The sequence below is a fragment of the Pelecanus crispus genome, chromosome 1, assembly GCF_030463565.1.
Source record: "Pelecanus crispus isolate bPelCri1 chromosome 1, bPelCri1.pri, whole genome shotgun sequence".
Taxonomy (NCBI): domain Eukaryota; kingdom Metazoa; phylum Chordata; class Aves; order Pelecaniformes; family Pelecanidae; genus Pelecanus; species Pelecanus crispus.
In genome coordinates this window covers 193,914,344-194,202,701 of record NC_134643.1, presented here as the reverse complement: position 1 = coordinate 194,202,701, position 288,358 = coordinate 193,914,344, and the positions used below count along the sequence as shown (strand labels likewise).

Sequence of the window (288,358 nt, the reverse complement as noted above, 5' to 3'; positions counted from 1 at the left end):
GTCCCCTGCGAGAGGGTGAGGAAGGGACAAGTGGCCCCATCAAAAGCCACTGGAAGGGGCCCACATAGCAGCCATGAGGAACAGCAGCTGGTTCCCTATATAGGGAGAGTTTGGCTTTGTGCAACAGAGACTGGATCCCAAACTGGGGTCTGAGTGAGACAGCTTGGCCTTATCCCAAGTATGAATCGGGTTTTTACAGGAAAGGTTGGACTTTTTCCATATTTCTTCTTTGAACACGCTGTGAGCATTCATTCCACCTGCTATAGGAGAGTCCCTAGCACGGCCTGCCTTGGCATGGCCAAAAAGGCACAGCCGGCATGAAAAAGCCAGGCTAATCCTTGAAGTAAAGGGTTACCTGTTTCCTAGAGAATTCATGCATTGGTCCTCCTTGGGGGTTGGCCAACAGAAGTGTTTTCTGCTCGCTTTTGCATTTTTCTCAATGCAAATTTGCTAGCTCCCAAGAATAGGAAAATCGACTGTTTGCACACGTAAGGTTTATTTTTGAAGAGCTTTCTGCGTGGAAATCAAGTATTCTTAGCAGGCATACACGTGAGCTGCATCCTTGAGGACAAATCTGACCCAGCAAGAGGCTGAGGATCTGAAACAGCCACAAGTGACTGGAAGCAAATGCATGCAGAAACCTCGCTCATTGCTATCCCAGGCAATTTCTTGTTGGCTTTTCACATCACAATTTAAAATTCAGATGAAATATGATGTTTCTTTCAGCCTCTTTCAGTAGAGGGCTAGTATTTAGGCACAAGTAGATTTACCAGGGAAAATCAAATACGGGAATGCCTCATTAGGGACCTAGAGTGAACACTTAATATGTCTTCAAGAATTTGTACAGTACAGTGATTCATGGGGCTTCTTTGGCCTTTTTCAATCTCTTTTCATTGTTTTTGGTCTTTCCTAAGAGTGGCTTATGTAATCTGAGCAGTAACCTTCATTTTGATGCTTTTTCTGGCGCTCTGTCACAGCAATGCAACTCATTTTTCCATGTCTCTTACTATTCCACATTTTCTTTTCCACCACCTCCTCTGCCACCCTACTGCCCTCCCCAAATGCCTTCATGCCCACGCTCCTTCCCCAGACCTCTGCATGCCCTAAAGTTCTCCCTCTGTCCTCTCTGATTTTTTTTGAAATAACACCACTTGGGATGTTGGCACTGAGGTAGACTGCATAAGCAGTGGTTTATCTGATAGAGCTTTTGAGCTGAGCTGAGCTGTACAATTAACCCTGTAGGTGAGGGCTGCAACACACCCCAGGTCTGCTGTGCTCTGCACACAGAGGGAAACATGCAGCCTGTGGCCACTGAATTAATGCAAAACCGGAGGAGAAAGGATCTGCTCTGGCAGCAAACCCCGCCCAGGCCACTTCATCTGCCGGTACAAGGTGTTCAGGACAAAATTCCCAGTTACCTCCCCATTCCTGTAGCATCATGTCACAGAGGGGCAGCCCTGGTCCCCTTTGCCTCGTTGCCCCTGTGCAGCCTCGCTTGCACGAGCAGTGAAGGTGAAACACATGTGGGAATATGCCCTCCCAAAGAGACGGTAAAATAAAGAGACCCAAGCTGCTTACAGATGAAACCTGAGTGGAAAGGCAAAGTAAATTAGCTTGTAACTCTTGTCTCTTCCTCTGCAAAGCCTGCCCTCAGTCTCCAGCAACTTTTTTTATGGCTCATTTTTGGGAGCTTTTTCTTCGCTCTCCCGCAATTTATTATACCATTAAAACTGATGGGGAAAAATGTTCCTCGTTAAGGTGAGAAGGTTTTATCTGAAATACAAAATAATGAAATGGCAAGAAATCTCAAGGCAACAAAAAAACCCCACTGTTCTACACAAAAAGAGGATCTTTTTTTTTTTTAAAAAAGAAAGCTTTTTCTCTCCCCTCCAGCACCGGTGACAGATTCCCTGTCTGCTCAGCCCACTGGCTCTAAGCCGAAGGAATCCAAGTAAGGAGAGTAATTGGTAACATTTTTCTATATAATTCAGTCACGTTAGGCTGTATTTATGCCATACGCGGGTGAGCAGCAGGAACACCTACAGCTGGAGATTTACAATATGCCTGAGACATCCACAGCCTGGCAGCCGCTGCTGTCCCTCTGCTATTAATAAACTGGAAGTTATGTGTGTCCAAGGGGTTGTCTTCGGGCCCCTCAACATTTGCTGTATTAAAAGGGATGCTGCCGGCCTCTGCAGAGGTTTTTTTTCCATTTTTTTGTTGTTGTTGTTAGACAGATAAATCCTGTGCCACATCTCTCAAAGAGGCTGCGGTGTGTGATTTTTATTTTGCAGGCTGCTCTACCAGCTGGGGAGGAAAGGGAGGTCTGATTCCCCATACACGGTAAATCAGCGTAATACCACCCTTCACGCCACCAATACTGCTGCAGCAACGTGGATTTACATCAGCTGGGAATGTAGCTCACTCCTTTCGGCTGTCCGATATAAACGTTAGACATATCTAATCTTCCCTGCAGACAGAGAAGGTGCAAGAAAAGAAATTCAACAGAGACGCTTGTTCAAGAGACAAATAAAGACCAAATTCTTCTGCAGTGTACTTTAAATGGCACTCAGTTCATTGATAACATTCCTTATATGAATATCTGAAGGATGTTTTGGCTTTTTTCCTTAAAGATGTTACCTCATGTGCTTGGCACCAAGGGAAATGGATATAAGCAGCTGTTTAAGGGAAGGCTGTTGTATTGCGACATGAACATGCAGCAAGATGGTTTTTTTGTTATAGGGTTATAATTTCATAACTTGCAGCCTGAAAGAGTGCAGGCTCTATTTCTTCCCCAAATTACGAAAAAGTTATGGTCTAAGGTAAAACCCCTGTTGCGATATCAAGGGAAATTGGTCTTACAGTTTCCAGGTGAACAGAAAGTCCCTACACAAATGCCAGAAGAATGAGATTTCCAACCCATCTGAGAGGTTTGTGCCTTTCTGCGAGGTGCAGGGCTGCTGCTGCAGGAGCTGGAGGGGACCCAGCAGCCCAGGTCCTCGCAGGCCTGGCCTAAGCTGTCCTTAAGGGACCGGCTGTGATTTGGGGTATGTGCAGCCAGCTGCCAGCGCATTGCCGGAGCTGCACCTGGACCCCTCACGGGCAGGCAGGTTGCTCGGTCTGAGCACACATCTCATCCTCGAGCAAATACCGGCTTGACCCATGGAGCAACCCGAGTCACCTGCCAACCCCCAGGTCCCAGGAACGGGGGCTCCCGTGATATCTGGGTTTGATACCTGTCCCAGTTAACCTGCATGTGGCCCTTTACTGGGTTCTGCTTCTCATGTGTAAGGCAGAGATGATGGCGTTTCGCTACCTCAGCAGAGCTGGGAGAGCAAACAGGCGATGGAGGCATCAGAGCATCACTGCTCCCCTTATTCCTTAAAAATTTTCATCCACGGATCCATTAATTTGTGTGTGCTGTGCCCAAAATCCTTTACAATTTGTAGGTAACTAATAAAAAAGCAGTGGTGTGTAAAGGCCTTGTTGAATTACTAATGCAGATAAATAAATAAAAAAAAAAAATCAAAAACCCTTCACTCCTTCCCTTGAATCAGATCAAGTCAGGCCCCAACCACAGTCTGTTCAGCATCTTTTTTTTATTTCATGGTGGGTTTTTTTTCATTTGCCAAGGCCACAGGCATCTTTAAATTAGTATATCACAGGGGCAATCAAAAAATTCACCCTGTGTTACACAGATAGAAGCAGCTGGACACCTTGATAGCTCGATGTTGTAGGCTCGGAATGATTTCATACCCTGCCAGAAAACTTCAGGTGAAAGGAGAGAGTGGGAGGGGGTATGGAAAGCCCCAGCTGCTGCTGGACATGCTGTGGTAAAGGAGGGGTGCCCCATCAGAGCCCCAGTGCGTGAGGGGTGCAGTGCGATGCCGTATCACCCGGCAGAGTGGGGGTCACATAATGCCATTTGCAGAACCGTGTAGGATGAGATAAGCAGGAGATAGATTTTTAGGACTGGTACAACCTTGTTTTTGTCCAGTGAACTAGAGGCAAGGGAAGCAGTAAGTCCGTAGAGGACTCTGCACAGCTGCTACTAATAGTGCTTGCCCATTTTGGGGTGCTGGCAGTTACCCCTCTCCGCTCTGCTGCCCTTAGCTTTGTGAGTGCATCTCTCCCCTCTGCATGCTGCAGAGACCTAACTTTCACATTTCCTGAGGCAGGACTCATTTAAGGTGACTGGTGCTCCCTGCTCAAAATATTGCCACCAAGAATCACTGGAAACTGCTGGGAAAGTTCACCTGCTCCTAAACCCCACAGCCCTCTTCCCCGCTGGCCATGAACTGCCAGGAGCATCCCACCTGGTGTCACTTCTTTGCAGACAGTGTGTAGAGGGCTATCCTGCCTCCTGCCACAGCAGAAGGCACGACATGGAGGATGAGATGACCCAGACAGAGTGGAGCTGTTCAGACAAGTCTCTGGCTGCCAGGGAGGATGGTAAGTTCATTTAAAGCAGCCCTGTCCAACATCTCAAGTACTCAGAACTGTAGGTTTCTTTTTAAAAGTGGCTTTTTGGCATCAGTTTACTGAAAAAAAAAAAAAATACTCACAAGGTAGGCTTTGTTTGGCAGAAATTTTGATTCAGTTGAAGCATTTTGACAAGGATAAATGCTTCTCGTTGCCAATACCCTGAGTTCTGTTCCTCTCCTATTAAGTGAGGTACCTTCCTGGTAAACCAGGACAACACTGAGCACCTCACCTGATAGCCCAGCAGCTGATGAACATCATCAAGAGCGCTCTCAGCCCATATAACCCCAGTCCGCTCTGTCAAAGAGCAAAGATGAGCTGATTTTGCAGTGAGCTGCCCCTTAAAGTCAGACTTGCTCTCCATCACCACCCTAAGCCATGACACTGGAGCTGAGGGATGATACCTGCTGAGGTGGGAGGATGCCCAGAGGTGCTCAGCATCTCCAGCCCACACTGTGTCAGCATGGATTGTCTCAGTCAACAGAGATGGTCGTGACCCAGAATGGAGGTATATTCTAGTTTTCAGCTTCTTGATTTTAACAGGCCTCCTCACACTGATGGATCCTCTCTTTTTGCCCCAAAAGGGGGACTGAAGTGAACTTCACTTGAAGTTCAGAAGCGTTTCAATGGTGCTTGCATTGCAGTCTACCAGCAACATGCAAAAGCCATTCCTCCCCTCCCTGCCTCCTGCAGCCCTGAGGTTGTCCTTCCTCGTTGCCACCAGCAAGACAGGCCTCTGCAACCATCCAAGGTCACTTTTCGAGGCCAGCATCTCCTTTTAGGCTAACGCAACTCCTCCATCTCCAGCCATCTAGGTTCAGAAGGACATCTGAGGGCCTTCTGAAGCATTCACAGATGTGATTCAAATCAATCACATTGATTTCCAGGGTCACATTAGACACCTAAATGTTTTAGGGGATCTTGGCCTGAGGTTTTTCACTGTGAGAGAAGCACAACATTGTCACTAGGCTGTCTCAGCCACGAGGGTTCATGAAATGCTTAGCTAGCAAAACAGAAAGCATTAACTTCTTGGCTACAGCTTTCTGCCAAAAGATAGGCAGATTGTGCTTCAATGCGGATGTCTCGGGGAAAAAATGTGCAGTGCATTAGAGAGCTGTGACTCATAGAATAATTATCCTCGTTTCTCATAGTTTATTAATAATTTAAACCCAATCTTGGTGTTATTGATCTATCATTGAATTGGAGATTTATTTCAGATCTGTAGTCACTGAAGCAGTAAATTTAATCCCCCTTCCCCTCCCACCCTTCCATCCACTAAACTCACTTTATAACTAAAACATGATGTTTAGGCTGTTTCAGTAATTGGAGAGGAGGAGAAGAAGAGCTCAGAGGCTGTGGGTGGCAGGAGCAGCCATAGGCCCACAGAAGACCAAAGTGAGCGGCATTAAGGTTCTGGTTTTAATACACATTTTTTTGACGAAACCATCCTCCGCACATGGTCTCAGGGACACCGGAAGGACCAAATGCAACTTGCTGGCATGTGCATCACAACCAGATCCTAAACCAGTTTTGCCTATTTTCATGTGAGTTTGCTTGCCCATTCCCACAGTTAACCATCAGTTTTGCATGCATCCCAGTTGTGGATCCCAGTTCTACTCTTTGTCCTCTGGAAATACAGATATGAGCTCACCAAGGTAGAAGCGCCTGCAACACATAGGCTGTTGCAAGGCACACAAGCTCTTGGGCCTGATCCTAATCTTACTTAAACTGGCAGAAACCTGAAGCAGCTGCCTGGGTGTCCCAGGAGTACCATGAGTGTAAAATCAATTTAAGTGCGTGGAGGATCAAGCTAGAAAACCATAATGTGAAGACTCCTACAGCAGTGCTCGCTTGGCTGTAACATGTCTAGTGCATTCACTAATATAAACAGCAAGACTTGGCCTTTTAAAGGAAGCCAGGAATAAAAACCAGCATGCTTTATGGCTGTAAAGTGCCCAGAAGAGTGATTTTTGTAGGCAAATGGAATAGATTTTTATTAGACCAATTGTAGTATACAGTTGGGGTGGAAAACGTGGGTTTGGCTGTACCAACTCTTGCTCAGGTCTGAAAGCAAGCCGTGAATGTGCCCAAATGCTCGTCTGTTCTTTTCCATCTATATTAATGGATACAATTAAAGATATTACCATCCCCTGCCAGCCCATCCTTGCTGCTGTCCTTAGACCCTGCAGCTGGAACCACAGCTAGCAGGGGTTCTTGGCCACGGTCAGGGCTTCTGCAGCTATGGAAACGTGCAACAGGGCCAAGCTGTCACAGCCTTGCTCTAAAAAGCAAACAAGACTCAGTGTAACCAGGCAGAGAGGATGCGTTGGCAGGCTAAAGCACTGGTGTGCACCCATGAGTGTGGGCTCTTAGCGTATCTGATGTTTCTTGCCCAAGCGGAAGACTTCCCTAGAGATGAACAGCAGCAAAACAAAGCACAGCAAACTCAGTGTAGTCCATAACTGTTTTCCAGAGGTATCATTCTTATTAAATAGTCATGAAGCTGGGTTTTCCTTGGTTTGGGTTTGGGGTTTTTCTTCGTGTTCGGTTCAGGTTAGCTAAACCTGGAATAAGGCCAGTGAAATGCTGCCATTTCACTGATTCTGCAGGACGAGGGAAGGTGCCAGCAGTAACACATTGGGGTGCAGGTGCTGGGTGCTGCAGGGCTGTTGGGAGGGGAGCAAACCCAGGGAAATTTGTGGCTGGAAACACTGCTGGGCACCTGGGTCCCTGTGACGCTGGCTCCCTCCTGTCCTGATGGGACCATTGTCATAGGTGGGGCACAGCTCCTGCAAAGCTCAGGCTTGCTGGCATTAAACCTTCCTCTTCTGTGAGGCCTGAGAGACATGTTTGGTCAGATTTCACCAGAAGGCACAAATTCCTAGAAATTGGGGCTTTCCTGCTCTTACAAAGCAGTGACCTCCCTTCCTCCCCCTCCTCAGTGAAACAGGCAGAGTGAGCAATCACAGGCACAGGTACCTATCACCAGTGCAAGTGTGTTTTGAGCACCCACTTGCAATGGGAGCAGAGCAGGTGCCTCTCTGAATACATAACCCTTCCTCCCACAGTTTAGTCCTGCACCAGGCAATTAGGAAGGTATTTTCAGTACTGAGCAGCCGAGTAGAGAAACTGAGCATCACTTCAGAGCACAGTTCACCCAGAACATGTTATTTAACGTGTTTAGGTCTCATTGCGCCCTGGTGAGGTGAGGAAATGCCTTTTCCTGCCCTTTTAGAGAGCTGTGTCCCCGTCTCATCCCCCCTGAGCTAGGTGCCTACTCCTCTAAATCACTTGCTGGAGGTGCTTGTTCCTTGCTGTTGAAAATATTAGGCTCCTAATTCAGGCACTTCACTTACAGGAATGACCTTGGGCCTTGGTGCAGCTTGCACAGCTCTCCCGACCCACGGGACACCCTTCTCAAAAGGTCCAGGTAAGGTATTTGCAGAGGCAGGTCATGCTCAGCTGGCCCACCACTGCCCTCCACCCAGGCTGGCTGCAGGGGGGGCATGTGGTCCCCACCCTGCCTGGCACCCCTTGGAGGCTGCGATGGTGCAGAAGCAGTCTTGGTGCTGTGTCCTCACACTGTGGGAAAATCTGCTCTTCTCTCCAGCCATGGAGGTGCTCTCCAGGGACACCGAGGTGGACCCGGAGGCAGGAGAGAGCAAGGGGCCAGCTGAAACTGAGGAAGAGGCAGCGGCCGAGGACAGAAAGGAGAATAACCAAGCAGAACTGTATGAGCAAGGTACAACGTGACATTCAATGTGACTTCAGGGCCTTGGGACGACTGGTTAAGGGATCAGGAGCACAAGTAGTCTTCTCTTCTATCCTTCCAGTTGCAGGGAATGCTGAGGGAAGAAACAGGAAGAGCCAGCAGATCAATACCTGGCTCCAAGCCTGGTGCCACCGGCAGAATTTTGGGCTTCTTTGATCATGAGTCTGTTTACATGACACCAGGCCTGCTGGCGACAGACGGGGCTGTCTCAAAAAGGGAAACACCTGTACACCCATCTCAAAAAGGGAAAAGGATATTTGCACAGGAGTTTGCAGGGCTCATTGAAAGAGCTTTAAACTAGATTTGAAAGGGAAAAAAGATAAAGCCAGGCTCACTAGCGATAAGCCTGAGGGAGGCATGCCAATGTTTGAGGGACGGTGTGCTAGCGAGGTCCTTTGGTCTGCCATCTGAGTGGAGGTACGGGAAGGATAGCAATGCAGCAACAAAGATGCAAGGGTTATGGATGTGTTAGAAACTATAGAAGTGCCTGAGAATGGTCACATAGGAATTAGGGCTTCTCCCCCCAAAAAGGTGGCGGCATCAATAGCCCAACTGAAGTGCATCTACACCAATGCACACAGCATGGGCAGCGAACAGCAGAAGCTGGAAGCCATTGTGCAACAGAAAAACTATGACATGGTTGCCATCATGGAAACATGGTGGGATGACTCGCGCAACTGGAGTGCTGCAATGGATGGCTATAAACTCTTCAGAAAGGACAGGCAAGGAAGGAGAGGTGGTGGGGTAGCCCTGTATGTTAGGGAACGTTTTGATAGTCTACAGCTTAATGATGGTGATGATAGGGTTGAGTGTTTATGGGTAAGAATCAGGGGGAAGGCCAACAAGGCAGGTATCATGGTGGGATTCTGTTACAGACCACGCAACCAGGATGAAGAGACAGACAAAATATTCTATAAGCAGCTGCAAGAAGTCTCACAATCACTAGCCCTTGTTCTTTTGGGGGACTTCAACTTACCAGATATGTGCTGGAGATACAATACAGTGGAGAGGAAACAGGCTAGGAGGTTCCTGGAGCGCATGGAAGAGAACTTCTTGACACAGCCGATGAGTGAGCCAACTAGGGAAGGCGCCCCACTGGACCTGTTGTTTGTGAACAGAGAAGGACTTGTGGGTGATGTGATGGCTGGAGGCTATCTTGGGCATAGCGATCATGAAATTATAGTTTTCAATTCTTAGAGAAGTAAGGAGGAGGGGTCAACAGCACTGCTACCTTGGACTTCCGGAGGGCAGACTTTGGCCTGTTTAGGATGTTGGTTGACAGAGTCCCCTGAGAGGAAGTCCTGAAGGGCAAAGGAGACCATGAAGGCTGGACATTCTTCAAGAAGAAAATCTTGAAGTATGATTTGGAATAATCACAGCCACAGTGAGGTAAGTCTGAGTTTCCTAGGTGCCCATCTGCCATCCTTTGAAAATCCCAGGCTAAACTAAAGATGATTTTGTTCATAAGAATGACCAAAGCATTTGAAGTCCTCCTTTTGCCACCATGGATCAGACATTAGCACTGTTAGGTGGTCCATGGAAGACAAGTGACAGGATCACTTGGGTAGTATACCAGGGCCACAATAAAAATGAGGAGGGAAATGTGAATGGGAGCATTTTGGTCAGAAGAGTAGAGTTAGCCTCTAGTAAAGGGCCAAGTGGATGCCCGGGAGCACCAGCCTTAAGCCAAAGGGTTGCAGCCCTCTTCCTCCTGTGGTCTTCCTTCTTAGCTTCAGTGGGCTTTGGTTCTGCTACATCTCAGCTGGGTGGGCTTGGGATGTCAGAGACTGCAGGAGGCAAGAAAAACCTGTGGTTTGGAGAAAAAGCAGTTGAGAAAGGGTATGAAAGAAGGAAAACTGGGAATCTGAGAAAGAGAGCAAGAAATATGAGATTAGAGAAGGAAAAAATATCAATAGCTGTGTGGGGGTGAATGAAAAACTAAGGAGGACAGACCCCAGGGAAGAAAGAAAAACAAGAATAGGGATTAGGAGAGAGGCAGAGTGGGGGGAAGGTGGAAAAACAGAGGAAGGGACACTGAAAGGGGAGGTGGATATAAATTAGAAGCAAAACTTAGAGAAGAAATTGAGCAAAATTGCAAAATGAAAACAGCAAAGTGAAGAGCAGCTGATTCCAGAGAGCAGAGGAGATAGGCTTGGCAAGACAACACTCCTGGTTGTTCATTGAAAGTTTGGTGACAAAATAGTGCAGAGAAGGTAACTCCTCTTTTCCTCTCCTGTCTGGATATCTGCAGTCCTCAGAGGAATCAGGCTGTGAAAGAAAGACCTGGGACTGCAAAGCATTTCCTTTCTGTTTGGGATAAAAATCTCTCATTCTGGGGAGAAAACGGGAAAGGGCAGAAAGAGATTCTTGCTTTTCTTTTCTTCATTTTTTTTCTTTTTCTAGTTTTTTATTTTCACAACAAGCTTTGACGCACATTTGTTAGGTAGAGAGTGGATGCCTGGAGCAGGGAACATGCTCTGCAGTGAGGTCTGCTCCAGCGTTTCCCAGAACAGATACCAGGCAAATGGAGGGGCGCAACTGCAGAGTCACTGCCTGCACTACCTCCCTTTGCCCATCCCAAACCTCTTGGTGTCCCATCACTGGGGTGCAGCAGCTTGAAATCTGCAGGAGGAGAATTCCTGGAAACCCTGCTCTGCGCCTTCCCCTGCCATGCAGCTCATCCCTCCATCCCGACTTTTGCTTGTCAGGCATTTGTATAAATAGGATTAACATCTGCAGTTACACTTAGCTAGGTTGCAAATTACACAGGCTATCAAGCCTTGTGCTTCAGGGCATACACTGATTACCATCGGAGGGGCAAAAATGAGTTTTTCCAATAACAGAATATTGTATGATTGACTGGGGACATTATGGGGCAGAGTGGATTAGCTTTTGCCATCAGTATCAGTTATATGTCATTACTGCTCAAAGCACCAGACGTGGGTGAGCCACTTCCATCCAGGCAGTGTTGGAGGTGGCTGGGTCCGGAGGAGTAGGGTTGGTTGTTAAAACTGGCACTGATTTCTGAAGCTGCTTATAAAATGTGCCTCCAGCAAGCTGTGCTCCCTGCTTCTGCTTGCCTGCCTCCTGGGCTGCATGCCTTCAGCTGCTCGGAGGAGCCTGCCCTCCTCTCCTTTGTCTCCTTGCATTTCCCGACTCTGGTGGGATCAAGAGGTATCAGAGGATCTGAGACCCACTGTAACAGTAGGCTGGCAGGCACCTGACCTAAGGGTGCCTTCATATTATATATAATATGTAACATATATAACAGTTTTGCCCACCCTCAGCTTTTAGGCCATCTCATTTTCTTCATCTTGGCAGCAAATGATTGTCTCATTTGAATGGAAGAGCTAGAATTGACAGAAAATCTAAAATAAGAAACATAATTAGCAGCAATACTTTTAATTCCCCTTTCTAAGCCATTTCTAAATGTGTTAGTGCTTATTTATTGAACCTGGCTTGACATTTAGACAGTTCCTTTTAATGCTAATAGAGTTGATTACCAGGTTGAATCCTACTGCTTTGAGGAAATGGCTGTTCAGTATTCAGAGCTGCCAAGTTCCCCCTGCACAGAAATACCCACCTTTCTTCACAAGAAATATGTATTATTCAGTGTAAATACATTAAAATAAGGCCATCGCAGGAGTGAGGAGCCTGCGCCAGCGATGCCACGCCGGCAGCCTATGCATGAGGCGTGTGGCCGTGGGGCACCCAGGCTCTGCCTTTCCATGGTTAAAAAATCCCTCCAGCGCCAGTGGGATAGGGCCAGCCCACGTGTGGGGAACTGGGTTGGGGTTTGCCCTGGCTCATCAGCTTGGCCACGGTGCCGGGGGACACCCGGGGGGCAGCAGGACCCCTGTCGTGGTTTAGCTCCAGCCATGACTAGCATAAGCAGTACTCAGCAACAACTAAAAACATCAGCGTGTTATCAACATTCTTCTCCTACTAAATCCAAAACACAGCACTATGCCTGCTACTAGGAAGAAAATTAACTCTATCCCAGCTGAAACCAGGACAACCCCCAACCGGTGATGGATGAGGAACCCCAAGGAGGAGGAGGAGGAGTGGGTGAGAGGGGCAGCTGCAACAGAAGAGGAAGAGGAAGAGGAAGAGGAAGAGGAAGAGGAAGAGGAAGAGGAAGAGGAAGAGGAAGAGGAAGAGGAAGAGGAAGAGGAAGAGGAAGAGGAAGAGGAAGAGGAAGAGGAGGAAGAGGAAGCCACCCGGTTTACCCAGGTTACAGCCAAGAGCTGGGGCTTCCTGCTTTTGCCCACTTGCAGTGCACACTCTACACTCAGGACTCTCATCTTCCTCCCTATCCTACAGAGCCAAGCACAACAGGGACTCCTTCCTAACAGAAATCTAGGGGCAAGAAATGGGGGGTGTCCCATAACAGTCACTAGCAGATTATTTGCTTCAGCGTGTGTAATGGAGCTTTTTGTGCTCCCTCTCCTGCAGATCAATCGACCGGACAGATATCTGATTGTCCTCCTGTTTCAACGTATATCATCATTACTCCTTCGAAGCTGCTGCAAAATATAGCACAGGTGTCAATAAGAATAGAATTTGGCCTTACATTTACTTTAAATTAGTCTTTATAGGTGAAAACGGTACATTTTCAGAAAATAAGCCTCACCTCCACGTTACTGAGCATGCAAAGTCAATACGAGGCTGCTTGAGCGATGCAGCTGCCTCCAGAAATAGGGGAGGCTCCTAAACGCTGAGAGTGACAAGCTGGCCTGGCTTGACAAGCTTTGCCAATGGCTAGTCAAATGCAAGGAGATTATCCTGATCTGGGCAACAGAGATACTTGAGCTCAGGAATTTCCCCCCAGGGTGTGATTACCTTGTAATAGCCACTATCCTTCATTCTTATTTCTATCTGGAAAGGAGGTGCAAAGCAAAGCTCCTACTTTGTATCCATCAGCTGGTAAACAGCCAAGGCATGGATGGCTTTTAAGGCAAACTTGGAAAAGCACACAGGGACACAAATGTCTCTGTCATTACGATGGTGAGTTTTCAGCCAGAAGAGGCACTTACATATCGTGTCATCAGAGCATCCAAGTGTTTGGTTTTAATTTATATGGGGAAAACCTGAGTGAATCACCCCAATTTTGACTGACCATTCAAGTCACTGCTGTACATTTTCTTTTTTTTTGCTCTCCCATTGTTCGTAACTACGCATCATAAACAGAACAGGAGCCGCTCTCTCTCAATGAAGCCTTGGAATGATAAAAACCAAGATGATCCAGGTCAGGCTGGGGGAAGGTGAGCTGACTGCCACAAAACATCCTTCTTCTGAGACACAGCCACTGCCAGGTCACACTTCCACCTCATGGTGAGATGCACATTAGAGGTCTGCATGTAGCATGAGGCGTGTCCCTTGGCTATCAGCCATGTTTCAGAATGACTTGACCACCAGCTGAGGACCTGTGGAGAAGACCCGTCAATGCATGAGAAGGTGGACCGGACAGGCCTCCTCAGGTCCCAGACATGGCGATGGGAGGAGATGGGTGTGAGCCCAGTTTCTGCAGCGTGTGCCTTTTGCAATATGTCAGTGTGCCCACAGGGGATGGTCAGCACTCAGGTGGCTTGGTGCTTTCCCTCAGTCACTACGGTCTGCTTCAGGGCTCCCACTGACAGCCGTAGAGGTCACTGCTTTGTCTTCCACAGTGAGGGCATCCCAAGAGAAGGGGTCCGTGCTCTGAAGTGGTTGGCCTACAGAGGCTTTCGCTTTGGGAGCTAAAGGAAAAGGTGTGTTCGGGCTCTATCTCTGCGATACAGGCTGCATCTAAGCTGCTTTCCCTAAGTGGGAGACATGGCCTGGAGTGGAATGCAGGACATAAGGATGACTGCAAAGGGTCAGCCCCAAAGCGTGCCTGGCCCAGCATCCTGCCCTGGATGAGAGACAGCAGATGCTCAGGAAGCAGTATAAAAATAGAGCAAACATTTATTTATACTTCCCAGAATACTCTCCATTCCCCTAGTGGTCTGTGACTCAGGAACCTCCTGAACTGTAGACACCATCTCAGCATTTAATAGCCCTTGATGGATTCTTCTTCCATCGATTAGTTTGCACCCTATTGAACCAAGGCAAACTTTAAAGATCCACTGTACCCTATGGCAAGGAGTGCCACAGCTAAAAATCTCTTTTGTTTATTTTGAACTTGTCACTTAATAGTTTTGTTCGATGATCGCTCTCTTCCTTTGAAGAGCACTGAATAATGTGAACAGCTGTTCCCCAGTCACGCCACTCTTCCCATCAAAAAACTCAGTCATATTTCTTCTTCAGTCATTTTTTCTTCCAAGATAAAAAGTCTTAATCTATTCAGTCATTCCCTGAATGGAGGCCCTTTTATGCCTTTGATCATCTTCAATTGCCTTCCTCTGTAACTTTTCTATTTCTTCTGTATCATATTTGAGATTGGTGAATCAGGACTGCACAATAGTATTCAAGAGATGGGAGCCCATGGATTTATACAGCAGCATAATGATTTCCTCTGTTTTGCTCTCTCCTCCTTTCCTAATAATTTCTAGCTTTCTGCTTGCTTTTTTGATTACTACTGAGTGTTGAGCTGACATTTGCATAGAGCTATCTATTATAACCTAAAGATTTCACTCCTAAGTGGAAATAGCCAGCTCAGAGCCCATTATTTTGTATGTAAAGCTAGGACTGTCTTTTCCCATGTGCATCACTTTACATTTATCTACATCAGATTTCACCTGTGATTTTATTACCCTCTTACTCAGTGCCACAAGGGTCTTTCTGCAGCTCTTCACAGTCAGCCCTTTGCCTCAACCACCCTGAATATCATCAGCAAATTTCTCCTCTCCCTGCTCACTGCTATTTTGAGATTATTTATGAATATTTTAAAAGCATGGGATAATGTTTAGGCTAATTTAGCATTTGAAGTGCCAGGTCCCAACAAAAGGGAAGAAATGGAGTTTCCCAAGTTCTTGGGATGCCACTGGAGATCAGCTGGCATTTCTGGGAATGGATGGCATTGTGCCTAACCAGCATGTCTGCGGCTCCCCTTGCACAAATAGATGCTGCAGGGGTGATGCCGCTTGCTGGGATACATGTGTCTGCCCCCTCCACCAGACTGTACGGGACCAGCGGGAGATGGATAGGGTTATGGTGGCCCTTTCTCCTGCTGAAGCTGGGCCCTGGCACAGAGGTGTGCGGAAGTCCTGGGGCCCCAGGAGAGGAGGCAGAGGGGAAGCAATGGATCTCAAAGCTTTTCTCTGAGAAAATATCTGCACACAAAGTTGTGAGATACTACTTTGAAAGCATAGGAGCTAACTGGCAACTCTTCTTTGCAAAAAGCCACATGTGAGCCTGTTGAGCTTGCTGAAGGGAGTCCAAGGCTCAAATCAAATGAGGAGCTGTTGTCCACAAGAGGAGAGTGTGAAGATGAGAGGACTGTGACTGATCTCCCCCCAGGCAAGGTGAGACCCAGCCAGCGAGAGGAACCAGGAATTACCATCATGAGCGCTCTTTTCAGTGGTGTTTTTTTCCTGGGGAGCAGCACCTTGCAGAAGTACCTGGCAGGGGGTCAGTGTCAGCGGGCAATGACGAGGGGCTCTTCTTTCTGCTGGGGGCAGCCTTGTTTGGGGGAAGAGGTTGGACAGTTGCCGCTGCTATTTGTAGGCAAAAGGAGTCAGGCTGAGCTTCACTCTGGCACTGGAGGCGAGGGTGAAATTAATTCAGAGGAGAAAGTGAACAGCTTCAGTGGAGGGTTCATCATCCCTGTCTGGTGGTGTACTTTGGAGCCGCAGGGTCGCACCAAGCACATTTCCCTCTGCTCCCCTTCCCCTGTAATTTCTTGTTGCAGCCTTTAGAGCCAGGAAGCACAGGATTTGCCAGCTCTTTGGCAAGATGCCTTCCAGAAAAGACACGCAGCTTCCAGAAAAATGCTCTGTGGAGGTGGTTTGATGCTCCTGCAGCTGCAAAGGGAGAAAAGAAGATAGCGTCTCTTCTCTGATAGTGGAACAAAAATTGCTCCAAAGGGCAGAGGCTCTCCCCTTTAAGAGACTTAAGCTTGACCAGCAGAAAAACAGGACACATTTGATGGGATGGGAAGGGAAGGGAAGGGAAGGGAAGGGAAGGGAAGGGAAGGGAAGGGAAGGGAAGGGAAGGGAAGGGAAGGGAAGGGAAGGGAAGGGAAGGGAAGGGAAGGGAAGGGAAGGGAAGGGAAGGGAAGGGAAGGGAAGGGAAGGGAAGGGAAGGGAAGGGAAGGGAAGGGAAGGGAAGGGAAGGGAAGGGAAGGGAAGGGAAGGGAAGGGAAGGGAAGGGAAGGGAAGGGAAGGGAAGAAGGGAAGGGAAGAAGGGAAGGGAAGGGAAGGGAAGGGAAGGGAAGGGAAGGGAAGGGAAGGGAAGGGAAGGGAAGGGAAGGGAAGGGAAGGGAAGGGAAGGGAAGGGAAGGGAAGGGAAGGGAAGGGAAGGGAAGGGAAGGGAAGGGAAGGGAAGGGAAGGGAAGGGAAGGGAAGGGAAGGGAAGGGAAGGGAAGGGAAGGGAAGGGAAGGGAAGGGAAGGGAAGGGAAGGGAAGGGAAGGGAAGGGAAGGGAAGGGAAGGGAAGGGAATGAGAGCAAGCATCAGTGACTTGGGCACAAAGTGTCTCTTGAGATGTGGGAATACCTGTGTCTCCTGCAAAGAAAAAATGTGCACGCACGTGGAAAAAAACCCACTGGTTTCACAGATCCACAAAGCAAAACAGAAATTCAAGAGAAAAACAGTGGCAGACCTGCTGATACTGCAGCTATCAACCCCCTCCTCATCTGAGTGGGAAAGGCACTCAGCCACCTTAAACATGAAGGCAGAAGTTTCTATTTCCATCCCAGCCTTTTGGCTGATGGCCATGCTGCTGCCCGCTCTGGGGACTGAAGCTGGGGACTGGTGAGTGCTGGGGGCTCCTCTGGCATGGCTGAGGGCTTCAGGTGTGCCTTCATCCCTCGTTTGTTTAAGGTTAAGGTTTGGGGCTGAAATGGCTGCGTGGTGTGCCCAGTGCCAGCCTACTGCTGGTCAACCACACCAGCTTGGCGCACGTGTCTCTGCAGCCCTGAGGCAGTGATAGGGGGTATGAAATCAGTCCCTTCAGTTGCTGTTATGAATTTCCCATTTCATTCTAGTCAGAGCTGGAGGGTCTTTGCCTTCCTCTTTCAACAGGAGGCTTTTGGAAGGAATGAGTAACAAATAATAACTCCTCACCACCAGAAAGGTAGGTGTGGATCGTAGACAGAGCACAACTTTTGTATAAGCAGCAGTGACTGGACCAGCACAAACCCACAATGCATGCAAATAAAACCAGAGTGCACTGCAAAAAGGTATGGGTGCCATTTATCAGTCTTAGTGGCACCAGGGTTTGGGCTGTCAGCCTGCCCACCCAGCCCTGGACCATGGCTGGCTGATGAAGGAGGAAAACCCACCCAGAAAGCAACCTGGGGCAAGATGGGGTGACTTTAGGTGACACAACTGCTCACAGTAGAAGGCATCAGGATGACTACTATAACTAAGGAAAAGGGCCTTTAAAGCTAAACCAGACTTAAGCTGCTTTTGAGCAATTATGAAGAAGGAGGAGAGCTGATCATGAATGTTTCCATTGCAAATGTTTTGCAAACACAGGATTTTTGTCTTTCCAAAATACGAAAGTTCTCATTTTCCTTGAAGTTTCTCCATATCAAGATTGCCTTAAAAACTGAGTGCCTCTTGGTTTTTAATGTAGTTTCTCAGGGTTTTGTTTTTAAAGAAGAGACAGGAGCTGCTTTTTAAAACTTGTTTTAAAAGTTTTAAAGTTTTAAGCCCTTTAAAAAGGCTTAAAGCCTTTTTTTGCTCTTTTTTTTTCCACTTTCGTGGTGCTTCACAGGATGTTAAATGAGAGCCAAATGAACAAGTTGTTCACATTTTCACATGAAAAACAACTATAACTTTCCATTGAGCTCTTAGGAAGGAAGCGTAAACATGCCAACTGCATTTATTTGGGAGCACAGATAATTAAACAGAACCTGCGTTTCCTGACATTATATATATACATACTGAAAAGGAGTTCTGGTGTCACACTAAATGCAGTGGGTTTGTTTGCTTTTACGGGAACAGCCTAGACTTAAGACCAATTTATTTTTTTAAAAAATTAATGAAGCTGATGCTGAATTTCCTTTGTCCTCTGGGGAGACCACCTGGACCAAAGAGTCTGCAAAGTGTACCTTTTGCAACATTCCCAACAGTGGTGGATCTGAAGGAACAACCCCAGGAAAATGTAAGTCTACCCATACCATGTGAGCATACTTGTAATATAAGTTTCTTCCTGGCAAAATGGAGAGTGACCACCCCATGGCAGTGGCAGAGACAAAGGGGAGAGGGATGTGGGTAGAGGAGCTGGAGGGTGAGGAGGTCCCTGGTGCGCCCAGGTGCCCCATGCCAGCCCCACCACTCCTGATGGGCGCTGCACCCCACAGCTCTTTTGTTGCAGGAGATATAAGGAAGTGTTCGATGCTGTCATCCAAGAGCAGATGAGTGAAGATGAAGCAGAGAAAGAGACGGACAGCGTTTGCCATGCTGACCCTTCCAAAGCTGAGCTGAGGAGCAACATCAAGAAGAAACTGCTGCAGCAGTAAGGGTCCAAGGGAAACTGGCCCAAGGCCCTGGTGGGAGGAGAGAAGACCCATCACCAGGTCCCTTTGCTCTGGTCCCTGGAAGTTTTGCTGGTGGGAATCTGCTCATGGCATCATGGCACTGCTGCCCACATGCACCAACAAGCATGGAGGCATCTTCATGTCAGTCCTATGATGGTGCCACTGGCAGGGAAGATCAATCACCTGCCCTGGGCAGGGCGTGCTGAGCAGGCAACAGCGCTAAATGGGGCCAGTAATGTTGGACCAGGACGGTTCAGTGCTGCCGAGGCAATACTTGCTTAAGGGTCCTCACACAGCTCATCTTCACTGTAGGGCCCTGGGAAGCACTGGTGGGCTTGAGGAGGAGCAGCTAGAGCTGAGGGCTCAGTAGTCATCAGCTGATCCATCTCTGCAATATTTGCATTGAAGGGTTGACACTTGCAGATCAGGAAGCTCCCTAGAAGAAGGGATGGGGCCAGATGCTTTCCCAGATGGTGAAAGGCTTTCCCAAGCTGAACCCTGGGTAACTGTTCCCTCACAAAAGACCCTGAAGGTGTCCTACCTCATCTGGGGACTCCCTCCCATTGCACAACCCCTGCACACCTTCCCACTGCAGCTGCTTGGATCCCCACACCCAGAAGCCTTGGTGGACATGGATGTGACTTCCTAACCTCATCCCAGGCTGCCAAGCAGCACACAACAGGTCTAACTCCTGTTTTGCTCCCTGGGAATGTATTGTTCCCAGGGCATACTGTGGGTGGCCGTGGCTGGGGCATGCTGGCTTTGCCAAGGTGGGCAGAGGCTTGGCAATATCACTTGAGGTATCCATCCTTGGTTGCTATTTCCCCTTTTCTCCCATTGTTTTGGTCCTTTGGGGTCTGACTTGTAAGTGCCATCATGCCTTCATGGGAACAACAGCCCACACCGAATTTTTCCTCTGAGGCAGAGGGGCTGTACGAGGTTTGAGTGCCACTCCGGTCTCCAGGTAGGACCTGGTTTGAGCCTTTTGGGTAGGGTCTGTCTTCTGGCTCTGCAGCAGCCAGCAGCGTATGTGGCGTGCAGTGCTTGGTCCCAACAGCCACACAAGCTGAGTTTTGCCCTGAGAGACCAAAGTTACAGTCAGGAGCACGACACGCAGGTGGAGTGAGGCAAGACATCCAGCCACATGTGTGATGAGATGTGTGGGCAGGTTGTCCTCAGGATTGGGACTCACCTCACTTCTGCAAACCCATACCCATGCCTTCCCCCATCACCTGCAGCTCTCCTTGACCGAAGGGCAGGGAAACAGGCGTTTCTACTGCGTGATTCATCAGACTTATAATGACATGGAGCTCCCATTTCTCTTCTTTGGCTATAAAAGCCATCTATGGTGACAATCTAATAAGCAGACATCTGCATTGCTTCAGGTGAATCCTGATAGAACATCCTATGATACTTTTTTCCCCTTAGTTTATGTGGGTGGTGTCATTAGCCACCAATTTGATCTTGTTTTTAACTTCTGGGTTTTTTTTTCAATCTTAAGTTGGATGAAGGACACTTTGAGAGCTACAGGGAAATATTTGCACAGTATCTGAGATTTGTTGCCTGTAAGTACCCTTTGCTAGTGAGTTGCTGTCATTGCTGGGCTTGACCTGGAGTCAGAAGCACATGGTAGCTTCAGTGCGCCCAGAAAAGATGCAGAGGCTGCAGCCCTTTGCGTGCCATAGTCCTAATTACAAGTGGCCAGGGACCTTCATAGTTTCTCAAAACACAGGTCTGCATAATTCCCCACCTACAAGGCCTGTCATCACCAGGCCATATATCCTCTGGCTGAGAGGAATAGGAGAGACTTGCTAGTTCATACCTAGTCCATCCTTTGCTATACGTAATTCTCAGCTGCTCATGGACTGGACATTTCATTGTTTTAAGCAAGGAGATGCCTCACATCTCTTAGGAAAGCCATCCTGCAGCATCACAGAGCTTACCCCATCTAGTTAGGTTAGATTTTCCCTTACCACTTATTTGTCCTCAAACAAAGCAAAAGACACAATCACTCCTCAGTCCCTCCCTCCATCTCCCCTCCTTTCCAAATAATCCATGACACAAGGCTTGGAGAAACAAAGCTGCCTCACCTTTTCCTCAACAACAACTTTCTAAAATTTTTTCAGGGACCAGAATCTTGTTCAGACTCTCAAAACAAAATTAAGACACTGTCAGACCAAAGACTGTCCCTTTCAAAAAGCACTGACTAACATCAGCACCTCCAGAAGACCTGCTGGAGTTGGACAAGGATTTTGTTGCAGAGCACTTAAAGGTGGGTATAGCCTGTTGGATCTCTTCTTTTTGCTTTTCAGGCAGGGACTGTAGAGAGCTGTGTAGTGTAAGGTCTTCTCATACCCCATGAGAGTCCAGTCAAACACATTTAGCTATCTCCTATGAGACACGGAGAAGATTCTGATTCAGCAAAATGTTAGAATGATCATCAGTGGGTGCTCTAAGTTGATGGGCCATACCAACTTGTGGCTGTTCAAAGATGGACTTAATCAGGTGTTCATGGCTGAGGTGGAAAGCTGAGTGGCATCCCTGGGGTTTTACTGGGATGATAACTGTGTGTAAAGGGTTTTCCTTATGGAGCATCCTATGCAGCTTGAAGGCTGAACACCACCAGTCAGTGATCTCTACCTGTACTGAAGCCTCAGCCCCTGTTCTACTCACTTCCATACCATTCAGCTCAACCTCCAAACCAGGCTGCCCTATCCAAAGTGCCTAGTGGGCACGGATCGAGGCTCCTCAGCTAGGAATCACTTGGGGAAGCGCTCCTGGTCCCAGGCCAAGCCTCAGTCCAACAATTTAACAGCACAGGCAAAAGCTTTGCAGGGTCCAGGCAGCCTTGAATTCATTAGTAGGGATGTCACCGCTGTGTCCAGCAAGGGATGGGACGAGGGGCTCACCGGATGCAACCAAAAGAAAGACAATTATAGGTCAAGAAGATGATTTTTGTGAGAACGGCAAAAGTACATCGCACAGTCTCTGTCACCACAGGGATCCCTGAGATGTTCCAGCACAAGCTCATGTGGCTCATAAATCAGAGGCCTGACCAAAAAAGGGTCATGGAGGGCTGCACACAACCTGGCAGTGGGTCAGCAGTGCCTCGGCAGTGGGATGGGAGCTGCCTGAGGGTCCTGGCACCTCGGCCAGGGGTGAGCGGTCACTGTGGCCCCTACTGGGAAGGCCACCGGGGTGTCCCCTCCACTCCAGCTGCCATGAGAAGCAGCTCCTCGGAGCCCATCATCCCAGCCCCAGTGACTCTGGGAGGGCAAGCAGAGATTGGGGGCCTGCCCCATGAGCTGGGGGCTGGATGGGACCCCCCACCAGCTCAGCCCCCAGCAGCAAGGCTCTTCCCTCCCTTCCCCTGCCTCTCCTCTCCCTTCCCAAACCAGAAAGTATTGCAGTTTCTGTAGGCGTGCAAGAAAATTACCTGTGATTTATCACACAATCAGTGATTTTGTTGGCTTTTTTATTTTTGACATAGAAGCGCATTATACTGCTCTCCCCTCCTGAAATATAGGGGTAGCAAATCCTCCTGCCTGGGACTGTCTGTCTTTTTAGCCTCATAAAAAGCCTGAAAAATGAAAGCAGGAACAAAAGCGTCGGTTTGTTGCTTTTTTGTTCCCCTCCATCCCTTATAACCAGGAAGTAATTCTTAGCTATTCTGCAGAGCCAAAATGTGCATCTTCAGGTTATAAATTAGTGCCAGAGTTACGGCTGGAGGCAGCCACTTCACGTGTATGAAATGTCTCCACCTGGGAGCTGCTGCAGACGAGTCCCTCAGGTCCCTGCGACACACAAAACCCGAGCCCGGCCCCTTTCCGCACGTGAGAATTAGCTGCTGCTTTTAACGATGGTGTTAAAAGGGAACGGCAAGGTCTCCCCACTTCCCCCTCTCCCAGCTGCTCTCCGTTCTTCCTGGAGAAGCAGGCAGTAATGCTCCTTAGTCCTATTAGAAAGCGTTAAACCCAGCTCCCTTGTAATGCCAGGAGCTAAGCCCTTAGCAAAGAAATGTTTCTATTTCGCTTGTCAGTACGTTGCAGGATAAATTACTTGTGTGTCTGATAGAAAGAGGGCTCTTGGCAAAGTATATCATCAGAGAGCGGCTAATAACATAAAATAAGAAGAGCTGAGCTTTGTACATGAAATGTGGAAACACAGAAGTGAAGGATGAGTTTTCCTCAGCTATTTAAAAGTCTTTAATTAAAAAGCAAGCAAACAAAAAAAACCAAGGCTAGGTGGCAAGCACAGAGTGTGACGGTCTGGCTTCCCAGCGCTCTGGGGTTGGTACCGTTGTGGGGAGAGGGAGGCCGGGAGGTGAGCATCCCTGTCCCCCATGTCCGGGCAGGCATCCCCGCGATGCTCCCCCCAGCCCCGCCTGTGTCTCACCTCTTCCGTTTTGCTCCTGCAGCACTACTGTTCTCCTGAGCCCGTAAGACGGCATTATCCTGACGGACAGACGTTTTTTCTCCTGTTCCCAGATGGAAGTGGTCGGGTTTCGTATCCAGCGGCCATGGTGCTCAGGCGGGGGGCCAGCACGGGAGTGCCCTGCCTCAAGGTGGGTCACCATGACCCTCCTCCCTTCGGGTAACCCGCCTCAGCCTCTTGGGCCGGCTACGCAACTCCTGCCGCTCTTGCAAGGAAATGAGGTCTACAGAGCTGGTTGCCTTGGGGTTGGCTGTCTGAGGGGTGTGGGAGGCTTGAGTCACATCCCCCCAGACACTGTCCCATGATTGTTTTCTTCCAAAGCATGCTTTCTGTGGGCTTTCTGTGGGCTTGTCTTTCCTTAACCATTTCTCAGCTACCCATCAGGCAACGTGGCTGTTCTCATCACGTTCACCGAGGAAGCCCCATTCACCTATTGCATCCTGGAGGACGGCAGGTACCCGGGGATCAGGGTGCCTTCAGGAGCCACAGCCATGGGGTCTGCTTCCACCCTGATGGCCGCTTCTGGTAAATGCAAGCCCAGAGGTGACGTTGGGTCCCAGCTCGGCCCCAACCCGCCCTGGTGGCACCGCAGGGCTTTAAGGCATGCTGAAAACATCTTCATTTTTTTGTTCCATTTTTATTTTTTCCTATGTGAAAGAGAATGAAAAGGAGGGAGGGCTGTGCTGCAGCCCACCAGAGTGGTGGCTTGTCACATTGCGCACCAAGGTGTTGGGTGCAGGCAGCACGCATGGCGTGAGGGTACTTGGGGCAACATCTCAGTTGCCAGTGACATCTGTCCAGAGACCCTGGTGTGAGGATTGATCTTGGCCAAGGTTGGCCACATGGCCATGGAGGTGGCTTGGCCCCTTTTACAGTGCAGGGATGAGGGCACATCTTCTTTACCAGCTTCTCACAGAGCGCCAGGTGGCCACGCTGGAAAAATGTGGGCTTCTTATCTGCACACGAGGGCAAACTTCAGTAGCTGGAGTCAGTTAGCTTGAGGTCAACATTGCTTTTGGTTTGTTTCTCACATCCAGTGAGTGTTCCTCGCTAAAGAATGACTTAGGTGACCAAGTTCTTGCAGTCTAAGTTGTAATATGAGGTGACCGATAGCTTTAGTAAAAACTGCTGGTGTTTGAGCCATCAAATACTACTTTTTAACACCCCACCCCCAGTCTCCAAAGTTTCCCTTCAGAAAGCTAGGAACTGGGGGAATCAGTAAATGCAGTCTCAATTTTACAAGTCCTCCCTGTGTTGAGTCTAATTAATGGACATCTTAAATGTCTAACTGGCCATTACAAATCATTTTAAATAGCTTTTGCAATAACGCTTCCGTCAGACTCTTGCAGTCCTACCGTTCGCTTGCAGACACACCAGTCTTCCATCTGTCACACAGCAGCCAGGTTTTTACAGCCCAGCACCGAGGCAATCCCTAGCAGCTCTAAACCATCACCGACCCGGCCATGGGGCTCACCTGGCCCCGCCGGACCACACGCTCCCCATCAGTGTTAGCCACACGCCGGCTTGCCGCCAAGCTGGGTCAAGCTGCTATGACCCTCCCAGCCTCTCCCAGCAGCTGTAAATTAAGGGCAATGCTAAGTGACCACTGATATTTATAGAAAGAATATGATAGCTTTGATGAGAGGAAAACAGAAAACCAGCAGCCTGTGGGTAGGTCATCTGTCCCACATATGGACCCATTCAGGCTTGTCTGCAGCTGGTGCCGTAGCACATCACAGCCGCAAAGTTAGATTTTTTTTTTTCCCCTGGGTTTTTTTTTGCTCCTTTTTCTGAGCTGCAGCTCAGGTAACGCTGAGGGAGGCTGAGCCAGTCTCACAGCCCCTTGAGAATCAACTTCTTCACGCTTAGGCAGGAAAAACTCAACATAACACATGCTGTGAATGATAACAACTCCCCGCATGCACGGCTGAGGGGATGCTCCAGCACCCAGAGCCGCCTACCCAGGCTGCCATGGGATGGGGAGTATCAACTCGTGTCTGTACACCATAAATATGGTCTGTTTTCCCACACACACTGCGTTTCTGTCTCTTTTGTAGTTTGGCAAGGCCATTTCCCGCACCCAGACACACACACAACCAGACGCGCACACACAGAGGACCAGTTTTTAGCATAAAAGTTGCCAGAGCAAAAGAAATTACCGTGTCCAGGGACTTTCAGAAGATGTAGACATGCAACAGGAAGAGGGGGATGCACACACGACACAGCCCACGCTACGTCCGAGGATTTTCTCTGCCCTGCGGGGACTCATTGCTCTCCCAGGGGCCAGCCAATTTCTGTACCATGCTTGTGCTGCAGGACAAAAACTACTAGAAAACACAGTCCTCATAGAATGCTTTGGGTTGGAAGGGACCTTGACAGATCATCTAGCCCAACCCCTGCTGCAGTGAGCAGGGATTGAACCCATGACCTTGCTCTAACCAACTGAGCTAACCTGGTACATCAGGTCCCAGCAGTGACTCTTGGACCACAATAATAATAAGTTGGATCAAACTGCAGACAAAAGATGGCATTTGGGACCAGGGAGTTGTTTGCTCTGGATTCATCCAGCTTTGTGTTTTTCCTCAGGGCTGCCCTGGACACCTGCACTGGGATCTGCTTGGGCTGGGCATACGTCAGCCAGAAGCGCTGGAAGTGGCATGACTTCAGCCACCACGCTCACAGCCCTCCCTTCCAGTCCGTCACCATGCAACTGAACGGCCACCTCACCATTAAAATTCTGGCTCAGGATCAAACTGACTTATCATTCACCAGCCGCAGCGATCGCATCCGTTTCAACGTGGGGTCCCGGCTCAAGGTGAGCGCTTGCTGTGGTAGCCCTGCCCGGCCGGCTCCTGCCTACCAGCTGCTTGGAGAACAGCAGCAGGAGCAGGGAAACCATGCGGTGGAGATAAGCTTGGGGCTGCTGCATGGGACTGGTCGCAAATTTTCAGGTGGAAAAATCACCGTTGCATTCAAAAGCAAATTTCCTGCCTGTGTGAAATCTTAATGAAATTCCCTTTCAGGAAAGCACTTAGATAAGAATGAAATGCTGTTGCTAAAGGGCAAGAACAGCGCTACTCACAAATTCATTCTGAAATGCTATTTCTTTTCAAAAGATTTATATTAAATGTCAATACAAACACAAAGCTCCTGATTTTATCTAAACAGCATTTCACTTAACATGAAACAAGCATCTGGGGAGAGGAGCGTCAAAATCTTTTGGTATTTGTTGTCACTCAGGTTTCCCACCTCTGACCCTTCCCTAGAGGTGGGAATGCTGTTTTGGCCAGGGCTGAGCCCTGCTCAGTACCAGTGTGACTGTCCCAGCCTACTGGTGCGCATCCTTGTCCTCCGCTGGATGCAAACACAACTGCTCAGCTCTGAAACGCAGGTCACACGTCACCGGGAGCTCATGCTTGGCTGGGGGCTGTATCCTCAGGGTGAAGGATTCAAGTTGTCTTCCCTGGTGCAGACAAAAACCAAATGTTGACAGCCCTCATAGCAATAGTCTATACATGGCCACAGGTGTATTGCTAATGGTAACAGTCATCTGGGGTAGCTACTCAGAAAGGTGGTAACAACCCAAGGTCATAAAGCACTGGCACCTGCTCTTCCATCCCCAAAATTCAGACTTCTTCTCAGGACCCATTGCTGCATTAGGTAAGGAAGTCATCTTCCTTGCCCCACTACTTCTGGGCAGCCCACTCCCACCAAAGGAGGCTAGAGCCGTGAGTTTAGCTCCTCATTCCCCTTGTACGTGCGCTGGAAGAGGGTCACCTCCAAAGGCGAGCCATAAGGCTAGTGTGCTCCATGGGCTTGGAGGGAAAGGGCACCCTGGACACACTACAGGGGTAAGCGTGAAAGGCTGGGTTACAAGGGATGCTCTCCCACTCAGCCTCCCTGCATGCAGTTCAGCATGAACGCTCTTCACTTTGCATGGGCTCTCTTTGCAGCTGAAAGACCCAGAGACAAGTCACCTACTTCAGTGGCCAGAATACAAAGAGGAGCTCTTCCTTCAGTGTAAAAAGATTCAGCTCAGGAGCCTGCTATCCAAAATACAATGTTGCAATGCTTTTGGCAACCCCTCTCTCAATGATATCACTCCTCGCGTTTCATCATCTTCTATCTGCATGACATACTGAAGACATTATGACTTGCAGCAAGCAGTTACATCAGCATTTCAGATCAACTTTTTGTTCATCAAGGTGGTAACAGTCACTTTGCAATGAAAACAAAGCTCCTTTTTTCAAGCTCGCAACACCTATCTTCCCGTACATCAAGTCCTTGCAACACCAAGCTTGTCTCATTCGAAAGCACTTGATGGATTGTCATGCGATCAGCAGGGTTATACACCGAATGTGCAGTGCTTTGAAGGAGACGGCTTCCTTCGTACAGCTGATGAACTGGCCTTTGGGAACTTGTTTTACCAAGCGCGACTGGCCAGCGCGCTTCGGCTCTCCACCCGAGACACACGTGCTGGTGGAGAGGGGATGATGAACGGCAGCTCGGGTACAGGGACCACAGGTAATCCAGGAGAGGGAAGATGAGGGGCCTCTTGGGTATCAGGGCTCCAGCTGGTGGTAGATGGTAAGTCCCATGACTTAATGGCATGGTTGGCCACCACTGAAAGGAGCCAACTCAATCTTTTGTTGTTGTTGTTGTTCTATTCAGAGGTCTTTATATCAGTGTTGCCTTGGTTTTAGGGTTCAGTGAGGATGAAAATGCATGAGGGTAGGAGAATGCAGCGTTTGTGGACACAGGGCTGGATCTACCTGCAGTCATAGAATCATAGAATGCTTTGGGTTGGAAGGGACCTTTAGAGTCCCCATGAGTTGCTTCAGCAGCACAGGCATTTTCCTCTTTTCCTACCCACATCACTTTTGCAACACCAACCACGCACAGTTTGAGGAAGGGACTATTGGTTTTGCTTGGAAAACACCCGGCATAGCATAAGCTATGCTGTGGCATCGCTGCTGTGCAAACAGAAGCGGGAATACGTTAGGTTAGTCTATTCACACGACATCGTCAAAGCCAGAGGGTGAAGGGAAGCTTCACGCTGACATTACAGGGGACAAACCACAAGCCTCTGGATGATCTGTTTCTACAATACCAAGGGTCAGAAGAACACGATGTGGTCATGAGAAACTATGGGTAGAGGAGTCTGTGAGTAACCAGGCCAACAAGAACAGCTATCAAATACAATACTACTTGCGATTTCTGCCGCCAGCTCCCAAGTTTTCTCTTAGTAAAAGCCAACTAGTTAAAATATGTTCTTGTTATTACAGTTGTGGTTTCTTCCCCCTAACACAATTGCAAGCAAAGAGACCATTTAGTCACACAAGATTGTTTGTCAGTAGAGAAAATACAAATTTACTTTTATTACAACCATAAAGAGGCATTACTTTAACAGTTAGCTGTACATTCAGCACTCAGGTATACATCTGTGCTAAATAAGGTCAATTCTCTTACTGCTAAAAAAGAACACTTCTTCTCTGCGATGCACTGCCTGTGCTTACAGGATGTTTATTGTCTCTGTATTACAGTTATCTTGACAGACAAGCCTCAGATTACAGAATAAAGCTTTACTCTTGGACCAAAATAGGAGGCAACATTTTTATTTAAAAAATTAAAAACAGCAAGTTTCTAGTCAGATAATATAAAGCATCTTAAATTAATATTTTGAAAGTATTTACACTATTTGTAAACGTAAATATCTGAAACTGTACATGTTTAAACAAATGTTCGTTTAGCAAACAGGCTGTATAAACTGGTTGCTCTTCTGATCTTTCAACCAGCTGTCCTAGAGCTGTCTGGGTACTCTAAGAGAGAGAGGATCCCAAGCACAAGTGACTACTGCAACGGATTACCCTTCATGTCTTTTCTGTACAATGTCTGTATTAAGTCAGTCATAACTCTGTACAGCGACCATGCAGTCCTTCTGTAAAACTTTATAAAAAACAAATATACATATATTACAATGCACTGGACATTATTTTACAGCCTGTATGTCTACATAAGTAAAAAGAAAGGGCAACTTTTCTTGTTAGTTCCTTTAGTTAATTTTTAAGGAGTCATGTAAGGTCCTATGAGTACCGTTTATGTGCCTCAGCACCACTGCTGCAACACTTCTCATGGTAGCTTTAAATCCTACCATCTTAGTCTCCAGCCACGTGATTTGTAACAGGAAAATTACTAAATCAAAACACCACCAATGTGCATGGAAATTTCTAAATATTTAAAACTACAGAACAGGTTTTATAAATAAGTTAAAAATCTGCCATGTAAGTCACCACGTTTTTCTTTTGCAGTGCTGCACAATAAAGACTTACGCACCGAGACACCCTAAAGCTGCTTGTAGCGTTTCATTCAAGTAAGGGCTGAGTGTTTAGCGTTCAGCTTTCCAAAATAATGACCAATTAATGCATACCGAACACCATGCATTGTTTACCAGTTACGAGTACTTATCCCCTGTTTACCACGCTGATTTGACAGGTTTGCACATTCAATTTCTGGCATCCCCACACACCCTTATTAGCACTTACTCCGGCGCACAAGGGCGTTACAAGTCCCAGTCCCCACTTTGAACAGTGCCACACCACCATTTGATCTTGGGTAAGGCAAAAAAACCAACTCTAACCTAAAACTAAGTACCTGAGAATCTCAATGCTAAGCTTTGCTGTAAAGCATCTGAAAATACGCAGTTCCCTCAGAAACAAGAGAAGTTATATTGCACAGCTTTCCATTGCAAATCCCAAGGAACTGAGATTCTTTACATGGAGGAAGGTTAGAGCATGAAACTTTAGGTCAGACCTCACAGCTCCTAGTCACAACAGTATAAGAAAAACAGCACATCCAGTGTTTCAAGAAATGCCTCACATGTGGGAAGAAGTTTCCCCAACTAAGAACCTCTGAATTATGTTCAAGCACTTGGTGGATTACCAGGATTTCTGGGTGAGTTAAAGAAAAATTAGAGCATGCCTACTTAAGTCAAATTGTCATACCAATGTGCTTATCTCCAAGCCTTGCAAATACCTATTACTGCTCCTGTTTGATTCCCTCCACTTTATTTCCAATGTGTCTTTGAAAGTGTGGCTTTTCACTGCATACATCAGGTTATTAAAGTAAAGCAAGCAAGGTTTTTACATTACAAAAAACCCGTAATTTCAACTTTGAAAACACCTGGGTAAGGCAGTAACTGAGCTTCCATAAGAGTGATCAGCAAAGGGGTTTTTGTTTTGTTTTCTCCCCCCCACCACTTCTCAAGCCAATGAACAGGAAGACCTTTAACAAATCAATAAAACTGTTTTTTTTCTTTTTTTCCTTAAACAGGGGTAAGCAGCCTGGATAGTTTTGATGCAGACTGGACTGCACAGTGCGATCCTTCGTTTACTTCAAGCAAATGTCTTCGCATTCCCTTCACTGCCTGGCATTCAGCTGAAGCTTATTTCAAGCAGCCTCACTGCTAAGCTACTTGGACATCGATAAAAGTAAGTTCACCTGAAAAATGAAAGGAAAGCCTACATTAGACAGAGCAGCTAAGTTTCAGAACTGATGTCTTATATTTTAGCCTTTAAACAGGATTCCTAGGAAGCACACCGAGTCTTAAATGAATCAGGAGAGACACAAAACAACTGGCCAAAATTTCCAGTCAAATACCTACTCGTAGGCTTTTTAAAATGCAATTGTTGACCATGTTGACTAGTCTTTTCAGCAGTCACAAGGTACTGTGTCAAAGTTTCTAAGATGACTTCATGCATTGTCAAGGAATTCCAAAAAATATGCGCACCAGCAAAAAAAAATAAACATTCATCTTAGATACCTGAAACACATTTGGGATCCTTCGCAATACTTGTTTCCCCCAGATTACAATATGGTTTCCCATACACTTCAGTTGTAGAAGTGGATTAAGAGATAAGCAATTAGAGGAAGCCACCTGCCACCTCCTCTAGGATAACCCCACCTCCTTCCAGTGCATCACTCCCGCTCTGTGCTCCACATTAGTTATCACACATCCCTGTGGTCACAGTCACAGCAGGCAATGTCCTCTAGTCTGTAAACTATATTATCTGTTTAAACACTGGCATCCTGGGCTAATCATGATTCTATCCACATTCCCTGGACCACTAAGGTCAGAGCGAGACTTTTAAAAACCTACTTGGTTTCTGTCAGAGCATCCTAATAGAGAGGATTCTTAACCCAAATCATCTCTGAGACTAAAGACCGTATCATGTGGGGTTACATTTCAATAAACATCTGCACATTTTCCCAATGCCATTTACTTCAAATGAACCCTTGTAATTCTTTCTCATGCTTCGTAAATGTAAAACTTGGCTGCTGCTTGTATTTGTCAAAAGCAAGACTGCCTTCACACACAGAGGTTTTTTTAAAGCATATTCACTAGTTTTGGTATCTCTCCAAAAAGACAATGCCCAGAAATGGCAAGACTCTGCCATGATGTTGACAACTCAATCCCCAGCAACATCAATCACCACCTTCAGTTTAACAACTCTATTGGATATTCATAAAAACCAGACAAAAACCCCTTTTAGCTGAGAGCCTAGAGTTCAGATGAAGCCCTGAGTTTAACCATCCAGGACTAAGAGCGATAATAACTAAATAAGGATTCTGAACACTGAAAATACTAAAAATGAAAAATTAATGTTTAAAAAAAGCCAGTCACATGAAAGAGCAACTGATAAAACAAGGAGCCTCAATATATACCTGTTCCATTGACGGACAAGCTATGATCTGGAGATCTTCATCACTAAATTCTTCCTTTAACAAAGCATGGAGTTTCTGGAACATTTGCTGAATGTTATTCTTTTAAAAGAAAGAAGAAAAAAACTCAATACTAAAAAACACAACACCCATCTCAAACATGAGTAAGCACAATGTACATGGAATAGCTACTGAAGTGACCATGTAGGGAGAAGCAGTCAAGCTTTAAGGGCTTTTCTTTTAAAACAAGCCCCACAACAGCCACAAGGAACCCATGCTGGCTGTTGAGAGAAAAACTTCAGCTAAGATGTGCTAAGCTGAAACACTGAGACGTACAGACTTAACCTGGAAGCTTAAAACTCAAGCTTCATTCTTCCTGGTGGGTTTACAGTGGGTCTCCCACTGAATCTGTGTCATCCTCTCTGCCTCCAGTGCTTCTGCCCATGCATAACTGATCAAGCTGTACTGGTTTTGGCTGTGACAGAGTTTGTTTTCTTTACAGTAGCTCATATGGTGCTGACTGGAAGATGTGCAGAATGAACAGAACCAGTTACTTCCCTGTATGTTATGTAGGCTGAGTAAAATTGAGAGCAGGACAGCTTTTTTTTTTTTTTAAAGCTTAAATATATCATTATAAAACATATTACTAGAATTTTTTTTTTTTAATTTCATGTGTCTTTTCAACAGGCTTCTCAGATCAGGTACACCACGTTGACTGTAATAGTCTGTTCACTATTACATGCGCATGGTATTTGTCACGTTTACTGGCTGGACTGGTAGCCTAGAATAACTCTACAGATACACAGATATGTGTATGTATGTGTGTCTGTATGTATACACTTATAAATATATGTATGCATACATTTATATAGATATATTATACATATAACCATACACACAGAGAAATATAAGGTGAACGATCCCATAAAATATGTTTGAAGTCTTTAACTAAATAAAGGCCCAATACCTATGGAAAAACATGCTGAAGTACATATAGCAATACTCACCCTAACTGGCTTAAACAAAATTAGTTCTGTATCTTTATTGGACAAGTATAACGACATGCTTCGTAACGTTGATGGCAGCTTTGTTTTTATTGTCTTGTAAGTGGAAGAGACCAGATCGTTGATCTTTGCTGAAAGTAAAAGAAAACATGCTTAATAGGCTAAAATGGCATTCTGCTAGTTGAAACCTACACTCCAGCATATCACCTCCACTTTACTGAGACTGATCATAACCACAGGGTTGAGTGAAAGGGAAAGAGGGGTGGACTGGGCTGTGCAGCATCAACCCATCATACAACCACAACATGCCAAAGCTTTTCTTTTGGGACCTACTCAAGACACCAGCCCCTCTTTCCCTGCAGAAAATGCACCCAACCCATTTCTGCAAACTCCCACATCCTCCTGAGGTTCCTGAAGTCACAGCCTTCCAACAGCAACAAAGTTCTACATAGGCTCCCCCTTAGAAAACTTGCCTGGAAAAAGAAACTGCTGGGAAATAAACAGTGCTAGTAAAGAGAACAGCGTATCACAAATTCTCCTTACTGACCACAGGCCACCTCTGTAAGAAGAAAGGCTGCACAGCCATCTGGATTTTGAATCAACCAGACAGGAATCCTCTCTCAGACAAGACCTTCTTTCTTTATTGCTAGGTATTTTAATGATTTTACAAGATCTTTGCTTAAAGGGCAGAGGAAAAAATACATTTTGTAGCTTTAAAGTACCAAAGTTAATACACTATGTTCATTTTTTTTCCTCAACTTCTACTGCATCTAAATTTTCTGCCTACTGCTTCCCAGACAAATGACTCCAAGAAACAGCAGAAGCTCCGCTTAGATCTGCCTCTACACACATAATTATCTCCAAACAAACATTAAAAATACTCCTGAAGAAGCAGGAGATGTTAAGTAGAAGCTCGAGTTAGCCCTTGAGAGTGTCTGACCCATGGAGCAGCACTGAATTATGAATGAACGTGGCTGGCTTTGCATTTTAAGAACATGATGCAACAGAAGGTTCCAATGTATGAATTGGAATAATCAGATTTCTCAGTGTCACCCAGAAGCACAACTTTGTAATGTGAAGAGCAAAACCACCCAGAAACATCTAAACTACTCCAAATGTTCCTACAAAGCATTCACATTTGAATTCTTAAGAAAAGGGAAACAAAGCTGGATTCCATTTTTGCATAGTGACAGGAAAACTGAAAAGGAAGTAGGTACCAAATGTACAGACAACAAAACCTTCAATGCAGATTCATTTTTTCCTACAAAAGCAAAAGCTTTACCTTAATGCAATCAAATAATTCCTTAAGCACATTCCATATGCAGTTGCAGAAATGCTGTTTTCATGCAAGAACAGTCACAGCTTGAGAAATACTCAAGTCATTCATCTACTGCACCAATTAAATACATATTCTGAAGTTTGTCGGGTTTTGATTTAGAGGTATCTTAAGACATTTAAACTAGCACACAGGTAAAAACGGAAACCAGGATTTTCAAGAAAAAGGTAGACAGTTCTTAGGTACTTAGAATTTTTCCAAATCAATCACAGTCTCACAGTCCAAATTAATGTGGCCAGCTTTTCAGATTCCTGTGTTTTAGAAGTCAGGCACAGAGAGAAATAACATTCTGAAATACTTGAGCCCCATATAATACAGCTTATATTGCTCTACCAAAAAATGGTGAATGGCAAGGGTCTTTTTCTCCATTTGATGAGAAGTTTTTAGAAGTCTCAAAGTAATAAATGATCATGGCTTTATTAGCCTACAAGCAACTCAAAGGTAACATGAATATAAAACAAAGCAAATACCTGGTTGCGCCCAAGGTTGCTGCGAAAGGCTGTACTTGGGACCTCCTTGAGTGGCCATTGTTTTTAAAGCAGCTACCTAAAACAAGTACAATCAACAAAATGATGTTTCTTTCAGTTCAATTCACAATGAAGTGACCAAGTAACAGTTCCACAAGTCTCTCAGACACTGCAGTGTACGGAATCTCCCTTGCTCGCTCTCTTCTATGCCCTGACTTAACACCACACAGGGGAAGTGGCTTGACAGAAATGCAATTCAAAATTACAACCATGATCACTTCTTGAAAGTAAAATTCAAAATGGGATTAAATTTACAAAGATGCTGAGGCACCTAAGGATACAAAACCTCAAAAGAGATTTATACTTAAGCAGGTTAGTCAAACTCCCCAGATTCCTAATCAATCACTGGGATCACTTGGATAACCTACCAATCTCACCGGTTACCCATCTATATTTTACGCATGCCACTAGTCCCTCAGCCCAGCATGACAGGCATCAGTGAATTTAATACTGTAATCTTCTAAATTCTCAAAAAACAGCAGCTGGGATACTTGTTATGTCCATGCAATGCTGTTGACCCAGCTTCTGAGATGTCATGCCACTTATTCTCAGTACATAAGGATCCACATCACACTTTTTCCAGAAGTAATAGATCCTGCTCCATGGTTTTCTCAAGATGCCTAGAAATCCTGAGCTCTAGAGCAGGTTCTACAAAGAAGTGTATTGTAACAAGACATCTTTTTTGTTCCTATCCCCTAGGATGCCTAATCTTTCTGATCAACTTTTACCAGGAATTTCTGTCACAAACAGGACTTGGGAGGAAAGTCCTGCTCAGCAAGCACCTCACTGCTGTAAAATACGCTGAGAACAGAAACTTTTAACACACTTCACAGCCATACTCTGAGACCTCCCTCAAGAACACGCATGACCTAAGATTGTTTTTGAAGGCTTACAAATTCAGTCAAGGCAGGAGTTTTCTGGCAAACAGAAAAGCTCCTGCCGACTTTCACAGACCTGTTTCGACTCAATGAAACATTAAAGCTTCTTTATCAAAGAGCATAAGTGTTGCTCTTAAACTATGTCATGTTCCTTTAATCCATTAATCTCAAAAATGCCTGGAAAATTGTTGTTGGAACTTAAAGGGAAGCACGACCTTATAATGGGAAATGCCATTATCTTCAGCTAATCAGACAGAACTAACAGGTTCTCCTACACGCAATTCAAATACTAATTCCCTTGTCCTGCCAGCATTTCAGTTAGGGTAACAAACACGCAACACGTTTGTACCTTTGTCATGAACTCCTCCAGCTGTTCTATAAACTGTTTGGTTTGCTGCTGAATAAACTGCTCACAAGCTGATTTCAGATGACGATCTACATCTTTCTTAGAGTCAATATAGTGTTCTCTGATTTCTGGAGTACCCTTGAACAGAAGACAACAATTCTCTCCTTTTTATTTGCCAGAGATCACCACCCACTTAAATGACCCAATTTTTCTTATGCAATAAGACTCTATATTACCTCCAGCAAGAACTGTATCAAGGCGTTGTTGCTGTTTAGTCTAAAAAATCTTGAAACTGTCTTAGGGTTCAGGATTTTAAACGCTGCATCTGTGAATCAGAAAGTCACTCCCGCTGTAAGTCAAAGGGATTCAGCTCCAGGAAGTAAAAACTTTTATCACTCATTTTTGCATAAAAAAAAATGGCCTAGCATGATTGGGAGTATAACATTAATGATTCCACTACCACTAGGTGCAAAGACACAAGTGCACATGCACAGAAGCACATAAAGCTTGATCCACTATTTTTTAATTGCACGTACGGTAAACCTGAATCTAACAGCTGCACAGTCAAAACAGATTAATACATTACATGAACCTAACAAACGACAGATACTAGCTGTAGTGCTATCAGCACGCAAATTGTGTGAGCTCTTTTCCTTTTGTAACTATATCTACAAGTGAAAGACTTTTACATAAGCTATGTAGTTAAGCATTTACAAACAATATGCAGAATTTGGCCCATGTTGCCTGGGAAAGCCAAGTACAGTTGCATGAAATAACTTAGAACTGGCACCCTTTTCCTCTGTGCTTAATTATTTTAGTTAGGACTAAACAACAAAGCATCAAGGTTGATATACACTCATGTTTATGGTCTCTACAGAAGTCCCAAGAAGGAAAAGCAACCATGTCTGTAATTAACACAAGACACTGAAATTATTCCTACAGTGTTACCACGATGTTGTCAACCTGAAATCTAGTCAAACTGGCAAAAAGAAAATTATCAACACAGTTTCAGTATGGCTTATTGCCCTAATGTCATTCATTTATCATCCTACACATCCATCTGCATTTTTCATTTCAAAAACAATTCTGCACCCCTCTTGCTGTATAAAACAACAGGAGGGAAACAAGACATAAGAGTTAAAGAAATGCTGTCAAAGGTATTAAACAAAGAAGGAATACCGGATATGCAGGCATGTAGGTTTTGCACTGAACTAAGAATCTGCACTCCTATGCAGTTAAAGGAGACTGCAGAGAAAGATTCATTTTGTTCTCTGAATTATTTCCCAGAAGCTTCATTGATTCCAAAAAGAGTCTTAAGTTCTCCATTAGAAGCTTATGAACTAGTCAGTGTGAAAGTCACTTCTCACCACTGTATACTTCAGTTACATGAACCTTAGCATTATACTACTTTAAAAAAAATATTGGACGGAAGCATGACTTTTACATTAAGCCGTGTCCCTTTATCTATAAATCCCAAATTAAATCTTAAATCTATGTGCAGAAAGCTTGGCTAGAACACAGTAAAACTCTTATTAGCCATGTTATTTTTCTTCTACAACTCACCCCAAATATAAAAGCCCTACTGGCCTATGCTACACTACATTAAGAATTAAGCACAACGCACATCTTTTCAACACACACACATACACACCACACACCCCCCCAATATAAAGAAAGTGTTTTCCATTACTTACCACTACCACTTGCAAAGCACTGGCTGGCACAAAAATTTATTCAATTAAATGAAGGTGGAGAACAAATTTGTGTGTCAGCCAGGACAAGACACCAAAAGGATGTATTTGCCCTTTAACCTCCAGTCAACTAGAAACTACTCAACAGGTAGGAGGTTTCATTGATGTTCAAATGCAACAGGTGAAATGGTTAGTGTAGGAATTGCTTGCTTCAGAGTTAAAACAGCAGCATATTAGATGCCAGGAAAGAAAAGTTATTTCTTCAGCTTTCTCTTCTCGAATGGAAGAAGAGAAACTTGACATGCTTCCAATTATTTTTCCCATTATCTTTATAAACTTGATAAGCGCATGACAGTTCACTTTTGTACTGAGAGGCTTTTTTCTGCATTTTACAAAGGAATCATAGTGCAATTTTAAAAGTCATGACCGTGGCCACTACTCTCTATTTTCCCTTCCTGCAACAGACACAGTTGCTACATAAAACTATACAACAATACTGCTTATTCAACTTGCAACATAAGAAATCCTTTCCAAAGCAAAACTTCAGAGAAAGGTCTAGGAAATCTTAATTTGTTCTAACGAGTCACCTATGTATTGTTAAATTCACCTGCTAAAGAGCGGTAACAAAAGATATTCCTTTAAAGGGTCAGAAAAGAGGAAAGACATCTCTGTGCAACAGAAATGTAGATTACTTAGCTGTTCTTAAAAAGGACTGGATAAATAAGTTAGGTCAGCAGCAAAAAGCAGTCAAACACATTTCATACAAAAATAAAGAATTTGTTAAACACATCTTGAATCGCCCTAAATAGGAGAATAGTTTCAGGTTTTTTGAGAGAAGGTAAGAACAAAGCAAGAGATTAGAACAAGCATAGAGGTCATTGCAAGTGAACATAAAATAAACCCAGAACTTTTGCTGGCACATTAAGGGAGGACAATCCCATCCCTCTCTGTAGCCAGCAACTGTTTAGTACCTCTAGTTTTCTTAAGGTCCAGGGAAATTTCCTTAATGGTGAAATCAGTGTGGAAAGGAGCAATTTGTTCACGAAGAATCAAAAGGTGTTTTATTAAGAAAAGCTGTCCATCAACCTGGGTCTACAGCACAACAAGAGAAAGAACATGCATTACATGTAAAAAAAACCCCACAATTAAATGAAGAGCAAAGATTCAACACCTTTTACTTCCTATAACAAAATTAATACTAATAATCTTACTAACAAGCTTTTTCCTTTAGTCTGTAGTGCCATTAACTACACTCTGGGATCAACAAATACCACTTCTGTACTGTTCCTAACACATTGCTCTAAAGAAGCAGACTTTATTCATGTTTCTTAGAAGAACTGGATTACACAGCCATATTACTAAATGTGCACATTAAGTACAGGTATCCATTATTTGAAAGATACAAACTTATGAAGAATAAGAGCCAGGAATTACTTCATGTAATTCATATAATTTATAGTTGAAAAACCATGAGGTTCTGAAATTTTTTTAATCATTATGATGATTAAAAAAAAAGCCAAACAGTTAATGTTTCTCTAATAACCTTGATTAACTGTGCTATTGTGCAAAGGTCTTACGAGGCATTTTTCTCATGTCATTAAACACAAAGCTTAGTTAATTTCTAAACAGTACAGCAAAGATACAAAGAATAAAACAAGGCCAAGTTCACACCACCAAGACGATCAGTTTTGCACTGCTTGTTATTTTAGCTATGTGCTTTATACTGCATGCTGCTTTTAATCTTTGAAGTTCATGGCTCATTGAGGTAAATGGAGGACAACTCAGGTATTCAAATTTGCTTTTGCAAGCTAGAAGAGAACTTTCCTTGATATAACATTAAATAAAACAGTAAAGAAGAAATTAGATTCAAATCTGCAGTTTTAACAAATAGAAATGTTTACTAAAAATAAGTGGTGGAAGGGTTTCTTGATTTTTTTATTTTTTTTATTCTTACATGCACTATTTCACCAGATAATGTTAAATTAACATGCATCAAGAACAAAGTGGTACAGATCCTAGTCCTGGGCCAACTTATCTAGGGTTCACTGCAGGGTTCACTGATGAGTTTCATTCTCTGCAATAGTTTAAATCAATGCTGACCCGATATACGGTGCTAGAATGGATAATTAACCGGAGAACTCTGAATCAATTACGTATGAAATAGTTACTTGCTCAAGATAGAAGGAAACAGGGTTTGAATTTCTTTAAAAAGATATTACATTTAACAGATTTTTTTCAAAGGACACTCAGAAGAAATACTTCAAAACAGCTCATCATTTCTAATAGCAACTAAAATTTTTTTCATTACTGAATATTTACTGCTTATACAAATGCAAAAATTTTAGCTTCCTAAAACTGTCCCCCCCCCTTTTTTTTTTAAAATTCACTTCTTGACTGTCAGAAATTAGCAAAATTACTACAGTATTTGTATTAAAGGAACCGTGACAGGAAAAAAGAAGGTTTACTCCAACTACTTAAAGTAACAAAGTTAAAATGACTTGATGAAACCGCATTGAATTCTGAGCAACACATCACACCAAACCTTTTGATAATAGACAGTTCTGAGAGGAGAATATTTAACAAATCTTCCCAGTGAATTTAATGCTTAGAAAGATTTTTGAAAATTCAAACAATGGAGGCAGAGAAAAAGAGAAAATAGAGTCACAGGCAGTGAAACCAAATATGGAGAGCAGAGATTTCTAGCAAAAATTTTTCTTCAGGTATCACTGATTGAGATCACATGAGTTAGAGCAGCCTGTAAACACGATTGCTGATTTCCATTCTACCTTTTCAGATAGGCTAGCATGTGAATCATTGTCTTTGCTTTACAATACATTAACTGTAACTAAAAGCTGGCAAATCCATCGCCAGATTTCAACAGAATTCTGAACAACTGCTTCAGGGCTTTAGATCTACACGGGGGAAACGAAATCATACCCAAAGCACAGATTCTGACCTTGTTTTTGCTGATAGAATCGGCAGCTCCCAGCAGCGAGTGAATGCAGGCAGATAAGGCCTCCTGCGATAATCCCTGAAACACTGCCCTCTGCAGGGAAGAAGAAATCAGACAAAAAAAAAAAGGTGTTGGCAAAGCTTAAGCAGAATTTAAAAGTTGCAGGTTGTGAAGGATGTGCTTACCAGCACATAAAACTCTAGATTAGTTAGCTACAAACAAGTCTTCTAAATGCAGTAAGACAGGATGGAGCAGTCATATATAAAAGCTTGCTACAGCACGCACTTAGACTGGATACAGGTATACACTCAAGCAGCCACCAAGCCAGGAAACATGAAATTACTACTGCACCCTTAATTGGATTACTGGTGGACTTGATAGTGTTAGATTAATGGTTGGACTGGATGATCTTAAAGGTCTTTTCCAACCTAAATGATTCTATGATTCTATGCCCTGTTCACCCTCCAGCTCTGAATTTGCACCCGGGTGGTGACATGGTCAGTGACCCCTTAATGCATTCACAGCTAACGGCACGAACGATGCTTACTGGGTAACCTGACTAGACACTTCATGCATCAGGGTAACTACCTGTGTCTGCAATTTATACTTGCAACAGACATGAGATCATTCGAGTGAGCTTAACCTCAAGCAAACTCAAATTACCTCACGTTGGTGCCAGGTTAGTAAACAAACATGACAGCTGCCGTGGCCCAGGTGACACAGAGTAACTCATTAAGCTGCAGCAACTAGATCATACGGCTGAGCTAGCCGTAGGAACACAGCTCGCCTCCACCAGCACGCCAGCGTAGCACACGACAGCCCTGACTGCCAAGACTTGCCAGTGCCACTTCATTCATGTCTTCCATCTACAGGGTGCAGGCAAGGCATACCAGTTCTGCTGGAATATCTCAGTGAAAAAAATAAACAAATCGCTGTGCAGACACACTACAAATGAGCCTTGCAAACAACGCAAAGAAGACCTCATCTCCAAAGGTCTAGCTGAAAACAGGGGCAAATGCTCATTTATCTTTAATGAGATTGATATATTAAGCAATAAAGTATTAATACTTTCCAGCTTCTTTTTAAGCAAATGGCATCTTGGTAGCAGTTTCATGTAACACCTATCAAAGATATTTTGAAACGCATTAAATGTATCTAATAAAGATACAACACGTACAGAAAAAGCAAAAACACTTGCATTATGTTTCTCAGAGACTTACTAGCCTTTTATGCTATTAGGTGACAGACATAAACAGGATTCTAAAGGGCAAGTCTCAAAATCATTGTGAAGTAAACACTGCTCTTGTTTCTGTTAGACATGAAGATTCCTACTGTCTTAAACTTTGGAAATGTCTCCTACATTTTGGAAGGTGAAAAGATATGGCAGAAAAAATTTTGGAGAGCATTTCCAAAATGTAGAAGTAGTAGAGTCATCATTTTGAAGACCAGAAACATCACCTCGTCTGATGTCCTGCAAAGCACACAGCAAGAAACACATTCGACCAGTAATTTCAGCAGTAAGACTGTTCTCTATAATCGACCCAGAACTTTCTATTCTTTCTTGTCCTACTCACTCAACTTTGGTGCCATGTACCTTGAGCATCAGACAGTGAAATGTTTCTGTAATAGCAAAAGCAACAGATGTGCAAACCAGTGCCTTTTTTCTTATTCCACACATACAAAACTGTCTTTGGAATGATGACCTAAATTTGTCAGTTCATTTGTCTTACATAAAGATAGCAGCAAAAAGACTAAGAGATAACAGAGGCCAGTAATTGTCCATTCCTAATTTACATTAAGTTATTGAGACATGGTGCTACACACTTCATAACTTCACTTAGAAAATTAGATAAAGAAATTTTTGCATACGTCTATACATCTGTACAGTTTGGAGAGACACACTAGAGTCCTTCTGACAGTAGGATACCACATTCCATGCAGATCTGCTGGTGAAATCGTCGTCTGGTGCCTGGGATTAAGTGATTCTGCTGAACCTGTTTAAAAGTAAAATACACACCTGAAAAACTTGCCCATCTGTCCTTTCAACTGAAGGAGACTGCAATATCAACTGCATTTTATACTGACTCCACAGTAATAAGACGTATTTTATTGCACCCAAACAGGTTAGGGTTTGGGTTTTTTTTTTTTTTTTTTCCTTCTGAGCAGCTCAGTACTGGATTTCTGATGTGTATAAAGCACATGGCTGTGAAAGACATGAATTCACTTTCAGGGATGGACCAGCTTGACCTTTTTTAATGAGTCAGTTTTACAGGCATGTCTCCAATGACACCACTTCTTAGCTCAACAGCTGAAATGCTCAAATAATTACTGGGGGGGAAAAAAAAGGTAGGAGAAAGAACAGGAAAAAAATGGTTAGTGATCATGGAACTACAGGACATGCTCAGGAACAAAAAAAAGAGGGGGAAAAAAAAACATTCCATCAATTTTACCTCTTCATGCTTTCCTTTCTGCTGGGGATAATCCTACATGGATCAAAAAGTTGCAGAAATTGTAGGGTTTTAACATCATGTTAATAACATGATTTGCCATGCAAAAATAATGGCAAAACCAATTTTGTCATGAGGGGGTTGTAATCATAAAAAAGTACTCCTCCTGGGTAATCTTTGTAATAATTCTGTATGCTCAAAATGGATTTTCACAACACCTGACAGACAGAAGCCCTGTATTGTTTTCATTTTGCCCCTAAACCCTGGGAAACAGCTGAGTCAATAGCATCAGAACTCTGATTCTAATTCGCAACCATTCAAAAAAGTACAATTGTAAAGTTTTACCTAATGATGGAATAAGCACTTGTGAAGTGTTTATGTAATCAGTGCAGGAATTGTCTAAAATAATTCAGCAATATCTTTCTACCTTTTGCAACTATAAATTTATCGTTACAGTAATTAGAAGGCCTGTAAGACCGTAGCTGTCAGTTTGAGGTTCCTAGGCTATTTATGAGTCAGTTCAGCTACTCCTGAAGGCACTGAAATGGGAGAAAGGCACCTTTGAAGGGCTAATAATCCCAATTATCTCAGACACTTATCTTCAAATTACACCGTACAGGTTCCTTCCATCTCCTGAATGCAGGTGGGATTTACAGGACTTGTGAATGCGACACACCTGGCTTGAAGAAAGATTAATTCCCCTCTCAATGGGATTTGTGGAGTCCAGCTAGAAATAGCCAGAAAGACCTTTGCAGGCTTTGCAAGCCAAAAGCAAAATATTACCAGGTAATCAAAAGGAATATGAGAAACAACTGACAAAGAGCCAGGAAAGGTGCTGCTGGGGAAAAATAACACTGTACCATTGTGAACAATGACAAAATAAAGGGAGAAATTCTTTATGGATCTTAGACAAAAATTTAAAGGGTTCTAACACTCAAATAACTGGCATCAAAAGAGCCACGTTTCACGGAATTTGCTTCCAGTTCACTGTAATTTACAAGCACATGGTTCATATAGTTAAAAAGTCAAGGGCTATATTCTGAATTATTGTAAACGGCTAAAATTACTAACTGGTTTCAGTAAGTGGAAACACATTCAAAGGAAGAAGTTGCCTTCCCAGGTAAAGGCACACACAAAGACACTCCTAGATGCTCAAAGCATTCATTTAAGAGACACGCCTGAAAAGCCAAACCACCCTTCTTATCTTAGCACAGTTAACAAACAGAAGCATCCTTAAGTATACATCTTGATGGTAGGGCTACTTTGCAGTAGAGAATACAGAATCTGTTTTATACAAAGTACAATACATGCTGTCAGCTACAAAAGTAGTTGCTTCACAGAATGGATGGCACTGGAACCACAAAGAAATGCCACCAAAAGAACAAGATTAAGTTGTTTCTCATTCCCAAACAAAAAAAAAGTTATTAAGAACCCCAAGACGAAGTTCACCTCTCAAAATCGTTTACAAATTTCTCTAGGAAAATAAACCGTTACCATACATGCATGTTTCTCACTGATGGTTCAAGTTAATGCTCACTCTCCATGAGTTTTATGCATTAGTTTGACAACATGAGATATATTTCATACCAGATTTAACTAAGCTGCAGGACTCGGGATCTTCTAGCCGGACATCTGAAAACGAAGCTTCAGATGGTAGCTTCTTCTGTTCCTCTTTTAAACTCTGTGCAATTTGCTGCAGAGGAAGATATACCACAAAATTTTAATTTTCTTCCCTCCTTAATTTAAGCAGCATTACACTGCTTTGATTACAATAGAAAAAAGCATACTAAATTGCAAAAGGAGTCAGCTACACTCAGCTCCCCAGTGTTTCAAAGACATTAGAAGAAAAAAACAGATGTTTTCAAAACAGTAGCAGGAACATTTCAATATCAATTTAAGATTCTAAGTATTACACAGATCTGTGTAAAGCAGCGTTCTTTCCATTTTGCCTGTTTTTACTGATCTCTAGAAAATAACCACTGAGACCACCTAGAAAGAGAAGTTCAAAACAGGGGAACTCAATTCAACACTCACTTGAATTTCATACAGATAATTTCTGTGATGGTTTTATTCCTATAAATGATATGTGCAGATGGCCCCAAAGTACTCTCTAGTTTATTCCCTGCAGGAGTTCAACAAGAAGCTTTCCCCTAACATTACTCAACACTTCCACACGTCAACCTTTTTCACTACTTGGTCTGCTTCAAAGCAATGACAGGCAGCAAGAATGGACAAAGAACTGCATTAATATTTGAGCAGAACAGCACAAGAAATATTTCTGTGCTGTGCTTTTAACATTTTAATAATTCATTTACTCAGACAGAAGGTCTCTCTAAATAGCAAGGTTTTGAGGTTTAAAAGCAATCAAGTAGCAAAATTAATCTCAAATCAGGCAAAAACTGGAGTCTTACGAGGACATACGAAGAACAGCGCAATTTCTCGATTCAGAATGAACTGTAAAACTCACTTTCTTCTTCCTAACTGAATGGCCATAGGACCCGAGTTTGAAAATAAGGCTTTGTGTAGACTAAGTATCTGCATTGCTTGTCTACAGAAATTATAGCTAACATTAAAAAGTTCTCACAATCATTTTTTTATCCAGTTCTATTCACACAATTTTAGCAAAAAACACCCAAACAAACAAACCTGCACTCCTAACAGTTATACCAGTAAAACTTCTGATCACTAGTTGTTCTGAATGGAGGGATCCCATTTAGCTACATTTTGTGTGGTGGGCTTCTCATATACTATTTTTGCTTTTTCTTCAAAAGCTTCTCAGTCCTTAAACTTCCATTATAAAGGGCAAGTATTCTACAAACTCACTAGCTTCAGGATTTGTAAATGCTTTCCTAAAAATGTATGAATGTCCCTTATAATCACCAAAGCATAAACTGTAACATAATAAAAGCTTTAGACATGTATAAAGACAAGATTATAGCAACGTGAGTTCAGTACTAAGAAGTTTCTCACAGTGATTGTCTGTTTACAGGTGAGAATTGAACGCAGTAAGGTACAGTTATACAATGTTAATTTCTTCCAGCCCACAGCAGGGAAAAAAAAAAAAAAAAATCTGCATTTTATATAAGTAATGCTCTGATTCTGAAGTCAAACAACAGCTTCTTTAGCAACTGGTCAGCTGCAAATAAGTCCTACAACTTCCTAAGCACCACCAGCTATTCTAGTAGATAGATGGAAAGCAGAATAGAGCAATAAAATCTGGATCTTGCCAGTCCATGTCAGAATTGCTGTTCTTAGTCAACTCAGTCCTTTGACAGCTTGGGCCTCTCCTTATAAAGTGAATGGCAACAGTTTGTTTGGGTTGGGTTTTTTTTTTTTTTTTGGGGGGGGGGGGGAGGGGGGCGGGGCTTAATCCCTTCCATGCAATGCTACCTTTCAGTTGCATATCAAATGCAGTTTGCTCTAGTCAAAAGCTAATTTAAAGTCTTTCATCGGCCACTTTTTTATTTCTGTGAGTAGTTTCATTCTGAAATCTTTCATCAATATAGTATTAACCTTTTAAAGTAAGTAGAATTAGTTTGATCCCTTTCAACAGGAACATTGATGCAAACAGCTTGGAATGACTACAAAAATGGCTAATAGTGATAAGAACTTGACAAAGGCTACTGGAAACCACTGTTGACATGCTAAATTAGCTAAAGGTACAAGCAGGTTTCCCCTCACGCTGCCTCAGCATAGCGTACACACATGTGTACCAAACACTAGTAGACCAGTAATTCTGAATACAAACTTGCAGCTAACTGTGCCTGTCTAAAGCTTCTCTTCAACTCCAGCTCAACTAGAAAATACACTGGGTAATACCTACTACTTATGAAAGTAAATAAAAATGTACTGTTATGAGAGAAAATTTAGAAGCTTCAAGTCTAGATAAAACTCTTAACTGTGAGAACTACTGCCAGTTTTACTGAGTTTGACATAAAGTGTTCTCTGACATCTAGTTTAGGGTCATAATTTAATCAGCAGGTGCCAATTTGATAGTGTCGGTAATACTAAATACACCTAAGAACCGGAAAACCCCATCTGCAAAGCACTGTACTGCACAATTGTATATATTGCATATAAAAAGAACACTAATCAAGGACAATAAAAAAGCTGATGCTATACCTCCATCATTTCCAACTTGTCAGGATATGCAAGATCACCCGGAGCAGGCTTGTAGCCTGTGATATCAGTCTGAATGTAAATATGCGTCCTGTAGACAAGACGCTCTTGTACATCTTCTAACATCTGCTTGACACCAGCTGCAAATGCACCCAGTTGTTCAGCTGACAAAAGTTAAAAAAAAGGCACAAATTTGTTAATTTAATTACAAAACCAGCTTATAGACACAAAAGTTTGAAGCACTGCATATAGAACCGTCACAAAATCGGCTTGCTTCAGATGAGGTCAGACTATTTTTGGAACAGCGGCATCCAGACAAATTTGTGACAAACAAGGAGTTACTGAACTCTGTATTGCAGTTGCTTCAGCTCCCCAAATTTTCATTGCATTGTGCAAATGCGATCTCACACTGATAACATCAGACGCCATGTCAGAATTAAGCATTCTAATTATTTGAGACCTGGGTACATAGAGTGGTATTTCTGCCTGGACATCTGTCCTGGTTTCGGTTGGGATAGAGTTAATTTTCTTCCTAGTAGCTGGTACAGTGCTGTGTTTTGGATTTAGTAGGAGAAGAATGCTGATAACACACTGATGGTTTAGTTGTTGCCAAGTACTGCTTATGCTAGTCAAGGACTTTTCAGCTTCCCATGCTCTGCCAGGTGCACAAGAAGCTGGGAGGGGGCACAGCCAGGACAGCTGACCCAAACTGGCCAAAGGGCTATTCCATACCATATGATGTCATGCTCAGTATATAAACTGGGGGGAGTTGGCCAGAGGGCAGCAATCGCTGCTCAGGGACTGGCTGGGCCTCAGTCTGCGGGTGGTGAGCAACTGCATTGTGCATCACCTGTTTTGTACATTCTTCTTATTATTATTTTCCCTTCCTTTTCTGTCCTATTAAACTGTCTTTATCTCAACCCACGAATTTTACTCCCCCCCCCCCCCCCCCAATTCTCTCCCCCATCCCACTGAGGGGGGGAAGTGAGCGAACAGCTATGTGGTGTTTAGCTGCCTACTGGGTTAAACCACAACATCATCAAACCAACGTGCTTGGGTTCTGTCACAGCTGATGGCTGCAGTGTGACTGTCAGGAGTTGACAAGTTAACTCATCTACAGACCTACCAGCACAGATGATCCAAAGCAGCTCATGTCCAACTTAAACTCAGGCTGATACAGTAGTTCTTAAGTAGCAGAAAGTCACTTCTTAAGATTAACCGAAAGATTATGTCACCAATTTTTTCCTCATTCTCAACAGCATTACAATTCTACTTCTAGGAAAATGAGCAATTCTTCATGATTTTGGCACAGCTTCAGAGACAAAGAGCTACGCTGTGTTACATACCAGCTACCAAGTACGATTTCTGTTTATCGCTTGGTGCAAGATTAAGACTGTGAAATGATTCCATTACGCATTGGTCATACTAAGGAAATGAGATACCAGATTATTTTTTCTGATGGTCAGCTCACTTCTGTGAGACTATGAGCTCTGAATACTTCCAAAACTCCAAAATCTCTACCAGCTACATAACTCCTCTGCTGAAGTATAATTTCTAGTCCGGGAAACACTACATCAAGGAGAATGAAAAAATCAGGTTTGAATTCCTTTGTTTTATCATCATGTATGCAGAAAGCTCTACATGGATGATGCATTAGCTGGGACAAGCGAAGCAACTCATTCCTTTGAGAAGTTCACTTAAATCAGTCCTGGTGCACGTATACGTGCTGGGTGGATGCTTGCTTGCACTTCTACAATCTAGAGAAAATAAGACTCTATAATATCAGTATAGTATACAGATATATATATAGATCAACTATAATTTAAATGAAGTTATACACAGACCCATAAATACAGAGAGTTCTATTATAAATGAAAAAACCATAATTTAAAATAACTTTACCTCATCTTGACATGTTTAAGGCCCATTAGAAAGAAAAAAAATCTAGGGATTTTTTTTGCCTATGCAATTTAATAATTTTATCAGTTAAGAAGACAGTTAAAAACAATCAGGTTCCATCTATGAGTTACCATTGTTCTGTACGTGATCTTCAAGCATCTCATTTTTGAGAATCCCACAGAGTTCAGAAAGTGTCTCTAAGTGAATGACATGGATGATCATTGGCCTCAGGACATCATACAATGAAAGACACAACTTCTCCAAGAGTTCACTATGAAGAAAAAAATAAAACAAAGCAAAAACACTTTCAGGATCCTGCAATACCAAAATAAAATTTTATCACAAACACAGATTATTTTATGGCAAAGATTTTTAAAAGGAGGGTGAGAAAGGACTGTTTAAAATATGAATCCCTGATTTCCTACAAAGTCTTCTAAGAGATGTAGGATACCAACTGCTTAAAATGGTGGTACAGGTTTGAATTCATTTTAAAATAATAAAAAAAAAAAACAAAAAACCCACAACCAACAACTCAACCTGTCACAAAGGGAAGACACTGCAAACTGGTTTACCTGGCTTCTGTGTAAAGAAATGCTCCGGCTGAGCCCAGAATCATACCCCCGACTTCCCCTTGAGAAAAGGCTCACCTGATTCCAAGTACTCTAGTTTATTAGAACCAGGAGCACACAAAGAGGGACACAGGAGAAGCTTGGTAACCTTTTCTGTAACAACTTCCAACACTGCAGGGCGCACTTTCCAATCTAACTGAAGTTACGATATCAAAACAATACGAAACACCAGAAATCCCTCTTTGATTTTTTTTTTTCTTTTCTGTTCAAAGTGATGCATATCTGGGTTAAGACAACAGTAGCACTCATTCTAGACACTTTTGCCATTCTCAATGCTCCCTTCAGTAATCACAGATTAGCTAATAATGCAGCCAGCAGCTGAAAATTCAAGTAATTTCCCAGTTAGACTTGGAAATACGAACACTAAGAATATTTAAGTATTTACAGTGTGGTACAGTTGAGTTTATTGTACTATATAATTTTTTTTCTAATTCAAGAAGAATGTCTGACAATAGGACAAGGACGCTTCAGTTCCTTTCAGAGTGTGGACAAAAAGTGCTCACAGAAGAAATATTTTGAATGTGTCTCTTGTGTTACATTCTATAGCTTTACAAGCAACTTGATAAAACTCTCCCTGTTAAAAGCAGAAACAAAGGAAAAAGTTTCAACAACCTTATTAAATACCACACTCAACCTCAGATCTCTACTCTTGGCTAGATTTTTGGTAAACTCTTTTATCTGTACATAGACAACTAGCTATTATGTCTTCAGAGTGCCTCAGCACTTCAGAAAAAAATGAGGCTATTTATTATGCAGCTAAGAAAAACCTAATAAAGTAGTTACTATTTGGAACATTTTCCTCAAAATATTTTATTTGGATGTAGGCAAAAAAGGGAAGCAAGTTCGTACAAAAGGAGGTAACTACTTTCCACCAAGATTCAAAAATAATCAGAAGTCTGTTCTCATTCTTGGTGTGAAGAGCAAGAGTGATGAAATTTCTGTCTGAACATTTTACACTGATTTCAATTAGGGATGTTTAATTCAGGACTTGGACCGAGATAGCTAAACTGGTTCTTAATGCAATTTAGTTAGGTCACCTCAAATCCTGAGCATGTCCCACAAAAGACCTCAATTTCTCAAAACAGAGAAAGACTGCTGCTACTCAGGCACTATGGCTTATTTCTAGTGAGGCTTTATGCATTAATGGTTTTCCTTTAGCTTTAGAGGACAGGGAGGGTATTTTGTCCATGTTACACTTACTCTATTCAAGCTCTACTTGATTTTAAGATAATACAACACTCAAAATCAGTGTCTCAATTATATTAATAGGAATATACTTTATTTATGAACTTCATAGCAAAGGAACATGACCTGCCCGAATTTCAGAATTAAATATTATTAAAACATACCAGCAAATTGGAGAAGGGGCATAATCTACTCAATTGCTCTAATATTACAGGTCTGTTATAAAAAACTTACAATACTTTTATAAGGCAATTACCACATGAAGACAACAACCTGTCCCTCTCCTAGATCTAGGCAGAGCAGATACAGATACTGTCCTTGCCAGGTGTCCACTACCCTGCCTTCCAGTTCAGCCCACATACAGGCACATGCAAATATTCCTTGACAGTAAGGGCAGCTCACAAACTTCAAATCCTTGATGAAAAGTGGCTCGAGTTCATCAACTTAATTTTACACTGACGTAAATGAAAAGCACTTCTGCAATTGACTGTGCAAACCGTTGGCATAGAGGCAGTACAAGAATAGCTGAGGGCTGTAGCACTCAAATTCTACAGCTATTTCCAAAGCAACTGTGTGTCTTTATCTCTTTCAGACCATCTACAGAGCATTTACATTACTCAGATTATTTATGGAGAATGTAAACTATCAGCTTCACTTGAAATAAAAAGTAAACAAAGTGATAAAGGTTTTTTTTCTTGCTGGTTCTTACCAAACCACTTCAATACAACCCTATTTGCCATATAACATTGTATGCTATATCACAGCACAGTAAATACAACACGCAGTAAAACAAAACCAGCATGTACCACCTACTCCAGTTTTGGTGTCGGTTTTGTGAAGAACTCATTATAAAGCTGGTGTTCATCCTGGCATACATGGACCATAAAGGCACAACCACTTCTAACCTGTATTCACAGAAATACAAATACTTGATTATTAAACTATTTTCCTTGCATCAGAACCACAGGAGGTATTACAGGTATTATTATATATTGTATTATTATTACTATGATTAAATTGAAGCTTTGTGAAATTCAAAATTATTGAGATCAACTATAAAACTAAGGACTGAAAAGATGTTACGAGCCAAATAAAAGCTCATTGTGCAACTTCTGTCCCTTTTTGTTTCTGATGAAATTAAGTAACCACATTTCATGCTTTTGCAAATACCCCTTTGCGAGGTTTGTAACAGCAGAGTTTTTACAGAATAATCTTCCGCAAAACATGCATTACTTGAAAATATTAGTAAAATTCTATGATTCAAAACTACAAACAAAAGTGACAATTCTGCATGTAAATGACTGAATTAAATAAGTACATTTTACCTGGGGGGGGGATTAAAACATAACAAAAACCCCGCAACACATGACTACTTTACCTACCAGAGCACAATGATCTCTGTTGTTCTGACTGGTTAATTCTGTAACAGTGCTAGCAATACTTGGACCAAGCAAAAGCTCCCTCTGGTCGAGGTAACATTGATGGATTTCATTGAGAACTTGTTGATACCTAGCCAAGAAATTAAAACAGTAACTGCATCCTGAAGCTCACCTTCTGGTAAACATAAAATTCATTCTACTACCCTCTTTTAGGTCTACATAATTTCAACTTTTAAAACTTTCTTTTAAACGAATAATGTGTTAAACAGTACTTAAACAAAAGTAAAGATTTTCAAAACTTAAAATGGTTGAAAATAAATTATGTAGACATACTCACTCTGGCATTTTTTCAGATCTTTGCTCTACTTGTTCAATAAGAGTCTACTCAATAAAAAGAAAAAAGTATTATCAGTAAATGATTTTTTCTAATAATTGGAAAATAATTTGCAGTATTTTTTCCATGGACACAATATGCAATCTTTGAATATTCACACTTGCACAATATGCAATCTTTGCATTCACACTACTAATAAATTCAACCCCCATTTTCATAGCTTCCTTTTTAACAGTTAGTTACCAGCCTACTTACTCTGACTTTGGGAGCAGCTGCTCTGAATTTTACATAAAACAGAGTGAAGGCATTGTCAGAATTTGGCACAGCTGAAGGATCCTGAAAGAAGAGATGAGTAATTGGTTAAAAAGGAAATTGGTAAAAAAGGAAAGTACTATATTCAGCTTCTAGTATTTAGTGGCTGAGATAATCAGGCTCTAAACCAGGGTATTGGTTCTTTACATTTATACTGCCAGGGGAACAGCTCTTTGCCGCTTGCCATCTAGAAAGCCAAGCTTGTTTCAGAACTCAGATAAAAAACCCGTAACAAAACTTTCAACCAACAGCCTCTACAGCAAAAGTAACATTTTCAGTAATTACAGCATTCTCCATTAGAGAGAAAAATTTTCTCTGGACCTGCCACAGTAGTACCGACTGTTGCTCCTTAATCTGTAGTACTCAAATGGAACAAAATTTCCCTTTTACCTGCCAGTCCCAGGGTGGAGAAGCTAAGTTTCGGCTTGCATTCAAGCCTCCACTGGAACATCAAGCTTTGAAGCAGTTCCCCCTGTGGCTCCCCAGCTTAGCTGGGCAGACAGCTTGAACTTAGACAAATTGTAATGCTAACGAAGCAGAGCGAAGACACAATTTAGCCACCAGGCTTTCTTCCCCTTATCCCCACTGATGACAGAGAGAGAAGCAGATGGCTTTCCCTTGAAACATGGTAGGGACAGGAAAACTATTCCACTTCCCCATCTCGTACTTTCATCCCTGTGGGCAACCTGATCATCCTTCTACAAACACAGATCAAAATCCCCAAACACTCACATGTGAGGAGTAACAAAGAACATCTACATCTCATCAGTCCCCTTCCGGACCTGACAAGACCTCTTGTTGTGTTGCAACAGGAAATCTCAACACTTGATCGCAACTAAAGACCACTGGTCCAGTACTGCACTTCTAGCAGAAACAGACATTAGATTCCCCTCTCCTTTCTCCTCTGCCAAAATAATGCAGCACGAGACTATTAACATTTTAAAGAGGCCAAAAAAAATCCCTACTCAACTTTATGCCTAAATCCTACTGGAGCAAGTGGGAGTAAAGCACCTAACTCTTCCCTGTGACTCTCAAACATTGCTGTCAACATTTTAGAACTAACCAAAAGATACTGCCAAAACTAGTAGGAACCTGTCACATTTGTTCTCTGCAGCTATGCAAAGCACTGCAGACTTACCAAAAAGAAATATTTAGATGACGAAGAGCACCCAAAAATACTTACTGGAAAATAATAATGACAGTCATGTCATGAAATCAAGAGTTGTTGTGCTTTTAACAGTTTTCATCTTACAACACCCAGCTCCTGTATACTTTCTTGAAGTATTCCCTGCAACCTCCTTGTCTCTGATGATCCATCTCCAAAACAGACCCCCACAATACCCGTATTTCTCTTGTGCACCCTCCCCATTTGGCAACACAGATAGCAGCATGCACTGCAGCTGATTCAGAGCTACAGTGCACTGGTTCAGGAAAGCGTGCTGTCTGGCCAGCTGGTTGCTGCCTCTCTAACACAACCGTTTATCCATCCCCAGGCTTCACTGAGGTTACAGTTCACCTACCTCAATTCAGCTACTTCACCTTCTTTGATTTCCAGGATTTTTTAATTATTACTATTTTTAAGTCTTTTGGATGACTAGGTCTCTGTCAGATTTGGCTGAAACTTGGCCAGTCTACACAAACACTGTAGTATAGGACTGACCTATTTTCACACAAAACTGCTGACACCTCCCACCCTCAAAAAAAATAAAAAGAGAAGAAAACTGTATAGTGTTACAACAGACATTTCGGTACAGCTCGAGTTACCACTTACTGATTCACCTTACCCTTTTCATTAACTGGCTTGTGAGGTTCTGTAGTGTATTCACAGTGTATGTCTTGATAAGGTGCATAGCTTTAGAAAGGCATTGTTTAAACTTAATCAAATATACAGGATAGTCTTTAAAATTGGGCTGAAAGAAATAAAAAATCCATTTTAAATAGGAACAATAAGAGAGTTGAAAATTTATCTAAACTTAAAATACTCTTTTCACTAGTTAAAAATGCTAGTTTGTACAAAGTAAAAGCAGTATTCTATAAAAATTAAGCAGAATAGTAAGTATATTCAGTAAAAATTTCTTAAGTTTATAAACCATCATCTTTGCTTTCTTACTGTATTTGGCAGAGAGAACACCGTATAGGGGAAAAAAAACCCACTACAAAAATAGTATCAATAGTATGAAACTATTAAGATTTAACTAAAACCAATACAGAATTACTTACATGCGATGAAATATATGCAATACAATCATCAAGCTTAGCCAGCATGGGAATGAATCCTTCACTGTTCACAGACAGCGTAGGGGAATTCAATTTCTTTGGAAAACAAGACAAAGCATCATTGTGAGGAACCCAAGTAACTTAGTGTTGGCAACAAAGTTCAAAAGATCGGTACGCTTTCATTTTCTAAGACCATTAACAGTGAAATAATACTTACTGTGTTGATGTTTTCCAGCTCATTAAAATAAGAAAGTTTCTGCTGGATGTTTTCAGCCAGGTCAACAAGTTCCGACTATTAAAAAACAATAAATAAAAGAAAATCAGTGACATAGCAAATAGCTTAAATTATATATTGTTATATATATTAAAAATATATATATAAAAAATTATTCAGCCTCCCTTTCAGCTCTCAGCACACACCAGTGTTAACTAGCTCTAGGTAACTTGCAACTAAATAAGTACAACAAAAGATGCAGAGTACAGCAGCGCTCTCTTGCTCTCTCTTACCAGAGAAAGACACGATACTCTCAACAGTGTTTAAAAACATATATTCTACAGGTTTGTCAGCGTTCCACAGATACTACTGCATACAAATAGCAATGCTGTCATCAGTATTACAGAGAACTGTAGAAATCCTGTATTTCAGGATTGGAGCCTTTAAAAGTTCTCCCTTATCCAGTCATGCTAAAAAGACATGTTCATTATATCGCTGTTGGAGCAGTTGACGAGGAGAAAGAAAGTATCTGGGAAATAAGTCCGTAACTTTAAAAAAATCTTTCTTCTTGCAATAACCAGCTCAAAATCCTTCTCTAAGTGATACAACTTGTTAATCTCAATAAAGTTTGCACTTGCAAGGCATCAGTTACAAAAGCACCCCTCAGCTAGATACCCTTCTTGATTGAAGTGTATATGAACTCATACTGAACATTTTACTGCACAGAGCCTGACACCCTAGTTACAGGTGAAACACACCAAAAACAAGGTCCAAAGCAAATGGAGGGACTGTCACCACAGCTCACAAGTTTTTGCCAGCCTGAGAAAAAGAAACTTTCGTTTATGGTATCTTAGAAGTTTCCAGTAATCCTCCCACCAAAGATTACCTGCTCTTTCAAAAGCTGTTCACAGGCCTCATGCAGTGTTCCTGTCTTCGTGGACACAAACAGATACTGCTTTTGCAGTGACTCCAGGTGCTGAAGCGCACTATTCACATCATTCAAGATAGCATCACATTGCTCCTGAAACCCAGACAAGTAATCCCTCATCTGTCTAGAAAAAGAGAATTGACAGGTAACAGAAGTAAAATTTCACCTTCTGTATTTGCAAATCCAGCTGCCTGCAGGGGCACTGCCGCTACCTTTCCCTCTCTAGGAATAAAAGACCACTTGCATCAAGCAAGAGCGCACAATAAGCAGATGTTTCATGACCCGCAGAAATAACAGAGCTATAGGGTCTGGAATAGCCACTGCAGTAATTCCATTTCCCCAACATACTGTATAGCAAGCCTACCCAGAAAGCAGCAGCACGCACCACAGCTAGGCTGGAGTGCACAAACACTGTCTAAATGGACAGCACAAACATAGTGACTAACGCAGGCTACTGCTAGCAGCCAAATTCTACCTGCCTTGCTTCCAACAGGGGTGTTAATTTGGGTCTCTTCTTCTATACAATTTTCAGTTTCCATTTAGAAATTACTTTTACTCTCCTAAAGTAGCTGAAATGATCCAGAGGATTCCAAATTTACTGTGAGGACTAAAAGAGGCTTACATGAAATAGATCCAGTATCTCATGTTACCAAGTTTGTCTAAGGCTCAATGCAAATATAAACTCTAAATGATCACTAAATACATGTCAAGCATTCAGCTTGACTATAACATCATTTAAAATTAATTACTCTTGCATGTAAGCTAAAACTTCTGAGCTCTACCACACAAAAAGCAGGAATTAAAATCACAATTCTCTGTAGTCATGTGCAACCCTTTAGTGTACAACAGGTAAAGAACTTACTTATTTTCCTCCTGCTCCTCTGCCCTCCTGCAAACAATTACATATTGGCTGTCCTACAACCCATTCTACATCCATAGCACACTTAAGTACCTGTATAGAATCATAGAATCATAGAATCATCTAGGTTGGAAAAGACCTTTAAGATCATCCAGTCCAACCATTAACCTACACTACCAAGCCCACTCTAGACTAATCAAGGGTAGACCAGACTAAACCATATCCCGAAGTGCCACATCTACCCGTTTTTTAAACGCCTCCAGGGATGGTGACTCCACCACCTCTCTGGGCAGCCTGTTCCAATGCCTGACCACCCTTTCCGTAAAGAAATTTTTCCTAATTTCCAGTCTAAACCTCCCCTGGCGCAGCTTAAGCCCATTTCCTCTTGTCCTATCGCTAGCTACTTGGGAGAAGAGACCAACACCCACCTCACTACAACCTCCTTTCAGGTAGTTGTAGAGAGCGACAAGGTCTCCCCTCAGCCTCCTCTTTTCCAGGCTAAACAACCCCAGTTCCCTCAGCCGCTCCTCAGAAGGCCTGTGCTCCAGACCCTTCACCAGCTTCGTTGCCCGCCTCTGGACATGCTCCAGCACCTCAATGTCTTTCTTGTAGTGAGGGGCCCAAAACTGGACACAGTATTCCAGGTGCGGCCTCACCAGCGCCGAGTACAGGGGCACAATCACCTCCCTGCTCCTGCTGGCCACAGCATTCCTGATACAAGCCAGGATGCTGTTGGCCTTCTTGGCCACCTGGGCACACTGCTGGCTCATGTTCAGCCGGCTATCTACTAACACCCCCAGGTCCTTTTCTGCCAGGCAGCTTTCCAGCCACTCCTCCCCAAGCCTGTAGCGTTGCATGGGGTTGTTGTGACCGAAGTGCAGGACCCGGCACTTGGCCTTGTTGAACCTCATACAGTTGGCCACGGCCCATCGATCCAGTCTGTCCAGGTCCCTCTGCAGGGCCATCCTACCCTCGAGCAGATCGACACTCCCACCCAATTTGGTGTCGTCTGCAAACTTACTGAGGGTGCACTCGATCCCCTCATCCAGATCATTGATAAAGATATTGAACAAGACTGGCCCTAAAACAGAGCCCTGGGGAACACCGCTCGTGACCGGCCGCCAACTGGACTTAACACCATTTATCACTACTCTCTGGGCTCGGCCACCCAACCAGTTCTTTACCCAGCGAAGAGTATGCCTGTCTAAGCCGTGAGCTGCCAGCTTCTCGAGGAGGATATTATGCGAGACGGTGTCAAAAGCTTTGCTAAAGTCGAGGTAGATGACATCCACAGCCCTTCCATCATCTACCAGGTGGGTCACCAGGTCATAGAAGGAGATCAGGTTGGTCAAGCAGGACCTGCCTTTTGTGAACCCATGCTGGCTGGGCCTGATCCCCTGGTTGACCTGTACTTGCCTGTGGAGTTCGCTCAAGATGAACCTCTCCATAATCTTCCCCGGCACCGAGGTCAGGCTGACAGGCCTGTAGTTCCCCGGGTCCTCCTTCCGGCCCTTCTTGTAGATGGGCGTCACGTTGGCAAGCCTCCAGTCATCAGGGACCTCCCCTGTTAACCAGGACTGTTGATAGATGATGGAAAGTGGCTTGGCAAGCTCCTCTGCCAGCTCCCTCAGTACTCTCGGGTGGATCCCATCCGGCCCCATAGACTTGTGAGCGTCCAGGTGGCATAGCAGGTCATTAACTGCTTCCTCCTGGACTATGAGGGCTCCATTCTGGTCCCTATCCCTATCCTCTTGCTCAAGGGCCTGAGTACCCTGGGGATGACCGGTCTGGCTGTTGAACACAGAGGCAAAGAAGGCGTTAAGTACTTCAGCCTTTTCCTTGTCCTCGGTGACAATGTTCCCCCCCACATCCAGCAAAGAATGGAGATCCTCCTTGGCTCTCCTTTTATTGCTGATGTACTTATAAAAGCATTTTTTATTGTCTTTTACCGCACTGGCCAGATTGAGTTCTAGCTGGGCTTTTGCCTTTCTAATTTCCTCCCTGCAGGACCTAACAAGATCCCTGTACTCCTCCTGAGCTGCCCGCCCCTTCTGCCAAAGGCGGTAGACTCTCCTTTTTTCCCTGAGTCCCCGCAAAAGCTCCCTATTCAGCCAGGCCGGTCGATTTCCCCTCCGGTTGGTCTTACGACACACGGGGACAGCCCGCTCCTGCGCCCTTAAGACTTCCTTCTTGAAGAGGGCCCAGCCTTCCTGGACCCCTTTGCCCTTCAGGACCGCCTCCCAAGGGACTTTCCCAACCAGGGTCCTGAAGAGGGCAAAGTCTGCCCTCCGGAAGTCCATGGTAATAGTTTTGGTGCCCCTCCGCTTAGCATCACCCAAAATTGAGAACTTTATCATGTCGTGGTCGCTAAGCCCGAGACGGCCTCCGACCTCGACATTTCCCACAAGCCCTTCTCTGTTGGTAAACAGCAGGTCAAGCGGGGCACCTCCCCTGGTAGGCTCGCTTACCAGCTGCATTAGAAAGTTATCCCCCACATGCTCTAGGAACTTCCAAGACTGCTGCCTCTCTGCTGTGTGGTATTTCCAGCAGATGTCTGGCAAGTTGAAGTCCCCCATGAGAACAAGGGCTAGCGACTGCGACACTTCTGCCAGCCGCTTATAGAATGCCTCATCTACCTCTACCTCCTGGTTGGGTGGTCTATAGCAGACTCCCAACAGGACATCCGCCTTTCCAGCTTTCCCCCTCATCCTTACCCATAAGCATTCCACCTTGTCATCACCACTGTCAAGCTCTATGCAGTCGAAACACTCCCTAACATACAGAGCCACCCCACCGCCTCTCCTACCCTGCCTATCCCTTCTGAAGAGCTTATAGCCCTCCAGTGCAGCACTCCAGTCATGAGAGTCGTCCCACCACCACGTTTCCGTGATGGCGACTATGTCATAGCCATCCTGCTGCACAAGGGCCTCCAGCTCCTCCTGTTTGTTGCCCATGCTACGTGCATTGCTGTACATGCACTTAAGCTGGGCTGTCGATTTTGCCCCCAATGTTGCCATGCCACCCCTGGGCTCCTTACTAGCGGGCCTGTTTATATCCCCTTCCCCCTTCAAACCTAGTTTAAAGCCCTCTCAATGAGTCCCGCCAACTCTTGGGCGAGAATCCTTTTCCCCCTTGGAGACAGCCGATCTCCATCAGCCGCCAGCAGGCCCGGTGCCGTGTAGACCTCCCTGTGATCGAAGAACCCAAAATTCCAGCGATGGCACCAGCCTCTGAGCCACCTGTTAATCAGGTGAGTTTTCCCATTCCTTTCAGTGTTCCTTGCTGCCACTGATGGGATAGAGGAAAACACAACCTGTGCTCCCGATCCTGCGAGCAGTCGCCCCAGTGCCCTGAAGTCCCTCTTATGCACTATTATGAACATGTCAACTGACAAAGTGCAAGGGTGCTACTCTTTCTAGGTTGTTAATGATCTGATCGTGGGCTTAGTATATGCCTAAACCTCTGCTTTTAAGAAATGTCACATCCTCAAATGTCAGAGCAAGAGAGGAAGAGACAGACAAAAGAAAAGCACAGAAAAACAGAAGAGGTGAATACAGCAGCATCTCTTTGTGGCCAAGGGCAAGTTTGTAAAGTCTCAAAACACAAGACAGTTTCCATAAAAGCCATCAGCCGATTTGGCTAAGCCATTCAGCTGTACTTCAGACTCTGGGAACAACTGCAAAAGTCAGTGGGAAGGAGTTCTTCTCAGACTGACGGAAAAGTCAGTTAGACAAAAATAGATGAGAATGCCAAGTATCAAAACCGGAGCTGAGCAAAGTGTCAAGGAATGCAGGGAATGCAGATACAGAATCACAGACATAGTCACTGATGAACCGAACGGCAAGAGCAGAAATGACTGCCAGCCACACCTGCTTACACAGTCTCGCCCTCAGAGGATGATACTTCAATAGCAGCGGCAGTTGAAAAGGTATATGAAAGCTCTTAGATTGCCTCTGTCTACAGCCCTGTCTATAAGCCCAAACTAATTTCAATGTGTCTTAATATACTGGGCAGATCAGAAGGAAATCTGTGCCCCTTTTGACTGCTCTGCTACAAGGGCAATAGCCTTCAGGACGGGAGCGAGGCATACTGCCTTAGAAAGCTTCAGCTGTTCCAACACATTCCCCCATTCCCCACCAGCTGAATCCAAATGCGTGTTAACATTAAACAGACAAGATTAAGTCCTTTAAGGTTTAAATTGCTTACAGTGAAAGGAACTGAGGAAGAACACGTACCTGTACTTGGCACCTTCATCTTGATCCATCTGTGTTTGTACCTGAGCAAACCAGGAGAAGAACTAGAAGAGATTTTATGGTGTGAACAACACAGATATTACATTCAATCAATTAAAAAAAACCAAACAGATCTATGAAATGAAGATGAGCTTCTGTTAAAAACAGAGATGTTTCAGAGCTTAATTATTAATCAAGAAAACAAACTATAACTACTCGTTGTAGGTCCCTTCCAACTGAAATACTCTATTCTATTCCTCCACTAAATTAAAATGGGAAGACCAAATTTCATCTGTTGTTACTTGCACAGAACGAGGCTGTCACATTAGAAAGGAGGGAAGGGGACATGACATTCTTCTGTATTATGAGCAACACCACCTTAATGAAGGGGTGCCTTACTCTCACATAAGACTCCACTCAAAATGGGAAAAGTATCTGTCACTTAAGAGCTATGACTTCAACGATTCCCCCCCCCACCCCAAGTTTCTTCACGCATCTTGAAAACAGCCCCAAAAATTTAACAAACCCACCAAAAGCTAGGCAAGAGACACATAAACCCATACAATTTTCTGAAGAAGATTTCTGCAGCTTGGAGGTTATTCAGCATCACTTACCTGCTGTGCTGTTTCAATTCTTTCATCCTCCATCCCCAGTATGGCAAATCCTTTCAAGAGGACATCCTCTGTGGATTCTGGCACTGCAGCCGTCAGCGTAACAGTTAGCGACTGGGATGTTAGGCTGCACAAATCTTCAATTGGAAGCTGCTCACAAAAACCCACAAAACTTTAGTTAGGGAACTTAATACGAATTACTATATTCAGCTCAATTACAGTAACACAATCCAAAGCATTAACTTGAGAAAATTACAGGCATCTACTTGTGAAGAAACAAATGCAATGGACGTTTTATCCATCAATATGATAATAAATCAATAACTACCACATCTACATATTTAGAAACACCTAACAATTTTTTTTTTTTTTTAGTGAAGGTCAGAAAATATTATACAGCATTTTATATAAGTACACATTTGTGTAAGAACGGAAACTGAATGTACATGTACCTGACATACTGATGAGCTATACTTTAATTTCCAATTCAGCTGGTTCTATACCCAGAGAAATGCACTAGAAAAGTATCTGAGAACATAAAAATTCAGGCAGAAGCAAAAATAAATGCCACTATTGTCTACACTACCTGACAACACCACTGCACAGGGATTGTCAGATTTTTTGCCAGATATTCAGAGAAAATTCAAGACTTAACGCTGCCAGAATTTATTCAGGAAATAGCATTTCATATTCTTTCAAATGCTTTTTAATGAAGAAGTCAAGCTAAAGAGAAAGGCTTTTTTAGAAGATAAGGAATAGCTCTGCTAAACAGGAATTATCAGCCACAACGATTTTTTTAAGCAAGAAAAATATGGAAAATAGTAAGTTGAGAGAAATTGTATTTAAGTATGATTGGAGACTATTAATTAGCTTATATGGAAGAAACTAATTCAAGAAAACAAATATAATTTTGTACTCTTAATTAATGTAATACCCTTAATTCACTTGATGAGTAAAGTATGTTTTCTATTGCTGAGAACATCAGTAACATAAAACCAGACAACACTACTTACATACAAATTGGTATCTCTCCAGAAAACTACTTGCTTAGTAAAATATTCATTGCCTGCTAATAGTAGTCCAGCAAAGACAGAACAATCAGAACTTCAACCATTTGAGAAAAGACAGATTGACCTATCTTATTCAACTTCCACATATCTCTCCGCCCCTGCCACCCAAAACAGGCAGGACCCTAGCTGGGGAGCCAGGGTTTCTCTCATGACTACTGCTGAGGAAAGGACGAGTCCAGCAGAGCCTGCTTTTTCAGAACAGCCGAGACGCCAATGTCCCAATCCACTTCCGCAGGAGCCAAGGCCAGCTGAGGTACTCAATGTCTTGGCATCCCCGTTGTCCTGACTGGCAAATAGAGTACCTACCTGCCTTGCCGCAAAGCTGTCTTAGATCCTTAAGAACACCCTCCGATAGCAGCACATCCTTCTACAATCACCTTGGATACCTGCCAATGTTTACTTTAGCACAGTTGCACACAGCTTACGCAAAAAACAAACCAGGAAGCATGCAATGAAGCAGGTGCATTTCAGGAAGGATTTGCTTTACTCCCTCCCATTTCTTATTCTGACCTTTCAGACACTTGCTGAGAGCCAGTTTTGTTGATTTTATGGCACTATATCTCACGCTACGATCCTGTTCAAATACAAAACCTCGCAGGAAAAGTGCAGTTAAGAAATGCAAACATTCCGTTCCCCTTCCCTTTCTAGACAAGGGTGCATTCATAAATGATCACCCTGTCAGAGTCGGGTATTTTATAACTGAGCGGGAGACCACGTCTTCCATGGTAATGACAAATTATGAAGCTTTTTACCACCATTCCTGGCTTTATATGGCTCGTTGAACCATCTGGAAGTTGTACAAATAACATTGGTGCCGGCAGCATTGATCAGGAGCAAATTAAAGAGGACCAAAACCACGTAACTCCACGAGGGAAGCTCTCCGTTTCGAGAGGACAACCTTTGAGGAACTGAGGGGTGCAGTAAGGACAGGCGAGAAAGCCCCCTGGGTTTTCAGAGGGCAGCTGAGGCGCCGAGGGCAGGCCGAGGGAAGAGGGAGCCCTCCCGGGGCAGGCGACACGGGCCGGGGGAGGCGGCTGTGGGGGCAGCGGCGGGAGGGCTCGGCGCCCCGCCGGCCTGAAGCCCCGCTAGAGCGCGGGAGGCTGCTGAGCCCCGGGAAAACCGAGGGAGAGCGGCGGCCCCGCGGGCCCCAGAGGGCCGGGCCGGGCCGGGCCGCCACCCCCGGCCGCCTGGCGACGTGGCACCGCGGCGCCTCCCGCCCCGCCTTCCCCCCCTGCGGCCCGGGCAGCGCTGCCGCCTCACCTCGGGCGGCACCGGCAGGTTCTCGGCCGCCGCCTTCAACTCCAGCACCGAGTCCGTCTGGCGGTCGCTGAGCGGCGCGGCGGGCTGCGGGCGGCGGTCCCACAGGCTCAGGCGGTCCCGCACCTCCCTGCCCGCCGGCTCCGCGGGCGGCGGCTCCGCCATTGCTGGCGGCGGCGGCGGCGAGGCGGGGCGGTGAGCGGCGGCCGGGGCCCGGGCCGGTCCGGGCGGAGGCCGGGAGCGGGGCGGAACGCTTGGGAGCGGGGCGGCGCTTCCGGGGGAGGCACAGCGCGCTCCGCTCCGCGGCGCGTGGCAGCAGCGTCATCGGTGGGGAGGAGAAGTGCGTCAGCGAGGGGGGCGGAAGGGGAAGAGCGAGCGAGCGAGGGGCGGCTGGGTCGGCATGGCGCCCCCTGCCGGCGGGGAGGAACGCCGGCGGCTGCTGCAGCCCCGGGCCTGGCCACCGTGCGGCGCCGGGCCGCGCTCCGCCTCCCCCGCGCCCCCCCCGGGCCTCCCGCTCCGGCCCCCGCACCTCTGCGGCTCTCCAGGGCACGCCGACCCACGGGCAGGCTGGAGAGGGGCCGGGGCTGGCAGCTGACTCGTCCCCTCGGAGCCCCCGGAGCCTCCCGAGGCAGGGAGCCCGCAGGACAGCGCAGCCGGCCACACTTCTCCGGGGCAGCGGTTCTCTGTCCCAAAGTCAACCCTGTCGAAATATTTGTGCTAATAACCCAGAGCTGCTTTTGCAGCAGTGTTTTTGATGTAGTTTAATCTAACAGGACCACTGCAGCCCTCCCGAAATGGGTCGGCCAAGTACACACCTTGTATCGCCACCCAAGCTCCTCATTACTGAGCCCACTTTCATTTTTCTGCAGCATCACCCATTAAGCAGAGCTGCTTTTTCCATCATGCCTCGGAACCTGCTGCAGATTTCATTCTTTACTTTAGAAATACCCTTCATTACCTTTGATTTGCTGTTAGTTTTTGTAAACTTTCATCGTGAAAGATTTCACATTAAACGAAATCCTAACTAAGGCATGTCTGAATTAAAAGAGCTTGAAAAAAACAGCTTGAGGTATTCACTGCAGCAGCCACCTTCAGCTGAGATCCTGAACTCCCATTTCAGTGTTTTCATGCCTTTGGTGCCGATAGCAGTTAGTTTCAGCCCATCTTGTCCATCTGTCCCTCTCCAGCTCCCCCACAGAGCAACTGGTGCAGCTGCTCCCACCCCATTACTGCCAGGTTCCTCATCCCCTCAGAGCTGCGTCCGTCAGACTTGTGCTGCCACTCATGAACTCCAGAAATCCGCTCTGGTTACAGGTGTCATACACGTATTTTGCTGCTACCCAAAACTAAGCTGATTGATCTCTTCCAGACAGAGCAGTTTTCGTAATAGAGTGGGAAATGGTCTTACAGTTTAAGATCCACCAAAGAATAGTGAAAAAATATAGTTAATGCATGTTATTCAGCCAGTAAGGTACAGGAATATAGCTTTTAACTACAGTAACTTTAGTCTGCCTTGGCTAAATAACGAATGACATCATGCAGTTCAATACCAGCAACAGCTTTCCTTTGTTAATCACCTTGAAGTATTTGAAAACCCACCCACCCCGCCCCCATTTGAAACTTAGAAACTGAAAGCAGTTGAGAGTCATCACAAAATGATTTTAAAACTTTTAATAAGCTTAAAAATGTAAAACATACACTTAGTTTACATAGTATACAAAAATATTTACAAATATTTCTATGAAAGCATAGAAATGGCTGTAAGGAAAAACACTGCACATAAGCATACCCATATACATAGAAAAACATTGTATCTTAGGAAAAAAAGTGCCTTGTGCATTTAAAAATCCATTTGTGAATTCAAAATTAGTAATTTTAAGTGATTATAGTAATTTTGAAATCGCAATGAAATGCCTTTAAGTGGAATGTATGATTAACCAAAAGTGTTTAAGTGATGAACACAATGCCACAAAAACCTAAAGCAATGCGTCCTGCTTTGCCACCCTCTGTGAACACAGAGGGACCACCGTATGACTCGCATCTCACACGTTTCCTTTCTTGGAATTCAACAGCAACATTGGTAAGAACCTTGACATACTGTTTAGTTAATGGCCCTGAGGTTTTGAGATACATTGAAGCCAAAAGGTACTGCTTTAAGGAAGTTGTGGTTGCTTTCTTTTTTTTTTTGTTACAGAAAGTGTTTACTTGCACGTAACAGCAGTTTGGGCCTGTTTGCTATGTGAAAGTGCTCAGTAGTTCTGGGTTTGGGTGTCTTTTTAAAGAAGGAAAGCAGTCTTTATAGTAGATTTACCTTTGGAGGGGGTTGGTTCTTTTCACACAGGCACCTGCACAGCACAGCCTGAACCACTCAGTGTAAAATTGCATCTTGCAGACGATACGTAACAGCCAGTAACCGTTACAAGTAGTTCTTCCCAACAATGGAAGAAGCATGGAAAGTTTCTCTGCAAGATAGGCAGATGAGCATGGACTTGTTTGGACTTCATTCCAACTTGCAATTTACATATGAATATGTTGAAGAATCACTTATGCTGAAAATCAAGAACAATACATTGGAAAAAAAACTTTCTTCAAGCTACGCGTAACTGACAACTGTAGCAACCACACTTTCAAATGAAGCTGGATTATTCCCAGCAAATTATGCAGACATCTAAGGACTCGGAACACAGGAAAGCTCTAAAACCAGAAGCACATTTTGTATTGCAGCAGGTATTTTGCTGAACTGAAAGCCTGCAAAGAGGTCTTGTGACACTTCCAGCTAATTAGAAAACATAAACTATTACAGTCAAATAGTATACACTTCTGAAAATGGGTAAAGCCCAGCTCCTTGGTACTACCTACCTATCTTCCTATACAGAAAGATTGTTCTTTGTCTCTTATAAAACACTGTGCATCTGGGTCTCAACAGCATGAAGCTGCATTACAGATCTTCACATTCAAGAACACTTAAACAGTTGACAAGAAGGTATTCCACCATGTTTGGTTCAGTCTAGAAAACAGTGCACATCATCCACCAAATCACGTGAGCAAGCCATTGTTACAGGAGGCAGTTTGCCTTGACATCACTTCCAGGTTGTTCTCATTCACAACAGTCTTGTAGTGACCTCTTCCTTTGGCCAGCATCTCAGACAATAAAGAGCAAATACTCAAGACAACTTACAAGTTGCTCTAAACTCAAACAGTACATTAACAGAATTCTGTGTACAGTTCAGCATGTCAGAAGTCTAGTTTCTTCAGCTGTTCGTATGTCAGAAAGAACTGGAACAGCTGATTAAGGAAAACTGTTTCCTGTTCAAGCGGTGCAAAATAGTCACTTCACTACTAAAGGACAGCTGCATCTGTGTGAAACTTTGTTCCACTCTTTGTTCCCTCCTATGCAATGCTGCTGTTTGGCCATTTTTGTTATGCAGTACTAGGCAGAACAATGAAGCTTGCTTAAAGGCTGGTGATGCCAAATACTTTCCCATCCCTGTTCCTCAGGATCTTAAACACAGGACCGAGGATGCAGGAGAATACTGCAAAAGCCCTCAGAGTCTTCACTCCCTTAGCTTCGTTGGGCTAAAATAGATTTGCTCATGGCAAAACAACATTACTACCAACCCACTTTCCCAGGGCCCTGATCAGCTGGCTCTTGAAACAAAAACAGAACTATGTGAGACTAAGATAAACAAAAAGATTTCATGGCTTACTGCCAACAGTTTCTCCAGTTCTGGAAATAGCCCCCATTCCCAACTCCTCTGGTCAATTTTATTTAAAACCAGGTGCCAAACTAAGGAAATGGACAGGTATGAAATTGGAGGAACAGAAAAACGTTTTGTAAGATTACATTCTAATATTCACTCTGCATGAATCACCAATTCAATCTGATCAGCAGCACTTGACTAAGAAAATGGTCAACTACACCATTTTCCATTCATAAAAAGGGAATATTTGAGCTGACATGACACTTTCCAAACTGAGCATTCTGTGAAACTGTCTGTCAATACTTGCTGTTGTATGGCTAGCTTAATAGTTTTGCACACCTTTGAAAAGGATACAATGATATTCCAAGGACCAAGTCTTAACCAGTTTGGCCAAAACCCTTTATATAGGGCAAAAAACCCTTCATTCTTCCATGTCTGGAAAAAAAAAAACACAGCAAGAACACACTTCTATAATTCTTTATTAGTGAGAAATTTAGACAGCATCTCAGCTAACCAGATTCTATACCAGACAAGGCGATGCCTTAGTGCTGTAAACCTTGATTTAAGCATGTTGTATGATAGGACATGGGAAACATTTCACTAGATAAAGCCAAGATTAGTAATGCCTGCAGCATTACTTGGCAGGTAAAGAGGCAGTCTATGTCATTCAGTACCCAACCCAGATTCATCCAAATTGCATTCCTGGGCTTCCCCCCCGCCCCCTCCCCTACCCCCCTCAAAAAAACCCCACCCTGCAGCTCATGTTAGGCACTCCCTTGAAATTTTTCAGTTTGCTTCATGGACTCACAAAATTGCACTGGGCAATGTGACTTGGACTGTTACACAAACTGGACCATTCAGTCAGTTTGGACACAAACAGCTTCCTATCCATTCTTCTCCATGTAAAAGGCCATCATGCTCCCACCTCATACCCAATTTAGGGATTTAAGAAACCAAGCCAAAATAATCAAAATCGGAGACTGACATTGCCTTTGGCTGCACTATGCTTTCCATTATGCAGTAAGCAACAGAGAAAACCATCTGCCCCAGAAGATGTTGTTCTTCAAGAACTGACCTATGAAATTATCATTTCCTATCAATATCCTAACATCACATAAAGTCAAGTAAGAGACAGTGCTGCTGAGAGACTTATGCCAAGACAGTAGGCAATTTTCATACCAAGTGCATTATTGGCAGTACAGTCCTTTTGAGCATTAGGACAAAAAGCATATCTAAGTTACTTAGATTAATTTCTAGGGAAACTTAGAACAATTTCAAGTTCTACACCAAAATCATTGCTTGATGGCACCAGTTTCCACTTATGTTGATATATGAACTACTTACTTGTAACAAGCAATCCAATGTACCCTTGTAGTTTGAGTGTCCGCCATGTTGTTGGCTTCTCTGATTCATCATGCGTGTTCTCACAACATCAATTGGGTTGGATGCAAGAGCTCCAGCTAACCCACAAGTAAAACTTGAGCTAATAAAAGAAAGGTTTAATGAAATTTGACCTACCACATTTCAAGACGCACAAGAATTCCCCCTCCCTAGAAAACATGCAGTAATAACGAGTGCTTAATGCTTTTAGTTAAAAAGTACATGGGCTAATAGATGTGAAAAATTACTTTTCATTTACTAGAAAAGCATCATTTTCAGTATTTGATATACAGCCCTTGCATACAGTTTCTGTATAACTGAACAGATTGTTTGCGCCTCTGAGAACTGCAAATATTTAATTGGAACTTTCCTCGAATCTCGAGTTGCAAAGCTGAATGATTCAGATCATCCACAAACCAAAATTACATACTCAAAAGAAAATGAAATCAAAATCCTAAATAAAATTAGCTTCCACGCTATGTGCTACCATTTGAGATGCTATTGCATTAAAAAGCATAAACACATCAGAAGCGTATTTACATCTAGACTGATGACAGAAAAATCAAAAGATTCATCCCCCATAATGAGAACTAACCAATGATGAGCTATGCAAGCAGTTAGTTATACAAACTTACAGGAAGTGAGTATATACTGTATCTCCCATAAATCCAGACATAATTATGTGTTTCTTGGTAAGGTCATACACTGGCAGTTCCACTCCAACAACAACAGCAGCTCTCTGTGCTGTCAATGATACTCCCTGGCAAAAGAAAGGATATAGTTGAGTTTAAAATTAACCTTTGTGCACTATCAGAAAAGGCTAGCTTTTATAATACAAAGGAACACCGCATTAATGTGTTAAGAACATTGTGAATTCAAATAAGGCTAATTACTACAAGTCTTAGATGGATGTGCTCGAAAAATGCAGATGCAAATTAATAGATAAATCACTTTTCCATGCTGAATGGCAATTTCAGTTCCTTTATGCTACTTCATCTCTGCTCATCAGATTAATTCTTACATCAGTCAGCTAAGACTTTAACAAGCAGGTGATACTGGTTCCCCTTGCTGCTGAAAAACTGGCAAAGGAAGATGACCAGAAAAATGGAGATGAAGAAAGTTCGCAGAGAAAAGCACACTCATAGAAAAACATTTCTATTTTCCATCTGTTTCATAACAATTGTCCATTCTTGGTCTTCAGTTGTTATGCAGTCACTGACTGTAATGGCATAAGACAACCTACAAGACTGAGTACAAGAATTCCTGAGCTAGAGGGGATGTTCATTAGTACCTCTGCTTCCAAATGCTCTTTAATGTATGTTTTAAAAAGAGCAGAGCATACATATTGAGAGGTGTCTTGCAAAGGGTTGTTGAAGTAGTTCTAGAGCCATTTAAGCCTCCATTTGTCTCCCCTTTTTTTATGAAGTGGCTAACCCTTGAACACAAGACTGGCAGTAACCCTTTGTCAAAACGCTCCAAGATACCAGCAGTGAAGTAGTCATGACAAACTATGCACATACTAGCTTCTCATTTCTCCATATTTTCACTGAGAATATTGTAGAAGGACATGAAATTCAGCTGAGCCAGAAAGTGTACTTAAAGCATAGGACATAGTTCAAAAAACTTGCCTTCCATAATCCTTTAGTGCCTTCCTTTTGGTAGATCTGTATGAAGTTGCCCATCATTCCTCCTTGAATCACACTACCTTGGGCTTGCATTCTGATCTGAGATTCAATTGAAGATAAAATTAGAAAATAAATACTTTTCAAACATATAACTGATAAAATGTTAGTAAAACTGTATTAAACTACTAAGTTACAATCTTTTAAGTAATAAAGTCAATTTCTCTTTGAATACAAATTAATAGCTGACATTATCATAACCACGATGCAATCTTTTGAAGTGCCTTAACTATCTAAATACAGCTGCTAATTTTGAACGAGTACGTGGTGTAGTTCTTAACTGTATTAAGTCATGTCTATTTCTGTACTTGCACACTACTCCATTTATATCAGACTGACAGATGGGTTCTGCAGGATGTCCTTTACAGTGTTCTCACAGCAACATGTTAAAATGAAAGGTTAAAAAGATTAAGGTTTCAGCTAGTGACAACCATGGTCTTCAACCCTATGGATTTCTAAGAATGTCCTTGGGAAACTGCCATGGTAACTACCAAATACAAGTTTGGTGACAAGCAAGTTGGTACGTGGACATAATTTTGGGAAATAACTCATTGATGCCACGCTTGAAATAGAGGCTTATGTTTGAAATGCCTCTACATAGCCACACTAGCCCTGTGAAGGATTACATTTTGAATAGTTTTAGAAGAACAGAAAGAGTTTTCTTGAATTTTTCATTAGAGGCAGCCATGTAAGTAACATGCTACAGTTTTGCAAGCTAAATACCATCAACCCTTTTAAATAACTGGAAAAAGAGGTCATTGACCATCATTAAGCTAACAGATTCTTAAAGAGGTGATGGTTTCACCAATTCACTTTAAATGACTGATGCTAGAACACTATTTCCATAGAACAGTGGATTGCAAAGCCTCTCTACAGGATTAAGGATTCATACAGTACAAGTAACAGTCACTGAACTCTTGCCTCCCAATTAATCTTCGCCTATTCTGAGCTCAAGAAACATCCTAGTATAACAGTATTCAAGAAGTATAGATGAAATACAGTGTGGCTTCCACACAAACACTATAACATGAGAATTACAAGAAGAGTCATCTAAAATTACTTCCTCTCCACCCCCCAGAAAAGTTATACGGATCCAGCTACATCCCCAGCCATCCATTTCCCAGTGCATACTTCCAAATAATTAGTATGGACCAGAAGGAGGTTTCAAGAATTCAGGATGTTACTGATTTTCTTTTTTTTTTTTAAGTTACTTGATGAGAATAAATAGGGTTACAAAACAAATCCCATATTCATCAGGAGGTTCTGCATTTCCTCAATGAGAGGACAAAAACTAAGGACAAACTCTACATAACACATAATTACCTTTAAGACATCTGTAGGGTTGGCAATAGATGACGAAATTACTCCCGAAAGAATGCCACATACAACATTTATCATCAGGGTTTCATCTATTCCAGAAACAAAGAAAAAGATTTCGGCTGCAGATTTACAAAGCTTAAGATGCATCAAAGCAGGATGATGCCACCCCCACCACCCCCCCCTTTAACCAGAGAGAGTGCCAATTACAGAAGCCTTAAAAACTGCTCTGACAAGTTTTCTTTGCTGACTCACTTTGCTGTGATTGGTACAAGGAATGTCTTCTCAGTAGACTTGCTCAACCCCCTACAGTAAGATACCAAATGGAAACAACCTGCTTCAAGCAAACCAGTCCTCAATTAAATTGAAAAAAAACCCACTCACCTTCTGGATGCTCAACAAACATCCTTTTTAAGCTCTGGTAAGTGCCTATTTTTATAGTTCCATATGAAGCCTGGCGTAGCATTGCAGGTGCAATCCTGTAAAAACAGGCAGTGACAATATTTATGCTCAAAATTGCAAAAGACTGATTAGCAAATATTTTTTAGAGCCGGAGAGACCAAACACAAGATATCTACCAGAGAAAGTTTGTTCATTTAAATCAACAATTTAAACTCACTACAGACAAAACAAGGTTTTGTTGGGTTTTTTATTTGTTTGGGGTTTTTTGGTTATGGGTTTTGGGGTTTTTTTGTTTGGTTGGTTTTTGTTGGTTTTTTTTTTTAATAAAGCCTGCAAGAACACGAACGAAGTGTGGAAGGATTACTATTACAGTATGCCTCAACTTGTGATCTATAAAATAGCTGGCAAGCTTGTCTGAAATGTAATCTGCAGACTACATCCTTCCCCCACCATCTTGCACGTTTTAAAGAAAAGCATGTCCATTTATACACAAAGGTTAATTCAATTTTTCTTCTAACTGAAAGATTGAACAACCATAGCAGCATTGTATAGAATAACTTTATGCTTAGCTATTTTTTTTTTTTCAAGTAGGTTTGTTTGGGCTTTTTAAACATGAAAAGCTATTGCAGAGTACAAAGATTGAAGCATTCTAAGCTCAGGCTTTCAACTTCCAGATTAACTGAGGCTAACCAAATACCTTGTAAATCTGAAACCCAAGAATTCACACACTATGGGCTTACACTTATCAATGTACTGTTCATAAACCATTACTGCAAGTCAGTTAATTTTACCCAGAGTATAAGGCTTTCAATCCTTCTTCTCTGCATATTCTGACTAGTGCATGCACCATTCCACGGTAGCGGATCTCTCTATATTTGGCATCATTAACTTGACCTTGAACCTGCAGGCGTGTTTTGGTCAGATCAATGGGGAAAGTACCTTAAAGACAAATCAGAGAGAAAATTAGTCAAGTACTTGCCTAACCAAAGACAACAAAGAACACAACATAAGAAAAAGCAGCCTTTATTACATACTAAAATATATAAAAATACTCCCAGGGAAAAAAGTCTCTCTTCCCAAGACTTTCTTTTAAACAAGCGGTTCATTTTATGTCACCTTGTTTTTTCTAAAAGCTTGTCAGAGGCCCTACCTACTTCCTATGTTTCCATTTTGCATTCATTATGTTTTCAGACAACATGGTATTTCCTGGTTGTAAACAGCCACACTGAATAGGACTCTGCAATCACAATCAAGTACAGTTTGCATGTGTATTCTACCAACATCTTGAAGAACTTTTCATTGCAGGCAAAGAAATAAATTCTATAGGACAAGCTATACAGAGATCCTAGCCTAGAATCTAAAAAGCAATAGCAGCAGTACCCATTTCTGTTACTGCTTTCTTGTAGCCTACTGCTGTGTTAAGTTCATACTCTCCATGCTCCCTTTATGAAAGGGTTTAGCAACCATATTCCTCCAGAGCTTATCTTTAGGAAAAAGATCACCTCAACATTCAGTACTCACCTAAACACTAATATGAGTCAGGATTAACTACATCTCTTCTAACAAGGTTTACCAGACAAGCAAGCCTTTTAGGAATTGCTTGCCTTCCTCATGATGCTTTTGGCATTATTTGTCACATTCAGCCAAGTCAAATAAGAGAGGTTTCAAACTCAAGTTTGAACAAGATTCATAAGAAAAGGTAGAAAAGGAAAACAAAATAGTAGTTTTAAGTGTAGTTTTATACTACATCTACTTTATTAGACAGACTTCACATGCAAGCCCACCACATATCAGACTATGTTCTGCTACTATGAAAATCCACATTTCCTTTATTTTCATGTACATGTATTTCAGTAAGACTTTAAAAGGATGTTAGTATTTTAGGTTTGTCTTTAGAGTAGGCACTCAAACATCAGATGCACTGTCTCACTATAGCAATTATTCTATGTTGCACATTAACTGAATTTAAGTGTTTAAATCTAATCAGGCTCCCACATTCAAGAAAAGGGCATTTAAACTGCAACATAGCTACTCAAAAAAGCTAAGAGAAAAATTTTACAAGTTAAGAGTTTAACTTGTCTACTCTAGCAAAACAAAAGCTGTGTATACTTATGACCACTGTCTAGGAACAGATCAACAAACCCCAAATAATAGAACGCAAAGGCAAAGTTTGTATAAAAACAAGACTCACAGGGGATGTGAGTTTACAGACAGGCGTGTTCTGACATTGTAATGAAGTTCTGAGCAATTCTTCAGTCAGCATTAAAGAAAATAACTCCTATGCTGTAGACCACCATATACTACTGTGTCACTGATAGCATGGAACTAAGCTTTTTTTTAAAAGGAAAACGTGTAAACAGTTAAAGGAAAAGCTTACCACATTCTGCAGTGATTGATGCTAAACCTCCATAGATAAAGGGCTTCCAGTTTAGTGCTGACATTATTGATTCTTCTCTCTGTGAAATAAGACAATGATTTAATGCTTCTGTAAGGACATCTGTTATATAAGTATACATACTAACATTTAATAAAACTTTGTGCCTTGTCCATTTAAGATAGACCTTCCAAACATACAAAGGGTAAAAACATTTAATACCTTTGACAATCAGAAGAAAGTCAGTAATACTGCACAAAGGCATCTGGGCTCAAATCAGTCTCTACCATGTATCTGGGTGGCCACTATCCTCCTCATGAAAGGTTAAAGTAGTTTGTCTCCCAGGCGTGATCTTAAGGAGCCTTGCAGTGAATAACCTCCAACGATTCTTACCTGAAGCTGAGTTAGTTTGACTACACCCTGCAATCAAATGGAACTTTAAGACAGTCATTACTAAACTTCTGTCCCTTTTTTCCTGGTATCAACATTAACATGAGCTGAGCTGGTACACTTGGACAGAAAACAGGAGTGCATACAATGTTTTGCTTCCATTAAGGCCTATTTCTGCTACCAGTGTTCACAATATTCATTTTGGTGAACATTATATGAAAATAGTGTAATCAGGTGCATAAGGCCTTTTACAGTAAAAAAGGCTGCTCTAACTTAGAAGTCAATTAAGTGAATTTGACAAAGTGACCACAAATCATAATTAGCGATGGCATATGCTTTGCAGGATGCTAAAATAATACAGTTATCTTAGAAAAGAGGTAAGAACTGCAAAACTCGACTAGTTCAGCCAATACAAGATTGCCCTTCTTAAAACCAAGCAGGTCGTTCCACAACTTGTTTTTACCCTTCCTCATAATATAAATATTTTCCGTTCCCCATTTTCTATAATACCCTCCTAAACAATGGATTCTACAGTTATCTTTTGCCAATTCATTTTGCAGAATAATTATACTTGAAACTATTTCCCTTGGCACTTCCATTCCCTGTTACTTTTTTTATTCACCTGTACTGCCCAGCTGGAAAATACTGCAAATACACCAGTTACTTAGCACTGCCATTCGTGAAGATGAACGTTCCTTGGTCACTTCCTCTAGAAGCGTCATAAATCCAGTGTCCAAAGTTAACCAAAGTTGCAGACACTGAGCATGCCTGAATAGTTACTGCAGCCCTAGTTTTCCTTTTTATCATTTTTACTTCATGAAGAGTTACCTGGGTCTTCACTCTTCTGACACTCAATACAATAAAAAACCCATAGGAGCTCAAAACACACAATTTCAAATACTCAACAACCAAGTGCACAGAAATCCATCTTACTCTTTAGGCCACTGTAGAGAACACCACTGATGTAAAAAAAAAAAAAACCCAAACCCAAAGAAAAGGCAAGTAACAGCACCCACTATATTGCCAGAAAGAATGCAGTACAGAGATCAGGAGCCACAGGCACACGCTATGCCAGCTTTTCAATATGAAAGCAGCAGAGCCACGTGGGTATGACACTGTGCCAAGAGGGAGGCCACTTCCAGCGCCAAGTTCCTCATACTCCTGTCCTTCCATGATTAATCCCAGATCATTTCATTAATGGAGACAAAGCCAAGCTCAGTTTCCCCATTATCAGCCACACACGTGACCTTTGCTTTTGAGAAACTTCTCAAAATTGAAACTACAGTTAAATTTTTTCCCCTCAATGCATTAAAACTAATTTTCATCCATCACAAATACCGCAACGATGATAAAACTAAAATATATCTTTTTTTTTTTGTTTTGTATTTCACTCTGCCTAGGCAATGAAGGCTACTCAGTTTTTCTATGTAATTCTGGAGCACTGACACAACGTGGAGTATGCAAGCACTGCCAAATAAAGTTTTCAGTTTGTACATAGATTTACTAAAATTAGCTGAAGTTTTGATATATATATATATATATGATACCCTAACGTAGAAATTTCCTTTGACATGTCCCAAGGTGAAGGCCTTACATAGAACTGTCAAGGTTTGTACATCTGAAAGGCTTACTAGTCTCCTTGCCTGCTATTTAGGCCAAACTTAACTATCTGAGTCTTTCCACCTATTTCTACCTGGCATCCTTCCTTCTAGCTTTCCATACTTACAGGAAAAAATTAAAGCACAGTGGCAGACCTTATCTCAAAAAAATACACCCACCCAAAAATCAAAAAAACCACACCATGAACTTTGCCCTTTCATCTCAGCTGTCTTGTTTTCTGAATTCGTTTTGCTTCTTACTCAGAATTTCTTTCCTACACTGATAAAAATAGTAAGCATCTCCTTAGAAGAATTCCATTAGCAATTCAATCAGCAAACTACTTAAAAACAGAGTCCAGCCCTCATTACAGAGTAAATTGAGGTCTCTCATTTTACTAGAAAGAAATTGCCCTTATCAAATATACATTGTTGTTCCCTGAACATCAGTAAGATGACAGAGGTGATAGTACCCCTAAAGCACACTTGGTTAGATTAATACAGAGATTCATCCACACACTCTTTGCAAAAGTCAGAAGCAAGTTTGCTTGCTTTTAATTGGCAACGTGACTGAAATAAAACCAAAAGCCCAGGTTCCATGAGAGAATGCATCAACTAAACCAAATATTTGGATGTTTCCCCGTTACAGAACAGACTTTGTAAGTCACATGTCAAATTCTTTATCGGTTAATATTGCTAGTATGCTAGGCACACAGTATGCTCCAGCTTACAGTAGTTTTGGCTATTTAGAATGGATTTGACCCTCGAAGGCTGCAGAAGGCTTACGCTAAATTAGTTATTGGTCCTAAAAAGTTGTTACCTGCAATATAGGCATGCACGTATATCCAAGCAATATTTTCTAACTGCATGGATTACACTGCAGACAGCTCAGACTTTGCATTCAAGCAGCGAAGCATCCCCAGAAAGAAACTTAAAAAATTAGGGCTAAAGCCAGCAATCACCCCGGCAAAATTCTCGCGAAATACCAAAGCACGGAAGCCGGCAAAAGCCTCCCTTACACCGAAACTAAAGGGATTGCCCCCGGCCGTGCCCGTCTGCTTCAAGAGAGGAGACGGGAACGCCTGGTAAGGGGCGATGGGAAGCAATATGGGCTGCAAAGGCCAGCTCCCTTTCGGCGACAAAGCGAAGCACACCTCTTGCCTTGAGATGAAGAGCATCAGGACGGGAAAAGAACGAAGAGAAGGAAGCCGCATCTTCCCGCCTCGGAGCGGCCGGCGAGGCGGCGGAGGGGCCGGCGAGGCCCGTTCGGGCCTCGCCGGCCCCTCCGCCGCCTCGCCGGCCGGGTGAGCGAAACCCCCGGGATCTGAGGAGCCAACCCCCGCCACCTCCACCACTTACCCCCGAGGCCTAGCCTCGACCGCCGCCACCTTAAACCACCGCCCGGCCGCTGCCCCGCCGATTATAAAGCCCTGCCCCGCTCCCCCCCCCCCCCCCGCGCCGCCTCAGCCGGGGCGGCTCTCCGTGAGGGAACGCTCAGGGCGGGGGAAAGGCGGGCTCGCCTGAGGGGGACGAGCCGGCGAGGACTGCGTTTGGGGAAAGGGTGGGTTTAAAGGCCGCGCGGACGTGAGGGGAGGTTTAGTTTGAGGAGGGTGTCTGTGATAAAGCGCGGAAGAGGAAAAAAAAAAAAAAGAAAATCAATTAAACCCCCTAGTCTCCTTCCAGTCAGCAGTCTCCCTGCGCCTTGGGGGGCTGCTGACTGGAAAGGACGGGGCGGTGTTTTCCCCCCGCAGCCCCGCCCTGGGAGGCTGGAGGCGGGATGTCAGGAATTTCGGTGCCCCTCGCTTAACGACCAGGTCACTCACCCCTCCGGGTTTCTCCTCGTCACGACCTGTAGCGACATTGATTTCTGCTCATCCTTCCGTTCGCAGTGGTGCGGGCGCCGGCGCTGCCTGGCGACGCGGCCGCAGCGTCTGGGCTTAAGCTTCCTTAATTTAAAGCGGGTACAGGAGCTTTAGAGATCTGCTCTGTGGAGGAACAGAAAGGGGCAGGGTGGGTTTAAACATCTACTTTGCTCTTTAAAAATACCCGGCTGAATAGGTGTGACAAAATAGTTCCACAGCTGATTTTTTAAAAATTATTATTATTATCCAGCTTTATGCAATTCATTCAAGGTCAGGTTGGATGGGGCTCTGAGCAACCTGATCTGGTTAAAGCTGTCCCTGCTCACTGCAGGGGGCTTGGGCTAGATGATCTCTAAAGGTCCCTTCCAACCCAAAGCATCCTATGATTCTATCTAGAATCTAAATTCCTTGCATTACCAACGCTGAAATTACGGACTCGGTATGTAAGCTCTACGTTGCTTTGTAAATGTATATCCAGTGCCCTTCCAGAAGGATCGCTGTGCTGTACAGGACATAACGCTGCCTGGCCGGAGGAGGAACATGGGGGCTATCCAAAAGGGCAGGTCTCAGCCACCGTACAGGCAGCGGTGGCCGGCCCGTGAAGACTGGACAAGAACCAGAACCAGTCTGTTCCCTTGGTTCAGAGCCCAGGACTCCCTGTGAAATAGTTGAAATTAGCTCTTTCTCTGCCCCTAAAGGCAGCCTGTTCTGCCAACTCAGTGCTTTCCCTTGCTGACTGAAGAGCTGCCAGGCGTGCTTGTAGGACCTACCCCGTGTGCTTGTAGGACCTGCCTCATGCTGCGGCCCTGCTGCCGCTGTCACTCTGCTGCCTCGCAAGCGGACGGCATGCCTTACCCCTGAAAGGTCAAAATGTCCTGTGGTATCGCTCCCCTCACCAGTCTCGGGGCAAGGCTGGCAGCTGAGAAACTCTATTTAAGCTTACAGGCTGGTAGAGGAAGGGGATAATGCCCGTTCAGCTTTCATCAAGAAGCTGGCTATGGCGTTACACGAATCTGTCAATAAAACATAAGGAATTCAAAATTTAGGTCCCAGTGTGTTATAAATGCTTCATACGGTGAAAATAGTTTTCTACAACCATCCAAGTCCATTGCAGACCTCCCGGAAATTTTCCATTTTGGTTGTTACAGCACGGGTAGCCCACAGAGCCCATGCTCCGATCGCAGTGCTGCAAAGTTGTCTTTGCAGGTGGGCCTCTCAGAAGTTAGGTACAAACTCACACCTCAGAATTGGTACTCATGCTCACACCCCTCCTGAAACTCCTAGTAACTGTCTAGTACTGTCCAGGTTTTATATCTACAGCGGGGGGATCTTATTTGAGGTAAACATTGAACGGCTCCTTTCTTTCTTTTTGCAGAGAGATCATTTGGACCGGTTCTAACACAGAGTGATTTTGCAGGACAGCCGCTTCTGTTTTCCAACTTCCCAAATTTCTGTCTGCTTTTGAGAAGGACTTTAGTTCCAGTTTGACCTTAAGTTGTCCCTGGAGTTTGACCAGCTCCTTCCACAGGCAGCCGGTTTTTATTATCTCTGATGCAAACCGGTTCCTGCTCACATATTACAGCTTGCACCTGATCACATTTCCTAAGTACCTGTTAGCACTCAACCATGTACTTCTGAATGAAGAGGAACTCATGTTAACTTTTGTTACTTCTAGTGACTTTTGGATGGATCCTCTGAATAACCTCTTTTCTTGTATTTTCAACCTGATTCATACTACAAGATACGTAATGCTTTTATCAACAGCCAATAGACTATTTTTGGCAAGCTGCCTTGAGCCTGACATCAGGGTCATATCAGCAGTTGACTTTGGTGCTCAGCATCTTTTCACATGCTTCTGAACGGTCCATGTGCTACTGGTGTGCTACTGGTTACACAGTCTTGCAACAGATTTGTCCAAAAGCCAGTTCTTTCCTGCTGGGCTGTGTAGGGCTAAAGTTTAATTAATTAGTTCCCAGACCCCTAACCTTACTGCACCCGAGTTTCCTCACACATTTTTTGTGTTTCTTTTTTAAACAAAAGAGGGCCACCCTCAAACAATTCTGCCAGAGCGCCCTGCTTTTTGTGTATTGATTCTTGTTTCACTGTTTCCACTGCTATTTACAGTGGAAAATCGTTTCTCTTCTGGTCTCTGCAGTGGTGAAGACAGTTTTGCCTAGTGTCCTACTGCTTAAATGAATGGTTAGTGAAGTGACCCAGATGGTTATGGGCATTATTCAAACTGCCTTGTCATTTTGTCACTAGTTGTAACCACCGGAGAGTTTCCTTTGTCCCTTGGAAACTTTTATAATTATTAGTTGCACAATGCATTTGCTTTGTTCATGTCCCATTGGCTGCATGGTGAAAACAAGGCTGGCACATGGGAGTCAACCGCTTCCTCCCCTGGCACAGCCTTCTCATCTTCGGTGTTTGCACTTTCTGTCTGAGAAGGAGTTAATCTGACCCTCAGTCATACAGTAGATGACTTTGTTGTAAAAAAGAAATACTCAACGTGCCATTGGCACGTGTAAAAATATGACATGTTAAATAGTCCTTCCATTGTGTTTGCCAGGGGCAAAGCCTCAGCTGGATCACCGCATCCAGCTACTTGTGATGCATTTCAGGAAGGCTGCAGAGAGGAATTAGGAGGATAAGGCTAGGCATACAAAAGTCGATCTGCAGGGAAAGATTGAAAGAAGCAGTCTTGTTTATTTTAAAAAAGATTGAGGATAACGTAATATTCAAGACTGAAAGGTGACCATGCAGAGGAAAGGAATTGTCTGTTCTCCACCACTTGTATCAGACATTAGAACAGACTTTCTAGTGGTATGGACAGTGCTAGGTAAGACTGGCCAGGGAGCTTGCAGTGCCTTCGTCTTCACAAGCTTTTAAAAACTGTTAAGCAGCTGTTTCTCAGGAGTAGTTTCAGTCTGGATGATCCAGCCCAAGCATAGGGATGGACTCTCAAGGACCTTTCCAGCCCTTTTTTGTGTAATTCAGTAACATTTGCTGCTCCAGCTTCTAGCATATGTCATGCAGGCATACAATGAAAACATGTCTTACAGTTTCCAACTTAGTAACAGACTCTGCTGTGCAGAGTTCAAGGAGAAGGGAAAGTGAAAGCAGGAATAACAGTAAATGCTATTTTGTAGCCTTTTTGTTAATATTTTTTGATAATCTGATTTGGGCTCTGACATTGGCAAGAGACAAAGGTCTTTATCATATCCTAGATGGGTGGATATAAAAGGATATATTTGCTTTTAATGTGTAGAGGGTGAAGGAACTGAGGACAGTTCTGTGTTTTGAGTGGGCAAGGGAGTCATACAGCCTGAGTTCCCAGCAAGGCAATTCTAGTAAATGTAAACCTGTAATCCAGACAAAATTTTCTGAAAGTGTTGCAATCTTCTAGTGGGTCCTGGCAAATTGATTTCTCTTCATTTCTGAGACTCCCTACAGAGAAAATTCCTATGTGTGTCACAGTGTTGGATTTGATGTTATTTGAATGAGCAAATGAAAAGCTGTTAAAGATTCTCAAATAGGAAGGCACTACAGAAGGCTTTTCACTCCTATACAATACTTTCCAACCTCAACAGGCAATCTGAGAAGTAGGCTGTTGTCCTCTGACCGCTTGCCAAATAAAGATCAGACACAATTGCTTCATAGAGGCTTTTGTCCAACATGGCAGTGCAGCTAAACAAGTCGCAGCTGGAAGAAATGATGCCAATCCGAATGCTAGTAGATGCAACACAAAGAAAAGCAAACGTTTCTATGTCCTACTAAAAACCAGGCAGCACGTGGTGTAAGATACGGCCTAACCTTTTCCACAAGAGGAGATGATTCAGTGTTGAGCAAAGGACAGAGAGGTCGGTGAGGCACCAAAGAACATGGTACATACAGTATGTTTTCTACCACTTTAAGTACACCCCTTCCTTGGCTGTGCTTAATATCCAGGGATCGTAGGAAGCATCTGCATTTGCGTTTGCACTTGACTATTCTGTGAAAGCAGAGTTGCAGTTGAAGTAGTTCTACAGCAACAGAAATGTGATTCATACAAGACAATGGACAGCAAGATGTGGTGGCAGGTGACTCCAAGCCATGTCCTTCACAGTACAGGATTTAGGTTGATCACAACACAGAAATGCCTGTGTAGGAACATTTCAAACTTTCAGTGCTGTTACTTTTTAAAGGACCCTCACTATTCTCTTTACCAATTCCCAAGTTTTGATTATTTTCCTATAGTGTCTATAGAATACTTTGCATTAAATCATTACCGAAATAATCCAGCTTTTCTTCTGTTTACCACAGTCTGGCTCTGGGTAACCCAGCTTTTCCTATCAGTGTTTGAATACCATTTCCTGCTTTTTAAATTTAAAAATGTATTTTATGAAGCTTTGTAAAATGAATCATTTAAGTAACATCACAATTTTTTTTAAATTAAAAGGTTTTGAAAAGACAGGATGCTTTCTGAAGAAGTACTTTCTTGCTTCGCAGGCCTGCTGATTCACAGCATGACAACACCAGGGGCCCAGAACTAACACCGTGTTTGGCCAAGATGAGCTGATTGATTGCTGTTAACCTTGAGCAAGACAGGTTATTCTGCACAGCAGGGGAAAACAGCTGTAGGATTTTGTCCTTATGGTAGCCATCTGTCACAAAAAACATGTCTTGGACAAGTCACTCAGGATCTTTTAGTGTGCACTGGGATTCCCTGCTGATGTCAAACTCCTGCAAAGCAGCAGCCACAGGTAGGAATTCACATCTCCACTTGCTTCCAGTAACAAAGCCTGGCAGAGTGGGAAAGTGGTGGTCTTCCAGGGGGTGAACGGGCACAGGCTGCAATGATAGACACCCTGGGCTTCTGGGGAAACGTGACAGCAGATGTGTTCAAACACCTCCCTCCATTTTCCATAGTCGTCCTTCCCTCCACAGGGTCCAGTGGCTACCGGCGTTTGGACTGACTCGTGCCTCAGGCAGCACCGGTGAGCACAGCGGTGTGCCTTGCACTTGCAACAGGGGTATTCCGCAACATGGCAGCGCTGATGTAGCAGCTCGTTGCCAACAAGGAGGGTGCTCCCTTACCTTCCCACATCCCCCTCCCATTCCCAGACACAGTTCTGGCCCTTTGCTCGTGCCGATGATAGCTCTCGTCTGAGTCGCGAGCAGGTTCAGCTCACGAAGCTTACAGGATGCACTGATTGCAACCTAGGCTTTTGCCAGTTGATGGAACTGAATTGGCTTCACATTGGCACCAGCACCAGTGTAACAGAAGTGGCAGGAGTGCGTGACTTGTAGTGGGTTCAGACTTTTTGGAAGCATCGAACTATTAGAATGATTCAACATCTCACAGGACTTAGCCACAAGTACCTGGCACAGCAAAAACATTTGAGGGGTCGCAGTATGCATCCTGCCTTTAACAGGATATCCTAATATGTCCGGCCTCCTGTCTGGCTTGCAGTGTGAGCAGGAGGTGGCATTAACCAGCAGACTTCACACAGCGCGCTAACAACTTTTTCCGACCTTCTTCAAGGTCGGAGAGCAAAGACCGCGAACAAGGCAGAGCCAGCTTGCACCCTGCAAGGCTGCCAGCTGGACCATGTGTAAGACCTCATCTAAGGACTTCGGACGGACTCCTACAGTACAGCTAAAAATGTAGAGTCTAATTCATGTAGGAGATGGGTTAGCCTTGTTTCAGCTCTAAGGCCACGGGGAATCCAGTCCTGCAGAATCAAAGAACCAGCCTACAAATTTCATTGCTTTTCGTTTCAAATGCAAAGCCAGCAACAAGACAGGGAGAAGAGAGACAAAACAGCAATTAAAAGTGACATAGATGAACAAGAGAAGATAGTACAAATGAAGGCTGAGACAAGAGACATGAGGAGAACAGGCATGTATAAATTGTGCAGAAGCTTTTACTGGTGCTAGACTGTCTGAAATGACAAGAGGTTTTTTGTAAGTGAAAAGAATATGTGATCTCTTTAAAGCAAATGGTCTGCTAGTTCTGTACTAGTTGACGTGAGGATTAAGGCATTTAGGTAGCCTGTTCCAGAGGAAAATGCTACTGGTAAAAGCTACTTCTGATAGTGGCTGGAGCTTGAGCTGAATTTGCTGGAGGAGGTCTTGAGGGACCTTGGAAGGCCACAGCACCATGCAGTCACACGTCAGGAGACCCAGCACGGCCATCCTTCAGGCTGCTTGGAGAGCAGGACTTAGCAATAGATTACATACTTCCCCCTGGATGGAGTTAAACTCTGGGGGTTTGCAATATCTGTAAATTTAATGGGAATCTGGCCCAGCGCTTATAGTTCTGACACATCCTGGATTTTATATGGTTCCAAAAGACGTACACCCACTGCTTTTATTATTTTTATATCTTAAACTACAGGCCCTACCTGAAAGGCTTCTGTAATGGATGTAATTGTATGTGTATGAAAATGTGGTAACTATAGAGGCTACACAACTTTTTTCCAGATGCTTCTCACTAATATGCAGATGACAGCACTTTTTCTGATGTTGATTGTCACTGCAGACTCCATTGTAACATTGAATTTTGGAGATTATAAACAGGGTGCTCTGTATTTCTAAAACCTTGGAGTACAGAAGCAGTTCCAGAAGCAGGGGAACCCCAGAAGATGGCTTTTGATCAATAAGTGTACAGCACCTGAAAGGAATGGGAGAGGTGCAGAGAGTGAGCAATGAAGTGTACAATATAGATGATCTTACTCCCTCCATACTATCTGGCACATCACAGAGGCATTTAAATGGTGTGGTTAAAGACTAGGTGGGGAGAAATCACAGCAGTGTGCAGACTCCTGCAGCTCCATCTGGTTTATCTGAACAGAGCTCTTTCAATTAGCTCAGCAAGTCTCTAATCAGCAAAAGAGATCTTAGTTTAACCACTGCCTGCGTCACCACTGCAGAAGGATACGGCTCCCAAACTGAATTGCCCTCTCATCTGACCATGTTAACACATAGCTATGTGTCAGTCTTTTTGATCTAAATGTTAACACCCCTAGATTCTTGGGTGTCACGTATCAGATTAGTTGTGTCTGAAAAGCCCTCTAAGCTTAGCCAGGCACTGGCTTCTGGATACCTGCCCAGACATGGTTCTAAGAGTTTACTTAAGCCCGTGTAGACTCTGCAGCAGCTCTGTGCTGTCCATGAACCCATACCAACAGCAATAGGAGACAGAGCTGCAGCAGCAGTGAGGCCTTCAAAACTTCCTTTACATGTTGCAGGAAGGCAGCATTAGGAACAGAATATTTGGCACGCTGTCACAAGTGCAGCACTTCTTGTAGCAGGCGAAATCGGAATTGGGACTCTTAGGATCAAAGCTGCTCTGCCTGAGCCACAGATCTTTTATTTTGCTGTTTTGCATTAGAAACAATGAGAGCATTTTTGCATTTGCATAAACAACATTCTTGGTCAAAATCAGTTTACCCAGAAAGCTCAGCTGAACAGCTTTTTTCCTTCTTAATTCTTCTAAATCTGCTGCAAAATACATCAGTTCTCTGGAAAACAATTGTTCAGACAGGCCACAACATTTTTCCTTCTATCCAGTGCTCACTCTCCCAACAGTTTCAGCAACCCTGGAGTGCATTTGCCAGGTTTGGAGGCATTTGCCATTTGCTGACTAGTGGCAATGGCACCGGGCCCTAGAGCTTCTCACTGACATTCACTTCTTTCTCCTTTACTTTCTCCATTTTATTTACTGCAAATGCACTGAAACAGCTGGCGATGTAAATGTTAATAAATGACAGGCTCATGAAATGGATGTAGGTTTGCCTCCAAGTTTTAGCTGATCTCTCTTAGCCTTGTGAGGAATGTACTGTGAAAATGCTTGGAAAGCTGGAGCTTTGATTTCAGAGGGCAGTGGTAGGAGGCTGATTATTATTTTGTAAAGTTCTCAGGGCATAAGTTTTGGAGGTAAAAATGGGAAAAAAACTCTTGACTGAAAATCAAGGGCAAAATATGTTCCCCCAGATTTTTGTCAGGATGCTAACAACTGCTCATCCTAAACCGAGGGTCTAACCTCACATCTTCAAATATTAGGCTAGACACGGTAATGTTAAAATACTTCACATGCACTAGCGCTTAAGGTGCTGCTGCAAAAGGTGCAGCTGAATTTATAGAGCAGATGATCCTCTCTAGTGCACATTAAACCTAAAGACATGCCGTGACACCGACATTATGTATTCCACCATAAATACAGAGCTGTATGTTCAAACATTGCTCTGAGCTCATATCAGTTTTGCTCTGTTGATTCTAGTTGACTGTGGCCATCGGGGTGAGGAGTCAAAGGTGGCAAGGCATAATAGTAATCACTTCGAATTTTTTATGACAGAGACTGGCTGGTTTTATTCATACTAACGCATACTGGCTCCAGTATGTCTCAATTTTAAAATCTTCTCAAGCGTAGACTGAAATGTTTGCCATCACTGAACGCCACATAACCAGATGTAGATACTGTCCACCTCACTCTCAACCTTACTTCATACTTGAAGAGGTGCTTGCAAACATGAACTTTAAAAGGTGCAGTCAAAAGGGCAGTCAGGAGCTCTGTGGGACAGGTAAAAATATATAATAAATCTCCTCTCTCAGAACTGCATCTCAGCTCTCACAGCCTGTGTTTTGAGCCCAGATTTGAACGTCTGGACTTTTCCCCGAGTAGCGCGTGACAGAGTGAGTTTGTGCCAAGTTCCAAAACTGGTTCCCAGAGACCTCTCCTGACCACAGGCAGGAGCCAGTGCAACCAGCATGACCTTACTGTGGGGTCACTCTGCACGGGTGTATTAAAAGTGAAATCTTTTGCTTTCTGCTTTACACTTCTGTAATTGCATTAATGGATTCATGTCTGAGTTACTGCAAGAAAAAATTACAGCACTTACAAAATAAATGTGTGATCACAAGAAAACTAGGAAGAGTAGTGCAGATTAAAGCCCTTTAGATATTTGTAGAGAATGTGTAAGATCCTGTGGCAAATGCATCATGACTTTTGGTAATATAGTGCTGTATTTTATATCAGCTGTAAATTAATCACAAACATTTGTTAACATAAACCTTGTCTATGGAATACAAACTTACTATGTGTTAATACATTTGTGACATTCAACACTAATTAATAATAACAGTGGCAATAATGATGATGCATCAGCTAAAATATTATGCCAGCTGTGTTCATACACAGTAATAATTCAGACCATCCTTTTTCTTAGTTTAAAAATGCTCAAATGCACTTCCTTGCAGAGCAAGCGTTGAAAACCAAGTGGGAAATCCTAAAAGAATTGTACTTAAAATTTTGCAAATCTTCATTGTTTGGCTTCATTTCCTCTTACTATACACTATTAACATAAGAATTTGTGTTTGAACTAAGTCAAAATAAAGCCATGGTGTCACTTGCCAGAACGTGGAAAATAAAACATTTTATTGTAAATTACAGCTCATCTTGCAAACTACATGATTAAAAAATGTAACAACTACAGTCATCTTAATATTACTGCTGTATCACACAGCAGAGAAAACCTGAACGTATATATTCAGCAGTCTTTACCTCCTAGATTTCTACTGAACATTTGCATTAAAAGACTAAAGTTATCTGATCACCAGTACGTTCTCCATGAGCTATATATGCAAGTCCATGTGTGCCGTATATGCAGTCTGTAGCTTTCATATTTTTCATATAAAAAATTATTTATTAGCTAACAGTAGTTAAACATTGTATGCATATTAATATAATTTTTAATTCTTTGAGATAGCTATATGGATGATAACAGTATTGTTGAAATATAGGGGGGATAGCACAAGTCTGGTTTTCTCCCCTTTGTGTCTCCTGGTAAATCCATAGCTATTCCTAGTTACAGTTTTTAAGCTAGTAGGTCCTTCATATTAACGGTGTAAAAGGGCAAATAAAGGGCTTCAAAATTCTGAATACAGCTGAAATTGCACTGACAGGAAAAAGAGGCTGGAGCAGTGCCTGCTCCTGTTCACATCTCTGCAACTGGGCTTGAGCAAGGGGGTGCGATTCTTACATGCTTTGTAATACCCAGCCTTCTTTCTCGAGGCTTTGAAAGGGTCTCGTCCCACATAGTGCACTTCTGAGCTGCTAGTAGTGAGTCTTTGGGGTACTTCTGTGTGGTCAGAGTACAGGTACCCACAGGTACATGTTATGAATAAAGGGACTGAAACCAGAAGACGGAAGCCCAGACTGAGCGCCAAGAGCAAGACCTGAGCATCACCTGAAGCTCCTACCTCCTCTGAGAATCAGAAGAAAATTACTTTGATTCCTAAATACAAACGTACAGGCTTAGTCCTGAAAGCGGCACTGCTCCAGCAGGGCTGGGGCATGGGACTTCCCAGCTGTTAGTCCAAAACCCAGCCCTTTTTCATACTTCTCTTTCAGGGTTAACCATTTGTAACTTGGGGATGCAAGGCCAAATGCCACACTGTGAAAACAAACCCTGTAGCTCTCTGGAGACCAAACTCCTGCATCAGCACCACTGAAATATTTTATCATGGCAAGATCTCGGGTTCTTACTGTCCTTCTTGAATAACCATGACCTCCATAGTTTTGTTTCTCTACCTATGGAAATATGGAATAATTTGTCACAACCGTGTTAAATCAAAAGAGAAGCTACGAATGAATAAACACATTTGCTCAATATATCTACCAACCGTCACGGTTGTTTTCAGGAATGTAGGATATCATCAGAAATCAAGGAAATTATGAAGAAGAATTTTCATGGCCCTTAATTTTCAGTAGGACACAACAGTCAGAAGATCCAGCCTTTGTGTTTGCACTTTTCATGGGAAATCCTCCAAAAAAAAAGAATTGCAAGTAAAAGTCACTGCCCCGAGCCTCTGTCTGCCTAGGTGAAACTCCCAAGTAGTACAGACACATTGCACCTACAAGCGGTCAGGTTGTTCCTCTGGCAAAGCTGACCCTCAGGGAAGCAGCTTGCTTATAATTCAGGACTGCATGCAGAACCTGAAACGGTGCCTTTTGCGTTCAGCAGCGGCAGAACTGTTCAATGAACTAATGGAGAATTTGCCTTTTTTCTGTCTGTATTTCTTATATGAAGCATGTGAGTGCGGGCTTTGGATAAAAGCCAAGTCTTTAAATAGCACTGGCTGCCAGCAGAGATCCAAAGGAATGGATAATAAACTCAGATTAATAGAAAGAAAGAAAAACCATCCCCATTTCTGTGGCATTGCTCTTAAGTGCCTGGCTGGGGCTTGCCCCCTTTGCCTTGCCGCAGAGGAGTTTGCGAGCAGAGGCCAATTTCTATCCTGCTGTTTAGGGGCTGACCATGGCTCTGGGCAGCACCAGCACACCGTGACCTCTCACCGTGTGTCTGCAGCACCCACTGCAACCAAAACCAACTCCTCAGCTTCTCTCTTGGATGTTCAGCACAAACCCATTCGTGAATGGTGAGGAAACACTCCAAAAAGACAAGCAGAATAATTTACATACACTTGATGTTTAGCATAGTGCATCTATTGCATGGTTTCCATATTCATGTTGTTCTCAGCGGAGAATAATTTGCTTTGTGCTGTAAGAGCATACGCCCCCGAGCCGCCTTCCTTTCTCCTCGTTCACTTGCGCCTGTATATATTAATTATTTCAATGGGATTTCTTCCTGGTTTCCTATCCCCGTAGAGTAATAATGATTTCTTCTATCAACCCTCGCAGTAGGTGGATAAACATTACCAGCCTCATTTCATGCATGGAGAATCTGAGACAGGAGGGTTATGCACTGACTGCCGTCGCAGAGAAGAGTGGCTGTAAACATCAGTTTTGGCACACAGGAATTTCTTTGTTGCCTCCTAGGTGCATACTGTGCTCCCACCCACGCCGTTGAGCTTTTCAAAATTGAAGGACGGCATAACCTTTTAGGAAAAAAATAACAAAACCAAACCTAACAGGCGCTGTGCGCATCGCGGCCGCAGTGGTTTTCATTTACAACAGAAAAATATGTATGCTCAACTTGGGATGTGCATATATGTCTTTTCTATCTCCCGATGCACTTCACTTGCTTGCATACATGTAAATGTTTGTGGGTTGAGGTGTGCACGTATGTCAGGATGTCCCAGATGGGAAATTTGCTGCCATTTAATGCCCTTGCTGCCATTTAATGCCCGGTGAGCCACAGGTAGAGGAGTACACGACTAGACCACATTGCAGAACAACTCAAAAATAAGACAGATGGAGGGGCCCTGCGGCTGCCCAAAAGACTGCGGAGGGTGGAGGTGATTTCTTGGCATGGCTGAAACAAAGCAGCCTGACCTCTCAGCACCTCGGTAATCCTTCGCTTAGCCAGGGATATCCAACACCACCGTGGCTGGGCGTCTGGGCACAGTCATTAAACAGTAAGGAAGCTGACGGCAGCTAAACCACCTGACGCACGTGAAGGTTTTACTTGCTCTTTCAAATGTCAAAACCAGGTCAGAACTATGAGACAGCAGAATTAGACCAGGAAAAATCCTCAGGGGCAATTAGCATAGCTGGGAGCTGGTGAGGCAGAGCGGGCAGCGGTCCTCCCTCACCTCAGCATGGCCCCACAGCTCACCAAGGGTTATTTCAGGCCAGGGAAGCAGCCGGAGATGATTCCCTAGCCTCCTCGTGACCTTCTTGCTCCCTCTTCCTTCCTAGAAACGTCCCGCTCTGAGGCTGCACACCATTGATATTAAGGGGATTCAAGGGTGCAGGAGATCTCTTCCAAAACCTTTTTCCCGCAAAACCTACAAATCTATGCAGAGGAAGGTAACATTTCAGTGTTAAATTCTCCGGCCTCCAGCAGTCCTTGGCTGAAGGGCTTCTTCCTGAGCCAGAAGTTCTTAATAGCCCTTTCTGTATTTTTTCCGTGACTCTTTCTAATTGCTTTTGCAATAATCTAAACTTTTGGCATCCACAGCATCCTGGAGCAGTTAAGTTCCACAGTATAACAGTCCAGCCTAAACAATTCTATGATTCTATGAACTACATACAGGGTGTTAAAAGGAGCCTTCTTTTGTCTCTTCTGAACCTGCCACCTCATCATTTTATTGATGTTCCCATAGTTCCTGTATGCTGAGAGGCAGTGAATAATTGACCTTTTTTAACTTTCTCAGTGCTGCTATGAATTTCAAAGACCGCCATCATACCCACCACCCCAGATATCTCTTTTTAAAGCTGGTGTGTCCTTTTCCAGTTTATTATTTTGCTCCTTGCCTCTCTTCTTGGTACTGTTACTACTTTTATCATACTCTTTTGACACAGGGAGGCCAGAACTGCACATGGCATTTGACATTTGGGCATACAGCAGTTAATGTATGCACATACAGCATACAAAATGTGTATGTACATATATATATATTTACTCTGTGTCTGTGTGTGTGTGTGTATACAGACATATATATGGCAGGGATGTTTCTGGTTTTATTCTCTCTTTCTTAAAATTTCATTAACAGTTTAGTCTTTGATCAGCACTGAGAACTGCTCTTACGTTTTCACAGGTGTATCTATTATCACTTCAGGCAACTCTGCCCTGCGTTGTATTCATTAGGTAAACTGCTTTTTATATGTAAAGCTTCTTGGTAGAAATACATGAGATGGGCTGGTTCCTCCATTTCTTCCCTCTGCCTACAGTATCACAGCCCTCAGATAGACTTCATGTGCCCACTGGTCCAGTGAAGGAACCAAACAGTGAGGAACATCCTGGTTCATCCTGTGTGAAAACACTGACAACTAATACAACAATTTTTCAGGTAAATATGGAAACCGTGCATCCAGGTGTCAACGTCGAATGAGGCAGGCTGAGTTCCAGAAGGATCTGAGCATCAGACAGACCCCTAAATCGACTTTGAGATTATGATCAATCCTATATTTACAACACTCACAGGGGAATGGGAGGCCCCAGCCCCTTTTTCAGTAAATGTTTGTTCTGCAGAGGAGGATGGAAATCTCCATCACAGGAGATCTGAAAAACAAGGTAGACAAACATCTCCCCAGAGTGGTGCATGTCTAACTAATCCCCCTGATGCAAGAAGACTTGCTGATTGACCTCTCAAGGTCCTTTCCTACACAAATCTTGAAGTGCCTAAGATTATCAGCCATCCACAGATAGATAAACAGATCAGCCCTTATCTTCTCAGAGCACATTTGTGGGGGACAATTTGCAAAGAGCTTCTTCTACCATCCTTCTGTTAAAATTCCCCATTTCATAGCATCTCCTACAGTACTGCCGTACCTTTCTAAAACAATATAAACCACAGCAATTCAAAATCACTCAGAAGCTGGGTGATACCTCCTAATCCTTCGACATATCCTTTGCCACTCAGGTCCCTTTTTGATTTTCACAGAAGGGGGGAATATAGTAGACACAAAATCCTTATCAGAAAATAATAAATAATGTGTCTTGGGATCTTTGAAAATAATAGCAGGTTTGTATTTGCAGCTGACAAGTGTTATGAACTCAAGTTACTGGATTGCCATTTAGGAAGCTGTCTTCCAAATGCAGTCTTTTAGTCCTGTTGCCTGCTTTCCCCTACAGTATTTTAAAGTGATGCTTTGCACAACTGGGAGACCAAAAGGTTGATCTACCCATTTCCTTATAATGCCACCTTTATTCCTGCCATTGTCCTGGACCATCTGCAGCAAGGTTTGCTTTATAAACGTAACCGGGTGTGTTCCTTATTTATTACCTGCTGGCAAATCCAGTGCCAGAATTTTAGGAATAACACTGTTAACATGCCGCGTGCTCTGATGATTATTTCTCTATCAACAAGACCGAGAGCTCATACTGCATAACAATGAAGTAAAAAGCACGCAACCATGGATTAAAATGCAGAACTCAATTTCAGGCTTCAAAACATTTGTGAAGCAAATGCCATTTTGAAAAATGGCAACTGAGTGAGTTTAGCACGGCAGGATTTAACCCCTCTAATGGTTAAAACCTCAGTAGACCCAAGCACATCATGTGGGGATGCTAATTCTCTGGAGAGAATGGTATTTGTGTGCAGCATCCAACTGGCCAGGAGCCCAGAGAGGTTGTATCAGTTTGCAGGCCCAAGATCAAATTTTTCTTGCGCTGGTCCTGGGGCATTCCAGGTGACGTGGGAATGACACCAACACCAGTGGAAAAAGCTCTGGCCTCCTACCAAGGTGAGTAGAGCCCTGCCTGCTATCCACCGCCTCCTGTCCCACCATCTAGTGGGGTGTGTCCATATGTCACAGGCACCCGAATAAGTAGAAAATCTTACATCTGGAGGGCAAACACGCAGATCTAGTGGGGGGAAAGTCATCTTTGAGTCTTCTGTATGGGGATCACTACGTTAACTGAGGACACAGTTCAGCTCAACGTCTTTGGGGATAAAAGTTAGGCAGAGAGGTTAGTTGGCCTTAGAAAAAAGCTGTTCAACTTCAGAGGGGTGTCTGTAGGTAGAAGTTGTAACCTTGGCTCAAGTTGCAGTAGAACCAGCTGCAGTTGAGACGGAGCCAGGAGCAGCCTCGCTGGGACCCTCTTCCCCCAAGTCTCAGCAGCTGCGTTTGCGCTCAGGCCCTTCCCTCGCTCCCCGCCTGCGTTAGGCTGCAGCCATGCTGGCCATGGCCCGTATCTTGCTGGTCCCAGCCCTGGCTTGACTTCGGACCCTGGTCCTGCTCCGCTGGCCTGGCTGGGGCGCCGCGGGACCCAGCCCTTGCTGGGGAGGACGCTGCCCCTGCCTGCCTCGCCGCCACCCGCGCTCCCGGCTCCCCTTCCCTTCTGTAGCAGGCCCTGCTGCACCGTGAGAAGTCAGATCCAGCTCATTTAGCAAAGGGATCTAGTGGTGAGCCATCTCTGCTGTGGAGGTTAAATAGCATGAATTCCGCCCTCATTCTTTTTGCAAAGCAATTGAACCAGCCAGGTGTGCACTGATTTTTTTTTTTTTTTTGGTGGATGAATTTATAAATCTTCCACTCTGCTGTAAAAGCAGATCTCTCTGCAGAGAGATCCAGGCTTACTGCCTGCAGATTAAGCAGGGTCCCAGCAAGCACAAGTACTTAAATCCCTGCTCACTTTTCCCTTAGGTTTGGCATGGAAGGAGCCCTTTCTGCAGCACAGCTTTAATCTGAGTCAAAGGACTGTACCACATTGTATTTAAATAGGACTGAAGTAAGGACTTGTACCAGGATTAAAGCCCTGGGCACTGCAGAACCTGAATACTTCTCCCTCTGCGCACATGTGATTTCCAGGCAGACCCATCTTGCCCTGCAGGACAGCAAACACATTCCTCTCTGACAACGTCCCTTTTCCAAACCCTCTTGTCCATTCTGAATAGGGATACGAGGATATTATTTTTATCCCAATTGTGTAACCAGTCTAAACAGGTGTAAAAGACAGTACATAGTTCATCTAAGAATCACTGGGTGACACAGAATAGGGCTAGAAAGGACCTAGAGACAGTCTGTCCCTCTGTTGTGGGGCACGATCAGCTGTTAGCCGTGTCATTCATGGTGGATCTAACACGCTTTCTGATCTCACCTGAGCAGGTTTCTAGCCTATTCTCAAGAACCTGCAGGGACAGAGAACTAGGTAGATTCCTATTCCTTGCTTCTCTATTGACAGTACTGGAACACATTTCCAATGCCTAATCTTAAAGTCCCTTGCAGCAAAATAAACCAACTCATATTCCTTCTACTCATTCCTGCTGCTCTTCTGAACCCTTGCTGATTAGTCCATACCTTTTTCAAAGTGCGTTGCTAAAGGTGGAGGCAGTGTTCCAGGAGGTATTAGCAGCACTGAACAGAGCTCAGCCCCTCACATCTTTAAGACAGCAGAAGTTTCTTACACATAACATCACCATTTATATATTCCAATATGGCATGTGTGGGCTTTTCTTAAAACAGGTAAGACAGATGATATTAGGAAAAATTTCTTCAGTGAAAGGGTTGTCGAGCACTGGGACAGACTGCCCAGGGAAGTGGATGAGTCCCCATCCCTGGAGGTGTTTAAAAGACGTGTAGATGTGGCACTGAGGGACATGGTTTAGTGGTGGACTTGGCAGTGTTAGGTTAAGGGTTGGACTCGATGATCTTAAAGGTCTTTTCCAACCTAAATGGTTCTATGATTCTATGATTCTGGTTCAGCTTTGAATCAGCCAGTACCCCAGGTCTTTTCTGCAGAACTGCTGCCGCCGAGTTCTCTGTCCTGTGCTTGTAGCTGATCATTTCTGCTCTGCACTCAAGAGCAGCCATATGGAGTGCAGCATCGGCTCAGCGTCCCCTGGCATTTGCCAGCCACAGAAGCTGAGGGAAGAGCAGAGGACCAGGGCCAGCGTCGGGCAGCACTTCCCCCATCCACCCTCTCAGCTTCTAGCAGCGCATGGCTCAGAGCTTGCCTGACCCTCGTGTTGCATCTTTGTGTTTCAAAGCCTTCGATAGATTTTCCTTTAGTAAATTTGTTTGACTGCTCATTGACCTACTGGCCTTGTCCAAGTGCATTCTAACGATTCAGGCCATTTGTCCAATATGGCAAGATCATTTTTGAATTCTAATCTCAATCTCCAATACACTTGTGGTCCTTCCCAACCTAATGTGGTCTGCAACTTTAATGAATGCACCCTCTATTCCAGCATTCAGCACATTAGTGAAACACCGAATGGCAGCAGACCCAAGACAGGAGCAGGCCTTTCTACCATAGCTCTTTTAGTCACATGGATGTTTATAAGGTTACTAAGTCTAAAATGTAGCTGCAGCTTTGGGCAGCACCTTGTTTCAAAGTTCTTATCTTGGCAATTCCAGTCCTGTTTTTCCTGAAAACGCACTGGTTGCAGTGCAGCCTGACGCCCTCACACATCCCCACTGGCAGGGTTTTGGGTGGGCTGAACTGGTGCCAGTAATGTCACAGATGTAAAGGCTTTTTGTTGCTGTGCAGTGACCTCTCTGTCTGCCTGAAGAAGTGCAGCCAGCCATCAAGCAGAACAGAGCTGTGGGTGTACAGCCCAGGAAGATGCAGAGGATTTTCAGGGAGCCAGCTGCAACAGGAAGAATTGTAAATACCATAAACGTCAGGGTAACACCACCTACATTTCTTCTGAGTGCAGGAGGGGTTGTTGCTGAACTGAAGACCTTTCTTGTATTCTAAAAAGTGATGCCTTTTTCCAGGATATCTTCATCTATCTAATCCAGTCTAATATATTCTGTTACTTGTGAATAGAGCAGACCCGATAAGCTACACTGATGATCAAACCTCAACTCTTTCAAGTACCAATCTCGGGAGCTGGGATTCGGGCTTAGTACACTGCCAATGTAGATCTAAATTACAACTTTTGGCTCCAGATCCAAAAGGCTCCAAGGACTGCCAGGGACTGAAAGGCTGGCCACATTGCGTAACCTAAACACACCTGAAAGAGCCAAAGTGATGGCCTGGTTTTCTGAGGTCAATTTCCAACTAATAAGAAGGTTTAACACCTAGAGATCAAATCTTTATTGCCCTGAAAGTGCCTGGGGAAAGAACTTGAACAAAACCAGTTAGAGCTACAGTTTCCATCTGGGTGGGTGGAATGAGGGGCTACAAAGTCGCAGCTCCTGTTTCGGTCCTAAATTCCAGCCAGATTTGTGAAGACACAAGCTGATCACGGGCTTCTCGTACATCCTCTCTCCCAAGGCAAGAGCCTTCATGCCAGGAGACGTGCTGGGGAAGGGGGCACTGGGCACAGACTGCCCTGCCAGGCCTCTCCGCAGCGCCAGGTCTCTCTCAGTCATTTAGTCTTCAATTTTCTAATTTCTCTCTGCCAGGATATATATATATATATATATTTTTAGGACCCTCTCCACTGCATCCAGCAAATGATGTAAAATATCACCACTACTAGGTGACTTTCAGAGCCTTTTACAAAGGTTAGAAGAACACCTTGGTGCCGTGCCTTATGTCATAGCCCAGCCTCACCTCTCTTCCTGCGGCCTCACTTCTCATTTATTTCCAGTGACTGCACTTGGCAGGAGGCTTAGCTGCAGGCAGGATCTCCTCCCTTTTCCTACAGCTCAGTGGGAGTTGCCACGATGGGCTGAAAACGTACTGTTTACTTAGAGAAAGAGTGGCGAAGCATCAGCTGTCATCTGCCATTTTAATCCAAGACACAATTAATTGAGCACAGTCGTACCCAGATGCCAATATTTGATGGAAGTTAGTAACACTGCAATAATTCACCACTAGCTGAGCTGTGTCTTCCATGAGAAAGGCTTCTTGTGAGACTCTGCAGATGCCTGCCTAGAAAATCCTCCTCAAATGTTATTAAAAGCCTCATCTATAAAAACACAGGACTTCCATCAGTCCTTGGGGATTTACGTCTCCAGAGATGAGGTGCACTGTCAGGAAAACCTGTCACATGATTTTAGATGTCAGTGGGCACCTAAAAAGACCCTGCTGCGGAGGGACCACCTTTTTAACCTACCATGCCAGAATGTATTAACCCTGGCTGGATGCGAGAGGTGCTTGAAAGGGCTGCCCGCACAGAAAGCAGGTGAGGAACACTAAGGTTTTCTTTAAATGATGCTGGTTTGGGGGGGGGAGGGCAGAGGGAAAAGCATTTTCTAATCTAGTTCATCACAAAGTATCAGCACATGACATAATTATCTGTTTATATGGCATCATAGGAAACTTTCAGCACTGGTACCTCAGTGAAGTTCTTCTTGCAAAGCCTACACCAATTAAAATATCGCTAACTCAGTCCTGGGGTTTACTCAGGGTTGCCTGAGTTTAAATCAGTTTTAAAAGCAACTCAAGTTAAAAAGATGCAAAACCTTGTCATGGCAACACTCCTAGTCTCATGTAAAGCTTTTTCAGCTTGATACTGATTTAGCGTAACTCCACATCAAACTGGTGTTCACACAGAAGCCTTGACCTATTTAACCAAGGCGGTTTTAAGTATCTCCCATTTCACCGCTGCAACTCTGAATATAGACCTACAGGCAACCTGAAGGTCCATCTGCCCTAGCAGTTGTGCCAAAGGGTTTCTAGCCTGACTCCAGTAAATTGAGTCAACAGCTGAATTTGGAAGAGGTTTCAATACTACTACAGAAATATTCATTTTTCTAGAACAATCTCTTCAAAATAAAACCGAATTGAAGCACACCTACTAACTGGATGTTTTTAGCTGCATATTACGCTACGGAGAAGGAGCCAAATGTTCCCCTGTCACTCAACCCACTGCTAAAGATGTAAGTTGCTCTTTTTCTACTGTGGTTCATAAAAAGAGGGGCTATCTTTTATCAGGCCAGCTGCCACTCAGAAGAAACAGATAAGCTTTTGGGCAGAAGCCCCCTCTTCAGGTCTGAAATAGCAGCAGTAGTCTTGACGGTGAAAACCAGCAGAGAACGACTTACAAATTTAATTAGATTACGTAAGCAGCTAGACCATCTGAAAAAAAAAAAAAAAAAGGCACTGATACCGGAGCAAAGAAAGGGATAGCAGGGGAGGAGGAGGTAAAAGCCAAGCTCCTCTGGCACACACAAAGAAAGCAAGGAGTAATTTACTGCCTGAGGAGGGTGAGGATCAGGGAATTGTATCCTGTGCCCTGGTGTCTCTGTCGAGCCCGGGATCGTTAGCAGTGTTAAGCATTTTAGGTCCCATGATGTCTTTTGAAGGTATTTTGTCAATGTCCCCTAAGAATCAGGGTTCAGGGGAGGTCTACGTTTCTTTCAACTGTGACAGGCTGCTGCAGAAAAGTATCTGCAAGGGGGGAAAAAAGAGGCCTAGGTATTACTGTTCTTCTGCCTTTCATCTTGACCCTGACCGCTGGGCTTAATCTCACTTATCTGTGGAAAAATAAGAAAAATACACCTGCCCAACCAGTCCTTTCACAAGCGCAGAAGTGGCATCTCTGAACATACCCAACTCGATTTATCTGAGGGAATAATAACAGGAAGAGTCTAACAGCTCCTTAATTATTTGTCCGTTAAAAAATAAATCATTTATTTGGAGAAGGCACAGCACTCGGCACAGTGAATACATGTCACGGCCCTTGCAAGGTGCCGGGAGCTCCTCAGCAGCGAGTGAGCACAGCCCACGTTGCACCGGTCGCTAGAGATGATGGAGATCATTGCGAGACAGCCGGTAGGTGAGAAGGCAGCAGCTGGCGGCAGTCACGACAGCCGATACACACGGTATCGGGCCGCTAATGGAGGGAGCACAGCAAACCACACGGTGGGAGACAGGCCGCAGCACTTCCTCGACATGCCCGGGAAAGGCTCGGAGCCTTTCTCCTTGAAAACCGAGCTTGTGCCAGAGCCGAAGAGCGAGATTCACGCCCAGGTCGGTGCATAAATCAGCGAGAGGAGCAAGGCTACAGCCGCTGGGCAAACCCGCCAGTCAAAGCACGGCCAAGCCCGCCACGGCGACGGAGCGTCCTCACCCCCTGCCCTCGGGGGCAGCTTCCCCTGCCGCCTCGGCACAGGCCCGCAGCCGCCCTCCCGCCGGCACGGCTCTACCGGCGTCTGGGGGGAGGCGGCGGCGTGCGCTGCAGAAGCCTCCCGCCGCCGCCGCCGCCGCCCCCTCCGCCGCCGCCGGCCGCTCCAACGGCCCCGCAACGGGCGCCCCCCGCCACCAACGGCCACCAACGGCCACCAACCGCCGCCCGCCCAGCGGCCGCCAGGGGGCGCCGCGCGGGGCGGGGGCGGGGGGGGGGGAGGGAGGCGGGCGCGCGTGCGCGATGACGCGCCGGGACGTGCCCGCTATATGAGCCCCGGCAGGCGCTGACTCGGCCCTTTCCGCCTCGCTCCCGCCCGCCTTCGGGTCGCTGCGCAGAGACCCGCGCCGCCGCCGCCATGATCATCTACCGGGACTGCATCAGCCGTAAGGGCGGCGGCGCGGCACGGGGGCCGGGGCCGGGAGGGAGGGAGGGAGGGCGGGCGGGCGGTTGCTCGGTCGCGGGAAGCGGCTGGCCGCGGCCTGGGCCCGGCCGCTGGGCCTGGCGGTGCCGCGCATGTGCGGTGCGGCGGGCGGGGGGGGGACGGGGACACCGGGGCACGGCCCGCCCGGGCGAGGCCGCCGTGCCCGGGCCGGAGCGCCCGGCCCGGGGGTGGGGGTGACGGGAAGCCGGAGGAGAGCGCGGCCCGGAAGGGCGGTGAGGGGAAGGTGGCCGCGGCCCGGCCCGGGGAGGCGGAGGACGGAGGCTGAGGCGGCGGCGCCCGCCTGTGTATGTGTGTTTGTTCCCCCACAGAGGACGAGATGTTCTCGGACATCTACAAGATCCGGGAGGTGGCGAACGGCCTGTGCCTGGAAGTGGAGGGGAAGGTGAGTGGTCTGCCCGCCCCGAGGGAGGCGGGGGGGAGGCAGGCCTCGCTGCCGTGACTCGGGGCCCGGCCGCGGCGTGGAGACGGGCCGGTGGCAGAAGCAGGGTTTGGGGAGAGGGGACTGGCTCCCCAGAGAGGGGACGACCCACCACGGCCTGTGGCCGGGGCAGAGCCGGCTGCTGCCACAAGTTGTGCCTGAGAGGGGCCAGGGCAGCCAAGCTGGAGTGCTGGCGGTGTAAGGAAGCTTTGGTCAGGCACTGGGAGAGGAGCCTGGCTTAAGAAATCCGTGCTCGGGCTGCAGTCACATTCCTTGTGCTTAACTGTGGCTCTGAAATCATGCCCTGCTGTCAGGTCATAGATGTGTAAGAGCGGTAGCATTAAGATTTTTGCAGAGCCGTTAAGTTTTTTGATGTCTCTAAATCTAGATGGTCACCAGGACAGAGGGTCAAATTGATGACTCTCTAATTGGTGGCAATGCCTCTGCTGAAGGTCCTGAGGGAGATGGAACAGAAGCTACGGTCATAACTGGTGTTGATATAGTAATAAACCACCACCTTCAGGAAACCAGCTTTACAAAAGAATCCTACAAGAAGTACATCAAGGACTACATGAAAGCGTAAGTATTGGTAGGCTTTTTCTTTAAAGGAGATTGCAAAATTGTTAGGGCGTTGAGATTTTAAAAACAGTGTTGAACTTTATTCCTAGTAGGTGTTAGTTCTGATACAGGTGCCAAACTGGCTGTGAACTTCAATAGTGTCTTAATACTTGGCAAAACTGGGACTCTAAAGTTGATACTGGAATATCTAAGTTTATCTTGGCTGAGGTAGAAGACGTGATCATGTGCTTTGGGTATTATTTGTAACCTTGCTGTTTTCTTTCCGATTCCTCTATGCCAAACCTTCATGGGGAGGGGGGTGGGCTGGTGAAGAAAGCTTCAGGAAGTTTTTCTAACTTGTCAATTTAAATGTCCAAGGAGAATGTGTGTGAATGGAACTTTTTGGTAATTCAAGGTATAATTTATGTTGCTCAGTGTTTAGTGGGTTAGCATTAAAGGTGAAAACACTTTCTCCGTGATACGGGTGGATAGTACTCTTGATGCTGTGGAAATGGCTTGCTAATTTTTGTCTACTGCTAGCATAGAAGTAAAATGAGCTTGATATGAGTGACAGGCATTGTTTTGCTAATTCACTAGCAAAAATAAGTTAAAGTTTGGGGGCTTTGAGAGGGAGAGGGGGGGAAAAGCAGCAAAATCAAACAGTTTGACTGCTGGTAACTCTGCTATGATGTGATGCTGCACAGTGAAGTTGTTAGGCTAGAACGTGTTTTCAGAGCTTTTTTCTTTTCCCCTTCCAGAATCAAAGCCAGACTTGAGGAACACAAGCCAGAGAGAGTAAAGCCTTTCATGACAGGGGCTGCAGAACAAATCAAACACATCCTTGCTAACTTCAAAAACTACCAGGTAATGAAACTTATGTCTCCTTACAGCAGTATTGCAGTGATACAAGCTGCGATTGGTTTGTCTGCTGAGCTAGCTTGTGGAGAGTTTTGAGGGTTCCTGTTGTGAGGACATCTAACTTACCCTTCTCTGAGAGTATTAGGGGCTCTGAGAGTCAGGGAAAGACTCTTAAGCGTTTGGGCAACCTCATTTCAGCTTGTGACATTTGCAGTTAACTACATTTGTAGTTACCACCATTTAGGAACTGTGGAGTTAAAGGCTTCAGAGATGGATCACTTTGGCCCCTGCTGTGTCCTACTCTGCTGTTCATAGCAGTGTGGTGAAGTTAGTGGTACTAAAATGGACAAGATGTAGAAAGCACAATCCCTGCAGCTGGTTGGGGAGACCTTTAAACTGAACTAGTAGATGTTACAGCTTTATTGTATAAAGGGCACTTTCCCTTGGTAGTAGCTCATTAAATGTCTTGGTAACACATTTCTCTGAAGTTCTTTGTAGGAGAGAACATGAATCCAGATGGTATGGTGGCTCTCCTGGATTTCCGTGAGGATGGTGTGACCCCATATATGATTTTCTTTAAGGATGGCTTAGAAATTGAGAAATGTGTAAGTATTGACCTGAATTGGATGAATGTGCCTGACTACATGATTAGCCCTTTCAGTGTGTCACTTGTTCTGTCATATCCCTGTTAAAGTTGAGCAGTAACTGCCAGTTTAAAAACTTAAAAGTTTGTGTAAGTACAGCCTAATTGTTGCTTCATATTGTACAAAGTGGCTGAAACTTCCCTTGTATGCTGTTGAATCATACTCAAAGGGGACGTAGTTTCACTGCAGTGATTCATTGTGACTTCATGGCTAAGAAATGCAGAAGGAATTCCCTTGGGGTGAGATGTGTGTAATTGGTAATGGTTTTAAACTATTAGATTAAAGACAATGCCCTCTGGAATGGAGGACTTCTACTTTGGATCCCTCTTGTGGGGGTTAATTCTGAAGTACCTTACCTGATCATGTTTCATCATCTTTCACTTAATCTGATGCCCTTACTTTGTTAGGCAAGAACCATCTATTTAAATATTGCCCTAAATTTGGGAACATGGTAATACTTGACCAAGTACTTAACCTTATTCTATCTTGAATCTCTAACTGCCTGAGCCCAGGCAGCTCCTGTGGTCTGCTTTCTCCTTAGTTACTCCGGGATGGAATGTGTTTGCAATGAAACGGTATTTGGGCCCCAACACTTGCATTTTTTGACTTATTCTGAGAGCTGTGGAATCCACCATAGACTAGCAGTGTGGGATCACCAATTGCTTTGCCCAGTCATTGTGGGACTTAGGAAGCCTGTTTATAGCCAGCTAAATTTATCTGTAAAGCCTCTTACAGGCTTTCTGGTATGCAAGTCATGTAAAGATGAATCAACTTCTCATGTGGAGCAGTAGCCCAACTAGTGGAACACTTTTATTGGCCCAGACACACCACCTCCTACAGCATGAGTGAAGGGTGGTGTCTGTCCTGGACCCTAGAAGAGGCAGGCACCTGGAAGGTAGCTCCTCTGAGCAGAAGCCTGTGCACATCTCCCCTACTTGGGCAGACCTTTTGCATGTGTAATTTGGATACCCCATCTTGAAGTAGATGGGGTTAAAACCTGATCTAGTTAAAGCTGTCCCTGCTCACTGCAGGGGGGTTGATGATCTCTAAAGGTCCCTTCCAACCCAAAGCGTTCTGTGATTCTAAAAGAATAGTAGCAAGGTGTTCCAGTGGGCAAAAAACTTACAGCTTCTTGGTACAGCTCTTGTAAGAGATGGCACATATGTTGTAGGCTTTAGTGTCTGTTTAGGACATGCTCTTACTTGAGAGGAAATCTGAAACTTGGTGTGTCAAGCAAGAAGGGTGTGAATGGGTATCTTGTCTGGCTTGCTCAGCAGCTGATGCCAGTTGCTCTGTATGATCGTAGAAAAGCTCAGCATCCTCTGATAGACCATGAGCACTCATCCTGTTGCTCTCTGGTTTGCACTAAGATGCAAAAGTAACTTCCTTGCGCTTTCTGCCTGCCTGACTGTGGCAGCTCAGATTGAATTAGGGAATACATAAATAAGTTACAGAAACTTAGCCTGACTGTCATGACCTTGAACTAACACTTGCTACTCTTGTTTCAGTAACAAATCAAACAATATGGTTTTGGATCACCTGTCTTCATAGCTGCTGTTTCTTCTTCATCGGCACACCACCAGGAATTGGCAATGTCTTAACAACTGGACTGATGTCATCTTGAGCTTTATTCACTTATTTTGACCCTGATTTGGAGTGGAGGCATTGTTTTAAAAAAAGAAAAAAACCAAACATCTGTCACGTAGTTTGTCTAAAATAAAACTCATTTAAACCAATTCTAGGTGATGCCTTTTGGTCTAGTGTGTTTCTTAGGGTGGCTTGCAGGAGAGGTTGCAGCAAGATGTTTGTCCGAGGACTTGGTACTGTCAGTAGTATAGCCTGGTCCTAGTGCACTACAACTTGACTGTCTCCAGGCAGACCTCGCGTAGCTTCTACCTGTGGCATTGGAGTGCAAGAGCAGGCTGAGGGGAATAAGGCGAAGCTCAAGAAATGTCATCGTAGTGGAGCGGACTTTCTTCATCTTTCATGATTGCACAGAGACTTCTATTGCTGGAAATACCAAAATTTAATTAAAAAAAACCCCAAGAGAATGGAGCATGTGCTATTCAAGCTGAGTGCTGGCTGAGCTGCTTTGTCAGACAAGGATACTTGAGTCTGTCCTCAGCTGTAGTATGACTTCAGGATTAAGGTAGGAGGATGGATGGAGTGCTACTCTAAGGCCAGCACTCTCTCTGAGTCCAGGTAGTGGGAACATTGTGGGGAGGGGTTGAAATTACTTGGGTTTTCCAACGCAGCCTGGCTGTGGTACTAGCTCTGTATTTGACAGCTGTTCAGGAGCTGAGTAGAACTCAAGTCAAGTTACAGGATTTGGGGTTTTTCTGCACTTGCCTTCTCCTCGAGAGAAGTGTCGGAATGGCCTAGCCCTATCCTAGGCGTAGCAGAAAGCTTGAGACTTACCTGAGTATTTGCAACTTCCATTCCTGCTGCCTTCCTTGTTGGGAAATGCATCCGTTTGACAGACCTGGAGCAAACGGCCATTGCTTCTCTGGTTCTTGCTGAGATGCAACAGTAGCGGGTTCCTTGCGCTTTCTACCTGCCTGATCCTGTGGCAGTCTGGATTGAACAAAGGAATACAGACACCGTCACAGAGCCCCAGCTGGGGCGAGGGGCTTTGCGTTGCTGCTGACGTGTCCCTGTGTGCCTGAGCAGGGGTGTTGCCTTGGGCCGCCAGTGACGGGTGTAGGAGGTTAAGGTGCCTGGAAGGGGAGGGCAGGACCCGCTTGCTGGCTGTTGATCTGCGAGGCCTCAGGCCTCCGCTTCAGCGGAGTTTTGGCATCCTGGCTGCCTTGGGTCAGGCTTTGGCCGCTGGTGCCGGAGGGCTGAGGTGGGGGTACGCTTCTGCAGGGGTGAGATAGGTGTGGCAGCGGGATGGGGGGAGCGAGATTACTGCCTGTGGAGGTGGGAGCGGAGCGTGGCCTAGTTTTCTCGGAAGTGCCTGTCTAGTTTAAACACACTCTATTTTAGTTCTGTGGGAACTTCATTTACATACTGATTTTTTTTTTTTAGCTTTCCCAGGAAAGGGTCTTGGGCCAGCTGCGCTTCTGGCTGACGTACAACTTTGGTGTAATCTGAGCAGTGTAAATTAATGCTTGTCTGCCTTCACCCAGAGGGGCCGAAAAGCAGGGAGGCAGGTTCAAAGCCTAAATAAAATCACTGTGAGCCAGCTCTTTCTTTCCTTGCAGAGGATTTGTTTAGTGGGGCCAGGTGAGGATGCATCTTACCCTTCCTGTTGCATCTTTGTTAAAAACTGGGGGCCTTACAGGAAGGGGAGAGTAGGCACTTGCTTAGTTTGAGACTTTTGCTTCTCAGTGGAGTAAGTTTAGCGTGGGCAGGGCAGCGCTTGCATGGCCGTGCAGCCCCTGGTGTGGCTATGCAGCCCCCCAGTACCCCTGGCTCCCACTTCCAGTGAGGCAAAGCATTTAAAATGGAGCGGAGCTGGGGTGTGGGAGTGAAAACAGCTCTTCCCCCTGCCCGGCTGCTTAGCTGTAGCTATGCTGAGGCTGGGAACCCTGCGCGCAAGCCTGGAGCAAATAGCAGTGTGGTAGCTGCGTACGAATGCCGAGGTGCCGCTTTGAAAAGCGCGATGAGCGCAGCCTTGCTGTTGGGTTGAATGGCTCATGGCAAATTGCGTGTCATCCTGTCTACTTCAGGCTAATTGGGATATTTAATTGGTGCGTGCAAACGTGTCTAACTAGTGGGTTACACGCTTCTATCAGTTTTGTATGCTTTTCTGCGTGGCAGAGCCTCTGATGGGAGGTCTCCCTTCTGCCTGTTGCAGGAAAGCCTCGGTTCAAAGGCTTTTGAGATGCAGGATTTTGTTCTGTTTGTCTCCGCAGCGAGCTGCGAGAGAAGTGGTTTTGCTGTTGGCTGCACTGTGCTTCCTAAAAATGTGTTGCTGCCTTCATGGTTTAGTCTAGTCTACCCTTGATTGGCTTAGAGTAGACCTGGTAGTGTAGGTTAATGGTTGGACTGGATGATCTTAAAGGTCTTTTCCAACCTAAACGATTCTATGATTTTCTGAGGGAAAAGGGCAAGTCTTGCCGCTCTGCGGTTTCGGGCACCAGGGTTGGAGAGGTTAAACCACAGGTGATGGCAGGGAAGGACCGTGGCGGTGACAAGCAGTGGTCTCAGCCACACTGCTGCGGGAGCTGCCCGTGGTGGAGGCAGGGCGAGGGAACGTCGGGATCCAGCTCCTTGCGTTGGGAATTGCTATGCGCTGCTAAGTGGGAGGCCCGTGGCTGGTAAATGCACTTGTCAACAGCCCGTGACGCAACTGTGAGTTGGAAATGAAGTCAGTGTATTTCCTTGTAACCTAATTCCTCCTCTTCTGGCCCCTTTTCATTTCAAGCAGCTGTTTTCTGGGGCTGAAAAGCTAAAGTGATTTGAGAAGGCAAAAGGCTTCATACTGCTGTAACACTACAGCTTTGGAGTTACTAAATTGATAAAAATACCCCATCATAACAAATTACCCTTGTGCTGCTTAAACACAGCCTGAACTGAAGGACAGCTTTAAAACCTACCCCTGTCTTGTTTTAAAACAACACGTGCTTATCAGGCTTGTATCTCACATTCCTGGGAAGATATTTTCTGTGGCTGGAAGGGCTGTGCAGCTGGGAAGGCTCCAAATAGTTTTTCCCCTGGGCCTCAGGGAGGGGGTTAAGCAGCTGGGTAGAAACCTTTCCTCTGCCAGGTGGGGTCTCAGCCCCGCATGGGGCCAGGAGGCTGCTCCTGCACCCACCATGAGCTGGCTGCTTATAAAGAGGGGAAAAGAACACTCCTCCCTTTTTAGTTTCATACTTTTGTGGTTAAGGGAGTGATGTCTTGGGGCTGGAGGAAGCAGCTACAGTGCTGGGCATGTGTCCCATGGTCCCCTTGGCATCTTGCCCTCCCACGCCACCGCTCCCCCTCAATGCCTGCTCTTCGTCTCACAGTTTTGCTGCCCCAGCAGGGTCTTGCCTCATCTCCAAATCCACTCTCTTGTGCCCTCTCGAAGCATCCCCAGCCCGTGTGCAGGGGTTCAGCCAAGTGCTGGCAAAAAATCCCACCTCCCGTGGGCCAGCGACTGTGCTGTTAACATCCGAATGCTGCTGCAGCAGTTTGTTGCTCCTTGGCTGCCTGCTTTGAGGAGAAAGGGTGCAGGCTTGGGGATGTTCATGCAGTGAAGGGAACACCTGGTGTGCTGGGAGAGGTGGTGGTGGGGAACTGGATACCCCCATTGCACCCTCTTGGGTACCCAGCCCGGCTCCATCCCTTGGCTTTGTCCACTCTGGGTGCCAGAGCTGGGGTGGGCAACAGTCCTGGAGCCTTGTGTGGCCCTCGGCTTTGGCACAAGGAGGGAGAACCTGCAAAGGGAAAACTTTAAATGAATGGGTGTAGGGAACAGAGTTGGGTTTGTGGTGTGGGGTTTAGTTTTTTTTTTTTGGCGGGGGGGTGGTGGTGTTTGTGGTTTAGCTCAAGGGCAGGAGGGACTAAGCGTAAGCTTAGGGTATGGTTGTTGTCAGAGAAGTAAAAGATTATTTTTTTAAAAAGATTTAGGAAAAAAAAAAAGCTGCAACTTGCTTCCCTCCCTTAGTAGTTCTCTGACTGTTGAGCTGGCTCAGGCCAGCCTGCTGCAGTCCCAGCAGTGTTTTCAGTGACGGCCGTCTAGGGAGGATGCTTTTATTCAACAGCAGTAGTGTCTGCATCAAGAAACCTCTGCTTTCTCACATGCTGCTGTGGCTTGGAGCAGGTAAGGTGCCTCCCTCTGCTCCCATGGACCTTCAGCTGCGCTTCAGCTCTGCAGCCGCTTCCCCGGGATGGGGCTGTTGTTGTAAACTGGGATGTCTTGCCCTTCACCAGCCAGCAAGTAAATATCCACGTTGCCGCTAGCCCACAGCGGGAGAGCAGCAGTTAAACACCATGTTCATTTAGCTGGGAGAGAAATGTCTCAGTAGGAGGAAAACAAACCTAGCCAAGCCTGAAAGTCTCTGCCATAAACAGCCCAATATCCATTGCCAGGGCCGCAGCCGTGCTGGTTCGTGGTCCCTGTGCCTTGGCTGGCTTTTGGTTGAAGCTGCAGCTGGAAGCTGTGTACAAAGATCACAGCCAAATGGCTGTGGCCAGGGCTGGGGGCCTGGGGGAGCTTTTTTTGGTGCCAGCAAACGCTGGTAACCTTGGAAGCGTGTTACGCAGGAGCATGGCAGGATGGGTTGAATGGTGAGGATGTGTGTAGCTGCTGGGTGTTTTGAGCCATTAGAGCTGCATTCATCACCTTCCACTTCTGGCAGAAAGGAGCCAAAACACCCTTAAACTAGGAGGCCTTTTTAGACTATTTTGGTGTGTGATACCAACCTCGCCAACGAGGCAGTGGCTGAGCACGGTGAGAAGAATAGTAAGCAGTTGTTTCTCCACAGCCCTCTTGTTATCCTGGGAGCCAACAGCTTGGATTCACCTCCCTGTCTGCAACCAGCAGCAGCAGGAGGAAGCACTGCTGGCATTTTGGAGAGCAGCCCCTTTCCTCCCATTCTCAGCAAGGTGCGGGCATGCTGGCAGCCTTGCCAAAGCAGTGCAGCTCTGATTTTTTTTTTTTTTAAATAGGGAACATCCAAAAAATGCAATGTCCAGAGAGGATTTAAGAATTAGCTTCCCAAATTCTTTGTAATAGAGTAGTTGAGAAAAGGCCATATAAAGCTGGCTGCTCCCTCCCTGCTGACTGTGGATGCTCAGCTGGCAAAACCCCACTGTTGCTACTGGAATAGTCTGGTTCAAGGGCTGAGGTTCATCTCCTCTACCTACAGCTGTGTCTGCATCTGAGCTGGGCACCCTTGGGCCCCTCTAGTCGAGGCAGGGAGGAAGGAATGATTTCTGTGCCCCCTGCAGCTGTGTGGCTGCTGTGGGCTGCAGCCATAAAACTGCTTGCAGCTGCTGGTGCTTGGTCAAGCTGCCCATAAAAAGGTGTTTAAGGGGGCAGGTGTAGCTGTTAACCCATTGGCTTTGGCTGTGTGTGCTGTCCAGTTTACCTGTCATGGTGGGGCTAAGAGTGCTTTGACCCCCATAAAACCTGGGTTTTAAGCTGAAGGGGCAAGAGAGCAGCTACCCACAAGTAGGAGGGTTTTGTGTTCATGGCCACCTTGTTCAGTCGGCCAGGCAGCTTTGGGAAGGACATGCAGGAGGAAGATCCTGTGGCTGGGGATGCTTGGGCTGGTGGGCCCTGCATGGAGACAGCCACTGCTGCTTGCAGCCTCTCCCGTTGCTGGAGTATAAATAGCCTCTTCCCAGGGCTGGGCTTGGCTGGGTGGTGGAGGGAGGCTTTTCAGGAATCCATGCTGGGTTTTATGTGAGCCTCTCTGGAGGAAAGGGGAAAAAAAAAAAAAAAAAGTCTTAAATTAGATGTGTGAAGCCCAGAGTGGGTTGGTTTCATTTCCCTTCCCCAGTGCTATTGACCCTCCCACCACAGGCTGGTGGGGGTAGCTGGATGGGTGCAGACATAGGCCCAGGTGGCTGAGGAATTAGTCTTCATTGTTTCATTTGTCACTTTTAATCAAGGCTTTGCCCTTGCCTGGTCCTGAGTTATCTGTCTTGCAGTTGGTGAAAGCCTTCCCTGGGAGGTGGAGGCTTCTGGGAGGTGCTCAGGTCCCTGTGGAAATCCCACTCTCAAGAACAAGCTCCAGAAGGTAAAAACTAGTTAAAGGAGTAGAGGTGAAAAGAAAGGGTCATTCCCTTCCTTTCAAGATTGAAAGCCAAATACTGCAGGTTCCCCCATTTATTTGCCTGTAATTGCAAACACACCAGCTGGAAAAGCCCAAACCCCTGTGTGACACTGTCAGGAGCAGAAGGCCCCTCTCAGCTGGCTGCATTCCTCTAAGGGACACATTTTGGCTGAGGTACTCCTGACCAGGCCCAAGCAGCAACTTGTGCCAAGATTTGCTGAGCTGGGAAGAACAGGCTGGCTCTAAGTTCAGCTGCTGGTGCTCGACTCCTGCTCATCACACAAGCCCTAGGTGTGGTTAGTGAAGTGATGCTCAATGGCACCCACATTCATTGACCCCTCTGGTTTATGGGTGCTCCGTGCTCCCATCCAAAGATATTTACTGATTCCTTATTCCAAAATGTGATGAAATCCAAAACTTTTGTGCTTGATGAGAGCTGAAGGTGGAAGAGTGTGACTTGCTTGAGCCTGACAAAGAGATGTGAACCTTAAGACAGCTGTAGCACCAGCTGCTGAGCTCTTCTGGAAAGGGCTTTTTTTTTTATCTTTTCTGTTGGAGTTTGTCATCCTTGTGCAAATAATTAAACACTCCCAGAGAAAGGCTGATGCCACAGCCTGATAGCCACACACAGTCTTGGTTAGGAGAGCCAAGAGGGAGTTCTCCAGTCCTGCCACTGGTATGAGAAATGGGGCAGGTTGTACCCAGCCACAACTCTCTGACAAAGTTCAAGAAGCAGAGCCGTCTTCCAGGTGAGCCTGGAGCAGCAGCTCAACTCTGATACTGCATTATTGAGAAAAATTATTTGTTACGAGTCAATAAATACAGTGACTAATGAAAAATGCCATCCTGGCAACAGGGACATGTGAACATGGGTGGGCACAGCTGACACAGGCAGGAGGTATGTTCAGCTGGAGCTGACCCCGAGCAGCTGGTGATGATGATATGTAGCTGACTCAAAGCATGGCCAACTTTTAGAGAGTATCCACTGGGATCAAAGCAGCTAGTGACCACTGATCCTGCTATGAGCTCTGTGTCTTAGCCTGGAGAAGAGGAGGCTGAGGGGAGACCTTATCGCTCTCTACAACTACCTGAAAGGAGGTTGTAGTGAGGTGGGTGTTGGTCTCTTCTCCCAAGTAGCTAGCAATAGGACGAGAGGAAATGGCCTCAAGCCAGGGGACGTTTAGATGGGATATTAGGAAAAAATTCTTCACGGAAAGGGTAGTCAAGCATTGGAACAGGCTGCCCAGAGAGGTGGTGGAGTCACCATCCCTGGAAGTGTTCAAAAAATGGGTAGATGTGGCACTTTGGGACATGGCTTAGTGGGCATGGTGGTGTTCGGTTGATGATTGCACTGATGATCTTAGAGATCCTTTCCAATCTTAATGATTCCTAGTTTTTACTTCCATTAAAAATAATTTAGCCACCAAGCCAGGAAACATGAAATTTCTACTCTGCCCCTAACTGGTTTAGTGGTGGACTTGGTAGTGTAGGTTAATGGTTGGACTGGATGATCTTAAAGGTCTTTTCCAACCTAAATGATTCTATGATTCAAAGATGTGGTGTCGGCAGCAGAGGTCTTGTAGCCATGTCACTCTATGCCAGTCCACAGCTAATATTCATGCTTGGTACTTTCTGCTCCCATTCCTCGTGCAGTCCTGCCTGTCCCACCAGCAGCCTCTGGGCTGGCTGCAGGCAGGGGCTGCGGAGGCGGTGGGCAGCACTGGGGGCAGGCAGATGTTTAGAGCTGTGAGCTGGCGGGGAGGGAAGTGGGGCAGCGCTGGGACCAGCCTGTCCCATGCTGGGTTCAAATCTATCCTAGAATGATAGAATGCTTTGGGTTGGAAGGGGCCTTTAGAGGCCATCCAGCCCAACCCCCCTGCAGTGAGCAGGGACAGCTTTAACCAGATCAGGTTGCTCAGAGCCCCGTCCAACCTGACCTTGAATGTTGCCAGGGATGGGGCCTCTACCACCTCTCTGGGCAACCTGTGCCAGTGCTTCACCACCCTCACTGTAAAAAATTTCTTCCTTATATGCAGTCTAAATCTATTCTTTATTAGTTTAAATCCATTATTCCTCGTCCTGTCACAACAGGCCTTGCTAAGAAGATTGTCCCCATCTTTCCTATAGGCCCCCTTTAAGTACTGAAAGGCCACAATAAGGTCTCCCCCACAGCCTTCTCTTCTCCAGGCTGAACAACCCCAACTCCCTCAGCCTGGCCTTGTAGGAGAGGTGCTCCAGCCCTAGGATCATTTTTGTGCCCCCCCCCGTCCCCATGTAGCAGCGGCAGCCTCCAGGCTGGCACCTTCTCACCCATTCCCAGCCCACTGGCAGGGCGATGTCTCTACTGGGGCAGCTGAATCGCTACCGCCTTGCATCAGCTCAGGCCCATGCCTGTACTAACTGGGCTTGCAGAATATAAAATTTCTGATGACTCAAAGCACCAGTCATTTGGGAGAAGTAATGCTAGAGAGTAGAGGCGCTTTTGATCTCATTTAATGGCATTTAGCACATTGATACTTCTGCTCGTGCCTCTGGGACCCGTGCATGGACCGATGTTTCGACCATTGATAGTCGAGAACATCTGCACGAGCAGAGTTCAGCAGCGAGCAGAGACAGCAGCACATGGGAAGACCAGCAGGGAATCGGTGTTCATCACTGCTGCGAGTTCAGATTTTAAATTAATCCAACTGTGGGGGCTGGGGAATCAGACTTGCACGCCTACGAGCTGCCTCCTCCTCTCTTTCGGCAGATGGCAATCCTGCATAAGGTCCCCTTGCAGAACAAGCGGAGCTGGAGAGTTTTTGCTGGTTATTTACATGCCAAATCCCAATGAGGTTGCCCCAAATGCTAAATCATTATCGCAGCCTCGCGTGAAGTTAGATCAGTCCTGCAGTACCTTGAGTTATTGCAGAAGGGAGAATGTGGGGCCCATAGCAGCGTGTCTACCCTGCTGCTTCTGTCTCTAGGGTGGTTTGGCTGCAAGACCCCGTGGCTTGGCTGCAGGCTGGATTATGATCTGCAAATGGCACCTAACAACTCCAGCTCCATCTTCACTGTGTGCTCCCACTGGGCAGGAGGCAGCAGAGTCCTCAAATGCACAGCACAGGTCCTGGTGTCAGCACAGGAGAGCATCTTTCATGCTCCTGGTCAGCACACCTGCGAGCTTGTTGTGCCCTCCTCTCATGCCATGTAGATTTTGTGGCTGCTCTTGGGGCTGAAAGTCCAGTTGCATGCTAACAAGCTGGAAAGCCTTCAAAAATCATGCAGGAAGCAGGAAAGAAAAATGTTTCACGAGCTGCCTGGCTTCTAGACTGTGCACTGGATCTCTTTTCTTAGTTTATCCTGGCGTAACATTTCCCAGTTGGTTTTTGAAATAGAGTTTCCTCATTGTCCCATTCCCCTTTTACCTTGAAAATTGGTGCTGCTCCAGAGAAGGCTGCAAGTGAAACAGGGCACCTTGGCTTTCCTCAACCTTTCTGCTGCTCGTTGGTTGAAAACTCTACTGCTTGTTTACTGCTAGCACTTGCCATGTTTTAACGATGCCCATAAGAAGATTTTTTTTTTTGTAAAAAACATAAAACCCATAAAAAAAAGGCATGCTCTGTACACTTTCCATTACTCCTAAGTAGAGCCTATTTACCCTGTCCAAAGGCACTCTACAGAAAAAATAAAATACCTACTATGCTTAGATCTTCTGTCATTTCATGCTTACTGATTATGTCCCTCAACTGAAGACAAATTGTGAAGCAGTAAACTCACATAAACCCGAAAATATAAGCAGATCCAAAATACTTTCCTGCTAAGCAAATCCTGCTGGGGATCACACTAAAGGTATCCTTTTCCCTCTGAAACAGCATGGCCGTTTTTACCCGTGGCACTGAATTACAACACTACTAAATCAGGATTGCATGGCATTCCCCTGCATGGTTCTAGAAGATCACATGAGGAGCAACAGAAGGGAGAAGCTGACCTAGACTTTCTAGGTACCTTAGCTGCTCAAACAGGACACAAATCCAGCGGAGGAGCCCAGCTCATGAAAAGCAAGAGTTCTCATCCTACATGGTTGTGAACGGAAGTCTCTGGAGGACTCGAACAGCACGAGGACAGCAATGTGCGCAGGCTCTGGCTGTTGCTGGGGAGCACGTCATGTGCCGTAGCAAGACAGGCAGGCTGACTTCCTGGGTTCCTCTCAGCATCCTCGGATAGCTCCTGCAGCCATTAGCAGGCTGGGTCCTGCTCGTAGAGCCTGAGGAGACAGGAGTCAACAGCAGTATTTATGACAGCACACACACATCCCTGGAATGTGATCTGCTCTTCAAAAACTCTCAGTAGTCCACCTCCTGTAGTCCACCTCCTAGGAACGGGACACTTCATGCCACAGGAAGCTGAGCACCAGCAGGAAGCGTATCTGTAGAGAGATACCGACACAAACAATTCTAGGAAAAAATCAACTGAGCAAAATTAAAATGTGTGACTTATGCATAAGGGGTCAGAGTTGTTTTACAAATCTCTGAAGGCGTTTGACCCCCCTCCAAACCTTTCAATGCTTCCAAGAGGACCCATAATGGAAGTAGACCTATTATTTTATTAGTGTGTGCAGAAGTGATGCACATATCTGAAGGACCTGAGGGAATGTGAAAATTGTGCTATAAAACCTCACATTCTGCTTCATTTACAGGTATACTAATGACGTTTTTTCCATTCTGTTTTCTTTGCTCTTTTTTTAACATAAAAGCTTTGAGAATGTCATTAAATAGTCCAATCCCATCTCCCTCCCTGTTCTCTCCCCAAAAAGATGCTGAATAGACAACTGTTGCAACGTGCATTTCAAAAATGGGGGTACAGAGATGTGGATACATGAAGCAATCTTCCCCAAAACACACAGAAACCCAGTGGCAAAGCCAGCAATAAAAACATGGTTTGAAAAAACCTTCATACCTACTCTATCTAAATCACAACGTGTTCAGTCAATAATGTAGAACATTGCACAGTACAAATTAAAATAATGTTTTTATTGATATGCTTAAACATAAAACATAGGTAACACCATAAAAACCAAACAAAAGATAAATCTATTCCTTGATGTACCTCACAGACAGACATTTCATTTTTTTTCTCAGTAATCACCTGCAGGGGACTGTTGTCTTCCCACTGACCTGCGTATCAAACAGCCTTCGCTTTATGGGTTTTTAACTGTGTTGATTTGTTCCCATGGAGTCTAAGAACTGTGATGAGCACCACAGTTGTGGCTGTTTTTCCTAAAGCCTGATCCCAAAAGGAGCATCATGTCCATTCCACCCAAACACTGCACAAAGGGTTGTGCACTTTTGCAGCCTTCCAGATGAAGCCCTGACAGATCCCAGCAGAAGTGAGGGTATTAACCTGGTTCTACTGGAATGCAAAACCACAGAGTTATGGGTTCCTCTAAGATACATTTTCCTTCAAAGTCAAGGCTTGGAAAAGCCACAAAGCTACCAAGAAAAAGTAAGATCAGAACTCAAAAGATTTCTAATAAAGATAAATCTAACGCAAGTTTATTCTATAAATATTTTTTTCCTGTCAAAAGACAAAACACTTATAGAAACATACAAGAAATATTCCTTGGAAAAAAAATGAAGCTATGGAAAATTACAAAGTATCAGCTGCTTTAATTTAACTTGCAGAATTGTGCTGCGCTCAGTCCTGTCTGTAAACCCACCACAGTTCCCTCAGTGCAATCACTCTAATTCTCTCTTGCTTCGTAAACGCTTTTGTTAATCACTCTTGTCTTCTCCTTGATAGTGTCTGTATTCTGGCTTCAGCTCCCATGTGTTTTTGTGGGTCCCCTTCACGTTGTAGATGCCTATTTCTCTTAAAATTTCCTTCAAGTATATCTGAAAGGAAACAAAAAATTCAAATTATACAGGCAGGCAATTACTATAGTTCCTACACAATGTCTCACGATCCGCTCAATCATATCAGCTGGGTTCATAAGAATGACCCAGCGGGCAGCAAGGTTTGCGGATCAGCACTAACTTGTGTATTAACGACTCTGTGATGGACATCAACCTCCAGGCACCAACGGGGATTAAAGCAGCCCGGGTGTAACACCCGGTGCAAGCCCCAGGGACACAGCAGGGAGCACCCAAGCCCCAGGGGTGACTGCTCTCGGGCAGTCCCTGCGCAGCCCTGCCGGGGTGCGGAGATGCAGGTACTAGCTAGATGGACGCTCCCGAGGGCTGCCGAAATGAAGCTCCCAGCACCTCTGAGAAGGCGCTGCTGAGGTTACTGCAGACCTACAGCAGCAGCACCCACCCACGGATGAGCTAGCGGAGACGCTCCACAGCTCCTGTCTCGAGATGGGGCACTTGCAAAATCAAAAGGCTGAGATATGCCCGACGTACCCCGAGTACCATATGCGCAGCTGGTCTAAAAATCTGTGCGCTGTTCCTTTCTCACATGACTGCAGAGGAGCGGGGCCGCTGGCAGGCTTTCTGCCTTGGGAGCTCGCTGCCGCCACAGACGGCGAGCAAGCGTGCGGGTGGCCGCTGTGCACGAGGGGCTCCCCGGGGCGGTGGGACGCAGCCACCGTGCGGGTCTGTACATCACCGTTATCTCACACATCTTCCTCCTGCTGGAACTTCTCCTCCTGAGCTAAAAACTCTTGGCTTTTCGTCTTGCTTGGGCTGGGATTATCTTGAAACTCCCTGCCTTATTCAGACCGCACCAAAGCCCCGAGCTGTTGGTTTTTCATGCCATTTTGCAAAGCTTTAAGCATTTTATTATGGCCCTGTTTTTAGAGGAGAGCTGAGTAGGTGCCAGAGAATTTTCTAATACATTCAATTATTAAGGTTAGGAAGAGAAATTTTAAAAAAACAAGCAAAGCTATGATACCAGTAGTATATAACCTTTGACACAAGACAGCTCACTAATATCACACTCCTTTACTCTTTGTAATAAACACCAGTAATTTGTTTCATTTTTTTAAAGAGACGTTTGCCTGCTTGTTTGTTTAAATATGAATTGGGACTGACTTGAGTGGATTGCCATGGCAACTGCAAATCACAGTTTAAGAGTCTCCACATTAAATTCATAATTGCTTTAGTTTGAGCAATTTAATCCTCTTTGAGTGCACGTATTGAACGGGAGTTACTGGAACCCTTGTATTTTCTATATCTACACTTCCACTAAGCGCAAATATCAACATACTGCAACTCATTAAAAAAAGAAAATACTTGTTGATGACATAGGAAAAAAAGAAGGGCTGATTGCCCAGTCCCTTACACTCTTCCCATTTTTTGCTAAATGGAAAAGTTGGGAAATAAATAAAAAGTATGTTCTCAGTCAGTAAAAGAAGTCTCTTAGAGAAACCGATCATTACTCTCTCTCCAGGTACACACCAAAAATTTACAAAGCAAAAAAAATCCAGCTCCCACACTAATGACGATACTTCATTTGGCCTCACGTAGCAAAACTATTCTTAAAAACCTATCTGAAAGCAATGAGAGGTGTTTGTCTAACAAGTAAGAAAGATGACCGTATATAAAAAGATGACTGCATATAAAAACTAGTTTTTTAGGGTCTTTTCTTCGAGCAGAACAGCTGCGTGGAGGAGCCGTGAGCAGGGAGTTCATTTTGCACTGCGGGGATGGCTCTTCTGTCTTTGAGGGTGCACCATGCAAACCCCAGCAGGTGGCAGCAGGAGATCAATATACATCTCTGAGCCCATCTTTCCACATCTCATCTATTGCAGAGATGCTGTCCTTATTTGAGAGTGAGGTACCTAAGACAAATGTACTCACTACACCAGCAATTCGTGTGCAAATGTTTTTGTACGACGGCAATGCTGTTGTACAATGTGTTTTTTAAAAGGTGATGAAAGCAGGTGAAAAAGCGATTTCTACACAGGTATGTGTACATGTGTGCATATCCACTGCTTGCTTTGCAATCCTTGTGCATGCACACGAGGTAGCTTTCAGTAGCGTCACTGATAGACACTTCAAAAGATGGCAGAGTGGGTGGAAGAAACACTCAGATTCAAGGTTAAATTCTGCTCTAGACCACACAGACAAAATAATGAGAACTGGGAAAAAAATATAAATGCACTTAGTCCCATGAAGTACATCCATATGCAGTTCCTGGGCTGAGAGACCTAGTCAGCATCTGGGAAGCCAGGTCACAAGGCGTGACGATGCCGCAGGGCTCAGGCAGAACAAAACCGCTATGGCTGCATGGTCCACGGCTCCCGGCGCCTTGCTGCTGGTTGCTGGCAGAATCTCTGGGTGACATTTTGCACAAGGCAGTTCTCACCTCTCGCTACTTGCTCACGCCTCCAAACCACCCACCCAGTTAAAGGAAGGTTACTTTTAATTTCAACCAGTTTTCAGATCCAATTCCCCAGGCAGTTCTGCTTCTCTCTGGGCAAAACTTCCAAGAGTTTTGATTCAACAGCGTAACAAAACGGAACAAAACCAACCTGAACTGAATAGCGAGGTAACGTCTGTGCCACAAGTAAGGGTGCTTCAAGCTGTGGCCGTGAACTGCAGCTACTGAGGATTTGCAACACATTCCTATTTGCCATCTCCGCTACAGCGGGAAACAAGCAGCAGAGGTCTTAGGGAGGGCAGCTGAGAGCGTTAACCCCCCAAAAAATCACTCTGCGTGCACAGACAATGCTGAACTGTTGGAGCTTTTAGACAATCACAAATCAGGGATAATCCTGCCGTACTGTACCATACTTGAGAGCAAGTGGCTTAATGAGTTCAGGGGACATTATGATTTTTCCTGCAGGATCACTTCTCCTTCCAGAAACCAGGGTCTGTGCTGTGCCAGGTTGGCGTATACATCCTGAAGCATACTACTCAGTCTGATACTATATCATCAAGAGAAATCCCCCACTTCCTCCAGTGATGCCAAATACTGAATTTTAGAGCCTGGTGAGCGCTGATCAGGGGCCCATAATTTCTTCTCAGAATGGGATTCAATATGTTTATATACATATAATTCTAACACAGAAGCTAATCAGTAGGTAATCTGTTTGTACATTTAAGGCATCCTCTGCTCTGCTACACCTTCCCTCATGATTTTTTCCATAAAAAAGTGAAATGTTACAGAATTATGGGATAAAAATTTCTGGGAAAGGAGTTAACTTCCAAGCTCTGAAAACCCTTCTGAAACTTTGAGGGGAAAAAAAACCCCACAGTATTTAGGGTAACCATTACTTAAAGCTGAATTAAAGGCAAAAACTGCAAACAATCTACCCCGATTTGAAAAAAGACAATTCATTTGAGACCACAGGTTCCATACTGGTTCCATGCTTCACAAATATTTGATTGCTCACATAAAAAGCATATTATGTTCTCAGCCATGAAGTCCAAATATAGAATTACTGCAGTATTTCCAGGGAGCACTCGGTATTTACATCTGAGAAGGTGGCAACAGATTTGCCTACTACTGCAAATTGTTATTTTTCATTAAAAAGGAAAACAAATAAACCCAGGATTCCTTAATATAACAGTAGTTTGCGTTAGAATAGACTTGCTTTGTGATTTCAAGATTGTAAAATAAAGATGGCAGCAATCTTCCGTGTAACATGCAACATATTCTGTAGCAAGGGTTCAATTTACTATTTACATTTAACATTACGTAAGAAAAATACCCTTATTTATTTGTTACTTCACTAACAAAGATGTTAATTCTCTTAGACAAATGTGTTTTAAATATTATTAGCCAGTGATGTAAGCACCTAGAACTTCATTTTAACAGAAGCTGAGATGACAGCAGCAGCAGTTTTTCTTTCCTCCTGTCTGAAAATAACCTCAACATTTAGAAACTCAGAGGAGAAATTACATGCCCAGACAATCTTAGACGCCCTGACAGAAAATAAAGCAGTGAACACTCAGCAGAGATTAATTAGCAGCCAACCTCTGTACAGCACAGGGAAAGCATGCCTATTCACCTGTTGGCATTTTAGCTTTTTTTGTCAGGTGTAACTGCTCTGCAAACAATGAAGTCACAGTGGGCATTAGAAACAGACACTTTATTTTCAGAAAAAAAACCCAAAAGTTGCACACCAGAGGTTGAAGTCTGCAGCACCGGGGATGCTCATACACAGAGTGAATACCGGCTGAGCAGCAGGAACCCAGGGATAGTATTTTTAAATGGAAATGGATGCTGTTAGCAACTCCCTACAGAAGTTTTTAATGTGAACCCAGATGGGAAATTAGGATACCCCTTTAGATGAGGGGTAGGTGACATACTGAAAGATAGTTTTGAATTTATCACCATACTGGCTACCCAGTGAATGAAGAAAGGCATTAGGAAGAGGACTTCAGTCATTCATTTCTCAGGATATCCGGGTCTGAGGAAGCTCTATGGGCACCAACACCTATGGCAAAACCCCAGCTGGGAATGAACACGAAAGCCCTAACTCTCACACAGAGCTCAAAACTGAGACCGCACAGCCCACTCAGGGGAAGAAGGTTTAATCATAGAATCATAGAATCATCTAGGTTGGAAAAGACCTTTAAGATCATCCAGTCCAACCATTAACCTACACTACCAAGCCCACTCTAGACTAATCAAGGGTAGACCAGACTAAACCATATCCCGAAGTGCCACATCTACCCGTTTTTTAAACGCCTCCAGGGATGGTGACTCCACCACCTCTCTGGGCAGCCTGTTCCAATGCCTGACCACCCTTTCCGTAAAGAAATTTTTCCTAATTTCCAGTCTAAACCTCCCCTGGCGCAGCTTAAGCCCATTTCCTCTTGTCCTATCGCTAGCTACTTGGGAGAAGAGACCAACACCCACCTCACTACAACCTCCTTTCAGGTAGTTGTAGAGAGCGATAAGGTCTCCCCTCAGCCTCCTCTTTTCCAGGCTAAACAACCCCAGTTCCCTCAGCCGCTCCTCATAAGACTTGTTCTCCCGACCCTTCACCAGCTTCGTTGCCCGCCTCTGAACACGCTCCAGCACCTCAATGTCTTTCTTGTAGTGAGGGGCCCAAAACTGGACACAGTATTCCAGGTGCGGCCTCACCAGCGCCGAGTACAGGGGGACAATCACCTCCCTGCTCCTGCTGGCCACAGCATTCCTGATACAAGCCAGGATGCTGTTGGCCTTCTTGGCCACCTGGGCACACTGCTGGCTCATGTTCAGCCGGCTATCTACTAACACCCCCAGGTCCTTTTCGGCCAGGCAGCTTTCCAGCCACTCCTCCCCAAGCCTGTAGCACTGCATGGGGTTGTTGTGACCGAAGTGCAGGACCCGGCACTTGGCCTTGTTGAACCTCATACAGTTGGCCACGGCCCATCGATCCAGTCTGTCCAGGTCCCTCTGCAGGGCCATCCTACCCTCCAGCAGATCGACACTCCCACCCAATTTGGTGTCGTCTGCAAACTTACTGAGGGTGCACTCGATCCCCTCATCCAGATCATTGATAAAGATATTGAACAAGACTGGCCCTAAAACAGAGCCTAATGGTCTGATTAATCTCAGAAGCCCTATGGGACTTTTAGCCATCAGTAGAGAGACTCAAATAAGAAACACAGATGCAAAGATATAGCCCAAATAACATGTGATGTTGGGTCAAATCAGTTTACAATTTCCTTTTAACATATCTGTATTACTACAATAGTTGAAAAAAAAAAAAAAAAGGCTAGATTTGCTGAGATGAAAGTACACGGCACAGATCTACTAAGCTATGGGCAGAATATGTTCAGGAGCATATGATGACAGCAGAGCTATATAGATAGGCATAGAAATTAATCATAAATGTCACAGAAGTATTCATGTGAGGAATTTTGCTCTATACATCTAGTCTAATAACTACCCTACACATCTAATCCTTAGGGCAGCAACTAAGACAAAAATTGGATTAATCTTGCCCAACTTTTGGTGCTTAATGAAGAAACTTGTGCCAGAAGCACAGCTTTTCCAGGCTCCTTTGAGCTGATGCAGAGAGACAGGTACATTCAAGAGGTAAATCACATCACAGGAGGAAGAAAACCTTTGTTCTCCCATGGCTTCAGTGGGAGTTGTGGGTGACTATTTCTAAATGAAGTTGTGCTAGACAGGATAAATCTGCACGTACTTACATTCAAAGTGATAGAGAGAGTGACTGTCACACTTGGCTCTTCCAAAAAAACAAAAAAAAAATCTTAAAATCTTCTTGCCACTCCCTCCAAATCTTCCTCCTATTCCTTCCTCCTTCTCAGCTCCCATGATACACACACTTTCTCTACCACACAGATAAGGAGTCAACTCATGAGATAAATGAATGGAATAAAAGACATGAATACATTATCCAGCTAGTTACTTCCAAGGTACTAGAACAGCATGAACCTGCATGTATTTGAATTGGGTAACATCTTTGTGCAGCTTCTTAACCAAACAGATTGTGCACCTTATACAAATCCTCTGATACAGATCCACTTAACCCTAAACATGAAGTGAGCAAAGCTAGTAACAATCTCCATATTTTCCCCTCTTTTACAGAGGAATAATTTTTTCCATAATCCAGCTGTCACTTCCTTCTTCTGCCTTAGCTCTAACAACTTTTGAAATTGTTGCTCCATTTAGACTCAAACATAATTAAGTCTCTTTAAGTTTTCTGAAAACTGCAGCTGGCTTGGGGATAGATATCGAAGTCAGCAGTGAAAAACATCAAAAGCACCAAAGATAATTCATGTGTCATTGTCTCCCCTTGCTCCTGCCTGGTCTGCTCCGAGAAAGCTTGAACAGGGGAAGAAGGGAAAGAACTCTAAAATTAGGGTTCACAGATGAAGGGGCTGGCAGACACTGCAGGATAACAAAACCATCACATGCACATGTCATCGTGCTTTTCTTGTTTGTGTATCGAAACAGTGTTTAAAAAAAAAAAACAAAATAAACCCCAAATATCAAACACCTAAACTCTTAGCCTAAAAATCATTCTATTTGTAAAGGAAATCAAGTGATTTTGGGACATGGTGCCTGAGCTCCTAACATGGATAAGGCATACATTTAATACTAATTCCATGAAACACAATTTTCTAGACCCACAGAAATAGAGTAACCCCTGTTGCTACATCAAGATAAAGGTCAGAAGCTGAAGGAAGGGCTGACCACTCACACAAGCTCTCTATTGCCAACAGCAACAGAACTAGGCTGTTACTTCAGTGAGGACAGGAGTAGCATGGGAGAGGTCAAAGCGTTACAGAATTTGGTTTCTAGTATTGAAGCAAACCTAAACAAGAAAGAGACCATTAAGGTTACTTAAACCACCTCTGTGAAGAAAAAGCATACTCACTGCAATGCTTGGTATCCTACACAGTCCTACAATGGTGAACTTAAAACTTGATGATTTCTGTTTGTTGTATAACATATTTAGAGAGCTGTTTCAAAGGCATATAGTATATATTGAACTATTTTCTGGATATGGAAAATATACACAATAGTAACTACTGAAAATGGTTACACTACATGACTACTAGTACGTACCACCGGCTGTTTGGTTATGTCCACCAAGTCTTTAATGTTGTAATACTGATGTTTCTCAAAGGCTGAAAAAAGCATGTCCAACACTTGTTGTTTATCAGCTCGAGCCCGTTTTCCATCTTCTTTCTTCTTCTTCTCATATTCAATCTATCAGATATAAAACATGTTTTAAAGACATATGTAACGCTGTATAATTCTCAGTGCTGAATATTAAGACATAAAAAAACTCTTCTATTTAATAAAACACTGTTCAATGACTCAGTGCTTTTCATCTGGAAAATCTTTTGAGCACTCAAATGTTCTTTTATGAACATAAACTAAGCATTTTGTCCTCAGCACAATAAGCTTTTCAGATACGTATCTCTGCTTTAACCAGTAAAAAACCCCAGAAACACAGCCTGCATGATGGGCCCAAACCTGGAGAGAGAATTAATATTAGCACAGGAATCCAAACTGAGATGGTATTTTCACTGCACCTCGGTTGAGATCAGCTTCTGAAGTATAATGACAAATATCAAACAACCTACAAATTGCCATAGTCAGGAAAATCCACAGACCAACATGGCTACACCCACAACCACCTGCCCAAAGGATGCTCAGGTGGTGCTTGGACATTGCCTCATCTGCTCCAGAAACAGCGCTCAGGGCAACCACTCCGTCAATATAAAACCATTCTTCACCAAGTGAAGACACACTTCGAGGATGCAGATGGTATCTCTTCAGGAGAAACCCAAGTAGCACACACAAAGTTATGGTAGTCCAGAAAAGAACCTTCCAAGTAAGTAGAGGCTCCTTGCTGCCACACATCACCCTATTACAGAATGCCTATTAAAAAGTACTTAACTATTATAATCTGCACAAGATGACCATATATTTTTGCAGAAACTTTCATCACCTCCAAAACCACTTCCTGCATTTCCTCAGATTCATCATCAGAAGCAAGATTTGCACGGACCAGCACATCCCAAACAAACCCCAATCACCACAGAGCACCAACTGTGACATCTGCCAGCACATCACCCCATCCACCCCCAATACCACCCTCGATAACAGAAAGCCATCAAGCTCCTTGGAACCAACAAAGGTGACCCAGAAGGTAATATAATTCATGTAATCATCAAGTACTTTCAGGCAAATTGATTGGGTGAATCCAAAGCGGCACAACGTACAGCAGAGAGATGCACATGATCAATAAGGGACACACTCCTGGCTGCCAGTGGGATAATTTTGTATGGGAGTCATTCTGCCTCTGATGTCTCAAACGTGATCCTCAAAAGGAACACCTTCAGAGAAGAAGCCTAGAAATGAAAATTCACAGTTCTACTGGATACTAAAAATCTTATTTTTAAGAAGAGAGATTAGCTTTATGGCACAATTTACTCTTTCCTATATTTCCTTGCTAGCTAACTCCCTCCTACTCTCTGAGTGAAAATAGCCTGTCTCTTGGTATCTGTCCCAAAGTGGCTAAAGACTATTACCACCTTTGCCGTTGCTCACAGGTCTCTGGCCAGCCAACTCTCTTTCAAATTCTGAAGCAGATGTACATCATTAAACTGAATGCAGAGCAACTGTTCCCAACCTGAGGCTTGAAGTCTGTTGCTTCTGATGGGCTTGGGCAACCAAATATTTGTCTGCTTTTCCAAATGTATGTTAGTGTTATAAAAGATGCAACCTCTCCACACAAACCCAGACAACTGATTTTTATCCACTAATACGCTCTGGTGTAACTATTTAACTCTACCCTCTGCATTTAAAAAAAAAAAATCTTCAAACAGTAATAGCTTTGCAACAATAGCAAACTGTAGCATCAAGTAAAACAGCTTCACAGTACATCATCTTGGTTGCCATGATCTACAGCAGAACCACTATGCCACAGAAACCAGAGTAGGAATATAAATCTAGGACAATGGCCTTGCTATTAACAATAGTGTGTCAAAACATTTGCTTCTTCTGAAAGTACAACAGACAATTCATTAGGAACCTCTGTTGACCTTGAAAAGATTTTAATTGTAAGCTCTGGAAACCCTGCTGTGGTTTCAATTTCTGTTTCTCTACCGGTATAGTCTCACTGTGCAGTACAATGCAAGTAGACTGCATCTAGACGTAAATGCTTGAAGAAGAACTGCAATGGCGTTGAAATATATATATATATGAACAAGTCTACTCAACTGACACTCTTCAAAACTACAAACCCAAAATACCAAGCAGCATGGCCAGGGTGTGCTCTGCCTTGCAACTCAACCAACAAAGCAGTTGGCCAGTTCTCTACCGGGTATATTCACATAGTCATACAGGTATTGGAGAAGTAGGGAAAATCTCATTCACCTAAAAGTCTACTATGACCTACAGCACTATCCATGTCCTGGTAGGTGAGCAAGGGTTTCAGTATGAAGCACTGAAATAAATGATACAAAGAGTGGAAAGTAGGAGGAGACTGGCCCTTTGCTGCATGAAGTAAAGGTAGCATGAAATAGGAGATGGGTGAGAGTGCTTGTCTCTTCTGCTACCTGCAAGATAAGCAAGGCACTAAATCAACTGTTTGATTGCCAAAAAGTTCTTTGCATCTTATCTTCATCTGATCTGACACTATTCAGTTTGTGGTATTAAAAACGCTTTTAATTTACACCTGGCTTAAGTCAGAACTTACTAAGATATATGATGAGAATTTATATTTTTCCTGACAGAGAAACCATCTCTCCAGAGTAATCACCTACTACCACTGTCATGTTCTAATTCAGTGCAATGGTATAGGGACTTGCTGCAATGCATGGGTGCATCCTGAGGACAGTGAAATATGCAGGGTTTAAGACATGCATTTTAAATTTATTTTAGTATGATAGCTGTCCCTTTGGTCTTAAAAAATACATGAATATGTCACATCTCAGGCTACAGTCTAAAGCTGATACTTTATGCTAGCATTGAAAAGCACCTGTTATGATCAGAATCCCATTATACTGTATATTTTGGAAGTCATTTCCATCTACACGAACAATTTTGGTTTCTATTTTCTAATATTACTCGTATTTGAAAACTGCTTGTTTGCTTTTTAAGCTGGTGAGAGTCAAAGAGCAAACCCACTGTCCCATAAGTAATGAGACTGACAGTGCTTCAAATAAACAAATGAGGAAGATCATCACAAAGTATGGCAGTATTTTACATGGAATGAAACCCAGGCAGAGAAATTACCTGGCATGCACAAAGTTGCAGACAGCGCCGTGTTACATTGTGTTTTCAGAAGAAAATGAGTCAACAGCAGCAACCCAAACATTATTAAAAATAATCTAATCTAGCTGAGTACAACAAATTTTTTTTGCTCCTGTCTGAAAACGGTTCCAGATTTTTTTCTTTGTTTTTTCATAGTCGAACACAGGAATTACCATCCCATAGGATATATTGTACATTTCCTTCCACATAAGAAGGAAAGCAGGAACTACAACTTTATGGGATCCTCTTCAAAAACCAAGACACTGAGACTATGTTCTCCTGGAAGCAGAGTTTTCTAATTAGCCACTGCAGTCAACCGCAGTGGCCTTTCCTGAGCCTGAGTTTTCAGCCCTTTTTGACTCAGGGATCCACAGAATCTTCCAGTTTCTCTGTGCAGTTGCTGATCAGGTCATGGCTGATACTGGTAAACAACGCTCTACTGGATCTTCAATAGAGTCCTACTGCATTTGAGACGCTGGCTTATGGGAGACTATGACTGGGGACTTAATAATGTTTTGAATATATGCACATGTTAACATTTTACAGGAGGAAGAGATGGATTATCCAGCCTTAATTTGTTGCCAGAAAAACCTCCAATACTTTAGAGGTCAAGTCCAGAAGATGGTAGGAGAGATGAAGGCGTCTCTATTTGCAAAGCTTGACTGAGTTCTGGGTTCCTGCACACATTTGAGGTCACTTTTCAGTGTAAAGACCTATGTATTTGTTTTTAAGGTTAGCAACTTTTCTCTGACTCAAAACACCAGCTGAAAGATGTGGTGTGAAAGGTAAAGACAGCCCTGTTACAGGTGGCATCACTCTGCCACAGCAGCAACTATTATGCTTGTTCTTACCAACCCTTCTGCAATTTTCTACCTCCCCAAACAACAGAAACAAAATGAACAAGAAGAAGAAAAACAGAAACAGAAACAAACTGCAACCTCCTCAGGTGGAAGGTCAAGCTGAAGTGATGGAAGAAACCCATTTCCTCCTTTTCTGGTTTTTGTTTTGTTTTTAAGGAGCAAGAACAACGGCAAAGCACCGAGGTCATTCCTTCTGTATGTGGCAGAGCTACAGGCACAATGGGTAAGTAACGTGGGCGTAACGGGAAAAGCTACTGGGACTCTCAAGACAATCTCTGAGAACAGCAAAAAATCCATGGTACTGTTTGTACCTCTTCAAATGACATATAGCAAAAATGTGCTTAGCTAGCAACTACCTACTGCCTACAATTCTCTCCGTGTGGAGAAAAAAACTACTCACTTTAAAATTGACGCTTCCTACACAAAGGAACAAAGTAACAATAAGGAAATTCTCAACATTATCTTCACTGATGTTAGGCCTCTGACAGGACTATTTCATGACTGGGTATAAAATCCTCATTATACAAATAACAGTCTCCTGGAAAATAACATGAAGTTGCCTTTTTAACCAAAGCACAATCTATTTTTTGCTAGTAAATTGTAATGCACAGCATTCTTCTTTCTCTGTTATTTTAGTGCCTTGGTACACTCTCCCCAGTAGGAGCTTCTATTTCACATTCTCTAGATGAGCTAAAGTAAATCAAGGAGTGTTTGTATTCCCTATAAAAATGCAATGTGAACATTCTAATATTCTTAATTCATTAATGTATAAACACAACTCGCACAGAAAACTGAGTATCAAACCCTCCCTTTGTTGAAAAGTTATTTGCAGCTGGCGTCCCAGTTGCACACATTTTAATTAGCAATACTCCAGCATTTCCCTCCAATTTCAGCAACAGCTCCCACTGCTGCCTAAAAACACAGAGCGCATTGTGAAGTGCTATTAAAAAATAAAGCGGCATGGTATCTGTTGCTGTTTTCTTCTTTTTGTCTTGTGAATACACTGCTCATAGCAAGTTACAATGCAGCCTTTAATTTTTTTCCTTCCCGTTTTCCTTGCAAACAGGATGTTTTATGCAGTAAGCTTAAAGCACTTTTTGAGAGTCATATTATAGAATGCATGTACATTGTAAACTAATTAGATTTATTTAAAATTGTGTGGTTTTTAAATTTAAAAAGCATTAAAATACGATTTGCTTTCAAGGAAGGACCATTTTAGAACAAGCTGTTGAGTGCAGATGTTGCGAGTTTATCCCTGCAAGACTTCATACAGAAATCAATTCCTCTTTGTTTACCTTCCCAGTACATTGCTAAGCTTACTGAAAAGCTGCCAGAATTGCCTTCTTGAAGGTATCATTAATACTGAAGGTGATGTATTACACTGCTTCGGTAGACAGCTAATACAAAGGTGATAGAGAAGTGAGACTAAATCTAAAGTTTCATCTGAAGATGTCTGAAAGAAGTCTTGAAGGTTTTCCCATCCCCTGGAGCACAGGTACCAACCTCTATAGTACAGGGGAGTGGGAAGAGGGGAGACCACAAAGAAGCCTCTGAAGGGGTAACCAGGACCACTAGAGAACTTTTCTGCTGTGTTACAAAAAATAATGAAGTCACAGAAAGATTCCAGCTGCAAGAACATTAACATTGCAACCTTTTCAAGACGTATATCATCTACAGATACATAGAAAATGAAGGCCCCTTTCCCAAAGAAGAAAAGCTAAGTTGTAATCCTGGCATATATCGTAATGGAATTGCAATTTCTTCTAATAAAAACATGGGGTTAATGTAATTTCCTGAAAAAAAAAAATCACTTTCCCTGTCCTTGTATTCAAACAAGCTATTGCTATTTTCCATCCACATGTAATTTCTTTTTCCATCCTCCTTCCTGTTATATGTTCATTTAGGGGTACCTGGAGCAGCCACACTTAAGTCCCATTTAATATTCTATCTTATCTTCCTTCAGGAAATTTTACTCCTTTCTTTCTTAGTAGATGCTCATTCTTTCCTCAGAAAGTCCCCTGAAAATGGCCGAATGCGTCAGCATATATGGTAGTTTGTACATTTTTTTCTTCTTTCTTGTAAAAAGTCCCCAACAGGGCTGTCATATGATCGCAAGCAATAAAGCAAATAAGAAAGCAACTGCTGCTTGAAAAACACCAGAAAAATTTAACCAAAAGGTTTAAAAAGTTCACGGACGTGTTCTCCCAGTTGTACATCCTTTCAGCCATCTAACCTCAACCTTAATAAAAGACTTAATGAAAAGAAAGATGGTGTAGAAAGTGGTCGTGCCTGGGCCTTTGGAGTCAAGGCATGGCCAAGAGTGACTCAAGTGTAAGTATGTCCTACTAGATTTTTCCCATCAGAACACCTTCAAGGCAGACATGAGAAGTAAACACACTGCCAATGGTTTTCCATTAGCATGGACTGCTATGTAACTGCTAAAAACATTACAATTAGGACACAAGAGCATCATAACTTTTAAGAAGCCTGGTTACATCCTTGTTATACCCCCTGAATCTCACACAAGACTTAGATGTCTGTAATGATAAAACAACAGCAGTTTGCAACTGGAATAAAGATTCAAAGACCGTCTCCAGGTTGAAGTCATACCGTTGTAATTATGCTAGTGTCAGGGAAATGGAACAGAATCCCACTACAAAGAGACATTGTACATCACTGTAGCTTATTCCAGAATTAAAGAAGGAGAATAACAGTAGCGTCATAAAACAATATACTCATACAAAATTGCATTTGCATATCAGGATATACCAGTGTGACTATTTTGGTTAAATGTCATTCCCTTAGCTGAAATAGTTACATTGGTATGATCATCTATGTATAGATCAGACTTTGAACAGTAACTACTACAAAATAGTCCCATGAGAGAGAAATGATTATTTTTGGTTCTGTGGAAATAGACTGCCTTTCAGAATAATGCTTAAATATCATCCAGTATATTGTCATTTGTTTTATGTAAATAAAATCTTAATAAAAAGTGTAAAAGTTTAAATGACTAACATAGTGACTCATTTTCAGTATGACTTAACATTTCTCACATTCAACAGTAACAGCGATTATATATGCATACATACAAATTACTCAAAGAGGATCTTTAAGAAAAAGGACATTATAGTTTGTATGTACATCAACTGATCTGGAACAGCAGTGTGGGTGTAATATTGACAAAGTTAATGATGCAAGTAACACGTACTATGAAGGTATGAAACTGTGAAAAATTATCAGCTGCTATTCTTTTCTACTTGTTGTCAGTTCCTGCAAAGGACTGAAAACTAATGATTCTTTTCAAGTCTTTTACCCACCTCCATGTGATATTTAATTTGGCTCAAAGGAGTGCTTCCACATCTCATAGCACAAAGACAGAACTGCCTTTTATTCCCAAATTTCAAAATTACATTTAAAAAAAAGACTAGAGGAAGAATGTAATAAAGACACTAGAAAAGGCTTTGGTAAAGGCGGTCTGCTCTCCATCAGGTAACACGAGAGAGTTAGAATTGGCAGACCTTAGCCCCAAGGGTGATGTTGGTCTTGAGACAGAAAGACGATCCCCAGAACACAAAATCAGGGAGAAACCAGATAACACGGAATACTTCCAAAGACAGTGGCCAACTGCGAGCAAAAGGGCTGCAGGACAGCAGCAGCACAATTCTGGAGTCCCGACCCAGATTCCTGTCTAGGAGAGTAAGGGAAAATACTGAAAGCTACTCACATTATATTGATGATTAGCCACCGGTTTATAGTTTGTGGTTACGGCTTTGTCCAGCTGCTGTGATAGCCTTACAGGTTTAGAAGATTCTTCTATCTGTAATCTGCAGAAAAAAAGAATTAATAAAAAGTTCAGACAAGCACACACTCAAAATGAATTCTAAAAATCTGCCAGTATGAACCAGCTCTTATCAAAGGTCAGCTGCAAACAAATCATAAGGCAAAATGCAAAAGATGCACTCTTCTGAATTATTCCTACTGTATTTTTGCTCAAGGACACTGTGGATTATTATGACACTATATGCTACAGAAGATACTAAAATACTAAAAACCAAGCACCTGTGAAGGGAAGATACTAAAAACCATGTCTGAACATAGATTTTATTCCAAAAGCCTGACGCTCAGGTGGAAGAAAAGCCCGTGCTCTTAAAAAACAGATGAAAGCCAACCCAAATGAACCCAGAATCTCCAGCTTACTCAGCTGAGGGATGAAAAAGCTTTCAATCCACTTCTGCTGACTCCCAGAGCACAGCAAAGATCAGACTCCATGACCTTCTCTTAAGTATTTTAATGTAAAAATATTAATTTCCGTGACCTTTCTTTTGGCATTATAGTAGAGTAACAGAGCACAAATAACTGTTTTATGAGCACTGTTAAAAACATGAAGACAGAGAAATCCACCAGGTTCAAAACAATGTGCAGTCACAGAATCATAGAACGCTTGCGTTGGAAGATCATCTAGTTCCAACCTTCCACTAGACCAGGTTGCTCAAAGGCCCATCCAACCCGGCCTTGAATGCTTCCAGGGATGGGGCATCCACAATTTCTCTGGGCGACCTGTGCCAGTGCCTCACCACTCTCACAGTGAAGAATTTCTTCCTTGTCTCTGATCTAAATCTACCCTCTTCCAGTTCAAAGCCATTATCCCTTGTCCTGTCGTTACAGGTCCTACTGAAAAGTCTCTCTCCATCTTTCTTATAATCCCCCTTTATATATTCAAAGGCTGCAATAAGGTCTCCCTGGAGTCTTTTCTTCTCCAGGCTGAACAACCCCAACTCTCTCAGCCTGGCCTCATAGGAGAGGTGTTCCAGCCCTCTGATCATCTTCGTGGCCCTCCTCTGGACTTGCTCCAAAAGGTCCATGCCCTTTTTGCATTTGGGGCCCCAGAGCTGGACACAGTGCTCCAGGTGGGGTCTCATGAGAGCAGAGTAGAGGGGCAGAATCACCTCCCTTGACCTGCTGGCCATGCTTCTTTTGATGCAGCCCAGGATACGGTTGGCTTTCTGGGCTGCAAGCGCACATTGCCGGCTCATGTTGAGCTTCTCATCAACCAACACCCCGAAGTCCTTCTCCGCAGGGCTGCTCTCAATCCGGTCTCCACCCAGCCTGTATTTGTGCTTGGGATTGCAATCAAGTCTCAATCATACAGCGAACAAAAGGTGACCTTCAGTCCTCTTTGGGAAAGACTCTGAGAAGGTCAGAGGTTGAACACATTTTGTCAAACTCATCCCTATGTAATTTAAAGCTTATGTATGATGGTGTAGAAGGAGGGCTCCATTCACTTCAGGTTTAGCACTCAAGAATTACTACTTGAAATGATGATGCACAATACCGAGCTTTAGAAAGGTGCAGGGCAATGTCCCTCCAGAGAAAATAGCTTAATGGCGCACAAAATTAATATTAAACTAAGTTATCATCAGTGATGTTATTTTGTTTCCAAAGGTGTATCTTATAGGCAGAAAAGTATATTTTCACTAAACACAATATATCAAGACTTGTAGCCCAGTAAGTGTACAGAGTTGTTTGCTTCTTTCAAAAAAAAAATTAATATGGTGACATTAATGCAAATAATAACTACGTTTACTAATGTAAAACACAGAAGCGGTAAAACAGTACTTTAAAAAACACTGTAAGTGTTTGAGATCACTGATTTCTTTTCATAAAACTATAATGTACACCCAAAAAGGTAAATTTAAATTCAGCATACTTCTGATTTAACACCTGAACAACCTAAACAAACTACATCTGAGGTAAGCATTAAATTAAGAAATAAATTCTCTAGCTGTAGCAACTGGAAATAAAGCCAATCATCCTTCATAGCTAGTATTGCTGGACAGTAATTGCCAGCATTTTTATCTCATACATAGAATTTGCTTCCTCTTGAATCTTTGTAGACTTGTCATTTGTTCTATAGTTTTAATTACCCTTAAGCGACCATTGCCTTGTACTCTACATTTCTATATCAGGAGAAGGTACATCAATGCCGCCTTCTGTCCAAATGTAGCATGTTTTTGCTTAGGTTGAAGGAAAATCAATCGGAAGGTAAACAAGCAGTGAACACTTTTTACTCCTGTTCTGCCAAATAAACATAGAAGTTTTTATCACAAGAGTTTATCTTTTGGCCTTCATTCTAATTAAACGATTTTAAAGATTTTATTGATCTGGTTACCAAAGGTCTTCTAAATTCAATCACAAAGAGGCACAGGCTAAAACTAAATCAATATCTTTTCTCCAAATTTGTCTTTTTCTCCACTTCTTCATTGCTTGATTTTTTCTTCTTGGTCTCAATGACTTTTTAAATTATTTTTAAAAATAAAAGCCTGGTTATATAGTTTGGCTTTTTTTTTTTTTTAATCTCTTCTTGCAGTCCTTTGCCATTTTCCCAACTGTTTTGACCTGTTTGTTTTCCAGTCCTCCCTCTCCCCCACTGTAGCTATTTTTCACCTCCTTTCTCCCCTCTCACACTTTTCCTTTCCATAAAGGACGCAGAGACACATTTTATCTTTAAACCTGTTGGTCTGCTTTAAACCTATTTACTGATATTTCTCCTGTTCATGAGACAGGGCCTCTTGGAGATGAAGTGGGAATTCTTGTCTTTCTTTTCCCCTTCAGGCCACTGCACCACCCTCTTCTTCACGTGGACCAGATTTAGATACTTTTTTTGTGATGCTGTTTCAGAGTCCTTCTCATTACAGCTGCAGCACAGGTAAGCGATAAACAAGGCTCATCACAATACTGAGATACATCAGATGGTCTCCCATTCTCGGGCAGTGCTAGGCTTAGAATGGTGGCATTTCTCCATGACTAAATCCTCCTTGCACTGGGCTTTATATTCATTACTCTTAACAATGTAAATTTACAACAGCCTCCATTTCTTCAGGAAAACAGCCACAGAACGTTAGCCCTTCAATGATGAAATGCCAGAACACTGAAAATATGGACTGAACACCTCAGACTGTCCTCAGAAGGAAAAGCTTTAGAATGGTGATGTCAACCCTCCTTCAGCTTCTTAATAAATTAGATATTTAAACGTGCAAACAATTGACAGCTCTTTAGCTTAGAGCCTCTCATGAACTTCAGACACCACTCAGTGTTGATGGTCTCTTCCTGTTCTGGCATTTTAAAATTAGAATACAGGAAATTTCATCACCCATTTCACTGCAGCGTCCATAAATTAATCCTTCTTTGCATAAAAGAACACCAGCAATTTATTTCTTAACATTTTTCACTTGCCATGCAGGATATGCATTTCAGTTTTTTTATTTCAGCCTGCTAATTTCCAAACCAGTAGAAAACCAAATGTGTAGGCGAGCTAATGCACTTCTCGGAGGCCTCCAAAGGTTGATGGCAGTGAAGTTACGTTTAACATGTGAAGTTCCCCAGCACACAACCTTGAAAGCAAAGAAAAACTTCTGGCCTGCTCAGGAAACAGGATGGAAACCTACCAAGTGAAAATGGAAATGGAAAATCTAAGTTGGTTTGTGAGATGACAGAAGATTTCAGAAAGATCTACATGTGCCAACTAACAAATATATCAGCTACAAATGTACGTGTCTCTGAAGGAAATTTCAGAGATATCCCTGTTGTATGTACTTCAAGGTTTCTTGTCAAAGGTTTCCAAATTACGACCCACAGATGTCAGATGGTCTTTAGAAAACTGGCTAACAGTACAGTGCTAACTTTTTTTCCCATTACTGGTTGATAAATTGCTGTAGTGAGAATTAAAAATATATTACATCCCTGGTATTACTTCTTAATGCAAGCAATTACAGCAGTTGCCACATGTCAATATGGAAATCTAATGGGAAGCACAGTGACTCAGGAGGCAAACCTTTTTATTAATATGCATTTTTTCTACAGATGCATCTTGCTCGTCTCCCTAATGGCTGCCTTTCTCATTTCTTCTTCTGCAGCTTTCAAGATCTCCTGAAGAATGACAGAGCCTCATGTTGCCTTCCTTCTGCTGGGCTTCCATGCGGAATATAATCACACAATCCTATGTGGAACAACAGCTGCTGCACATCTGGAGTTAGCCTCCCCAAAATGCACAAATACAGGTAAAAGGCCTGACAAATGTGGTATATACCCGAAATTAGCAAATGGTTTATGTGTGGATGAAGCACTGAAATTTGCTTAGTGCATTACAAAGGGTAAAGACAAATAGCCTGTAATCATTTTGTCCAGATGATTTGTTGGTACAGACATTATTTGCAAGGAAAATAGGTTGTGGGGTTTTTTTCCAAACCCATGCCATAATTCTTCCTTATTCAGAAAGTAGCATGTCTGGGTGAATATATTTGACTTTTTAAATTTGTATAGCTGTTGTTTGAAAAAAAGTTGATGAAATATATATTTATACATGCTAGTAATTATACACTCAAAAATTTATAACAAAAGCTATGAATTGGACATTATATTAGCCTTTTAGACCAATGTTCTAATGTGTTACACATATTATTACTTTTCAATGCTAATTTCTTAAACAGAATTTAAAAAGCAGTATTAAACCAAAATATTATGAGGCATTTTACTTCAGAGTTTTCTCAGAATGGAACTGCTGAATCTTAATTGAAACTGTTGGTAGGAAAAAAAAAATCAATAGATATTCTGAGTCATTGGTAACACTGATTTAAAGGAGCAGTGGCTTTTTACCTATTACTCTTTATTATGATTTGCAGGAGTGTAACAGTTAAAAGCCTTAGTTATGGCTCAGAACTATACACAACTCTCCAAGGAGTTAAATTTTCCTCTTGACTCTTGTTGAAATAGCTAGTGCCATAATTCATGCTAATATACGGCCTAAAAAATAAAAAGAGAATGCAGGGTTTTTTTCCCAAATCTGCCAATAAATTAGTGACAGAGCAGCCACCAACCTGCACGCTGTGGTTTTCTCTTCCACCCCCAAGATCAAATATAGCTCTTCTGCCTTGAAATACAGCAAGTAACCAGCACGGCATCGAATTCGCCACGGTCATTTCCCAGCAAAATACATTTTATACTGCAACTCTGATTTGTCATTGTGCCTACAGTTGAAGAAGGGGAAAACAACATTCTAACAGGCTGGAAATAATTCTATAGGACTTGTCAACATGCAGCAGGCTCATAAAGGGAGACAGATGAAGGCAATATGTACATTCCCAGGAGGAGATGCTCAATGGCTTTTAAATATATGTATCTTCCAGCAATAAAAAATAAACCAAAGACCTTTAGAATAGCTGATTTCCTCTGATTAATCTTCTGCCACAAAACAAATGTTTCAAAGATTAGAAGCAGGTATTAATCAGAAACACTGCTAGGCTTGAATTCTTGACATTTCTAAAGGAATTATTGCAAGGATGGGACTGAAAAGTTTCGATACTTTTTTGTGCTTAGCCATATTTACACAGGGCACCAGTAAGTAAGGAGCCAACCTTACTGTTGCAAAAAAAGGAAAGGTTGGTTTGCTTTTCTATCTGCAATATCACCTGACAGAGATGCACTAGAAAAGAGCCGGCCTGCTGCCCAAAGCTTTCGAGGGGAAGAAACACAAACTCTCCAGCTCTGCACAGTTTTGCAGCTCTTTTGTTTTTTAACTCCTCGCAGAAGTTCCCCACCCGGTACCAGGGGAGTGAAAGCCAAGGACTAATGGTCTCTTAGTCCCTTACTCAGTACTTCTGTACTTGAACCAGATACAGGCAGCTGCATTATATGAAGCTTCACCATACCTGATATGGGTAACAAAGATTTTCTTCTTCACCTTCCTATTTTGCTAAGCACCCCAAAAGTCACAGAGATAGGTACGTCCTGCAGGATCACATCCAAACCAAGCTAACAAAATAAATCTAACAATATAGCTTCACACCTACTTGTCTTGTGTTCATTTGGACTACCACACCTTGCTGAGGTTCAGGTAGTATCTTTTCTGACTTTTCTTCCAAGCAAAAGTAGTAGTACTGTAACAAGTGAGCAGATGATGGGCAAGAGATGAAAACTCCTAAGAGATGGTGAAACTTCTCAAAGTTTTAGTAATTCTGCAAGAACTAAGGGAACCCAGTGCCCTGTGGGGCATATCCTGCTAAACAACCCCATGGCAGTGCCCAACCACAAACAACATAGGAAATTAGCAGAATGATTTAATCGGTAAAAATACACATTATCTAATAATAATGATGACATCCTGTTACTACACAAAACTACCTGTCATATTCTGAAAGATACAAACTACCAACATGCAAATTCAGCATGTTGTGTTTTGTTGTAAGAAGAAAAGTCCTACTGCCTCACATTAAATGGAGTCAGATGACTGCAGCCCATTGCATGGATGAATCTACTATTCTCCTTCAGACACTGAGTGTTATTCCAGCACACACACCCTGTCAAAGCAAAGTGAGTCCGTCCCCATTTACAAAGACTAGACAGGCAGACAGAGAAGAGGATAAGCTGAATGGAAATGGCATTAAGAAGTGCATTTGCCAGTGTTAAATAACGAAATGTTTCAGATTATTAATATAGAATATGATTTATAACTAATTTTAAGTCCTGAAATCCTGGCATTTCAGGAAAAGTGCTGCAATTATTATATGTTCAGGAAACCTATTAGGTTTTTCTGAAGTTGACATCTTCAACTATATATGTTGAAGGCTGAGCAATGAATCATATGAATATAAGATAATTTCTTGTCTAATATTGAGACAGGCACCACAGTCATAACTGAAGACTCCAATTCTACGTATCTTTCTCCAGTACAGAACATGAGATGATATGAATGGCAATTCAACAATAAGTAACAAATTCTTATGCATTTTATTTTCTGGTTTGATAAAATGGTAATAATTTATTAAAACCACTAAGCTCCCATTTTTCCTCTCTGAGTTTAGTATTGCAAATGATTAAAAACCTTCTGGGCCGAGGTTATGAGGATAAATAAGACATTTTGGGTTTGTTCAGCTAAGGCATGCACAGGAGGACCTGCAGACCTCTACCTCTGACATCATCTGTACAGCAGTCCGTACAACACAAGCAGATGTCTGTATCTTAAATATCGGTAGGAATGAATAACCAGCCAAAGTGGTTTCACAAGCCCATTACTAATACTACAGAAGGCGAAGAGTGGAGATCTAGGAAAAGTGACTCATTAGCAATCTAAGCACGATGGAAAAAGCCCAGCCCTTTAATTTTTAAACCTGAAGATTATCCTCTTGAATTAAAGCCAGATGTATTCATTTCAAAAGGATCACATACAATTTTAACTATGCATGCACACATATTTTAGTTGTTCCTGTCAAAAAAGATCCTTTAGGAAACAACCATACAACATTACTTCTTTCTCTTTTATGCTACTAGATGGTTTAGAAGGCAAGTTGGAAAAGAAAATAAAGACTGCATGGTTTTGTGGAGGGGTCAGACTTCTTGAAAATATGTAAGTGAGCTTAAATATATGCAAAAACACATTAAGAAGTGTTCTTACTTTTAAGGCAAAAGTATATGGAATAGTTTTATCACCCCTGTTGCTGGCTCAAGACTTTCTTGCTTCACAACCAGATATTTGGAAAGCTCTTGCCTCTTCCTAAAAGGAAAGTTTATTCTAAATTGTCAACAAACTTTATTCTAAATTGTCAACAAACAAACAAACCCAACCAACCAAGTGAGAAATAAAGTACTGGAAACATCGTTGGCAAAATGCAGATTGCCAAAAACAACAGCATGAGTGAAAGGGTTAAACTCTGCAAGTGCCGAGGACTTTGAGTTTTGATCTAGGCGACAAATGATGCCCATGCCCCAGAGATTTTTGAATAGGAACCTGGGACAAGACGTGTTTAAAGTCAACCACTATTCCCAGCTCAGCACCCTGTTACGCCATGTACACCTTTCTGAAAAATATGCAATTTAGAGTCCTGTTTATCCAAACTTCGGGGACATTCAGGTTCTATATTTTAGGTCCATCTTGACTACCCTGGGTTGCCCACTCTCCCACCAATATGAATAAACAATGTGTTTAAAAGTGTGTGCGCCTGTACTTGGGAACTTGCAGCTATAAATTGTTTCCTGTTTAACTTGAATATTTTCTTTGATATCATAAACCAATTAGTGCCAATATTATACTTGGATGTCTGAGTAAATAAGAGGGAGGAGAAGATCTGACATCTAATGTAAAAAACAAGACAAAAGAGATCTTTAAAAATGAAGTTACCTTTAGGTATTTATATATTTTAAAGACAGAATTGACCATTATAATCACTAAATGATAATCTAAATTTTTCACCTGTGTACTACTGGCTGAAGAGTATCCAGTGACACCTCAGGCTCATAATTTCAACATCACTACGCTACATCATTTATAGAAAAACATCCTGCCATGATTCAAAAAAACAAAAATGAAGAATCACCATATGTCTATGCCTTTTTATCATGTTTTTAAAGATGAAGTCTCCTTTCCCACTTCCATTTTCAAAGATGAAGTTTCCTTTCCTGTTCCCATTTTCCTCAGTCCCCAAATTTCTCCATAACAAATGGAGTTATTTGTTAGACACTATTTCAATTTAGATTCTAGAAGAGGAATTTTAAATTCCCAACTATTAATTATTTCTAAAAGTAAAATAATTAAATAGACTTGTCTCAAAATCACATAATCTTCATTTTCTTGCCACAACTAATCTGCAGTGCTTGCTGATGCTTTGAAAACAATGGTATAAACAATGGGGACTTGTAAGTCAAGGCAACACAAAGCCAAACACTTTTTTTGGTGCCTGCAGATCCAGAAATGGTGTAACATTTTGCTAATGGGAACAAGAAAGGAGAATTTTAGGAAGAAGTCTGTTAGACAGAAAAGCTACATCTTTACCATACCCTGAAAGGCCTAGGTCTTGAATTACTGGTAAAAAGGTGGATGATTTACAAGCTCAGTCAATTCACTCTGCAATGAAACCCTCACAGCTAAAGAGAAGCTGGAAAGAAAGAGGCAGACTGTTGGCTACAAGTCCTCAAAAAAAAAAAAAAAAAAAAAAAAAAAATCCCTACAGCATCTCAGCTAACTCTCCTCAATCTGAACCTCTCTTCCCCTTCTCCTGCAAAATGCCTTTAGGTTACAGCTGCCAACACTGTCTCTGACTACGCGCTCCCATCTCTAAAACTCCACTTCCCAGATACCTCACCACTCCCCCGATAGCTCTGCAAAGAGCCACAGCATCTGGCTCCATTGGGGATCTTCCAGTTAAAATTTACTGTAAACAATTTAACAGTTTGTGGCAATCTGGGAAACATTTGGATTGCTTCCCTAGAAAACCTAGCTGGCTCAAATTCTCGAGGTTCTTCTCTGCCTCTTTCTTCCTTAGCCTGCAGACCTAAAATGCCAGATAGCGGAATACCTTTTTAAGAACATCCACCTCCCTTCTGTTAAAATAAACTTGGAAACAACCAGCAAGGGACTGCTGCAAAGGGCACTGAAACGAAACTGCTGGGAGAAAGCACCGCGCATGCCTATGTGTTAATGTGCCAATGACTACATACTGCCGTCGATAGCTGAAAAGGTAATCTTGTACAGTTCAGCTACTGTTAAATAGCTTAACCATATGCTTGCACCAAACTGCTGAATTAGCTCACACTAAACTGCTGAATTAACCCGCCCAACACTTTCCCGCAAGCAAAGAGAACCAAATTGTTGTTAACTGAACTCTGAAAACATGCTTAATCCAAACAAAATCAGCATTAAGTTAAAAAGAAAAGATCTGTAGGCTCACCAACCCTAGGAACCCTACACTATAAACAACAGAGCAAACACAGGAAGGGAAAGAAACCTGTCTTTCTCCTTCATCCATGTGAAAAAGCAGTCTTGCTTATCCTCCAACTGGAAAACTCAACAGTTTCTCCTGCAAGCTGCAGAAAAAAAAAGAAATGTAACATAGCAAACTGAAGAGCAGACTGAAAGATATATCAGTTAAAGCAGAAAACGGGGGTTTTTTTTGAAGTTTGATCATCATTCTTTCAGCCAACTGTATTTTCTTAGCCAACTGTACAGCACTGCTGCTCTGCTGTATTTGTTCAAATAGTTTAATTACATTTTACCTCCTCCTATTTTGCAAAACAAGCGCTTGCCCAGCTCCCTCTCCCGACACATCACATACCTGCCTACCTCCGCTTGAAAATCACTGCTATAACATCCCTCAGCTGTTGTTTGAGTGGGGACCGTGCTCCCACAAACAGAGTGAGGGAGTACCCGGCTGCGGCAAAGCCAGAGGCAGAAACCAGCCGTGTGGAGGGAGCCCGGTGAGCAGGAATAGGGGTGGGAGCTGCCAGGCTGCTCTGCGGCTGGGAGGTGATGGCAGCAGGGAGAGAAGAGCCACCGCGGGGCCGCCCGCCACAGACCTCTGCTCCCACTTGCCAGGCTATGTGAAGGATGGTTTTACACCAGCCCTGCATCATACAGCCTGGATCGAGTCATCTTCCCCGAGGTCTGGTCTTTGAAATCCTGCTGCAGAGGGCAAGTGGAGTGTCGTTTTTTTTAAAAAGCCTTACTTGACTTCTGTGCATCATCTCCGGGGCTTAAGGGGCTACTCACAGCCACAGGTGTATCACTGTTAGCCCCTGATAAGAGATCTCACTCAGTATTTTGAAAATACCCTCAGGAGCTGAAGACTGTGGCTCAGCTTCGAGCTCTGCTACAACTTTAAACCAACAATTCTCAAAGTTATTTAAAAAAAAAATCTTTCCAATACTTTCCTTTAAAACACACCAATGACCACAAGGCACAACAAGGACATGGCTAGGTTTTGAGGCAACTGAGCCCAGAAAACATAAGGTTTCATTTTGCATTTTAAAAATATAATTTAAAAACTAACTTTGCCTTTGTTTTGGAGAAACAACCAACAACATAAGCTTGGTAGCTCAGAATATTATCTTTTGAACACTCCCTAGAGAGCTTATTTGTTAAGAAATAGACTTAGCTCCATGCACTTCTGAGCTCTGCTACATTAGCATTCTCCTCTTAATTAGAGATTTTCAGAAGAGTGCCTGTTATTTGCGAACATGAAGAAACTCACCCAGACTTTGTGAAGCCATACCTATTCTGTTATTAAATAAAAAACCCCAAAGATTTGATTATAGATTCGTCTGGCATGACAAATTCCAAAACCAGTTAACGGCCGAAGCACAAACGTTGTCTAGCTTCCCTAATAGGGAGCTGGATAATTGGGTTTGTCCGTAAGATCTGTGTGAAAGCAGACTCCATGCATGTGTAATTTGGTTGAGTAAGTCCTCCACAGAAAAAAAAAAAGTCCGGAAAGAAGGTTCAGGACCATTATATTTTAAAGCCTGCTCTGCATAGTTCTTCTTAATTACACCTACGGCTGCAATTAAAAAAAATATATATATATACAAGAAGAAATGCTCCACACAAGTTTCATTGGTTTGTCATAAACGTGCGTGGAACTGCATTTGGTAGTCAGTAATCCAAACATGAAATATAATATACTGTGAAACTATTATTATTGAGAAAAGAGTATGGTTTTCCAAAAACTTCTATAATTTTTAATTCAGTGTGTGTATATGTTATCAAATGGCAGTGTAAAACAGCATATCTTAGCATACTGGGTCTGGCTGGGGTAGGGTTACCTTTCCCCATAGCAGCCTGTATTGTATAGTGGCTAGGAGGGTGTTGGTAACGCACTGGTAACGTGTTGTCTGCTGCCGAGCAGCGCCCGCACAGCATCAAGGCTGCCCCTCCAACACCCCCTACCCAAAGGCCAGTAGGCTGGGGGTGGGCAAGAGATTGGGAGGGGACGCAGCCAGGACAGCTGATCCCAGCTCACCAGGGGGATATCCCATGCCATACGATGTTGTGCTCAGCAATAATAGCAAAGAGAAAGGGAGGAGAAGGGGGGCATTTGTTCTTAAGGCCTTTTGTCTTCTACGCTCGCTATGCGTACTGGGGCCCTGCTTCCCCCGAAGTGGCTGGACATCGCCTACTGATGGGAAGTAGAAATAAGTCCCCTTCATTTTTGCTTTGCTTCTGCACGCAACCTTTGCTTTCTTTCATTAAACTGCCTTTATCTTGAACCCGTGAGGTTTTAATCTTATTTTCTCCCCCTGTCCTGCTGAGGAGGGGGAGTGAGAGAGCGGCTGGGTGGGCGCCTGCCAGCCAGCCAAGGTCAACCCACCACACTTAGAAAAGCTAATAAATTTGTAACTTTATAAAAGGTTACCTTGGGAGTAGAGATTTTGAGAGCTGTAAATTTTTTACAAACGCTTAACATCGATGTGAGAAGTACTCTGTACAAAACAATACACATACTGCTGTCTGCAGAGGATGTGCAGCAATAAATATAGGTCAGCTCAGAACAATGCGAACTGCTGGGTATTTGTCCTCTCTTCAGTGGCATACATGGTCTATTTTTAAGAACAATCATGGTGTATCACATATACTTACTACTTCACAAAAAGGCAGCTTTTATTTTCCCCACTCCTATGCCTCCTATTAAGTTCCTTTCTTTTTACACACTATCACCTTGAAGTATGCATATTAATTTTTCTCGTGTATTAATTACTTGCTTTGTACAGAAATAAAGTCATAAGCATCTAGAGGGGAACTGGGAAACAAACCAGCTTTTGTGAAAGTCATGACATTTGACAGCTTTGGAGCTGGTGGACAGTGTTTAAATTGCATGGGAGATTGATTTTTAAATTCTAGCCCTAAGTCCAGAGGAGCTGAGGATGCTCTAGAGAAAAGAACTGGGAAACAGAATCACTTAAAAGAAAGAAACAGCTGTAGCACATACTTAATTCTCAAAATGCAGAGAACAGTCAAGCAATTACTCAGAAAGGTAAGAAGCCTAACAGGTTTCTTCCAAATGGATGCTTTTGTATCATGTTATTTCTGCAGTATTTTTCAGACTACTTGCTCTACTCCACCACGCCCTTTAATTTTATTAACTCCACAAAATTTTGGAGGATTCCCACATCCTTCAGTGAAGAAGGAAATGGAATATAAATTACCTATCACTTTCCCATCTTTATTGCTCGCAACATCTATATCTAGAGCTGCAAACATTTTGTGTTTGTGGTAAGTGGGGAGAAGAAAGCTGTCTCTGCTAGCATGTTTTTTCAGCTATACACAGACTGAAGACTTCTATGGCAATTCATCATTTCAGCCTAAGTAGTTCCTGCTTTAGGGGTTACAGGATCTGTCTAAGCTGAAGGAAACAGATACTACGCACTTTATTCTTTTCTGCATTTGGCTTAGCAGAAAGAGAACTGTCCTGGAGTTAAACCATGACAAGAACACAAACAGCTTTTCTGGTCTTGATAATTTTGGAAAATCATCCTTTCTAAAGAAAAGAGGAAACTTCTTTTTCGCAATGGGAAAAATGTCAATTTATGCAAAACACTGTTATAATTAATTTGAAATTCCTCTCCACTTCACAAATTAAGAAAATAATTTGCCATCATTTCTTCTTGAGTGCAAATTCTATTAATGACTGCATGAAAACTAGGTTTTCAGAAGGAACCAGCAGTACACAGCTTTAAATAAAAAAGAGTAATGAAAAATAATAATATACGAAAATACCAAATTGCAAAGAAAGCTGTCTTGTGGATTTAAACAACATGCCTTTACAATAGGTGTTCTGGTCTGTGATACCCAGGCTAACACATGAAATAAAGACCTTACTGCAATGAAATACAACCAACCTGAAATGGGACTTCTCCCTTTGTACATGTTCCATGACAGACGGTACCAGAGCCGTATTTGGTGCAAACCAGAATAAATCAGTTTTAGAAACTGAATTCCATCAATGAACAGACTGCACCATCTGCTTCTACTAATATACATTAGAGAATGTGTATTTTCCATAGCTGCATATTTACTCTGTAATCAGAAGACTACAAGACAAATTGGTACAGCTTAGCTACAGAACGACTGAAAAGCATCATCATTTGTGGACATCAAGGGTGTAAACAAAAAAGCAGTTAGGTTATTTGAAGGCTGTGCAATGAAGTAATGAAACGAAATTAGGCAAAAGAAAATTTAAGTGGCACGCTGGGACGCTAACAGTTATTGCAGTGATGAGAGAAAGACAAATGCAGAAAGTGTAGATGTAATGAAGTTTCTTACTAATAACGTGTAGAAAAAAGAGAAATAATCTTCCAACCAAAGCATAAGTAGAGCTGGCTGGAAATCTGAATTTTTGTTACATGCTTTTTGTGTTTTCAAGGAAAAAAAAAAAAACTTGAATCAGGAGGTAAGCCAGCATTTGAAGTTTTCATGGAACAGAAATCCTTCAAAATTTTGTTTTGGAAACCCAAAGACGATGTTCCCAAAACAAAATATGCTTTCCCAGTATCCTCAGCAGCTGCTGACTGAAATTAATGCAATTCCTGTCATTTCACAACTGCCATTTCCATGGCTTGCTGTAGTGACAAAACTGACAAAAACTATCTCAGGCTCCAGCCCAGGGGCTGCCACAGCATCCGCAGTGCCTCGTCTCTGGCAGTCCAGCTGCGTGAGTTGCCCGGGAACGTCAGAGCCTGGCACTCCCAGGCCAGCCGGCTCCCCATGCCACCCACCGTCAGGGCAGCCAGCCAGATGACTTCAGAAACACTGACCACTCATACACAAGACCCCTTCTTATAAGCAGCTGAAAAGTCAGGCTGACACGCTGGTTAGAGGCTCATCTGATATGCCAGCATTGCAAAAAAGAACCTGAGCTAAATGCTTGAGAAGCCAGGGTGGGATTTCAGCATTACTATTCTATGCATCCTCAGTAGCGAGGATGATTATTTCCAGGCCAGTAAGATATTGCAATTAATGAAACAGTATTTCATTAAAAATGACATTCTTTTCTCCTATGGAACAAGTTACGTTGTAAGAGAAAACAAAGAGAAGGACTCTTCAGGGCTGGAAAAGAGAAAAATGAGAGATGAAGATATGATTGAAGTCTACAAAATCATTTGGTCCAGGAAGACAGCAAATAGGGAACAACGGTATGGTTTGAATACCAGAACTAGCAGGCATTAAATCTGTAAGATAGGAAAATTCAAAGCAAACACAGGAAAAGTTCTTCATGCAACTTGTAAATAAATGATGAAACTTCTTGCTGCAGGATATTACGGATGCTAAAATTGCATACAGGTTCAAAAGGATAAATTCCCAAAAGATAACTATATTGGTGGCTGTTAAACACCAGGACAACCCAACGGTCCTTGCGGTATGAGCTGCTGGAGACTCAAGGACTGTGCTGAGGAAGTATCAGCAGGTGCTTGCCCTGTTCTTATAGTCTTCTCTAAGCCACCTATTACCGGTATCTCTTTGTGACATTTGGTGAGACAGCTTTTTGCTCTGACCCAGCAGAGACATTCTTAAATTCAGGCATGAAACATGTTACATGCATCAAATATAACATGTGTATCACAGGACAAGCATAACGTGCTGGATTTAGCAGGAAAACTGAAGCGACTGCACTCGCCCCTTCCCTTGAGCAGTTTGAGGCACGAGGTATGCCCTCCAGGGCATATCAAAAGGGAGCGGCTGGAGTCTCTCCTTTGTAACTACAGCGTAGCTACGTGCAAGTCTGTAAGAAACAGATGAAGATTTGGATGTGCTAAGCACTCACTCCAGCTCAATAAAATTGACAATCCAGAAAGGGAAAACACATCAGACACTGTTGTGATTTCTTCTCACTCACTTGAAATGACAGTCCTGAGAAACGTTAATTACTGGGCCAGTAATCACATGTCATAAACAGCTACAGCAGATGAGAAAAAATAAAAGAATTTTAATGTCATTCCAAATGTGTGGTAGATTTCATTAGCTTCTGCTCAAAGGTACCTCTTAACAGAAGGATGGGATCCAACACAAGGACAACAAAGGCATATATTGTTGCAATCCTATTGTTGGAAATAAGTCTAAGACATAGAAGAAAAACTGAAAGGAAGACTCTCTGAGTCAAGTAAGTATTATTTCAGAAGCAAGGCTTTTGACTTCAGAGTCCTGGATGGAAGAAGCATCTCATATGACCCATACAGACAAAGGAAAATAAGATGAACCTGGTTTTTGTCTGAAGCTGGGAAGTGACCACGCCACAGAATTTCTGGCAGGACATGCAGAGGAACACCATCAGTTCACTCACCAAATCTGGACTGGTCAGCTTCTTCATACATCTATTTCCCTGCTTGAAAACACGGCATAAAATCAACCATCTAAAATGCAATTCCTTTCATGACCCCTGGATACAGGCTTATTATACAGAGTATTAACAAACCCCACGGGGCCATGCCCTGAACATGCAAATAAACACAGAGGTACCACTTTGGAATAACGTGCAGGCTAAATAGTTAAGCCAAAAACAGGCAGAAGAGGGAAAAAATGAAACATTTCTTCCTACTGGCCAATGAAACTGCAGAGAAATTAAATTACTTGTTCAAGATGGACTTCCATGACAAAGCTGGGTATTTACACCCGTGAAAGATAAGAACTAAAAGAACTAAAATGAAGTAAAAAAAAAGTTTGGGAGTTACTACACTTAGGTAGGATAAAGTAACATAGTCATGACCTGATGAGGACAGTCTCAAGCAGGGAACCTGTACAGACATTCAGATAGGACCATCTCCTGAAGCTAGAGAAAATGAAGAATGAAAATGTAGACAGAAACACGTTACAGAAGACTGGGAGGTTTTTTGGGAGAGTTTTTTAAATAACCAAGAAGCCACAAGTGCATAAACAAAAGAGGATTTCTTCAAAAAGAAGTAAAGGTGCAAGATGGAGGAAAAAAGATAACCAACAAACAGAAAAGAGGGCCAACAGACAGCCATCGTAAGATATTAATTTTCTGTACTTCACATAGGAGATTAGGGACATCAGACAGAATTTTGTTTGTATGCTAGGGGTTCTTAGGAGAAACACAGCCATTTGTAGGTGGAGATAGTGAAGCTGCTACTGCCCTTTAATCTCCATCCGGAAGTCAAAATAGGGCATCCTCGAGGCTATTTCAATGAGGAACAGAAACTGTTGATGGAGTCAAGTATTTATTTCTTGTAATCTTGTTCATTTTAAAAAAAAGTCTACAGCTTCATTTTCCTTGGAGATGGGTTACTAGCTACTTGCTTCAAGTCATTTACTTTGACACGAGTTGTTTCCAAAAGACTCCTATCTACTGCAGCCAGAAGCTATGTCTGAACAAGATGATTCTCTTGTCAGCTGCTTTTATACAGCCAAATCCTCTAAACCTGACTTTTCTCTCCCTTCTTTATTACTATTGCAATGAACTGGAAGTACTTCTGCACCTTGCCAAACCTTCAACATTCTTTTTTCTTTAACTTCAGAAGCATTCTGAACAAAACCAAAGGAAAACATTATTTTTTTAAATTAAGGAAGATGCCTACACTTTGAAGGAAAACTACTGATTTATCTTAATAGAAGGCAAAAAGGAAGCATGTGCTAATTACCTGGTCCCTGAGGGCTCAGAGCAGATGACCCTTTTTAGCCTCAATTCCTTTCACAGGGGACTTTCAATTCACACTCAAAACCGAAGACAAAGCCAGCTTCAATTTATTTTATTCAGACAGTAACAGTCCAGGGAACTTGCTTTTGTTCGTAGTGATTAATGAAGAGAAGAGATGCAACTGTCAAGCCAGTGTGAGAAGCCAGGTTATCCGAAGAGCACTTGGTTGACAAAACAACGCTTAATCATTCTGAAGGCAGTGCTACAGAATGGGTGGCCTCCACTTTGCATCTTGTTTCAGGAAAAAAACCCCACCATTATAGCAGTATCTTCTTTGCTTGCATAGTAGAGACAGAGCAGCAAGAAAAGAAAAAAAAAAGTAGTAAAAAGCAAACCAAGTATTATATGACCACAAAATACAGCTAAGATAGGATTCTGCACCACCATTAAAGGGCTGGATTTAATACCTGCTGCACCCGATGGAAGTCTTCCTCCTTAATTTGATAGGATTTAGGGATCAGGCCCTAAAAGCTCCTAATAACCACTTGGCTGGTGTAGCATGTCATGAATTCAAAACATCATTTAATTTTTGCCTTTTAAATTTTGCCAACTAAATGTCTTGTACATCAGTCAGTTTTTATATAGACATACAAACACATCAAAAGGCCCATATGAACATCGAAGCTGACCATGTAACAAGATGTTTCCCTTGCTTCCAAAAAGGACATAGGTCTTTCTGAACTTAGTAAGAGCTCGTGTGCTTGTTTTCTATCAAGTTTTGGACATCTCTACTAAGTATTACTTCTACTTTGCACTCACCAGGTCTCCTAAATCCCAGACTTGAACTCTGTGTTTATTCTTTTATTAAAATAATGGCATATGCAGCATTTGGGCACATATGCTTATAAATCCTCTTCATCTTCACTGGGTGATACATAGGGCAGTTGTGCTTCACTCATTAGTTTCTGAAATTGATCTGCCCATAATCTATGTAACTCCAAATTACTCCATGCATAATTAAGCACTTCCTGGTTTTCATTACTCATGTTTATCTCTGTAATATTTACACAGCACCAATACAGCTGCCCATGTACAGACTGGAACATATCACTAATTACATACGTTTAATTTGGTTGTATTCCTCTACAAGAGAGGATATTGCTTCCAAGGGCCTTTTCCAGCCTCATCACCCAGATGTTCAGAGACCAAGAAGTCCCTGAGGTGTATAAACTCATTTGAATTTACTGACCCTTTCAGAGAAGTAAAACCACAAGTAAAATATGTATGCCATTTTATTTCCTAACTTGTGTATTTATAGCTAAAATATACCAGTTTGGATTCACTGAAACTGTAACAGGTAATGCTTTACCCGTGACTCCTTACATGTATTTTTACAATTATATTTTAAACTATATTAAAATAAATGTATCTTTTATCTGTTTGAAGTTTGAAATCTTTGTTGGAAAAGAATATCAATAGATCAGTTTATGACTTATTTGCTTTTCTCTCATCAATTTAGATGAATGACTGTGCCCTGTTTAGGCCAAGCAGCTGCTTTTCAAGCAGCTTTCACAAATCTTTCTTTCCTTCATTGTGCTGGTTTTGGCTGGGATAGAGTTACTTTCTTCAGAGCAGCTAGTATGGGGCTATGTTTTAGATTTGTGCTGGAAACAGTGTTGATAATACAGAGATGATTTAGTTATTTCTGAGCAGTGCTTGCACAGAGTCAAGGCCTTTCCTGCCTCTCACCCCACCCCAGCAGTGAGTAGGCTGGGGGTGCACAAGAAGTTGGGAGGGGACACAGCCGGGACAGCTGACCCCACCTGACCAAAGGGATATTCCATACCATACGACATCATGCTCAGCATATAAAGCTGGGGGAAGAAGAAGGGAGGGGAAAACATTCAGAGTGATGGCGTTTGTCTTCCTAAGTAATGGTTACACGTGATGGAGCCCTGCTTTCCTGGAGATGGCTGAACACTGCCTGCCCATGGGAAACAGTGAATGAATTCCTTGTTCTGCTTTGCTTGCGCACACGGCTTTTGCTTTACCTATTAAACCATCGTTATCTTAACCCAGGAGTTTTCTCACTTTTATTCTTCCGATTCTCTCCCCCATCCCACCGAGGTGGAGTGAGCGAATGCCTGTGTGGTGCTTAGCTGCCGGCTGGGGTTAAACCACGACGTTCACAGAGCTCAAGCCCCAGTCTTGACACAGAAGATAAAAATACAATCCTATTTATTTCACCAAAACTTTATTCTATCCTCCATTTTACCAGTTTCTCTACTTCCACAAATGATATGCTTAGGTAATTAAAGGGTGAGAAACCTCTCCTTCAGTTGTACTATGCACATTTATAAACATGAAGTAGAGTGTAATAGGAAACAACTTCTTACATTGTAAGAGCCTATAAAGTAATTAAACCAAATACTTCCCATAGTCCAATCTGTGTTCTGACAAATTTGATTACACAGGCACAGGCTATGCAGCAACTAATATACTTCATTGAATACACAAAACCACAGCTCATTTTCCATATGCATTGGTTCTCAGGTATGCTCAGGAACAAAAATCAGCATATGCATGCTACAGCTGATGTATATCATCTAGTAGCCTAGCATTTCACTTACCTACAGCTTAATGAAATAGTAATAAAAAGAGTCTAAATGCTATATAATAAACATCCTCTGCAGAGTACAAACTAATATCCAAGTGACATTCAAAGTTACTTTTTTTTAAAAACAGCAAAAGGATGTATCAAGTGATAATTCTTTCTGTGCCACACCAAGCAACTCTAAAAGTTCAGAATAGAGAAAGGAGAAAAATATCTGTTTATGATTGTAATAAAAAGGCTCAAATCTAGAAGGACTGTTTTCTAGCTTTGCCCTTGCTACGGTACCACAAACTGGTACAGTTTGTGGGAAGCATTTTCCCCCCTACAGTGGATACTACATTTGATATTTGTCTACTAAGATAAAAAAAGAGCTAAAGAGTTAAAAAAGGAAATAGCAATAAAACCAGTTTTAATAATCTACTCAGACTGGGTGATTTACATGTCAGTTTATAAAACCTACACCATTACTCCTACTCCATTATGCGGCAGCATAACTATGCTGTAGGTGTTTCTCTGCAAGTTACCCTGAGTATCTCTTCTGGTTGATACTGCAGTAATAAAGTGTATTTCACACTACTTTACATTTGTGGTAGAAAGACAGGGGAAAAGGGTTTAGGTGCACACAGTTAGAAATAAGAACAGTTGCTTTAATTCTGTTACAATTTGATAGGAAACATTTGTATGATTCAGTTTCACAGCATGTGTGAATATAAATCCTCCAGGGATTTAATTAGCTGTATTTTATCATAAATTGCATTCCCATAGACAGATGCTGCTCCTGCATCATGCTGCTAATAACAAAGACCAACTGACACTTAAGAGCACATCTGAAATGTGTGTTTCTGAAGACATTAGGTACAGTAAAAGAATCACTGAATAGTGCCAAATAAAAGTACTGATGTTCCCAGTTGGTTTACCGTGCCAACTTGAAGGGCAGTTTATTTTATACAGTATAAACAAATTACCCTCATGAAGTTATACATTTTGTCAATATACAATATGTATCTTTTGCTTCTGATACCAAGAAGACTGTGTATGAAAATTCTCAGCTTGCTGTACTCATAGCTGTGCTTCACGAGAGCCTACAAAAACACCCACTTGTTTTGAAAATCATGATTTTGATCAACTAACCTCCTGTCAACTGAAAGGTCATTTTTTGCAGTATAGCTATGTCTTAGTGCTCTAAGCATTTTGATCACAGTTTCAGGCTTTTATGATGTAGTACGTATTCCCTGCATTTTACTTCTGAGAAAGAGTACCTACTTTTCAAGGACTTTGTTGACAAGTCCCTTTTCACCGTGTGCCACCAATTGCAAAGTAGTTAAATGATCTTGCTTTTTCTAAGTAGGTCCCAAAGGTGAGGACAGGAGCTAATGTTTGAGTTGAAATCAGAATTCAAAATAAAGCAACAATTTGAAATATAATTTGAAAATTATGTAAGGTTTTTTCATTTTGAAAAGTATTATATAAATACAGACCTAACACACATTTCTCTCTCAGATGCTATCACGTAACATCTCCAGGTATGCATGCACATATCAGTGTTGACTTCCACGTAGCCTGCTATTTTTATCACACATTTTTATACTCCCACCTACACTCACATACACTGAAATTTCTCTTTCAAGATGACTTCTCAATTCAAAATATATTCCAGAAAGCTGGATTTTCTTCTGGTTTTTTTACATAAAGCAATCTGGCCATGGATATTTTCGTGTTACCATTTTTCCTGTCTGTTTTCCAGTTTGAAAAGAATTGAGTGAACTACGATACAGATAATGTTCAGCCTTGTAACAGGTTTGAACACAGGGCTTTTTTTAAACTCAGAAACAGCTATAGTTAACACTGTCAGAGAGCTAGGATCCTTTATTTTTCTTCTTTCAGATATGACACAGGAACTTTAAAAAATGAGCTTACCAGCCAGAATGTGTGTCTCATTGATTCTAGCCCCAACTACATGTTCTTTTGTTGTTTATTTTTTTTTATCAAACTGATTTCACAAGTGATTTTTTTCACCTCCCTCTGCTCTTAAATCTGAATTGCATTGTCATGGTCGTGATGGTCTAAGGATTAACAAGAGCCTGGGTTTGTGAGAAGTTAAGCACTCGTGTTAGCCTGTTTTTTTACATTTAGATTGATTCTTCATCTTAAAGCTGTTGTCACATTCCTACCTTATTCTAACCTGAGTTAACACGGTTCAACCAATTCTGTAGAAGGACAGAAGCCCATGTGTGTCCACCGTCTGCAGACTGGAATCACGAAGCCAGAGCCTTATGTTATTCACAGAAATGAATGCTGTAAAATCCTAAACTTCCCTATGCCCGTTAATGGGAGTGCTGCGCAAAGCCTCAGAATTGAATACAGTCCAAGAGCAGAAGGAGCAGAGGAAAGCTCTTTGGTGAGCTGTTTCTTTTCCTAATTCATTACTATTTCTTCTTTATCTTCCTCCTTGGCAAGGTCTCAGTCAGCACTCAAGTGCATACACACAATCTGAGGGAACAGCAGGACAGTAATTCTAATTTGTATTACAAGTCGCAGGGTACAGTTCCTCCCGGTTCTGCCACGAGCATTAAAAAGGGGGTTAGCCAGATATTCCTGCAACAATACTGAAGTATTCAAAGACCTAATGTTGATACTTCATTGGAATTAACTTTGGTTAGGACCCAGTCTGTTCACTCTTCTCTCAGTTACTGTTTCAGTGTGTCCAGGACCTGCAACCTTTTAATTTCTGGCAGGACTTTTTGCACTTGCAGCAGAATTGAGTTCTGTGAAATGTCTGCCAGGCTGGACCAATACGTTAAAAGCTGGAAGTTTGCTATCTCTGGCACTAGTTATTGGTAAAATCAAATATAAATTGTCAATAGAATACATTGTACCAGTTAAGCACAGAATTAAATTGCTCTATATTTAAAAACTGCTGCTGAAGATGACCCCTGGATAAACTCACCTGTGATTTCATCTGAGTCAGAAAGGGCCACCCTAAACTCCTATCAGCAAATCTTTGACAGTGCTTGGCAACACTAGGAGCATCCAGCACACTTAAAGTCTGAGTGAGGTAACTGTGCTGGATGAAAGAAGGGAAGGAAAAGTGGAGGACAGAAGAGAGACACACAGAGAGTGAGCAATTGAAAAAAATCAGCCTGTCCTCCAAAACATCCCAACTCCAGTAAGTCTCCCACTGCAGGTTTCACTACTGCCCTCCTCCACCTTGTAAGTGTAAGTTCTGGTCTGTGCACACAGTGGTTTCTAAATTGTTCAGAGATGGCCCAACTAGAAATGGCTTTAGATAGTTACGTTACAACACCTTAGTAAAGACAATGGATCCCAAAGTTAAAAAAAATGAAAGAATTTTGATAGGGCAGGTGGCATATATCAATATATACTGATATGATATACATGGATATCAATAGGATATTAACTTCCTAAGCCAGGTAATAGACACACCTACCCGAGGGGACGCGATACTGGATCTGATGGTCACCAATGCAACTGAGCTCATCGGTGATGTCAAGACTGGAGGCAGCTTGGGCTGCAGTTATCACGCATTGGTGGAGTTCACGCTCCTGAGGGACATGGGAAAAGCGAGGAGTACAGTCAGGACCCTAAATTTTAGGAAAGCAAACTTCCAGCTCTTCAAGGAGTTAGTCAGAAGGCCCCCCTGGGAGACGGTCCTCAGGGACAGGGGAACGGAACAGCTGGCAGATCTTTAAGGATACCTTCCATAGTGCACAAGAGCTATCAGTCCCCAAGTGTAAAAAATCAGGCAAGGAAGGGAAGAGACCAGCATGGCTGAGTCGAGACCTGCTGGTCAAACTAAAGAGTAAGAGGGAACTGCACAGGCAGTGGAAGCAGGGACAGGTGTCCTGGGGGGAATACAGGGAAACGGCCCAGTTGTGTAGGGAGGAGGTCAGGAAGGCCAAGGCGAGGATGGAGCTGAATTTGGCAAGGGGCGTAAAGAATAACAAGAAGGGCTTCTACAGGTATATCAACCAGAAAAGGAATGTTAAAGAAAGCGTACCCCCCCGATGAACAAGAAAGGCAAACTTGTATCAACGGACGGGGAGAAGGCTAAGGTACTCAACAACTTCTTTGCCTTGGTCTTCACCGGCAACCTCTCTCCTCACCCCTCCCGAATCGATGGACCACAAGATGGGGACCAGGGGGGTAAAGACCCTCCCACTGTAAGGGAAGATCAGGTTCGAGACCACCTGAAGAACCTCAATGTACACAAGTCTATGGGACCTGATGAGATGCATCCCAGAGCCCTGAGGGAATTGGCTGATGTAGTTGCCAAGCCACTCTCCATGATATTTGAAAAGTCACGGCAGTCAGGTGAAGTCCTTGCTGACTGGAAGAAGGGGAATGTTGTGCCCATTTTTAAAAAGGGAAGAAAGGAGGACCCTGGGAACTATCGACCTGTTCAGCCTCACCTCTGTGCCTGGGAAGATCATGGAACCAATCCTCTTAGAAGATATGCTCAAGCACATGGAGGACAGGGAGGTGATTTGAGACAGCCAGCACGGATTCACCAAGGACAAGTCCTGCCTGACCAACCTAGTGGCTTTCTATGAAGGAGTGACTGCATCAGTGGACAAGGGAAAAACAATGGATGTCATCTACTTGGATTTCTGTAAAGCGTTCAACACAGTCCCCCACAACATCCTTCTCTCTAAATTGGAGAGATATGGGTTTGATGGGTGGACTGTTCGATGGATAAGGAATTGGTTGGATGGTCGCATCCAGAGGGTCGTGGTCAATGGCTCAATGTCCACATGGAGACCGGTGACAAGTGGGGTCCGTCAGGGGTACGTACTTGGACCGGTGCTACTTAACATCTTCATTAATGACATAGACAGTGGGATCAAGTGCACCCTCAGCAAGTTTGCAGATGACACCAAGCTGAGTGGTGCCGTTGACACACCAGGAGGACGAGATGTCTTCCAGAGGGACCTGGACAAGCTGGAGAGGTGGGCCTGTGTGATCCTCATGAGGTTCAACAAGGCCAAGTGCAAGGTCCTGCACCTAGGACGGGGCAACCCCTGGTATCAGTACAGGATGGGGGATGAAGAGATTGAGAGCAGCCCTGCGGAGAAGGACTTGGGGGTACTGGTGGATGAGAAGCTGGACATGAGCCAGCAATGTGCGCTTGCAGCCCAGAAAGCCAACTGTATCCTGGGCTGCATCAAAAGAAGTGTTGCCAGCAGGTCGAGGGAGGTGATTCTGCCCCTCTGCTCTGCTCTGGTAAGACCTCATCTGGAGTACTGCGTCCAGCTCTGGGGCCCTCAGCACAAGAAGGACATGGACCTGCTGGAGCGGGTCCAGAAGAGGGCCACCAAAATGATCCGAGGGCTGGAACACCTCTCCTATGAGGCCAGGCTGAGAGACTGGGGATTGTTCAGCCTAGAGAAGAGAAGGCTGCGAGGAGACCTTATTGCAACCTTCCAGTACTTAAAGGGGGCCTATAGGAAAGATGGGGAGAATCTTTTTAGCAAGGCCTGTTGTGACAGGACAAGGAATAATGGATTTAAACTAATAAAGAATAGATTTAGAATAGACATTAGAAAGAAATTTTTTACAGTGAGGGTGGTGAAGCACTGGCACAGGTTGCCCAGAGAGGTGGTAGAGGCCCCATCCCTGGCAACATTCAAGGTCAGATTGGATGGGGCTCTGAGCAACCTGATCTGGTTAAAGCTGTCCCTGCTCACTGCAGGGGGGTTGGGCTAGATGACCTCTAAAGGTCCCTTCCAACCCAAAGCATTCTATGATTCTATGATTAATTCAGTTGTGCAGAATCACTTTTAGTGCAGAACATTATCAGCATTTAGGTGTGTCATAAACTTGGATGAAGATGAGCCCACTTCTCTTTTTATTCGTGATTTCTCTTTAATGGTTTTGCTATATTAGTTACAGCCTACTGGAAACTTTAACTTCAAATACCAGCATATAATCTCTCTCAGTTTCACATTATGCTGCATCTTGCCTCCAAACTTGTGGCTTGCAAGCACATGAAACACGAGGAGTGGACAATTCTTGGGTGCCGCACCATCCATTTTAACTTTATATTTGGACATTTCAGGTTTTTTGTGAGGCATTGGGAAAGCACAGAGCAGTCACCTGGAACAGCTGCCTCTGAGGCAAAACAGATCTTCACAACTCCTGTGCAGCATGGCATTTCTGCCTTCACTGTGTGGGCACGAGTCAATTCCTTGCCTTAGGCATGAAACTGATTGTCCAGCCTTATATCCGTGTATTACTTTGATAGAAGGACAGAACAGTTTGGGTGAGAAGGGACTTTCAAAGACCATCTAGTCCAACCCCCCGGTCATGGGCAGGGACATCTTTCACTGTCAGGTTGCTCAAAGCCCCATCCTGGCCTTGAACACTTCCAATGATGGGGCATCCACAACTTCTCTGGGCAACCTGTTCCAGTGTCTCAACATCCTCACTGTAAAACATTTCTTCCTATGTCCAGTCTAAACCTGCCCTCTTTCAGTTTAAAACCATTGCCCCTTGTCACTACAGCCCTTGGTAAAAAGTGTCTCTTTATCTTTCTTATAAGCCCCCTTAAAATATTGAAAGGCCACAATAAGGTCTCCCTGGAGCCTTCTCTTCTCCAGGCCGAACAACCCCAACTCTCTCGGCCCTTCTTCACAAGAAAGGTGTCCCGGCCCTCTGACGATTTTTGTGGCCCTCCTCTGGACCTGCTCCAACAGGTCCGTGTCTTTCTTGTGCTGGGGACCCCAGGGCCGGATGCAGTACTCCAAGTGGGGTCTCACGTGAGTGGAGTAGAGGGGCAGAATCACCTCCCTCAACCTGCTGGCCACGCTTCTTTTTACACAGCCCAGGATACAGTTGGCTTTCTGGGCTGCAAGCACACATTATCGGCTCATGTCCAATTTTTCTTCTACCAATATCCCCAAGTCATTCCCTGCAGGTCTGCTCTTGACCAACTCATCACCCAGTCTGTACTGATACTGGGGATTGCCCTGACCCAGGTGAAGGACCTTGCATATTATTATATATTTGTGCTTGCTACAGAAGACAACCATATGATACAAGAACAAACTCAAAAAAACCCTGTAATCTAAAGTAACACTAATCCTAAACCTTAATGATGACAGGTAGTTGTCAGAAAACTGCTCAGTTCCAGCATTCTTCCATGGGGAAAGGGAAAGGGAAAGGGAAAGGGAAAGGGAAAGGGAAAGGGAAAGGGAAAGGGAAAGGGAAAGGGAAAGGGAAAGGGAAAGGGAAAGGGAAAGGGAAAGGGAAAGGAACTGCGCGGCAGTGAGTCTGCAGCACTCATGCTTTCCTGTCGGGGTACATCACAGCATTCAAGGTAGAAGGTTAGCTCAGAAAAACCTTCTTGTTCCAATCTCAGGTATGGATAAAGCACATCAGCCCTACAGTGGTTTCACATGGACACTGTACTATTCAGCAAACATACTTACAGCCAGATTTGCAATACTCTTTCTACCAGTGCAGATGCATTTGTGTTAGGTCCCACTGATGGTACTGGCTTAGTGTATAGTGCAAAATTTTCAGCGAAGCATCACAGATACTGATAATGACAATGATTAAGTCCCAGCCAAAACCACTAACTGCAAACAAAGGAGGCAACAATTTAGCAGAAACATTGTAATAGATCATAACCAGAAACGCCAGGAATTGTACGATTACTGTCTACGAGGTTCACTTAAGAAATGTATTTCATTAAAAAGCACAAAGCAACTTGCAAATTTCAAACTCAATGTAGACTCAAAAGGAAGGAATATTTTCATGATTTGCACATCACTAGGCACTGACATTTAAGTCACATTCTGTTGATAAAATACCGTTTCAAAGAGAAATCATCTCATTCTCTCACAGCTGCGTTGGTCTTGTGATGGTAACAGTATTAAAATAGCAGCATGTATTTCTCTTAAGGCCATAAGCAGATGTGTCTGTATTTAAATGCAGGCATGGAAAATACAAAGAATTTGAAAACCATTGTTTATATAGTATTGTTAAATTTGTGCATGCATATGAACGTACGTAAGAAATATTTTAGGCAGTGGTCCTTTGTATTCATTTCTACTTCTGTCAAGCTGTGGAAAGCAACATTCTGTAGAAGAGCTTTTGTGAAAAATATTACTGGAAATTATTTGCCCTTGATTTGAAATGTAAATAAAACCCCTAGGATTTTAAAGTTCCTTCACTGTATTAGCAACTTAAGTATAATTTGTTGGTCTCTGATACTGGCAGTCTCATTTTCTCTATCCAGTTAATTCAGAGCAGGGGGGAAAGTGAGTTTAAGTATTCTAGATGACTGAAATTCAAAGGTTTTTACATTATATCTCTTTCTCTAAAAAAAAAAAAAAAAAAAAAAAAAAAAGTAACTTACTATTCTTTTCCATTTTACGGTGTTCATTTGAATTCAACTCCCAAGCCTTTTTAAAAACTTCCCAGACTCGAGTACTGGTAGGTGGCTGCACAATATCCTCTCTTTTGGAAAACATTTCAGGATTGCGTGTGAGTACTAACTGATGGTTGCAGTACTTCAGTATCTTGTATGAATATCTGAGGTATTTAGAGAATGAAAGATTCTCCCATAAAATGTAATGCTGTGATTAATTTCTAAAGCTGGGATCTTTTTCACCCACAGAGCCTTTGAGGAACACAGGAGATACCTCTGTTTGCTTCCCCTGTGGTGCTGCTGGCCCTGTGGCACTCCAGGAGTTAAGCTCTTACTGGAATTTTGCCATGTCTTCAGGAATTAAATCACCCACTGATCACAGGGAACCCCAGTTTGAGAAGCACTGGAGCCCTACAGAGAGACACTCCCTCAAAAAAAGAATCAGAAATAGAGAATGGATGGTTTGTCATCTATGAACTTGTTTGAACTTGGCGACATCCCGAGTAACAAGTGCTATTTGGATGGGCACATATGTACCCTGTCACCCTTCAGGCCTAAAACAATTGTTTTAGTGCCTTCCTGCAGTTCCACAAATTTCAGAAATATTTTAATAAGCCAGGAAATCAATACATCACCAGCAGAGCTTGCCACCTGGCGATTCTAATACTCGGTTTTGCACAAGGATAACTTTTAGTACTCCGTAATATCATGCAATTTTTGGAGCTCCTTGGCAGCAGGGTAACTGTTGGACGATACTAGTCTACCGATCTCTCACAAATTGCAAATATCATCAGTAGTATGAGAACAAAGTTGCTTAAAAATAGAAGATGTGCTGTGGTGCTGACATTCTACATATTGTGTAAATTTGAGCTTGTCAGCCTGGTAGTTGCCAAAGCAGTTTTGCAGAACCCAGAACACTGGCAGTACTCAGCATGACTATAGCATCTGGCATGGCGGCTAGGAAGTGATCCATGAGCTTCAGTGAGCTCTGCTCTGCAACAGAGAAAACGAAGATTTACATCTGAACTCTGACACCAATGTAGAAATGGCTTTTTGTATACCAGCTAGCTATCCCACCTTCCCTGACAGGGTCAAGCATGATGGTAAACGAACAGAACAGAAGGTTAGTACGTCCAATAACACAGGATAAATCATGATAGTTAAAACAGCACTCTCTTTCAGAGATTTTCACCCATTATAGTGTGACTTTCATACTACAGGTGGAAAAGAAGATGAAAAGCAGATGAAAAGAAGAAACTGGCGCTGCCCTGGGAATGGGAAGGATGCCCCTAAGTACTAAACAAGTCCCTCATTGAAATCTGGAAAGCACCTTAGCAGAAGAGACATCTTTGTAATTATTGTAGCCCTAGTAGCAGTAAGGTAAAAAGCCCTCCAGCACCGTACGATGCCAAAGACTTTGGTTTCAAGAGAAGGGAACTGCGCCACTGACATTTAGGTTTACTGGAAATACAAGTACCCAGAACTTCGGGTGCTGAGCGCTGGTACTGAATGAGGCTTTTTTTCAGCCTGAAGAAGCTGGCTATGACTGAAGCCTGAACATATTCCAGGGTGACTATTTTTAGCCTCACCCCTTTCAGCAGATAAAAAGGAAATGGATGCTTTTTGGCTAATCACCAGAAAAGCAAACTAGATATGTTCTTAAATGCAATGCCTCTGATAGGAGGGGAAAAGGAGCAGTGTAACCAGAAGATGAATGGTGTTCCATGTTAAAGAAACAGGACAATAAGAACTCTTCAATTACAACTATTGATTTCCTCCCCAGGGTACAAGGAAAAATCCATGCAATATTTGCCGTAAACCTTTCTGAAATACACATCCATAAACACTTTTTTTTTCTTTTTTCTGAAAATGACCTTCATGCTAGTCTCCTCTCAACAATGCGCCTTTCCAAAAAGCACAGAATACATTCAGTATGACCACTACTGAGAAGCACAAGACATCCCAGCAGCATCTTAACACGCAATCTCAATTCCAGAGAATGCAGGCGTGTCCGGACACAGTCTTGGGCAACTGGCTCTAGGTGGCCCTGCTTGAGCAGGGGGGTCAGACCAGATGACCTCCTGAGGTCCTTTCCCACCTCAACCATTCTTTGCCTCTGTGCCTGTCACCTGGAAATGACGATATTTAAAAGACAGAAAGAAGGCAAATTTCATGCCTTGCTGTAACAAAGCCATTTTAAGGTAGAACAAAAGGAGAATGGCAAGCCGTAGTTAGACAGCAAGGAAGCCTACTTTTTTCATCCTGTGTCTCCAGGCATTTGCAAAAGGAAGAAAACAGATCCAACGATCAGATCAACGATCCCTCCCAAAATTTAAGAGTATCAGTTTTCCATAACTAGTATGATTCATATGCTAGGAAGTATATTGCAAAAAAATAAGATTCTTGCATGCTTCATTCCCCGCCCCCCAACTTACCCCATATACACCTGGCTACTAGAAGCTGAAGGCAACAGTGGGGCAAAAAGGATATGGTAACCTTATGTATCCAGCTGCAGGTTTAAGAGAAACATGATAAAATATCTGCTGCGTTAAAAACCAGTACATTATTCCTTATTTATTAGCATTATTATAATGGCTGGAAGCAGAGACCACAATTAGAACCTTTTCATATGACTGAACAAAAAAGCATGGTAATATAAAAGACCTATTAAAATCCAGTCTCAGAACAGCACTTGTAAGAACAGTAAAAGATGACAGACAAAATGAAAAGGACAAAAAACAGAGAAAAGAGCCTAAGATGACAGAGAAATATGCAGCAAAGCAACTCTCCCGACCTCTGAAATGGGGAATAACCACTCCTCCCATGCTGCTGAGCTCATCTCACTTTAACCTTATTTTTCTTACTTGCTCCTCTCCATTACTAAAAAAAATGTGAAAAATGGACAAAAAATGGACACAGAAACTTAAGTACTAGTGTACCTGCTACTTTGCAGTCCAATTGTTCACAAGTAGAATGGTATTTGCCTGATTTGTAAAAACTGGTGGGTGTCCAGGAACATAAGGGAAATATAAAATGCATCTCTCAACAGTACAGCTTAACCCTTACGAACATGATTATTAGATAATTTTCTACAAATTGCACATTGTTCTCCAGGAAAAATTGGGATTGGAAAAATTTTAGCACATGGAAAAAAAAAAATTTTGTACTTAATGAGGATTTACTCAAAACATCCTAGGGAATGTCTTTTTTTTTTTTTTTATTATGCTGAATTTTACGTCAAGACAGAGCAATTGATCTTCAATACTCGAAAAATCAAGGTTGTATTCACTGACAGGCAGATGCAAGCTCAGCTTTGTGTAAAAATGGCCTCCCACTTCAAACAAACTGAACAGCATTTGTGCAGAGTGTCAGCTTTTGTGGAAAATGCACGAATGTATTCATACATATTTATTTTGAAAGGGAATTCATAGCCAACTGAGCGTATCTACAAAAATATATATGAAGTGGCATGCTGGTCAAATTAGTCATTTTATTTTCCTAGTAGGGGATATTTGGGGAAAAAAATGGCATAATGCTAATTTTCAGCAATATACTGAACTGTCAGTCAGTCAATAGTCTCACAGTATTTTAGGGAAAATGAGCAACTAGTCTGCACTAAATAAATTTCACTTGCTTGGCCTAGACCACCAAGTGTCAGGACTTCTAGTGGCCTACATAATATGGTTGTAAAGAAATGTGACTTTTCAAATGTGGAAGTTAATTAATTATTCTAGAATGGTTTACAACCCATTTCTCCTAAAAGCTTATCATATCTGTTTCTTCCAGTAGCTTTTTCTAAGGTCTTTCATCACATTCTCTGGACAACTCTTAACAGAAAAAGCAAGAAGACATAGAAAATTCTTGCAGCCTCGTTACAAGCTGCCATGTTTGCAACTACCATTTACACTAAAAATCTTCAAGATGTATTTTTAAGTTACTTCCCAGTGCAGACTATCCTCTTGGAGGACCCCTCTATCTGGGGAGTCATTAACCCCAACATGATTAAGCACTGGGACCATTGAATGAAGGTAATGGAAATAAAAATCTCTTAAGCCTCAGAAAGACAAAATTAAGGGACAGATAATGCCTTGCTATGGTGGAAAGCTGACTACAGTGAGATGAAGAAAATAACCTAGTTTGAGTGGGACTGGCTGGGGTGGATGTGGAGCCCACCTAGGGCAGCCTGGCAGAAGGAAAAGGCTGCCTGCCTAAGGTGACATGCATGGCGGGGGCACGCGACTGGTGCAAATATAGTGTGCGTGGTACAATGTGCCTCGCGTGTAACCCCCTCTGTGATATACACCCTCTGCTACAACAGTTCACATGCCACCATCTTCCTATGTCCTACAGGCTTGATGGGGCAAGAAGAGAAGTACCAACCAGAAAGAGTAGCGTAGGGACAGTATCTTCTGTGACTACCACACAGTAAATCCGTCCGCAGTCGGGAACAGTCTGCCTGTTTTTTTTTCACCACACAGTCCAAATATTTTTAAGTGAGACCATGAGATCCACTCCCACAAGACAGAAATTAGGACAGGTGCTTGGAAACCACATATTATATTCCAGCTAGCCGCAGTAGCATCACCAGCAGTAACTGCAAATGTATAACTAATCATTAAGGCATTACAAAGAACAAGTACATTGTTAATAAAAAATTTCTAGGAAATTCAATAGCATGAAGCTTTACTAGTGCAGGATAGCAGGTGTTTCATGGTATTTGTTCCCCTTCTAGAACTTGAAGTTCAGGAAAATGGGGGAGGGGAATAAAAAAAATCAAATCTGCCAACAACAAAACTTCCAAAGTGAAAAATACCAAGTGAAGGTCACACAACCTTTGGTTTACCTCTCTGACTAGTTACCCCTAGACACACATTTGTACCTTATATTCAAAGTGTTCTGAACATCAGCCATCTACATATCCTTCCCGTAATCAAATCAAATGTCGCTCCTTGGGAAAAAAACCCTCCTTCCACCTGCTACGTTTGACAATGCTTTCACCCATATGTGTCACCGAATTCTCTGATTTCATTACCCATCCTTAAACCCACACGTCACACATCTCCCACCTAACTGCTGGCAGCCCCATCACAAGACCATCACTTTGTCCTCTCACTGGAACTCCTGAAACTCTACAGAACAGCATGGAAACCAAATGCCACGCCACGCATCCAGCAGCCAACTTCCTTGACCCAGATGCAGAGGGTAAACCAGAAAGGATCCATATCTGCATTTAATACCAGGGAGGTATTAATCCCTTTTGGTAATTGCCAGCTCTCAGGAAAAAAAAAAATTATTACAGTTATTGGAGCACGCAGCTTAACTTCATTTTCTAGATCTTCAAAGTTTGAAGCAACTGCACTTATCTTTTAATTTTATTTCCTTCCCGACTCAATTTACTATTGTAGCACTTAAAGCCTACACAACAGACTTGCTGTTTTATCAATATTATAAATTCCACCTTTGGAGAGTCTCTCTCATGTAAAGCACAATAGTAAATAGAAAAGTGAATAAAAATGGTTTAATATAACACAGTTCTATAACTTATGTGTTTTATCTTCAATGCTGTCACTTTTTTAAAGCACAGATACAGACTGCAGCATGTTGAGGGTGGGAGAGAGTAAAGGGAGTGAAGAGAAAAGTTAGATCCTACTCCTCAAATACCAGAGACAGTATTTGGATATAAACCAATTTCTTCTGAGGCTGTGACTGCTAGATCTGCTAAATCTCATGCTGATTCCCACCAGATAAGATTTTTTTTTTTAACTTTACAGTAAAAGGCAAAAAATCTTTAACAACATGGGAAGTTAGAAACTAGGCATACACAGCCTGACAATTTTTCTACAAGAAAGAAAAAACAAGGGTACTGTCAGTTTTCAGCTGCCAGTGCTTCCAAACACAAAACCTGCCTTTGTGTTTGTATCTTTGTTGCTCCTAAAGGAGTCGAACATGACAAAATCAAAGACCAGGAGGGGCTGCATGCATGCGTGCGTGACAGAAGTAGAATGCTGAAAAATTCAAACTTGGGGTAGTATGTCATTAAAGCTACCATTTTTGTTTTGGTCTCCTGCTTTACCAGAAGCAGCTTATCTGATCAACTAATAGACGACCATGTACAAAACGCAAAAAAGCACTTAAATAGGCAACCAGTGATTAAAATAATTATGAAGCAAATACATCCCACAGACTATATTTGTATATATTTAAAATTGCCAGATTGAAATGAGTCCTTTTCTAGTAACATCACATTTGTTTCATACGCCATTTCACACTGATGACAAAAATCATGACAGCAATCACAAAACACAGTCTGAAATGAAGTAGTTCACTATACAGGAGCAAACTTATGGTACTGATTTGCCAACAGCTAGAACATAAAGTCTCAGAATTGAACAAACACAATAAAGAAATCCTGGAGCAGTTTAGATGACAGAGGAGGTTAATAAAACATAAGATACTGTAAATGTAGTATATGATACACAGAAAACAGATCAGGAATCAGGGAAAAACATCACTTCGCCTTTTCTGCATTTCTTTTGATGATTCTAAAACTAGTCACAGACAATTCTCTTCCCAAAATTTCCTGCTTTGCATTTCTCTATTTACAACAAATTCACAATATAAAAGGGCGATTTCATTAAAACCCATATGCTTAAAATATATAAGTATGTATTTTATATAATGCACAATTCAATTAAAAATCTGATTTATTACTAGAGAACGTCATCAAGTTAATTATCCGTATGATATATGAATAACATGGTAAATTCTAGATGTATCGGATTAAATTTTCAAAAGTCACTAAATGATTCTGTTAAATTTGTGTCTTGTGGTTTCCATGCCACTTCTGACATTTTCAGTCACTACCTTTTCTAGCAAGCATGCCAGTTTAGGTCTAGCACTTCTCCCTGAACTCTTTCATATTTTGGGCATTTTAATATCTTTTCAGCAGTGCATTTTCTAGCATAGCACAGTATTAAGTGGACTTAAATTTGGACGATCCACACAGAAACCCATATGCAAGAAGCTTGTCCTGACCAGACCAATGTAAACCTTTAGGTCCTCAGGAAATTCAGCTTTAATCACATGTGAATACAGCCATACATTCATATATTCAGGTATGAAGAGGCACAACGTGTGCTCAAGTAAGGGTTTTGCACATGGTGGAACGCAGAAATCTACATCATCCCACCAGACAATACCAGAGGGAGGTACAAGCCTGACATCAGCCTTCATTCCTTCTCTACAGTAAATCCACCCCAAAAGCAAGAACAGTTCCGAACCTGTACAAATCCTATGTAAGGCCATGATAATAGTGAAGTCCTCCATCCCTAGTAAGGTAATAAGAAAAGCATCAAAGTCAGATATCACATATCCATTTGTAACAGAGCACTCCTACCTTTTCAGTTTCATATAATTTTCACTAGCTGCAGGTCTGCATTCAGCACGTTGCACCACTATTCCTTCCAAGGAAAGTTTATCTAGAATGAAAAAAACAAAGCAAAACTGGACATTAAAATAAGATTCACCAACATGGTCAACATTTGAATTATTTTTCACTAATTAAGTATTTAGTATATATAATGTAATTATAAGTTCTCAAATCTCAAATCAAGTTCTAAAATCTCTCCTATTTATACACTGAAGAAATAAGCAGGAAAAACATGCTTGCACAGCTGATATCCCCTAGACTTCCTTATTTTGCCATCAGATGTTTTATATATTAAGAATGAATCACAAAGACCAAATTTTAAATAAGAGATGGTAACTGCGTGGTCCTCCTTTCTCTAGATTGTTGTACTCGGCTTATCTAGGAACTGTATTCTGGAAATGTGTATTGAATACTGTCAGTGGCCATGGGAAAAAAAAAAAAAAAATCTACAAAGAGAACCTGATCATCGAAGTATGCAAAATTAGTGGAAGATAAAATGAGAGGTAATTTTATTTCTATCCTCAGAAAAAGAGTAACCTCTTTTCATCTTACTATAATAATAAAAAAAATGGTTCACTAAAGGAACATAATGCAATAAAGTAATAATACTAACTATGCTAACATGCGACGAAAAGAAATAAAAACTTGCAGTTAGTAATCTAGGAGATCACGTCCTAATTTTTAGTTAATACTGCTCTCTGTATGTACACCTCTAACACAGTCCCTTTGTAATGCAATGCGAACATCTTTTTGCCTAAAGCAACGACAAAGACAGAGCAGTGCAATAGTACCAGTCTACTCCATAAAGGTGGAAAAGACTGAAAATTAAAAGCAACTTGATGTAGGAAGGAAGAGAGATGTGATGGTGGCCCCACACCTGCTTTTCTACTACGATGTTCTAGCACATAGTGTGTCAGGGGGGAGTGTGTAGCAATTTAACCCTCTCTTTTGGGCGTAGCCAGTGCAATGTATGTAAAACATACACCTCTGGGAACAGCTTTGCGTAACAATAAAGGATAAGTTTCTTGAATGGCTTGATTAGCTCTTGCTATTTAAAATGTCTTTCTAACAGAGAACCTCATCTTGCTATTGGTGTAGGGTTCTACGCTGTCACCCTCACCTTCAGCTGGCAATGTCAATGCTTAGAAGTATTGATGCCAAGTAACACAAGGCATTCTTTCTGAGACGCCTGTAACTTCTTTATTGCTTTATAGACTGAAATACTATTACATCTGGAAATCTAAGTCTGCTCTCCCTGAATAATGCAGAGAGCGATTACTTCAACACCAAGTATTTTAAAATTATTTAATTTAGAATTTCCTGGTTTGATTTAAACTAAATCCTTGAAAGGAATAAGAATGCCATACTTTTCCATGTAGTTTTGAATGAAACAAAGCAAATTTTAATGAAAACACTTCTGATTTTACAGATTCCTATGGTTTACGGTCAGGAGAGACAACTTGGCCAATTTGCCTGACCTCCTGCATATCACAGACAGATAAATTTTATCCTCTTTCTTCTGTACAGAACCTAGTAACTTATGTGTGGCTAAAGTGGTGCTATTATTGCTGCTTAATTTCTAATACAAATGTGCCTCCAGCTTCTAGCAGTCGGTTCTTATGTCTTTCTATACTATGCTAAAGAGCCTTTTAGTACCTGGTGTTTTCTCCCTGTGAAAGTACTTATACATGGTAATCAAGTCACTTCTCAATCATCTTTTCAATAAATGAAGTAATTCAAGCTCATGCATTATCTCACCACATGGCATTTTATGCCACACTTAAATCAGTTTTGGGGCTCTTATCTGCACCCTGTTCAATCTTGCAATTAGAATACGGAGACCAGAAAATAGGCATAATACTCCTGTACTGGTCTTACCAAAACCATATAGAGAGGTAAAATAACAGATACAGGAGAAGAGGCTGGAATTTCTCTCTCCTCGCTTGAGCCATCTCAAGGTTATTCAGCAGACCCTCTGAATTCAGCTGAGAGAGGGAGAAAGGGAGACTTTCAGAAGAAAATTGGTCCCATCTCCTTTAGGATTCAATGATCTCCCTCCCCTGTCTGGTGGGCTTTTTGTGGTTTTGGGGTTTTTTTCTGTGGGGCTGTGTGTGTCTGTGTCCCATGACTGTGCTTCATGTTTAGATGGCTAAAACTGGGTTAAGATCAATTTGTCTCTAAAAATCAAGCTCTGGGAGCTGATGGAGCTGACTGGCTATTTTATCACTAATATGCCTATTTTGAGTCTTTTCCAAGCCTCACATTCTACCTACGTGCTCCACATTCCCTGTTCCTAGGTATATAATTGCCTCTGGCTTGGTTAAAATGGATTGTCCTTAAACAGATTCTGTGAATTAAGTGATCCCAGTCACACCATGACAGTCCTGTCATAGTTATTCACTGTCTCACCAGCATTTGTGTCAATCACGACACATTTTATAAGCAGTGATTCTCACTTACTACTATCCCTCTTACTAACACTGGAGGAGGCCTTTCAAACTACAACCCAAGTAGCTTCCTACTGATAATTACTTTTTGATAACTGTTAGGCAGTTTTTAATCTTGTTCCATGCTTGCTATTCTTTTTTTTTCAGACATAAATCAGAACGTCACAAGATTCTAAATTATGTGCAATTTGAGATGCTAAGCAGGCTGCAAACATGCTGTTACTTTATCAAACTCACAATCTCCAAAATAAACAAAACTAGGTTTGTTTGACCAGAAAACCGTTACATAAAGCCATGTTTGCTAGCATTCATTTTATTTCTGATCTTTTCTACCTCTTGAACTCCATGACAATTTTTCCACTAGTTTCTATAGTACAAGTTCAAGACTAGCCAGCCTATATTCATCTGAGCCATCCAGCCCAGCTGTCTGAACACTGACATGCCGCTATCAATCTCTCTGCACCTTGCACAATTTTCAAATTATTCTCAAGTTTTAAGAATCCAGATCAGTGAGCCAGATAGCTACCCCACACCAACTATTTAGGAAATGAACCTGCCAATTAAACATACTTACCCTTAGTAATATCTCATCTTTGATGTCTTGGCTAATACCTTCTTCTAATTACCACTGATCCGGATTTGGCTTTTAATGTTCCAGTCACTTTACAGTACAAGGCTGTCCGCAGCCTCCAAGTACATCGCCTTGCAGCTAAGCTAGTCTGCTGTCAAAGCTCATCCACTGTCCAAAAGCCAAGGTTTATGTCCCACTTTCCCTGAACCCTCTTGGGGATTTTAACACATCCAAAAAGTCCTGCAGAATAAATCTGCAAACCTCCAGATGCAAGACTGTAGTGGGGGAACACAGTTTTCACTTCCTTCCTAGCCTAATTAGCCTTCATTCAGCAAACTCAAGTTCAGAGACTTGGGACTGTCTTCACTTGTTGCAGGACCAGAGCTACAATGAAAAGACATCCAAAGTGCTACACGTCTGTCTTGATAGTCACATCAGCCTAGAAGCCAAAGGATGAATAAGGCATGAAAGTGGCAATTCTCCGTTAAAAATACCTACTCAAAATAAAGCAGGTAGTACAAATTAAATTAATAGGTCTGGAAGACTAGCTAAGACCAGTGATTAGAAGGGAAAACAGACATTTTCCCAAGCATCTTACACTCTCAGTTGCCCTATGTGGGGTGGCAGGTACAAGCACACTGTGACTGCAGCTCCAGACAGGCTGGTCTACATAACCCATAGCTTCATCATTAGCTGCCAAATGCATGCTCACCCAGACCTCCCTGCCTGAATGCCCTGGTGCCAATTCATAAAGGAATTTCAACTGTTGACTCTCAGTGAGATGCTGATTCCAGATTCAAATCCTGCTGACAGTCACCATCAAATGAACAGAATGTGGTTAAAATGCTTATGTCAATTTTAATAAACAGGCACTGGGGAAATTTACTGGAATTATGCAGAAGATGGTTTGATAGGGTTGGGTTGTTTCTTTTGGGGGGGGGGGGGCAGTGTTGAGCGAGAGAGATGGACTGGCTGGGAGACTTTAGTATGTTAGTTCTCTAGTCTGACTGCACTCAGCTCCAATTTCCAGCCTGTCCTGGTTTCGGCTGGGATAGAGTTAATTTTCTTCCTAGTAGCTGGTGTAGTGCTGAGTTTTGGATTTAGAATGAGAAGAATGTTGATAACATGCTGATGTTTTAGTTGTTGCTAAGTACTGCTTATGCTAGTCAAGGACTTTTCAGCTTCCCATGCTCTGCCAGGGGCACAAGAAGCTGGGAGGGGGCACAGCCAGGACAGTTGATCCAAACTGGCCAAAGGGCTATTCCATACCATATGACGTCATGCTCAGTATATAAACTGGGGTGGGGGTGGCCAGGGAGCAGCGATCGCTGCTTGGGAACTGCCTGGGTATCGGTTGGCGGGTGGTGAGCAATTGCATTGTGCATCACTTGCTTTCTATATTGTTATTATTATATTGTTATTATTATCATTACTATTTTACTTTATTTCAATTATTAAACTGTTCTTATCTCAACGCAGGAGTGTTTCTCACTCTTACTCCTCCGATTCTCTCCCCCATCCAACTGTGGTAGGGGGAGTGAGCGAGCGGCTGCGTGGTGCTTAGTTGCTGGCTGGGGCTAAACCATGACACAGCCACCAGGTCTTGTTAGACCATTGACTGCTAAGTTGAGGATCCTGCTATGAAAGCATTTCTGCTCACCCGAGCACTTACGTACTCTCCACCTTTATCAAGCCTAATAAAAATAAATCATGTTTTCTTGAATCTTCCACTAGGCCTATTTTTCAGCTTCTTAATCATTCTTATTGGCCTGAGAAAGTTCGGTTCATGAATGTCTCTCCTGAGCTGTGGGCCCCACAGCCAGACTTGACAGTGTGTGGGACAGGATCTGGAGTTTACCAGCTCCTGCTCTTCGTGAGAGGTGCCAGGGAAGGAAGAGATAAAGACCTGCCTCAGGACGCACAATTCCCAGTTGGCAGGAAAAAGTGGAAGAAAGTGCAGTAAGGACAGGCTATGGGCATGTGTGCCTCCAGTACCTCAGCAGGTAGAAGTTGGGCTGTTGCTTCCCAGCATCCAGGTCGGAAGCCCCAGTAGTTCCCACTGCCCACTGATACCGCTGTGTAGCTTCCCAGGCTATTGTACGTGATGGCTGGACAAGGAGCAGCGCCCTCCACTAGACCTCAGCACTGCTCTTCCAGACCAGAGGCATTTTGTGGCACCTCCCTTCCATTCAAAGGGCAGCCTCGAAGCTGGTGCCCTTCTCATATCACCCTTCCCTCGTAGCTACGCAGCTAGAGAACAGGATTGCCCAGTCTTCACTTGGCAGTCCCTTATTTAGGCATCCACAGATACACAGTACATTTGTTTTACTGACCACTGCACAGAACGATGACCTCATGTTCAGTTGTCAATGATGCATTATACGCAGGGCAGAGCCTCCGTCCTACCCCTCCCACAAACATACGTCCTGCAAGCCCCATCCACAGTATATTCCTAGCCATATAAACTTCGTATTTGGCTTCATTAAAATGTTATCCTAACCAACTACCCCAATGGTTCTGCATCAACAATGTATCTCCTTATTAATTACAGCCTATATTATCTCCAAACTTCATCAGTAACTATCTCCTTCTTGATCACTGACTAAAAATAAATAGTACCAAGAACCAAATCACAGCAACATTTTAGTGATAATTCTCTGCTTAACATTTGCAAGTTTGAAACCTGGCAAATAGTTCTTGTGTAGTTAAATGAGAGGGAAACTAATACAGTATATATTCTAATTCAAGATGACAAATGGGACATACTTGAAGATTTAACAGAAAAAAAGGCATTACCTCCTTTGCTGAACAAATTGTAACCAAAAAAAAAAAGGAAAAAAAAAATTGGCACAATCCATTTTCCCCTCCACCCACATTGATTAGTATTATATTACTCTCCCTTTATTTTTAACTGATTGACTTCCAAGCCAGATGTTTTATTGTTTTTCGTACAGTCCCTTTTCATTTTTAATACCTGGACCATCCATTTCACCTTTCAAATACTGGCACAGCATTTGCTTTTTCAGTCTTGCAGAACTGCAGTGCTCAAAAATTATTACAAATATCAACAGCAACTGTTGATAGAGTTTCTTAGATAGCTCTTTTAAAACTCTTGAATGCAAATTGTTCAGACTTGATGATTTGAAAATCTTCAATTTAAATTAGTGTGTAAAGCTTGTCTTCAGTAGCTGTTAATCAACATCCTGGAGTTATTACTGGAATGAGAATGCCTATGCTACTAAACTGTGAGATAGTAACTACTGAATGGTTTATTTGTCCAACAACCTGGCCAATTTTGTGTGTTATGACATTAAATGACTAGCAAATTGCCTCAATAACCCAAACAGATTTCATTAGCACAGCTTCCTAATACACTTCAAAAATTCTCTACCTCTTATAGCTGAGATTTCTCCTCAAATTCTTTTGTACTGTAAAAAATAAAAGTAGCTGTTTTCTGTAACCGAGGTCATTTTCACTGACAGCAGATGCAGTGAAGCTGATGCTGTCCTGACGTGAGTAAGCTGGACCCTAGGTAAAGCACCAACTTTTCTGTGCTGTGCTGCAGTTCTGAATCCTCAGGTCCATGGTGTGCTCAAGCTTCCAGACCAGGAGGGTCAGGAGGAGGATGGAAGTTGAGTGGAAGTGAGGTTATTTTCCAAAAGGAAACATGTAGGACTGAATGAGGGGCAGATGGCCAGCCCCCTCCTCCTTGGGTTTGTTTTCCTGTGTAGCTGATAGACACCAGCACTGCTTTTTCACTCTCCCCAGGACATCTTGTCTGACTGGGAAGAAACTGAAAAGCTCCATGGATTGCCCTCCTGGTACAGCCCAAAGGATGAGTTACTTGGAAATGGAGTGCTACTGCTACAGCCACTCTCTTAAGTGTGTGCAAGAGAGAGCGCTTAGTATATTTTCTGACTTAATCTGGAACCAAAATAATATCCTTGCAATTGCTGGATTCCAGCGCTATTCCTCCCTTGAATGGCCAATCCCAGCAAACAGGTGACACTAACAATTCATGAAGCAGCAGTCAGTCACTTCAGGATTGCCAGCTACCAACATGAGCAAACAGGATACTTCAGCTGTACAGCGCAGAAACAGAGGCGGTTTGCTCACAGCACAGGAGAGCACAAAGCAGCAAGTTGCTCTGTCTCAGTCCAAGTGGGAAGCAAGAAGATCCGGGACGCACTGGGCACATCTCAGCCATCACATAGCTGGTGCACAACGCAAAGACTCTGAGGACAAGAATGGTCAAAGTCTCTAACTGGATTGCAAGGAATACTTGCATAGCTTTACCAAAATGAACTTTTGGATGATCTTCCAGTGCATGGACAAAAAGACAGAAAAAAGGAAATCCAGTTCCTCTAGGCATAGCTATACGATCAGAAAACAGTGAGCTATATGAAACCACCTCACTAAAACTACATGCGCTGCAATACCATATGTATCACCGAGTGCACAGGAAGAACGAGGACTCTTTGGAAAAGTTGTCTTGTAGTACAGCACAGAAAGATGAAAATTTTCACAAAGATGTGCCAGGCTTTAATTTTGTGTTACAGATGACTGTCAGCTGCAGTGAAGTAAAGTTACATGGGTTTGTGGTGATGAAAATTTTACAGCAGCTCTACATTTTTCAAGTCTCAAAGGTTTAAATGTAAATATTCATGATCTCCACAGAGCATATTTTCCACATCAAATGGATTTTGAATATTTTATTGTACAAACCACTAAAACGATTTTGCCTGATATTTCAAATACTTGTTCACGAAAGCGGAAAATTTCAACTGCTAGAACATTCAGAAGATGATGAGCATGAAAAACTAAGTGAGCAGATACTGTTCTGTAACTGCTGTCTCTTAAAACGTAGACAGCTTAGCTGGCCATGAAAATTTCATATCTTTTACAAATCCCAGCCCTCCTGGGAAATCCCTACTTACTTGTGCCAGGACGTTCCTAGTTCAGCTTCAAAGTATTTCAAGATCACTGTGTAAGACGAAAGCACCACAAAAATCATTCTCTTGGGGTTTAACAGCCACTAAAATTGTTCAACACTGTAGCTATGCATGATCTAAGCACATTAACTGAATTTTCCATCACTTGACAATAAACTAAACCTGAATAGATGTCTCCTGTAATGGCAAAAAAAAATTTTTAAAAAATCATACTTGAAACTAATTGACTCATTTTCTCAATTATTCACTCAATAATTATGAAAGAAGTTAATTTTGAAAGAAGTCCAAATGTTTAAAAATTAGAAACTGGTTGAAATCTCTTTGACTGAAGTTATGCTAAACATATCAATGGCATCAAAGAGTTAAAAGTTAAAACCGTGACTAATTCCTGATAAATCAAATCTAATTAATAATATCTGCTTCATGTATCACATACAACGGCAGAAAAATTCAGCATATCAGTGCTAGGGATACCCTGGCAAGGAGAACAGCAAGTAAAAAAACCAAAAGTGCATTTATTTCTACTAGATTCAGTTACCAATTAATAAAATATTATAGTGATGACTCTACAGTATCGATAAACAGCCTTAGAGACAGTGGGAGCAATAGGAATAAAATATTTAGAAATAGAGCAGACGAATTTACAGAAGAATCATCTGACTTTTCACTGCTAATCGGGCAAAGCAGGAGACATCTACCTGTAAAGTGAAAAATACATCTTGAAAAAGATGGGACCTCCTCTCCAGGTCCAGCCCAAGGTAAGCGCTGGCTCCCGCCCGTGCTGGGAATGCATGCTGCAGCTCCCGCCCGCTCCCCAATGAAATGCACACCGCGATGCGTGGAGAGCTTTCCCTTTCCTGCTCCAAGCTGCAAAGGTTTAAAGGCAAAACCTTTTCCTCAGAGGCAACTGAGAGCGAGCCTCAAAGCACAGATTCATGGAGAGAAGACAGCCATTTGATTCAAGTGTGCTCTGCGACGTTTCCCCCCTCCCCGTACCCAAGTGTTGCTAAGCTATAGTGTTATGTGATGTTCAAAGAGCTATCTGTAGGCACACTAACCCTTTGTTCCGCCGGGCAGCTGAGTTGTTTCTATCGAGAAAGAACAAACTGATGCTAGATAGCCTCAGTGGTTTAAAAAACATCACTGATATAAATAGTAAATCTCTCTAAAACAGTTTTTATCTGTGGCACAGAAAAAGGCAAAAAGCAAAACCTAATCAGGCTGCAGTTCTTGTGTTGTGTGGGTACTCCCATCGACTGCAAATGGAAGCTTTCACCACAAACTTAAAACAGTCAGACCAACAAGTCCTCAGCATCACTTCCAGAGTATCTTCTGTGAAAACATCTTACCACTGCGCACGTGTTTGATAAATGAGGAATATGTACGTGCACGCACCCCACAGACGACAGCCCCCTTGTACAGACAGGGACCCCTTTCCCCTTTCCTTTCAGTGTTGTCCTGCTGTATGCATCAGGTACTGTAATTGGTACCAAAAAAATGTGAAAAGACGCTCTGTGAAAACTAAAATCCTTGAAACACAAATGAAGCTATGTGTTTAACACCATAAGCACTAAACATGATTTGGCCAGCTGATCCTACATATACCTCTTAAAGTATTAAAATTAAGGTGTCAGTATGAATAGTAGTATGCATTTCTGTGAATAACACCCCATACTATGCAAATTCCTAGACTTAAAGGAAAGAAAGAGACAAACAGTACTTATACCCTTCTTCCCTTATACAGTTAAATGCAAATTCTGCTTTACAGTCATATTCCTGATATCTCCCTGCATACACAGCTGATACGCCACCTACTGCAAACCCAAGCTGACAGTCGGAGCAATGCTAGCAGCATTTCCATTCCAACATCGTGCCGGAGCTGAATAAAGGTGCTTTTTTTAAAAAAAAAATCTCTTTGCAAGCTGACAAGAACAAAGCAAGATAGCTGGCTTTTTGTCCTAGCTTCGATAATGGAGAGAAAAATAAACAGAAGAGAAAAGGAATGCGAACAAAAGCACAGCAACTCTGAAGGCTCTGAGCAAGACAAGGACTATAAAACGTCTCTGATTACTCTGAATGTTGGTGGCTATCTATATATCACACAAAAACAGACACTAACCAAGTATCCAGATTCTTTTCTGGAAGGGATCATAAATGGAAAAATAATGTGCCCATTTGATGCAGATGGTCATTACTTCATAGACAGAGATGGACTCCTTTTCAGACACATTCTGAACTTCCTACGAAATGGAGAACTTCTTCTACCAGAAGGGTTTCGAGAAAATCAACTTTTGGCACAAGAAGCAGATTTTTTCCAGCTTAAGGTACTCTCGGATGCAGTGAAATCGAGATGGGAGAAGGAACAGCTAGCATCTCGAGAGACTACTTTCCTGGAAATAACTGACAGCCACGACCGTTCACAAGGACTTAGAATCTTTTGTAATTCTCCTGATTTCATTGCAAAAATAAAATCCAGAATTGTACTGGTATCCAAAAGCAGGCTGGATGGATTTCCAGAGGAGTTTTCGGTATCTTCAAATATTATTCAATTCAAGTACTTCATAAAGTCTGAAAATGGCACACGACTGGTACTGAAGGAGGACAACACCTTTGTCTGCACCCTGGAAACTCTTAAGTTTGAGGCTATAATGACGGCTTTAAAATGTGGATTTAGACTGCTGACCAGTCTGGATTGTTCGAAAGGGTCAATTGTTCACAGTGATGCACTTCATTTTATCAAGTAATCACAAAGGCAAAAGAAACAAGCATGCAGTCAGTAAACCTCCTTGACCTGCAGCCTCCTGGCATCACAAATAATGTATCTAACTAGCCTTGTACCACAGAGCTCGGCTGCTTATCAATTGATGCGAGCTAATGGTATGTAAATCTCATAATGACATCCATCTCTGGCTTACTTAACCTGACTGAAAATTTTATGCCTGAATTTAATAAAAATGATCTGCTAAACGTTGTAAACACAGATTGAATGCTTTATGCTATTTGTAGTAGTATGTTTTCTCGATGCTGTCTTTCAACCGGAGTGTCTAGCTAAATTTTTGTGTACTTGTATGACTAACATGCATACACCTAACTGCTGAACAACAGTGAGAGTATTTTCATATAATAAGCAGGCTTAAAATATGTTTTGCTTATACCAAATTTGGAATGGATTTTAACTGGAATAAATGGTTTTGAATGTTCATTAGTGTTTATGCTAATCTATTGTACTGAATTTGCAAAAAACGAGACTGCAAGAGGGTTTAAAATTAATCAACTTGATTTTAAAGTTAAATGGTTTCTCAACTCACTTAAAACCAAATGTATAGCTGTGTTACTACATTAATAACAATTGCCAAAACCACGTAAACCAACAAAATAACGCTGTGGGGATTAGTTCTATTAGGGGAAATGAGTTGAATCTGCACAGAATGTTAAATTTTCTAATTATATATACATATCAAATGGCTAATAAAAATATTTGACATAAAATTTCATGTAACAGGTTTCCAGTAATGACATCCTACAATGCTAAAGACACTACTTCCTACTAATCATTTATGCTGGTAAGGAAAGGCAATTAACAGAGCCCTTGCTTTGCACAATGGCTTACTAAAAGCAACTAGTACTATGAGTTTTGAATAGACCACCTGCTGGCATTTAAGATTCGTCACTCTAAGTAGTAGAATAAATACCTTCTTTCTCCTCATCTCCACTATTTATCAAATCTTTTCATTCATATTTTAAACAAAGTTTTAATAGCTTCTATGGAACAACTGTAACTAATTTAACCACATGCATTACAAGCGAGTCACTCTGCAAAAGTGGACTGAAAAATCATTGCAAAAGGCAAAAAGAAGCAGCACTAACTCTAAGTTTAAGCTTTGCCCATCATTGAACCCAACCATCATCCACAGCTCAAATGAACCCAAAATTCAAGTATAATGCTATTAAAGAAAGAAAAAACAACAAAGTTGTTTCTCAACTTTCCCAAAACATCAATTTTGTATAGAAAAAAAAAAAAATACTAAGAACGTCAACAAAATGCAGTACAACCCCTACTAGAAGTGACAACTGAGGAAAACAGCTAATACAAGACAGGCTGAGAACAGTTTTCTTTCGGATTTTAGTGGGAACAAATCCATCCTTAGTAGTACTGGGAATGCAAATGCAAGGTCCACTTATCCTTCAATGTCAAACTCTATTTCACTTGTAACATACAATAGGTGTTAACTGGGTCCCTCACCAGAGTTGAATTAAAAGAGGGACTCTGCATCTCCAGACCAGGCAGCAGTGACTGAAACATATTCCAATATGATTTTATCAAATGCAGAAATCCAACCTCTCCAGCACACTCCATCAGAATTAACCCACTGTCTAGAAACGATGAACTTTTCTATCCAGTCCCCATGCTACAGACTTACAGATCCTAAAAGATGTGGTTCCAAGTGGAACTTTTCCAAACTGAACTGTTTAAAAATCAGATCACATTTCAGGCATACAAGCTGAAGAACTGTTCATGTATCCCAAAACTTCTCTGAGTTTGTCCAAATGCATTAACTATCTAGAAACAAAAGATATATAGTAAAATACAATTCTTTACATACCTCTTTTATACTCCTAGGCCATCCCAGCTAGAACTCTATCACTGTGTGTCATCCTCCTTTCCCTGCCCACCCCCCCCAGTTATTTTCAAATTGCTATCTTCAAAAAAATCCTCATTAACCACTAATCTTGTATGCACAAGAATCTCTAGGACTTCTGTGAAAAGTACATGTGAAAGCTCCTTTAAAAGAAATCCAAAATCCTGCTGATCTTCTAGGACAAGAACTAGAAACACCATCACCCAGAACAATTACCTGAAAAGCCCTTTGTGGACACAATTCTCTACATGAGCAAGAAGTAGTGACAAGATGATCTAAAACAGCTCCATAACTAATCTACAAGTTTTAAAGCAGCATGCTCTCAGTGCTGTCAAATACACAGTCTGCGTAAGCACAAAGCCTGGAGGAGGCTGTTGCTCCTAGGATGTCAAATCATCCATTTTCACTTAAACACTTTTGGTTATAACCTTCACTTGTAATGGATCTTTGATTGAGATTTAAAATCTCACTGCAGTTGAAAAGAAAAAAGAAAAACAGAAAAAAATAAATTTTGATTTCACACAATTAATATATGTTAATTAAAATATACTGTGGTTGCTTGCCTTTTCAGTTGGGCTCTTAGGATGCCCAATATCAAGAAAACATTACCACTTTAGTATCAGAAAACAGTACCAGTTTTTCATCATAGCATGACTTCACTCAGAAAAAGCAGTAGAAAATTTGATGGTTCTGCATTTATTATAGAAAATACTTTTAGAATATCAGCCATTCACAAGCTGGTAATCACAGGTAAAATTCAAACCATCTGAAATATTTTCTAAGAATAGTCCATAGCTACTCTTCAAAGATTTACTAGAAAGCTTTTATTTGCCAGGCCTTTGGTTCAGAGTACCTACTTCCCTCTTAACCTATATAAAAGAAAGAGCACTTGAAACTCCTTTTTTTAAGTGAAAAATGTACATCTCTAATCATTAGTAAAACTAAATTTGTGTTGTTTTGTTGTTTTTTTAATTTAAAACTCAATGATTCATTTCATTAAGCACTTTTCACTGCATATTTTTATTTATTTCTGTGTAAACAACACTGACGTCTATGGCATACATGTAAAGTCATCCGCTGTAGCACTAACTTCAATCTTGTCGTCTTTTCCCATTTTCATGAGCACTCATGCATTTCTACAAGTGTCAGGGTTTGAAATTTTTACATGCCATCTCTGATTGAAGGCATGTCACTCAGCTGTTTGATTCACATAGCAGAAACAGAAGGAAGATGAGGGTGACAAAATCATTCTCTTCCCTGTTCACATTGAATAAATCCACAACTACATTGAATCACACCATATCAGCTATGCTTCAAACTAGCTATAAACCTGAATAATTTTTCAAACCAGGGTGGTTTGGTGTGGTGTCTTGGTTTGGTATATGAACAAAATGACCACACTGTGCATAATGTTGCCTTTTTACTCCATAAATATATTCAATATAACATACATATATTTTGCATATGTTCAGTCACTTGGGTAGATACTTGTGTTCCACCACTGTAGGCTGTGCCAGAAAAGGTACCGATTAGTTATCTTTTCTGTCTTATCTTTAAGGTTGGAAATTCCATATTTAATACTACTATGACAATGAGAAAGCTGCAAAATCAAGTGCTTAAGTAAGAAATACTAACAGTTATTCTAACAACAATACTTTGAATATGATGCGCATGCCAAGTATTTCTATTCATTTTTCTCTCATTAAAAGTTGGATCACAATGAACTTATTCAAACAGTCCTATAAGTATCAGGAAAGAATGGCAATTTCCATAATTTCTCTGATGATCTTCAGCTACTCAGGTAGGAGTAAAAAGGAACTTCCTCCCCTTCCTCAAGGAGGGGCCTAACCTGCTCCCACGCAGGTCAGCTCTTCTTGCCTCCCTGTCCGTCTTCTTGGGTGAGAAAAAGGGCCACCAAGTAGACAATTCAGAAGGGACAGAGGGAGCTGAAGGCAGGACTGACCCCCATACACTAAAAAAAAAAAGAAAAAGAATATCCCTGCCCCTATGAGTTCCCTGAATGACTGCTCATGAAACAACAGTGTCAAATTGACCAAAATACCCATTGCATTCCTTCCTCCCACACGCGTACACACCCATCTTTTCCATTGGTGGAGAAGCCAATGGCTCTTTTATCATGCTTTGCAGTACACTGGCATAGTTATGACCTGTTTGGTTTTTTCCTACATAAGGACAAAACATAGGAGTGGCTGCACTAAGTCAGACTAAGGTCCATCTAGCCCAGTGTCCCCTGGTGACTGTGAACTGTTTCCACTCCCTGATCCTTCACATCTCTGGGCAGAAACACCATTTTTGATCCTTTGACCTTCACATCCTTCCTCTTACCTTCTCTTCCCCTAGATCACACAACTACTTTTCATTTTTCTTTCACCGTACCTCTCCCTTTCACCAGGTGGGCTGCGAGGCTTTGGTAGGGTTGGGCAGCAGCCTGACTCAAGAGGAGAAATCAGTAAAGACAGTGGCCAAAAGCAGATGCCTAGGAAAGAATGTAAGAACCAGAAAAAAACATGATGCTGCTCCCTTGAAGTATTCCCTCAGTCTCCAGCCACTTACTGCCCAATAACTTCTAGAGCCAGATGGTGTTTCTTGGAGGTAGCCTTGATGCTGTGAAATACACAGGCTGTGCAACAAGGTCAAATTACAGCTCCAGCTCCGCACCTTCCGTACCCGCTCACCCAGTAACCAGTGTTCCACAGCATCGCAATCACACTATTGATGTTTTCAAACACATCTTATTTTTAATTGTGTTTTTGCATGTGTATCTATTACAGCTGTGTGACAATTGGTCACTTCTTTTCTAGTCGTTAATATTTTAGATCCTAAAGGGGAAAAAAATTACATCATCATTTGCAGCAATCAGTGGCATTGTTATTTTCACCTCTTAAAAGGATTACAAGGTTTCCATTCAATAAGATGGGAACAGCTTAAGAAAATTATTTTCCTCCTTCTCTCCTCATTAGTATACAAGCAGAATAAGGGCAGGCAACAAATATTACAATTTAATAATGGCAGTGCATCATCCATTAATTTATTTGTGTAAAAGGGTCATGTTGCCCTAATTCTGTTGACTAATCAGTCAGGACTGGGGATGAAGGGGACAAGTTAACTTGGGCCTATGGCAAAATAAATATTATTTTCTTAGGCTAGAATTATTTCATCTTTGCTAGATTACTACTGCCTAAACCTAATTTTGTCTCCTGTCCTGCAACACAGGGCAGAAATTCTTAGATTGACAGGAAAAAGCCTACTAGTTAAAAAACTAGAAGTACTTTCATTTGGAGATATAGGCTTGCATAATTTACGAGGTTTAAACAAAAGCAATCAAGAAGGCACGAGAAATTTAAGATCAGAAAATTAACATTACAGTTTTTAATTACTTTTGAAACAGACATTCTATAAGTCCTACATACCGGTATATCACACAGAACATTGACTCAAAACACTGCCTCTGTAAATCATCATCATTCACAATAAACTGCCAGAAGACGGGAAGCACGGCAAGGACTGGGGAAGGTAGGAGGGAGATGTATGATGACACCTGAAGAACGCAGATGAGCAAGCACTCGGAAAAAGAAAGTGCAGTTGCCTTTCTTTCTGAAAGAAATTGCATAATATCCTGTAGAACTAGACAGTTGATTTCTTTTCCTAAAAATGTGTGTAGTAGGAGTACCACACACAGCTAAAGCAACAGTCTCCCAAAAAGCTGTTTCTATCTGTGCTGCTTACAGTTTAATATCATTGCCATTATCATTTAACACCATGTTTGTTTATTTTAAGCTTCAGAAAAGAATACTGCTCTGCTACTTCAGAAACAAAAACGTTCACAGAAGTGATACAATAATTACAGCTGTAAACAGCAGCTACTCATTTAAAACCCTGTTAGGGCATAATGACATGGCAAGTTCAACATGTTAAGGTTTGCCTGGTTTTGGCTGGGATAGAGTTAATTTTCTTCCTAGTAGCTGGTACAGTGCTGTGTTTTGGATTTAGTAGGAGAAGAATGCTGATAACACACTGATGGTTTAGTTGTTGCTGAGTACTGCTTATGCTAGGCAAGGACTTTTCAGCTTCCCATGCTCTGCCAGGTGCACAAGAAGCTGGGAGGGGGCACAGCCAGGACAGCTGACCCAAACTGGCCAAAGGGCTATTCCATACCATATGGCACCATGCTCAGTATAGAAACTGGGGGGGGTTGGCTGGGGGGCAGCGATCGCTGCTCGGGGACTGGCTGGGCATCAGTCAGCAGGTGGTGAGCAATTGCATTGTGCATCACTTGCTTTGTACATTCTTCTATCATTATTTTTATTATTATTACTACTTTCCCTTCCTCTGCTGTCCTATTAAACTGCCTTTCTCTCAACCCATGGGTTTTACTTTTTTTTTCCCCTGATTCTCTCCCCATCCCAGTGGGGGCAGGGGGAGAGTGAGCAACTGCCTGTGTGGTGCTTGGCTGCCGACTGGGGTTAAACCATGACAAGGTTTCAAAACCAAGTAGTTAGAAGATGACTGTTAAAAATCGAGCCATTCTGAAGGTCTGTAAACTTCTCCCGATAATGCTAAAAATTACTACAGTATTGCCTTGTTTACTGGTGTTGTGACTTCTGGGGGCACAATCTCAGTTTATAGAGTTCATGAAACCCACAAGCTTTCTGGACATTAAAGGGGGATTCTACTAGTTCCACCCCAAGCGTTATTTCAGTTACCTGAAAAACTAGATCACTACACTTTTCCAGGATACATCTTTTTTGCCTTTGACACCACCTCACCCCAAGCTTTCAACAGCAGCTTTGTTCCAGGTATGGAAAGCCTGGCCAAAAGGAGGCAGCGAGTTTTGTTGCTCACATGTCCTGAAGGGAGATTCGGCATCCTGTGTAAGGGGGTGGCACTTCACCAGCTGCAGGAGTGCACCAAGGAGACGAGAGCTCAGATTTAAAAGCTCAAGGCTGCTTGCTAGGGAAATGCCCCAGGAAGATGAGGATCCAAGGGGCTTGCTACAGCCGTGGATCTGATGCTCAGGGAAGCACTTGCAGTGCCAGACTCCTTGAGCAGCAAAGACGGGGAGGGAGCAGTGTGGCGAGAGAACCTACAGTACCTGAGCACTAGGAGAAGAGGAGGGCTGAGGGACTCCGCGTCAGTGACCGTCACCTGGGGGCCTTGGGTTTATGGAGAAGGCACAGATGCCAACACAGTACAACCTCTGCGTTGCACAACACAAGTAACATCTAATTATCCTGAAATTACTAAATTAAAAATAAAATAAAATTTAAAAAAAAAAAACCAAAATAAAATAAATTTCTCTTTTGGCTTTTCAGCCAAAAGGTTTCAGAAAGGCAATTTTCTTTTTTGCAGCAGAAGTCAGAGGAATGAAGAGATTCATTTTTTTAAAAATTTGTTAATAGAAAACCTTGAGCTACGAATCTACTGCTGCATCTCCAGAGAAAGCTGCTTGTTATCTCAAAGGAGGTTCTTGAGTTTGTACCATAGTGAACAGATGAAGAAAAAAAAGAACAGGTCAGAGGTGGGTACAGACTCTCTCAATTAGGAAGAAAAAATTAAGCAAACAAACTAGCAATGAACAGGCTAAGCATCAAGAAACGTAAACAGAACAAGCAACTGTAACACCAAACCCAGTCATTTATTGCCTCTCTACTACTTAAATAAAGCCTTTGGCAAGTATTAGGGATAAAGCAGTACATTTTCTCAATGCTGAAACTGGTAATCTCAGAGGAGACAAATTAAAGCTCCTGCAAGCCAGGCTGATAAGAATCAGCTAAACAGAGAAAAAAGTACTCTTAGGTTAGGAGTCTCACCAATACTAACTTTACCTAAGGCCTGCAGCATTGCCAGGTCTTGTGATATTTCCAACACATTTTCTAAAATGAACAGCAAATAATGTCCTTTCCCAACAGGGAAGAAAACTAACGTAGGCTATTTTATGCCTTCTGATATGATGATAAAAGTCCACCTCTGTAAGTCTTTTCTGCCATGCGCAGATGATGATTTTAGGGTTTGCCCGCAGAGTACAGTGCAGAAATCCCTAAGACAATCTGCATGAGTAAGACAATATGCTGTAGCACAGCTACATGCTGTTCTTGCTCCTGTATCACCACAGCTGTTGGCAAGATGCTGGGGCTGGAAAAGCCTTGTAGCTCAGGAAGAGCACTACACGAGCTCTGCTAGACTGTTTCCAGACTCAAGCATACAGAAAGCTCAGGTCCTACTGTGCCGCAGCCTCCAGTGCTCTAGCAGCTGCAGTTAGCAAAGGCAGAGGTAAATGACTACACACAACCTTAGAAGAGCTGCTCTTGCCTTTGCCTTCATTGCCTTCCCCCTCAAAAGTTACTTCCATGGTTAAAAAGAAGAAACTTCAACTATCCCTGATGCAAGCTGTGTAACAACAGTACAGAACTGAGAAAAAAAAAAGGGGGGGAAAAACCAAGCACAGCCTGAGAGTAACAGTACTGAATCAGACTAAAGGGTCTGCTTTGCTCAGCATCATGACTCCAGCAAAGTGGCCAGAAGCAGGTATCCATGAAGAAGCCTAAGGACAGAGCGGCCATGTATATAATTCTCCTACTGGGTATGCATCCCAGTGTCTACCAGGCTTTTGCGGCTTGGGAAATCAGATGTACTCTCAATCTTAGTACGCTTCGGTGGATTTGCTTTCACACACTTCTTTGGTCCCCACTACGGTCATGTAAGCCTTTACCAAATATCACCCTCACATCCACATCTTCTGGCAAGGGATTCAATACCTCGATTACATTCTGAGTGCAGAACCACCTCTTTTTATTTACTTTGAAACCGCCTCCTGCTAGCTTTACATCTGCTACATGCCAGTCTTGTACCGGCCAAGGCAGCAAGCATTTGATCTCCCTCTGCCCCTTTGATCCATCATTCAAGGCTCTAATTTGCAATACTGCAAAGGTCTGAACCCATCAAATGTGATCGTGCTGGTAGGCGGGTAAACTGCAATAATCAGCAAAATCCCTCACAGAAGACAAACACAATTTGTGGAGTCATGATCTGCGATGCCAGGCATGGCTGAAATTCCTAGGATTTCTCGAGAGTCAGAAGGGAAGACCAAGAACTCTGATACGAGCCAAAAGCATGCTTCTTTCTGCTTAGTACAATACTTTGACAAGCTGGACCATTGCTGAAGGACAGAATAGGATCGTGGGATTAACTCCCACTGTTTTATATTGGGTTCTGTTCTCAGGATAGAGACTGCATGATAATAAATACGTCAGTGCTGCTGAGGCAAGCATAAATGTCAGAATAATCATACAGTATACTAAAATAAATAGCCGGACCCTAAGGACACTAAGGCCATTTATGCAAGTTCTGACAAAATTTAACTCCAGTTAGTGTTGACCTACATTAAATCCATGTCCTTTTTGCCTTTCTACCAGTGCACCTTCCCTGATTCTCCACAATATTTATTATAACCAGTATGATAGACTTTGACTACATGTACCTTAAAGCAAGAATTGTTGCTTCTTTGTGTGTTTTAATAGCTACAAGTGGAATCTCATTATTGATTACAGCTCCTGAAAACTACCGGGAAGCTTGTATTTTAAGTTTTGTTGCATTTATCTGCCAACAAAACCAGTTATACTTCCAAGATAAAAACTGTGTCTGTGGCTTGAAAATGGCAGACTCTATAACTAAATCGTCTTCAACACCAAGTTTTGAGCTAGTATTATTCCTCCTGATGATCATTTTTCAGTTAGAGCTTCAGTTTTGAAGTATAATTAATATATGTTAACTGCTTTAAAGCGGATGAAATCAAATGTGCATTTAGCAGCTTTATGAAGTTCTGTGTCATAAGAACTCTGTGCCTTTAACAAAAAATTCATGATTTTACTGCATGCAGTTCAGTGTATCAAAGTGCTTACACTGAATTTCAAATATTCCAAAACATGTATAATCAACACCTGAATTTTTTTTATTGCACCTTCAAAAAAGGAAGCGTCATCTACAGACAATTCAAGTGTTGTATATTTGTGTCTGCTGTCGAACATGTACATTCACAACTGCCAAAATTTAACACTAGGTTCACACTATATTGTCTGCAGCAGCTCAGATAATTTATTCCTTTTACCCAAAGTCAAATCAGAAATGGTCCCAATGGTGCCTCTCCCTTCACTAGAAGATATTTTGTATTACTCACTGGCAGGTTTAGGTAAAGAGATGACTTAACACCTTGTCCAAAAGCATGTTAAGTACTGAAGGCTGCTATTCCCTATAAACTTATGTCAAAGACTTTAAGTGATTAAATTTGGATACAACAGGATTTCATCTGGTTTGAAGCAAATTCAGGAATTTCAACTACTAGGTGGCACATAACAGTCCTTGATGTACACATTCTTGAAGAACAAGGTGCATCTGTAGTTTGTGTACAGAGCTGATCCATCCACACCCCTGCTGCCCATGAAAGAAATACTATGTTTTCAAAACTACATTCTCAAAGCTTAAGCAACATCATAATCAATTGCTGCCCATGCAACTTTCCTTCAACACACTTCGACAAGGACAGTACATAAGTATATTTGCTCTTACATGAGAATGCATTTCTTCACCATATCATTCTCAACAGACCACACAGGCTCAGGGCAGCAACTTCCGGGTATTTTTATTTTGGGGGGGTGGGGGGCAGGTCTCACTTTAACTGGCAGAAATGCTTGGGTTTCGCAGTTTCTGTCACCATTGATGGCACTTACAGGTAGGTGTAAGAGAAGCCATAAGCAAACAGGAGCTACATACACATATTTGGGTTTAAATCACTTGCTCAGCATCATATAGGAATAAGCAGAGTCAATTCTCATTTCTATTTTCCTTTAGCTGAGTGTGTAATTTGCTACCCTCCTTCCACATTTAACAAAAAAACAGCCTTCAGGCACTAAACAACATTAGTTGAATCCCTGAGCACTATCACATGCACTAATCAAATAGGATTTCTGTATGAAAAAAGTGATCTAAAATTATGACACTGCATATGCAAAAGGAGCTCAAATTTAGTTTAGGTAAACTTGTTTCAGGTATTCCTTAATTGCTGAGTATTTTGACTGTAACCATAGCATCGTTCAAGATACTATGAACACTGAAAGTTTATACGGGCTCAAAAAACAACAGGGATATTTCATAGAAGGAAAATCCACAAGGGCCTGTTAAATAAAACACCATCACCCCTGGCTCTGGATCTCTCTGAGCTGTGAATCATTAAAGGCTGGAAGAAGTATTTTGGGGAGGTATCACTATGCTTCTGTGTTGTTTTTCTACTCTTCTCAAGGCATCTGCTATTGACCACCACTGGTGACAGGATACCAGGTACATTATCTTTGGTCTGACCCAGTATCAGGTTGTCTCTCTCCAAATGGTAGCAAGCAGAGTGGCAACACTGGTAATATCTTGCCTTTTGGTAAGTGGTTACCACCAGCCCAACAATAAATGTGATTACAAATGTCATACACAATCCTAACGATTTACAACGTAAGAAATTCTGAAGGTTGACAGTACCCCCCAATGTAAAAATGTGGGGGAACTTTTTAAGGATGTAAATCAAAGGATTTCTGAGTGTTATCTCATTCACCTCCTTTATTTATTTTCTAACTACAAATAAACCTTACATATTTTTATTACAGTAATACCTAAAAAGCAGTGATTAGCGTCTTGTTACGCTAAAATGCTACATAAATACATAAAAGACATCATCTTTGCCTCAAAAGTACTTATTGTAGGCCAAGATAAAGTAGATTAACAGCAAAATGGAGCACTCAATAACATGAATTACTTGAGAGGTAGTTTGGAAAACGTCATCTGAGTTCCACAATGATTTTAAGAAAAAAAGCGAATAAGCAAATAAGCACAACTGATGGCTGAGAGTCCTCCTTTAAATGCCCCAGTGTAACCAACAACCATCACTCAGAAACCGAATCCCCAAACAGCTTGATTCCATCAAATGGGTTTAGCACTTCATCTTCTCAGCATATTCAAACAGCTCCCAGCATACAGTAACTCATTCTTCTGACCGAAGGGACAATACAAACAACTAAACATGTACCGTCTTAACACAACATTCGCAGAACAAGGAGACACCAAGAGTGAAGAGCAGACAATTCAATCATTCAAATGCAAACCCAAACTGAAACAGAACAAAAAAACCCAAAGCCAAGCAGTTAAACCCTTAAGATCTGCTTTACATGCAACATCCCACAGCAGTGAGTCTCAGTTTTCAAGTGGTATAAAATACTTATCTCCAGAAAGTAGCCCTTCATAACCTTAAAGCCGCACCATAATTAACATATAATCAGAGCAAACAGGTTTTAACAAGTACCTGAGGAAAACAGCAAGTTATAAAACACACCTTGGATTCAGTACAAGCCTACAGACTATAACATTTCTAATACTAGTTTTGACATGCTTAAGCTAGTGTAAGAAAAAGCATCTCAGTATTACAAAGAATTCTTTCCTACAAAAAACAAACCCCAAACCCTACTTCTAGCCAGACACAAAGTATACACTTTTGACAACATTTGATACTGAAATGCAATTCAAATAAAAGCCAAATATTAGAAAAAACCAGACATCTCCATGTTAAAGTGTCTGAAAAACTACTTTCAAGAAGACATTTTGAAAACCCACTAGCATTAGTCCCATGTTTAGGAACTGCTTTTTAAGAAAGGCAGGAGCATGAGACTCTTTCCAGTTCATCTGCTATCTCTGCCATTACCGCTTACAAGTGCCAGCCCAGTCCCAGCACTATTTAATCTGTGTGCATCAGAGGTAATCCTTCTACTAACACGACTTGAGATTTGTCTATGTATGTTGTATTAGCTGTGTCTAGTTTCCCAGGTTCACAGGCTCTTGCTAACATTGGCACTCATTTGCACTAGTACATTAATGATATTTTTGAAATATCTCTTTCTTTAATAAAAGGGGATTTTTATTAAACACTACTTGACGCTGTAAGAGTCTCACGCTATCGTGTACCCTTCTGGGAATTTCAGTAATGTAAGCCCAAAGGATTTAGCAGAAGAGAAGGGGGCAGGCTAGGAACACACAGCCTCAAGAGAGCTCTGCTCGAGCTGCTGGGAAATTGCACTTGTACACACCTATGTTAGAATAAGACTTTTTGGAACAGTCTCCTTCAGTGGCTGTAAAGGAAGCCTGTAGAGACTAGCTCAGACCTGAAATAAAATGTTTAGATTCCTAAGGCTACTCAATATCCTATCTGATACAAGCATGTTGCCCATTTCACAAAAAAAAGTGCAATACTTTTATTTACTACTCTGAACTGTGTAAAAAAAAACCCCACTTTTACTATAGCAACTGCAGTCTGAGAAGCACCCTTAGAAATTTTAACTGTACTTAAGACATCGTCGGGCTGACTAACATGTAACTGGTGGGTAATATCAGTGAACTAACCATTTTTGATTTGTCCAAAGAATTTATAAATCTTTCACAAGAAATATTTTTTCATTAGAAAAACTGAATAAAGTACAATATTCGAACACTACTTTTCTGACTCAGTCTATGCAATTAAAATCAAATAACAAAAGATTCGGAAATTTGCTACAAACTTTCCAATCAAGAGGAAGGAATTCAAACTAAAAGATACAGACAATGAACCTACAAAAAGGAGTTGAGATACAAACAAAAAAAGCTTAAAATAACATTCTAAAGAACATTATGTTTCTAAGCCCTCTCTCTTCATTTAAATAAAAAATACTAATAATTTAAGCTTTTGGTCGCAGCAATCAGTTTATGATGTAATTTTTCAATTTTATGATATTCTACCCTAGAAATACAACAAAACCCACCGCTTTTTATTTTAATCTACCAGTTTCTTAAAAAGTAAAACTGAAAAGCTGCAATCATAAGTAATTTCTTAAGTGTTTCAAAGAAAATGTCCACACTCACCAGTGCTGCTGCTTTCAGATTTTTCTTCTGCTTGGCTTTCTGGAAAAAAAACAAATGAACAAAAAAGGAAACATAATGTTTCTGTGTTGATTATTTGAGATTACATCTAAAAAGTGGGTTGCAAAGCAAAGAATCATTAATTATGACAAAAATCACAACCACTGGGTTTGATGAATGTTTATAGATTTACTTTCTGAAGAATAATTTGCCACAGGGAGCAACAAAAAATACCTCCTTTAGTGCCCAAACTCATAACTTAAATTAGAGAACTCCATTACACCTCTGATTGAGCTCTGCAGGAATGAAGTTACACATTTATACAAAATCAGTAGGAGGATTATACTTAAGCAATGAATAGTACCTGTTATCTCACTGGTCACTCTAGACAAATTAATATTATTTTTGTATGTTAAAAAAAAAAAATCAAGGTTCTGCAAAAGAATACTCTTAATTGATATTTGGTAAATTTTTGAACTTGATCAACCTCTTCTCTACCCTTTCTGCAGATCAGGCAAGGATTTATTTCTTCAATCTTTTCTGATCATTGGTCCTTAAATGGTACTATAGCCCAAATTGTTAGGTACAAATAATACACATAATCAGAGACATCTCCTGTTCCACAGAGCAGAGAATCAAAGTATGTATGAAGGAAAAACCTAGACACAATTGTTGCAAAGTGACTTGCCAAGAAATTATCACTCGGGTGAATGGCAGAGTCAGATTCAGAAACAGCTTTCTGCAAGAAATTCCAATCCTACATTTCGAGAGATGGCAGCCGGCGGATGTATTTTGGTAAACGGAGTTCTAACACTTACCAAGTCTTATGAAATTAACCCCCTACATAAATGTGTCAACCTGAAATTTGACTGCTCCTCTTGTATTTTTTCTTCTAAGGTAGAGAATAAAAAGAACATTTTCACTTATCTGAAATACAGTTAAAAATGGTAGAATATACTTGTCCTTAGCTTTCAACTCAGACATGTCACAGCTATCATTACAGACTATTTACTTACAGGCGAGAGTGAATTACTGCTCTAACTCAGAGAGTAATTTTTGAGTTCAGTTACTTTGATCATTTCTGCCATTTACAGGCTGGGTATTACCAGAACTGAAAACATGAAATATTTTACAAAACCTTTTTCTTGACAGTGATTCTTGCTGGCTTTCATGGCTGATGACCCTGTTTACTCACTGAGATGGCTGACAGCCTGGGGACTAATGCAAATGCAAAAAACCAGTATCTTAAAAGATCCTTTTTTCTTTACCGGTGGCTCTCCTCAGTCTTAGCAGCTGAAGGCATGAGCTTTCTCACTGAGAAAACATCGTTATATGGCCTCTTCCCACCCATGAGTGTTCACAAAGTGAGTTGAGATCCCTGCCAACTTTCAGATATACATGCAAGATAGCCTGTTTGCAGAAAAACACGTATTTTCTCATTGACATTTTTTGTGTGTATTTAGCACATTTACAGCATATTGTTATTACCCCACCAATACCCTAACTCAGTTGTAACTTAATTAAGGAAATATTCAGCAGCACAAGAAGCAAAGAGGACGTAATGAAGAATATGCAAACATATTAAGATATCAACCCCTGCCTGGACTGAGACATAAGAAGCAGCTGGATTTAAAGCTGTTTCTTTTTAACTCTGTTTCGATGAAAAGACTAGCTACCTAGGCAAAACTACTGCGTAAGACACCACACTTAAAAATTGTTAATGGCATCTCTGATTCAAATAACAATAATTGTGTATCATGTCTGCAGGAGGAGTGTGTTTTTGCGCATGTAGCAACAGAATCTGCCCTCAACAGCAGAGATAAAAAAACAGACAAAATTCAAACCTTGCAAAAAAGGGTTGTTTCCCCCCGCGCCATCATTAGACAATTTGTTTTTGTTACGATTAGGTCACAAGTCTCTGCTTCAAAAATCTCCTCAGTACTAATGTCATGAAGAACGTAAAGGAAGTTGTACTATGTCTACTCAATATATTTTATCAGTGCAGACTATGGCTGCTGAGCCTCCTCCACAACTTGCAAGATTCACAGATACATGTCAACAGGTTGGGATTGGTTGGTTGGTTGGGGTTTTTTGGTTGTTTTTCTGTTGTGTTTTTTTTGGGGGGGAGGTTGGGGGTTTTGGGGGTTTTTTTTTGGTTTTTTGGGGTTTTTTTACACATACATCAGTGAGACTGAAAAAAACAACTAAATTTAAAGTCATTGAAGTAAGCAGAAAGTCAATTCTACTCCCATCACACTGAGCCCATTCTAACATCCCATATATTTTGTGCATTATATCCTCAATTGTTTAAATTTGTACAGGAATTAACAGTCTATAGTTTTAATAACAAAAATGAAAAGGAAATTAGGAGCTTACCCCTGCCAGCCAGCTGAACCCACTTTACAGTAATTTGTTAATCCTCACAACACTCATATGAAGTAAATAAATTTAATTTCCATTTTTTAGAGATGGAGAAGAGACATGATGTAAGCAGTTGCAGTTGTTTTCTAAATGGACCGTATGTCACAATAATACATACGAAATCTTGACCCATCAAAATGCTGTCTGCAATTAGACTAGCTTGAGTCACATGTTCTGCTTTTTTGATCATGGGTTGCATCTTCTTTATGATCCTCACAAATATTTGGAAATTTGCGTAAATGCCAGAGATCTGAAAGGCTGCTGTTGCTTCTATTTCTTTTGATCATGAGGCTGCTGATAGGTTTTCCTCTTCTGCTAACAGCAGTCCATAAAAGACTGAAGTACATAAAGGAACAAAGAAGCATTAAGTAAGACCCCAAAGCATTTTCGAGACTGGAATGTGTAGTTACGTGACAGCCTGAACAAATAGAGACAATTGGAAAGTACTGTTCAAGTAGACAGGTATACGTCAAAACTCCTCAGCAGGCAGAGCTAAGATGGCAGAACAATGAGGGAAGGCGTTTATTTCCTAAATAAGAGTTTGATGAAAAATTTGAGAAGTGAAACATTCATCTAATAAGATTAGAAGTAGTATCAAAAGGCATCAAGATTCTGAGCGCTATGTATTTTACTGGAAATAATTAAATGTAATTATAGGCATAACTGCTTTAATGAAAGAAAGAAACATCTTCCCAGGATTTTTATTAGTGTTTCTTCCCTTCACATTTCTTTAAATGGCTGGATATATATGATATTTTCAAATACAAATATACAAAATACAGAATACAAACCTCTGAATATTCATTTTCACTGGAATATAATCACGCACTGTAAGTTATATAGTAGGCGTGATTCATGTACAAACTCAGAAAAGGTCCTTTCGCATATGAGAAGCTGTGTAAAGGAAAAAAAACCCAACCCAAAACAAGGGGAGAATATTCAAGCGATGTGGGAATAAAGGAGCTGTTCTAAGGTATATAGGCAGTTATGTGTATTATTGAACAGGAATACAAAAATAATTGAATTTCATGAATTGAGATTATAAAAGACGACTCAGAAAACTGGAGAAGGACACCATGTTAAGAGCCAGCAATCTTCTGTGAAGCATGAAACAGTCAAACAACCCATGCATGAATGCTGCTCAGAAACAAAGGTCTGGTAGTGATTCTGTCAATGGAATTCTCTAAACACTTTTTACTTTCAGTAAGATCGAACGAGCATGAAGGAATTTAAAGTCACTAAAATAGGCATTAAGGCAATCCCACTTATAAAGGGGGAGTTGTGAAGATATATTCAAACTTTCAATAAAATGAGTCATCTCACCCAATTTTACAGAAATATCTTATACTTTATTTGTGCCTACAATATAAAGTCTTCCTCTCCACCCATCGGTTCTTTACAATCAGGAATGCAATTGCCTGCCAAGGTCTGTGTTTTCCCATGTCACATTAGTAGCACATTTTTCCAAGAACTAACTCAGTAAGAAACTTTTATCATTATCTATAACATAGCTGCGTTTTTTATTTATATTTAGAACCAGCAATCCTAAACTACCTGCTGGCAGAAAAATTAAGCAACAGGCAATCAAAGCAGTAAGGAAATTCATTTATAATCACAATCAGAAAAGTTTGCTGTTAAATGTTTAACAAAAGCATGTTCCTATTCCTTCAATGAAGAAAGAAACTGTCCAATTACAGCACCTTATACCAGGGCGTCTGCCAGTAGGAAGCTCAGAAAAAAATAATTTTAACCAAACACACCTACATCAAGCCCATGACTTGCCCCTAGATAGTTCTTAGCTATACGCATATAAGAAAAATTCATTTTCTTCAATACAACACATTGAAATATATGCAAAATGCTCTCCTTTCCGCCCGCCCAAAAAATTACAGCTATGATAGCTGATGACAAAGATAAGATAAAATGACTGGAAGCACAAATAGCATTGTTGCGTAGCAACTGTTGATGTACATATGGTGATGTTTATGGAACAGAATGTAGTTCATATTTAATGCAGAAATAATACTGAAACCAGCCTAGACAGCAAGACCTAGACAGCAAGAGACGACTGTGCTTTGGATCCCTCTGCAGTCATCACAGAAGCCACACTTCCCGCCAGCTTTGCTAAACTGATGTTCAGGAACACCACCACAGGCCTTAGTGATTTGCCCAGCAATGAAGACGACACAATGTCTCGCATGTGCGAACAGCCTGGCAAAGGAAGAAGGGAGGTATTTTGCAACTAGTACTTTCGGAGTGCATTGTACTACTCTGTATTACTCATTAGAGCTATTTCAAAATACAGAAATAAGAAAAGAAAAGAAACAGGAGAAACCCCAGAGTGAGCCTAAACAGAAAGTATACCACGTGTGAAAGCCAGCGTAGACCAGATTTTTAATAGTATCTGGGATGGGATCCACTTTATCCAGCTTTCTATTAGAACAGAGTTGAATTTGTGTTTGAATTTATGTATTAGCTGTATCCAACACACAGAACAGAACAGAATAGAACAGAATATTTCAGTTGGAAGGGACCTACGATGATCATCCAGTCCAACTGCCTGACCAGTTCAGGGCTGACCAAAGTTAACACATGTTGTTTAGGGCATTGTCCAAATGCCCATTAAAGACTGACAGGCTTGGGGCATCAACCACCTCTCTAGGAAGCCTGTTCCAGTGGTTGACCACTCTCTCAGTAAAGAAATCCTTCCTAATGCCCAGTTTAAACCTCCCCGGTGCATCTTTCAACCATTCCCACGTGTCCTACCACTGGATACTTGGGAGAAGACACCAGCACCTCCCTTTCTGCTTCCGCTCTCAGGAGGCTGCAGAGAGCAATGAGGTCGCCCCTCAGCCTCCTTTTCTCCAAACCAGACAAACCCACATTTTATATTAGCTCAGATCTAGTACACACACTGCATTAAGACCAAGAAACTGCAATTCATTAGACTTTGGACATAACAAATGGCACCTCAGAAGATCCTGCTGCTGTCCATTAACTCATATGGGACCACCAGAGACGCAGAGGTTTACAATGTAAGAACTAAAGGATTTCTTCCAACTACAACAGGTATTAGAAGCAAGTTTAGTTAAGACAAAACAAAACAAAAAACCCAGAAAAAACATTCAGAAGTCTAGAAATTACATTATGCAGAAAATATTAAATTACTTGTCAAGTCTGATCTCTTCTGCTTGCTCTAAGTGACCTGACGAGTCAATGTGAAGTGCAGAACTACCCAGAATATGTAAACTCCCTGCAGCATCTTCCAAGATTACAAAATATTTCAGAGGCAGCTTTGTCATTCCTCATTCATTTTCTGAAAGACCATCAAAAAGATGGTCATTACAATGTAAGGATCCCAGAATTAGAGGACAGAACACAGAATAGATCTTAGGGCTTTTAAAGTGCTCCAGAAAAATAATAAAAATAAAATTAAAAAAAAAAAACCCACACACAAAACCCCACAACAAAACCCACCCTTTATAAAAGAAACCCAACTGTTTTATGCAATTTGCTCCACTTTAAATAAGTTCAGTCCTCAAGAAAGGTACTGACAGAGAGCAATATTGCATGAAGCACTTTATTAATATTTCATTCGCGTAATTCCTCAAATGCATCCTTCCAGATGCAACATTAGAAATGCCATCTGCAGTTCCACAACAGCTTAATCTTTGGCCCATGGTTCAAACCAGAATATTGATTCTGTTACATGGTGCACTTTGCAAAAGAAAAAGGAACAAGATCACCAATGCTTTTCACAAAAATATGCTAATTATGATTTGAAGACAAATATTGGTCTGTGACCATAAGAACGAATGAATTTCATTTTCCTATGACTGCCTCTTACTTGCAGACTGACTGATGTGCAAAGTTCTCTAAGCTCTTATTGAGTCTTTTTCCATGGTTGATGTAATTATAGTGTTTTTTTCCATCTGGACTTTCTGGCATCAAATAGGGTAACAGCCTTTCTTTCAGTTGGGGTATCCATATAGTTCCGTTCCACTCTTCAGACACCTGTTTTCACCTAGCCGAAATTCACTACAAAGTTTGTTGAAATTGGTTCTGGAGCTCAAAACATACTGGTGATACACATTCAAACACAAGAGTGTGGCTGCAGGAACATGGTGTCTGTAAGAAATCTGCCTGCAATTTGGAATATTTGTGTCACATTCATCTTTACAACCAAAAAAAGTCATACACAAAAAGCACATTAAAGTTTATTTTTGATTGTACTGCCAACACCAGCTTTAACACAACAGCAACACATTTTAGCCATTTTTCGTTTAAGTGAGTTTCATGAAAACTCACTGACTGCGTGTTATGCTTGCTAATCTCAAGCAAAAACAACTTTGACAGGGTTTATGCTTATTCAGTGCTTCACTCCAAACATTTCTCATTTCACTAACTACCCTTTGCTCCCGATTAATATAATAACTTCTACTCAATAGATCCATGGTCCTTGAATAACATTTTGTAGTTGTTAAGAAATGCCAAATTTTTAATTGATTAAATAAAAACGGGACAGCTTCTAAGTACCTAAAGGTTTCAAGACACTGGTATTACAGATGGTAAAACAGAAATAAATGGGCATCTTCTTGCTATCACATTCTAATGACTTCCATTCTAACTGATGATAAATGCTCCACATTCAAGTTAAGCATCTGCACTCACTGCAGCTTAAGTTACCATTAGAGGTTTTTGAAGGAATATTTTATATAAAAAGGTGTCTCGGGAAGCAAAATCCCATGGGATTTGCAGCAAACATGCACAAATCACTGAAAGTATACTCTAAACGCATCTTCGCATCTGAAATCTCTCTTCTGTCCAGCATTCTGAGGTTGAGGCACAGAGAAACGAAAAAGGATGAGGTACTACTAAAACGCTTACAACATTCTTGCAAACTTGCTCCCTACCTCTTTCCACATTTGTAACCTAGGTATTATAAACCCCAGTATTTTTAAAGTGTTGCAAGTCACACACATGAAAATATAATAGGGTTTTTTAAGCGAAAAACCAATATCATGACTACATTATCTTCAGAGAAAGGGATAACTGAAAAGTGCCCAAGTTGTACTCTAAGAGCCTGTATTTCTAAACACAACTGTGACAGTCAAGCTACTTGTACCTTGATATCTCAATGCTCAGCCACTAAACCTTTAAATAGATTTTAAAAAGGAGGTGATCGAACTTACTGAGTATTCTAACTCTGTACTGTGAGTTACAATTCTCCCTCCCTCATTTATTCGATAAAGCATTACACTGCCATCACAGCAATTACTTGCCAGCCTATGAACATCAAAACATCAGCTGCTGGTAACACTGTAGTTTTCTGCTCCACAGAAGGCAGAGGTATGAAAAAAAAAAAAAAAAATTACTCTTGCTCATCTTCTGGGGACTTCAAAACCTAAGTGCATGAAACCGAGATACCCTCTGCAGACAATGAGATGCTCTGCAGACACCTTCCTTCTCTCTCTAACATCCAGAACATGACTATGTAGTCTCAGTAGAAAACCTTACAGTACATGGGAGTTAGATGCAAGGCAGTCTGCTGAACTCACTGTACAGTGTAACACTACCATGTATCTTAAGTCTAACATGCAATTTAGGACATATGATCTTGAATATCCTGATCACTCATACAGCTACAAAGCTGAACTTAAAGCAGGCCAAACAGCTGAAATCCAGTGAGAAAAATTATAACCTTACTGCTGCACTGTTTGGTATTATCACCTTATTAAGCTTTAATACACTTAAACCATATATACACTTCAAGAAAATGTGGTGAACAGATGTCTTTATTGCTAAAATGGACCTGTTCAACTGGACAGAGGAAGAACCAGCATTCTTATAAAACTGTATCAACAGCAGAGACCCATTCAAGGAGAAAAAAAAATATTAGTTGATTGCAAAAGTCCATAGGAAAATACAATTTTTTTTCCGGTGAATACCCTAAAAAGGAATGCACGATGTACTGCACTCCACGTTCTCTTTGTTCTCTTCCGCAGACCCACAGCTGAAATGTACATGATAAACCTACGTGGAGAACTTAAATTAGTTGCTCAATGATATGAAGAGACAGACACAAGAACAGAACAACAGTGATAAGTATGCAGATAACAACAAAACAGAGCCAAAATCTGTCTTCTGAGTCTACTGGCCTTTACAGCAGCCAGTTTATTGAAATCATGTATACTGGAATCGTAACAAGTAACTTTAATTCTAACTTACCTACTGAACTTTCTGTGAACACTGTTAAGGTCTGTCCTCCCACACTTTGCAAAAGAAACGGATGTTCCCTTGGTGCACTGACTGAAGCAGGTTTTCCTCCAATATCATTGATGCTTGCAAGCTCTTCATTCAAAGTAAATGACACCTAACAGTCACAATTACCACAGTGTTACTAAACAGACTAAATTACGCAGCTTTAAGAGTTATGGGGAAACAAAAACAGAGAAAAACCAAGTAGTATAACACTTTTCCATTTCAAATACATAGAAAGTGGGATAAGAGTCTTAATATATTGATCTCTTGTTGAAATACAGAATTCAAAGCTTTCATGTACTTCATAAAATTTACTCATCTTTTAAAAATTGTAAATTACTTCCTCCTGAAGTCAGAGAACAATTTGATTTTACTTATTAAAATGTAAAGCATAATAGATTTTCAGACACTGTTCAGTATGAGTGCTTTAAAATGTTTCACACAACCAGCTGAGTTCCAGAGAAAGTGCTAATGTACCAGGACAAGGGGTATTAGCCTGAGGACTCCTGAATTGCATGCAGCCCAGGAGAGGTTCAAATACAGCTCCTTTGCTATGTTTACATCGTATGCCCAATACAGGAGCTGAGGAGGTACTGGGGGGACTGGGTAACCAGAATCCCTAGCTACAGGACACAGCAAGAAACCTGTAAAGGGACTGCTCAGACCCGCACTGCATACTTTTCCTGTACGTCCTGCTTAGCCTCATTCTGCCATGCAGCAACAGGGTCCCCAGGAAGCCACCCATTCTCATGGCGTTCCTCACCGCTTGGCTCTACACAGACTGCAAAATGGCTCTCACTAATATCAAGATTTTGGTGTGGGGCTCAAAATTAGGGAGGTTGGCTCGTATTCCAGCCTAGGAGAGTCTAATCAAACATCCAAACCTCCAGTAGAACTCTCTCCACTTACTCTAAAAGGAGTTTGGCCATGTTATCAAATGGCAAACGCAGCTTGCTTTGTTTGCTCCCATTTTTTCGTCCAGCGTTTCTTCCAATTCAGTGACAGACCTACGTAGTATTTGAAGTAATTCTAACTAATGGAACTTTCCTTATCTCTTGTAAAAGATACGGGAAGTTACTGTCATTCACTGAGGCTGCTAACAAATGCTGTTACCTTTGCATACAGAAAAACCTTCAAGTTGCTTTATATTTAGTAGGACCAAATTCCAAATTTAAGACAGCATACTTTCTGAAATTGCAACCCTCCACCTCCAACTTCTTTTGCTTCATCATCACCCTCCTTAGTTCTCAGACAGCCTTTTGCACTAACACATCTCCAAATGCAAACATTAGAGAAGGTTGCTACTATGATTGCTGCTTACAGATGCATAAACAAACTTAGGGAACGAAGAGACTTGATGTAAGTCCCACAATAAATGTATGGGCAGAGCTACAAACAGAATTCTTTCCTCCTGATTCTGTGGTACAATGCTTCATTACAGGTGTAACAAAAAATTATATGATGCTAGAAACCAGCATGTTCTACACAATTTTTAGAATTTAAAATATAACACATTCACAGCCTTTGTATTTAGTAATTACTTACTTCTGTTCTTCCTTGATTTCTGCAAAAGAAAATATTTAATGTTTTAGTTTCCATAATCTAAATCCACAAGTTTAGCTTCCCTGATAAAAAAGCAAATTAAAATTCTAGTTTTCTTCACTCCTGAGCTGCTCAATTTTTTTTATGCTGATGCCCAAGAATAAATGGGAAAAGTCAGCAGGTGAGAACAGAAGCAGCAAAATAGCACAGAAGTAAGTTAAAGAACATTCTCCAGTTAGATGTGCATATTTCTTGGGTTTAAGAAATCAAACATCATTTAATGGGATACAGCCACTCCCCAGCATAATTTCATATCATTTATGTATTGATAATCACTATACAAGCAAGTACCTTTCAAGTTTCAGAGAAATATGCACAGTGTTTGCAAGAAACAGGATTACGTATTATAAGAGGTGCGACGTAATCTATTTTACTGCAGGCAGCTTCTAAGAATTGCAACCAATAAAGGTACAGTAAAGGCTTACTTGGCAATCCTTAGTTTTCCCACTTCACCCCTTCCTGAAGCTTTATTCCACTGTTGTGACAAGTATTTGGGGACCTAAAAAAAGAAGACAGACGTCAAGAAATGCAGATTTTAAAATTCTATATAAATTGTATACTTGTATATACTTTAAATGCATTTACCATGACCACTTCAGAATACAGTACGATCTAAATATAATAGACAATATATTCTATTAGGGAGAGCAAACAGAACAACGTAGCACAAAAATAAGGCCAGTGGAGAGTCCCAAAGTTCCTGAATGAGGGAAAAATCTTATACTACCTTTAATCTCAAATACTATTATCCAATCATGAAAGGCAAAAAGAGATCAGCATCATATTGTTAAACTAAGGAGTCCAAAGAATTTTATTAAGTAATACTATACTTCTAAATATTTATCAGAAACTCTCATCTCTCTACGAATTTAAAAAAACCCAAACAAACAAATAAAACAACGATGAGAAGTTAGGCAATAACAACTCGGAGACCAAAAGGTGCTGTGGAGGGAAGGCGTAGCATTTGGGAACCTCGGAAATATTCAGCAGCAAACTGTAGCCCTACTCCCACCAGACGCCCACTTCTTCAGCAGCAGAACTACCCTACGCAGGTCTGCCTCCCAGCACTCATTCCCACCCCTCCACTCTACTGAGAAAGGTCTTTGTGCAACTGGTCAGTATACGGAAAGAGCAAACTGATCTGTCTGGGAGGCATAGGGGCCTTCTACATTTTAGCTGTGCTGGTTTTATATTTAGCACGTGGAAGAACCAAACCAGGTTCCCAACCCATTTCCCTGAACAACTGCACAAAGCAAAGGTCAGTGCAGGGACAGGAGCAAGCAGCCCTGCTTAACCTGATACATCCAAGGAATAAAAGCTGCTCCAGTGATGCTGACTCACCTACACACACATTCCTCCAGTTACAAAGGGTTTGGAATCTGCAACCTCAGGCGGCCTGGGCTTATGATGGACAGTAAAGGCACGTACGTAACCAACCAACAAGCTGGAAGCTGGCTTTCCAAGTAGACTCGTTTCTCCTCTTTTCCCATCAGTAGCTGAAATCACAGCCTGCCTCTCCACTCTCTGGCCAAAAAAGTACCAGCTAACTACTGCCAGGTAAACTAGACCCCAACAGCTGGCACTTCCATGGCCAGCCTTAACACCTTGCCTCTGCTGCACTGCACACCCACGCTGTTCAGGCTCCCAGATGTGTCCCAGATGTGACAATGCATGCACGTTTGTGTGCAGCAGCAACAGCACTTCTTTTTTCTGGAGAGAGTAATGCCAGGAGAAGGCATCCAGTTCTCAGCAGAGTTACCCCAGTACTTCCTAAAGACCAGACAAGCTTAGAGAACATTTCTTCCCTATCCGTCTGTGACGTTACTCATTACTTTATAGACGTCTGTAAGATTTCCAAATCAACCATCTTGCCAGCCTGAAAAGTAACAATGTAATTTAGGAGTTTCCTCCACAGCCACCATTCCTTGTTCCCCAGATCATCTCTGGTGCTCTTCTCTGAATTGTTTTTAGGTCTACTGTATACCTTCCACGATGGAGGACAAGACCAGAACTACACACAGTATTCAGGATACAGGCAATATGGTGGTGTAATAATATTTTCTCTTTTTTTCTCTGTATCTTTTATAATCACGTGCAATGTTGAATCTGCTCTTTTGACATGATACTCTCACAGATACCCACATCTACTGTGAAACTAAACCTCCTTTCTAATGACAACAGCCAGCAGAGACCAAATCGCAGTATAAGTATTAGGATAATTTTTCTCTGTGTGCATCAGATTAGATTTTTCGACTCTGAATTTCATCTGCCATTTTATCATCCTGTCACTCAGTACCATGATACGCTTCTGCAGTTTCCTGCTGTCAACTTTCATTTTTACTGTCCTGGATAAGCTAGTACAATTAGAACACTACACAGTTTTCGGTAAGGTTTTATGAAAGCAGACATCAAGTGTCAGTACGAAAGAGGAAGCCAGAAGCAGCGACCTACCCACCACCAGACTTGCTTTGCTGTGCAGAACTTCTGAAATTCCCCACCATTTTCAAGTGCCACAATAAGATGTTTTGTTAGCTGAAGTATAATGGTGTCACATGCCCTGACCACCTAGGACCAGTATTTGGGTACTGGCCCTGTCCCCAGAGGCTTTCAAGTTGATGGTCTGAGCCTGATCTCAGTCCCCAAAGGAAGAATCATAGAATCGTTTAGGTTGGAAAAGACCTTTAAGATCATCCAGTCCAACCATTAACCTACACTACCAAGTCTACTCTAAGCCAATCAAGGGTAGACTAGACTAAAGAAAAGGAGGCCGCTGCTGTTTCTCCCCAGACAGAACAAATGCAGGTCTAGAGAAACGGGGGCACATCCACAGGGGACTAGAAGGGGGCCAGGGCACATAATCCCCCACTGGCTGGGAGTCTCCTCTTTCCTGAGCCAATCCTTGCTGTTGCCAGAAGCAGCCAAGCCGTTTTGGTAGAAAGACCCTCCACGGAACGGAGCCGACGGGCAGGCAGCGGCGGCCCAGTTAGCAGCAGCAGCCAGGAGCGCGGCCCCGCACCACACAGGTGCTTGGGTTTGATTTGATGCTCTTTACACCTTTTCACAGTGCCTCCGTTACCGCCGCGCTGTTCGAGCACGAAGGTGAGCTGCAGTGACAAGACACGGGCGCTCATTTTCCTTATTGTCTTTGTCAACAGTGACGTGAACCTGGAAGCACTCAAACTTTCTCAGGCACTCGGAGTTCTGGGAAAATAAAAGTTATGCCGCCAGGTCTGTCACCCCTAGCAAAGCACGAGCCAAGGACAGCTCCCAGGTAACCCAATTTTCCCTGTTTTGCTTCGTTTACCCCAGCAGCCCCCGCGCCGACGAGGAGGGAAACGGGGGCGACCGCTGCGCGGGGGCACCGGCCAAGCCTGACGCCGGCAACCCCGGCCCCACGCCGCGGGCCGGCTCCCCCCGCGCCCCAGACACGGCCCCCTCCGCGGGCCCCTCCGGCGGCCGCCGCCACCCCGGCCACGACGGGGCGGGAAGGGAGGCGAGGGCAGGCCCGGCCGCCGCATGCCGCGCCAGGCCCGGCGCGGGGGCGCGCCGGCGGCTTCTCACCTTCACCAGCCACATGCCCGTGTTCTGCTTGGCCCCGGTGAGGTCCAGCTCGCCCTTCTCGCTCATGGCGGGGCCGGTGGCCGGGCCGAGGCGGGGGTACGAGGCGAGCTGGCAGCGCTTCCTGCTCCCGCGGCCGCTGTACCCGCCCGGAGCCGCCCGGCAGCGCACCGCCGGCAGACGGTGGCCCGCGGCGGACAAACCTCCTCCGCTGGCGGAGCACGGCGGGGGCGGAGCGAGACGGCGGGCTCTCGCTGCGGCGGGGACGCGGGTTCGAGGCCCCGCCCCGGCGCGGCGGCGAGCACGGTGGGGGGGGCGGGCCTCGACATAGCAGCCAGAAAAAGTTATTTTCTCCCTGTACGGGAAGGGTTATCCCGGCATGCGGAGAACGGCAGGAGCGTGCAAAATGGAGGAAAACTGGAGGAGCAGCCTGGAGAGAGGAGACACGGCCATGACAGTGCTCTCCCATGTTGGCTGGGAAATGGCGGGCTGGGGAGCAGCTCCGGGGAAAGGGGTCAAAGCACCGCAGTGTGCCCAAATGTCACAAAAGGGAGAAAAAAAAGAGCAGGTGAATAGTTTATCATGGATAAAAAAGTGAAGAATTAGGCTTAGCTTTCCACAAAGGGAACTCACGGTGAAGCACTGAACAGGCTGTCCGAAGATGGGATGGCATCTCGGACACTGAAAATGTCTTAAGTCAGGAGACAGCAAGCATCCACCAGCTCTGCTCTGAGATGGGGGTGTTGGGCTTAGATAACCTCTCTAAGTCCCTATTTTATGACTCTGTCCCTATCGCTGGGGAAGTTTTCCTAACGTCTAGACTCTTTCTCTTGTTGCGGTTAAAGCTCATTATTTCTCTTCTATCCATTGGGGACTTGGAAAGCATTTCATTACCTCCCTCTCTGCAGTTTTACTTTTTCCCTTCACTGAGATGTATGCCTTCACTGAGATGTATCCCTTTGGTTTGTTTCCACTTACACTAGACAATCTCACTTCGTTCAATTTTGCCTCATAGGTCACATTTTCCAGACCTCTGGCCATGCCCGTTGCTCTCTGAATTCTCCCCAGTACAGGTTTACATCCTCCTTGAAGTCTGGTTGCACAACAGTGAAGGTCATACTCCGTCTGAGACTGTACCAGCAGCAAGCAGAGAAGATTTCTGGTACAATATGCAAGGCATTGCTCATCTGGCTTGCAGAAAATGATCTCAGTATTACATCTCAGATGTGATAGTCTGTCTTTCTAATTATAGGCAAGCCTCCAGGTAACCGAGGAGGGCATTGCTTTTATGCATATCTGGAGCAACAACAACCAACATTGAACCATCCTGATTAGGATTAATTACATTTAAAAATGACTTTTGTTTTTATATTGGAACCATACTTGTCTGCAGAACTCAGCTGGGAGGGTGGATGAAGCTTATACTGTTAGTCAGCTTCCACTAAAAATTCAGATTTCATTAAGACAACTTTTCACAGGCACACCAGAGGCATCTCCTCAAATGCTAACAAAAATGGAAGCAGGTGCATCTCAACAACGGTAAAAACAGCCACCATTCCTGGGACTGTGCGACCCCCAAATATTATAGGTCTAAGACCCTTAGGTTTTGTTCAGCTGGAACACAAACACTATCACTTTGCAGTTTGCTTTTGGGTCCTGCTCCACTGATCCTCTGTGCTGTACATAGGACAGTTTGTTCCCGGGGTCTCTTTGAGAACAAGCCAGTGAATTCACTCTAAGAGAAACCCAGAGGCACAGCTGAATATCCAAGAACGTATAGGTGCAGCCGTATCCCGCCTCGCTCTCTGTACCCAGCATGGTCCTCCAGCATAACTCCAAGAAACACTGCACCCTCAACCACAGCCAAAAGCTCTCAGGCCATTTTTCAGGATACGCGCTGTTCCCCACCCTGCTATAACACAACTTGGTGATGGGTCTGGCAGAAATGAGGGGCTCAGCGATACGATTTTCCTAGAATCACAGAATGGTTTGGGTTGGAAGGGACCTTTAAAGATTATCTAGTCCAACCCCCCTGCCATGGGCAGGGACATCTGTCACTAAATCACAGAATGATAGAAGGGACCTTTAGAGATCATCCAGCCCAACCCCCCTGCAGTGAGCAGGGACAGCTTTAACCAGATCAGGTTGCTCAGAGCCCCGTCCAACCTGACTTTGAATGCTTCCAATAATGGGGCATCCACAACTTCTCTGGGAAACCTGTTCCAGTGTCTCACCACCCTCATCGTGAAAAATTTCTTCCTTATGTCCAGTCTAAACCTGCCTTCTTTCAGTTTAAAACCATTGCCCCTTGTCCTATCACAACAGGCCCTGGTAAAAAGTCTCTCTCCATCCTTCTTATAATCCCCCTTTATATATTCAAAGGCCGCACTAAGGTCTCCTCACAGCCTTCTCTTCTCCAGGCTGAACAACCCCAACTCTCTCAGCCTAGCCTTGTAGGAGAGGTGCTCCAGCCCTTGGATCATCTTCGTGTCCCAACTCTGGACCCGCTCCAACAGGTCCATGTCCTTCTTGTGCTGGGGACCCCAGAGCTGGACGCAGTACTCCAGGTGGGGTCTCAAATTTTCCCCTAGGATAAACATTGAATTAACGACAAAAGTTGTCCCTCTGCCACCGCTCCCAGCTCAGTCTGCGTGCTCAGATCACACCCACCACCACTTGTAAAAAAGAAAAAAAAGCGGTGGAGTGGATGTTTCTACAGGAGAGACATTTTCAGCGAGGCAGCGTCGCATGGGGTTCGGACGAGCCTGCAGTGTGCCAGGCGGGCGATGGAAGGAGAGGAGCTCCGCTTGCAAGCTGCAAGCAGGCAACAGCAGCATGGCTGACCACCTCAGGACTCCTCAGAGAAGGAACCCATGAGGAGCCATCACTCCTGTTCCAGGCGTAAATGACAATAGCAAAAGCCTCTGTAAAAGCCTGGCAATTGGGGTGGCTCAGCTGGCAACCCGGAGGGGAAGGCAGCCAGGCAGAGATCTCTCCTGGCTCCCTCCAGGCAGCCTCTCCAGACCCGTTTCTATGGAAACTGAATTTAAAGGGACAACAAGCAGGAAAAGAGCGCATTTTCATTAATTCCTCATTTAAAATCTCAACCTTCTGTTTGCCAGGGACACATTTAGCGCCTTGGAGGAGGATCCGGGGGCCAGCTGCCGAGCAGCAGAGCTGTGTGTTAGTCACCCATTTTCTCCTTGCTTGCTTGCATGGAAACAGATGTTGTGTCTGAGGAGAGAGGTAGCCAAATTCAGACTTGCACAACCTTTCTCTCTTCCCCCCCGGCATCCAGCTAGGTGAGGTGAAGAGTCTGCAGTGTCGTTGGCACCTGCATACGGTTTCTCTTCATCGGTTTTAGGAACAGGCTAATCGCTGCGGCCTGATGGTGCTGGTTGAAAACCAGTGCAGCAGAAGATGCAAAAGGCCTGGTGCTGTCCTGTTGAAGCTGACGGGACTTTTGCCATCGGGAATTCACGTGCTTCCCTCAAAGCCCAATGAGGATGAGGGGAGATGTGCTCCTGGGAGCTGGTAGTGGTCCCACCCAAGATGTCAGTGACGGACACCATCGGACAAGTTTGACTGAAAACACTTCTCAGGGATCAAACGGAGTTTTTAGTGGGAAAAGACCTACTGGCAAAGTGAATTGCACATGAGAGTGCTCGAGCCACTCAGCTGTATCCTCTGTGGGGGAAACCTGCTTTATTCTTGGGTAGCACTAAAGCGTGACACCTGGGAAGGCTCTTCAGCTCCTGACACGGTGTGCACATCCAGCACTCACACGTGTGCTGGTCACTGCTTCGCGACTCACTGGTTCCCACTGGAGGGAAGGAGGCCTGGGCATGCAGGCAGAGAGCTGGCCAGCAAGCCTGGAGGCCATGTGCTTTCTTTTCCTGAGCCCCCCTAATAGCACTGAATGGAGGAACCCCCACAAGACAACTCTTGAAGATGTCAGGGTTCCTTCGCCCCAGCCTCACCGGTTTTAGTTGCAAGATGATTCCACATAGTTCTTATTCCCTGCCTGGCAGGAAGAAGTCATGGCATAACATTGTTTTAGGAACACTGGCGGTCTTGATGAAACCTACATTTTTTCTGTATTTTTCCTGGTGCAGAGAAACCCCTGGGGAAGTGAAGCAGGCTGTGTAGAAAGGAAATAAAATACAGCACATGACAATTAGTGTATTATAAGCTAATACAACACAGAGATCTATATTGCTGTCTGTGCAGATGTCCCCAAACCTTCCACATCGGGTAAAGTAGCAGATGACAAACAGTTTTCATACACTAGATGAAACAAATCAGCTATAATCACACTAAACTGCAAGCACTGAATTATATTAAGCAGGTGGATCACAACTTGTGTTTCAGTTTATAAGCAAGGCAGAGTGCATGCATGGAATTATAACAAGAGGAACAAAATTTCCCTACTCCAGGTAGATGACAACAGAGAAGAAGATCATTGCTTTGAGTGACAGAAAAATGGAGTCCCAGCCATTTCTGGCTCCTTTTCACTGCTCTGCCAGCAATGAATTTGCAGATCCCCTGTCTTTATTACTTTTCACGTGGTGGATGAGGAGGAGAAGTGTGTATCTGGCACAAGGCGAGGAGGAGAGGGACTGCAGGTCCTGGCTATGGTCCTGTGAAATCACATTAAGCACATGAAAGCCCCTTCCTACCTGAACTGCTGCAGTGACTTTGCTGCCCTGGGACTCACGCTCCAGATGTGCCACAGGGGTCCAACCATGGGCTCTCCCTGCAAGATAAACCACACCACTGGCCCACAGGCTCCCCTTCCCGTGAAAGGCATTGGGGCACAGCCAGCAAGCCCCCCTCCCATCACGATGCTCATGTGGCTGGGGACACGTAGGGGCGGGAAGAGTTTGGGAGAGGCCACAAGGCTGCCCAGATCGTGCTGGCCACCTGGCTGCCCCGAGAGCTGGGCAGCCCTAAAAGCCAGAGGCCATGCATCCTGTGGCCAGATGCGTATTGGCTGTCTTGCAGCCCAGAGACTTGGATATCTAAGACCAAAGTGTTCACTTAGATTCATGCAGCTAGAAGGTGTCGTTTTGGTGATTTCTCACTCCTCCTCATGGTGGGTCTCCTCAGGGGCAGCTGGAACACCCTTCTCCTTTTCTGGCTGCTGGTGCTGAGCATGTTGCAGGACCACCGCTTCCTTGAGTCACACTTCACATCTGATGGGAGCCCTTGGCATCTGCAAGCGATTCCTGGTAGGTTTGGGATGTTTTCTCATCTCTTGGTTCACAGGTTTCCAGAAGGCATTTCACGGGGAAAGGGTGATGCCCCAGAAACCTGGTTTCACTTCTCTTCTCTGTGGATGGGGTGACACCCCCAGTCTGTTTTCTAGCATTTCCATGTGCTGGAGGAGCTGAGTGCTGCCCACATCTGGATGCTCCCTGAGTTCAGCTGTGTACACAGGAACTGTGCTGGGCCTCCATAGGGTCAAAACATTTGGGTCTGGAGCTAGAGATGAGATCTGCTGCTGGGCACGAAGAGAAGATCCTGCAGAAGCTGACTTTCACTTGGGAGCATTGATCCAGGAAGGAGACTATTCCACCAACAGCTAATGCTCTGACTTCATTCATTCCTGTCAGCCAAGCTCCTCATTAACAAATTAAGGTGAGCAGGGCAGTCACTTTGGAAGGGGAAAACTAATGGAGTGAGATTGTTCCAGAGCTGCTTGTCCTACTCTGTTACAAGTACTACATAGCATCAGCAGAGCTCTGCTGGCCAGTGAGGGTCTCTCCTATAGCCTCAATATCTGATTTTTCAGCCAGCAAAGAACCTATGGCTTCAGAAGCATGCAAGAATTAAATCTCAAAACTACCATTAATGCTTGAACTGGCAGGGCAAGCAGGTGGCAAATCTTTGCCATCTTCAACTGTGATGCATCGTTCTCTTGCCTGCACTGCAGATGGTCTATGTAACCTGGAAAAAAGAGAGGAAATAATCTGCAAAGAGGCAAAAAACATCTGGGCAGAGCATGATCATTTATTCTGGAATAAGAGAAAAGAAAGTCTGTGTAACTTATTCCCAAAACAGAGCATCACCCATCGAGCTGCGTATCTGTTTCCTCTGGCAGCAAAGGATTCTCAGTGTGCCTCTTTAAAGCCAAAATATATGTTGCAGCCATTGTGTTTTCAGACTGCCTTTGAGCAATACATTAATAATGGACTTGTTGACCCCAAGCTGTTCTGTGTCAGAGAGTGCAAAAGTATCAAGCTCATAGCAGTACAACGCTAGGCAGTATGAAAACTTAAACATCACACTTCTGCCTGAAAACACAACTCAAAACCCCAGTTCTGATCAGAAGGCAATCTTCATTCATTAATTAATCCTTTTTAATTCTTTCTATATGTTTACAGCCACACATTTTTATGTATGCTGTACATTGGAGAACACTGTTTTCAGGTTAGTGGAATTGCAGCTGTGCTTACAGTTTCACCCATACCACATCTTCCATCACATTAACAATGTGCAGTGAGTTTGACTGAAGGCAGCTTGGCCTCTTGTTTGTTTGGATTTTCACCATATCAAGGAAGGGGAAAAAAAAAGAGAGAATTGAAAGATGCAGCTACATTTTTTTTTTTTTTTTAAAAGGAAGAAGATGCTTGTCAGAGAATTTCAGAGATACTTGATCTGAACGTAATTTAAAATAATTTCTTAAAAAGTGACCACAACATTGACATTATGTCTTTTAACTCAAGGTCCCTTTTGCCTCTCTCTGGCATAAAAAATTATTGGCTGGTGTTTTTTACCAGTGTCTCTCAAGAAGGGGTTTTAAGCATGCAACATTTTTAACCCAGTAATAGTACAAAGGTAATGTGAGCTCTGAGCAGCTTGTTGCTTTCTAAAGTGCCTTTTCATTGTAGGTGAGTAGAAGATGTTACATAGAACTGAGTGCTACCTGTTCTCCAGTCCTCCACTCCTTTACCTTTTTGTGATCCTTAAGTTTTCTCTGATGATGTACTACCTCAGCATGAAAGGCCAGTGGTACCTATAGTCACTCATCTCCTGGACTTTCCACTAATGACTTCGTGAAGAGCAAGGCATTTTCTGTTCAGCTACCAAAACCCCTCCATTTTCAATGGATTTATTTCCCTTGTGTTATAATTAAACAAACATGATTATATGCCAGTGATATCTCCATAATTATGTAGGTATAGACAACGGACAGTTGCCAGGGTATGTTATTGATATATAAATTATCTCCTAATGGACTATTGTTTTGCAAAGCGAGCTTTCCAATGACCCTAAGAGAAGACTGTGTGACTAAGCTGAGCTAAAACAACATTAGTGACCAGAAGAACAAATCTAGAAGGATAGTAAAGAAAAACAGGACATTCCTGTTGGGAAGCAAGCCAGCCAGCCAGTTGTGTAAGGGTCGCACCATTTGAACATGTATAGGACTGGCTGACAACCTCCTGCAGCTGCCCACGGTTAAAAGCATAGGCAGGTATATATAACTTTGAGATTGTGTATATATGTAAATGCGATAAAGGCATCTAGTTTTGGTGCCACTGCTTCAGAAGTGATCACTCTGGTACCCTGCAATGCCACATATTTAAGTGCTATCGTTAAAGGGAACAAACCACATGTATTTGCATCCAGCCTTGCATCCCACCCTTGCACCTGGTGGCAGCTCAGCCACAGCAGTGCCTCCCAACAAGCTCTCAATGAGATAATTAACTGGAGATCTCAGAAGCGTCTGCTTCATTACTGCTGCGAAGAGCCTGCAGGTTCCCTCCAAAGCCTTTCCACCCAGTGGCCTTTACTGTCAGCTCTCTTTTTTTCCCTAAGTGCTGATTGTTGGCACTTCTCTAAAACAGTGCTAATGATCTAATAAATATGATTATACGAAAGTGGTTTGTCTCCTCACTGCATAAGCTAACAATGCTACTATGGACCAGAGCAAAATATGTTCTCTTTGCCACAAAGAAGGGCTTTCCCACTAAATTGAAATTAATAAACTGGAATTAGTAGAAAGTGTTACAGACCTACAACTGGATTGCATTTTACTGGATTTCTGTTGATGGATTAGGTTAAATAAAGTCTGAAATTTTGCTTGTTAGTTAATTATTATGAGTTAAACATGAACAAACAGAAATGGCATTTCAGTCAGTGGGAGGAGAATAAGCAGAAGAACAGAGGGAAACAGCAAATAAAACCAGTGAGGACAAGAAGATCCGATGAGAACATGGGTATCAAAGGGTGGTGAGAGGGGCAGGGACCACAGCTAACCCTGATGGCCTCATGTTGCTTCATTTTATCTTCTGGCACACGGCACATAGGGCTGGGGGAAAGAAATGCAATGATTCTGGGATTATTTATCATCAGAGGCTATTTTCTCATAGTCTGCTTCTTGCTGAAAACTGCAGGCGTATCACTGAAAACGATTTCTCCTGGAGACTGAGCGTTTGGCAGCAGCAGCCCTCAAATTGGCACTTGCAGCTTGCAGGATATGTCCATCTCCCTCCAGAAGCTCACACCCTGTTTCACATATGCTTGTAATTTCTGGACATCCAACGTGATCAGGAGTTCAACTCTTCGCTTCATACACTCTTAAGGATGAATCACTGAAGCTTTATCTAACAAAGCTGAATGTTAACTTCTTTCTTAAAGTTACCAGAAGAAAAAAAACATAAATAACAAAAGGCCATTTCTGATTGCAATGAGATTTCCCTTCAGAGCCTGCAATATTTTCACTAGCTTTGCAAAAACCTCATCCCATTACTTCTCCCTGCCCTAAGGCTTGCAGGACCTTTCCTCCTTTCACCCCCTGGCTTATGGTGGCTCTCATTGCTGTTCTGTGAATTTGAGCTCTTGGCCCTCATTTTATCACATTACTTAACTGCACTCCTCTTTAACATGCATAGTTGTCCTCACTTAAATAACCTTCCTGGTTGTTACAACTTTTTCAAGGCTTTACCATTATATTCTTATTCTTATGCATACACCTTCTGTCCTGGTTTCAGCTGGGATAGAGTTAATTTTCTTCCTAGCAGCAGGCATAGTGCTGTGTTTTGGATTTAGTAGGAGAAGAATGTTGATAACATGCTGACGTTTTTAGTTGTTGCTGAGTACTGCTTATGCTAGTCAAGGACTTTTTCAGCTTCCCATGCTCTGCCAGGCGCACAAGAAACTGGGAGGGGGCACAGCCAGAATAGTTGATCCAAACTGACCAAAGGGCTATTCCATACCATATGACGTCATGCTCAGTATATAAACTGGGGGGGGGGGTTGGCCAGGGAGCAGCGATCGCTGCTCGGGAACTGTCTGGGTATCGGTCGGCGGGTGGTGAGCAATTGCATTGTGCATCACTTGCTTCGTGTATCATTATTATTATTATCATTATTATACTGTTACTATTAGCATTACTATTTTACTTTATTTCAATTATTAAACTGTTCTTATCTCAACGCAGGAGTGTTTCTCACTCTTACTCCTCCGATTCTCTCCCCCATCCCATCGGGGTAGGGGGATTGAGCGAGCGGCTGCGTGGTGCTTAGTTGCTGGCTGGGGCTAAACCACGACAGTCCTTTTTGGCGCCCAACGTGGGGCACGAAGGGTTTGAGATAACAACAGATTAACCAGAGTGTATTAAGGAGTCTGTTAACAGTTGCCGGTCACGATATTAGTTCATCTGATCTGCACCATGTTCTTTTTTTTGCAGCATGCGTTAAAGCTTGCTGTCAGTTTGTGTAGTGTGCTATGCTCTGCAGTGATTCATGATCTTTTGCTTGGGAGGCTCCTTATCAAAACCCTGACCTTGAGCATTCTTTGGTATTTGGGTTTCATACAAAAGTCACTACTGTACTTCGGGTACTACCTCATAGAGAGAGTTAGCAATTATACTTCTTACTCTAAGAGGCTTGTTGTGGAGGAAATACAGAATGGCACCTTTGCTGCTTTCTTCTATGATGTTTCCTCCTTCATTACAACAACTTTCCTGTATCTTGAACACCTCTGGGCAGTTAAGATACTTCTATTGATAATTCTTGGGAATGTTGTTTCCGTTTTGATAAAGGTCAGTAAGCAGTTTAAAAATACCATCCAGAGATCTACCCCAAGGCTGGATAGTTATGAGTGGCAGGGTGTGTGGGATCGTATGCGCAAGTACCTAGGGCAGTGGGGACCTCCAGTGTTTTGGAACTTCACCCCTGAACAAGTGCAGAATCCTGAAGAACTAGTAAAGTATTTGGAAGAAGTATGTTGTCACCCTGGTAGCTCCAGAGAGACACAAATCATTGCAACATGCTGGGGACTGGCCCATGCCTATCGAGCCGTGGTCAACGCTAATCAGTATCCTCAAAAGAAAGAGAAGGTCTCTGGATCTGATGACAAAACAACAAGCACTGTGGCTACTCAAACCCCCACTACAGGCCCTGCGGCTACTCCAACCCACACTACAGGCCTTGCAGCTACTCAAACCCCTGCCCCAGGCACTGTGGCTACTCCAGCCACAGCCATGAGCACTGCGGCTACTCAAACCACAGCCATGGGCACTGCGGCTACTCAAACCACAGCCATGGGCACTGCAGCTACTCAAACCCCAGTGACAGACACTGCGGCTAAACCAGAGAACCAACCTGCGCCGGTATCAGTTGCCCCTATACAGAAGAAAAAATACACGAGGAAATCAGTTCGTTTAGTAAGGGATGAAGATGAACCAGGGCCATCACGAGAACCAGAGGAGGAAGAACCCATAAATGAGATGGTGACCACCCGATCCCTATCCCTGAGTGAGCTGCGAGATATGCGAAAAGATTTCGGTTGTCATCCAGGCGAGCACATCATCACCTGGCTGCTCCGATGCTGGGATAACGGGGCCAGTAGCCTGGATTTAGAGGGTAGGGAAGCCAAGCAGCTGGGATCCCTTTCCAGGGAAGGGGGCATTGACAAAGCAATTGGAAAAGGGGCAAAACCGCTCAGCCTCTGGAGGCGACTTCTGTCAAGCGTGAAGGAAAGGTATCCCTTCAAGGAGGATGTTTTATACCGCCCAAGCAAATGGACCACCGTAGAGAAAGGTATCCAGTACCTGAGGGAATTAGGCGTGCTGGAGGTGATTTACAGTGACCTGAATGATGAGCAGTTAACCAAAGACCCAGATGAAGTCAGGTGCACACAATCCATGTGGCGGAAGGTGGTACGGAGCGCACCAGCATCGTATTCCAACTCGTTGGCAATACTAGCCTGGAAAGACGACGAGGCACCAACGGTGGATGAAGTGGCTAGACAACTCCGGGACTACGAAGAAAAGCTCTCTTCCTCCCTACGGGCCTGTGTCTCGGCTGTGGAAAAACTGTGCCAAGAGTTCCAACAACTCAGAGAGGGTCTGTCCTACTCCCCACCTGCACGGACCAGTGTCTCAGCCATTAGGAGTCAACGTCCCTATGCTCAAGAGAGAGGAGATAGAGGATACACACCACGGGGCACCCTGTGGTTTTACCTGCGTGATCACGGAGGGGACATGAGGAAGTGGGATGGAAAACCCACCTCAACCTTAGAGGCACGGGTGCGTGAGTTGCAAGGAAAAACTATTAGAAAAGGCGGTTCTCCCAGGAAAATTGCAGCTCCAGTCTCCAGTGAGCAGTTCCCCAGACAGAGTAAGAGGGCTAATTTTACTTCCGACCTTGATCAGGGGACTCTTGATTCACATTTACAGGAAGTGAACAGCAAATACTGTGACCAGTGTTAGAGGGGCCCTGCCTCCAGCCAGGTGGAGGAAAGGGACAACCGGGTTTACTGGACTGTGTGGATTCGATGGCCTGGAACGTCAGACCCACAGGAGTATAAGGCTCTAGTGGACACTGGTGCACAGTGCACGCTAATGCCATCAAACTATAGAGGGGCAGAACCCATTTGTATTTCTGGAGTGACAGGGGGATCCCAACAGCTAACTGTACTGGAAGCTGAAGTGAGCCTAACTGGGAATGAGTGGCAAAAGCACCCCATTGTGACTGGCCCAGATGCTCCGTGCATCCTTGGCATAGACTACCTCAGGAGAGGGTATTTCAAGGACCCAAAAGGGTACCAGTGGGCTTTTGGTATAGCTGCTTTGGAGACAGAGGAAATTAAACAGTTGTCCACCTTGCCCGGTCTCTCAGAGGACCCTTCGATTGTAGGGTTGCTGAAGGTTGAGGAACAACAGGTGCCGATTGCTACCACAACTGTGCACAGGCGGCACTATCGCACCAACAGAGACTCCCTGATTCCCATCCATAACCTGATTCGTCGACTGGAGAGCCAGGGAGTGATCAGCAAGACTCGCTCACCCTTTAACAGTCCCATATGGCCAGTGCGAAAGTCTAATGGGGAGTGGAGACTAACAGTGGACTATCGTGGCCTGAACGAAGTTACACCGCCGCTGAGTGCTGCCGTGCCAGACATGCTAGAACTTCAATATGAACTGGAGTCAAAGGCAGCTAAGTGGTATGCCACAATTGATATTGCTAATGCATTTTTCTCCATCCCTTTGGCAGCAGAGTGCAGACCCCAGTTTGCTTTTACCTGGAGGGGTGTTCAGTACACCTGGAACCGACTGCCCCAGGGGTGGAAGCACAGCCCCACCATTTGCCATGGACTGATCCAGACAGCACTGGAACAGGGTGAAGCTCCAGAACATCTGCAGTACATTGATGACATCATTGTGTGGGGCAACACAGCAGAAGACGTTTTTGAGAAGGGAAAGAAAATAGTCCAAATCCTTCTGAAGGCTGGTTTTGCCATAAAACAGAGTAAGGTCAAGGGACCTGCACAGGAGATCCAGTTTTTAGGAATAAAATGGCAAGATGGACGTCGTCAGATCCCAATGGATGTGATCAACAAAATAACAGCTATGTCCCCACCAACTAGCAAAAAGGAAACACAAGCTTTCTTAGGTGTTGTGGGTTTTTGGAGAATGCGTATTCCAAATTACAGCCAGATCGTAAGCCCTCTCTATCAAGTGACCCAGAAGAAGAACGAATTCAAATGGGGCCCTGAGCAACAACAAGCCTTTGAACAAATTAAACGTGAGATAGTTCATGCAGTAGCCCTTGGGCCAGTCCGGGCAGGGCAGGATATTAAAAATGTGCTCTACACTGTAGCCGGGGAGAATGGCCCTACCTGGAGCCTCTGGCAGAAAGCACCAGGGGAGACTCGAGGTCGACCCCTAGGGTTTTGGAGTCGGGGATACAGAGGATCCGAAGCCCGCTATACTCCAACTGAGAAGGAGATACTGGCAGCATATGAAGGGGTTCGAGCTGCTTCAGAAGTGGTTGGTACTGAAGCACAGCTCCTGCTGGCACCCCGACTGCCGGTGTTGGGCTGGATGTTCAAAGGGAGGGTCCCCTCTACACATCATGCAACTGATGCTACATGGAGTAAGTGGGTTGCATTGATCACACAACGGGCTCGAATAGGAAACCCCAGTCGCCCAGGAATCTTGGAAGTGATCATGGACTGGCCAGAAGGAAAAAACCTTAGAATATCACCAGAGGAGGAGGTGACACGTGCTGAAGAGGCCCCACTGTATAATAAATTGCCAGAAAATGAAAAGCAATATGCCCTGTTCACTGATGGGTCCTGTCGTCTCATGGGAAAGCATCGGAGGTGGAAAGCTGCTGTATGGAGTCCTATACGACAAGTCGCAGAAACTGCTGAAGGAGAAGGGGAGTCGAGTCAGTTTGCAGAGGTGAAAGCCATCCAGCTGGCTTTAGATATGCTGAAAGAGAAAAGTGGCCAGTCCTTTATCTCTATACTGACTCATGGATGGTGGCAAATGCCCTGTGGGGGTGGCTGCAGCAATGGAAGCAGAGCAACTGGCAGCGCAGAGGCAAACCCATCTGGGCTGCCGCATTGTGGCAAGATATTGCTGCCCGGGTAGAGAACCTGGTTGTAAAAGTTCGTCATGTAGATGCTCATGTACCTAAGAGTCGGGCCACTGAAGAACATCAAAACAACCAGCAAGTAGATCAGGCTGCTAAGATTGAAGTGGCTCAGGTGGATTTGGACTGGCAACATAAGGGTGAATTATTTATAGCTCGGTGGGCCCATGACGCCTCAGGCCATCAAGGAAGGGATGCAACGTATAAATGGGCTCGTGATCGAGGGGTGGACTTAACTATGGACAGTATTGCACAGGTTATTCATGAGTGTGAAACATGCGCTGCAATCAAGCAAGCCAAGCAGTTCAAGCCCCTTGGGTATAGTGAACGATGGCTGAAATATAAATATGGGGAGGCCTGGCAGATTGATTACATCACGCTCCCACAGACCCGCCAAGGCAAGCGCTATGTGCTCACCATGGTGGAAGCAACCACTGGACGGTTGGAAACATATCCCGTGCCCCATGCCACCGCCCGGAACACCATCCTGGGCCTTGAAAAGCAAGTCCTGTGGCGACATGGCATCCCAGAAAGAATTGAGTCAGACAGCGGGACTCATTTCCGAAACAACCTCATAGACACCTGGGCCAAAGAGCATGGCATTGAGTGGGTGTATCACATTCCTTACCATGCACCAGCCTCCGGGAAAATTGAGCGATACAATGGATTGTTAAAGACTACCCTGAGAGCAATGGGTGGTGGGACATTTAAACATTGGGATATGCATTTAGCAAAAGCCACCTGGTTAGTCAACACCAGGGGATCTGCCAATCGAGCTGGCCCTGCCCAATCAAAACTTCTACGTACTGTAGAAGGAGATAAAGTTCCTGTAGTGCACATGAAAAATATGCTGGGGAAGACAGTCTGGGTTACTTCCCCCTCTGGCAAAGGCAAACCCATTCGTGGGATTGCTTTTGCTCAAGGACCTGGGTGCACTTGGTGGGTGATGCGAAAGGATGGGGAAGCCCAATGTGTACCTCAAGGGAATTTGATTTTGGGTGAAAATAGCCAATGAACTGAATTGTATAATATTAATTGCTTTATAATACTGTATGTTATCTCTTAACTATATGTTATCTCTTAACTGCATGTTAATATAATAATATAGTAGGTTAATATTAAATATATAATACTATATATTATGATTGCTATATGCCGCATCAATGGTATTGCAGTAAGAATTGCCCAGCTTAATGAAAATGAACTTTGATGAAACCATGTTGGAATGAGAACTGACTTCAGCATGCAACAGTCCAACACTGCACACCACCTCTCCTGCTCTGAAAGACTGTGATGACAGATGGAACCCAAAGTCATGGGCTAAATGAACTCAATGGACATTTTAGAGGGATGGGCCATAGACGAAGGGAATGATATCTGTGTGTATATCAAGATAGGGAAAGGGGTGGTGATTAATTAGAACACATTGGAAAGGGGAGGGCCTGTGCATGACGTAGATGGTATAGAATAAGGGGTGGATACTGTCCTGGTTTCGGCTGGGATAGAGTTAATTTTCTTCCTAGGAGCAGGCATAGTGCTGTGTTTTGGATTTAGTAGGAGAAGAATGTTGATAACATGCTGATGTTTTAGTTGTTGCTGAGTACTGCTTATGCTAGTCAAGGACTTTTTCAGCTTCCCATGCTCTGCCAGGCGCACAAGAAACTGGGAGGGGGCACAGCCAGAATAGTTGATCCAAACTGACCAAAGGGCTATTCCATACCATATGACGTCATGCTCAGTATATAAACTGGGGGGGGGGGGGGGGTTGGCCAGGGAGCAGCAATCGCTGCTCGGGAACTGTCTGGGTATCGGTCGGCGGGTGGTGAGCAATTGCATTGTGCATCACTTGCTTCGTGTATCATTATTATTATTATCATTATTATACTGTTACTATTAGCATTACTATTTTACTTTATTTCAATTATTAAACTGTTCTTATCTCAACCCAGGAGTGTTTCTCACTCTTACTCCTCCGATTCTCTCCCCCATCCCATCGGGGTAGGGGGAGTGAGCGAGCGGCTGCGTGGTGCTTAGTTGCTGGCTGGGGCTAAACCACGACACCTTCTTAAACCCCCTATCTCTCATGCAGCACCAGTGCTACATCAATCACATACAACATTATCCTTTCAGCATTCTTATTAGCAGAGCATTTGCCTAATCTGTCCTTCCTCAGTCTGGGGCTCAGAGCCCCTCAGCAAATTAGGAGCGTCTCGCTTTTCTACACTGTTCTTTGAGAAAGAGTATTCCCCCTCTGCCTGCCTTGCCTTGCCCCTGGTTCATGCCTGCATAGCACATAACCTATTTATTTCTTAGTGAACAAATGGAACATAATCCTTTTAGGAACACCCCGATATGAGCCACAACATCTCTTACTTTCAACATCTCTGCCTCTAATTTACTAATTTGCTGTTAAAGATTTGCTGTCGTTGCCGACTGACTCAGCTGTCTCGCAAATAAACACCAAAGAACAACGCTGGACCCAGCTGAGATTCTCACTCGTCTTGCCATCCCTGCTTTGCATCACCAGCACCTCCAATGGCCCCTGGCTACCGCTGAAGATCCTAACACTTTTGATCAGGAGTTGAAACAGCAATGACTTGAAGCCAGCCATAGGCTTTATCCTCATTTGCTGGCGTGTTATGCTAGACAATAACATCTCCCTAACAGCATGATGGTTAAATTAGCAGCACTTTCTTTGTTCACATGGAGATCTTCTGGGGTGAGAGAGAAGGCATCGTTCTGGCAGTGCTAGGAATAATGAAGTCTGATTTCTCATCTGCTTGTGTCTCTTGCTTGACTGACTTAGAGTCCTTCCTTTAGCTCGGACAGGCTTTTTCCTCATCATTAAATCTTAAATACTAGTACTACATTAACAGCTATACATTACTTTTCAACATACAGAGGATTAAAATGGAAAAAGGGGAAGATTTAAGGATTTTCTCACCATGTGGTGAGGTGAGTGGAAGAGCTGAGATTAAATTTCTGGGACTTGCCTTCCTTGCCCTTTTGTTCTGATCTCAGTGACATACAACTGTGCTTCTGCTGAAGAAAACCCAGACATAGGAAGTCCCTTGTGCCTGCCAGCCCATTGTGGGCTTTCTAGGCATACAGAGTCTGTTACTACTATATTAGAAATGTGGACAACACGAAAACATCGAGGTGACTGCTCAATAAAACTCAGCTTTTGAAAATCAAGGCAGGTCATGCTAAGTCCTCACATCTCAATGAGTTGTAGGTTTGGCATGACCTCCATTTTGAGCACTTGTGAGTCAAGGCATTTTCCCTCTTGTAAAACGTTATTGATCGAATCACAGTTGTGGTTTTGATGAGGGACTTTGAAGTGGCTGTTGGAGTAGCAGGTGAATTCACACAGAGAGAAGCAAATATAAGAAGAATGGGTAGCAATTTCCTTTGGGCCAGATGTGTACTTATCTGACATGTCTGTGCGTAACGAAAGGCCTGGATATTAAACCATCCATTGCCTCTGCTGAGCAACAGTGCAAATTATCTCTGACAGCCATTCAGAGGTGCTTCAGTTAAGCACCCAAAACCGTGCAGCTCTTCACTAGAAAATTTGCTGGTATTTTGAAAACATTGTGATACTTCCCTAGTCTCAGAAATCATTGACAACCTGTCAAAGATAAGAGTCAGTGTCTAAGTCTCTGCACTAATAATTATGCCTCTACCCTGCTAAAGAAAGTGCCTCTTAGGAAATGTGAAATCTCTGGCAGCTAGTAACATCTTTTTAATGTATTTACAGCAATTGTCCATTCTGACCCTCTCCAGAAATGTAGCTTCTGTAAGCTGCTTTTGAGAGCACCAGGAGGGCGCTGGCTGGTAGCAGATTCCCATTCTTTCACTGTTGTTAGTCTGTACTTGTAAACAGTGACCCAAAATAGAAACATGAGTGTTGTTTGAACAGCTAATATTTGCTACGAAGAAAGCGGCTCCACAACTAGGGGCAGATCCCACAGCCTCTGCTCAAATGAGTCATCTCTCTGCACACAAGTGGTGCTGTCAAGTTCAATAAGCCTGTCTGTGCGAGGCTCGAGGATCAGACTCATCGGCCTCCCGTCCTCTATAGCATGGGGACAATGATGCGGATGGCTTCTGCATTGCTGGTCCTCTCCATATTTGTGCACGTGTTTGTGAATCTACTCCTAGTGGGGGAGAGTGTGTGTGGGAAGAATGTAAAAAAGGTGAAAATCAACACAAAATTAAAAGGCATCTTCCCCCACCTAAACACATTCCATCAAAGTTAACGTGCCATTGCACAAGGTACTGCATTGCATATAAAAATGCTTCCTTGAGTCATTAAAATTGCAAAGTCAAGTAGCTGAAGGTTAAAAGACGCCAAAATTTAGGCTGCCCACACAGCATTATTTCTGTACATCTATGTTTCTGCATTGTAATAGAGCCTTGAATATCATGATACATAGCATTTAGCTTGTTTTCCTATGGGAAGGAGGCCCTTGTGGTCATGCTGTCTGTGTAGGTGTATGTCTGGTTGACAGTTGTCCCCTCCCTAGCTTTTGAAACTATCCACCAGTTTCAACCAAATCTCAAAGATACTATACTACCATAAATATATGGAAATTGGAGGTCCAGTTGAGGAAAGAGATCCTGCTAGAGATCCACTGAGAGAGAGAGAGAGCAGTGTAAACTCAGCTCTTACTAGACACCTAGAGAAGGAACCTGAGGGAGGAGATGCTAAAAATACTCTAGGTATGAGAAAAGCTTCAGCTGGTCTCCATACTTTATTAAACACTTGGCCACAGTCAAGGTTTACCTCCTCTGTGGGTTCTCTGAATGGGATAAATACATATTGCAGTGATACTCCTTCAGTAGGTCACCCTGTAGGCTGGAGACCTGCTAGTCCCAGAGCTCCTTGCTTTTCCATACAGCCCAGCCCTATGTGATCAGTGCTTGCTGTGGGGGCATTGCTATAGCGCTGGCCAAGCCCACACTGTGGGGAGTCCCGCATCCTCTGCCCGGCACACTGCCTTCCACAAGCAATGCTCCTTCTCCACGGGACCTTCTGCAGCAGCCGCTGCTGTAGCATGTGAGGGCTTTGCAAACATTGGGTAAGCCATCTTCAGAAGCTCCCAGTGAGGATACCTGGCTTCAAGGAGAAGAGATTCATGTCCTCTCCTGCTGTGGAAATGAACAATAGGGATATTATGCAGGTGCCCTGGGAGGTATTGGTAGGACACACTGTCCTACTCATGCAGTAAGTTGACAGTCAGATGCTGTACAAACCCCTTGAGGAGAGCAGTGCGGGTGGCTCCCTGCAGAGATACTGATCATGGTCAGGAGCAAACACCAGCAGCGATGGATAAACAGTGGGGGTGACAGCAGGCTGGAGTGGCTAAGCCTGAACCTGTCTTCCCAGGACTGAAGGAGATCATTACCTCCTTATTCTACAGATGGGAAACTGAGGCTCAGTGAAAGGGCAGCTCGGATGCTGCTTCCCTTCCAGAGAGGAGCCTCCTGAAGAAAGAAGTGAAGAGGTATTTCTTCCAGGGAGGGGCTGAAGGAGCAAAGGGGAGGCTGGGCTGCTCCAGGGCTTGTAGCTATGGATCAATGTTGCTAGTCAAAGATGAACACTGATTTTAAACTAGCGCTCAAACCCCACCATCTCCTGTGAAACAGAATTTAAGATCTTCTGTGAAACATGTCATAGTGTTACACCTCTATTTTTTATAAACCAGACCCTGTTGCACACTGCCCCTCCTATTTCCAGTCTATGCAGCCTTTTGGCGTGGCAGTATTGTTAGAGCCAAAGGTTTAAAGATAAAGATTTTCAGGTAGGTGTAATAGCTTTTATGAAGCCAGCTAATATAGCTGGAGAAAGCAGATAAGGTTTGGGGCATGCACGCTCCTCAGGAAAGATGCAGTGAATTTCAAACCTAACTGCACATGGGAAACAATTGTTCTGGGTTTAATTAGACCTGTGTCTGAGCTAGACATCTGACAGCATGCGTGGAATATAAAGAGGATATTGGTGGTTATCTCCTAAGGGGAAAAGAGAGGCAGGTAATTTGTAGAATAATAGCACAAGGTAGAGCACTGAGAGATTAGTGGGAATGGTGAAAAGAGGAGGAGGGTAAAGTGCTCCAAAACGTTAGTATTCAGAAAAGTCATGAGATACAGTTCCCAGATTTACCTAGGGAAGGTTTTGTAGGTTTTCTTTGAGAATCAGGGCTGGGAGATCAGAGGTGGAATAACTACACTGCAAGAAATGTTGCCTGTTGGAAGCACTTCATCCCAGCTGACTCGTATGAAGAGTTGAAGATTGTATCTTTTGACAGCCTGAGAAAAAAGCTTTCTTTTGCCTTTGCAAAGTTGTGCCTATTGCATTTCAAACACCCAAGCATTTGGCAGATCTTCACTGTCTCAGCTTAGCTGCTAAACCAAGAATTCCTCCCTGTGAAGAGTTTTTAATGTGATTTTGCAACCAAAACTGCTCAGCTGCTAATTGAGGGGTGTGCAGCAGTTAAAATAGGATGATGCCTCAGCTGCCTGCATCATGTCTCGTCTCACTCACTGTTGATATTTGGATGCTGGTGGGGGTCCCTGCCTTTTCTGTGTGCCTAAAGCGAGCCGAGAGGTTCCAAATCCACTATCAGGCAATGTTTCCTCCTTAGGACAGCAGGGATACAGGAGGTGTCAAAGGAGGAAGCCTGAGGTCTATGTCCCTAGAGGTACCAGCCTGTTGGGCTGGGCCCATCTCCCAGTGCCAGTGAAGGTCACCACCAGCTGGTGGCCAGGCAGCTCCTTCCACCCTCAGTTTTCCAGGACCTTGATGAGCAGGATTCAACATATGGGGATGGGACAGACATTTCGCTGGTTGCCTCAGCTGATGGTGAGACATCATTTCATCCCAGGAATGGACAAGGTGAAGCACATCTCTTTGTGTCCTTCAAGAGAGCGGGCCACGAGGTTTCTGCAGGGCAGCCCCACCACATAGAGAGAGAAGACTGGTCCTGTGGGGTGGACAGGCTCTCTGCTCACAGATCTGCTCAGCCTGGCATTGCTGCAGCTCATGCATGCCTGGGGAAGGAGATCTCAGCCGGCCCCCTTGCCTGGGGGTGCAGCATCGCTGAAGCCGGTCTTAGGGAGCTGCTCCTCAAGCTCTAACCAGTCTCTTAGCATTTGTGACCTGAGAGGCTCCAAGGCTTGTAGATAGGGGTAGATTTGGTAAAAAATAAAAAAATCTTCCTGATGCTAGTGAGACTCCCAAATTTGCCTCTCCCACATTTAAGTCCATGTTCCAAAACAGAGCTTCTCAGCAACACAGAGCTAGGAACTCTTCAATATCCACAGTGCTACTGGAGTTTGTGCTCTGAAATACTTGGGAAAAAAAAAAAGTGACACAGAGTCTGGTGGGTGGATCAGAGCTGACACCTGGGGTAGGTAATGCCAGCTGACAGAATATTTCAGGAAAGCTGCAAATACCTGGGAAGGAGGGCTTCTTGATACCAAGTTTTTCAGACAACATTTGCAGCAGGTGTCATTGCCAGGTCCTCTTCTGATTCTTGGCCGTGCACTGGTTTCTGCCAGAGCATCAGTACTGTGCAGAAACCTCCTCGAGAGCATCACCCATAACCCTCAGCACTGCGGTGGTGGTCTTGTGCTAGCTTCTGCCTTAACAGGCTCAGCCTGGCACCTGTGTCCCTCTCCCAGCCAAGGCCTGGGTTGCATGAAGGTGATGGACAGCAGACACTGGACCAGGGGCAGCAGCAGTGCCATGACCTGGGCGTGCATCTGTGAACTCTGTGGGAAGCTGTCATTTTTGGGGTGGGCTCCCTGCCTGTGCACAGCATGATAGGAAGAACTGTGTGAAGCCTTCCGTGATGGCCTTGGTTTCTCTGCTCTTGGAAATTTTCTTTTTGTGCACAATAATGCATAAAACAAAGAATTAAAGTATTGCATTCAGTATGTGACTATGAGTGCATCCTCTCACTTCTCTTGTTTTCCTCTCACGCTGGTTTTGAAGAGGCAATTAAAACTGGGTGGCTTTTGTAGCAGATGATCCAGAGGTGAGCAGCAGCTGACCCATGTGACCCCACACGTGAATTGCTACCTGGTTCTCCTGTGACAGCAGCCCAGCTCTCCTGTGGTTGCCATGGAGAGGAAGTTTGGGAAGCCTTGACTCCTTTATTTCCCCAGAAGACCCCGGGATGGCCTTGAGGCAACAGCCGAACCCAGCTGGTGCCAATGCTGGCTGCTGGACTCATGGATGCTCTCAGGTGAGCATGCAGGGAAGGTCAGAGCCACGCGGTGTGGGCACTGAGGAGCTGCGCATTAACGGGGTCCCTGGGCTCTCGAGTCATGACTCCAGCTGGAAAGCTGCCTACGGTAATTTTGAATTTCCTGTCTTCCCTCTGGCAGCAAGTGAGTTGTGAAGGTTCAGCAGCGGTGGTGGAATTCGTTGTTCACTTTGCCTCTGGTGGGCAGAAGTGGAAGGGCGGAAGGTGAGCAGTCACTAGCAGAGCATCTGCGGTATCACATGGCATTTCGTGTGCATTTTGTTTTCCACCTCAGACCCACTATTTATTTTCTGCCCATGTGCTTATAAAGGCTGAGCCTCACCTGGATCACAAAAGATGGAAGTTACCTTGGAAACTGCAGCAAGCCCTTGATGGTTTCTAGACAGCTTCCCCCAGGCTGCAGGATTTGTGCATGCCAGCCGCCGGCCGGTCTCCTTTTCCTGAAGTTGCTGTTATTCCATCGTGGCTTTTCTCCCTGGATGGGAACCGACTGCTTTGACTTACTGTCTCATGGTGCTCTGGGGGCATCAGACACCGAGGAGCCTGACACCAGGAAGCTGCAGCGGGAGGTGGGCTTGCTTGCTTTCACACAGCACAGACATCCCTTTAGGTAAGGCCAAACCTTCATTGCCCTGACAGGAGAGGTACAAAGCAGCTGAACAGAAGAAAGAAAACCCCAAACAGTGGAAAGGATCATTAGTCTTCCATGGCCTCAGTGTAAATGCTCTCCAGGCCTCCTGCATTTAGCATGGTCAGATCAGCCTGTGTGAGGTGGAGTGGACCCATTCCCTATCACGCTTGCTAAGCGCCGTGCAGCAGCTGTCCTTGACCGCCGGTGAGATGGGGCCAGCCTGCCCACTGCTGCAACAGGCAGCGGGAAGGGAGCGGCTCGTGCTCCCGTGGCTTAGCGTATGGCTGACTTGTTTGACCCCGTTGTGTCCTGCTTGTCAGCTGTGCCTGCCTGAAGGGCCCATGAGGCCAGTATGTCATCCACAACTCCCTCATGCACTGTGCAACAGGAGGAAGTTTTGGGCCCCTCAATACAAGAAAGACATTGAGGTGCTGGAGCGTGTCCAGAGATGGGCAACAAGGCTGGTGAAGGGTCTGGAGCACAGGCCTTATGAGGAGCGGCTGAGGGAACTGGGGTTGTTTAGCCTGGAGAAATGGAGGCTGAGGGGAGACCTTATCGCTCTCTACAACTACCTGAAAGGAGGTTGTAGTGAGGTGGGTGTTGGTCTCTTCTCCCAAGTAGTTAGCGATAGGACGAGAGGAAATGGGCTCAAGCTGCGCCAGGGGAGGTTTAGGCTGGAAATTAGGAAAAATTTCTTTACAGAAAGGGTGGTCAAGCATTGGAACAGGCTGCCCAGAGAGGTGGTGGAGTCCCCATCCCTGGAAGTGTTCAAAAAACAGGTAGATGTGGCACTTTGGGACATGGCTCAGTCTAGTCTACCGTTGATTGGTTTAGTGTAGACTTGGTAGTGTAGGTTAATGGTTGGACTGGATGATCTTAAAGGTCTTTTCCAACCTAGACGATTCTATGATTCTATGAAGGGAAAGGCAGGCAGAAGAGGAAGATGCCAAGAAACACACAACCACAGCAACGGCACACATGGGGTATGGAAGAGCCAGGAGGGGAAACACCACCCTCTGTCCTCTCCTGTGAAAACTGTTTCTTACAAGGAGTCTGGCTCCTTTTCCAACACCAGCCTCTACTGGGGTTCTGGAGACCCCACTCCCAAACTTTTATTTAGCTCCTTAAAATTACACTGTAGGAGTCCCCTTCTGAATGATGAATAGCATTCAGGAGCTCCCATACCTAACATCTTTCTTGTGTCTGTGGCCAACCACATCCCCAGAAAACCTCCTTTGCTGGAGGATTTTGTGTGGGAGAAGAGAGATCCAGCAGCAGTAGAGATCTGACGAGTGCAACATAGTGTGTGAGCTCCTGCAGAGCATGCACACGGCCTTGTGGGTCATGGAGAAACACCTAAAGGTATTTAGGACAAGATGATGGGTTTAAGACTCATTATGGGATGTGGCGGGAAAAGCATTTTGGGGATTGTCTGCAACTTATTTTGGGGTGTTTTTAAGGGGCTTGTGGGAATGTTCAAGACTTAGTTCAGGATGTTGGGGGATGGATTAAAATTGGGAAAAGGAAGGGATCAAGGTGGATTGGAAAGGAGCAAATGTGGGAAAAAAAGGATAAAAAGGGCAGGTCAGTATGCTTGCCTAAGCCCTGCCTGCACTTGATCACTGAAATCTGTTCTGTATTCTCATTAAAACCTGTTTTTATCTGGTTAAAACCAGAGTGTGCTCTCTGGATTGAGTGGGTATGTGTGAGCACAGCAAACGTGATGCTGGACTGGCTGGTGAGCAGGGGAAGAGGGCCGAGTACCGCAGCTGCGGCAGGGCTGCGAGTTGGGGGCTTGCATGTCCACATACCAGCAATGGGGAGAGCAAGGACCAGCTATGGGATGGAGTGTCCAAGGACAGCTGTGTTTGTGTGTGTGTCTGTACATGTCCACATACCATTAGTGGTCTTCAACCCTGATCAGCCATCGGGGAGGAAGAAGATGGGGCGGCAGGCTCCTCTGGCAGGTGGGGAGGTCAGCCTGCTCAGAAGAAGTAATTGTCAGCACAGCAGGACAGATCTGAAACTTTGCAGAAATCCCCAAAACCTTCAAATTCGTCACAGCTCTAAAGACAGGAAGGAATTTTTCCTTTCAAAGGTCTCATGTTTTTCTTGCTCTGGGCTTTTGAGTGCCCAGTGAGGACACAGGTTTGCCACAAAATACACAGATTGCACTAAACGAAAAAGTTGAAATCAGATCTACAGATTTTGAATAGACACAAGAAGGCTGTGCGTTTTCCCTCATAAAGATCAGCCCTCACTAGGAGGCAATATTTAATCAAAGGAGTGAACCAGGAGGGGATGTTACCACATGGGACTTCCATGAGGCTCAGGAGCAAACAGTCCACTGGGCTGCTGAGGGCTCTGCTGCTAACCGAGGGACAGAGGGGTGGCCATCCTTCATTCCTGAATTTCTTGGGCTGTATTCATAACGAACAAATTCAAAGTAGAGCAGGACATACAAAATCCTTCATATACCATCCTCCTGTTTTAGAAACAATATGATAGTTTCAGGTGCTGCAAAATACCACCCAAAGAAAGTCTACCTATCTTTGATGCTCTACCACTGGGGGTGAAGTTGAAAGCGTGTTGCAAAGCTCTACAAGACATTACACCAAAGACAATCTTTACAAGATATTACAAGACAGTCTCAGAGACTCACTGGAAATAAGTTTTCAGCTAAATTGCAGAGAAGAGAAAACAGGGAAATTTTTTACATATCTGGAGCAACCTTTTATGGAAGAGTTTTAAACTTTGTGGGATATTAGATCTGCATGTATTCCATGGAATATACCATATATGTTATCTTTAAAGAGAAAATGTTGGGTGTTGCTATTTAGAATTGCAAATAGCTGCAGGTCTGGAGCAGCAGCAGCCCGAGTGTGGTCCCAAAGGCTGTCATTTCATTTAGAGGCTGGACTGGGGAGAATTACAATCACAATTTTTATGTCCTGCAACTGCCTTTTTAGGTTCAGCTAAGGCCTGGCACTACAGCCCGCACTGTCATACTGTGGCTCACAGGGAGACGTGTTAAGCCCTCATAAAGATTTTCTTGCCAAAAGGGAGTGAGTAGGTTACAGGAGCTTTTTTTATACTTTTTGTTTGTTTGTTTTTGGCAAGTGTGTAGAAAAAGGAAAACCTCTTCAGTTTCCAAGGGTATGCCTCTTAATATCAAATAAACACCTAGAACACCACCACTTCCAGGGCTGCAGCTCCATTGCTGTCAGGCAGTGCTGAGCTCAGCGGTGCCCAACCACCCTGAGGACTATGAACACAGTGTTTCTAAAAGGAAAACTGAGGTCCATAGGTATAATCACAGGTCTCCAGGATCTGTGGCAAGTGGAAAGAAACTCGATCTTGGCAACAACGGCAAATCTTCATTTACTCTTGACTAAAGCAGTGATGGCGAAGGGCCCTAGGAACTGCAAGCACTGGCCACCAGCTGCATCTTGGTGTCTTTGCTCCTTTGTATGTGTGCCCCTCCATCCCTTTCACACTGGGATTCCGGGGGATGCTCTTCCCAGAACTTTGCTCTGTGTAAGAAGAGAAAACTCCGGAGAGCATTTGGTACCTGAGGGTTAAAGCGCAGCAGAGCCCAAATTGCTGTGTTAGTTAATCCTGGTTGCTCTCAGGCAACCTGGGAGCCTGTCTCCCTTTGCCTCTATTTAGCAGATCACCTCATTGTCCCACAGGCAATGGCATCCTGGCCTGTTTGCTCCTTCAGGTTTGTGCCTCTCCAGCTCTTTTCAGTTATTTGCCTCTTCCAGGGGAGGTGACCTCTGGCAAACATTAATTGAAGTATGTCGCCAGTGATGGGAATGAAAACCATGCAGAGATGTGTCTAATGAGATTGAAATCTGGTGTCCTAACCACATGCACAGCCATTGCAGTTTTAACAGTGCAGTTTTCTGATTTATCTTTAAGCAACATGGACAAGAAAGAGGAGCCACACCAGAATTTCCTTTGAAGGCAGACTTTACAGTACTACATGTTTGTGTTTTCAGCATCTCCTAATACTATTAGGAGAAGGAGGAGGCTGGCTCTGTGGGGCAGCTCGTGCTGTGGCAATTCAAGGGTGGTGGCTGGCAAGGCAGCAACATGGGACCTCCCTGGGACAAACAGGGGGGACACTGCTGGGGGGGGGATTTTGGTTAGGGGGACCCCAAGGTCCCCCCAGGGAAGTCATAGAATCATACAATCATAGAATCATTTAGGTTGGAAAAGACCTTTAAGATCATCCAGTCCAACCATTAACCTACACTACCAAGTCTACACTAAACCAATCAACGGTAGACTAGACTGAGCCATGTCCCAAAGTGCCACATCAACCCGTTTTTTGAACACTTCCAGGGATGGGGACTCCACCACCTCTCTGGGCAGCCTGTTCCAATGCTTGACCACCCTTTCTGTAAAGAAATTTTTCCTAATTTCCAACCTAAACCTCCCCTGGCGCAGCTTGAGCCCATTTCCTCTCGTCCTATTGCTAACTACTTGGGAGAAGAGACCAACACCCACCTCACTACAATCTCCTTTCAGGTAGTTGTAGAGAGCGATAAGTCCTCACAACCCTGGTGCTGATGTGCTGCAGGGAGGGAGGGGATGGTTGGGTTTTAGCATTGGCTGGGTGGACATGTGAGCTCGGGTGGCTCCCTGCATCCTGACCAGGGAGAAAACCCAGGTAACTTCACAGGGCTTCTAATTCCCTCCTCAGCCCCAAACCCCAAGCCAAAGCAGCATGGCTCTGTAACACGCACCAAGCTGGTTTCAGAGTACTCACTTTGGAGACTGCTTCTTCAGAGATGCTTAAAAAATTAATAAGAAGTCATGGCAGACTTAGGCCAACCTACGTTGGGTAGAGTGGTGGATGCTGGCCACGTGACTGCACCCCTTCTCTTCTCGAGGGGATGGCAGGCGTCAGGATGTGTAAATGCCCACAGAGGTCTGAGCCAAGCAGCCAGGCCAGATCCAGCCCAACACAACTGCGGGAGCTCCCCTGGGCCATCTGGCCAGACACCGAAGAGGAGAGGTGTCTTCAAGAGGTTCATTGAGGGAAGGGCACGGCTAACGCAGAGATGGGTCCTGCTGAGCGACGGGGCGACTGCTCAGGCTGAGGAAGGCAGACACGTACCTGTGGGGCTCTCCTGCTCCAGGATTTCTTGTGTTTGAACCAAAGTCTGGCCTGAGGGACTTAACCAGGGCAGCTGCTGGGTTCAGGGTGGTGTCACAGCTCTGCTGCTCTGCTATAAATCCCACTATCAAGCTCCAGCGGGCAAAGGGTCTTCTCTTCCACGAGCCGAGGCCAATGTAATGATTCAACACTTGTCCTCTCCCCATCATGGCAAAAAAATTCTTCCTGACCCCAAGCTGGTGATGGGTGGCAACACCACACAGGCCAGCGAGATCTAAGGACAGATCCTGGGAAACATAAAGGAATAACTGCAAAACTCTGCAGCTGGCTGGTTCTTAATAGTCAGGCTACCAGGAGGACCGATGGAGAGAGTTGCAGCAGCTCTTCCAGCGCTCACACAAGCTAAGATGTAGCAAAAAGTATTTGTTGATGTACATCAAGTGTTTTGTAGCAGCTCAGGTACTGCCAAACATAGGAAGCAAGGCTCCTCAAGAGACAGTCAGGAAAGGACGGAGAGAAGATGTAATTTGCCCCAGAGCTGGGAAGTTGTCAGACTCCTGGTTGGGTGTACGTGTGCAAGCACAAGTGGCTACAACCCCATGAAGTGAAGCAAGAGATCGCAATGTTAAGCAGCTGAGAGCCTGGGCCAGCCATTACTTTTTTTTTTTCTTTTTTTTTGCTCCCCCCTCCCTCTAAAGTTTGCTTATGAGAATTGCTTTTGAATATTTATGTTTGGATTGCTTATTTGGAAGAAGTCACAGCTGCAGCTGCTCCTGCTGAAGTGACAGTCTGTGCTGCTGTCTCCTAGAGACCTTAAGTTCCCACTCTAAAAGAAGTCTAAAAGACTTTTTTGTTTTCTTTTTTTTAAATAAAGCTTGATTTGCCATGCTGATTCGAAATGGGTATAATTTCAAAGAGCAGTGGGATTTATTACTGGTTTAAAGAAAGCATGAGAAAACAGATGATCACAACCACAAGGAATGAAGGCAGGATGAGGGAGAAAGGGCTTTTGCCTGTTGCGGTGACGGCCACTGCAGAAGGCACAGGTAATACCCCAGTCTTTGCGTCATGATTGAAAAGAACAGAAATGCCACATTTGGGTGAGATATTGCTGAGGGTCACCACTTCCCATTCGGCTGAACTGGAAGCATCAGGAAGATGCGTTTCATGCAACAACCGGGGCCCGCACTTGCGTTCCTCACTGACTTCAGGTAACAAGACGCCATCTTCATTAGTGAGCCCCTGAGAAAAATCTAAAGCTGTTGGCTGAAAGACACTGCATAACTTACTTCCCCCCCCCCAACCCCCAGCATATAAAACGCTGCACACAATTCATAAGGACAGAAAATCACACGCATGTGTTTTATCTGAGAACAAGGTAATCACACAATTAGAAACTATATGCACTGTATGCGGCTGGGGCGGCTGAAGTTAAGGATGGATGTTGTCCTGGTTTCAGCTGGAATAGAGTTAATTTTCTTCCTAGTAGCAGGCATAGTGCTGTGTTTTGGATTTAGTAGGAGAAGAATGCTGATAACACACTGATGTTTTAGTTGTTGCTAAGTACTGCTTATGCTAGTCAAGGACTTTTCAGCTTCCCATGCTCTGCCAGGGGCACAAGAAGCTGGGAGGGGGCACAGCCAGGACAGCTGACCCAAACTGGCCAAAGGGCTATTCCATACCATGTGACGTCATGCTCAGTATATAAACTGGGGGAGTTGGCCGGGGAGCAGCGATCGCTGCTCGGGAACTGTCTGGGTATCGGTTGGCGGGTGGTGAGCAATTGCATTGTGCATCACTTGCTTTGTATATTATTATTATCATTATTATATTGTTATTATTATCATTACTATTTTACTTTATTTCAATTATTACACTGTTCTTATCTCAACCCAGGAGTGTTTCTCACTCTTACTCCTCCGATTCTCTCCCCCATCCCATCGGGGCAGGGGGAGTGAGCAAGCGGCTGCGTGGTGCTTAGTTGCTGGCTGGGGCTAAACCACGACAGATGCACAGAAAGTTTTCACAGATTCCGATTTTTAATGCTCTATTACTCTTAAGTCAACATAGAATTTGTAATTGGCTGGACAGAAATAATGAAGTTTACATTTCAGAAACAAAACAAGTCCCCAAGCACAAGTAGACCTGGACTCCTGGAGCCCTCTGGAGCATTTTGAAACTTCTCTTATGTGGAAAAAACCCTTTCCTACTGGACAGAAACATATCAATATTTCATCTCAATGTTTCTTTCGAGAAGAAAGCTATTTCGACAATGCCACTTTCGTGCTATCAACATGACACCATCAAAGCCCTAAATGACATGCATTTCTATTGTTTATTATTTGGGAAACGCACTTCATCCAGAAAAGCCAGCGTGCACAGCGCATCCACCGACTGCAACAGCAGAAGTGAAAAATAACTCTCCATAAATAGGTGTTTAAATTAGAAGAGCAGAGATTTTCCTCAGGTGACAGTATTGCTAGACCATATTCTAACAAAATTTTCCAGATAAAACATCATGGTAGCTCAATATTTTGTCCTGAAGATACATACAAAGATAATCAGTACATTTTCTTGAAATGTCTTCATTGCTTTTAATTGTTCCTTGGTAACAGCAGACTCAACAGGGGTTTGGGTTTTTTTGTTATTAACGTATAATATTCCTTAAAATTCCTCTTAAACATCCAATTTATCATACACCTACCACAAAAGCCTTCTTTTTATTGACTTCACTATGAATTCCACACCTATTTGACATTTCAGAAGGAGGGGACCCTACTCCCGAGCAGAAATTTTTAACATCAGTATTAATAAAGTATGCCTATGCCAGCACGAAGCAAAGGCAAGCACTTTAAAATCTAGGCTGATAGGCTTTTCACATGCAGGAAAACCTCCCTGACGTTTTTTTTTTTTTTTTTTTTACAGAACAGAGTTTCCTGATGTGCCTGGAGTCAACACGCTGCGACGCAGGCTGGCAGCGCAGAATGGCAATACGAATCCATTAAATCTGCATCGGGAGCTGGTTACCAGGAATGTTACATAGTAATTATGGTGAGGATTTTCTGTGAAATAAATTCTGGTTTTTCAAATGAGATCCTGAAAAATCACCAACTAACATTTCTGCAGAAATGCTTTACAGCTTGTCCAAATTGTAAAGGACAGCTCATCTTTTCGCACAAAAGCTTACAGAGCTTGTAATTTACTGAGTTACTGCTTGTTCTAATGACTGTTCGAGGGAATGGTTTGGCATTGGTAAGAGATTAGTTTGTGTGCTAATGCAATTCAAAAGTTCACTCAATTTACACAAAGTAATGAAAAGCTTAATGTGAACTCTCAACAATTCCACTTTCCCCCTATCTCAAGTTCGTAACACGGATTTCATCACGTCTTCGAGAGGCTGCTTCAGAGCAGGGGAAAAAAAAAAAATTGAGCAGATGAGAGAAAACACGTTCCCAACTCACATCAAGGCTTCACTAATTAGAACCGCACGACCCACACACGGAGGCATAACATACCTCCGCAGGCCTGCGAAGGGGCTGCCTGCGCTCCCCGTACAAGAGCTCTCCTCTCGAGCAGCACCGCGGAGCTTCCACTCAAACACATCCTTGGAGAGGACAGGAGACCACGATGGGGCCGGGGCGGGCCGCGAGCAAATGGCAGGGATACAGCTGGATGGCAAGATCCGGCCATCTGCAACATCTGATGACCGGTCCTCAGTTTGGAGGAAGAGGGACCAAAGAACAAAAATGAAAACGAAGCACATAACAACAAAATCTTAATACAAGCACTCCTTGTCCCTGCTACAGACTCATCTGAATGAGGACTGCATGATGTGCTCATGAGATCAGCTCTTTCAGCGTAAGGGAACACCCAATAATAAATTGCTTTCTCAAGGCAGTAGGGTTTCCAAAAGTGGGCATGAGGGTCATTTTTTGTCAGCAATGAAGATTTAGCTAGTCACACACTCACCCTGTCATTGCTTTAGTTGCCTAAAAAAAAAACCAACCCAAAAATTTCTAATACTGCCTTTCCAATTAATAAGTCTACGTTTGCTGAATTGCTAGAGATGTTATTTAACCCCTAGCTGCAGAGGAGCTCCCCAAAAAGGGGAAGGAGACAACTCAGAAGATAGAAACCTAGCGAGGCCTTGCTTGCTGAGGCAAAGAAGCACGAGGCACTAAGAGAAGTCTGTTTTAGGGAAGGAAAAATAAACGGCCCTTGTTTAAACCCTCCTCTTGCCTCAAAACGAAAAGGCTCAGAAACTCAAAACTGATTGAAGAAAAACCAAACAGGATACAAAACCAGTCCCCTCTTCCTCCTGAAGGCAGCAGATTTTTCAGATGGCGAAATAAATTGTATATTAAAAAAAAAAAAGCAGTATCTAAATATACTGTACATAAGCATTCATTTGTGACATTGAAAATTCTCCAAGACTTCTCAGCACATGGAGGCTGTGCCTTGGGCTCACGCACAGGTGCAAGAAAATAAGACCAAGTTTTTAACCATTCGTTTCTGGGGCTTGTTGGGTCACTGCTCCGTTAACATGAGCCAACCCAGACACCATCTGCCACAGCAGCAGCCTTTTTTCAAGTTACAGTGAACCTCATGGTATTTAATATGCAAAATGTGTCACACTTCCAAACAAGTTGCCAGCATCTCACCTATAAAATTGTTTTCATATATAGATACTTTCAGTAACTCCTCAAAAAGGATCCCAAACATTACTAGAGAGAAAAAGGATGAACGTACAAGTCTCCCTTCAGCTGCTCCGCACACACACAGAACTGAAGAACTCTAAGCATGGATGTAGATTTTTTAAATGTCAGATTTATTTCCTTCTTGATACCAAAGAACTGTTCTGCTCTGCAAATTAACTGACAAAATAAGTTTTTTTTATTTTCACATTGTATTTGCTTAAAAAAGATGGATTTTCTGAAGATAAGCCCTACAAATTGAAACTCAAATTAGATTTTCTTTTCTTGTATGCTACCATTTATAATTAAACCTGCAAATCTTGAGGTTTTATTAACTTCTGCTACCACTAGCTCTTCCTGCTATAGTACAGAAATTATACTGTGTACATATAAACCTGTACTTATGTACAGACACAGAATCATAGAAATAAAAAACACTGGGCAGATATAAAAGCTGCCATTTGAGTTTATACTCTCCAGCAGGAACTCCAGTCAAACAACGTCCTGTCCATGAGCCTAAAGGTGACTTTTCCATGGCCTTCAGGTCAGGCTCAGCAAGAATATCTTAAGCATGGCAGGAGAAAGGGGGAAACTGCCAACTCCATTACAAGATCAAATCTAGAGCTCCTTAAAATAATACCTATTTTAATTAATTATTTTTATGCTAACAAAATCTCTCTCTCTCTCTCTCTCTCTCTCTCAATGTTTTAAAGTAGCAAATTTACATTATCTTTTTTTATACCAGAACTTTCCTTTACTAGTTTAGTTTTACTACAGATGAGCCTCCCTAACAGAGTATTTACAGACAAGGAAAAATAGTTAAACATCAGGATATTTATTTTGCATACAAATATTTACAGAAAATTACTTAAAAAAAATTTAAGTATTCAAAGTTTAATTGACTTCACTTCAAAAAAGCTTCAAGCTTTTACTTTATAAAAACATACTGCCTTTACTGTGCTCAAATTTAGTATTCAGATCTCTGGATTTTCTTATAAGAGCTTTCTTTTGTGCTTCATCAAATCGATTGACTTTGAGATCTTGGTCTCGGTCAAATGGCCTTCTTTCTTGAGGTTTGTTCTTTTCTTCGGATGCTTTGCTCTTTAGCTTTTTCTGATGTATGTCCATGAGAGATTCTGACCTCTTTGACTCCTGGAAAAATGGGAAGAAGGAAGAGGAAATAAAGTATTACAAAATATCAACAACGTACAGAAAATACAAATGGAAAGATTGGAATTAGGAAGGCTAAAAATTCCAGAAAAAGAAGACAGCTTACTAACTGGAAAACAGAATGATAAATTTAGCATATACAGAACAGAAAGCGTGTGTAATCTTGTCTACGCTGAATAAAATACTAATATAATTCACTGACGTTAAAGATACCTATAATGTTGTTGAATCACTGCAGACAGTTGGGATAAATGACAAAAATAATGCAAGAGAAATAGAAAAGTTGCTCTGCCATTATTAGCAGAGACAAATGAAGACAACGTGTCAAGAAAAATATCTCAAAGTACAGGCCCTGTTTCTTATACACTTCCCCTAAGCATCTGGTTTTGGTCACTGCTAGGGGCAGGAACAAGCTAGATACGGTTTCAATCTTACTTTCATGCACTACTGTATTTTTAATGTGTGCTCTTAACTTTTCAGTATTTGAATCATCTGTTGCAAGCCCACAGGACAAAGTCATAGGTTTGAGCCAGAGCATGTGTTTTGCCAAATCAAGGACTTCAGTTGCAGTTATTAGAGAGCATGATCCAGCCCAAATACAACATAAAACTTTTGCTGATTTCGCACAGGAGTAGGATTAGTTCTCACAAGACTATGTGGCCCCTCCTTTACTCAGATAAAGTGTATTTGTGTATCCCTAAGTAGTCAGTATCTCAGACTCTCAAATCATTACCAACCAGCCAAATAATCAGCCCAAACCAATTCTCTCATCGGAAAGAGCAAAAGATGAGCAGCTCTGTTTTCTCATGTCTAGGAACACGAGGTCTCTATTCCAAAGGTTCATTTACCTTCACTCACTGTGCAAACACTTACTTCATCACACATACAAATAATAATTCATACATGACATAAGAAATTATTCTCATGGAAAACAGAAAATGAACAACACTTACTCATGGTGTAACTGTGTCAGTGTTGACAATTACACCAGAGAACGTGTATGACATCAGCATGGAAAGAATTAACTGTAAGAAACTATTTTAAGAATTAAAGCTCCTGTTCTATGAAAGTATCCTTGATAACAAGTCAGTGGAGAAAGACATAGGAAAGAATAGAGGAAAAAAAAACACTTTAAAAGAAAAAAACAAACCACCAACCACCTGAAAATCAGAAAAGAGCTGATTTAAAAAAAAATTTTTTTTGAGAGAGAGAACTCCATTAACCTTAGAAACAGTAAAGGCCTATATATGTTTTTATGGCAATGGTACGGAGCAAACGCCTTAGTTTTACATGACAATTATTCTACTATATTCATAATGACAGTAGAAATGGACAATACAGAAGAAATTTAAGACTGTATGCTAATAGCTCTGGATTTGCAAGCCTCTAAGTCAAGAGGGACATGTGATTTAATGAACTACAAATAAATTATTAAAAGTGCCAGATAAACTTCAATCATGTAATATAAGCCGAGGCTGCGATTCTGAAGTTAATTGTACTCTCAAGAGACCAGTCTGCCTTCCATAAGACTTCAGACCATAAATCAGGGAAGAACTGGAACAAACAGCTGTAAGGCAGGCAACAGTCCATATACGCTGGTGGACAGGGTTGGCAGACAGAAAAGTGAGAGGGAATTTGACACAGAGTTCAGATTTCTAGTAACTGACATCTGTCTGTGAAAATCATCTGCTTCTGCAGAGGTTGGGGAAAACTTCATGTAATAATGCTGTTGTAACAAGCAGTTAATGTAATTAATTACACAGTGTAATTAATGCATTGATCTGCTTAGCCCACCAAGCTTCTTTTGGGTTAATGGATATATTGTCTTAGAAGTTAAACCTTTACTACTGTTTTATTCTTGGGATGTTGGTAATTCGGTGAAGCAAGCTAATATTTGAATTAAGGTTGTCTACTCCCAGCAACCATGTCCTGACATGGGGTTGATTTAAGGAAAACACCACCTAAAAGTGAGACAATATACACAAACCCCAATTCTGTCACACTGTATTCAGCAGCAGCTTGAGGACCCAATCCTGCTCTTGCCGAAGTCAATGGCAAATGTTCTAATGACTTAAACAGCAGTAGGTTTGGGCACTAAAAGGGAAGACTGCAGTGGCATCACCATGGAAACCAGCAGCACTAGAAATGAGAACCAGAAGAAAAGAGTGAAGAATTAAAGGAAATGCAGGAAGAGGAAGTATTTTGCTCTTACACTTACATTGTATGAAGTCACCTGCTCAACAAGCCTCTTGTCCCTCCCAGATAATGCAATTTCTTCATTATCTTTACTGGTTGACTTTTTTGCCTCTTCTCTTTCCTGATGAGTAGAAGCAAATCACAGGCTATAGTAATCAGAATGTTTGAAGTCAAAAGAAAGGAAAACCATATTGATTTTAATTGTATCTGATGGGTAGAGGCCACGATAGAGGCCACCAGATATTTCTTGCTCAGCTTGATAAAAGAAGAAACTGGACACACTGTAATTGGAAATTCAATGAGCTGATACAGACTACCTGACTACTGCAGAAGGGAGAGGGAATAAATGAGTATCAATGTTACTTAAAAATTGTTATTTCTTTGCCTTTACTTTTAAGCTCGGATTAATAGATTTTGATAACAGAAAAAGAAAAATCTGGAAAAAAATTTCACGGAACAGCTCAGGATATCTTTACTTTGTTTTCACAGAACATCAACAACATACATACTGCCTGCAGGTGTATATGAATGAATAAATGCTCACCTTGGCTTTTCTCTCTCTGTCAGCTGGAGTGTCTGTCCAAATAGATCTATCGCCTGATTTGTCATCAGCTCTTCTCTTGAATGTTCTTGGGCCAAATCCAAAGCTTTTCAATTCAGGTGGAAGCTCTGTCATCCATGATTCCCTAGTAACTTGCTTGGGTTCATCCTTTACAAACGAAATAGGGGGCAGGGCAGGGAGAGTAAAAAAAAGCATAATCAAAAATTGCTGTCTGAATCTCTGAGCTCCCAGCAGAAATCATGGATTTTTCTTGTCTTAACAATTACAAACACTTAGCATCCCAAGCAGAACTGCAGCTGGGTTCACACAGAAACAGGCAAAGAAAAACACAAATACACTCCACCAACAAAATATTAGAAATTAAGAAATCCAACTTACGCTGTCTGCTGAAGTAAGTTTTTCCTTCATTCTCTGAGCTCTGCGTTCAAATTCTTTAGTCACATCAGACTCCACTGGTCCTTTTGCAGGCATTGGGCCTATAAGATTGTCTTCTTCCTCGCTACTATCTGTTATCTTCCAAAAATGAAACATTTCTCTCAACCATAGGGCTAAGACCATCACTTCAGCTTCATAGCATTAGAATGATTTTGTCTAGAAGAGCATATAAACCTAATGCAATGCATCTGCCAGTCAGACAACAAAAACCTGGGTTAAAACTCCAGATTAGACCTGTTCCAGCACTTTAACATGGATACTTTATAGTCTCCATGTTTCCAAAAGCACCATCTCTTGTCTGAGGCAAACCTGCTGGTAAACACAGTAGCAACACACAAAGTCCTGCTACTTTACATTGCTCCGCACACAGCCATGTAGCCTCTGTGGCCATAGGTAAATTTGAAACACACAAGCACACACCTTTGATAGTTTGGGCTTTACTATCACTAGCAACATTTGAATGCATGTCCGTATTAAGGATTGTAATTTCACACCACAAGGAGAACTGTCTCAGGCTCAGATTCTGTAAGGATGCTAGAAAGATTAACATGTAAGCTGGGGTACAGTGGCACGCATGGTACTACCCCCCTGGGTGTATAGTATCGGCCAGTTTAATGTCTTGGTCCTGTCATCCGCTTCTTCGATCCCTTCTGACATTGCATTCTAAGCAATTATTTGGAGAACGGCTCAAAAAACTAAGTTTGAAAGGGACTAGATGTTAGTAAGAATCTTTGTGAATGCCAGGGCTTGTACAGAAAGCTCGCAGGTCCCTCCAAGTTAAAACAGTACAGATATGGATGGAGACAGAAGTAGACAGAAAATGGTGATGCCACAATGCCCTGGAAGCAAAGCTAAGGTGCCCAGTATCTACGAAAATGAAAAGATTTAGCTACAGCCTGAACATGGGTGATAAAGCAACGGGAGTAGGATGACAACAAGGCTGTATACTCAGGGAGCACAGAACATTACTTGAGAATATAAAGTGGTGGCAAAGAAGTTTCAAGTGAAGGATGAAGGCGGGGGGTAATGGCTTGTTTTTGTCATGTCAAACTTTGGTTACCAGGTCGACATCCTAGAACCAAGATATGACACCATCAGAGAAGATAAGGGCTCAAGAGCGACAAGCAGTGGAAAAAACAGTATCAAGAGCCTTCTATGTAAAATAAGGTGCCCGAGGCAGAGGTGACCCAGTGGAGAATACAAGAACGGAGTACAGAACCTCACTAGAAGAGTCACCTAATGGGAGCGTGGAGAATGGTGGATGAGTGAAAGGAGGAGGAGAGCAGAAAAGGTGTCCTGCTACACTGAGTTCAAGCCTAATACTTCAGGCTGCTCATAGCTGGCATCCCACTGCCGTAGAGGAATTTGGGCTAAGGAAGACAGCGGGTGTGAAGTAAGTCACTTTACTCCTATGTGTGCCATCTGCTACAGAAACTGGTGTGCTTCAATGACACTGCTCCCAGCTAGCCAACCCAGTTGGCCCTGCCTGCCTTTAGGAGCCAGCAAAGATATGAACAGTGGGCAAGGCAAGCTCCGGGTAACAAGAGACAGAGCTACAAACGGCTGTGGACCCCAAGGTGCAAAAAAAGGCTTAGCAAATGTAATGGCTGTATGACCAGTTGCACGAAATGGATCTGAAGGACTGAGGAGGGTGAGAAATAGCCGGTCATTTATAAACACCATCAATGCAAGGTGGTAACACCAATTTCTGTCGTCATTTTTCTCAAAAACATTTACATAGTCAAGCTTTCACTAATTATCTACCAGTGTGATATTGCTTCAACTTTTAGAGAATGGGGCGACTGCATTCTCTCCCTCTCTCTTTTTAAAGAAGGAGCTGGTGGGGAAGAGGAATAACCATCTTGAGAAACCAAGGTAGTAAAACACTTCCCTCTCTCTGTGTACAAACAAATAAAAAAGGGAAAGATGTAAGACTTTCATAATAAATTGTATTGTAAAGTAGTTGAGGATGAAAGACAAATTCCATGCTGAGTTTTAATTGAAGTGTGTGTCATTTCCTTTCTCATTAGTCTTAAGTTCAATTCACTCCATTACCACCTGCCTCAAACAAGATGAAATTAAACAAACACTAAAAAATACTGCCTTCAAGTTTGAAGGGGAAATCAATATAAAGTGAAGAGTCAGCATGCAATAAGCTGCCTCTAAATACGTCCTAGAATACAAAATAATTAAATAAATTAAAACAATTTTAAAAATTACTCATCATATTCAAAGGTAAAAAAAAGTATTATTAGGAAGAGGAAAAAAATAAAATAAGCTAAGCTGTAACAGCTGTAACAAAGCTGATGCTGGAAGATCTATTTAGGAGAAGAGAGACTTTTTTGTTTGTAAAATACATAAGCAGGCCAGTTTTGACATCCCTGCCTCAAGAGATTTGTCATTCTGATAAATTGCTTAATCGTTATTTGGAGTTACAAGACTATGAGTATCTTAAAAATGTCAGACAATCATTCTTCATGAAGGATTATGACAACACTCGCTGTAGGAGGCTGCAGAATGATATACTGCGCAACTACTAATCAAAAAAGTGAAGTTCCAGAGCAGCCTTTGCCTCATTCCTTCCTAGCGTGTCCCACAGTCTCTGGGAGTTAAACTTAAAAATGTAAGTACTTTAGAAATAAAGAGAATAACTGTTAATTCTCACAAGGAATTAATATCTAGCTTATCATAGCATGAGAGAGATTCAATTGCCTAAACACTGGTATCCAGGACCATTTTTGATATCTTAGGGTATCCTGCCTGGCTTAAGAGGTGCTGCTCAAGAAGGATGCAAGCTTCTCTGAGGTGCTACTCCCGATCTGCCAGCCCGCTGCAGACGATTTGGATCCCTCAGAATGGTACTAGAGACCCCATGTTTAGGGAGCTGAATCTTCCCCATACTTCTAGCTGTATTTTATCACACATCTTATTCCTGAATGGTTTTTAGTAGTACATGCATTATTTTGCGGCTAGGGATTAGACTACAGGACTTCTACCTAGTTTTTACCTAACTCGGTGAGAACAGCCAAAAAACACAAACCAAAAAATTGTCAGTGTCACTGTCCTGCTCCGCCTCACTCCCAGTTACGGGTATCATCTTGCTATTGGTAAGAACAATTAGTGATACTGTAGTGTCATTCTTGATTGCATTCTTTTGGATAAACTTATTTAACGCATCCACTAATAAACATTTTTAAGGAGGTGAAGTGATTGAAAATATTTAATCATTTTGCTTCCCCATCAGCAAAGGAGTAAAAGCTTGAATTATAGGCAAATATTTTCATTCTAACAGGTTGCATTACTTCTTTAACATCTTTAAAAATTTGACCTTCGCAAATGAACGTCTTGACAAAGTTCATCACACCAAAAAAAAGAATGGAAAAACGTTAGGAAGAATTACCGTGACTGCAGTTTAGGATGCCCAGGGCTCTTGTGTTCAGTGAGCACATCAGCCGTCTAACAGCAAAATCACAACAAACAAGACCAGCCTTTTTCTGTTTTAAGGCTTATTCATGCTTCAGTATTTGACTCAGGCAAAAATATGCCAGACACTTTCTGGTCTAAAATTAAACTGTCATGCTGAAAAGTATGTCTAGTAGACTTTTCCAGGCTCCTACTTGTTTAAGCATTTCAGATAGCTTGTACTAAAACAAAAGGCTTCTGTTTTCACAAACCTGGGTACATAATTCTGATGAAACAGACGGTCCTATGGAACATCTGCTATTCCCGGTGTCCTGTGAAGGTTTCCTAAAGCCAGGCGGTAATGCAGGACCTATAATGGGCCTTGGAAGAAAAAAATAAGAAAATCTTGGTTTTCAGTTGAAGGGGTGAGGGGGGGGAAGAAAGTAACATGACCAACATGGACAGTACATTAAATGACAGCCTTCCACTGTTTGCTGCAGGAAAAAAATGTAAAAGGTTAATATAAAAATAAAAATCAAATGTTGATGAGAAGTGTGATTATCCTTCCTCCCCATGCCAAGTGTGCCCCCTATGCACACACCATAGACATAACTGAGTAAGAAGTTTCTCAGTTTTCCGGGAAGACCTCTGCAGATAGCTGGGATGCAAGAAAACTAGGAAAGTTGCAGCATGTAGTCAAGGAAATCCACTTTTTTCTTCCTTTGCTTCCTTCACCAGATTCAAAAGCAGTGAAAGGTGGGAGGTCAAGTATTTCTCTACCAACAAAGCCAATTTTGTTCATTCTTGCCTTGCACCATAGTTTCACTGTCCTTCAGGAAACAGAATCAGTGAATTGCTCTGATTTTAACCTTATTTTCCCTTGGAGTGGGGATGAGAGAAGAAAAGTTTTGTGATCCCAGGTAACTTCACTGATTTGTTTTTATACAGCAGCTCTGCAATCAGTATAATTCAATTGTCTCCAGGAACACAGAAAGGTGAGAATCTCTTTTCCATGGTGAAAACAGTTCAAAGCATACTACAAACTGTGCTTGCAGTACTGAAATGACTTTTGTATACGAGCTCCTCTTAATAATCCACCATCATATTCTTTAAAGCTAATAAAGGCTAATTAAAAACCCAAACAATTACCACCTGAAGAAACATCCAAGTGACAGTATCTCCACAATGTATCAGCAGAGACTTTGTTTATTATGATCTTCAGTTTCTGAGCTTTAGGGCAATGAAACATAACACAACATGAATTGAATTATGCTAATTATGGTCTTCTACTAAATCCCACATATCCTAATCAGTACAGCCCTGCTCTAGCGATATTATTGGCAGGATTTCAAGAAGGGAAATAAAAAGCAGAGAGTCCTGCCAGAAAGCCAACCACAGACAGGCACAAGCAATAAATGTGAGCTCAGGCCAGGACAAGGGCGCAGGTGAGATTTCAAACCTAGGCAAGAGGTCTGGGTTAAATTTGAAGTTCCACCCCCACCTAGCTGCTGCAAAAAAGACACAGCTTTTATTTTCCCCTGTTCCTTTCTGACTGCTTTCTTGTTAAGACCCTATTTTAAATTCCCAATATAAAGAGACTGAATTTAAACCTATACAGATAAGGCCAAAATAATCTTTTATTTTAGTATACAAGTACCTTTATTTTGCATGGAGAGACAGTCAAACTGGACTATAAAAAAAACTTTCTACTAAAATATACAAGAACATCTATGTTGTGGGCTGTATCTGTGCAACTTGTGAAAAAGAGCAGATCTCAAATACTTTGCCTTGCTTCTGTCACAGCTCAAATGCTCTTCCAAGGAATAGAAAAATTATTCCCATATTCATCCCTCTCACATTTTCCACTTCTATGCCTTTTTTTCCCCGACATGGATAACCCTGTTACTTGGGTCTTTCCTCAGCAGCACAGAGACAACGTGATTCTTGACAGTTTCCTGGATGTCCAAAGGCTCTCTGAACAGTTGAAGTGAATCTAAATAAAACTCCATTAAAACCTTTTGCTGCTGTTGGCAACTTCGGTACCTATCTATACACCTTCAAAAAAACCCCCAAACTTATTATGAATTAAGCTTTCATTTAAGGAATACTGGACTTCATATATGAAATATATGGCAAATATGGCAAAATATGAAAAATATGGCAAAGAACACTTTCCTGTTGTTGGACTGGGGAATCCTTGCTAATGCATGTTTCAAGATGAGCATTTCAGCATTCTTCTGATGTATAACAAAATTCTTTTAAGATAACCTTTGCTCTTTATCTTGATGTGTGAATACTTTGGAACATTTATGAGTGCTGCACTTCCATCTAACACTGATAAACAGCAATATCTTTTCCAAGGTTGAAGGAAACCTGTTCATATATATATTTTATGCTGGAACGATGCAAACAATTTTTAACAAGCTGCAGATTGCCACAAGAGCTGCTCCTAATCATGAATATGTTGCTTTGACAAGTCTGGAAGAGATGCAACAGAACGAAAGCTTTTCGAAAAGAACGAGTATGTCACACAGAGCTAATAAATAGTATGTCCATACATTGAAACAAACAGCCTGCATTTGTTTCAATTATTCATGGCTAGATCGTCAGCTGGCAATCTGCTCAACGCTAGGGGCAATGCAGTGGGGAGACAGTTAACAGCATTGTGTCTACACCCTGCACAGCTTACCCGCCTCATAGTGTCAGCACAACTAGACTGCCAGGTGTACGGGGGTGGAAGATAGACAAGGCTCTTCCCACACATCACACCTTTCCCACCTATTCAGGGAATCAGGCTGGGTGCAAAACATCTCTGCTCAATCTGCTTTCTCGGTGTGTGCTAGGAGCAGTTGTATGGTGAGCTAAGACCAAAAAAAACCCCCCAAAAAACCCCAACCCAAACTAGCAAGTGCCTTTTACTGCTTTAATCTCTCATACTCATAGACACAGAGCAGACTCTTGCCCTCTGAATGTAAATGCAAGTTATCCAGCATTTTGGAAATAAACTGCTGGGTAGAAATAAAAGTTGGGTGAACATACAAAAGACTAAGATTATATGATGGGTGACCACCTGTGTTACTGCCCATTTCTCTAACCTTCAACCTACAAGTTGCCTCTTTTCTTCCTCTTCTCCTTTGCACACTTTGACATAACATTTTACCACAATATTCACATCAAAAATGAAGAAAGCCAGAAGGCTGCCTCTGCTGATATTAAAGCAAATAAATGTTTATAGCTTTTATTAGAGATCACATTATTTTTAGTGACTTCCTAAATTTTATAACAACACATTGTGCATACGAAATGCAAGAAAAAGAAATAATATTAGTCACTCTTGGGACCACCAAAGCACCAAACGAGCCCACTGAGCATGATACCCACAATTACAAGAGTTTGTTGATTACAGCAAAGCGTAACCAAACAGATATGAAAAGAATACTTCCAAATAACCTTAGTTACATAAATTCTTGTTTTCCTAACTGCTGCCAAGCATCATAAAAATTTATCCAAACTAAAAATAATTTCAACTTTGAAAATTCCTTTGAGATGATATACCACATAAACAGCTCAACAACAAATTGATCACTTTCCTAGAACTGTAAACTCATACCTGACAGGTAGGTATTGATTTATTTTATCTACCAGCTCCCTGTTGCTCTGAGGAAGATAATAGCGATCAAGGGACTTCTTGTACCTTTCATCAATAAGCGACCCCTTGGAAGTACCAATTTGACTATGGATTATCATCTCAGATTATAGAAGGAAGTGCACAGATTGATGTAAAGACTAGAAGGCTGTCAGACATGGTTAAATTCTACATAGAACATCCACAAATAAGGTTTTTTTGGGAAGTATTTTGTAATTGTGTGCAATCAAATGGAAAGCTTCTTGATAGAGGCTATAAATAATGCTTATTTGCTTAGACCTGACAGCTTGCTTTCTAGAAACCTACACTGTTCAGATTAATTTTCTGCCCAGAGAAACATAAACAATAATCCTTGGTGCATTAGCAAACAACAATTCCAATAACCTGCATTGTATTGCACCACACAAAAGCTAACTCCCCTACTCCCTCACAGCCCAGAATGAACTATGGAACAATGGGTTCTTGTACCTGTAATTTGTTTTTTCTGCACTGATCTGAGACCTATCATAAGAAATGGAAGAAATTTGACATTCAAAACATAACTGAGACAATTCACATTCATTATTTTTCTCTCCAACCTTCCAACTAGGACTAGGAGGGCCGGGTGTTCTGTTTCAAGGGAACGCTGTTCCTGTTCTCAGAATGTAGAAGAAGCAATTCTAATCATCTGAACCTGAAGTGCACAGTTGAAGTGTTCTGTAATAGTGCCACAAAATATTTTATCTCAAATAATTGTGTTTTAAGGAAAAGAGTCTGAATATAATTCCATTTTAATTACCTCTCTGGAGAATCGTCCTGTTTTTTAAATCCAGGAGGAAGAGCAGGCCCAAAAAAGCCATCATCATCATCATCTTCCTGAATTCTTTTGGGCTTTCTGCAAATACAAAGATTTCACTTAATAATTACCTTGACATGCACAGCAATTATCTACATTTTAAAAAGGAAAAAAATACATAAAATTATTTCATACTGTCTTATGTACTAAATATCCTGCCGTTACCAAGGAAACAGCGCAAAAGGATCCAAAATAATTTGAAGCAATTAAAAAATTGGGAGCATAAGCTTCACTCCAAAAATGCTCTGACATTTAAAAAAACATTAAGAATGCTTCTGCTGTAGAAAGAAGAGTCGTATAATGTTGAAATACCATTTTCTAGTCACAAAGTAATTTTAAATTCAGCACACTTCTTTCTCCATTTTTATACACTGTCTGCATTTTGACTAGTATTTTTCCCAGTTCAATTCTAATGAACTGAAAAACTGTTGAATAAGACAAGAAAAAAAATTGAGTCATAATTACTCTAACACTCGTTAAGATGGCATAATGCCCTTCAAGTCACTTATACAAGGCCTAGCACAAACACACACAAGTTCTTAATACAGCAATTGTGAGTAATCAGCCCCACCAAATGAAAGTATGTGCAGACTCCTGTTATTTGCTAAACAATTTGGGGTTTTTTTCATTAGAGTTGACTTAATTGAATGCATAAATTCATGCCCATAAATAGTTCTTACGACCTCTCAGTGAGAGGCAGTATACCAGAAACAGGGCAAAACTCAAGTACCAAATACTTACATACATGGTAAGTGGTGTCAGTCCTTAGTTTAAACAAGCAAAACATTAAGGATTTTATTACGTTAATTGCAGAACTAAAATAAAATGTGTAAATAGAGATCTGATTACCCTAAATAAGTTAATTTCACCGTAGGGTGTCAAACAGGTCAGCTGAACATTTTTGACTGCAAGGACCATGCAGAACATGTCATCAAGTTTTACACAGGTACAGGGTTTACCTTTTTATTTATATAATACTGTTCCTTTCTCATAATTTATGCAGACACATTTCATTTGCAATACAATGTAAATACACAAATAACCTAAGAACATACTCACTTGGGTGCTGGATCTCCTTCTGTCTCCTCTTCAGAATCTCTGTTTGCATCTCTGGGTGGAGGAAGAGATTCCGAGTCATCATCACTGTCAGGGTTTTCCGAGCTGCAGCTGCTTTTATAGCCTGGAGGCAGTGCTGGTCCTGCAACTGAACATCCAGAGTTATTTGGGATACTTATTAAACATTTCAAATGAGTATGATCTATCTTGGTATTCCGAAAACATATTGGGAATTCCAGGGAAACTACCTGGAATTAAGTTTATTCAACCATTGCTCTGCTTAGCATTTAGAGAAGATATCTAAACAAACTTCTAGAAGTTACTTTTTTCAGCACCATATTTCAACCCCCCTGAATTACATTAGTACATTACTAATCCATTACTACATTAATGTCTTCTGGAACAGGACTAGAAAGCCCTGTTTTATCTAACAACTGATTTACAATGCATATGGTATAAATTGGTATATTTAAAAGAAACTACCACCTTAATAAAGCATTTGAAGCTTGCAAGTGAAGAATCACATCATCTGTACATACACAGAATGGGAGACCATAGATCAGTGGAATTTGACTGCCAGCCTGCTTTAGGAATGCTTTAATGATTAAGGTTATTCCCAGTTCAGCTAAGCGTGAACAGCAGGCACAGACTTAAGTACTCTGCTGAAAAAGGGATGATTTAGGCATTCAGACTTCAAAGAATCGTTGCTGTCAGAAGGCGGGGGCAGTGGAGGGAGCTCTCATGCTCCCTGCACCCTCTGGAGTAATGAGGAGGGGGGGAACACCCCAGCAAAGCAAAAACTCAGATGCTAACACTGTTCACAGGCCTGAGCTGTTTCTGGCACTGCCCCCACCAGCAGGCACAGTTCTTTATAGACTTATTTAGATATAGTACCATATACTCTGGGTCCAGAAGTACCTTAGCCACTGATCCTAACAGCAAATGCTCCCCAAACGAGACACTTAACACAGGTTCAATCAACACAGAGCCAGCTGGAGTAGGCAAAGACCAGCAATGGTCCCAAGATAAGAGGCCTTCCCAGATCCAGGGCAGCGCACGCAGGGCCAGCACCAATTTACACACACAGCACGAACAGCCACCCAATCTAATGCAGATTTGATCCTACTGATGATTTAGCATCCTGAAACAGAGACACCATCCCTCCTTTTAATATTTCGAGCATTGAGTCTGAGACTGACAGGACAGAAAGATGTTTTGCTAGGGAAAAGACATTGTTCGCTTTATGAATAGTCAAGGGTTAGATGAAAAGATGAGGTGCAATAAAACCACATAAATGAAGGATACCAGGAAATTACATCTCCAGTTAAAGAACTACGACTTTTGGATGGCACAAAATAAAACCTGGTACAGATTATGGTTCCATTGTTAGCTGATAAAGGCTAGGCAGAAATCGAGTCCTTCAAGTGAGCTTCAAAAAGCTTCTACTCATCTTTAGTACAAGACACAGAACAAGGACAGTCTACTAGTTCCAATGCATCCAGACAGATATGCCACTTATTTTTTCTGTTTTAATGGGAAAGATTTTAACCAGGACATATAAATCCATTTCAGCACTAAGAAGAAAAAAACCCACAACACCCAAGCCTATAAAGGTTAAGTAAATTCAAGATGAGAGGGAGCCAACAGATGAATGATAAATAGGAATAAAGACTGCTATCAATAAGTCTCCCATTCTGGTATGAGAAACATCACTGCATAAAAAGCACTTAAAAACCAGACAAAACCCGCACAACAGGTTTCTCCAGCCACCCGGTGCCCTGATGTCATGAAAGCAGAGCTTCATTTGCTCTGAATGCAGACTGCTAAGAGAAAGGACTTGGAGTGAAAGGAGCAAACTGAGATGCAGTTTGATGAGTCTGATACTGCAGAGGAAGAGAGAAATTGGAAGCAGCTTTCTGAGCTGGAAAGAACTAGTAAAACCAAAACTATTAAAAGAAAGAGACTGGTCCCACTGACATGTTGTCCAACATCAGGGCTAACATACATGCTTTCTATCCCAACTCCTCTCTGTTATGCTGGCACAACTGTTTGCGTGGGCTATGCAAAAAAAATGGATCAGGGAACTTAAGAGGCATAAAAATAACACTGCAAAACCCAGCACTCCCCTGAAAGAACTATGTTCGTGGAACAGCAGCCTAAACAGGACAACCAGAAACAAAACAGAGACAGAGATTGGTTCACGAAGGGAAAATGGCATTTAAAGCCTGGGGAAAGAAAAGTCATTGGACATGGTGAAAGAAGCAGAGGAGAAAGGGACTTGGGAGAACGGGGATTAGGAATTAATATGGTCATGGTACTGACTGAGACTAATAATCAGCGCAGGCAAGGATACAGCTATGGAGCGGGGTGGGGTGGGAAGCCGCAAGAAAGGGTAGACAGGAAGGAATGGGAACTGCTAAGCATAAATTGTGGGAGCAAAGAAAGGGAAGGGTAAAGAGGGAGGCCAAGATCTAATGAGAAGTCTGTGAATGAAATTCCCTGAAAGCCATGGAAAAGTGGAAAGATACAGATCAAAGGAGGAACGGAGGAGAGCTTGGAGGGTCAGGAAACTAAAACCAGTGAGGTGAGGAAGAGAAATAGATGTAGCAATGGTAAAGCAAAAGGAAAGCGAGGAAGTAACCAGAACTCGGAACACGACAGTGGGATAAGAAAGTATGAGAAGACAATCTGGGGGATGGAGAGGAGAAAAAGAAAGCCAAGGATACGTCTCAAGTCAGACTGAAGCCAATGTTTCACAGCTGCTAGAAGTGGCCATCCTACTACTGTTGCTCTGACTTGCCCTCTCCATTGAGCTGGCTCTGGCGACTATCAGCCTGAAAATGAAGTCAATTAAATTCAGAAACCAAATTAAAAACTACTTTTTGTTCTGTTTTTGCTGGGTTGATTTCTGCTGTATTTGACATTCTTAGGCAATCTACCATGCCATCAGACAGGCACTGGGAACCTCTCAAGGACAGACGGGAGTAGGGCCTTTCACCTTCAGTGACAGATCAACTCAGACATACCACATCACTGCATCTCGTACTTTGACAAATGTGGCCTCAATGCTGAAAAAGACAAAACCCCCTTCTGTATCTCTGGTTATTTTTAGCCATTCCCTAGCACTTCTCTCCTGCTGGTACAGGGACAGCACAGAGGCAGGGCCAAAGAAGGTATAATTCTTCCAGCAGGAGCACATTTAAGCCAGCTTCAAAGAACCATCATAAGATGAAGAATCGGGAGATGAATGTGTCCCATGGGTTGGACAGTGACAAGCTGAAGAAGGAAAGGTAAAAGATTTACCAGGAATGAGGTTCTGAGTCTGTCCAACTACCATTTGCTCCCATCCTGGTCCTGATTAAGGGTCACAGGGTTTGAGTAGCGTCAGTTCTGACACTAATGGACATGATGCTATGATTCCATGACATTGGTATCTCCTGGCAAAGTCCATTTTGGCTCCCCCTGTGCTGACCTACAAGCAGAGCAGCAACTGACACTTTACCTTAGTTACTCCCTTATCTTCCAAGGCAGGGATGCATAAGGAAAGGAAGAACCGAGCTTTTAACTCTGCTCACATTTCACAATGTGAAACACCACAGGCTGACATCAATGGGATTACACAAGCTACAATTACCACATCTTCAGTTTTTCTTCATTAAAAAAAAAAGGGGGGGGAAGAATTTGCATGCTAAAAGTTACAGCTATTAACACAGCTGACTAGATAATCTTTATGGGTCCCTTCCAACCCAAACCATTCTGTGATTCTGCATTATCCATATCAAGATGAAAGAAATGCAAATTTAAGGATGGATCAACAGACATTTATTTTGTTCACTACATCTAGCATGGCAATGTCATATTATATACAGAAAAGAAATGCTTATCTGGCAGCCAAGAGGGCAAACTGCATCCTGGGATACATCAAGCACAGCCTAACCAGCTGGTCAAGCAGTGATTATCCTGTACACAGCACTGGTGCAGCCTCACCTTGAGCACTGTGTCCAGTTCTGGGCCCCACAATTTAAGAAGGATGTGAAGGTCCTTGAATGTGTCCAGAGGAGGGCAACAAAGCTGGTGAAAGGGCTGGAAGGCATGTCTTATGAGGAGTGGCTAAGGACTTTGGGCTTGTCTAGTTCGGAGAAAAGGAGGCTGAGGGGTGACCTCATTGCTCTCTACAGCTTCCTGAGGAGGGGAAGTAGAGAGGGAGGTGCTGGTCCCTTCTCCCTGGTATCCAGTGATAGGACACGTGGAAATGGTTCAAAGCTGCACCAGAGGAGCTTTAGACTGGACATTAGGAAGCATTTCTTTACCAAGAAGGTGGTCAACCACTGGAACAGGCTTCCTAGAGAGGTGGTTGATGCCCCAAGCCTGTCAGTCTTTAATGGGCATTTGGACAATGCCCTAAACAACATGCGTTAACTTTTGGTCAGCCCTGAACTGGTCAGGCAGTTGGACTGGATGATTGTCGTAGGTCCCTTCCAACTGAAATAGTCTAGTCTATTCTCTTACATTATAGTTCTGAATGAAACATTTTTGACAGAATTCTCAGAATGGCTGCTCAAAATCATACTTTGTTGCTGTTGGGAAGCAGAAACTATGGAAGTAGAATAAAAACCCAAGTGTTCTTTAAAAAAAAAGCAAAAAGCAGCTCAAATATCAGTGAGACCACAAGGAAAGAAAACATATTGGAAAAGCTGTTTCGCTTTAAAAGCTATCTCTTCAAATAGCTAGAATACACAAGGAAATAGTTACAGAACAACTTCTATGCCCATTCTGTCTCAACAGCCAGCAAGTGTTACAGCACAGAAGATGCTTGTGGCAGCCCTGCCACACAATTTTGCCACGCGGAACCTTCAGGTGCAGAACTCCAGCTGAAGCTGTACTTCTGTACAACAAAGTGTGTTATGCCAAAGTACTTGCTCTCTCTTCCTCCTCTGCACTGCAGCAGTATGCCTCATATGTTGAGCAGGTACAGTTAGTTGTTGTAAGTCAGGAAAAGTTTATAGAAGTTGTAAAAAAACCCAAATAATCCCCCCAGTAGTTGTTTTTTTTTTTAAAGGCAAATAAATTCCTTCATCCACTTCACACAGAAATCCCCAAGCCGATCTGCCAGTGTAGCTGTACTACTATGCAGCTGATGTACACTGGGACAAAAAGCGGACAAACTACGCTGAATAACCTAGACTAGATGCTGCCAAAACACTTGGTATCATGAAACAACGGCCTAACAATAAGTTTAACTTATTTTGTTCAGTGGATTCATACACAATATAGATACTTGCAACATATATCAGTATATTGATAGAAAGTGAACAAGCCATCAACACAAATATGAATAGGAAAGGCTGCATCAGCTCAGACAAGTGTGTAGTCAAGACTTCATCACAAAGCCAAGCTACGGGCCCTGGAGCTTGGTGTTGCTATGGTGTCAGCTAAGGCAGCAGCTTTGCTCTCTCTTCCTATTGCTCCCTCTTCTGGATTAAAAAAACGAGAAGAGCAGACAAGCACAGTAAACCTTTCCCATCAGAGCTGCTTCATTTGGAATAACCAAATGATCACTGAAGCACAGACAGAAATTGAATACATACACTAGTGATCTGAACTTGGATTAAGGACAGACAGCACTAACAGTCAAACTGCTACTTCCAGAGATCCTGGTACAGAACACGTAAGAGTTTAAGTGGGGGAAACCGAGCTCCACGGCAGAAGAGCCAGCCCGGCAGTCAGCCGGTCTCAGAGAGATCCCACTTCTGTCGCGACCCTGGCAGGTGAGGCACCACAGCCTCGCTGATCGCAAGGCAGTTCCGCATCCCGAGGAAAGCTGACTGAAAAACGATAATTTGGTGAAGTGTTTTGGTTTGGCAAAGGAAAGCATGCTGCAAGGACATGACCACCACTTTTTTTTATTTTTTCCCCTGCCCACTAACTTCACACTCGGAGCTACTAAAGAACACGGGCCTAAAAGCACGTAACAACGAAGCAGGAAAACAATGAACAGATCAACGCCGTTATTTTTTTGCAACGACTTTTAGACCGTTTCGTAAGTGTAGTATCCCACCACCTGGGAATTTTTTTTTTTTTCCCCTGAAAAAGTCACCATAAACACCACCCGCGAAGCTCAGCTGCACCGAGGCGCCCCGCCGGCGCAGCCCGAGCTGCGAAGCCCCCGCCGCAGCGCCGCGTTACCGGCGCCGAGGGAGCGGCCCCGCTCCTCCACCGCAGCCCCGTGCCCGCGCCCCAACGCACCGAGGCCCGTGAGGGGCCGCGCTCGTCCCCCGCGGCCCGACGCGCCGCTGAGGTGCGGCGAAACACGGGGGAACGCCGCCGCCCCTGCCCCCGGGGGGGGCCCTGCCAGGCGTGTTCCGCGGTGGAAGCGGGAGCCGCCCCCCAGCCCGGCCGCCCGGGGCAGGCCGCGGCACCCCCCGCGCCTCACCCTGGCTGAAGTCCTCATCCGGGTCCGCCTCGGCGCAGCGCGGGAAGCCGGGCGGCAGCGCGGGGCCGATGAGCTCGCGGGCCATGGCGGGGGCGGCGCAGCGCGCATGCGCGCCAGCGCCCCGGGCTTCGGTTCGGGGGCGCCGGCCCGGCCCCTCTCCCGGCCCGCGCCGCTTCCCCGCTCCCCGCCCTCCCTCCGCCGCCGCACTTCCGGCGCTGCCGGATGACGCAAACGCCCGCCCTCCTCAGGCGGGTTTAACCCCAGGGCCGAGCGGCCTAATCCCCGGAAGTGACGTCTTTTGCCGCGGCCGCCGGTGTGGCCCCACGTGGTGGTGGAAGCCGATCGCGGAGCAGGGGCTGCACCCGGGCGGCCGCTTCGGGCCTGACATGAACCCCTTCGCCTGGTACCCGCCGCCGGGGCTGCCCCCGCCCGGGCTCCCCCCACCCTTTTTCTGCCCGCCGCCCCCCTGGGAGCCGGGCTTCTGGGCTCCCCCCGGGCCCTACCCGCCGCCCGGGCGCTACCCGCCGCCCAGCAGCTACCCGCCCGCCGACAGCTACTCGCAGCCTGCCGAGAGCTACCCGCCCGCTGAGAGCTACTCGCAGCCCGACAGCTGCCCGCCGCCTGCCAAGAGCTACTCGCAGCCCGACGGCTGCCCGCCGCCCGCCGAGGGTTACCCACCGCCCGCTGACAGCCGCCCGCCCGCCGAGGGCTACCCGCCACCCGCTGACAGCTACCCGCCTGCTGAGACCTACCCGCCGCCCGGCAGCTACGTCCCACCCGCCGCCTGGTACCCGCTGGCCCACAGAGAGCGACCGCAGGGCCCGCACGCTGGTGAGGGGCGCAGGAGAGGTCATCTCTTGGGCCCGTGGGCTCCTTCCTGGCCCTCACTGGGCAGGGACCCTGGGGCTGGCCTAACCCTTGGGGGTGGAGGGCTCCCCATCCCTCCAAGCATGTGCCCCACTGTCTGTGCTGGTCGTGCAGCCCTGCCTCTCTCTTCCCCAGGCCCTTCCCTGCCTCAGCAGGGCCACTGAGGTAGCAGGGAGTGTGTTTTACCAGTTGTATGTATAACTAGCTCTTCTTTCTTTCTTTTTTTTTTTTTTTTTTTTGAAGGTGGAAATGGCAATTTTTCCCAGAAATGGCAAGGCGAGCAAGCGCCTGGGTTTAGTAAACGTTTTCCAGAAGAAAATAATAAGCCAAAGGTATGGACTGGGGTCCCCGGTGCAAGAAAGACATGGACCTGTTGGAGCGGGTCCAGAGAAGGGCCACGAGAACAGTCAGAGAGCTGGAACACATCTTCTGTGAAGAAAGGCTGAGAGAGTTGGGCTTGTTCAGCTGTAGAGGAGAAGGCTTTGGAGAGACCTTATTGCAGCCTTTCAATACTTAAAGGGGGCTTATAAGAAAAATGAGGACAGGCTTTTTAGTAGAAACTGTAGCGATAGGGCAAGGGGCAACAGTTTTAAACCACTGAAAGAGAGTAGGTTTAGATTGGACATAAGATACTATTTACGATGAGGGTGGTGAGACACTAGCACAGGTTGCCCAGAGAAGTTGTGGATGCCCCATCATTGGAAGCATTCAAGGTCAGGTCAGATGGGGCTCTGAGCAACCTGAGCTAGTGAAAGATGTCCCTGCCCATGGCAGTGGGGATGGACTAGATGATCTTTGAAGGTCCCTTCCGACCCAAACCATTTTGTGATTCTGTGTTGGTGACAGTCATGTGGAACTTGTCCCGTGGTACTACAGAGACCCTGTACTCTTGTCTGATACGCCTGTCCTTACAAGAGAGAAAATGTATGACAATCAGTCTGCAAATCTTGAGCCCGTTGAAAGAAAGATACATTTCAACCAAATTCTAACACAGGTTGACTTTAGAAAAGCCTTTACCGTAGTGATGCCTGAGGGCCTAAATTACATTAGCACACAATTCTGTTATCAAGGCCAGAGGGCCAAATCACCCCTGTGTGTGTAGTGGGAGAAGGAAGGATGTCTGCTGCCCTCTGAGGTCTTGTATGCCATGTGAGAACACGTATGGTCTGACTTGACAGGGTAGAGACTTGGGGCTGTAGCCTAGCTCTCCTCCCAGCCCTCAATAAACCTGTGCCAGCCTGGTATGTTTGCAGAAGTGATAACTGATGGAAAGGCGGTAGGGGAAAGAGCTGAGTGCAGGGTGCTTTGTTTGGAGGATGAGTGATTTGAATTTCACTTTCATGTTATGTTAGCTTATCTTTGAAACTTTTGAAACATGTTTTAATTGATGGCTTTATTAACAAAAATACTCATGAAAGTGTTTCACACCTAATTAAAAATAGGAATACCTTGTAATCTTGTAACTGCAATCTTGAGATGATTTCTTCTTTTTTTTGCAGACCAAAAAGAAAAAAGAGCCAGTTTTCTCTCATTATTGTGATACCTGTGACCGTGGCTATAAAAACCAGGAGAAGTACGATGAACATATTTCACAACATAAACAGGTTGATGAGTTTGCCTTGGTTTATTTACACTTTGATTTTTAATTTTGCGCATGATAACTAGTTAGCTGAAGTCACTCTTTGAGTGGAAGACTTAGCAAAGAGATTCCAGAGCAACTAAAAGTGCTACTAGGAGATTTTTTCTGAATGCTTTGTGTGTGTGAGCTATCATTGTATTTTTGGTTTTATTGCTGAAGTTATTTGAATGTCTTTCTTGTGAAGTATTGCTAAGACACCCCAGTGGTAGGAATTAATTCATTGACATCAGTAGAGCATCTAAAATTTTTTGTGTGAAAAGGCTTTATGTGGAAAACATGTTTTAAAAATCCACCCCTTTATTGCAAAGAAGTATCAAGATTTGAAATTGGAGTCTTGCAAATCTTTCTCTTAGGTTAACTTCATGTTATCTCCAATTATCACGTATGTTGGCTTCACTGGTTATTCTAATATCAGATGAAATTTAGAAGTGCATTATCCCTTCTTACTGTTTTTATAATCACGTTTGTTTTCAAAATGAGTAACTTAAAAGTTCTGTGTAACTAACCGTACAGGCATTTGGCACTGCGTTTGTTTGAAGTGTACTTGAATGCTTGTTTATAGCTTGTTTGCGTAACTTGTGTCTTAAGTTCACCCCCTTATCTTGCAGTGCACGGAGGAAGGCTGCAATTTCAGTGCACATGAGAAGATAGTTCAGATACACTGGAAGAATGTAGGTATCCCCCTGGACCCAAAATATGAGTCTGTGCAATCTTTACTGTCGTCCCTTTTCTCATTCTTCAGACACTTGCTTTCATTCTTCTGGAAGGAAAACCTATCACCTCTGGGTGGAATCTGTTGTAAGACAATGTTGTGGATGAAGATATGTTGAATACTATGGGGTTTTTAAATGGATTAGTTTTGTAATTGCTGTGTGCCGGCCGTCTCACCACTTTTAGAGATGACAACAGTGAGATACTACTATAGCTGGCAGAATGATGCTTTTTTTTTTTTTTACTTGTGGGTTTTTTCCTTCCCCTTTTAAACACCTATGAAATACTTTTTCCTTAGGCACATGCGCCTGGTGCTAAAAGAATAAAATTAGATAGTCCGGAAGAGATCGCTAGATGGAGAGAAGAAAGAAAAAAGTGAGTAAGACTTGTGACCTGTGAATTTATTTTACTATATTATTCCTGTGTGATCATAAGATGACAGCTGAAAGGCAGTAGCAGCACGTGCTTGCTGCTGCTGTTCCTTTGACTCTGCAAAACTCCTGTGGTGGTGGTCTCTCTCGGAATGTCCAAGCCAGGAGGGTGTGAGCCTCAGAGACTATAATCATTTGGATGATTATTAGAAGGCAGCGTATCAACTGAGAAGGAGGTAGCTTTCCCAGATGTTTGATTTGGTACCCCAGGTTAGGCGAATGACTCATTCCTTCTAGCCTGATCCCCGAGATATTTTAGGTCAGAGATGTGTGTGTGTTTCCTTGGTGGTTTTTAATAGCTAAGAAATCTGGAACTCTTGTACTGACTATAATCGTAATACATCTTGCTGTGTTCAGATTTCCACAGCTTAAGTTGTCCCAGTAGACCCCAACAGGGAGTTCTCCTAATTTTTAAGAACTTTCGGCATTGCTTGACACTTTTCTACTGAAAGAGAACAGAACCCATGGATGATGCTGTCTCAAGTAGTCTAACTCATGTTGTACCTAGAGTACAAGGTAAAGTTCACATGTAAGCAGTATTTCTCATTCTGTGATGTGAGGTTGTACAACTTCTTTACATTTACCAGGATTGAAGTGTTTAAAAATTCACACTGGACTTCTGTAGATCTTATCTCACTGATCTTTGGGGGTTTTTTACCCCCTAAGTTTAACAGAATAAAATCTAGCCTTTTCCAGCAGGTGAAGGATGCTGTAGGCCTTCCTCACTTCTGTTCCAGACTTGGAATGTAGTCTTGTGGGTGATCAGTACATGGGTTTTGTTTCTGTGAGCAGGAGTCCTACATGCAGTGTGGGAAGTGATACACATTTAATTTCAAGATCACTGGTGATCAGCTTGGTCAGTGTACTAGTCACCTATGGGTTTTTTTAAATTAAAGTAAACCCAGTTGTCTGATGCAGTCTTACTGATGAATCCAGCTTGCATTTATGTCAGAAAACAATGTTGATTCATTCTTGTTTTGGACCTGACTTCCCTTAATAAGTTTTTACACAATGGCTTTTGTAAGAAAGGAAATATGAGTGGAATGTATGGTAGGAGATTTTTTTTAATTGCCTTCCATCACCTTTTGCTGTATTGAGAAGCAAAATTTCTCCCCATGTAATGGGAAGGAGCAAATCCCTGCAAGTTTAACATTCCTTTGGACATGGTTTCTGCTTTTTCTGCAAACTTCAGAACTGCAAGGGGAAGCCTTTCACTATGTCAGCACATCATAACTGTCAACTGTTGCACCTGCTGTCATTTTTTTACAAAATAACATAATCTGTAGGTCCTGGTGTGCGTTTTTGTTTTTGTTGTTTCTTTTTAAAAAAAAAAAAAACAAAACAGCTTTTCTTGTTGTGTGTTTGGGTTTTTTTTACCAAAATTTTCTTTTGTGCCGTATTTAAAATGCCATAGTTAACTAGACAAAAATTGCTTGTGATCTGTGCAAGTACAAGTTTGGTGTCAGATTAGTTTTGGTTCCAGTGTTTCATTTTATTCAAGAGACTTGAGGATTTGTGTTTTTTACTTGCTTTCACTCTACATACTGCTGTCTTCCCCTCTCTCCCCAATAGTGATACTTACAAAGTCTTTATTACTTGTAATACAAAGTGTTTGAACAGAGTTAGCAAAAACCAAAAAGTCCTTAGGTTTGTCTGTCTTGTGGCCCACACTTAATTTTCTAATAGTAGCTCCAAGGAAAGGTATCAGTACTTGTGTGCAGAGTCTTTGCTATTCATTTGTAACTTTGCATGCACTTTTCTGTTTTGGGAGATGTTTGCGACAGTTCCTCTGTAGTGGCTGATGCTAAGGTTTAAGTGTTGAAATGATATTTAAGGTCTGTATGTCAGTACATGCTCTGCTGTATACTAGAACATTAGGGAAGCAGGAATCGAATGTACAGTCATGTTTAGGTACTGTTTGCTTGGGGAGTGGGTGCTGCAAGTCAAAGCAACATTTATCTACAGTAATTGTAAGGATGATACTCTCCCTGAGATCGTTTTTGTTGAGTTTCTACAGAATCTCATGGTACATGCTGTTGTTTTTTTATGGGTGAATATAATTTGGCTGTGGTACAACATTGCTGAAAGCCTTTGTTCACTGTGGCACAGTAAAATAAATGGAAATAAAGCCTTGTAGTCACGACCACCAACCAAAAAAGGCAGTATGAGATTAGGACCTTCTGAGCCAAGGCCACTAGATGGAGTACTGCTGTAGCTTATTTTGGTACTTCAGTCCTTGTGTGGGCATCTTGTTTAGCTATAATGGATGGGTGTAGAATGACTACCTGGGTGGCTTTTGTTACTCTTTGTACAACAAGGAAGCTGTACTAACATCCTTCTTTTTTTTTTAATTGAGGGAAAAAAAAAAACAAAGAGAGAAACCCAGCTGAAACTTTTGTGAAGCATTAATTGGGTCTCCAGCAAAGCATCGGTTTAGTACTGAAGGTCTGTTGTTGACTCACAGTAAACATTGCATTGTACAGAAAAAAAGGACACCAGAGGGAGTCTGAGCTATTAGGCAGTTGTGGTTTATGGTGACAGGAAAAAGCCTTTTTCTTTCTAGAAGCTCCAGTCAGAGCTAAGAATGAATCTTTTTAGGTCATTAGTAGTTTGTTTCTAATTAGGTTGCAATGATTTAACGTGTGTTTTTCCATGCTGCATCCCTAACATTCCTGTCTTGCTGCTTCTTTCAACTGTTGTAAATAATTACTTACAGAGTTGAAATTTTTCTTCTTTATTAGCTGCTGTGTTGTTCAGTTGTGTATCCTGCTAAAATCTATTAGAAAGAGTCTGTGTTTAAAGTGCAGCCTTACTCACATAGAGGGAAGAGAAGGGGGAGAGCTGGTAAGGAGCGAGTATCTCTGGATGAAGTATGCTGGGTCAGAATGCTGTTTTCCTGTCTTGGATTCTGTACAATGCCCTGTTCATCGCTGCAGCCTTCATGTCTCTGCTTACCTAAAAGGCTCTTTAATGGTTTGTGGCCCGCTGAACCTGCTGAGGCAGGCAATCTGAAGCGGACAACGATAGACATGAAGTTCAGCAGGATCTCAGGGTTTCCCTGTGTTTTCCAGACAGATGGTTGTGAAGTCTGACATCAGCTTTGGTGATGACAATTACTTCTCTTGTTTTGTTTTGTCCTGTCCCCTCCAAGTGTTGAGAAATGTGCTCTTTCCAGCATATTTTTTTCTTAAACGAAAGTTTAAAGGGAATTATCTACAGTGCATTTCCTTAATGTGTCAGAATGAGGTATTGCTGTCTTCCCTTCTTTCCAAGTGAGATCTGGGTCCTGCTAGCCCATCTGTTTCTAAGCAACTCTTCTTGTGCAAAGGTTATTAGAAAGAATGTGGCAAGGCTTCTCTGGTGTTAAAGTGAATCATTAAACTTACTTTTTCTTAGGTCCTAATATAACATTGGAGGATCTTGTGTGTCGCTTGTAAATTCTCCCTCTCTCCCCCCTCTTTCTTTAATCTGTTGGGTTTTTTTGGTTCAGTTAGGGATTGTAGGGATTGACCGCTGTATTTCCTTGCAACGTATCTCAAAGGCTGAGCATATGCTTAATGAATGAAGGCCAGTACTGTCAACCACACCATTTCTAATTAATTTGTGGTTCTTTAGTTGAATAGTGATAATCCTAGAGTAGCTTGGAATCCTCCCTGGTGTTGCATTCATAGTAGTTAAGTATGTAATAAGGAAAATAATTTCTTAGCACCTGGTAAAAGTAGAGAAGACAAAGCAAAGTAGAAGGAATGTGTTGGTAGATCAAGGTAAACATAGATACAATAAAGTTTACTCTGAACTGCAGAGATGGATTAGCAATAAAACTGCCTCAGCTAACATACGGTAAAATCACAGTAGAGATGCAGTGCTTGATAAAATGCCTGGGAGTCTTAAACCAAGATTTTGTCAGCTCTCTGTTGGGCCATCTTTGTTTTCCTTTGGGCTATCCATGGTCCCCTTTGCTGTTGGTTGTGCGTATGCAGTCAAGACCAGCTCGAGAAATTATTGAGGCAATTTGATCACTGTGCTGTTCCTATAAAGATGATAAACTTATATAGCTCTGGACTCGGAAATTCATTTTGTAAACTGCTGTAGAAACAGGTCTTTTTTCTCTTAGACATTGGCAAGGCTCTGTTTTTCCACTGCTTGCTAAGGGCTAGTTTACTCTGATGGTTATGTGAGCAAAATAGAGTACATTGGCCTATAAAACACGTATAACTTCGGCTAGTGCACTCATTTATTGAAAAAAAAACATCTACTCACTAAGGCACACATGTTAGTGATTATGTTGTGTCGCCGTTTCCTGTCTCTGGAAGCTTAGGGTATCCTTTTACCTGCATGTCATTTTGTTGGTGTGTATGTAATATACTCATCTTAGCCTGAAAAACAGCTTTCTGGTGTTATCCTGACAATTTATGCTGAAAAACTTCCAGTTTGGATTATGGAAGTGTCTTTGGTTGGAAACTACAGCTGCTATGAAATGGGGCTGACTTCTCGGGCATTGCTGGCTCCTTCGTGAAATCTGCTGTGCCAGACCATCACGTCCTGGTTTAATTCCCTCTTTTACAAGAAATTGTTTAAGTTTGTAAAGCCTTTGTGGTGACTGATGAAGCTGTCTGTGGTCAAGCTCTGACAAGTTGTTTATGGGACCTAGGTGCTGGGCTAATTCTGCTTCAGTGGTGTTTGTAGGTAACGTTTTAAGAACCTTGTTTTATTGGGGGAGGAGGGCGTGTCTTCTGAGAAGGATTCAAAGCCAAGTCAGCTCATTGGATTTTAACACATAGCCTTTTATGTGGAAAGATTCAGTACAGGCTCTTCCTTCTGCATCGTTGCACCTCTGTTCAGGAGCAGTCTTCCTAAATGTAACCTTCCTGAATAAGAACTTTCTGTATCAAAAAAAAATTAAATTATTTTTTTGATTTTTGACCTCTCTCGAGTACTTTGTGGCTGTCCTTAGATAGTGAAGTTTGCCAGGTCTGCCATAAAGTTGTATCTCAAGACCATAATATTTCCATTGTAGGCATCTTCCTCCACTTAGGGTCCAGTTGAATTTTGCTGCCTCCATGGGTAGATCTAGCTGATGTTAGGAGGTGCACAGACCTCTTTGTACTGGGGCTGTGGTACCTGATGAGTTGTGGAGTTGCACTGGGGCGGGTACGTTGGGGTGGGTGGGTAACTTTGGTCCATGTCTCTTTGGTCCATTTGCTCCTTGCAGGGAGAACTGGGGTTGACTTGGCCCAGTCCCACCAGGACGCACTGGTGGTCTTAGCCCAGCCTCGTCGTCGCACAGCAGAGCACCTGGGGAGGAGTGAACCCCGTCTACCTTGTTCTGAGGCTGGTGACCTGCGGACTTGAACGTCCAGAGCTTACTGCCCACCGAGTCCTTAGATGGAAGAATAACTCATAGATGCCCATTTGCTCATTGTCAGTGAAATGAAACAGTCTGTGCATGTGTGCTGTCAAAACAGGTACATTTTCTGCACAAGGTAAAGGCAGTGAGTGAAATGCTATTTAACATTTGAGGAGAGCTGGAGAAAATAAACACAGCCACTACAGGTGCCTTCAGATGTGCTTTTGCAGGCATACTTGGACTTAGAATTTGAGCTCTCTTTAGCTGTTAGTTACTGCCTGGGTCAACTGGAAGGGTGGTTTAGGAGAAATCTGTCTGTCTTGGCACTGAATCGAACCGAAAGCATTCGTGGAGTCCATTACGGTGGCTCGGTGGAGGGAGTGGTAACTCATAGGAATGAAGGTGGGAGGCAGTCATGTCTCAAATAATGTTGTGAGAGCGTGTCTGAATATGTCCCTAATCAGCATAACAGCAGGAGCACTTTGAAGACTCCTTTGCTCCAGGATTAAGGGTCTTCCCTTACGTCTTCCAAATGAAAAAAAAAAAAAAAATTGCTAAGACAAGCTTGGGGCTCTTTTGACCATAACTGTTTATTTTACAGCGCTCTCTCCTTCCGTGAGCCTTACTCATGTGAAGGAAAGCACCTTATCCTAAAACTGTGGAGAGGTGCCAAGCGCAGGGGTCTTTGTCAGTGTGAAGCTCTTGAGATTAAATAGTTCATTACATGCTTGCTGTGTGCTGGGAGTGTTGTAACATGGATGAACAAATGTAGCTAGCAGAGAAGAGTGGAGATAAAACATCACATCCCTGTGCTCACTTGAGGTGTATGGTGGATTTCTGGGAGAAATCCAATGAAAATAGATGTTGACAACTCTGGTTCAAATTCTCTTAAAGGGGACAAGTTCTGTAATGTGTTTAGGTGTGTCTCGTAGGAAATGCTTCTCATCTTTTTCCCTTGGTATGTGGTTGAAGCTGTCTTGCATCAGTGTGAGGCTTAACATTCGTGTTGTGAAAAGGGGAAGATACATGTGATAAGATTAAATATTTAAAGAAAGATACATGTCCTTTTTGATAGCTATATATAGTGAGTCGCTGTTTGAAGTTTCTCGTTACTCCATTTTAATAGACTTATCAAATATTTATACTTTGTGTTTCTGTCCAGAAGCCGGTGGGGGTGTATGTGTGTTTCCCATTTACCACCTTTATCTCAAAGCACTGGGATTTAGCTAACTAATATTTACAGAGCAACCGGCATAGCCATTTTTGGGCTTTGACAGTAATTTGCAGCAGGTCTTGCATGTTAGAACCAGCGTGGCGTTCATCCGCAGGGAGGGATGGGGAGGGAGGAGGAGAATGGAAGAGAGGGATGGTTTTGGAGATGGTTATAACAGTAGATTTGTTTTGTTCTGCATGGCTTAGTAATTTTTCTTGGAAGCTTGAAGAAAAAAGGGGAAGCTTGAAGAAGAAAAATTGGTGAGGTCAGTGTGCAAGCACAATACTTGCTTGAGAGGAAACTTGTGTGCTTTTCCTTAACTTTCACATTAAATGAATCTTGTGCACCCAGAAGCTGTTCTTATACCTTTTTTTTTTTTAATATATTACAAGAACTCAGCAGTTGGTTTGTTAAATTGCAGGACTAAAACATGCTGTTATGTGTAGAGACAGGCAGAGGGTCCATAAGCATGACTGAACTGTTTGTCTGTAGCTTGTTTGATGGTTTGGTAAATCTAGTCATGCCAATTTGGTAGGGTTTTTTTTTTTTTTGTTTTTCTGTGTTTTTTTTATCTGAGTATGTAAGCATAACTGCACTCAGATTTCTTGCCTTTTTAAGAAGGAAACAGTCTGTTAAACTTCTACAAAACATTTTAAAAAAACTATTACGTTTTTTAAAAATTACTACATTTATAGAGGATGCTGGTTTGGTAAAGGGTGAATTGACAAAGTACAGTGAATCATTTAAGAGCCAGTGACATTTTTTTTTTTTTTCCCCTTCTAGAAATTTTCCTACGTTGGCAAATGTTGAAAAGAAGAAGGCGATGCAGATGCAGAAGGAAGAAAGGGGAGAAGTGCTGACTACCCAACAGTTTGGGTAAGCGTTTTCAAAGCAGCTTGTTACTTTGCTCCTTATGAGTTCAGAAGTATGCTGTCATTGTGGTCTCCCAGCGTTTACTGCCTCTACTGTACATATGGTCTGGCTGCCCTTTAACAGAGGACAGGTCATTTGACAAACTGCAGATGTAATGTTCCTTTGTTTACAGTGCTTCATAGTCCACTTCAGTTAAATTAAACAATACTTGTATTAGAAATCTGATGTTCATGCTGAATTCTGCACTCTGGCTTGTTTGAGAAAACCACATTCTAGTGGCCATTCATTAGATCAGTGTAACCTTGGTCTCTGAAAAAGAAATAATGGGGACAGCAGTCACGCAACATAATGAATCCACATGGTCTAATCCTTTAGTGCCTGAAAATGGCCAAGAGAGATTTTATGAGTGGATTTGCCTTCTTATTCTCTCCTTTCAGATGATAAATCAATAATCAAGTGAAGACGGGAGGAAGATTTAACTTTATTTTCATAGCTTCAGTAGTGCTACTTCTTTCTTCTACCCTCCATCATCTTTATCTATCTGCTACCTTTGTTCTGGGCCCAGTACTTAATCCTGTTGGATTTTTAGCTGTTCTCTCCCTTATATTGTGAATTACTTTACAGTATGATCTTCTTTTTTCCTCCCCACAGTGTCAGTGTTATGTGGAACCAGCTAACTTCATTAGCTCTACTTTAGGGCCTGTGGGAAGACTTTTAAAAAACATTAAAATGATCCATACCCCCAGAATTTCACTTGATTAAATGAAAACGACTGAGCTGGAAGGCAGGAGCAGACCCACTTCTGAGGGGGTCTTGCTAAATCCCACTTGCTGCTGCATGGAAGTGAAGCTGGAGCTTGTCTGCCCTTTTTGTTTGGTTGGTTGTTTTTTGGTTTGCCTTTTTTTTTTTTTTTTTTTTTTTAATAGGGAATGACACCAAACAAAATAAAACTTGCACCATGGTAAAGTGATTGAACTAGCGCAGAATAGGGTTCATGCCAGGCTAGCGTGATTTGTTAAATTGTGATAGTGCCAATTACCTTGGTGCAGCATGTGCTTCCGAAGACCCAACACTTACCCACCCCTCCAGCCAGTTGCCTTTTGTGACTTTGGAAGGAAGGGTTTATAAAACACTGAAGTAGAAACTTCCTTCAAAAGATAGAAAGTTGCAGAAGTGATTTGGACCCAAAGAACCAAACCTAGGCATTGAGACTAAAGCCACAGACATACGGAACTATGTTTGGAGGTTCTTATGAGCAAAGATGAGTTTTGCTTGTCACAGTAACAAACTGTTTGGTGTCTACAGGTTTATTTGGTAACAGTTGTGGCTGTGAGTTGGGTACATTATGTAGTCTTAAATGTTTGTCAGCAGTTCTGTACTTACCTCTTACATGTGTTAGTAACTTTATATCTGGAAGATTGTTTGGGAAAAGCAAAGCCCTTGAAACTAGAGTTTGTTTTGCTGTTTGATTTCACTTAGTGACCTTTAAGTCATGTTGATTTTAGAAATCTGTTCTTTTTTTCACCTCCCTTCCCTGAACTGCTAGCACTACAGACTTCATGAACTGTCCAAAAAACTGTCATTTCTGCTTTGTGTATCAACAGTAAAGATTCTGGAATTGGTGCTTATCTGGCAAATTTACTGATGCATGAGGCAAAAATAGAACACAGCTCTTTCTCTGCAAGCTGTACTATTAAAGCAAATAGCTAAGTAAGATTTAGAAGGGATTAGATACTTAACACTTCTGTGGCGCTTTCCATTTGTGGTTCTCTGAAGTGCTTTACAACTGCTAATTCTCAGCATCCCTGTGTGTGAGATTAGAGATGCAGAAGGACCACTTTGGCAGTCTGTGTGGTGTCTTGCAACAGCTGATTAATAGCGCATGGCTCTTTATCCCCTCTGAATGGGAAGTGAAGAGTACATCTTTCACGAGGGGAAGGCAGAAGCCAGGCTGATGTTTGTTGGGATGTGTTTGTGACCTTGGGGCTTCTTTCTGTTGTTTGAGGCCCCAGGGAAATCAGAATGTTGTTTTTAACCCTGTGGCAAGGACAACACCTCTAATTGAGCCTATATTTGCTCGATATCTTCTAGGTTATACAACAACATCCTGAATTTAGAGCCTGGTTGTACAAATACAGAAATGCAGTTCTCTGTCTAGATGGAGTTGAATTATGGTAGCTACTATTAGCCTCCTTGTGTGGATGAGAGACTGATGCACAGGAAGGTGGTGGCTTGCCTCTTGTGCCACAGGAGCACCATGGTGGATGACACTATCAGGGCTGAGCAATCAGTGTTAGACACTGTCATGAAATGACTGGAGAAGGAAATGAAATATGTTTTGTTGCAATATAAAGCCATTTTGAATGCTATGGCAGGCCCTGTTCGCCTCTCGAGAAGTTCTTAATTAGGCTGGAAAGTTATGGAAGAGAGGAATTTTGGTAATGGGAACGTTTCTGTACAAGCAAAAAAGTGGGTGGTGTGGAAGGGCTGTATGATGGAGGTCTAGAAAAATTCCGTAGGTGGGAAGAGGTAAATAAAATGCAGTTATACACTGTTTCTTGCAACTTGAGAAGAATGGGAGTACCAAATGACCATTTTAGACATCAGAATGAAGACAAACCAAAAGAATTCCTTTTTCACAAAACATTAAGACCTTGCTGCAAAATTTCAGGGGTGCCAGACATTCACACAGCATCCCACAGCATGAGACACAAAACCATCAGTGTCTTGGGAGCATCTGTAGTCAGAGAGGGTCTCTTAAGTGGTACACTGCTGAAAATTAGGCGAGGAGAAAGGTGACCATTCGACCTGCTTTTACTTTTTTTCTTTCATCACATGTTCTGCTGGCTGCTTATCAGACAAGGTACCAGGTTAGAAATACACCTGTGAGACTCTGCTTGCAGATGCATAACTCTAGACCCAGGGAGAAGCTTCAGGAAGAAGCTCTTGCCCAAGCATGGTATTATACAGTTGACTAGGGATAACAGGACCTCTGCCATGCTGTAGGTGAGGCTGAGGAAGAGGGAGTACAGAGCAAAACAAACCATAGGGCTCATTCAAGATGGTAGATCTTGTATGTCTTTTGTGGTTGTAATGTGCTGATGATTAGCTGCAGTCTTGTTTTGCTGAATTAAGTTTCTGTTGCCTGAAAATAAGTATTTTCAGGAAGCTTATGTTGTCACTTCTATATTTGCTTTTCTGTCTGGGTCAGACCTGTTCTTATCTCTATAGACTTTGACAAGAGTTTGTTAGGCTCTCCAGATACCTTCCTATACATGTTTTGTGTTTATAGGATAAGCTGGAAGATTAGTGGGACCAGCATGCTGCGCTCTTTCCATAATTTAGGACTTGTTTTGTTTTTTTTAAAATCCATTGTCCTGATAGAAGTTTCTTTCTTCCTTTTCCATCTGAGTGAAAAAGATGAACGTCATGTTAGTTGGAGGCAGGAGTAGGCAGTTGTTATTGCAATTGATGGTGTCAGATGGCTGAATGGATTTAGTGCAGCAAGAGCCTTCTCTAAGCTGTAGCTGGAAAAAGGAGATGTCAGCAGTGGAAGTGTGCTTGTAGCAGATGATTTCCTTTTAATTCCATGTTCCCCCTGGTTTTGAATGGCTTCATTGATTAAGTGAAAGGAATATTTGTTGGCTTTGTAATGTGAAATGAAAACACTATGTCCTCACGCTGCAGATGATCAAGAAACTTGCTTAGCCCTCATACCCTTTGCCTTGTCAAAAGATAAAGCTCAGGAACTTCAGACTCTTAATTTAGGTTCCAGCTTTGTCACGTTGCCCTGCCAATGAGATGAGCTGTGACTACCTGTCTGGTCTGTCACCACGTTAACTGAGCTGGAGTAAGTCCTGGCATTATGCTGTGTTGCTGAACCTTAAATATTGGCCGGAACCATTTGGTTACATCTATTGATTTTATTCTCATAGCTTGTCATTTGTATGAGCTTTGTGTTTCTATTCTCCAGCAAAATGAAGGGGATGTGGAAACCTCCAGAAAATGAAGAGAGGTTTGGGCAGCAAGGAAGACAGAGGAGAAGACAAAGGCGCCCATTCTGGAAGAAATTTAGGAAAAATAGCGGTGATTATAATGCACATAGAACTCAAAATGAAGCCAATGGACCAGAAAACAGCATGTGTGAAAAGGAACATGAAAAACAGTGTGCCTTGGTGGCTCAGCCATATGTGAAGGACGCGGACCCTCTTGGTCTTCTGGCAAGCAGTGACGTTGGTAAGATGAAGGAACTTGGAGAATTTTTATTTTAAGTAGTACTGCTGAAAAGATTACTGAACTTTTGTGTAACTAGCATCTTCTGGGGAGAGCTGGGGATTTAGAAAAACATGTGAACTCTGTCCCTGCTTGAAGAGGGCTAACTGGGCATGTTTAAAATGGGATAACTCTCTCTTAGTAGAAGATTGATGCAAGGCTTTACAGTATGCTTGGAGAAGAATACTGGGGAGCCTGTTGTCACACTTATCTTCTCATTGTTACTAACAACAACAACAAAAAAAAGCCCAGGATTGCTGTATTGTGGCTACAATAGGGCCAACAGGGTCATAAGCATGAAGGTAGTCCAATATCCTTGTGCCTAAAACTTGCACTTAGAACTTCCTTTTAAAGAGAAATTTCCTAGAGAGATCTCCTGATTCAGGACATGGTCTTCTAAGAAAATTTCCAGTGTGATTATTGTGAAATGTGGGTTAGTGGTTTATCTAAAGAAAATGGGGTAAATCTTGCATTTCGGGGAGCTTCTGCCCTAGTAGGCTCGGCCTGTTACGGAGCAAACTACCTCGGTCTAGAAGTCTTTGACATACGTGTGTGTGTCTGACTGAACTCATGTCCACGTGTGCTGGTAGGAGGAGCTAAAACTAGTAGACCTGGCTAAGATACAGTTTGGAAAGAATAGAATCGTAGAAAGAAGCTAAAATATAAAGTCATTGAAAAGGAAGAAAAATTCTGATTTGGAAAGGCTGACACAAGAATGCTTAAGATGCTACCAGCATTAAGCACTTCTACATTTATTTGCTTGCAAGCCAAGTTAGTTGTATTATAAACACACAGGGAAAATCTAGCAGACTACTTTTATGTCTTTCTGATTTTTTGTGAGAATTAGGAAGCATTAAATTTATTCTGTATGATTAAAAAAATGCTTAATCTGAAGAGGAGAAGATGTTCGGAGACAGGTTGTAGGAGTGTCTTGGATTTGAAAAATATCCACGCTGGATACTTATGTGTCTTAGCTTTGTATGTTTTAGAGTACATTACTTGCTTTAAATAAATATTTAGCTAACAAACTGAAGATGGTTTCTGGGCTCTTAATGGAGCATCTCAATTCTATCTTTGTTTTAACCAGTACTTTACCATAATGACCTTATTTTACCTGTAGTCTGCTGATTTGGAATGCTTTTTTTGTCCAAAACACTTGACTGGGAAGGCCAGCAAAGGGAAAGTGGTTCGAGCCGTAAGGAAGTGATGCTGAAGTAACTTTAGGAAGGAAAGGAAAAAGAAATAGCATCTGAGTCATTTTAAGTGTAGATGCTGAAATTTTTGCTTGTTAGTCAGGGTTTTGGAAATGCTGCCAAAAAGTTTGTGTGCAATATTACATGTTCTGCCATCAGTACTGTATGATAGCCTAAAGGATGTGCATCAACTTAGGTTGCTAAACCAACGTGGAAAATAAGAAAATCTTTATAAAGCCAGAAGAAGAATAAAGTACTCCGACAATCAAATTATTTTTTAAAGACTATTAAATATCCCTTTGTGGTTTTGAAATAACAGTGTTTAGAATGTGAAAACAAATGGATTTCCTTGAATGAGTTAAGTGAATTACTTAAAATGTCAGCATTTTTCTTTTAATTCTGTTTTTTTTGTTATATTATCTAATTTACTCTTGATACTCTCCATATGTGTGTGTTTTCTGAAGTATTGTGCTTCGTGGGGTTTTTTTTTGGTGAGCATGTCTTGTTTCCACATGCCAGCAGCAATATAAACTCTCCAGATACAACTATTTATAAGATATTCAGCAGTGATGCAGTACTCTTAGAATATGGCACGTAAGCTGACTTATACTCCAGCTATTTTTAGCAACAAGGCTAGAATGCATCCCCTGGAAAGACATTTGATGCTGAGTTATTCCTCTTGAAAACATAATCTTCAATTAGTGGGAACAAGAACTCAGCATCCCTGTGCAATTTGTTTATTCCACTAATCTCTGTGTGTTGGGAAACTTAAATATGCTTAAATATAACTGTATTTCCCTGCAGCATCTGTGTTTTACTTAATGATAAAAAGTCTAATTATACCAAAGTACAGCTAGTAACTTCTGTTATAATAGGTAGAAAAGGAATGTGGTACTTGCTTATTACACATTATTAAAGCCAGTTGCATTTTTTTTATACTATTGAGAAATATAGTTGTAACAAACAATAACAAACACAATATAACATTTAAAAAAAAAATCATACAGCAAAGTCCGTGATTTTGCTGTATAGGTACATTTTATTGGAGTAGTTAACCTTTCTAACAGCAGCAGCCCTTTCTCTAGAGGGAATGTATTTTTGCATAATGCATTCACTTAAGTTCTGTTTAGTGGCTAGTTTCTTCAAAGCTAAGAAATTGATTGGGAGATGAGAGAACAGAATTTTCCTCTTGATTTATAACCAGAAAAAAGGTAAGATGATGAGCCTATCGGGTGTAAAATTTTGAGGGATCTACTGACCAGAAACAGTCAGTTGTATTCTGTACTGCATAATGCTTCCTCTAAACATGGTACTCTCAAAAAGAAAATGTATTCTAGTAAATGTGTTTTCCTAATTTGCTAAAAAGCAAATTAAAAGCAATTCTTCAAAATTTAAAGAAAATAAAAAGAGCAGGGATCCAGTATGCACTCAACGTTTTGGGTGAGATAGAAAAAAGCAGCAATGAATCAAAATAACTTGGAGTAAATGTTATTTTTATAATTGTTTAAGTATATGCAGATGCTATGTATTCTCCGTTAGAAAAATGCACCGCGTTTAGCATGAAGTTCCAATGTAATTGCAAATCGGCATGATTACTAAACCAGTGAGAATCAACCTTCCTCAAAAAGAGCTCAAAGTAGAAGGAGGCTGGTAGGTAGTTTAGATAAATACCTGCGTATTTTATTTAAAAGTTGGGTTACCAAATGGCATGAGCTCCAATGAATCAAACTGCCAATTTTTAACGATATATTAGAAAAGCATAGAGAAACATTTATGATTTCAAAATAAAGATCTTGGAATTGTTTATTTTAATAAAATCTTCTTAAGAACTGTGGGGCAGCTTTCCTGTGGGGCAGGCTTAGACAGACAGGGGATGGGAGAGGGCACAACTCTTTCTCTTTGTGAAAATAAGATTGCAACCAGTCTTTTTCTAGAAGTCTCAACAGGCTGCTAGTTTCTCAATATGTTTCTAGTAGTGTTGTGCGTGTGTTTGTGTGTGTGTGCATATATATGTGTGTGTGTGTATATATATATACATACACACATATGTATGCAGGTATATTACTCAAAAGCATTTCCTAGTTTTCCTGCTAACTCTAGCACTGTTCACCTGAGAGTCTTTCCAAAATTTTAATGCATATAGATCCTTTGTTTTGAACTAAAGCCATCATAATTTTGCATGTTTATTTTTAGGAATCTTTTTCTGGTAGGGCCCTGTTTTCCTAGCGTCCTCAATTTCAGCATTTTTGGTCCGCTTGCCTCCTGTCTTCCCGGTATTGTCTTTTGGGGCAGTTTGAGACTGTAGTACCTCCTTTACTCATGCCTGTCCATAATGCTCTGCGGGGATTTAAGTATCAAATGGTCTGAAGTACTGCTGAAAACTGATTGTCTAATTTGTAGCCTTGGTTCTCAATGCCCCTTACGAACTTCTCTTACTATAAAAAAATTTCTTTGCTCTTAAATTCTCGCTTTGAATGAGCCTAATTCTCCTGTTTTATTCCCCCCGCCGACTGGCTTTTGAATCCTTCTCCCCCGCCTCCGCAGGACTAAATCCAGCAAGACTTCGAAACATATTATGAAATCATCTCTCTCTCTTTACCTATACTTGATAATAAAACCTATAATTACATTTGGTATGTGAAGAAAGAAACAGAAAGCCCAAGCTCGTGTTCAGGAAATTTTTTTTTTGCTTCTGTAGCTTTGCTGGCAGCACTGTAAACCAGTGTTGAGACGACTTTGCCACTGAATGTGAGTAGAGGGTAGGCAAGTGTGGGGTTTTTCTTCTTTTATCATTCCATGATGTTGAGCAATGGCGCTCGACATCAGTCTTCCGTAGTGGTGAGATGGGGATTTAAAAGCAAGTCTGGCTGTTGGCACGCAGGCATATTGGGAAAAATCGCTCTTGACTTTTCTCTCCGTGCAGAATCCGACAAGGATGAAGCAGCAGCCGAAGACAGGAGGCTGGGATTGACTGTCGTTCCCAAGCAGGTCACCTCCGCCTTGAGTTCATTGTCAGCCAACTACGGCAGCGCGTCCGACAGCGAGCCCGAAGGTGCGTAGGAGTGTCCTCTGCCCCCCTCTCCCCTAGTGCCCTACGTCACTGCGCCGGTGTGGACTGAAAGCAATGATAAGATCTGATCGCAAATGACCATTCTTTGGGAAGGGTTGGGGGCTGCACCTCTTCTGTATTTGGTCTTTTGCCATCTCCCATCCATTGTCCAGGTCCCATTTATTTATAAATGCAGCGTTTATGAGTGCAGTAGCCCAGTGGCGGCTTTTTACGGCTGCATGCCCAGCTGCTGAAAGCTGCAGATTATCAATGCCACGCAGAACCTACACAGTACTTAAAATTTATTGAGGAAAAAGCTTTTAAGAGAAATCAAAAGTGTTGCAGAAGAAAATACAACATGTAAGCTGTGGTTTGTATTTAGCAAAGATGTTAATGTAATGCCAGTTCAGTGGCTGTATCTCCAAAACACTTGGCTACGCAAATGCCTTTTGATTTCTGGCCTGTCTACCAGTGCTGTAATTCAGAGCTGTCTTGTACCTGTTGATTTTTAGGCTTATACAAGAAAAGAGACAAGCTTGTATAAAAGGTTTTGCACAGGATGTTTTTGCGGTCTGTGTACAGATCCTTTCCAGTTAGTTTTCAGTAACAGTGTATACTACTGGTGTAAGCCATGCATAAGGACAGGCTGGGAGGAGTAAAAGGGTATGCTGTTATTCTGCTCCTCTTGTTTCCCCATTCCTCCCTCCTCCCAGTTTTAAGCACTAACTGGGGTTGCTGGGTGAGCCCTTACTTGTTCCCAGTATGGTGATAGCTCCCAGTCTTGGAGAAGCACCTGGACGGAACACAGCATTTGTGCAGACAGCCAGTACATGGGGATGGCCTTGTCCACTTGGCCTGAGCTGCATCTAATGCACCCCCCCAGGTCCTACAGCATACTTAAGACAGCCTCAAACAGAGTTTCCTGAAAGATTGAGTGGGTTTTTTTCCTGCCTCTGCTTGCCTTTTCTCAGCAGCATGTCCTGGGTTGAAAGGGGGGCATAAAATGTCTTTGGTTAGGTGTGTGTCATCGAATTTCCCAAGCCTTTTTTCCCCTAGTTGGGGGCAAAAAAAGCATCCTGTCTTCAGTCTTGCTTCAAGTCATGTTTGAATAGTGCCAGAAAATAACTGTTATGCTCACCCTGTGAACTAATTTCCATGTCCTTAAGGGCTTTTTCCATAGAAGGCTTCTGGGTGTTGCAGTAAGACTTGAACTCTGTAGTATTTGGATTTTGTGCTTCTCTGAGTGTATGCATCAGTGTATGGTAGAGAACTGCTGCTGCTCCTTGTTTTTGCTGATAGTCACTTGCCCTAGATGGTCTACCCAAAGTTACAGAGAGCATCTAGCATGCAGGGAATTGATCTTGGGCATCCTCTGCCCTAACAGTATCATGATTTTCTCAGCAGCCAAATTTGCAGCAAGCTGTATTGTGAAGCGGAAGCAATGTACTGTCTAAGTGATAACAAGGCAGAGGTTTGAAAATCCCGTTCAACTCACTACTTTTTTCTTTTTGTATTGCAGAATTTAAATATCTTGTTTTCCTTTCTGTGAATGTTTAGAAATTATTCTTTGTATTTTAAAAGAAATCCCAAACCAAACAAACCCCTCCCTTCCTCCAGGTAAACCTGGAACATCTTCATGTCAGGTTATGTGAGCAAGAATAGTACTAATGAACTGCCAGTGCATGGGGATATAAGCACATTAAAGAGGCTTTTTTAAGTTTGAGATGAAAGTGTGTTCTTTTTCTTTAAGAAATCCCTGTCAAGACTGCAACAAAAGCTGAGAAAAACCAGGCCGCACTCAGAAACACGCCTCAAACTACTGATGTTCCTCGGAGTCGAAACCCGAATGAAAAACGTCCAGAACATGCAGGCACGACGTTAAGAAGCTCGAATTCAAATGCACGTCCCCCTAGAGGGCCTGATAACTGGAGCAAGAAAACATTACCTCTCCTTCCGAAGCGCCGTCCAACTCTGCTGGAAATGGTAACAGTCTTAGTGCTAAAATAATGTCTCCTGTACAAGAGTAGCACTATTTGTGAGTGGTTCTCTTCTTCCCTGTGGGAAGTTAGAGCAGTCTGTTAGCAAAGGTCCTGTCTTAAAATAGCAAAGTGAGTGTTTCACTTGGAGAAAGTGTAGATGGTTAAATAGACAGATAGAAACACCCTTGGTGTGCATTCAGGTAACGACTGGTGAGCAAGAGATGACAGCTTCATGATGTGCCTAAAATGAGCTGCACAAAGGACAAAACCTTTATTCCTCCTTCTCCCCTCCCTGTGGTAGTATCCAGTAGGTTTTGTTCATGTGTAATCCCATCAGCCTTGCTCTGATCTTCCTTTGGTCCTGGCTTAACTATTCAGCTGCCTTCCCCGATCGAGGAGCACACGATTTTTTCAGACGCAGTCAAAGAGATCTTGTTGATCAGGGTGATGGTGACTTAAACTGTAGAGGGGTGTTGAGCTGCAAGCTGCACATGCATGGATTTCTTCTCTGTAGGCATGTGTAGGCCAATCTGAGGAAGTGACAGCCCCAGTACCCTGAAGAGCAGGTTTGTGTTTCAGAAGGGTAAAAAGAGGTTTGTAGGGAGGAGTCTAAGGGGTTATGATTCTGTTCTCAGTAACAGTGCAAAGCATCCTATTTGGAAGATTGGTGGCTTTCTTGAGTATAAATGAAACTTTGGAGCTTTTATTGCATTTAGTACTCAAAAGCAGTATGAGATAGGTAGACTACCCTTGTGATTCTGTAAATAGCTAGCATAAAGCTCCCCCATCAAAGGAAAACTTGCTGTGGGCAGAGCACAGGAGAAAGCAGGGTGCCACTGGCATAAGGGCTCTGAAACAGCACAGGATGTTTAGGCAAGAGATACCTGATAAGCCACATCCCAGGCTGCAGATGTGGGAGAAATCCCTTGATAGTCCTTTTAGCACATACCGTTGCTACTGAGAATTAAAACTCCTAGCGACTGAAAAGGAAGTGTTTGCCCTTTGTGTAGCTCCCGAAGCATGCAGTCATCTTTATCTCTTGCTCTTCAAAGTTGCTGGTGATCAAAGCAGTGAGGACTCTGGAAAAAAGTCATATGAAGTCCCACATGCTGAGAGAAGCTGGCAGAACATTGGAAGCCTGAATTGTAGCTTGCCAGTATAGTCCATTTTTAAAATTTCATTTTGGTGGGGTTTTTTGCCTTTTGATGTTGCTCAAAACTTGTACAAGGGTGTGTACTGTGGCTGTGAATCACAGAGGAGTGCCTGAGATTCACGGGTAGGCTTCCCCTGTCAGAAACGGTCAGTGTATAAAAACCTTGAGGAAGCAAAGTTGAAATTTTAGTGAGTCACTGCTGAGAATTTATCAAAAAAGTAAGGAAGTGGGATTGCTAAGAAAAGGATGTTGTATCAGTGAAATGATGCTTTTAAAAAAGGTGAGGTAGGAGAATAGCTGCAGATATCTATTGGCACTTATTCGGCAGTGAGCTTGGGCACTACTGAAACGTGTTTATTGTAGCCATGCAAACAGTAATGTGTGTTTAGCCATTCTGTATGCTGACAAAATAAAAAGTCTGTGTAGCATCACTTTACTGATACCCATGCCTGCGTTAAAAATATAATACAAAGATACAGTCTTTGATAGGGTGATGGTGCAGGATCAGATAGTTACAGATTCAGTCACTTGCTTTAAACTTGTTTGTTCAGAGTACTAGTTTGGCTGACACTCACAATGACAAAACGTCCTTCAGCCTTCTGGGTGATTTTTTTTTTTTTTTTTTTTTTTTAAAATACCAAAATGAACTTTTGAGAGGTTAAAGGAGATAAGGGAGGCCTCTAGCACTTTGATTAAACTATTAGACTTAGGTTGGTGGATTATAGCCCAAACCAGTTACTGCTATTTAAATCCATAGTCTGGTACCTGATGAAACATGCCCTTTCCTTGTATTTAGAAGTATCTTTTACTCATGTGGGTTTTCTAATTAAAAATGCATGCGATATTAAATTACAGATACAGTATAACCTGGAAAGTGTAAAAGATGCTAACAGATTTGCTATCCTGATGTACTGGAATATGTGGCCTGGAATGTGTTCTTTGCTTCAGGTGTTAATTATAGTCCACAATATGACAACATTGTCATCTGGGTCGACAGTCAGATAATCGGGGGGGAAATTCCTGGTGTTTAGGTATATTCCATGACATTCTGTATCACCTGAGCAAACTGAGACTGACAGCTTAATTCAAAAGATACCATCAGGTTTGTCTCTTGTTCTACCTGCCTTACTGCATTAATGGCACTAAATGAGTGGTGCTTAAATATGTACACTGTGGGCATGCGTGCATTTTCCATCCATTTCAGTGGTACAGTCATATGCCAGTACCATAGTGAATCTTGGCCAGTATGAGCCTCTGTCATTGTAAAAGTGGTGTTTGACCACCAACCTGCGCTGCTCTGGCAGCTTGCTGCTGCCCAAAAGGGCAGCTCCCTCCCTTGCCACCTCCTCTCTGGATGCCTGGTCCCACCTCTTTTTCTCTGCTATGCTGGGCCATCTGCTCACCCTGTTCAGTTTTTTGACAAAAAAAACCAAAACCCAGAATGCCCCGCTACTTGCTGCTAATTGTCAGGTTCGTCTTCTCCTGGCTGGTGAGTTGAACTGATGCAGTAAGAGGTCTGATCAGCACGAGCTGGCGTGAGGGAAGAGGGGACAGCAAGCCCTTAGATCTCCCAGCCCAGCAAGCTGTGCGGTAGCGCTGTCAAACACACTCGCTGGCTCTGCCAAAGCCCCGGTCAGTCAGTGGAAAAGCACCCAATGTAGGAATACGTGGCTTTCCTGTGCTGTCTCTTGTAAGGCGGTCTCCGGCTCTGTGTGTCCAGGACTCATGTGAGAGCGCCAACTATTTAAATTCAGAGATGTTCAAAATTTCTGAGTAGAGTTGTACATCTTGCTAGGCTTGTATCAGCTACAGAGCAGTAGAGGGAAATGTGCAATCATCTTCTCTTCTTTCTTTCTAGTTACTGGCCCAGGACATCCGACACGAAAGGAATGTGATTTTGCAGTGTGTTCGATACCTCATCCGAAATAACATGTTTGGACTTCATTTTAAAACAGAACCACAAGCTGAAACAGAGACTGAACAGTCCTCTACAACTACAGCAGAGTCTTTGATGGACAAACTTGATGAATCTAATTGTTCTTGTACCTCTGACCTTCAGTTAGCAGGAGGAGAGGAAGATGCATTATTAATAGCCCAGGGTGAGAAAGCACCCGTGGATCAGACTTCACAGGTGGCTCATCTGGCAGATGAGGACACGTGGGAAACCCAGTCAATTCAGTGTGGAGAAGCGCTGTAGATGATGTCTGTTGTGGACGATAACACAAAGGCTCACCTTTTCTACCTGACTGATGCGTTTTGAAAGACATAAGTATAACAAAATAATCATTAAAGTATGTACTGAAAGCTGTTAAAACCACTTTTCTGATCTGCCCGAGGTGGCCGTTTCCTTGTGAAAACGGCATCCGCGTTGAGTAATAGCGTTTCCCCATGGCAGAAAGGCAGCAGTGGCACAGAGCATGACCTTCCCTAGAGTAGGTGCGGATCCCCACTTTCAAGCTTCAGAGCTCTGAATGTTTTACCTTGTTATGAAATATGTGTGTCAGTCCATCACCAGAGCCAAGTAGTGTTGTGGCAGGATGCATCTTCCTCATGTGAAATCATGGTCTGGCGTGTCTGGGAGTATCTGAGTATTCAGAAGTATTTCAGTGGACTTTTGAAATGGTAATTCGGGGCACATTTTTTTCCCCAGCTGTTATTTGGTATAATATATCCAATATAAATGTAATATATCCAGTATAAAATGAAGAAATGAAAAGAAAGATATAGCTGACCTGGCTCTAAAAGTACAATAAGATACAGTAACTGCTAACTGCTTGCATCAGTGCTAGGTTGCTGTTTGACCTCAGGTACCCAATATTAAGTCTTAGGCCTTAACTGCTATTACAGTCATTGCCTGACAAATCTTGAAGCAAACCCTTAATACTAAGAATATTATCGGTTTAGAAATCTTACCAAGAGTTACTGGTTTGTCCCTTTTTAATATGAATTGGGAATTTAATAGTTGGCCTTCTGAAAGAATGTCTTCCTTGGTACATTGTTATGATGCTCTTACAGCATCCAGTGATCTTTTTCATCGATTTGTGCATACATCCATAGTGTTGTAAGCACTAAAAAAGCATCGGCCAAGGTTTAGAAACAAGTTTAGTCTTTTGATTACATTGTGCGTTTGTTTGTCAGAATCTTTCTTGTCAAGGGCAGGTGTTAGTTTGTCACATTGACACTGAAAACATGCCATGAAAATAATCTATTATCAAAACCTCCACTTCAGAATATTTCTCTGCTCTTCATCTTTTAGCTATGGCTACATGTTGGAGTTAAATCTCAGGGACTGATTTTATTTTTTTGTTCTTTGGTAGAAGTCTAGCCTTCCATTCCACCATCTGAAATACAGACACTCATGTGGGGGTTTTTTGTTGCCTAATAACTGTATTTTCTTTCCTCTAGTTCCTTAACTTGTGCCATACATCTCATTTGTGGTGCACAGAAAACAAGAAATAGCTGAAAACTCTGTCCCACTGCTGTGCTGTTTATAGCTACGACTGCATATTGTGTTTGTAATGCACCATCTAAATTTATGGAATTATATAAATATCAACACCCTTGTAAAAGTTGCGTGTCTCAAGAATGTATGTGCAGAATAGAAGCAGTGATCATAAACATTTATATTTCCAAGGCAGATGATTCATTCTTCCCATGATGGTCCCACGAGCCATCTTCAATCTCACTGACTTGCTTATGGCTCTTACAGTTTTACTGCGATGAAAATACCAACAAAGGACTCCAAGCCATGGAGATCTGGCACTCGGGCAGAACCTCATTTCAGAGTGGAGTGGTACCAGTGCTGTTGAAAACATGGGTAACAGCTGCAGGAAAAGAAAATGATGTCTTAGGATTGCTACGAAATTGCACTTTAATCAATGCTTAACTATTGAGTCGATGGCAGAGCTTTCTTTGTACACTCTGACCTTGTGTTTAAAAAAAAAAAAAAAACCACACCAAAAAAATCCTTTAATCTGAATTCTTTATACTGTTGTCGTTATGGACTTAAGAATATTAAACTTTCACATAAAACCAAAAGCTTTGTCAGAGGAAACTTTTTAAAGTCTATTTCATGTAGACAGGAAGGAGGTGGGTTTCTTTTGGGGGAGATGTGTACAAGGCTAGCATCGCTCCAGTCAGAATTTTTAACCTGGGACTTGTTGCATACACGCAGAATTGCTATTGTTGTTCTCATAGTGAACCATTTCTGCCAATTCACAGCAGACACGTGGAGATGTACACTGCAGTGATGTTAAACCCCAAATTGCAGTCTTGGTCAGTGAGTGGCAGGCCTCTGTCCCTTCTTCTCCCCCACTTTTCTTTTCCTGTTTTTCCAGGCTGTGTTCAGACTTCACATATTCCTTCCTCCTATTCAAGAATGTGCTTTCTTTGTACTTTGTCTTCAGCCTTTGGACAGGAAAGCTGCTATAATGACCTTTTCTGGTACTGTCAAATGCTTACAGGTTTCTCTGGTCCCTGCAACTTTCCTGTTCTGGGTTAAGAGAGGGGTGGGGTTTGTTTACTCCTTTCTAATAAGATGCATCTCTGTGTAAGAACCACCTGTTGCTTCTGACATGCTGCAGGAACCACTGTTTTGATTAAGCTTTGTGTTGCTTTTAACTTTCTCATTGTTTTGGGGGGGGTGGCTTTGTGGGTTTGTTTGTTTTTTTTTTTTTTAAGGATTTTTCAGTGTTATTAGAAAAAAGTCCTACTTATCAGGCTTTGTGACTCACCTTAGATAAAAATATTTCAGTGACAACCTTCACACTTCTGAAATTTTATTTTTATCTTCTTTTATAACTTAGCTACTGAAAATGTAATTGTGGGTGTCTAGTTTAATTTCAGTACCCTTGGGTTTTGGTGGTTTTTTGTTTCTTTTAAATGCATCTCACCTACTGAGCTAGAACAGTTGCGGGGGGCGGGGGGTGGGAAATTGGACTTTACTCAGTTGTGGTGGTGCAGCTTAGGCAATCTAGGCTTTGCTGTGAGCAAAGTCACTTATGCTTACAGCACAGCTGCTCCTGAGACGAGGGTAAGGGAAACAAGTGTGTGTTTCTAATTGGTATGACTGCTTGGTCAGTGAGGGCTTTTGCAACTGATTTTACATGTTGATGTTGCAATCCTTGCATTGAGAGCACAGGAGGTGGGGTGGTGCGATTTGCCCTGCTCCGACAGGAGATGCTGCTGTCAGCGCTCTGATCCTCTGTGTCAGCTCCTTACAACTGGGTGTCCCTCTGCTTCCCCTTGGTCCTGTAGCCACTAATCCAAGTCATGCGGTGCAGTCGTTCGTCGGGATAACAGTCATATAGTCCTAACAGATCTTAGATGTTTAAAAGTGTTGAGGAACGAATACAAACTCTTGGAGCAGGTTGTTCTGTCAAAGGCAGAAGTCTGGGCTGGAATATTGCATTCCCCGAGCTATCTAGACGTGGCAATCTGGCGTACTATGGACTGATGTCATTATGAGGCCGCTCTTGAATATCTTTCAAAGCACAAGACAATTGGAGAAAGTTCCCAAGGACTGGAAGGAAAGCAAATATCACTTCAGGAGGACCTGAGGACCTACAGGCTTGTCAGCTTCGCCTTGATCCCAGGGGAGGTGGTGGAGCAGATGAGCCTGGAAAACATTTCCAGACATACTAAGGACAAGAAGGTGTTTGGGTTTAGTCAGTGTGGATTTATGAGGGAAAAATACTTGATCAACTGGATGGTCTTCTACAGTGACATTACTTGCTTCGTGGCTGAGGGGAGGCCAGTGGCTGTTGCTTATCGTAGCTTTCGCAAGACCTTTGATGCTGCCTCCTGTAAAATCCTCATTGGTGAAGTATGGGCTAGATAAGTGGGTGGTGAGGTGGATTGGACGCTAGCTGAAGTGCCAGGCTCAAAGGGTTGTGATCAGTCACCAGTAGGTTGAGGGACATGGTCCTTTCTTTCTGTTCAGCACTGGTGAGATTCATCTGGAGTACTGGGGAGCCCAGCACTGGACCCAGCACAGGAGAGACATGGACATACTGGAGCAAGTCCAGTGCAGGGCCACAAAGGTGGTGGAGTGGAGCATCTTTGATATAGGGAGAGGCTGAGAGAGCGTGGAGAAGAGAAGGTTCCGGGGGATCTTATCCATGTGCGTAGATATCTGATGAGGGAAGTAAGGAAGATGGAGCCAGGCTCTTCTCAGTGGTGCCCAGGGACAGATGATTTTTTTGGTGTAAGACAACTGCCTTGGAAGCTCTGCCCCTACTGAAATGGCTGGTGAAGGGTCTAGAGAACAGGTCTTATGAGGAGCTGCTGAGGGAACTGGGGTTGTTTAGCCTGGA

General features: G+C 43.0%; 7 protein-coding genes and 2 non-coding genes across 12 annotated transcripts; 5 read left to right on the top strand and 4 right to left on the bottom strand.

Annotated features, from left to right (window-relative positions):
• Positions 1-28,678: 28,678 nt before the first annotated feature.
• On the bottom strand, positions 28,679-64,784 carry COG3 (component of oligomeric golgi complex 3). The gene is given in 24 exon segments (XM_075716348.1): positions 28,679-30,811; positions 32,036-32,134; positions 33,040-33,167; positions 34,843-34,918; positions 36,127-36,261; positions 36,360-36,448; positions 38,786-38,906; positions 40,771-40,860; positions 42,637-42,761; positions 44,802-44,907; positions 47,337-47,497; positions 49,364-49,503; positions 51,860-51,951; positions 52,429-52,555; positions 52,763-52,806; positions 53,015-53,095; positions 54,856-54,981; positions 55,292-55,384; positions 55,506-55,580; positions 56,389-56,554; positions 61,525-61,586; positions 62,136-62,282; positions 64,463-64,675; positions 64,677-64,784. Coding segments are annotated over 24 exon segments (2,634 nt in total). The 3' UTR covers positions 28,679-30,781.
• Positions 64,785-67,693: 2,909 nt separating this feature from the next.
• SLC25A30 (solute carrier family 25 member 30) lies at positions 67,694-75,382 on the bottom strand. The gene is made up of 9 exons (XM_009483302.2): positions 75,319-75,382; positions 73,733-73,880; positions 72,924-73,018; positions 72,546-72,631; positions 71,169-71,264; positions 70,176-70,300; positions 69,505-69,643; positions 68,515-68,595; positions 67,694-67,735 (listed from the first exon to the last, which is right to left on the bottom strand). The coding sequence occupies exons 1-9, from the start codon at positions 75,380-75,382 to the stop codon at positions 67,694-67,696; spliced, it is 876 nt and encodes a 291-aa protein (XP_009481577.1).
• A 25,490-nt stretch (positions 75,383-100,872) lies between these two features.
• Positions 100,873-105,233, top strand: TPT1 (tumor protein, translationally-controlled 1). Its single transcript, XM_075712346.1, has 6 exons — positions 100,873-100,962; positions 101,330-101,403; positions 101,828-102,018; positions 102,756-102,861; positions 103,344-103,460; positions 105,008-105,233. Exons 1-6 carry the CDS (start codon positions 100,935-100,937, stop codon positions 105,008-105,010), a joined length of 519 nt encoding a protein of 172 aa, XP_075568461.1. The 5' UTR covers positions 100,873-100,934; the 3' UTR covers positions 105,011-105,233.
• LOC142597209 (small nucleolar RNA SNORA31) lies at positions 104,813-104,942 on the top strand. The gene has a single exon (XR_012832026.1). It is a non-coding gene; the product is annotated as a small nucleolar RNA SNORA31 (small nucleolar RNA).
• A 729-nt stretch (positions 105,234-105,962) lies between the features above and the next one.
• On the top strand, positions 105,963-106,098 carry LOC142597210 (small nucleolar RNA SNORA31). The gene has a single exon (XR_012832027.1). It is a non-coding gene; the product is annotated as a small nucleolar RNA SNORA31 (small nucleolar RNA).
• A 10,132-nt stretch (positions 106,099-116,230) lies between these two features.
• On the bottom strand, positions 116,231-207,036 carry GTF2F2 (general transcription factor IIF subunit 2). Of its 2 annotated transcripts, XM_075718073.1 has the most exons (9): positions 206,971-207,036; positions 203,835-203,908; positions 203,353-203,371; positions 201,775-201,919; positions 193,129-193,167; positions 168,543-168,624; positions 132,458-132,557; positions 124,670-124,813; positions 116,231-117,081 (listed from the first exon to the last, which is right to left on the bottom strand). In XM_075718073.1, exons 1-9 carry the CDS (start codon positions 207,034-207,036, stop codon positions 116,962-116,964), a joined length of 789 nt encoding a protein of 262 aa, XP_075574188.1. In that variant the 3' UTR covers positions 116,231-116,961. The 2 variants fall into 2 exon arrangements, with proteins under 2 accessions (XP_075574188.1, XP_075574196.1); XM_075718081.1 differs by lacking the exon at positions 193,129-193,167.
• Positions 178,516-179,289, top strand: KCTD4 (potassium channel tetramerization domain containing 4). The gene has a single exon (XM_009489018.2). The coding sequence runs from the start codon at positions 178,516-178,518 to the stop codon at positions 179,287-179,289; it is 774 nt and encodes a 257-aa protein (XP_009487293.1).
• A 33,365-nt stretch (positions 207,037-240,401) lies between the features above and the next one.
• On the bottom strand, positions 240,402-259,402 carry GPALPP1 (GPALPP motifs containing 1). Of its 3 annotated transcripts, XM_075717422.1 has the most exons (9): positions 259,318-259,402; positions 257,801-257,866; positions 252,888-253,032; positions 251,772-251,867; positions 247,620-247,728; positions 243,889-244,023; positions 243,493-243,657; positions 242,971-243,069; positions 240,402-240,734 (listed from the first exon to the last, which is right to left on the bottom strand). In XM_075717422.1, the coding sequence occupies exons 1-9, from the start codon at positions 259,400-259,402 to the stop codon at positions 240,516-240,518; spliced, it is 1,119 nt and encodes a 372-aa protein (XP_075573537.1). In that variant the 3' UTR covers positions 240,402-240,515. The 3 variants fall into 3 exon arrangements, with proteins under 3 accessions (XP_075573537.1, XP_075573547.1, XP_075573554.1); XM_075717432.1 differs by lacking the exon at positions 257,801-257,866; XM_075717439.1 differs by lacking the exon at positions 257,801-257,866 and having other exon boundaries at positions 252,884-253,032; positions 259,318-259,369.
• A 301-nt stretch (positions 259,403-259,703) lies between these two features.
• NUFIP1 (nuclear FMR1 interacting protein 1) lies at positions 259,704-284,390 on the top strand. Its single transcript, XM_075723682.1, has 11 exons — positions 259,704-259,933; positions 260,084-260,148; positions 260,428-260,516; positions 261,684-261,788; positions 262,432-262,494; positions 262,833-262,909; positions 270,309-270,401; positions 274,372-274,634; positions 278,787-278,915; positions 280,663-280,895; positions 283,903-284,390. Exons 1-11 carry the CDS (start codon positions 259,704-259,706, stop codon positions 284,239-284,241), a joined length of 1,686 nt encoding a protein of 561 aa, XP_075579797.1. The 3' UTR covers positions 284,242-284,390.
• Positions 284,391-288,358: the final 3,968 nt, after the last annotated feature.

Bases quoted from the DNA above. Each gene is read 5' to 3' on its own strand.
- SLC25A30 (XM_009483302.2), bottom strand. From the start codon at position 75,382: ATGTCAGCACTAAACTGGAAGCCCTTTATCTATGGAGGTTTAGCATCA. The intron at 73,881-75,318 runs GTAAGCTTTTCC...TTTGTCTTTAAG, and splicing joins ATCAATCACTGCAGAATGTG to GTACTTTCCCCATTGATCTG. The intron at 67,736-68,514 runs GTATCCTTTTCA...CAGCTGTTCCAG, and splicing joins TTGGTCCTTGGAATATCATT to TTCTTTCTGACATACGAACA.
- TPT1 (XM_075712346.1), top strand. From the start codon at position 100,935: ATGATCATCTACCGGGACTGCATCAGCC. The intron at 100,963-101,329 runs GTAAGGGCGGCG...GTTCCCCCACAG, and splicing joins CTACCGGGACTGCATCAGCC to AGGACGAGATGTTCTCGGAC. The intron at 102,862-103,343 runs GTAATGAAACTT...ATTTCTCTGAAG, and splicing joins CTAACTTCAAAAACTACCAG to TTCTTTGTAGGAGAGAACAT.
- KCTD4 (XM_009489018.2), top strand. From the start codon at position 178,516: ATGGAGAGAAAAATAAACAGAAGAGAAAAGGAATGCGAACAAAAGCAC.
- GTF2F2 (XM_075718073.1), bottom strand. From the start codon at position 207,036: ATGAGCGAGAAGGGCGAGCTGGACCTCACCGGGGCCAAGCAGAACACG. The intron at 193,168-201,774 runs GTAAGTTAGAAT...TTTTTTTTCCAG, and splicing joins GTTCACAGAAAGTTCAGTAG to AAAGCCAAGCAGAAGAAAAA. The intron at 168,625-193,128 runs GTGAGTGTGGAC...TTTTCATTCTAG, and splicing joins ATCTGAAAGCAGCAGCACTG to ATAAACTTTCCTTGGAAGGA.
- GPALPP1 (XM_075717422.1), bottom strand. From the start codon at position 259,402: ATGGCCCGCGAGCTCATCGGCCCCGCGCTGCCGCCCGGCTTCCCGCGC. The intron at 251,868-252,887 runs GTGAGTATGTTC...TTGTATTTGCAG, and splicing joins GAAGGAGATCCAGCACCCAA to AAAGCCCAAAAGAATTCAGG. The intron at 244,024-247,619 runs GTTTGTGAAAAC...CATTTTTGGAAG, and splicing joins CATCAGAATTATGTACCCAG to ATAACAGATAGTAGCGAGGA.
- NUFIP1 (XM_075723682.1), top strand. From the start codon at position 259,704: ATGAACCCCTTCGCCTGGTACCCGCCGCCGGGGCTGCCCCCGCCCGGG. The intron at 261,789-262,431 runs GTTGATGAGTTT...CTTATCTTGCAG, and splicing joins ATATTTCACAACATAAACAG to TGCACGGAGGAAGGCTGCAA. The intron at 262,495-262,832 runs GTAGGTATCCCC...CTTTTTCCTTAG, and splicing joins TTCAGATACACTGGAAGAAT to GCACATGCGCCTGGTGCTAA.